This window comes from Chiroxiphia lanceolata, chromosome Z (genome assembly GCF_009829145.1).
Source record: "Chiroxiphia lanceolata isolate bChiLan1 chromosome Z, bChiLan1.pri, whole genome shotgun sequence".
Taxonomy (NCBI): Eukaryota; Metazoa; Chordata; class Aves; order Passeriformes; family Pipridae; genus Chiroxiphia; species Chiroxiphia lanceolata.
Genome location: NC_045671.1, coordinates 17,680,898 through 17,969,255, shown reverse-complemented (window position 1 = coordinate 17,969,255; position 288,358 = coordinate 17,680,898). Strand labels below are relative to the sequence as shown.

Below are 288,358 nucleotides of genomic sequence, written 5' to 3'. Positions count from 1 at the left end.
CCCTGAGGCTGCCCAAAGAGACTCCAAGGGGCTGAGGTATAAGGGCATCACCTCACTTTCATGAAATTCGACCTGTCTCTTCCCCCCCCCACACACACACTTGAATTGGTCTGAGCCAATAATTAATCCAGTAGCTCACACTTGCCAGAACACTTCCCACTTGCCAATAATTAATACAGTATCTCACACTTGCCAGCACCAGGACACTCCCAGTTGCCTCAGTAGCAAAGAGGAGGAAGCAGATTAAAGTAGGAAGAGGGGAAAGGTAGGACAGAAGAGTGCTTAAAATTGAAATATATTTTAAAAAATGCACTGAGTTGTCACAAGCTGCTGCAAAGTTTAACATTAGGATCTGCTCATTTTTACATGGCTAATGTAATTTGTGACACTATGTTTTCAAGATTCATGTTTATTTATCACTTTTCTCACCTTCCTTTGTTGCAGCCTCCACTGTTTCTTGTTTCACTGTACCAGGGCACCACACAGCTCTAGTCTCCCCACTAGTCAAAGCTGTGTTCTTCATAGAATCATAGAATCACAGAATTTAAGGGGTTGGAATGAACTTTAAAGATCATCTAGTCCCAACCACCTCTGCCATAGGCAGGAATATCTGCCTCTAGATCAGGTTGCTCAAGGTCTTATCCAGTTTGGCATTGAATACTGCCAGGCCCTCACAGTAAAAAATTTCTTTTTAATATTTAACCTAAATTTCCCCTCTTTCAATTTTTACGCATTACTCTTTCTCCTATCACTACAGTTCCTAAGAAAGAGCTCCTTTCTGACTTCATTGTAGATCCCCTCCAGATATTGGAATGTTGCTATGAGGTCTCCACACAGCCTTATCTTCTTCCGGCTGAACAGCTTCAACTTTCTCAGTCTATTTTCATCATAGGGGGGATGCTCCAGTCCTCTTATCAACCTCCTCTGGACTCGTTCCATATCCTTCTTATGTTGAAGACATCATGGCTGTACACAGTACTCCAACTGGGGTCTCACAAGAGCAGAGTAGAGGGGGAGAATCACCTCTCTGGACCTGCTGGCCACAGTCCTTTTGATGCAGCCCAGATTTTGTTGGCTTTCTGGGCTGTGAGCTCACACTGCCAGCTCATATTGAGTTTTTCATCTACCATCATCCCCACATCCTTCTCCACAGGACTGCTCTCAATCACCTGTAGGCATGCCTGGGATTGCCCTGACCCAGGTGTAGGACCTTGCACTTCACTCTGTTGAACTTCATGCGGTTTGCATGGGCCTACCTCTCAAGCCTGTCAAGGTCTCTCTGGATGGCATCCCTTTCCTCCAGTGTGTCAACTGCATCATAGAGCTTGGTGTCATCAGTGAACTTGATGAGGGTGCATCAATCCCACTGTCCATCACTGACAAAGATATTAAACATTTTTTTGAAAATGTGTGAGAGATGGAAATGGTCATTGGCTTAAACATCGTTAAAATCACTGAAAGACTTTTGTCCACTGTAGCAAATTACGCAAAGAAGCAACTGCTCAGTGAAGTAGTTCCTTCCCCGAATGTGCTTATTAATTTGGACTGTGATGGGAACTTGAGATAAAATAGAGATTGTACTACTGTCCAATTATCCCAGGAGAAGAATCTATCCACAAGTGTGAGAGACTGGAGTGCTAACAGCTCAGACAATCAAGGTACAAGGTAGTGATGTTCAAAGTAACCCCCCCCACACCCGGTCCTGAGAGTGTGCAAACCTGTCACATCAGAATACAATCTGGCTGTTGAACAAGGCAAGGAAAGAGGCAAATGCTGCAAATTGGGGTAGTGTTTCTTTGTCCTTACACGGATGACTCAGTAGTAGTAACTGTGCCCTGGGGAACTACCAGAACAATTCACAAAAGGGCTCAAGGTATTCATCTCTGCTGATGGGCCATAATGGGCCATAGTGGACTCAACTGCACTGATATAGCAGGCAACTGTAACATCTTAGAAGGCGTCAAAGACTTGTGAAATGTCCAGTGATCCAGTATTATCATGCTTCTCATGATCCAGTATCAACATGCATCATCCATTGTAAAACTCCCGGGGGTAAACACATTGTAAAACATTGGGTGTGTTTCTACCTAGCTTAAGCATAAAAAAAACCCCTGGAACTTCCCTCAACTCTGTGGACTTCTTCCCATACCATGCTGGACTTCTCTTGATGGATCCAGAATGCAACCATCACTTCATCAAGACTGGGACTCTCCACACAAAGATCAAAAGAAGAGGATCAGTGGGATGCATTTAGAATCCACAGAGTTGTGATATTTTTTATACTAAATCTGTCTCTCTGAATCTCATTTTTTTCCACCCAGCTCTCTTTTTCCTATTCTTTCTGTCTCTCTACCTCATATTTACTGTTAAATAAAAATCCATACTACTGACTTTGGCATATGGTCTCATTTGCAACTTAATTTGGGCAGAGGCATCTCTCTAATAATTTTAAGAACCACATCATAACAAAACGTTTTGGTTTTTTCTAGTATAACAATATTTCTTTCCTATTAGAACCAGGGCAAAGATGTATTTGTTACTGCAGCTTGGAGTTTTGATGCAGCTGCGACAAGCAGAAGTCTGGTGAGTATTTTCAGGTGACCCTGCAACCATAGGATTGTGTCATTAGACTCATCAGCCCCCCCGTTCATCTGTCCTGCCTGTACGCAGCACCTAAGACTGTTCCTCCTATTTGTATCTCTACTGCTAAGGCATTGTTCTGAACTAAACAACTTGCATTCAGTTAGTTCCTTGCCATTCTTCAGTTCTTGCCTTGACCTCTCCAGCTGTCTTAAAGATACTACTTGGATAATCTCTCCACTGATTTGAAAACCTCTGTTGCCTGCATCAGAGCAACAGGAGGACCTACAGCACCTGACCAGGTAGGTAAATGCATCCTTATTGCAATTCCAGAAAACTGTGGATGGAGAAACCTCATTCCATTTGCATGAAGATATCAATTATTTACTGAACAATAACAACATGTTTAGGGAACACAAAACACAAATCTTCAACTACATTCAAATCTTTGTCCACTAGCAGCCTATCCCGGGTCTCCATTCATGTGCATGTGTTCTCTGGACATTACTTCCCAAAGAAGCTTCCAGGCTGAGAGACGAGTTGGCCCTCAACCACTGCAGACCCTCCTTCATGCCAACAGCAGACAGAACCTTTCAACTGAGATGGTCAGGAATCACCAAATAAAACAATAAAGAAACCCACATGTTTTCTTGACTTCATCTTATTTTTTCTCCATTATATTTTTTGAATCCCAAATTTTATTGTGTGGTATTCTCATTTTAGTGGAAGAGCTTGGTTTCCAACATTGATAAAAGTCTCTTTCTTGCCAAAAAATCATGCTGGGAATCTATGGTTTAATTCAAGACAGATCCTTTAAGGATATTGTGATTTTGATGTAACTCATCTCACAGTATAGAAAATTTTGAGGAATATGAAGAGCATTCCGGCCGTACAATGAGGTTTGTTAATATATACCTGTTAAAAAATATCTGCTTTGAGAAAAACAAAACAAAACCAAAAACAAAACAAAAAAAATCCCAGACCATTTTGACCATCTATCTGATAAAATCAAGCTAATGAAGTATGTCTGTCTGTCTGCCCATTTTTATGAGACATTCTCTATATCTCAGCTATTTCCATTTTCTGCAGCTAACTCAGCATCTCATCTTTCCTTCATTCACACTTAAAGAAAAAAAAGGGATAACTGTCCATATGCTGCAATTCAGACAAAATACTTTGGTGCATGTTTTTTTAATATACTGTGAGAGCATATAGCAGTAAATTATCAAGTACATGCTCACTTACAGCATTTCATTCCTGGTGTGACAACAGGTATTTAAAGCATAGCCCACTAATCCCAAATGAATCCTTTAAAATTTGCTTTCTCAGTTATTGTGAAAACAGGTATTTTGGCTTCCCTTTAGTTGTTTTTATACCTATTTTGTTCTCTCTCACAGTGCTTCAAGCCTCCACACACCACAGATTGTTAGAGGCAACTCCAGATGTGAAGGCAAGATACAGACTCTGAGCAGGCTGTGTGGGAGAGTCAAGGTGGGGTGTTATGGAATCGAAGATTACCTGGGGGGTAGCAGGAGATCAGGGGAGGCTGTGAACATCCAAAGAGGTGTTCAGAACTGGCCAGAGGAGGATTAGCAATCCTTGCCCATGCCTGAGCTTCACTGTTCCTCAGAAATGTTGAATTTAACTTTACTGCTCCTCCACAAGACAACAGTATCCCTGCTGCCCAGCACCTTCACTTTGATGTCTCTCCACTAGGATGCAGGAGTGGGGGCAACAGCTGACAAGAGCCAGGCTTTTCTTCCCTCCTACCTTCCTCCGCCTTTTTCCATTCTCATCTAATATTTAGCAGGAGTTTATGCTTGCAGATAGCAAGGCTGGCCAAGAAAGGAAAAGCCAGGAAAATTGAATCCATTAGTGTCTGGAGTATTTCTGTGGCTGGTGGAATGAGCTGGGAGATGCAGTACACATTTAAAACAAGCTGAGGGTGCAGGAGAGGATGAATGTAAGGGCTACAGAGCACCCTCCCTCTCTGCTGCTTTTAATTCATGATTTTTTAAAGGCACAAAACATTTCAGCATGCTTACACAAACCCCACGGGCCATCTTACAACTGCACAGCTGGTGGGGGGCTGCTGGTTGCTCCTCCACTTCCACTGTACTGTATGATATTTATGTGGTGGTTGAGTGAGGTGAATGCAGTGGCTCTGATGAGCATGTTCCACATCCTGCTTACTTTTAGTGTTTTTGTGACACCAAGTCTGTTATTTACAACACCTATTCATCTGGGATGGATTAAAGCAAAATGAATTATCCATTCTCAGAAGTAAACAGAACAGCACAAACAGAAAGGACTTACATGAACAGAATAAATGTTGTGGAATATATATCCATATAATAGGACTGGAAGCTGTTAAACATACCTTTATTTGTACTTAGCAGAGCTGTGAGAATAGTATGTTTTCTTCTTTTTCCATTTCGTTAATGAACATATTCAGCATACAAAGTAGAACAATACTTAAAGTGGAATGTGAAAGGATTGTACTGAAACATCCCCTTAATAAAGATTATGAATAACAAAATACAACAGTTCTGTAGTGGAAAGGGTACCCTACATGACAATTACAGTTGCAGGGCAACTTGATTGACACGAGTTCATTTCCATGGGAAAGTTAATCTTTACTTAATGCAGTTGTCACAATTGATTTTAAATTCTAATGCACCTCTTGATGGCATGTTTTCAGTTAACTGATTTCACTTACAGTCTTCACATTTTTACTATAAACACTGAGAGAATATTCCAGGATCCCCCTGTAAGGCAAATTTATATTCCCATTATTTTTGGTACCTAGAGGCTTCACATTAAATATCACTGAGGGCTTATTAATTTAAGGATTGAATTATTCTTTGAGAGTAGATTTCGTGATTAGAGACATGCGAGGTCTTTCATTCACTTTGAACTTTCAACATAGTTCAGGCTTTTAATGTCACTGGAATATTGGTGGTACTGCAAAGGGTTGTGCCTAAATGGGAAGTAAAACCTCCCACTGATGCTGTCATGAATGTCTTCTGTGGACTTTGTAGGCCACCTTGAAAACAAAATGATCAAATTCACCTCCCACTGTTATTGTCAGTTGATGATGAAATGCTGCAAAGGTATTACTTTGGGCAAAACAATCATATTAGTAAATTATCCAAGTGCGCTGTTTTTCAAGCATAGATAGTGTCTTATGTAGTCCTGAACAGAGACAGTATCACACAAGACAATAGAAAACAACATTTGTCCATGGTCTATTTGAGCTTCAACTACATAAAATGGCATTTTAGGACAGCTAATAAAATGGACTTGTTAAATCCATGCTCATAGATGTGTTGAGATTATTGAATGTAATATGCAAAGAGTTATCAGATACGAAGATTAATTTTTAACTACCTTAATTGTATACCTTGCTAAAATTTTATGCATTATTATATTTTGATCATATTCCTTTAATTTTTAAGGGAATTAGACTTTTGTTAAAAAAAAAATCAGTGAGAGTATATGCTATTTTTAATGTGACTATTTTTATACATGTATGAGTGTTTTGTGCCTTTGATGTTGGAATGTTTCTTATTGATAACTATACAAAAATCTCATGTAATTTATTTTCAATATTTTCATAACAAATACTCAGGGTTCTTTCTATCCTTTTTCGCTGAGCAAATCAGATACATAATTTTCACACAACTCATTTGATGCTACAGAATTATTTAGTCCATGAAAGTTTTTTGGGGCATCTACTAGTGTATTTGAAATGGAAGTAGCGCAAAATGGTTGCTCTAGTGCTGCAATTCAAAGTGAAGTTGAAGGTGAGAGGTACTGTACAACATTTTCTTATCTGATTTTCCAGCAATCCCCACTAAACTAGTAAGCCCCAGCCTTGTTCCCATTCTTCAAAAATTTGTGTTCTAGCTAGCAATACCCTCTAAAATATTTTCCAGCTAAAACTTCGTTTTAATTTTGTGAAAGAAAATTAAGTGAGGCCTGGCAGAAACTGGGACAGGAATTGCTTTGTCAGAACAGTTTTAACCTTTCTGAGAAATGAATAAGCTGAACACATTCAGACATTTAAGTGGTTATGGATAGAAAATGGAAGAGTAAGAGACACTGCCAAAACTGGTCTGTCAAGAGGGCCAGCAAGGTCTCCCATTGAGCCCTCCCACTGCCTCTCCATCTTGCCATATGTGAAACCTACTATTTTCATTTCTCTTCTCGCTGAGCCTTGCAATTTGCCCTGGCAGTGGAGCTCACTCACCAGGCTGCCGTGCTGACCTTGTGTGACTGCACCTCCCAGGCTGGCCTGGCCAGATGTCACTATTCTCCTAGAGGTCTCATCAGGAGCTATGAACATTATGAATGTATAAAGACTTCTGGAGGAGGTCTTCATGCACAGCACTACAGCCACTGGAAGTGCTACTATAATACAGGTCTGCACACAGCCTGTCATACAGTATTTTTTTCAACCTTATTATTTTCAAAAATCCACAAACTTTCCTCCTATTCCTCTGTCTCCTAGTGGATGGCCTTCTCTAGGTGTTTGTTAATTTATCTTTTTTTCACTATTTGATTTTCTTCCATTGCCACAGGACAATTCACCTGCCAGATGGCATGGAATTTCTACAGTTTAATGCTGAAGAAAGGGTTGCAGAGATCTGGGGAGTGGCATATTTACAACTGTCAGCTCCAGTTATGGCAGATCTGTGAAAATAAAACTGAGACTGGACTTACTAATCACCTTCACAGCCACAGAAGGTGCTATATTTAAGTAAAATTGGTTACAGACATTTAATGTTGTTTTCATTATTCCTCATCATTTTGAGGGAAAACTGTCGCAAAAACAATGCTGAGAATCAAATTTTCAATGTGTCAGGTATTTTCAGCAACATTTTTCTGGTCTTTTTTGGCTCTCAGAAAATTCTTATACATTTATATACAGATAAGTTACAAATCTATTGTCATATTTTCTGCTGCCATCCTCAAATGGCAAACATATTGGCAGCACTATGATCCCAAATACCTCAGAGATGACATATCTGCCCTCCAGAATTTCCAGGACTAAGGTCCTGCCGTGGAGCATGACCACATGCTCAGCTTGGTGAGAGCCTGTTCTGCAAGACAGTCTAATGTATTTGTTTCAGCAAAATATTGACAGATGAGTGCCCAGGAGGAGGCTCTGTCCAAACTTTGGTAAATAGAGAATTAATACAGAGTTTGAATTCTCTGTTACACATACACATGCTGACGCAGATACTCATATGCCATCCCTATCAAAGGCCATAAGACTAGCCTGTATTCATTAAAAGTAACTTCCTTACTCTCTTTTCACAGGATTTTATATCTTGTAGCATTTTCCCAATGCCACTAGCAATTCTTATATATAGTCTGTGCATTAACAGTCATGACTTTTATGAAACCTTTCTCCATTAATGCTTTAGGAGACTCTTAGATGATTAGAACCTCTAATCAATCAGCAAATCCCACAGCACCACGTGTGTGAAAGATATATATAGAGCTATAAAAAGATGTTTTGATAAGTTTAAATGAGACATGCACAGATGTTAACACGACTACAGCACTTAATTAAAACAGTTTATCATAGGCTCTGAAAGCTGCTGAGCTCTGGGTAGGATCCAGCCCCTTGCCTAACTTAATGGTACTGTCAATGAACTTCAGATTAGCTCTTGCTGAGTAATAGACAGATACAGTGAGACTCATGCAAGTTGCTTATGTTTAGTGCCTATCAAAATGTGACACAACATAAAATGGGAGAGAAAGTAAGACATGAGTGAATGAAAGAAAGAGATGGAGAGGCACAACCTGTGGCTGAAAAAACAAATATGTGAAGCAGTGAAAATTAAGAAAAATGTTTTCTTATCTTCTTCTATTAATACTATTGTGGTGACTAAGGTATTAGAAAGAGTTTAGAAACCAATATTCTTTCATGATCCATCTTGCATTACATTATTCCCTGTCATTGCCCCAGTTACTTTAGAGCTGGTTCTACGTTTTTTACCTTTTGTTCCTCACGGAATTACTCTATGATTTCTTTTGTTTTTCTTTCTGCTTACTTCCAAACTGACTTCCTGCCCGCTTTACTCAGACTGCTCCTCCTGTTTACCAGAAAGATCCCCCAAATTATGCCTCTGAGGCCAAAGTGAACACATTAGAAACTCTCCCTGAGTTTAACAAAATGTCAGTACTCTTCAACTGATTCTAATGTAGTGCTGATAGACCCAAGAACAGAACAGGAATATGAAAGGGTGATGAGTGTGACAATCTCAGTATGATGCGCTTGGTTTCACCCGTTCCATAGCAGGTCCACTTCGTTGCTTACCCATCTGGTCCACAAATCATTAGGGGCTAAAAAAAAGCAGAGAGTATGCAGAGAGAGGGATAAGGCAGAGACCCAAGATGACAAGCAGGGCTGATCCTCAGGCCTTAGTCAGCTTCTTGAGAAAAGGTCTTTGCAATTGTCACCACCTGATCCACATTTGTTACCCTCTATCTGAACTGGCTGGGAAATATACGTTCTTTTATTTTCTGGCACAATGGCAATAGTGGGCAGATTGATCTCCAGACAGGAGAGGGTGAAAAAAAGAAAATGAGTTAAGTAGCATAAAATACACACAGTTCAGTGGGCAACTAAAAGACTGTGTCAGCAGGTGGCCTTGAAATAATCTGCTTAGCCTTGTTCATGTGAAATGAGGAACTTCTGTCTGACTCAGCTTCCTTTTAGTTCTATAGAGAGTCGATCTTCAGCAGATGCCACACACAGCATGAGGCAATGCTGGCAGATCCTTTCACATCTCAGAGTAAAAAGAACAAGGAATATAAACCAGCTGATGGTGAAACACTATCAAGGTTAAAGGGTTCTCTTGCAAGAACAGTGTTCAATTTGCCAACAGGCATTGAAAGCACTTCTCATCTATCAGTCAGTTTACTCTTTTAGACAGAACCCTCATTTATCTTGTATGCACAAATTTGCTCAGTACTACAAAATTGCATCTGCATGTAGATTACTGTAAGGCTGTGTTAGTCCTCAGTATCACAGAAAAATACAGCTTCCAACATTTCTACAAGCTCAATAACATTTCATGTATTAGCTCTCTTTGTTGTTTTCTTTCTCACGGTATGTGGAACAATCCATCATGCCTTATTGTACTGCCACAGGTAATATCTGATACCCAGACTTTATGTTGAATATTAGATAAGTAATTAGGAAAGTAGAGCAAAGATTAGAGAAGGAATTCAGTGCTACATTAAAAATTTGGCACACATAGTAGTAAGAATTAGGATCTTATAATTTTGTAATATGCTGACCTTACACTCATAATTGTTCATTTTATGGAAACAAATTTCAGAAAAGAGCGATCCACATTTATTCAGAGTTAAAATTTGATGTCCACAAATGATGCAGTTTTCAATACAATGTACATAATGATTCTCTAGGACAAGAGAAGACCCATGGCCTGTATAGCGAATCCATCTATAATAAACACTATAGAGCAATGATTTGCATTGCTTTTCTAGAAGAATAGGGTGAATCCCTGACATTAAAAAAAAAATATGATCAGCTCATCCCTGACTATGTCAAGACCTGCTGATGTGAACTATACCTATACTGTCAAGCTTAATATTTTCCATTTCTTTGGCTCTTGCTAGTAACAGAACAGCTGAATCAAAACTGTGCTTTCCACTTTTACTAAAATTTAACTGTTTTAAACATATATGTAAGTTTTAGATGAGCAACAACTTATTTTACTAACACTCTTCTATGGTGACTCAAAAGACAAAAAATACATATACAAAAGTAAGAATTGATTCTGACTCTACAGGACTAATTTTTTACTTGCTAAGTAAAAACTTGATTCAATTTCTAATGGATTGGTTCTATTGGAAGAGACATCTAACAATGATTTAGTCCAAATGCCTGATGACTTCTACATTTAATATGGAATTTTGTGTAATATCCAGAAAGAGGAAATCACTGGACAACATCAACAGAACCTGTTAATTTGGAAAAAGAAATCCCTGTCATCTTGAATGTCATGAAAAGAAACACATATTAGACCTCATTGAAAACCATTGTGTCCTGAAAATAAAACTATTAGGATCATTGTTATGCTTCAATATGTCTAGCAGGCCACCACACACCTTTCAGATATAGCTTTAAAAGAAAATTCAAGTGAAATTGTTTAGTGGGTCACTGGGTACCAGCTGCAGGAAATGTGGTCCTATAGCACATTCAGCTTCCAGGCTACGGCTGGAGAAGAGGGACATTGCCACACCTTCATCAACCTGACAAGAAGAAATACCCAGCATCTGACAGGCATTCAACTCATTGATTCTTGCTGATACCAATTTATGTGTTAGCTACATATTGGGGCTTTTAATTAATTTATCCGAGGATAAAAAAAATAAATGAAAACTCAGTTCCTCTGGCTCTTTGCCCCAACTAGGAGTCATAAGTTATTAATTATTTAAAGCAAAACCTTTACTGTTATGGTAAATATTTCTCAGATCTTTTCCCACATTTTTAATTTTTGACAAATTAATAAAAGTAGACTGCTGGTTATTTAAAATATGAACACAGAATTGCTGCTGAGTCAGTTACGCATAAAGAAGCTAATAACATTTTGGCTTAAAAATGAAGAAGTAAGATTAGAGACCAAAATAGTATCTTTTTCGCTGCAAGAATATATTCATCTGAAGTCTTAGATACCATCTTTTTAATTGCAAATTGCTCTAAAGCATTTTAAAAGCTGAAAAAGGTGTATGACACTCATAAATATGCAGAACTGCAAGCAAGTGAAAGTTTAAAATCTCCAAGATTTGAAAGCCTTTTTCACAGGTTGGCAGAGCAGTACAAAGGATAAGTGTACTTTAGAAAGGGTAAAGATGACTCCAACTTGTCTTCCATTTGAATACCTCTTCTGGAAAATGTTCAGCAATAATCTCTGATCTCCAGGTATATTTCTGGAAGGTGTGAACCAGTAGAAGATTTTAGGGTTTAAAACAAAGTAGCAAAGAGGAAATGTGGACACAATATGAACACAACAGTGAAAACCAAAACCGGCTATCAATATTTTCTTTTCTAAAATACCAGTGGGTGATATTATAATTTAAATATCAAATTTTATTTTTCCACATTAGTATCTTTTCAATTCTATAAATATGGTGGACTATATTTTTATATCCAATTTTTTATTCCACTACAACCTATAAAGAAATTAGGTTACATGTTACAAGCATTTAGATTCAAATCAGGTGCATCCATATTTTTTACTAAAAATGGGCTATCAATTTTAGAAAAAGCAGTCTGGATCCTACATAACCCATACAAAATGTTCTCCTTTTCCACTGCAGACCTCAGTTATTCCCATGTGAATAGGGAAATCTCCATTAAAAATATGAAGCAGATCAGTAGACTGCAAAATAGGTATAGAATATGTTAGTTTTCAATGGTGATACCAAGATTAAATCTATATAGGTAGGGAGACAAGAGAATTTAATTAGAAGTCACATTACAGTAAAACAAAATAACAGTTGGCTTGGACTGGAGCTATGGTGGCAATTAATTACTCTACTCTCTAATAAGCACTGCACCTCGCAGCTATTCAAAACATAATACCTTTGCAACTGAAAGGCATTTTTTTTAAAAGCACAAATTCCTTTAAGGGTAAAAAGTTCATTTTGCAAAACATTTTCACATATTTCTTAGGACGAAGGTAAAGCAAATCTTATGTTCTGCACAATCCTTAATGATTTTGTTTTAAATGCAGTTAGTTCTATATCCAGCCTGTAGATAAATGAAACCAGTCAACATCAATCTAACTATCGAAGCTGGAACTGATCCTGGCAAGGGATGCAAGGAGTCACAGGAAAGGCTTCCATAGGTATGTTATCCAGAAAAGGAACATGAAAGAATGTGTACTGCACAATAAAAATTGAGGAAGAGACTGAGGTACTCAACAATTTTTTACCTCAGTCTGCAGTGGCAACCTATTCCCACACCTCATGATTGGATGGAAACAGGATGCGGACTGGGGGACAGAAGTCCCTCTCACTTTAAGTAGAGACCAGGTGCGTGACTTGAATGTACGTATGTCTGTGAGACCTGATGAAATGCATCCCAGAATCCTGAGAGAATTGGCTATCAAGTCACTCTTCCTGATATTGGAAATGTTATACAGTCAGAATTCCCAGGCAACTAGAAAAGGAGAAACATTGTACCCGTCTTTAAAAAGGATAGAAAGGAGGACCGCAGGAACTACTGACCTGTTAGCCTCACCTCTGTGCCTGACATGATCATGGAACAGATCCTCTTAGAAGCTGTGCTAGGGCACGTGGAGGATAGAGAGGTGATTTGGGACAGCCATCATGGCTTCACCAAGACCAAACTTGTGGCCTTCAATGATGGAGTGACTACATCAGCGTGCAAGTGAAGGGCTACAGATGTCATCTAGTTGGACTCTGTAAAGCCTTTGACACAGTGTCATGGTTTGAGATAGCCCCAAAATCCAATTCCCTAGCTCCATTCCCCCTCCCACATCTCAACCCAATGTGAGATGCGTTTTTCCAGACAAAACACACCAGACTCAAAGTGGGGGAAAGGGAATATATTACAATGACTGTACAAATAAATATTATAACACATTATACACACGATCACAACTATCTCTACCATGACATATAGTATTTACAATGGATCAGACCTCTTCTCCCCTCCAAATAAAAGTCCAGGAGGGAAAGAAGGACAGATCCCTTCCAGTCTCAAAGCAGGAGAAGTATCTTCTACAGCAGCAGTCATCCGTCCTCTCCACATGCATGCAGCAGCTGATAGCTGGATTCTGCCAGCACTCACAAGGGAGGTATCCAAGCTCCCTCGGCCCCATCGCCACCAAGCAAGGGGTCTTCCTCCGTGGACTACATCACCCCAGACAAAGGTCGTTCCACCACGGTCATATCACGAGACGCAGGGGGTCTTCGTGACGGTCTGGTATCTCCAGGAGATTCAAGCTCCTTGCAGGGCCTCTGTGCCCTGTCTCAGGCTGTGAGCTTCTTTGTAGCTTGCAGCAAGGGAGGGTTCCCAAAGCCAACCTCCCACACCATCCTGGCTCAACTCTCAGGACAACTGAGCTTCTCAGCTCCTCTCTCTCTCCAGTGCTGCATGTCCAAAACTGCTCTCCAAAATAGAGTAGTCCCCATGTCCCTCCTTTCCAAGAGGGGTCTCAAAGGAGTTTTGGGGGGTCTGATATCAGTTCTTACCCCCAGAACTCTGTAACTCTGCTGCTGGCTCTCTTTTCCTCGGCTCTCCCTCCAGGAGTTCTTTCTCTGGTGCTGCATGTCTCTGTTGTTCCATCTTATCTCTTCTGGCTCTCTGCCACCGTTTCTCTGGTCAGTGCCGGCTGCTGCTTTCTCCGGCCGCTGCCCACGATGGAGAAAACATCTCCCGGCATAACTACAGGCACCTAGCCCAGCTTTATGCTGTCCCAGGTCCCTGCAGCTCCCCCAGCCCGGAGCTGGGGGCCAAAGCCCCCCTGTGGGTCTCTGAGCCCCTTCCTTGTGGTTCTACAACATGGCTACTTCTTCTAGCCCAAACTACAACTCGTCTCTTCCAGTGCTTGTGATATGTTTACATTTTTGCAGGAGCACCCATTGGACAGAACTTCAAAACTTCCAGGGGTTCCCACCCCTTGGGGGTTACCACTTTTCTTAGCCTCTGGGGGGAAAACAAGATCCAAACCACTACATACAGTCCCCCCTCTAAAGTGGAGAATGGAGGATTCAATGGGTGAGCTGTTGGATTATGAAAGTGGTTGGATGATTCCATGAAGACGATAATGGTCAATGGCCCAGAGTCCTGACAGACACTAGTGACAAGGAGTGTCTTTCCAGGGTCCATACTGGGACCAGTTTTATTTAATGTCTTCATTAATGATATAGATGAAGGGATCAAGTGCACCCTCAGCAACTTCGCAGATGACCCCAAGCTGAGTGATGTGGGACCTGGACAGGCTCTAGAAGGGGGCCCACAGGAATCTCATGTGGTTTAATGAGACCAAGTGCAAGGTCCTGTAGCTGGGCTGGGGCAACCTGGGAGATGAACAGATTGAGAGCAGCCCTGATGAGAAAGACTTGAGGTGGTTGAAATACTGGATATGACCCAGTAATGTGTACTTGCAACCCAGAAAGCCAATTGTATCCTGGGCTGCATCAATAGCAGTGTGGCCAGCAGCTCAAGGAAAGTGATTCTGCTTCTCTATTCTGTTGCAGTGAGACTCCACCTGGAGTGCTGCATCCAGCTCTGGGGATTCCAGCACAGGAAGAACAGTGACCTGTTGAAGAGAGACCAGAGGAGGGTCAGAAAAACTGTCAGGGGATGAATGGTTCTCCAACAAGAAAATGCTGAGAGAACCGAGGCTGTTCAGCCTGGAGAAGAGAAGGCTTTGGGGTGACCTAATTGCAGCCATCCACTACTGTGGAACTTCCAGCAATATGTTCTATTGGAAGGTATCTCTGCCCATGCCAGGAGAGCTGGAACTAGGTGATCTTTTAGATCCCTTCCAACCCAAGGCATTCTATGATTATATGATTCTACCTTGATGTTTTCCTGGACACAGTAGAAATCTCCTACGAGTCCTGAAAAACACTGTTGATTTCCTCTCCTGATATACCTTCTACAGCTTTTGACACATGAATGGGCAATTTGGCTTTGGTTTATAATATGAGAGCACAGAAACATTTCAGAATTGCAGCACTAGCTATAATCTGAAATTATCAGCTTTAAACAATATATAAAACAACAATTAAATGATTGTTGTAATCCAGTTAATTATTGGTGATGTCACAAGAGGGAAATGTCAACATTTTTAAAAAAGCCATAGCTTTATTTTTTCATGCAGAACCATTTTGTCAGGATTGTATAAGGTACCAAACACTCCAGAGGTTGACCGTTACCAAGAGAGATGTGCCGATGTTCTTGAAGAGATACAGAATTCCATATTAAAAAAAAAAAAGGGAAGAAACTCATCAGACAATCCTCAGAAAAGAACACTGAACTGGGTAGAAAATGAATCAGCACTCTCCAATATTAAAATATGCATTAACAAATATCAAGATGCCAGTAAATCCATTTATATGTTATGAATAAATGTAGCTGAGCTCGCTCAAACCTGTCCTTCCTGAGAAAGAGATGGAATGGGATTCTGTTAATGAGTTTTGAAATAAAGCTTTATTTTTATTCACTACATGTCAATAAGAATTCAAGTTAAGTCTCACACAATTAAAGCAATATAATACTGCACAGATTATTGAATTTATTCAAGAATACTTAGTAGTCTATATATTACAGTACAGAATATATGTAATGTATCATATCATTCCAAAGTACAGGCAAATTTTAAAGGGCATTATTTCTGCAAAGAGAAAGTGTAACTATTTTTTTAACTGCAGAGAGAAAAATTTCCCCTGTGTATATATATGTTATAAAGTATATTTCAATAAGTATATGACAATTATATTTTTCTCTACTATTTTTTATAACCTAGATCTACACAGAGAGTTCTGTAGGAAATCTTAGTGGATTCCTCCTAATAGTCCTGATCATCTCTGTACATAAGAAATTCTGCAAAGTGGAAACATTCCCTCCTCTCCATAAAAGAGTATGTTCTGAAGCACTTATTTCGAGTCTAAAGATAAGATCCATGAATATGATACTGAAGTTGATTCAGGGAGAGGAGGAGTGAGACGGATTTATGAAAATAATAACGTTCAGCCTTTCCAGTTTAAATTGTATTGTGCTACAGACTAACACAAAATCTCTGGTACATATTGAAATTCATTTCATAGATAGAACAAATTACAAGACTGCTGCTGTAATGCAGAATTAAAAAAAAAAACGCCAAACCCCAAACAAAAATAACACAAGAAACACTATAGAAAGGTTCAACCAGAAAGTAAAATTGCAGGCAATAAAGATGTAGGTGTATCAAACACTTTGCCTTATTTTCAGTCTCGTATTCTCCACTCAAAGAAGAACAGTACATGGACAAGTGCTGGAGGGCTATGGAGTACTGAGGTAGGAATAGTTAAGTATCATTCTGTAGTCACATCAATCACAACAAAATTCCACAGATCAAGGAGAACTCTTCAGAAGTTGTGGTATTTGCTGTTCAAGGCTAAAGTAAACCAGACTCCTGAACTGAAACTAAGAATTAGAAATGATAGTTTTTCAAAGTGCTCAGCTTTATCCAACAGAAACATACAGATGTAGAAAAAATTTTACAGATGTGTTGTCAAGTCACTGGAGATGTTCAGTGTGTGAAATCCTTTTGCACACAAGTCAGTACATCTGCTTATCATCTGAGATCTCCTGGGCTAGCGTTAATACCTCTCCACAACTTGGTACACAGGTTAGGGCAAAATTTTCACCTTCTCTTCTTCTCCTTTGAAGACTCCAGGAGACATTGCCTGCCTTCCGCATGGAAGGGAAAGTGGGAGAGCTAGGACAGTTTTATAGGCAGTCTGTCCTACAGAGCCTCCAGATCAAGTTATGGGGAGAACACAATGTTTTACTCCAAATATCTCAGTCAGGCAGACTTAGAATTCTCCCAGGAATCTTAGTACTGAGCCCACAACCCTTTTGAATCTAGCCTAAAGCAAATTTTCTGTATGGTGGAAGAGGTGGAAGCAACACTAATCCACGAGACATCAGAAGAAGTGCCTCCTTCACAGGAATGAATCCCAAGTTGATCAAGAAGTTCACACAGAAAGAAACAGTCTTTTGGTTGTAAGAGAACAAGTCTACACCAAGCTGGGTGTGAGGATCATGTGCTCTGCAATTTATACCTCCTATACATGTTGGGCAAGTACAAGAACACATCCTCTCCAGGCAAATAGTTTTAGTCTTTGTGTACATGTACACTACACAAAAACCAGGTATGTTTTTCCTGCAGTTCTTGCAATTATTTTAAAAATTTAAAATATGTATGTGAGATGTTTGATGCTTCTAGTGAGATGTTTGATCTAGCTCACCAGAGATTGAGAGTACTGAAAAACAACTGCTGCTACTTTTGACTAAAAATGAAAGAAACAAAGAAATATCATCATTTAAAAAAAAATGATCTCTGAAGAGATCATATGGTAGCCAGAAGTAATCAGTAACATTTGTCAGCTAACTATAGATTTTTTCAATTTAATATGCCTACCAGTTTTATATGCTACGTTCATTTCCATAAACTTACATTTTTTTTCTCTGTCGTATTTAAGATATTTTTCCTGACATTCTTACAGTTATTTTAAAATTTTTCAGAGCATTTTAAGGGATATCCAACATCAGCCTAAATGTAAGCAGACATTAAATAAGCCTCCAATAATGTGAAAATTAAATATTCCATTTCTCACTTTTAACACAATTAAACTGTTAAAATTTGAAATTCTAATAAATATTTGATGAATTAAATATATAATGATTCTGTATAAGCTCATGCTTAACAGAAATTACTGCAGTTATTATAAAGTATATAATCATTCTCTATAAAATCATGTTTACCAAAAATTGCTACAGTTATTATAAAGGCAGTATTTAACTTGCAATCAATACAACTCTATAGCTATCAATCAACATGAAGCAACTTTTGAAAGCAACCACTTAAACAAAAAATGAAAAGCGAGATTAAAATTGATGTTGCTGATGTAAATCAGTCAAAGACTGACAAAATTCTCTTGGCAGTGTTATTCACCAATCACTTGTGTAACTCCTTCTGAGTCTTTCTGGAAGATGAAGCATTTGGTGCTGATTTTCAGTGCTTGGTCATCTTTCCAGAAGGCACTTAGGAGCAGCAATTGGCTTTGCAGTTATTTCCATCACTGTCTTTCAAAGTGATCCGAATGGTCCACATGCTCTCAGTAAAGGGTTTATTTCTCTTCTGAATTCCTCTGCATACAGAGGAAGGATTATCCTGTCACATCACTGGGAATTAGAAGAGTCTCATAAGCAATCAAAACCCAGGTGTCTCCAATATTTTCTTTCCCATACAAGAGACAAGGCCATGTCTGCCAGATTACACTAAAGGAACCTGCAGTGGGGCAGCATTGCTCCTGGAGTCCCTTGGTCCCAGGTACAGAGCACTACTATAGCTAGAGCTCTGCTAACTGCCAAATATAACCCTGAAGGACATATTTGGCTAGTTCAGTGAAGCTGTCCCGCTTTGAATATTAGAAGTAATATGTTCCTCACCAAAACCAAATTTATTTTTACTTGGCAAAAAATGTATTGACTTCTTAAGTAGGTTTCTGCAGCATTTTTTGCTTCTCTTGGTCTTAAATGTGGCTTGGCACGTTCCCCCTTCTCCAAAACTCACCACCAAGAAGCAAGCTTCTACCCTAACCAAAGCAAGCCCAAACTCACACAGGTAGATCTCGTCCAGCTACAGAGATCATGTCTGCAAAATGCCACATCTTGCTGGTGGTTGTAGAATTTCTCAACAGGCAACAGTGTAAGTCTCAGGTGGAACCCTAAATTACTGTCTTATTTTCTAACAATTTCAACTTATCTGTAACTTATCTCCTTTCTAGAATTTAGAGAGCAAATGTATATATTTAATCACCATTTATATATATTCAGTTGATAATTTCCTGGTTTATGGTAATTTACAATATGTTAATGACATCTGTATATTTCATAACAGACCTGAATTAAGAAAATCTACTTATACATATTTATGGTGCATAATTCCACTCCCCAAGAGTGGAAATACTGGTCTAATGCAGAAATATCCCTCACAGACATAATTTGCATATTTGATTATACTTTTGCTTATTTTATTTATTTTTTTAAGGCAGAGGCTTTTCTTAAGCAACCTGTTTAAAATATTTCATTATCCTTATTGTGATAAAAACTTGATTACAAATTTCACATGAAATCTGTAGCACCAGAGGTGTGCAAATTAGAGTCAGTGTCTTTACCTAAGTCTTCCAGAAAACCCGAGGACAAGGTCGTTAAAAGTTGCTTCATTCAGGGCAATGAGATGTGAACTTCTGCCCAACTAATGCCAAAAGGCACTTTCCCTACTGGGCAGGCTCCATTCTCTGGTAAGGCATGGGAAGAGGGAATCACAGGCTGCAGCAAACCTGACTGCAGGGAGCTGCACAAACAAAGCTCAGGGGAAGTCTTAAGAAGAGCATTCAGGCATGGGCAGGGCACAGTGGATTTCAAGGAAGGAAGATACTCAGCAGGCAGGTTTCAGAGGACATGCACAGTCTGAGTTTGGATGTCTGCCTGCCTGGCACTCTGGGCAATGCATCCTCTGGCGCAGTCAGAAACTGGAGACCATCAGGAATAGCCAAAACACCCTCCTCAGAGTAGCTTTACAGCCCTAGGTAGTGTCTAAGCAATTGAAAACACTTGGTTCTTTTCTGAGGAATAGAAGAAAACTCCTGTGGGGCTTGACAAAACGTTTACTTTTTTGACTTCAAATTAAATATTTTATTACTTGTTTCAGACTTTTTAATCAAAAGGGTTTAGTTTTTCCTTCCTTTTTTTTTTTAAATGGTCTGTATTGCCCAGCCCAAGTTCTAACAGGCCGAAATAGCTGAAAAAATTCTTCAGCTGTGGCAGGGATATTAACAGCAATAGCCCAGAAAACAGTGGTATACCTGTGACGCTATGCTACTTTGTGAGGATATGAAAAGAGAGGAAAATGCCTGCAAGGTTGCAGTGGTGCTGAAAATGCAGGTAAGGCTGTAGTGGTGCCTAACTTCACAGGCAGTGATGACAATGAAAACACTTGCACAGGTTTTTCTTCTACCAGCAGATATTCCTACCTTCTTCTGATTGTTTGGTCTCCTGTTATATGTGTTGCATGACTTTATTAGCAAGTACTCACCCCACGTTGCTGTTTCTTCAGGGGTATTCTTTTATTCAAACTAAGAGAATAAATTTGCACAAACTGGCTATCGTGACACAGATGATTTCATGTGCCATTGATCTAGTTATTCTGCCTCACTATAAAGCCTCCTGGATTAACTCACCTGACTTATTCCTCCTGTCTTCCAAGGGTACTTTGGCAACTAATTACTTAGGGTTTGCAGAAGTTTTCACCACCATTTTTGTATCATTTATGAAGAAATTGCATATATGTAGGAGAATCTTGCAGTGCATGTAAACCCTCATCAGTGCTCTGTTTTGTGTGAACTGCTCAATACCATGCTTACTGTACAGGTACCAAGACACTAATTTTCCGAAGCAAAAGGATTGATGTTGCAAAGGCTGAAATAGGAATTTGAAAAATATTCACTTATCTTGTCACAGCACTTAAACAGCTGTTGACCACACTGTTCACTATACAGATTTCAACAGTCGTGCTCTTCAGCAAGCAAACTCAATAAGCTAGAGATATGCACACTCTTTCCCTTTGAGTAACAGGACACTATGTTGTCTCATGCTGCAATAGCAGTGATCTCACTTTGCATCCCCTTACCAGAGCATACCCTGTTCAGATCCAGATCAAATAGAACTTACCTCTTTGGAGCACTATGTTATATTTCATTGAGTCATCTGGTTCTTAAATCCTTCAAATATTCTGATAGGCAAGGTGTGAGATGCAGAGGCCATCTGCCTGAAGAGCCAGTTGTCTGGAAGAACAAAATAACATTTCTGAGTACAAATTTCCAGAAGAGGCAAAAATACTGATATTTACACTTAGAGAACTACTCCAGCTCCACTCTGTTGCTTCCAAATCACTTCCATGAAACAGGATAACAAGGGAATATTGAAGAGTAATAAAGAAAAATTAAATATTTCAGCTTCTTAAAGCATATCATTAAAATCAATCATTATTTAATACAGTTTTATATCACATTAGCAATCTGCAGTCTTCGTCAGGAACAACTGTTCATTATACTAATTGCTGTACCCCCAAAGCACGGCTAAAGGAGCTGCAGCTTGAAGGCATTTGAAGTTCTGATGGGGAAAAGGTGGCTCTAGTGAAAAACGGTGGTAGTATCAGTGTTGGAGAAGTTACCACAGTCCACTTAGTATCTGATATTTGAAAAAAATAAGTATACGGAATATGTAACCATATGCAAACAACACGTTCTGCATTGCAAACAACACACCCCACACATCCTCTCAAGTACTCCTGGAGCTCCCTTTTACAAGAAGTCACAGGAGTCAGAATTTGAGAAAAGGATTTTGGTTCCTATTTTTATTTCTTATTTGCCTATCTATTTAGCTATTTTTTGTATGTTTTGAAAAAAACAGAAAGCATTTATGATCATCATCATCACGGCTAGGCTTCATGAATGAAGATTTGGGAAAGACTCTACGCACATTTGATACAAGTGCGCTGATGGCTAAATAGGTCAATGTGAGATAGACAAGTCCAGTTGCAAAAAGTACAGCAGAAAGACGCATTAGGTGGTATCGGCGAGACGTGATTCTTTCTGCATTGTCTTTTCTCCTCAAGAGTGATCCTGCGTGCGTTCTCAAAAGCGTTATAGACGGTGTGTCTCCAGACCTCCCGACTGGAGGCCAGAGTAGACCAATGATGATGATCAATATGGCCAAGGCTGAGATGTTGTTTCAGGGAGTCCTCGTATCTTTTCTTCGGGGCTCCTCTCTTGCAGCAGCCGGTGGCAAGTCCACCATAGAGCACAATCTTAGGGAGGCGGTGGTCTTCATCCTGGAGACGTGCCCTGCCCATTGCAGCTGCGTTCTCAGCAACATGGCCTCAATACTCCTAACTGCTACCTGTTCTAGAACAGATGTATTAGTCACATAATCTGACCAGTGGATGTTTAGGATTGTATGGAGACAGTGCTGATGGAAGCGTTCTAGGATTCACAAGTGGTGGTGGTAGATGACCCATGATTTGGACCCATATAAAAGAGTAGACAGCACTATGGCTCTGTAAACACTGATCTTTGTACTTTTCTTCAGGTGTTTATTTTGCCACACTCTTTTATGGAGTTTTCCAAAAGCACTATATGCCTTTTCTAACCTGTTGTCTATCTCTTCATCAGTCTTACCGTCTGAGGAGATGAGGTTACCTAGGTAGCTAAACTGCTGGACTGATTTGATCTCTGATTTGCCAATGGTGATATGGGGATGATGGAAGACTTCCTGAGGTGCTGGTTGATAGAGAACTTCTGTCTTCTTCAAGCTGACTTCCAGCCCAAAAAGCTCAGAAGCCTCAGCAAAGCAGGATGTTAAGCACTGCAGAGCTACTTCTGTGTTGGCAATGAGGGAGTCGTTGTCAGCATAAAGCAGCTCAGAGACGAGATGATTTAAGGCTTTCAGTCACCTTATGTTGAATAGGCTTCCATTGGTATGATAGTGAATGTAGATACCATCCTGATCATCAAGGTCTGCTGTGGCCCTTTGGAGCATCATGCTGAAAAAGATTGTGAGTAGGCTTGGTGCAAGAACACAACCTTGTTTCACACCATTGGTTATTAGAAAGGGCTCAAAAAGTGCATCGCCATATCTGACTAGGTCGTGCTGATCCTCATGAAGTAAGATGATCATTTTAAGGAACTTGGGGGGACATCTTAAACATTCCAAAATCTGTCACAGACCCTTTCTGCTCACACAAAGCTTTGGTGAGATCAATGAAGGTTACATAGAGACCTTTATTCTGTTCCCTGCGCTTCTCTTGCAGTTGTCTGAGAACAAATACCATGCCTATGGTACTCCTGTTGGCTCCAAAACCACACTGGCTTTCAGGTAGAATTTCTCCTGCTATAGCGGGTATTAGTCTGTTCAAAAGTATTCTTGCCAGGATTTTACCAGCAATGGAGAGCAGAGTAATACCACGGTAATTTGAACAGACCGATTTAACCCCTTTCTTCTTATACAAAGTGATGATGACTGCGTCACGAAGGTCTGATGGTAGTTCGCCTAGTTCCCAATAGCACACCACAAACTCGTGAAATTTACAGTAGACAATGATATATATATTTCTTGCATAGAAAGTAAAAGCATTTTTGGTATTTTCTACATATTATTTGGTCGCAAAGCCCAGCTTCACGATTCAAGTTGTTTCTGCTTGCGTAACAAAACTTTTTCATTTCCCCTAGCTACTCCTTTACCTTCTCAGGAAAATGGTTTGAAAATAAACAAAAATAAACAATTATTTTTTTCTTCCTCCCTTGAGTACAGTGTAAAGTGTAATATGCAACACTAAGTCACAGCTTTTCATCCACTCTGTTGAATACTTGTTCTTCAGCAAAGGCAAACATGATATTGCTGGTTTCTTCTGGGAACAACAACGTTTGATGCTTCACATAAGGCACAAAAATTTCATTCTAGACAATAGGTTCCCAGCCAAAACTAGAGTGATCTCCCCAGATTTGATGGTACACTATAGAGAGTTGGTGTTTTCCAACTTTATTCAGCATCCCTTAAGAGCCTCTAATTTCCCAAAAGGTAAAGTTACAAGTGCCAAGGCATTATCATTCATTTAGGCTTTCTCCAGCCACAAATATTGCTTTATGGAATACAGATGCGTTACTACAACAGTTCAAAGAATGTTAGTTGGGAACATTCTGTGGCATCTGAATGCAAAATGTGTCTCTATCAAAGACACACATCCTACCTAACAGGGCCACGGAAACACAGTTCTCATTATTCTAGTAACTAGGAAAAGAAGTAGAATTTCGGTGTTCTGTTTTTCTGGCAATACAGAACTAAAAAGAATAGCTTAAAAGAGCTAGTGTATTTTCCTAGTGCCATGAATGTTATAATAATCAGGTTACGCCCAAAAAAAATCACTTTATCCAGCCTGTAATTTTCTATGCCATTTTGCTGATAATAGAGACTGCAGGAAAATGCAGTTCATTTTAGTTTCATTGCCACACTTCAATGATGTCAGAACAGAAAGGAAGGCCAGCATTGCAAGAGGGAATTTAAATGGGCTGGATACTTACTTCCCAAATCTGAGGTATATTGTGCTGAGTTTGTCAAATTATTTCATATCTAGTGCATTGCTTCTTTTCATGATGTCCTATAAAATTCTAACCAATTTAAAAAATATATAAATTATTCATCAACAGTGAGGTAAGAATAAGTTCATGAGGGTAAAAAATCATTATCATGCTATTGAAGTTGAGATTATGTGGCCTATGGGAATCTTCTGGATCAAACATTTGATTGAAAATCGCAATAGTCAGTTCTTAACCACCTGAAAGTGGTCTGTTCAGGCTGTGGACATACAACCAGTAGAGACACATCAGACCAAGGCAAACTGGAGCCAGAAGGGTCATCATTTCAAATACTGTACTGCAGCAACTGTCTTGCCTCTGGAGCCACCTCCTGAAATCCCAAAAGAAGAGGCAAAATGGAGAATGGTGCTCGCAGGCAGGAAACAGGAAAGGGAACGTTTGTATACACATATATATTTGGTATAAGCTAGATCAGACTCAGGGTCCAAGGAGGTGCTTGGCGGATGAGCTAATGAAGAGAGGGGTGATTGCCCACTGGTAGAGAGGACAGTAGAGAGCATCAGACCCAGCAGGGAAAGGCCGCCGGACAGCATAAAAATCGTGAAATTGAACGTGATCACTGGGTTACAGAAGAAGTGAGATTATTTTTGAAAAATCAAGGCTTCTCAAAGATTTTTCATGTGAAAATTTTCTCTCATTGAGAGAGAAGCCATGCCAGAAGAGGTAGTTGTTCAGTAGTGTAGGAGAGCAGGTGCGTTGGCTCTTTCTGTATGGAAGAAAGCCTCCTTGTGCCATAAAATGGTGTTCTTCTTTTTCAACCAACCTTTTTCCTGAGAAAAGTATCAAGTGAGAGACATCATGTTAACTTTTCCTAGACTACTGTTACTTTCAGATCAAGATCAGGGTTCCAGTTGAAAATATTTTTGAAGATTAAATGAAATTAAAAACCTTTGAGAGTGGTCAGAATTGTCCTGTGTTGTAGGAATAATTTGAATTATTTTATTGAAACAGAGCATGAAAATATCATATCCTGTAGGAACAGGAGAAAAAGTGATTTCTTTCCTCCTCTATCAGGCAAATCTCAGTGAAAACAACTTCAGAAAAAGAGATGTTTAATATTGAAAAGCTTCCTCTTGTTTGATCTTAAATTCTAGTGATTACCTAGATGTTTCTAGGTGTATTTGAGCTAAAGATCACAGCAAATAGCACAGTGCTACTCAATGGGCAGAAAAGATGAGGTTTTTTTCATTTCATTTATAGCTTGCTTCAGAGATTCTACAAAGAAAGGTGCTCTGGCCCTCCATGCTGATATTCAGAAGAGCAACCTCTGCATTCCGGCTCTGTTATTGACTTTGCAATCCAGTATCACAAGCTGCAATGACTTCTGGCCTTTGTAGAAAATAAGAAGAAATGGAGTCTTAGGTCTGGGTTGTTAGATGCTACCTACTCACAATTGCAAGTGTGTTTTATTCGACTTCACCACTACTACCACAACAACCCTGTCCTTTTTCTCATCACCCGTTGTGTGTACAAAGCCAAACACCTCTGATACTGCTGTGGTGACCATAACTGTAGCAAAGGTCAGCATGTCAGAACAGGAGAAAACAGTACCAAGAAAATAAAGCAGCCTCCTCCAGATTAGAAGAGGCAAAACCTAGTCTCCTCCACAGTGTCCAACCCAGGGGCTTGGTAGCTGCTGAGGGACACAGAGGTGGGAGAATTGTTCAGTCCCAGGAGCTGAGGCTGAAAAGATTCTTCTTTCACTCTAAGCAATGCCAAACAGTCCCCTACAGACCTTTTCTGTGGCATTTCCAGTCAAAAAGTGTCACGGGACTTCCAGTGGTTGATTATTCTACTTTTTTAGGTGTAAGATTAAAAGCCAGGGGCAGAAGAGGCAGGCAGAGTAGGTTTCCAAATCTCCCTGTATTTCACAGGAAAGTGTCTTCTGTCACTAGTGTTCATGTGCTTTTTTTCATGTCCCTTTTCAACAGTTTTTTTCCAAACCAACCTGTTTGCCCATATTTTTCTTGGAGTGTGCTCCTCAAAACCCAGGAAGCTTTTTGAAATAAGGATTCCCAGTTTCCAGGATAATATTGTATGGGGCCCTCCACAGACACTTTCCTGCTGTACTCCTCTCTACCCAGTTATTCTCAGTTCTACACCTGCAAAATTAATTTTTTGTCTTTCAGTACCACACATTGCAGTAGTCCTCTCTGAATTTCATCTTCTTCATGTCAGCTCTCCAGTATATGAAGCTTATTGGTCATCTAAGCCTGTTCCTTTTCCTGCTTTAGAAGGGCTCTCACCTTGGTGTCACCTTTCAAGTCTCTCTGGACACAAGCCAGGATAGATAACCAGCAATGTCCATTTGAATTCTCCCCTAGACAGCTCTCTTTAAATATTTTTTCTTTTAACTTGTGTACTTATTCTTCCTAATTTAACTTCTGCATCTGTTTTTCAAGACCCTCTTTGTTACAATATCATATGAGACCTTACGCATAGCCTTGCCAGTTTCCAGTTCTGTAAACCTGGTGGGCAATATTTTATTCTTAAGCAATTTCTCCAATTTTCAAAATAAAAAATTAATATCACAAGACCTGCCTTGCATGAAGAAAAATGGACTATCAAACTCCAATGATTACATAGCAAAAAGTGCATTATACTACTCCATACTGTGATAGTTTGAAGATTCTATGTACAAACTATGAAACAGATTTCAGTTTATGAATGCTATGCCTCAACCAGCAGTGTAATAACGTGTACCATACATCTACTGGAGTGAAGCTACAGAAAAAAAAAAATCAGTTAACAGAAAAGATCCTGATTTCAGTGAATCACCAAAGCCAATGAAGCTTTCAGAGCAAACATACAAATTTGATGGGAAGAGTGAAAATCCTTATGAATTAGTGGTTTAATTAGAAAAAGTAGATTCAGAAAGATGGAGAAAGATGGCTACAGAACAAGAAAACATTGCCAGAAAAACCATAAAAGATAATTGGAAGAGGCTAGCGTCCAAAGCATCTGTAGAGCAGAGTGCCCAGAGTCACTCAATACTAATGACATTGTCTGGGATCTCCAAAGTCCAAGCTGCAAAGTTAATACATACTTTAAAAATTATTAATGGAAATTAATTGTCTGAACAAGACAAAGATAGCATTGGAATTTCATGGGTGTTTGTGTCATAGAAAGCATTTGCCCTTTTATCTCTTTTGAAACACTACTTTGATACATCATCCCAATTTCTTCCCATTTTCTACAATCTTGTGATGTCATCTATCTACCTCCTATAGCTTACTTTCTTCAGGTTCTCACTTAAGGATGCACAGTAAATCAAACCTTCTCTCCCAGCCATCAGTTCTTTCGTATTTGACACACAGACATGTATGACTTCAGATAAACAGGTTAGACATCTTCCTCCTTACTGAATGTGAAATGAACACATAAACTATCAATTAACTGACTTAGGATAAACTGAAAACATCATTTACCTAGCTTTAAAAAAAACAAATTTGTCAAACAAATTCAGTGCTATTTGTGATCTCGTTACTACTTACTATTCTATATTCTCATTCTAGTAGATGGTGATGGTCACATTCAGTCTGCAGTTGCCCCACACTAGAAGAAGTTTCTCTGGTATCTTCAAGCTTCTCTGAGCAGCACTTTTAGAGAAAGGAAACACTTCAACATTATTATGGAGCATTTGTACTAAAGTTGTGCCCAGAAGTTCAGTCACAAAAATGAGCCAAATCAGTTTTCTGCACAAAGATTTTGTTCCACAAGAGGAAGAGGAACAACATAGAAAAAGGGGGATAAGATAACAGAAGCAACTGATACAGGACTCTTCCTAGTTGAGCAAACACAGGAAAGTCTGTGGTTTTCTGTGGGTAGAACAAAGAAAAATTAAATTAGTATATTGACATACAGAGCTCTGGAAGATAGTGGAACAGCCATTTATACATGCTAATGTAACACAGGTGAAAATTTATTCCACAGTGTGGAAAGAGGCAGAATAGACAGGGAAATTACACAGGTATTTGCGTGATGCATATGCAGTTAATTCACAGGGTCCTAACAGCAGAACATTTATATTCATGTTTGTGCACATATATGTCCGCATATATATATACAACTCCATATCATTTAATGATATGATTTTCCGATTAAAATAGTAGTCACACAGGAGTAAGATAACAGTAGGCGCATTAATCTAAGAGTAAAGTCATATCAGGTCTTCACTGTCCCTTTTTGGTTTGGAAGAGGCAACGTCTCTTCACTAATCACCGTAATAGACCTGTGGCACCACTGAGGAGGTGGTGACTTCTACTCCAAAACATCCCTCACAGCCCAGTGCACTTTTGCAGGCTGCCTGCTTGCCTTTTACCAAAATTTCTAATATGCACAGCACCACAGTAACTACTCATTGACAGTTTAAGATGTGCAAATGGTACTAGCTGCAAGGGCCAACAGACTTCACATTTGGGACCAAATACATATTGAAACCAAAGAAAAGGAATTTAAATAAGCAGATTCAAGCTCTGATCCTGCAGTGCATCTCAGTTCTGCTTAAAGGCTACAGGAGAAATCCTGTGGCAAAACAGTGCAGTACAAAACAGTAGGAGTCTTTTCACTTAGGAGAGAAGTTTTGAGAGACACCTTTCAGATCCTGTTATACAAATCTCACTCCCTGTCTCACCTTCCCTGCTGAAAGCCTCTGACTGCTTAGGCAGCAGAAAGAGGAACAAAGGTAGACTCCTCTCCTGCTGCTAAGCTGATCAAGAGTAAAAAGACATTTTCCCCCTTCCCTTCATCTACAAAGTAACAGTTGAGATTCAACAGAGCTTCCAGATGAACAGGGATTTCCAAGGACCATAACTTGCAGTAAGGCAGGGCACGGGGAGTGTAACTGTGCTGCTCTAAAGCTATATGTGAACCCAGTGAGGGTCTCAGAGGGCCCTGTTGTAACCTACTGGAGTATACAGTAACTGAAAGCACAAGAAAAAACATCATGCATATCACAGGTATGGAAAAGTAAATACACAAAATGAGAAAGACACAAGGAGATGAACTGTTCACCTTTTTACTTGATAAGTTTGGAAAGCAGGCAGGTTCCCATATCAGTGCATAGTTCTGAAGAATCTCACATAACTCCGGATGAGGCTGAAGAGGTCTGAGTGTGCTCTTCATACCCAGATCACCCCTGGAAGCTGAGTGTGCTCAGAACCAGAAAGGTTAGTTTTCCCCTCTATTCCCTAGGGATACAGGCTTTCCAGGCAGTCCTTGAGTTCTCTGTTTCAGAATAGGCATTTTTACTTAACAATATAGCGAGCTATCGCACAAAAGCACACTCTTTTTTCTTAGACATGGTTATGCTAGATAAATGTTATTAAACCCTTATCTAGTTGAAGCTAGGAACAAATCTGCACAATTGGTGAGCCGGGAGAAAATAGTTCAGAATTGTGCATTACAAGACTACACAGAACATTACTCTTGCTTATCACACATGAAGTTCCTTTTTCTCTGCAAAATTCAAGGACTAGTGCTTACTCTGCCTGCACTGCCAAAACAACTTCATATATTGACGTGTATTTGTTACTTCCCAGAGCTTATAGCTGATATAAAGATAGGTTAAGAGTTTTGAATTGACACACTAGAGGTGAGAATGAATGACTGGATCAAACAGCTAATTAAACTCTTTTGGGAAAAGTGACAACCTAAAAGGGAAAATGATAATTTTCCAGTAATTTTACAAGCTCCTGTGATGAAAATTGCGTTCTACACAAAATGAGAGAAGTAATTTTCAAATAAAAACATCAAAGCTTTCAATATGTGAAAAGTAATTTATTTTTTCCTATCTGATAAGAGAGTTTACTTTATCTTCTTGTTTTGAATATGATTCTATCTCAGTTAAAAACATCTTTTTTAGGAGATTTATCCTCAAATCATTAAGGAGATTTCAATGAGTTTTGTGGCAAATATTAGGACTTTCTTCTTTTCTTATCAATATGGGCAACATCTGCTCTGCTCATATCTGCATGCCTAAAGACACTAGGCTCTCTGCAATGCTGTCTCATTATCTACATTTAGCTCTGAGGGAGAATACCCACCTGTTGATCTGCCATTTAGGCATGGAAAGAACTGTTACAATCTACGGACACCATCAACACAGAGGAAAACATTTATTCATGGAAATCTGGTTTAGGCTAATGTTACTGTTCCCTCAAAAGATGTGGTTTCCATCTGTTCATTCACAAGGCTGCTATGCTTAAGGAGACTGAGCCACCACCACCCTGAGCTACCTAGTAAGGCTGAATTTCACCCTCTTTGGAGCATGGCTTTTGCTAGATACCTGCAATAGAATTTCCTCCACAAGTTTATAGCATCACATACACTCAAGTTCACAAACTGTGCCTCGAACCTTTGCAGACCAGCAGTGAAAGTCCAAATACCTAGAGTGAGCAGCAGGAATCCATTTACCATCAATAAACATTACAAGTCTCTTGTGTACCTCTATCAGGCTACACCAAAATAACACAGTTGGATACCCTGGGAAAAAAAAGCTGCTGCAAGCGTTCATTGCTATATTTATCTCTACACAAGCAGAAAATATTTGGAATAAAATTTTCAGACCTGTTGAATAATTTTAGTTACACTACTATCTGGTGTCAGTTTTATTAAGCTTTGCACATTTGAAAAATTTAATTGCTTCTCTTAATATAACCTCACGTTTACACCTGCAACCCACTTTTAAAATTTGTTGGACAAAAGCCCACCTGTAATGATAATACATTTAATGGGAATATTTCTCTTTTTCTTCAATGACACCCAAATTAGATTAATTATTGCAATGACTGTAAAAAAATAAATGCATTGCCAGAAAAATGGCCAAAAGTTTGATTGTACCAAAGAGTATACTTAAAATATCTTAAAATTTATTCATTAACACACTTCTAAATATTACTATTTATATTTTTACATTTCAGAACATAATCAGGGATAAGTCAGTGATTTTACTATAGATGTGAACTATTGTATTTTTGTTGTTCCTGAATTACTGCAGTATGAACACCATGTGGAATTAATTGCTAAAAAGTAGTATTTTTCTGATCTGGTTTTAGTTTGTGTGTTTGGGTTTTTTTAGCTTCCTTTCAGAAGTTACTCCAACTAGCAGAGATCTGACTGGACCAAGCTGAGCTCCAGACTGTGCAACCAACAAACACTGTCCAGATCTATATGGCGTGCAGCAGGATACTAGTACATATCTGTGCCTGAATTTCCCTGATAAGGACACTGGAGAGAGTGCTGAGTGGATACTAAACCACGTACATAGCCACTAAAGAGAAACTAAAAGAAATTAAGTACTGAGTTCAAGAGCAGTATTTCTCTTAACATGAAAGTCTACTTCAGTGGTAGGATGTCTGTGCAAAACAGAAGTTTAGAGCTTGAGCTATCCATTGCTGAAATTTCCTGCCCTTTCTGAAGTCATCCAGTGAAGATCATTCTGCAGTAGTAATTATATTTATGTGAAATAAGGAAATTTATTTATGGGTGAAAATTATAATTTATGACTAAAATTGGGAATTTAGAATAAGTGTTCCTAAGAAGTACTCTAAGAAACAAGAGGTGAACTTCTATCAAATCTCCACCACATTATTAATCCATCCTCCCATTTTGCAGCTTTATAGGATCAACAGAATAAGCTCTAGGTACATACAGAAAATAACCTGCAGTACAGCTGCAGCAGGACACAAAATAATATGCTACATTACAGTCATGTATTAATAAGGTCCTTTTCTGTCATTCTGCACTACCGAGCAACACCAGTACATCCCACATTATTCAGAAAACATGCTGCTGCTGCTGCCAAACTGGGATATTTTTCTTCAATACAGACAGGGCACAGCACATCAGTCATGATGAATGTTAAATTTATTTTTCTCTCTGTGTTGCTGATGACTGTTCACATGAGTATTTTATCTTAAATCATTTATCTGAAAGTTCCTGGGGCCTTGCTGATTTTATTTAGTGAATTTAATGCCAGCTTCTTTTGATAGCAGAGTTATTTTTAGTGGTAAGATATTTTCCTGAAAATTATTCCTTTAAACTCAGAAGTTCTCCTTCAAGATGGGTAAGATAGTGAAACATCAGATGAAATTGTTATAATAATGCATTACTTTTGGGGAGGGGGGCAAATATTTCAGCAATAAAGAACTTAATTTGAAAAATAGGCCACCCTCACCCTCAATAACTGTACAAAAATTCAGGGTATTAGATTTGCAATGTTCAGGATTCACAGATTTTCAAATAATCCCCGTTATTAAAAAGATAGGAAAAAAGTCATGTTTGATCTCATGTCAACACAGACAGTAAGTTTGCAGGAATAGTTTGTAATAATGTAGCACATTGTATTATATTATCATCTGATGTGTTTTATTTTAGTATAATTGTATGTTTCAGGAAGAGCTGTTGAGATTAATCACAAAAATGCTCACTGATGACAACAGATATTATTTTACATAATATGAAGCACAACGCACTCCTGCAGGAGCCTCCTTGCAAATGGAAGTTTTTGTGATTGGCAGTAAATACATAAATATGATCACACAGCAGAAAGAGTACCAAAATTACACAATACATACATGCCTATGTTTGCTTTCTGGTAGAATAGCAGACCTTGTGGGACTGAAATTTGTCTCCCATTTCACTGATTACTTTCCAGTTGCTTTACAAAGAGAATGAAATAGAGCCTAAATCAGGCAATCTGTTCTTCTTTCATGTGGAAGTTATGTGTATTTTTTTCCAGACTGCTCTTTTTTTTTTTTCATTAGTGGCTTTGAACTGCCTGAAGCTGACTAAAAAGTACTCCTAAGCACACCATTTTATCTCAGTGTTCCCTTCTGATTCAAAGCAAACTATCCTGATAAACAAGTGAGAAGTGATGGAGAATAGGAGAAGTTCCAGGTTTTAATGCCACTGTTCGAAAACAGGTTGGTTTTGGGTGTTGTCTGAAAACATGTGCAACTGGATCACCTTCTGCCATGATCATTATATTATGAATATTTAAATTATAATGTAACTATGATCTACAAATCAAAACATAATTTAAAGAGTTAATTTCCAAACCATTTCAAGTCTCCCATTAAACACTATTATCTCTCTCTTTTGTTCATCTACAGCTCAATGACTTCAGCTTCAATCAAAGACCAAATGATATGCTTCACTCCTATGAAACCTTCTCCTGAATTTAATAAATTCCTTCTGAAATGCCATCTCTGCATCTGTGTGCTTCATCTGAGTAATTTCTTGGTACAACTGGGTGACTAAGCCTGAATACCAGGCTACAGGATATCACTTTATCCCTTCAACATTAGATACGGCTGTAACTCTTGCATACAACAACAGTTAAAAAAAGCACCACAGAAACAGGATATTTCTTTTTCTTCATCTCTGAAGGGTACGTAAACATATTATATTGGATTTATGTGGCAAGCCTTTGGTAGCAAAAGGACTATGGCAGTGAATTCTGTGAGAAGATTCCAGAAGCTGATCCCATGTTGAACGGAGAGAGTTCCAACTGGTTCCTGCAGATGGCCGAGGCTGAGCCCATCGGTGACAGTGGCAGTGCCTCTGGGATGCCATTTTTAAGAAGGGTGGGAAAAGAACCTGCAACTGCAGCCAGGAGAGGGGAGTGAGAATATGTGAGAGCAACAACTCTGCAGTCACCAAAGCCAGTGAAGGAAGAGGAGGAGCTGCTCCAGGCACTGCAGACTCTGGTGAAGGTCATGGCAAAGAAGGTTGTCCTCATGCAGCCAGTAGACGTCCACGGCGGAGCAGACATTCACACTGGAGCAGGGGGATGCCTGAAGGAGGTTGTGACCCTGTGGAAAGTCCATGTTGCAGCAGGATCCTGGCTAGATCCATGGCCCCATGGAGAGAGGAACCCATGCTGAAGCAGGTTTGCTGGCAGGGCTTGTGACTCTGGGGGAGACCCACACTGGAGCAGCCTGCGACTGAAGGACTGCATTCCATGTAAGATACCCAAACTGGAGCAGTTCATGGAGAGCTGTAGACCGTGGGAAGGTCCCATGTTAGAGAATTATGTGGAGACCTGTCTCCCATGGGAGGTACTCCATGTAGAAGCAGGGAAAGCATGTGAGGAGGAAGGAGCAGCAAAGAAAACATGTGACGAACTGACCACAGCCCCCATTGCCCATACCATTGTGCCACTGTGAGGGAGGAGACAGAGAAAGGGGAGGTGAACTTGAGCCAGGAATAAAGGAAGGGATAGTGGGAGGTGCTTTAAGATTTGGTTTGATTTTTTCTCAGCCACAGAATGAGCCGTCAAGGAGCTATATTCTTTTTACTTTCTTCAGACTTTTTAATTTCAAACATATAAATAAATAATCTTTCAAGATTCAAGTTACTTTTCACTATCTACTAATTCAAACAGCATCTTTTTCCTAGACTCTTTTAGACCCTAAGCCTGGGTCTAAAATGTATTTACCAGATTTCCAGTCTTATTGTAATGAAAAGTCCAATGCTGTTTTCTTACTATTGTTGAATGCAGATCACATTTCTTAATATGTAATATGGAGCTTTATGCAAGACTGCTGTATATTCCACATAAATATATATATATTTCTAGTAAAGCTTTAAATGATGGCTTGCTGACTGTCATATAAAAGCATGCAGATTGGTTATTGAGAGTGTCTAATACTTTGCCTCTGCCCTGAAGAGAACAAAAGGCTGTTTATTGGAGTATTTGCTTGGACTGGAGGTCATTTTGTTAGGGTTTGCCAGATGATCTAGCACATTCTTCAGTATCACATAACTAATGGGGTCTGCAGTGAGTCTCTAACTCATGTACTTCTGTGTCTGCAGCAGAAGAGCACAACTGGTCCTTCACAGATCCACTGGTGATCTCAGCTAAATACTAAGGGTCAGATTTTGTCATTAAAGGAATGCTTATATTTTCCTTTGGGTTCAAGAAAAAAATATTTGAGACCAGCTGTTGGCATGGATATGGGCAGCAGCAATGCATTTACTCAAGGTGAAAAGAAAGCAAAACCGATTTGCATGAGCATTGCTAATATGTTTAAAATGTTTTCATCTGGTATAGAGCACTATATCTTCAACTCCATGGAAAAGTTTAATCAATATAAAAGTATCCAGAAAAGAAAACCTGAAGCTCACAGGATATCAGGTGAAGACCTGAAAAAATCAACAGGTTTTTGTAAGGTGTGCAACTGATTTAATAATAGGGATTAAGTGCATAGCGAATAAATTTAAAAGCAAATTAAAAAAAATCATGGTACATGCCATGGTTTGAGAGCTCCAAAATCCAATTCCCTAGTCCTAGCCCCCTCCCACATCTCAACCCAACATGAGATGGGTTTTCCAGACACCATACGAGACTCAAAATGGGGGAAAGGAAATACATATTACAATGACTATACAAATAAATACTACAATACATTATATACAATCTTAATTATCTCTACCATGACATAAGTATTTACAATGGATCAAATCTTTTCTCCCCTCCAAATAAAAGTCCAGGAGAGAAGAAGGAAAAGATCCCTTTCTACTCTCAGAGCAGCAATGTCTCTACGGCAGCAGCTTATCTTCTTCTCATGCAGCAGCTATAGCCGGATCTCTGCAAGTACACACGAGGGGTATCCAAGCCCCCTCGGCCACTCGTCTTCAAGTGAGGGTCTTCTTCCATGGGCTACGTTCACCTGGACAAGGTCATCTCACCACAGTCATATCACGAAGCTCAGTCCTTATCTTCAGGGGATTCAAGCTCCCCTACAGAGCTCTGTGCTCTGTCTTAAGCAGCGGGGGGGGGGGGGGGGGGGCGGGGCAAGGTCACTCCCTTCGCATTCCTTCTCGGAGCTTTTCAGCTCCTTTCTGCAGTGCTGTAGCAGTTTAAGACTCTTTCAAGTAAGAGTCCATCATCTTCCTCCTTTCTCAGAGGTCTCAGAGGGGTATGGGGTTTTATTTCTGTTCTTACCCCAACTTCCTCTCTCTCTCTGTAGAGCCTAATTCTCTGCTGTTGGCTCTCTCTCTCTTGGCTCTCTCTTCAGACAACTCTGTGTCTCACTTCCTTGGCTGCAATGCCTGTTTTCTGCTTCTTGTCTTCTGCTGGCTCTCTGCCACAGTTTCTCCAATCAGTGCTGGTCTACCGCTGCTTTCAGTATCTCTTGCTGCTGTTCACAGTGGAGAAAAAAACTTCTAGCTTCTCAGTCACAAACCTCAGTCCAGTTTAACACTGTTTCTGGGTTTCTATGACCCCAGCCGAGGGCTGGGGGGCTGTGGCCCTCCAGAGGGGCTCTTACCCCTTCAGCTCGTGGCTTTAGAACATGGCTACTTCTTCAACAACAACTACAACAACCTTCTCTTCCATTCCGGTTGTGATATGTTTATATTTTGCAGAAGCGCTCTTTGGGTAAAACCTCAAAACTTCAAGGGTCACCACCCCCTGGGGTTTTACCATTTTACAACTGCAGGGGGAAAACGGTTTCCCCCATCACAACTGTCCACCCCCCGCTTTTGCGAAATATAACATATCACAACAATTTTAAAAAGGCTAAATATAGTCTTAATTTTCTCTGTCTTGACAGATATTAACTGCTAAATTTGGAGGTCTGAAATGGTTTTGTTGTCAGTTAGCATTACACTTGCATCTAAAACCAAGCTAGCAGTTATTCTATTTCAAAAGTTAAATTTGACTGTGATCAATTTTATCAGAAAAGTATTGGGAAATATGTACTTTAGGGCTATTTCAACAGATCTTTATTTTTCTCCATAAATCTAAGTGCCTAAAAATCTCTAAAATCAGAAAAATTAAAATGGTAATATGAAGGTAAAGCAACTTGAGTTGGACATAATGATCCTTGTGAGTCCCTTCCAATTTAGAATATTCTGTGGCTCTGTGACTCTATAAATTTAGTTTGTTTTATTCCTGCCTCAAATTCACAATCACATCTGGACAGTTTCTTCACATTCTGCTCTGTGACAGTCGCAGAAACAATTTATATTCTATCTCATTTCTATTTTCTTCACATATCCCTGCCTGATGCAGCTATATGATCCTTAATGATGTGGAAATATTCATGCCAACTGAAGGAGGAAACAAGACATTAGGCTATGTATGAATAATATGTGAAGAATAAGTAGGAAAAAAAAAAGGCTAGAGCAGAAAAATAATGATGCATTCTGAAACAGTTTACTATTCACTTTTCTGGTTAGCTGACAGCAAAACCTGAAAAACTCAGGAAAACTTGTTGTTCACCACTATCAAAAGGATCTAAGTGATGCATGGGCTGAAATTCCATTTAGACATAAAAGATATTTCAATGTCCTTAGATGCAGGAGCTTAAGTATGTCAACATATGACCCTGATTGATTTCAATAATTTTCAAGAACACAGTCCTTTTGAAGCATGACTAAACAACTTCATTCAATAGTACCATGTAAAAGCTACTGGTTTCAAGGGGATTTTGGATAAGACATGTAAGACATATAGGACATATAAGACATAATAGACATTTAAGAGATTAGGAATAGTATTTAGAGCATACTTCAGAGAAAGGAAATGGAATAGATGACATAAGGCAAAGTCATCGCTTCTCAAGGGTAAGGACAGTGAGAATTGTTAACCTACTAATGTCTTCTGATGTAGAAATGTATTGAAATATAGCAAATTAAACACAGTTTCAGAAGTTCCTCCAAAAGGTTCCATGCTCACTCATGGTACTTGGTATTCCAAGTGGTAAGGCAAGTTTTGTTCATCTACAGAGGCAGTCAGTGAATTACCACACTAAAAGTGGGGCAGGCTTTGCCTGTGACTCTCTTGATGTTGAGAAAACTGCTTCGCAGATGCTGCTGAGCTCTTTGGGCTGGAAGTCAGCTTAAAGAAGACAGAAGTTCTCTATCAACCTGCACCCCAGGAAGTCTTCCATCATCCCCATATCACCATTGGCAAATCAGTGTTCAAGTCAGTCCAGCAGTTTAGCTACCTAGGTAGCCTCATCTCCTCAGATGGTAAGATTGACGGAGAGATAGACAACAGGTTGGCAAAGGCATACAGTGCTTTCGGAAAGCTTCATAAAAGAGTTTGGTGAAATAAACACCTGAAGAAAAGTACAAAGATGAGTGTTTACAGAGCCATAGTGCTATCTACTCTCTTATGTGAATCTGAATCATGGGTCATCTACCGCCACCACCTGCAACTCCTAGAACGCTTCCATCAACGCTGCCTCTGTACAATCCTAAACATCCACTGGTCAGATTATGTGACCAATACATCTGTTCTAGAACAAGTAGCAGTCACAAGTATTGAGGTCATGTTACTGAGAACACAGCTGCGCTGGGCAGGGCACATCTCCAGGAAGAAGGACCACCACGTCCCTAAGATCTTGCTTTATGGTGGACTTGCCACTGGTTGTTCCATGAGAGGAGTCCTGAAGAGAAGATACAAGGATTCCCTGAAACAACGTCTCAGCCTTGGCCATATTGATCAACATAACTGGTCTACTCTGGCCTCCAGTCAGGAGATCTGGAGACACATCATCTATAATGCTGCTACTTCCTTTGAGAACACACAGAGGATCATTCTGGAGGAGAAAAGAGAATGCAGAAAGAATCGTGCCTTGCATAATTTACCACGTAAGGAGTCTTTTTGCTGTGCCTTTTGCAGCTGGACATGCCTATCTCATATTGGCCTTTTTAGCCACCAGTGCTCTTGTAACAAATGTGGGTAGAGTCCTGCCCAAATCTTCGTTCATGAAGCCTAGCCATGATGATGAGTCTTTGGTTAGAATTAAAATTCATGACTGTCCATACTTTATTATAATAGGCAAAAAAATTCCCTAAGAATCAATGAAAAAGCTATGCCATGGTCACATGGCATGATATTAGCATCAAACAGAACAAAGAAGGAATGCCAACTGCAGATTAAAAGACAAACTCCTGAGATGCCACAATTTTGTCCAGATGTGTCAACCAAACATTAGATAATGTAACAAAAACCTTCTTACCACAAGGCCTGATTTTTTGTTTTTTAATAGTTCTTTGGTGGCAACTAACCCCTTGTCAGAAAGTTAGTGATTAGTGCATTGAAGAGAGAGATTGACTTCATGAATAATTTAGTTGAAATACATTACTTTTTGTAAGTCCACAGCTTTGCGAGGAAGCAAAGAAATCGCACCAAGACTCTTGATAATTCTTATCCTTTGAATAAAAATCAAGACAGACTGAGTTTGTAAAAATCAATGAGCCTCTTTACAACTGAAATTGAAGAGTTATTATGTAATTCCTGAAAATCTAGTTTACATAACAGCAAAATCTGAATTGGAAAGAAATAGAAAAAGAATAACCTAAAGAGTTAAAGGTCTTGGGTAATACTGGTATCTACTAAACCATTTTAGAGTTTTCCACTCTGCTAGTTCTACAGCAAATCAATATCACTCTGTGAAACTTTAAGCTATTCTCTTTTTTTTTTTCAAATCATAATCAACAGGAACTATACCCTGCAGACTATACCCTGCAGTTCTGAATTCTCAGATCATCTGCAAGTTCAAGTAAATTGAATTGCACCTACCAGATTTCACTAGAGGTATTCGATAGTTCTAAAAATCAGACCCAAGGACAGAGATAAACACAAACAGAGGATGCTTTTATCATGCAACTGTTTCTTTCAGAGATTTCATCAAAGTGTTCCTATTTAAGGAATCATTTCTTTATTTCCAAGAAGATCAGGTTCTTAGGAATCTGCAGTTCTATTGCATATAGTATTCTTTCTTCTTCCTCTTCTTTTTTTTTAATTAAATAAACCTGCTTCATAATACTTTCTTTTTTCTGTATTTCTAAGGCATACTTGAATATTGCAACAAAACATTTGCTAGATGATATCAAGATTATTTTTTGCCTTAATACAGAAATGCATGGGAATGTGTCTTAGAAATGAATACTAACTAGAGTGATCTAAGTATTTGCACATTATGTTTTTCTGATAAAGAAGACATGTTTCTGAGTTCTTCAAAAACACGTTGTTCCATAAAGATATGATGCTCTTCTCTTGAAGAAATACTGAGCCCTGGGTCATTCAAGGACTGATTTTTTTTCTATATTTTTTTTCAGTATCCATAAAAAATTAGATTTTTTTGGAGCTCTTGTTAATTTAATGATTTTCTGCTCCTTAGTGCTGCAATTTCATTAGCTTTAAATTTGCTTTGTAATAGCGCTGCCATTAAGGTCTAAATCAGTCTGTTGTAGGGATGGTTTTGGTTTTAGTTCTGAGCATCTGAAACCAGAGAGTCTGGCTTATCTGGCTGCATGAATTTGGCCTGGGATAGAGTTCTTTTTCTTCATAGTAGTTTTTATGGCATTCTATTTTGGATTTGTGACCAAAACAGCATTGATAATACAGGGATGTTTTAGTTGTTTCTGAGCAGTGCTTATACAGGGTCAAGGCCTTTTCTGCTCCTCACCCCACCCCACCCCACCAGCGAGGATGCTGAGGGGCAGAAGGAGTTGGGAGGGGACACAGCTGAGACAACTGACACCAGCTGACCACAAGGATATTCCATCCTCTATGGCATCGTGCTCAGCATATAAAGCTGGAGGAGAAGAAGAAACATTTGCTTTCCCAAGTAACCATTATGAACGTTTGAACAAAATGCACAGAATGTTTATTGTTGTATGGGGTCATCCAGCATAGCAGAACAGATCTATTCAGAATTTTGGCGTTTGCATATTTTAGATTGTGTTCATGCATTGCAAACTCATGATTTCGACTGCATAATCAAGTTAAGATCTAGAGTTCAACTGAATCAAAATGAGAATAGTTTTGGTTTTTTAAATGTACAGAAAACTACACATCTAGTTCCCATTTGTCTCCCAGGCCTTCAGAAAGTGTCACCACAATGGCCAATTGTATTTCCAAGCACCTTAGATAGCAGTGTTATTCACATGTCAATGAAAAAATATTGTTCAAGCTAGCATAACCAGAGCACTAAAAATCACCCCTCTCCCTTCCTGCTTAACTCAAGTTAAGGCAGACATAGATGGTTCAGTCTCCTGCATCCTACCTTGTGGAGCACTGTCTTCCTTAATTTCCAGATATCTTTTTTCCCAACAATAATGAAAATGTAAACTTAATTAGAAAATCATTTTCCTCAGATATAGAGTCTTCAGACTCTAGCCTCTTGTCATTTGTCATGTCTTGAAGCAACTAGGAGAGTAAGTGATACAATTCAAACCACACCACCATAATTTCAGAGATGACTTAGCTGGTGCATCAGGAGCAGCTGGCTGATTTTGGACATGGGTGAAAGAAACTGAGATAAAACCCACTGACACATCCGAAAGTGTCACTTCTTACTGCTGTAAGACTTCAGGCCATATGGCAACAAATCATAGTTTTAATTTTAAAGATTAATAACTCCAGTTCCCAGAGAAATTAGTTGTTTTCTGTTGAAAAAACCCACAAACCTCTGGCAGAATAAACCCCCAGCTACTTAACACAGTTATCCACTATTATCCAACTATTCTATGTCAATTTTGTTCTCTTTCTGAACCCCAGAAACCTGGGTTTTAACTCTGCCATGAGAAGAAAAGGAGATGCTGCATAACACTATTTCCATGGTAACCACCACAGCCAAGCAATATGAGGTTCGTATTTTGAAGCAAAGGCACAGACCTGGTCTGCCAGCAGAGAAGTTCCACAGACTAAACAAAGTGATTGATTTCATCTCAGACCAAAAAAACAAGAACAAAAAAACCACCCAAACAGCTAGAAAGAAATAATTTATTTTTCTGATATATCTGATATATCAGATATATCTGATATATCAGATATATTCCCTGAAATATCTGGAAGAAAGACACTGAGAGAAAGACACAGATTTGATGGTAGCTTGGAAATGAAGACAACATGCCCTCTGGGTCCTCATGAGAAGTTCTGATGGCTTTGAAGGGGAAGATTAAAAATCATTATTTAGGCAATAAGTTATGGTAATATTTCTCTTTCATCTTCTCTCTCAGCATCATTCACTTATTTCTCCATGGTACAATGACATTTTGTCAGAGTTCATATGCATTATAAAATCCATTACTTCTTTATTTTATTAAAAAATTATTTGCAATGTAAAGTAGAAATTTGTTCATCTACCTTCTCAAATAGAGTTCATATGCAAATTTCCTATTCATCTCTTCTTTATTCAGTATTGAATCAGCAGTGTTGTTTCAGCATTAGAGGATTTTCTTTCTCTCTGTGCTTGTTAAGACAACTGGCTGTAATCCATACTTCCTTTGAAATGTATATTGCCTTTATAATTAGTGCTTTCCTGTTATGGCAACTGTGAGTACTTTATAGACAAAAGGCTAACTTCATCCACAGAAATAATAGGAAGCGCAAACTATTCTATCCTGTGTTGCTAAAGACTTATATCCAGATAAGACAGGAAAACTGGATGTTGTTTTATCTCTACTTGCCCTCAGAATTTCAGTAAAAACAGTTTTCTCTTTCTCAGAGGGTTATATAAATGTATTTAGTTGTTAGAAGAGATGTACAGAGACAAACAGGCAGCAGTATATCGAGTGCTCTTAAGAGGTTCTTATAAAGCTCTTCCAAGGCTCTGTTAGTGTGAACAATTTTAAGCACAGGAAATTAACTTAAATCCCACAAAATCTATGTTAAGTGTTGGAAACACTTTAAGTGACTGCAACCTGTCTGGACTTGGAGTCATTTAGTTCACATGATAAAAAATATGGGCAATAAAAGGTGAAAGGAAAATACATCAAAAACTGCTTGACTGGTTGGGAGGGTGGTAGTAGTGCCCACTGATACATCATCTTAATGTTTAAATTGAGAGTTTGGTTTATCTCTCATTTTGGTTCCTCCAAATACCTCCCTGTGCTCTGAGCTGCATAAGGCCTGACAACAGAGACTACTGCAGAAGGTACAATGCATTTACATTTCTCTGGTTTCTACTGGAGTAAAATCGGGCATAAGAACCTTCCTAACAGAAAGTCTATGAGAAAGAAAAAAGGACACACACCAACTCCTCATTTCTAGGAAGGTTCAGGATGCATTTGACTTAGACTCTTGAATGTACAGTGGCTTACACTTACTTTTCTGCCCAGTTTTCTTAATGGAAGCATGGTAGTCCTACCCTTTCTTTACAAGTTTTTGAAAAAACAGCAAATGGTTTGCAAGTAAAATATAACCTACCTTTTATTTCTCTATCAAAACCATACAGTGGATGGCTTCAAGAACCTAGCCACCTTAATTTACAATCTGTAATTGCAAATCTATTGCTGTATTTACAATCTATTTTTTTTTTTTGTAGTCTACTTTTGGTGTTTTTTTGGAGTTCAGTTGGGTTTTTAAAGTTATTTTGATTTATAGCTAAGCACCCAGACTGTACAGAGACATTTTTATAATCAAAAGATCAGGGATTTCAAAAGAACTTGCAGCTCTTTCTAGAGGTTACACAAAGCCACTACCTGAACAAATTCCATCCTTTGGAGTTGGCACTGTCAGCAGTTACCCATACAGCACAGGGCTAACATGCTGAACACTGTTATAAACCCTCTTTATATTTTAAAGCTATCAGCTACTTAATAAGAACTCCCACTTAGTTGACAAAGTTGACATTTCTTATGGAAGAAATTGCAGACAAAGAGGAGACACAGATTAATTATTTAGAACAGTGTCTTCTGCAAACTCTCTTCTTTCTCAAAAAAGGTAAGCATTTTCCCTCTAGTAATTTCCTTCTAGATTTTGGTATCTGTTAAAGAATACTGAGACTTTCAAGTAGACTCTTAAACTGACAATTCCAATAGGATTCAATAGGATATATTGAATAGGATTCAATAATTTCAATAGGATTCAAATCCCCCAAGTCTCTTTAAACAGACTGCCATGGATGTGAGAGTAATAGAAGTGCTGCAAAATATTCCTTATATGCTTTTCTGCTACAGAAATTACAGTTAAATTTGCTTTCAATAAATTGCTGCCCACAAGCTTTTAATAGTTTTGTTGTTGATGTTTCTGTAATTCAGTGTTGTTCAAATATATATGCTTACCACAGTGTTGCTCACCCAGGCCAGGCTAATGATTTCAGGCTCCAAGCACATCATTTGCATCAATTGTAAAGCTACTGGATAAACATTTTATGAGGTTCAAAAGCAGTTCCCTCGCTATAATGAGAACAAATGGACAAAAGGGGATTAGAATTGCTCGGTTCTCTCTTCAATTTTTTAGTTCCTCCCAAATGTGGAAAAAAGTCTTCTGTTTAAAAAAACAAATGGAACTCTTGTTTAAAAGAAAAAAAATGGAAGGAAGAGCTACAGGTGAAGCAAATTGCAATTTAGATGCAAGTCTTTCAAAAGGATTATTGATTTTATTTTACTGTAATAGATCAGACACCTATTTTAAGCTCTGGGTCATTTAAATTTCATTAAAAATACAGTGTTCATCTATAAAATAATGAGCAACCCAACTTACGCTGCTCTCACACATATTATGACAATTTTTCTCTTTCTCTCATCTTTGCAGGTTCTCAAATGCTTGTTTGTACCCGTACTATTTCAATGTGTCTTGAGGATGAAAAACAAATCTAGGAGGGGGACAAATCAAAGGAAGGGTTAGAGTGCATCCCAAAGGCACGGGTGCAGCTTCCAAATGAGTGACTCCCAAATTCCAACTGTTCCCACCTCGCACAGCAAGAGAGTCTTTCTGAAATAAGTCCCAAGAGTTTACAGCAAGTTCCTATTTGAAACAGCTCTGATGCTTCCTTCTAAAATATACAAAAGCAGAGATTACTACGAACTGCACTTAGAATAGAAAATAAATCAGTGAAACTATAAAAATAAGCAATGACACAGGATTACAAACTGAAGATCCAATTTCTAACATAGCCCAGACAAATTAAACTTGATTTTTACTCCCTTCTCCTCTTGTCTTTTCTGCAGCAAAGATACAGGTAGCAGTGGCTGTTTTTCCCTCAGCCAGAGCAGTCCACCTCACTAGTACCTTATCGAAGGTGTATCCTATTCATAGTACTAAGGCAAAAGAAAAAATTATTCACTGGTATTTCTGGCAGAAGCATCAGCTAAACCCTATGGCAGATGAATTTCTGATTTTCTTTCAAATACTTCCCTGAAACACACTAGAAAATCCCTCTAGAGTTCTGTATTTGGGGAGCTGACCAAACATTTATTTTTTTTGCATAAACAACTTATTCACTGGAAGCCAGACTCTTGAGAACAAATATTTCAAATTAGTTAAACAGCTGAGACCTTTTTTTTAGCAATTTTTTTTTCACTACAAGATAACATTTCTTTAGAAAATTACCAACCTTTAGTTTTAATTAAATTCTAATGTTATTATTATACTTCTTACCCAGAATCATTGAGGTTTGATGGGCACCTAGGATCCTAACATCTCACTGACCAAAACTGAATATCCTATAGCAGCCATTTGGACAGTTTTCAGTGTAGTGTTCACTGGCATTGTCCCATAAAATAAGTTATTTGCTGAGAACTCTGAACATCCTAAATCCATATCCTGGAGTTACCATGCTGAATCTGTGAGACAGAGAATCTGTTTCATTGAAACAGAACAACGGAGACATCCAATGGACCCTCATGTTTATTACAGCTGTTTATTTCTTCTTCTTACCATTACTTATGCCTGCTCCACATTATATATCACTGCATCTCCTGATTACACCCATGTGCTACATCTTCAGTCACCATGTACCTTACCTGTGCTGCTCTCCACACCAGAAAGGATTTGAATCCCTAACATGCAGCCATAAGGTTTTCTCTGTTTCAATGAATCCTGGAGTTTTCACACTTCATTTAATACTACAAGGTCCATCCATATTAGAAAAAAAAAATCTTTCTTTCCAATTTACTTCCTTTGGATGTGACTGAATATTATGATTTGGTTACACTATGGCTTGTCTGTTTCTTTCCTCCCCTAGCGTCATTTGCTATGGTCTCTTTCCAAACTGCTACAATTTTTTAATAGATCATTCCTTTTCTTCTGTTAACATGTTTTCTGCAGAAATACACAAATATTTCCTTTATATATTGAAACCTCATACATTTACTTTCTGAATCCCTAATCACAATCAAAAGTGAGGGCAGAAGCACAGGGTTGGGATGGCTGGTATAATGAACCTCACCTTGCAAGAGAGGGCTCTCCACGAAATTTCCCATGCCTAACTCTCATTAGCCTCAATACCAACATGATACAAGGATTATGGACATGATGGAGCCACAAGACTAGCACTCTGATTGCATTAATATTTTCTCTTGACTCCATAATTACAGTTGCTTCTACAAATATTTCCCAGACAAATAAAGGTATTCTGATTGTAAGTGCTGCATAAATGCAGACACATAGAGTTAAAGTATATTGCTTTTTTGTTTGTGAATTCCTTATAAGCACAAAAGAAGAGCAAAAGAAACATCTTTAGTCCCTTTCTCATTAAACATAAAAACAGATGAAAGTTGCTGTATATAGGCATAACTGTCACAAGATAATCAACTCTGAAAGAGTTCTCTAGGTGATACAGGAACCTACCTTACTGAATCACAAAGATTGCAGAATTTGACCTCCTGTAAAATCTATGCTTTGTGTTGTGTTCCTTATGTCTTTCATTTTGGATGAATGTACTGATGATTGAAAATTGTGCAGATGTGCTCAAATGAGACTCAACTACAGCAGAAGGTAACAGCTGCAGAGCAGGGGCAGAGTTTCGCTTAGAGGTAACGCTCAAGGTACCTGAACATTTCAACACAGAGAATCTGTGCTTTTTCACTTGTTAGACTGCACTGATGTTAATCTCAGAGAAAATAAACCTTGACCGGAAAAAAACAACCAAAAAAAAATTTCTTGTGTTGTTTATGACCCCAAAGAATTGTTCCATTTCTCTATGAATGCAAATGTTCAGTTTCTGCTCAATGTAAACTTGGCCAAAATTTCATAGCAACTGAAGGGAAAACATTCACCTTTGTGGAGCTAAGTAGGGAATATATGTCTAAATGTATCTTTTAATACTTGTTTCTTCACCACTCTTTTTATTCTGACTAGGTACCAAAAGGTAAATTATTCTCATTATTTTTTTGAAGAGCTATACACTGATTCAAAGAACTTCTAAAAATACACAAGCAGAGCATGTAAAAACCCAAAGGGTGTAAATATGTCAAAACCACAGAAATCCAGCAGAGGAAATGTATTTTCAGTAGGCTGTATCTCCAAGTGAACTGCCATGCTTTCCTACTCCTGACCAAAGTTTCTGTCACAAATCACACAGGCCACTGGACACAGACTCAAAAAAAAAAGACCAAAAAAAAAAAAGTAAAAAAAAAAAAGCCACATCTAACATTCTTCCGCAATGGAGTTACTGTGTTTGTTAAATATTATTTAGACTATGTTACAGAGTTGACATAATGACTGCAAAAAAGTGCATCCATACTGCTGTATACAACCCACGGACAGTAGAACTGGGGAGGCCCTGTAGCAAAGAGGAGTATATGCAAAAGCTATCTGTTAGGATACAAAGGTGATGCCAGCGATTTCACAGGGTAGTGGTCTGAGCCAGCTATTTTCAGGACACACTTCCATGCTGAACAGAGAAGACCATACACTCAGGAAACTTGGACAACCAACAGCTTTCCAGTTCAGTGATTCTTCTGTTTGGCTCACAAGAAATTCTTTGAATGTTTCTCCCCTTGAGACACATGGCATGAAGTTTAGAATGTAGTGATTTATGGTAACTATTTGTATCACATATCCAGGTGAGTATATTCAGTACATTCACATGGACCTGTGTTTTCTCCTGGAATTCTATAAGCACTTTTATCATAAATTGTTTGAAATGGGAGCATCATTTCAACCTTACACACACTATAAGGCACTACAGGCTTCTAGTGCAAAGTCCACATGCATCCTAAACAAGCAGCGGAGAAAAAAGCCCAACCAAAACTGTTTTGCTGCTGACAGCACTCATACAGAGTCAAGGTTGACCAACAAAATCAGCAAATTCCAAGACAATTATGCCTCATTCTAGCAGCAAGAGAACAACAGTGTCTGAAATCAATAACAGCAAGATATTTTTTAATTTCCTTTCATGGTGAGGAGTGTGACTCAGAACAGTTCTCATGGGTAAAATTTTTCCTAGTTCAAATACTACAACACTAAAATCTTTATAAAGTACAAACAGTTTCCACAAGCCAATGCATCTCTGCTGAACATCACGGTTTGCCAGAAGTCTCTGCTCTGTTAATGGCACTAAATGGCAAAAATAATGACAAGAAAAGGTTCCCAGTCATGAGGACAAAAGTAGTTTTATGGTGATGCATCCACGTTTGTTCACAGCAGTACTTACTAAAAAAAAAAAAAAAAGTTACAGAGCTAGAGTGAGCTAGTCTTATGTGTTAGTGTAAATTGTACTAAAAGTAACTCATGTTTCTCTTTCTTTACAAAAATATGTGTAATGAAAGAGTTTCATTATTCTGTAAGCACAGCACAAGGCAGCTTTATTACTTTAACCATAATAAAAATCATATAATGGCAAAAAATTACAGTCCACTTGGCTTCGTCAACTTTTTTCTAAAGAAAGAAAGAGCTCATAGAAATGCAAACTTAACCAAATATCCATTCTTGCCTGTCATGAGAAATGAAAAGTAAGGGCCACATAGGTAGCATGTGGTCCTAGTTTTATACCAGTGTGCAAATAGTTAGTAGTCAAGAACACTATTTTATTTCTCCCTCCTTTCCACTCCATTATCTTGTCTCCTTCCTCTTTCCTTGCAGCTTTTGTCATTACTTCATTTATATAGTCACAAGAAATGTGCAATTTTCATTACTGATGCTCTTATTGGCATCTTGAGCTTATGCACGCTATAAAAGGAGCAACAGATAAACAACATCTAGAAGGGCAGTCATTTCTGTTATTTTTCCAAGCACATACAAATGAGAAGAACAGAATTTCCTTCCAGGATCCATGCCTTCATTCAGGGTAGCCTTCACCAGTGTAACACCTCTAGTATTAAAATACAGAACAGTAATCTTCTCCCCCCAGTTTGGTGAGATGGGAGCAGTTTGAAAACCCATCTCTTGGTTACACACTACTCCATGCCCACCTAGCATGGTTATCCTTGGTCCTTGCCCTCTGGCTTGCTTTTTCACAGATATTTCATATTTTTAGCTCCCCTCAACTATTCTAGCTTGAAATTCTTTTTTCTTTAACTTAAAAGTGAGTTTTCAGTCTGCTTTATTCTTTATTTTTGTGTTTACCCTCTGGCCTCTGGAAACTGTAAGGGAAAAAAAAAAAAGAAAAAAAAGAACCTGACTACCCAGCAGAAAAGAATATAGGTTCCTCTAGGAGCCACAAGTATGAACTGAGGCAGAAACTGAAGGTCTGAATTTGGCTACAGTACACAATCTTCCCTAAAAGGATGTTTTTGACAAACATTTAATTTTGTTTGCTCTTGGCGTATTAACATAGTCATCATCCCATAATCTTAGAAGAAACATAAAAAATTGTGAAAAGTTTTTTCTTTCCTTAGAGTCACTACAAAACAAAAAAGTTTTTTTGTACTAAAGTTATTTATCACATATCACCAACGGCATTTGAAGTGTATTTGCATAAATATTAAATCTATTTATATTAAATGATCCTCCATGTATGCAAATATTTTTAATTTTCAATACAAATGCATTCTTTTTCTGTGACATGAACATATTGATTGTGCAACTTCTGCACTTATTAATAACAGGTAACCATTTACCATGCTTACCCCTGCAGTATGAATACTGATATGAAAAAGTTACACTAATTCTGCTGCATGCTTCATTCCCAGCAAATCAGTCCAACCTCTCTGTCTTCTCTTATCTTTCTATTGTGAGTTCTTTAGAATAAGAACTCTTAAATAAGAGTGAATGAGGTACAAACAGATAAATTATTTCTTTGCTTCCAAAAACTGTGTGTAAATAGGTACTGGCAAATGCTTTTTTTCCTGTTGGAAAAAAAGACAAAAACAACCAAACAAAAAAAACAACCAAACGACCAAACCAGAGAGAATGAACCAGACTTGTTAAGGTTATTTTTTTCCTTACTGTAAATTATTTATCTTTTACATAATGGGACATCAAAGACAAAAAATTATTTTCCCCCACCGAAAGCTCATGTTTGTTTGACAGTGTCACAAAACCCACCTGAATATCTGAAGGAAAGATTGACAGGGTGGCCTTTCAGGTACTTAACGTACGCTGGCTACACTGGACTCAGGGGTCTGACAATCTAGCTCTCAGTATTAAGCACTGGCGACCTTCCACAATTACCCATTGTAACCGGATAAGCAAAGTATGATACAAATATGATTAGCTGATTTAAAACAATGGGTGAGCAAGTTCATAAGCAACAGCATCCATAAATTTACATTTACCTAGGAAGGGTATCAAGAAAACATGGAAAAATTTCTAGAGACTATTCCTGCCCAGGGAAATGTCTTCTTACGTAACCATACCACCAGAAAAATCCTTCCAGATTCTGCTTTTGCAAACAGATTTACAGCAATGATGTTTCACATCATCTATTCTGTTGTTGAATACCCCAGAACTAGGGTTTCTCACTTGCACTAGAGTCAGTGAGAAGCTCTGATTTTTACACTTCTTATTAAAGAGTTAAGGTTAGGATGCAATCTTCCAGCTGAAAGTCACAGTCAAAGCTGAGAAAGAAATGGGGGAGAGGAAAGAAAAATTAAATCTGTGAAATCATTCCCATCAAAAGGGAAGAAGGTCCCTTTTTTGTTGCCTGAAATAACATGTCCTTTTATTGGACCGTATACCTCTACATGGAAATTTAAAACATGCTTTAAAACAAACAGTGTCTTTGCAACTTCAGCACAGTACAAGAAACTAACACTGAACATCAATAAGAGCCAGCAGCAAGATTTGCAGCTTTATTCAGAATCTAGACAAATACTGACGAATAAACTATTCCCTGACCTATCCAGATAATTTTAATACCAAGCATTTAGAGTTTCTACAGCCTAGGAGCAGCAGAGGAACAATTTCAGAAAGACCCACAATAACAGACTGCACCATCTCGTTACTGAGATCAAAATGATGATTTTCATGTGAGAACAACAAGTTGGACTTTCTGTCAAATATGTAACTGCAGTGACCATTGAGTGCTCATAAAATTCTTTCTCTATAATGAAATGACATCCTATTTTTCTTAAGAAACTAAGCAGACCATGCACAACTAACTTTAACTATCATGATATTTGTTAAAGGAATATGTGGTGTTTATTAGAAACACATTTTATTAGAACTTCATAGTACTCTGCATTCACCAAAAAGAAAATTGCACTCTGGCAAAGGAGTCTTGGAGTCCCATACAAACACTTCCTTTTGCAATATAAAAAATTATAGATTCACTATAACTGGAAAATTAAAGTTGTTTGGCTAAATTACTTCTTTACATAAAAGAAAAAAACTCCTGGTTTCTATTATTACTAGTTTTGTATTTTACCATTTGACTAAGAAGGATCTGTTTAGGTATTAAAAAAATGTAAAATATGTTATTCACCAATCACTTTGCACTGTAAAATAGGAATTCAGAGTGATATTGTGATAATTAGGTATAACATCTGTGTGCCTCTGTGATTCACTGAAGCATATTTCTCAATTCTATTAATGTTAAGAGGTTTGCAATACTATAATTTTTTATTTATCTGTCCAAGGACCCAACTCCGGCATTTTGTACGATGCTATATGGAGAATCTATTCAACTGAGAGAGATTAGAAGTTTCAAAGACTACAATGTAAAACTGCCTGAATGTGAATGAATCTTACAGAAAAGGGAGTATTAGCCCTGACAACTCTCCTCTGAATTTCTTCAAAGATCATCCTCTGACAGATCTAACTACTGGTGAGCTCTTTCACAGACACATGCAAAAAGTATTCATTGAAGATGCACAACTGGAACTAGTTGAACTTGGTATACAATGAAACCTCATAGTATAAATTGCAAATGCAAGTCTTTCTGGTAAAACTCAGAGAAGTTATGTTAGTGCTATGTTAGTAAATTCCTACATTAGTTAGGGTCTAACATTCAGTGTACTTTTCAGAGGTACCTCCACATAGGCCTGCTGAGCTCTCCTGCACACAGCTGGCTGAAAGCCAGGATCTCCCTTGTGAAGGAACATCTCTCGGGATTATTGCTCATGGCTGAGAGATTCCCTGTGGCAGCAAATTCTCAGTAAGTGATTAACCATATGCTAACCTTTGAAATCTCAGGTGAGTGATACAAAGGATTGATTGTGCACATATAATCTTTTAGGACATAAACTGTTGACCAAGTTTGAGACTACATCTGGGTCCAGCCACACCTAAACTCCTCTCTGAGAAGATATTTGGTATGCAAGGGGAAATTTTCTAGACACCATGACCCAACGGGAGGATCTCCCTCACAGTTCTGTCTGACTCTGTCCTCTATGCAGTAAATAACCAAGTCTTGCCACCAAATCTTGTTAACCCACTGTCACATTTGCCATTGTACTCTGTTAACTCACTACTTTAGATCAATATTGATCAATATTGTTGCTTCTCTCTTATGGATAAAGTGGATCACTCTCTCCACAACACAAAGGATAACAGTTCAGTATGAGGTATCATCATTTCGCGGAGGCAGATAAAAGCTGTAAATCATATGACCACTTTGAGTAATTTTTTGCACAGTTGAATCCTGAATGTGTGTGGAAAAAAACCACCACGTAAGACCTTATTCAGAGGAAATTATGCTTCTTCAGGAGCAATGCAGCACAAGTGGAGCACATAGATGCAAAAAATATTTTTTTTTATTTGTAATAGCAGTAATTGTTACACTTTTTATCTCTGAAAACCAGAAAGTAGAAAATAAAAATAATGCACTTCAGAACACCAGACCTGAAAAGGTATGCAGAATAGTGCAGCAGCATTTCAAAGAAATCTATAATCTGTGTGTCATCTGGCTCATGGTCCGTTATGCCCATCTCCTGGAATCTATACTGAAAATTATTCCTGCTCCTCTTGATTTTTTTCTAAGGAGAAATGTTGCATTCTGGAGTTCTTTGTGCCAAATTATTTCAGTCTGGTGCTATGGCAGCACACAGAGTAGACCATAAAAATTACACAGGTAACCTTATGCTTCAAACTCTGTGTTCAACACAACCAGTTTCAGTAAAGACAGTAACTGGAGAATCAAACTTACTCTTTAGCCTTATCTTTGTGTTAGACTCATTCCCTACGGATGATCTTGGGATTGCAACTGCTGTGAAAAATGGGGCACAGCTGGAGCGGCCCTTTAACAGGGTGCTGCTTCTTATGTGTTGCATTGCAATTCTTATTCTTCAGATACATGCACATGCTTGACTGTAAGTCTAAAGCAGTGATGAAGACTATGAGCTGAAATGAACCTTACTGAGTATTATAAAGGGATTATTAGGAAGAGATCATGAGTCATTTACCGCCACCACCTGCAACTCTTAGAACGCTTCCATCAACGCTGTCTCCATACAATCCTAAACATCCACTTGTCAGATTATGTGACTAATATGTCAGTTCTAGAACAGGCAGCAGTTACGAGTATTGAGGTCATGTTGCTGAGAACACAGCTGCGTTGGGCAGGACATGTCTCAAGGATGAAGGACCACCGCCTCCCTAAGATCTTGCTTTATGGTGAATTTACCACTGGTTGCTGCAAGAGAGGAGTCCTGAAGAGAAGATACAAGGACTCCCTAAAACAACATCTCAGCCTTGGCCATATTGATCATCATAACTGGTCTACTCTGGCCTCCAATCAGGAGGTCTGGAGACACACTTTCTATAATGCTGCTGCACGAGAGTGCATGTAGGATCACCCTCGAGGAGAAAAGACAACGCAAAAAGAATCATGTCTTGCCGATACCATCTAAGGAGTCTTTTTGCTGTGCCTTTTGCAACTGGACCTGTCTATCTCACATTGACCTTTTCAGCCACCAGTGCGCTTGTATCAAATATGGGTAGAATCCTTCCCAAATCTTCGTTCACGAAGCCCAGCCATGATGACATGATTAGGAAGAGAATGGGAAGCAGTCATGCATGGCAGTTTAAAGTCTTTCAAAGTAAAGATCTTTAATTAGGCATAAAAGCCAGAAGTTACAGCCTACCTGATTAGCTAAAATCTTAGGAAGAAAAGAAAATAATAATCTTCAATTTAATCAAATGAATAATCATTATTAAAAAAAATCACCAATAGGAAAAAAAGGCCACACTGGAAAACAAAGACTGACTGTAGGACATAGAAAAGCTTAGAAAATTTTAAACAGGCACAAAGTTTTTCATAAATCATATTCATCAGCAGAGAGACACATTAGAGGAGTACAACTGGTTATTAGGTAACTGGTAAGAACACATTCATTGCTAAACTTAAGCAAAAAATATCATTCATTATTAAGTTAGAGCATAACATAAAATCATGACAGAAACACTTCAAGACTATAAACATGGCAACAGCAGCTCTTAAGAGCAGGCAAGTGATGCCTGTAATAAATGTTGAAAAGGTACGATGCTACAAACTGACTCAGTTTTCTCCATCTTGTTTCCCTTCAAGGGGTTAAATATGTATATATAATAAGTTTAACTTAAAAAGTAGGAGAGGTAATGCTCTAGAGAAATTGTTTTCTCATTCTGCCATCCAGTGAGCCTGGAATTAAATCATTTAGGGTCCTTTAGGCTTTCAAACAGTAGTTAGGCTATGAGTAGCAGTGTTCCTGATTTTGAAGTATAACTGGTTTTGCCTGTAGCAGAGACCTGTGTAGCCTGCCTATGGGTTCTTGTGCAGTGTGATTTACAAGAGAAAACCGAAATGGTGAAACCATTTGTAAGTTACTCCAGTAGTGGAATAAAAGACAAATGAGTCTATGAGTTAGAAGTACTCGCAGAGATCAGGACCAGTACCTTCAAGTCCCTGTTTTATTAACTAGAAAGACATTTAAATTAAACTTGAAATCTTAGGTGTCTTTTTCTACCTCCCAAAATTATTTCTAAGTATGGTAGAAAACCCCTGCCCTGCAGACAGAGTGGCATTTTGCCAATATCATACAAACACTGCATAAAATGACCTAGGTGAAACAGGGGCCAAGAAATGAATGAAGGCTTCTGGAACAGTACAAGAAAACAATGCACACATCTGTACCTTATGGTGGAAAATCATGAGGAGCTCAGAAAGCAGATAGTAAGAGGATAAAAAAATAGTACAGCAGCCACAGGGATTCATCCGTGGGGCACATGTGACAGCAACACATCCAGAGGGGCTGGTGGGCACAGCAAGTGCTGTTACAGCTCCCGCATCAGGAACATGATGGAGAGTACCTGCAGACAGGAACACACCCTGCAGTGTCAGCCAGCCCAAGTGGAGGTAGGCAATGCTGCTATAGCATCACAGATACCAGAGAAACCTTTCCCACAATAAAAAGAGGAAAATTAAATAAAACAGATCTCCACTTCAGGATATCAGATTCCAGTACCCTCTGTGTGAATATAAATATTCAGGAAAAGCTTCTGAGTATTTTTTTTCCATAATAAAAGGAGACTAAAGAAATCTTTGTAATTTGTCTGAAAAAATATGCTTCTGCTAGGCATATCAGCCAGCTGTTTTTCACAGTTTCACAATCAGCATTATTTTCCTCATTGGTAGTCTTGGCTGCTCAATTCCTTTTTTGAAGAAACTCTGGCACATTTTAAATGCTCTGCAGTGAATGAGCAAGTTGATCTCTTCTATCAGTCTTTTGCAACAGAGTTGCAGGATATAAAAGGGAAAATATGTAGCAAATATTTCTGAAATATTACATATACAGCTTGGGCACCCAACAGTGCCCAAGTGACTGTAATCCATAAAAGTTTCTCAGTCAGAGGAAAATGAAGATTCATGTCAACCCAGGAAGAGGAAGTAAACTGAAGATTTTTTACTGTGGGTTTTGCTTCCTTGTTAGCTATTTTAAGCAATTTATCCTTGGCTGCATGACCTCAGAAGGTGCTCATGTTTCACAGTTCCCAATTGCAGGAACAGATTTTTCTTTCAGTCCACAAGATTTCTTTATGTAGGTTTTATTTTTTTTTTTTTGATCTCACAATGTGTTCCAGCCATAGAAGCATGTGTCTCTTTAGGGAAAAGAACAACCCACTTGTTCTAGGCTAGAGATTAACTTCTGTTGCTGTGGGATGATGTCTCCTTCTGCACTGATCCACTGCTATTTTCAGTGTGGGTCTGCTCCCACCCTGTATCACAATGAAAATAGCAGTGGGTCAGTGCAGAAGGAGACATCATCCCATTGCTTTATATCGAAGTGAAGAAAAAATTATATAGCATTCAGATCAAAATAGAGGAGAAATACCTTTTTTAACACCTTCTCTCTGAAGACTTACAGCCTTCAATGAAAACAGCAGAATTTTATCAGGGATCTATCTACGAAAAAATCCATACCATTACTCTGTAGAAATATTCACATACTCAATACATCTTGACATTGAAGTTACCTGAGAATCCTTCTGTTGCCAGGTATGAAGATAGTTAAGAAACTCAAGAGTCCTTCAGTACAAAGTACTCTCATATACTTTCTTCAGTACACAAAAAAGATGCAATGCACAGTAGAGACACATCCTCAACTAGCATTTCTCTGCATGACATCCCAACAAGATTCAGGACCTGCAGTAGCCCTTCTGTGCAGCAGCTGAAGGTCTTTTGTTGTAAGGCAAGCCTTAGCAAAATAGCCCACTAGCATTGTTTGTGCAAAACATGCAGGAAATGCTTTTATATGGACACCTAATATTTACTCAGTAGACTTGGAAAATACCTCTAAGGAAAGAGCAAGGCATGTAAACAAGCACACAGTAAGTTAGATTCATGTGGCATTACTTTCAGCAGTCACTTAACGTGTTAGACAAAGTTTGCCCAAGTGACCCAGTAAGTCAGTGGCAAAAAGGGAAGTGGAAATCTAATTATCTATTTTAACTTTCACAATGCGTCGTCTCCTGAAGATTAGATTCCCCATCATCTACTTCAATATAAAAGACAAGATAAAAGGTGTATTCCCTTCTGTTCCATAAACAGGTCTCTAAGTTTGAATAGCATGTAAATTCACTAATGAGGCAAAGAGCATAGTATCTACTAGGAGCTTACCAGTCATAGGTTTTCAAATTAGAAAGGGTTATAGGGAACCTTGCCTCTGACAAAGTACTTGTTTATTGATAAGTCATCTCTGCATACAAAAGAAAGACCCGTTTAAGGCTGAAAAACAAGTATGCCTCAGGCTGGTGACTCATTACTCCCTCCATTTCGTAACTATACAGTAAAACCAGATGAGCACATAAAACACATCTTGCTAGGAATATTTTAACTTAGAAAAGTTAGAAGAGTATTGGTAAATAATTGTTAAATAATCTCAACCCTAATGCAACTTAGATACAGCAATTATTTCTACAGTTGAAGCAGGCAGTTTAGCTCAGATTTGAAGAGCTAACATATGGCTAACAAGTTCTGTAATTGTCAGTGTAAAAGCAGTTAAAACCTACACCTGTTCTTGTAGAAACTAAATAAAATTTTATAGTCTTTGATGAAAACATAATAGAGTCTTTAATTTCCCATCAGGATTGATCTTCAGTACTGTCAATAAAACATTTTCTCTGAATATACTGTTGTAAAATTACAAGATTCTCCTCAAGTATTTAAAAGGCTTACTCCTTAAAGCTGAAATGGCATTTTTGTTGATAGAAAATACTTTTTAAACCTTTCTTGTAGAATAGGTCACCTAAGACTTCCTCACACACTTTTTTTCCCTGGAGTGACTTATGCCAGGTGCTTCAGTAGAAGGCAGGACACTTCTACATCCCTCTCCAGAGGAGGATGCTGTACCGTAAAAGAAAAGAGTATCTTCCTGACCCGATCTGATGATTGGTTTAGGTCATGAAGCTTTTGGCTTCTATAGTGCCAAAAAGATAGTTTCATCTTAGAAATAAAACCACCTTGTTCCCAGATTCTGTATCTTCAATTTCCTTATGGAAAATATTGAAGACTTCTATTTCTATTACATCAGGGTACCAAGACAGAGAACTTCACAGCAGCAGTAAAATCAAAACACATCTTTTTTAGTACATCATTTCAACACATAAAAACAGACCATCCCAATACATGCACAGGTGCAGCTTAGAGCACAGACCAGCATTCATTTTAGTTGGTTTTCTCCCCAAGCACTGCTTTTGCAGAAACACAACAGTAATGCAATGTGGTTTTCAAGTAATATCTTACATATATGGTATGCTATTTATCTGTAGCACTACTCAGCAGATAACTTCATAGTTTTTACTCTTGTCACACACAAATTCTAAGAAAGAAAAATAAAAAGGATTAAGCAATATATAAAAGTACCTGCAATGATTAAAAGCACTCTCCACTTAAAGTTGAATTTGCATGTTACTGTGCATCTCTATTCTCTACAAAAACACCCTTTTTATTCAAAACCAGAAAAATAAACTTGCTTTCTGGAACTCATAACACTCAGTTACACCTCAGCTCCTTGAGAACAACCATCTCTTTACTGTGTGACTTCATCTGAAGAGGACTCTTTATACCTGCTACTGCACTTTGTAGTGAAGAGGACTCTTTATACCTGCTACTGCACTCTGTAGTGATAAACAGCTCACAGCAGTAAGTAACACTGCCAGGAGCAGCCTCAAGGCCATTGCCATTGCAAGGGACCAAAGAGGTTTGTATGCCTGTAATTATTAATACAGCCAGAAATCTCCAGCTTTTCAGTCTCCTATTCTGAAAATCCTTGAGAAGTCAGAAAAATTAAAGTTTCTAGAAAGGCTGATCTTCTTTCCTGTTCCTCATTAATGTATGCAACCTGGAAAATATTATCCACCCACAATCCCTGCTGCATGCAGAGATCCATGGGATCAAGTAAATTAATTGGCATGTGAAAAAGAGTGCTTTGTTTCTTCAGAGCTGTATGTGGCAAGTGACAGGATGCAAAGGTGGATCATGAAGCGACAAGATTTTAAAATATGACAAAAAATTCCTCTCCTGACCTCATCACTCACAATACTCAGAGCTTCAGTACAAAGTATGTGTTAATTGCGAGGAAACGTCCTGTGCATTGTACAGAGAAAGGAGCCAGCAGGCACCAGTACTGGAGACCATCAGGAACTGTGGTAGAAGGGAGCTGGTGCTAAAGGCTACCTCTGAGTCACCATGGACATCGCATCTGCTCACCAGGGCATCAAAAGAGGATTTTCATCCTGTTGTTGTTTGAATACATGGCAGTGAGTTGTATCCTCGCATTTTACTTCCTGTCTATCATCTAAGTCCGTAGTTTAGAAGACCTTTTGGGGAGCAATGCCAGCAATACTGCTGTACTTAATTGAGATTGTGTTAAACCACCGCCATGACAACTCCCCTTCTCTAGGCTGCTATAAAATAGCATTAGAGGTCACCCTATAAAGAGCAGAGTCAGTGTGATGCTTTTACTGTTCCTCTGGTGTTTGTACTAGGATAATACCAGCGTGTATACAATGTTATGGGAAAAAAGCTCTGCAGATACTGTGTATTTTTGCTTTTGCACTTCTAAATAACTCACTCTCGTTGTATCTGAGCACTTCTGTAATGCAATAACTATTTCGAATATTGTACAGGGTTCTATACTGTTGCAAAATCATTTAAGTGTTTAATGTCTGCTGAATTAGGAGTCCCATCCCAGAACTGGTGTAATGCATATAGAAGAATCCTCTCACTAGTAATTACAAAGGATTTTATTCTTGTTTGGTTGATTTCTTTGTTGCTTACCTTGGTTGTTAAACACAGCCCAAGAGAATCAAAGGATTGCAGTATAATAAATTTCAAACCATGAGTATTCAGCAGAGAAACAGGTATGTTAAAGCATTTATATCCTGGATTAGCCAGGGGCAAATCTTACTTCTTTCAAGAATCAGATGAATTCTCAAATATTTGTCAACTGCCACTGCATAGCTGCTTAACAGCAACTATTGCAGAGCTTAATTCCTAATTTAGAAAGATAATGCCACACTTTCTTAGCTTAAAAGTGAAATGTTAATTTACACTGTTTTAATTACATTCCCTTTAAAAAGTTGTAAGGGATTGTTCCATCTCTAACTGGCTGCTTTGTTTTTACTTTGACCGGTGCAATAAACAATTGGTAATTAGCCTCTCGCAGAGGCACCAGAGGTGTTAATGCTGCAATTAAGCGCCTTGGGCAAGGCTTCTTCGAAGCCATTTAAAGTTGCATAAGCGGCAATTAACCACTTTAATGGAGCTTTTTCCATCGCTAAGGTACATGAAGTTTTGCAGGTTTGGAGGAGCCCCCTCTCCAGAGTCCAGCGACCAAACAAAATGGCGGACACCGACTTTAGCTCTTTGCAGGGCTGTCTTCATCGACCTAGGGGGACATTTTGGACTGCCTGCTGGAACCCCTGGAGAGTCTCCAACAGAAAGTTGTTACATTTTCCCACCTTGGCAGAGCCAGCCTGCCTGGGTACCAGCAGTTTAACTAATCGACACCCTGGAAAGATCTGCCCAGAGCCAAGCTGGTCAATGAGCACCCACCAGGGGGTATTTAAGGCAGCGTCCAGCGTTGTCTGACGGTCCAGTCCAGTCAGTGTTGCCCAGGGTCCCGTGCTGGCTGCTGGCCCCACTCCTTGTGCCGTTCTGCCTGTCTCTGTTCTGCCTGGCTCCGTCCTGCCTGGCTCCGTCCTGCTTGTCCCACCTGCCTCCATCTCCTGTCTGTCTTGGTCCCCGTCTGTGCACCACCTGCTTCTCCCCAGCGGCCCGTCCCTGTCTGCCTGAGACTGACTACACCCGGTTCTCTCACTGGTGGTGGTAACCTTTTTGCACTTTCCTTCTGTAGTCTTTCCTTCTCCTTACCTCTCCCTCTCCTTCTTCTCCTCCCAACCCCCCCCCCTTCCCCTTTTACTTATTGTTAAAAATAAAGCAAGTTGTCTGAGACTTAACATTTGGACTTGAGTGCCTTAATCTCTCCTTCAAAGTAATCATCTAAAAGAACCACATTGCAGTCCCTGAGCAGACTAACAAAGGTTAACTTTGGATTCTTAATGGAAACAGTGCATTTTAGGAAAGAAAGCACCTATGGTACATGCAAGATGAGGAGGGGATCCGAGACAGACAGCAACCAATACCTAAAGGGCACCTACAAGAATGCTGGAAAATGACTTTTCACAAGAGCACAGGGGCAAGTGATAGGATGAGGAGTAATGGCCTGAAGGCCATCCTTAAGATGAAAGAGGGTAGCTTTAGATTAGACATAAGAAACTCTTTATTGTGAGAGTGGTGAGGCACCGGAATAGATTACCCAGAGAAGTTGTGGATGCCCCATCCCTGGAAGTGTTCAAGGCCAGGCTGGATGGAGCTTTGAGCAACCCTGTCTAGTGGAAGGTTCCTTGCCATGGCAGGGCAGTTGGAACTAGATAATCTTTAAAGTCCTTTTCAACCCAAACCATTTTGTGATTCTGTGGATTTGACAACTTTCATGTGAAAACAAGCCTTTCAATGCTTCAGGAGTTTATAACTTTCTTTCTTACCTGACTTTCTTTCGTACCATAAATGTAAGTTTTTGTATAAGCTGAACTAAAGATAATATTGAGCTCTTACTGGGCTTCTTAGATAACTAGTTTGTACATGTCATCTGCCATAACATTACTATAGAAGGCTATTCTATAAACTTAGCAAACTAATTTACATTTTTTACCCTCATGTACCTCTTCCAGACTTTAAACCAAGTAATTACCTGTTTTAGAAACCCCATCTGCCATCTTCTATCTCTCTTCTTTTAAAACCCTCTTCAAAATGTTCTTACTCAATCAGACCTGAAAATGCCAGTCTGCCCTTTTAAGATATAGTATGAGAATTTTTGTTAAAACCATAAATTATGTATCACTCATCTATGACAGAATCTGAAGTTTCTCATGGCCATTTTCTCACATTCTAGTAGACTACTAAATATTTATTTAATTATCTCATTTTCCAGTTGGTTTTTATCATGGGTTGCAGTCCTGTGAAGTTTAATTATCTGAAAAAGTTTTCATTGGAACCAAACATGGTTTTGCACAAGACCTGAATAAGGTATTGCCTTTGTCTGAAAGAATGAATAGAACAAGTGGAACTTTCAAAGATAAATATTTGCACACAGAGAAGCAGCAGTGACCCAGGTAGGAGAATTTCTATTTGCATTGAACAAGGTTTAAATCAAATATCCAGGGTTTTAGAGCTGTGACAGTTATTGCTGATTAACCTAGTGGTAGCTATCTCTACCAGAAGTGCCCTTGATTGCCCAGATGCTTTAATGGATAGATAAAATTAGACAACAGAGTGGATCAGCTCATAGGAGTGCACAAGCACCCTCAGCCACAGGGTAGTAACTCCAGAGAAGAGTTAGTAGCAAACGCTTACTGCCGCCTAGTCACCAGTGAACATCCCTCACTGTCTTTAAATTAAACTCATCGTCTTTCAAGGCAGACTACAAGTCATAGGAGAGGGTAGGATAGAAGAAAAAAGTTAGCAGATGCCTTCTCAACTTTATCCATTCAAAACAATTGAAATTAAGATGCAAATAAGGGTTATTGTTCCATTTCCTCCCTGATGCTTAGTGTCACAGACCTGAATTTAATTCATTCTAGATGTTCCAGCACTCTACATGTAAATGCAATGTGTTATATACGCTCTATGGCTGGTCACATTAGTTTAGGTGACTCATAACGTTTACTGTGTTAGGTGATGCCAGGTCAGTACCATTTGTGAGCTTATGTTATTTGCCATATGTAAATACATTGGGTTTAACTGTTAACATATTAGAATTTTACAGTCAGATGTTTAACAACGGCAGATGTCCACTCCTGGCTTGCATATGTGACAAGCCTTATTTCTAACACCTAATCACAACCTGTCCTCTTTCAGTTTAAAGCCATTAGTCTTTGTTCTATCACTGCCTGTCCATATTAAAAGTCCCTTTGCAGCTTTTTTTATGAGCTCCTTTTAGGTACTGAAAGGTTTCTAGAAGGTATCACAGAACCACAGAATCATAGAATGTGCTGAGCTGGAAGGGACCCACAAGGATCATCAAGTCCAACCCTTAGCCCTGCACAGGACCATCCTCAAGAGTCCAGGGGCCTCAGAGTATTATCCAAATGCTTCTTGAACTCTGTCAGGCTTGGTGCTGTGACCACTTCCCTGGGAAGCCTATTCCAGTGCCCAACCACCCTCTGAGTGAGGAACCTTTTTCTAATATCCAGCCTGAACATCCCCTCACAAACTTCAGGCCATTCCCTCAGGTCCTGTCACTGGTCACCACAGAGAAGAGATCAGTGCCTGCCACTCCTCTTCTGCTCATGAGGAAGTTGTAGACTGCAATGAGGTCTCCCCTCAGCCTCCTCTTCTCCAGGCTGAACACATCAAGTGACCTCAGCTGCTCGTCAGATGGCTTCCCCTCAAGGCCCTTCACCATCTTTGTTATCCTCCTTTGGACACTCTCTAACAGCTCAATATCTTTCTTATATTGTGATGCCCCAAACTGCACACAATATTCAAGGTGAGGCTGCGCCAGTGCAGAGTAGAGTGGGGCAATCCCCTCCCTTGACCAGCTAGTGATGCTTTGCCTGATGCCCCCCAGGACATGGTTGGCCTTCCTGGCTGCCAGGGCACTGCTGACTTTTATTCAATTGCCCTTGACCATGACAACTAGGTCCCTTTCCACAGCACAGCTTTCCAGCACCTCATTCACTAGGCTGTACAAACATCCTGGGTTGCCCAATCTAGGTGCAGAATCCAGCACTTTCCCTTGTTGAACTTCATAGGGTTGGTGATTGTCCAGTCCTCCAACTTGTTGAGGTCGCTCTGCAGCGGCTCCCTGCCTTCAACGGAGTCAACAGTTCCTCCCAGTTTTGTGTCATCTGCACATTCGCTTAGTATCCCTTCCAGTCCTGTGTCCAAGTCATTTATGAAGACATTGAAGAGCACAGGGCCCAAGATAGAGCCCTGTGGAACCCCCACATGGATATAACTGTAGTCCAAGGAAATACATAGAACTCACATAATTTAGTCTTGAAAGAGAGACAAATTTAAAATTGAGTGCCTTGGCACTTGTCTGAAATTAAAAACCAAAACTATGATACTTCATGTGAATCACAGAACCTGCCTTTTGTAACAATTCCTGAAGGCATTACAACACTACAGAAAGAAAACAAATTAAAACCACTTGCAGAAACCTTAAAACAAAAGAAAAATACAATCTCAGCAGTTGACATTATATCAACTAACATATCTGACCTCAATAAAAGTAAATTTAAAAAACACACAAAAAACAAACCACCAAAAAACCCCCAAACAAACTCCCCCTTCCCCCCAGCTGAGTACATATATTCTGCAATATAGTCTGCATACTACTCGCCTTTTTCAAAAATTTATTCCAGAAGAAGCAGTTGTTTTGCTACTTATAAATAATAGAACCAACACAATCCTCTACCAATGAAACCTTCATGAGGCAATTTTTAGTCATGTACTTTTCCCATATATGAAAAAATTACTAATTTATGACACAAAGTATTAGTTAGAGGAAAGGATGTATAGGTTTCTAATATTGCTGTTTTTCAGGGACTGGTGATGTGTGTCTGTTTAATTAGCAAAACTTCAGCTTTTCCAACATATATTTATATTATATATAGGCTATATATTATATATATATATATATATATTATATATATTATATATAGGCTATATATTACTACAGAAGCGCCACAGCAGTAGTGCAGTGGAACACATGATACGATGGATTGGTAATTCTTTGGGTTAATGGAATTGACCATATTCAGCTGTGGAGTTAAATAACAAGTTCTGGTGAAGCCTGCTAATGCAAACAAGATTTTATTTCCCTTTCCTCCTTCCTCAACATCCAATGCCATAACCTCTCAGGTAAAATCGTTATTTTGTATTCAGAAACATTCCACCCCAAAAGAGAGCTTGTCTCTTCTGTATTCATGTAACTGAAGACGCTAGTTGTGTCTTTTCATTCATCAGTTACATGGATACAAAACTTTATCACCCGGTGAGGATTGTGCTATCATCTGTTGTAATTATCCTCAATACAAGATCATACCTCCTCTTCCTACCACTAAAAACCAACTAAAATTACCATTATCTCATTTATATTGCTTTCATTCTTCTTTTCTCCAGGTTCCTGTGCAGGAAATTTTATTCAAGTGAGGCTCTCCAGCCACAAGAGAGGTTGTTCTCTGCCTATGCATGGTGTCACTAGATAAACATATACTTCAAGCAAATTGTATGGCAACTAGCTAAATCCAGGACAAATGCATATGCCACCCCCTAACTCAGACACACTGTTTGTAATTTACATTCTTCTCCAAATTATAGCAATATAACCAAGAGAGGAATGCGCCTTAGTGCTTCTGGTGTTTTTGGTAGAGGCTGTTAGTGACACATCATTTAATAACTCTTGAGTTAGCACACCTGAGTTCATTTTTGCTTGTCAGTTTAATGTGATATAAAGCAAAAATCTGATGAGGTGGCTGACGGAGCTGGAATTGTTTAGTCTGGAGAAGAGGAGGCTCAGGGAGACCCTATCGCCCCCTACAGCTACCTGATGGAGGCTGTAGTGAGGTGGGTGTCAGTCTCTTCTCCCAGGAAACAAGTGGTAGGACAAGAGGAAATGTCCTCAAGTTGCACCAGGGGAGTTGTAGATTAGGTATTAGGAAAAATTTCATCACAGAAAGTTTGGTCAAGCACTGCAACAGGCTGCCTGGGGAAGTGGTGGTGTTAGTGTCCCTGGAAGTGTTCAAAAAACATGTGAGTGTGGCACCTGGGGACATGGCTTAGTAGTGACATGATGGTGATACTAGGTTGATGAACTTGATGAACTTAGAGGCCTTTTCCAACCTTAATGATTGCCATGCTGTTGATTGAACTTGGTCTGACAATGTTTATTAGCACAAATATTAACTAATTTGAGCATAAAATATAAATTACAGGTTAATTCAGACAGATAAGCATGACTGCTACATCACTATTATGAAGAGTCCTTGCTAACAGGCCCTGTTTGAACCTACACATGCAGAACATGTTGTTTCTGGTCACTTTGCTTAACTTGGGAATGCTAGATGCAATAACACAAGGATATCCGTAGCAAACCCAGCTCTGGTGCAACAAAGATCATCAGTTTTGGCTCAGCATGGACTTCACTAGAGCTGAGTTGGCTCTTGCAGAGTCTGTTCACGTAAGCCAGTTTCTGAGAAAGCACAAAGCAGCAGACTGTGTCCAACATTGGCACAGAGGTAGCAGAACCCCAGAAATCAAGTCCTGGAAGCACAGCACACTAAGCACCTCTGCAGAAGGAAGGAGAGCCCGCTTTGATTTGCAGCCTTAAAACCATGCTAAAGCTCTACTTGGTATAACCAACATCTCTGTACCATTTCTCTAATGTATGTTCTCTAATAGTGAAAATATCCAGGCAGTAAACTACCATTATTCTACTGTATGTGACCCCTAAAACACTCAACGGGGGGAAAAAATCAAATCCTCCCATCTCTTACCCCAAGCACACATAATTTGTCCATTCCTGACCCATGCTTTGTCATTTCACATCATAAAAGACTGGAGACGAATGGATGCCCTGAGTTAGGTATCCTTTGCCTCTACTACAGTTCCTAACAGTCTCTTACAGTAAGAATGTATGTTAGCTTATTACTGTCACAGCCTTTTCACTTCAAATTGTGTCTCTAGAGGCTTGACTGTGTCCTATTTATGGGCACTATGGCTTGTATTAGTTACTTTATCCAAATTTACAACAAAATGAAGTTGAGTTAGAACTTCAATTTAACCTGAAGCTGCACACAAAGTCCCTTGTACTTGCCTGAACTTAAGATTGCTTAGGATTTTATTGCAGTAAGATTTTATTGAGATTGAAGTGGAAACATAACTGTGAGCAATGGGAAGTAATATAGATTTCAATATAATTTTCATTGAAAGAAGTGTTAAAGTAACTTTGAGTGAATTTAGTATTTGGTAGACTGACAACTGCAGAGAGAAGATCACACAAAAAAACCACTCTCTGAAGGGGAGGCAAATATCCTTTTTGAGTTTGCTGGTTTGTTTTTTTAAATCAAAACTTCAAAGCCACATTTTTCACTGGTGATACCTGCACTAATGCTTTACATCTATATTTGGGGCATGCAAAAATGATCAAAAATGATTCTGTTATTGTCACTTGGTGAGTTACCACTGACTTGCTGCTGTTAAGCTCTGAAGTTTGGTTCTGTCCACCTTTAGTGTGAGTTCATAGTGGTTTAAGTAAATGCATTGCACTTCCTATTTAAAACAGGAGGAAACTTACACCAACAGCATACCAGCTCTGCCAAATGGTAACTCAATATGCCATGATTTCTATTGCTGCTGTAAAAATATGACTGTAAGCACCAAATAGCTTATTTCACCAAAACAGGAGAAGTTCTGGCAAACTTGAATGTACCCAGATGCAAGCTTCAAGCACTTACTTCACTGGGGAGCTCTGAAAAATATAATAATCCTGGTAACAGTCACAGAAACATAAGTGACTGCATGCACACCAAATAGAACTTTAGTCTGACACTGTTGCCTATGTTTTTCCTGGTTTCATCCATTTATATTTATTATTTTTATGGTTTGGTATCATTCACTTTTTGTCTCTGTTACCATGTCAACTCTCATCACCTTTCTCTTTTTCTTTTCAATTATATTTTTTTCTCCTGAACACACTTTTTCTGTCCTCTTCCTTCCTAAGGCAGTCCTTTTCCCTTCAACTCCTACCAGGAGTATCTTGTACTCACCTGCTTTCTGTAAGCAGGCAGTTAAAATTGTCCTGCTCCAAGCTGTGCAGAGACCTTTTCACCCCTTGGTGAAGCTGTACTGACTGCCTTGAATCAGCTCCCTGTCCTGCATGTGCGTTAGCAGAACTTTTAGGAGGATCTGTTCCGTGATCTTCCCAGGCACAGAGGGGAGGCTGGCAGGTTGGTATTTCTCAGGGCCCTCCTTTCTACCCTGTTTGCCTTTTTCCAGTCACCTAGGACTTCACCAGCAGGCAGATGCAGTAAAACAAAAAGCAACTCCTTGTAGTACAGAGTGTGGGAAAATACAGGGCAGAGCATTTCAGCGCTGACAAAGATGAAAACGTTTTGCTTCATGTTTACAGCTTTATGTCTGTAAGCTTCCTTCCACACCTGCCTAATGTTTAAAGTTGGGTTAGTGAAGCATCAAAATGAAGGTGTGCTTTTAGGCCTCTATTCCCTTGAAGCTCAGATAGTGAGTCTGGAGTCATTCCCACAATCCAGATTTACGAGAATTTTTAGTTTTTCTCAGTATCCTGTAAAAATATCTGCAAGATACTTTTGTCAATTTACTTTTAAAAAAAAAAAACAAAACCAAATTATAAAAATAAATAAATAGCTTTATTTTCCTCATTAAAATAAAGACAACTTGGTTTAAAATACTTGAAACAACTTCAGAAATGACTCACGGTTTATTTTTTAAACACTGCAATGCACAAAATATTCAGCTTTGCACTTTTTCTGTTCAGGATTTACCTATCAGTAATTTAAATTTTCACAGCGTGGTAAGTTAATGGATATTTGTCTATGCTGTTATGATGGATTCAGTCGGTTTCCAAAATAATTTATTCTTAGTTTAAACCACAACCACCAACCATCAAAGAGGCCCCACAGCGTTCTGTTACTTTCCCTGATTAACACCTAAGATTTTGCTGGTGTGAATATTGGAAAAACAAGTGTAACTGTTGGGTTAAACATTTGCTTCATTTAAACATTTTTTTGTCTGTTTTTAAATGCTGCTTTAATAATCTTTCTTGCTAGGGAGCAGTTAAAATTCCAGTGGGAAGGAATGACAACCTGCAATCACAGTCAACTATGACTAAATTTTGTCGTCATTTCAAACATCGTGTCTCCTTATTAGCACTACACTATGTTACAGAATTTGATAAGCTTTCCAGAGGTTAATCTAAAAATTGACAACTAGTTTCTTACCTGAAACAATATGCAAGTTTGGCAAATTGATTTACTTAGGAATATTCATTGTGAATATTCTAGGCTTTACACAGGTTTAGACGTGACAGCTTGACTTCAAAATTGGTTTTTATTTTATTAAAAGCACGTTAAGAAATCTAAAGAGAAAAATACAGCATTGGACCTTAGGTCAATTAAACCTTCTGTCAACCCACCAATTTCCCTTCTTCAGAAAGAGAATGAAAAAGCCAACTACTTGCACAACTCCAGCCCAGGTGAGATGCTTTGCCACCTGCCGACATCCACTGCTTACTTCAGAAATGACACATACCTTCATGTGGGATGTGGTTTTACTCTGTATAACCAACTTCTAAGAGGCATGCTCTAGTTACATTTATGTATTGCTGGAAGAATTTGCTTGTTTGCAGCAACTTTGCTTTTGCTTCTTTTCAATTCATTTTAGACCAAAACTGGTCATCCATTCAGTGTAAAATTGAAAACAACTCCTTCATGATCAGTATTTTTAAGCATACAGTATATAAACTAGTCAGCGCACTAGCATACACTCAGCCTAACAAAATGCTGCCTAGCCAGTGTGGGGAACAGAGAATGTAACATTTTTAAGCACTCCTTATAAATACACAATAAAATTTTAGATGGGGTTGGTTCCACTTAATTTGATTTCATTTTCCCCAGAGTCATCAAAGTCTGGTATGAACAAGTTATTGCACTTTATGAAATGTTTCTACAGAAGTAATCAAATCTATTTAACTGATAATTAGTCATCATTAATAATCACAGCTAGCAGTGAGATGGAAATGGTGAACATTTCAAAATTAGTAATCATTTATTTTTTGAATAATCAGCGTTGAAGCAAGATAAGTGAATGAGTTTGGAGAGCCTTCAAAATGTGCACCTTAGTTACAAAGCTGCTGCTTTTGCTAAATGAAGATGTGGCATGTTCAGCAGTTCAAACACCATGAACTGCAATTTAGAGCATTACAATGGTTTGGAACAAACAGAAAAAAAATTAAGCATACTAAACATTATTGAATGATATTAACTGTAAACCTTGTATGTGTGTTAATATGATCTAAAGAAGTGATTTTATCATTGCTGAACCATCAGAGAAATGAGTCCATCTGTCACAATTTGCAGTTACAAGCTGAGAGTCCACTTTGGACTTTGGCTGTCATTCCTGGTACCCTGCAAGAAAATGTCTGAACACCTGTTTGGACCAACAGGAACTGAGTTTCCCTCCTGTATATTCTCCTAGGCTTAGAATCATGGAATCACAGAATTGTTTGGCTTGGAAGGGACCTTAAAGACCACCATAGTTCCAACCCCTCTGGCATAGGTAGAGACACTGTCCACTAGACAAGAGTGCTCAGAGCCCCATCTAAAATAGTCTCAGTAATTTAGGGGAAATACATTGGAAAAAGCATATGAGTTATTTGCCTCTGCAAAGACCCTGAGGAGAAACGACTAAAAATGAATGGCCTGCATGGTGTCTGTTTCCCTGGAATCATGGAACCCCTTCTCAAGTCAAAGCACAGTGGGCAGAACAACTCCTGCCAATCCATCAGCAGTGCCACAAGCACTCACTTTCCTGGCAAGAAGTGGGGTTCTCTCCAGCAGCCCCGCCCACGAGGCCTGTCAGGACTGCATTTGGTGCGGCAGCACCTACAGGCACTCACTGAACCCTGCACTCCCTCTGCACCCTCCTGGGCCACGGCAAGGGCTGAGATTTTCACCAAACAGCCTGGCCCTTGGACTTGCTCGCAAATCACACAAACCCCTCCATCACTTCATTGAAGGGAAGGCAGGAGGCCATGGCTCCCTCCAAGCAAGGCAGAGAGCACTGTGAAAACAAAAGGCCACTGCCCTGCCCACACATTATCTGACTTGTAGAAGTAAAGTTATTCCAGTTGTATTTTGTATGGGACAAGCACCGAACTATCTAATTGGAATAAGTTATAGCATGGATAAATCTACTTTTTAAAGCTGAAAAAAATTTAACAGAATGCAATGAGATCACATGGATTATTAACACTTCCGTTACGCCAAAGGCCTAAGAATGGCCATCATTGATACAGCAAAGCTATCTTTTGAAGATGGAGGCAGGAGAATTAGTCCTCTTGTTTAACTCTTATGAGTGACAGAAGACATTTGTCTTCGTCTTAGTCATTGCCAAGCTAAACTGATAACATCCATAACCATCAGGAGTTTAATTGTGTTACAGGAAAAAAAAAATTCCCAATTTAAATTACTTTTTGTCTTGAAAATCAAAGCCTAAAGGGCAACACAACCAAAGATCCTCCTTCATAAGAATTTCAGAAACTGTATTTTACTGTTTCGATGTCAGACCATTTGTTGTATTTGGTTTTGCTTCTTCCCCTGGAGACTAAAGTTAGAAATTTCAACATCATATAGCTTGCTGCAGTCCTACTCCACAATCTTCCAGTGAAACTTTAACCCTATATATAAGGATTTAATATATAAGGATAGTATATAGGGGTTTTCTGCTATTTCAAGACGAAATTTCTCCACTTTGACTACTAGATAGCTGCTGAGTGCAGATGGCTACTTGTTTTGCAGTGTGTTCATTGACAGTGGTTGTCATATAAACAGTTAAGATGATGATGTTTTCATTTATAGTCCAAGCCTTGGAGTAAAATCTTCTGAGATGAAAAGCTAAACACTTAGTAACAAACTTAACTTGTTCCCTAATGCATATGAAATGAACATATGCAGTTACTCAGAGACTACTCAGAAAGTTAGTTACAATGTTATCATGCTGTTATTAGCCAAAAGTATGCCCATCATTCTTGACAGGGTCTCTACTAACATTAGTTATCATGCACTAAAATCAACTGCAGTTAACACTCCACCACATGAGGTAATGAGGACTGGAATTGCCCAGAGAATGACACAGGCAGGCGGATCTGGCTCAGTTGCCTGCAGGAGGCAGCACAGGGAGCTTGGTGGCCTGGCCACACAGTAGAGAGCAGCCTTTAGGCCAGGGCTGGACTACAGCACGGAGTACCTGCCTTTCTCTGAGACATCAGGGACCGCTATTCAGCACCAAGCAAGTGACTTTGTTGAGTGGTGACAGAAAAGTACTGCTCCCTGACATGACGTTTTTATGTACGCCACACAGTCATGCTATGTGAGGCCTACCAGATCAGCACTAGTTTTACACTGATCCAAAAGCTCAGGGGCTCTGCAGATTAACTGTGCAACAAATGCAAATTTAGTGAAATGCTCCAGGTTCTGGTAACTGTGGTTCACATCTGAAAGAGACCATCAGCACATTGAGTCCCTTCCCTTGCAAGTACCAAGTGTAACCAGATAAAACTCTTTAATTATCAGACTTGGTGTTGGTGGATGATTGAGGAAATGACATGCAGATCACATACAGACAAATTGTAATAATTCTTCTAGCAAACCTCCCTATGCCAAAGTAAAAAGCAGAAAACAAAGAGTTACCACACAACTTCTGCTGACAGATGCTGGCAGCAGGGAATAGGGGAGGTTTTGCATTCAGAAATGTGAGAGCCTCACCAGCCTCTGACACTAATACCAAAAGAGGAGAGAAAGGCCAGGCTTCCTCTGCTATCAGAGGGAAGGTTTTGAAAATGATTACTCCCCAAAGGGTCAGATTTTTAAAAGCATCTGGTTATCTAGTAAGATTATCAAAGCTTGTAGGTCTTTTTAAACAGCTAAACCCCCTGGAAAAAAAAATCTGACTTAATAGCTGAATCATCCCTTAGTAAAGCAAACAAAGTTCATTTCAGCTTTGAAGGTGAAAGATCAGTCCTTAGAAGGAAAAATTCTGAAAATGGAAATGAGCCTTCTCTTCCCTCTTCCATCTGTAAGGTACAAAAGACAGAGGCATACAGAAAGGAGCAGCTTTACCCTCTGATTGTTGCAGGTAACTAATAAATAATTAAAAGAAAGCCTTATGTTTGCAAATAATTATTTCAGCTGTGACCATTGGGGCCTAAACTTTTCAGCAACAATTCTGAAATATCCTGATGACATGCCTCTGATGAAAACATGCAAATAATAGAGATACTGAACGTGGTAACTTTAAGTAGTTCAGATACAGCCACAAATTAATTGGAATTAATTACTCATCTACCTATGGTGAGCTTCTCTGTGTTAGAACTGAAATAGAAGGAACTGAAGAAATTTTTTCTTAAGAAAAATAAAGTATTTGGTAACAAAAATGAAAAGCCACATCTTCAGAGAGCGATATACACTGATGTTCTCTAGCAACTCATCAAATACAATCTAAGTTTCTTTTTCTCTGAGACAATTCAAATGGGAATTATCTTTCTCTCAAAAAGGAATATTTCTGCTCACAGTCTTACTGTTTTCGTAACTCTTTCTGCTCGTATGGTTGAACATACAGTCAAGAAAGACTAACGGAAAGGGGAGAAAGTTATAGGTATACAATATGAAAAGAAGTAGCTCCTGATACTGAATTATAGTGTTGAATTAACAGACTCTTCCCATTAATACATATTAGTAAGTTCCTGCAGATCTCTGCCTTTATGACATAGCTTTGTGAACAAAAAGGTCAGTAATGGTACTCAAAAAAAAAGGTACTACCTAGGACAGCATAGACCATGTTAGGAGTCATAGAAATGTTAGTTTAATGATAAAACCCTTAGTATATTATTAAAAAAAATAACAAAGGAGCATGGTTTAATAGCAACAGCAGAAACTTATTTTTATTTTTTAACACAAGTCATTTTCACCTTCCATTAGGCTCTTCCATACAAGATGGAAGTTCTTTCTTTTTATTTTTTGAAAGAAAAATTGGACATACAAAATCTTTTTTCTGCTTGTTTAGAAGCCTTGTAAAAATTCTTGTAGCTGGGCAACTATTTCTGTATCCACAGTTTCCATAAGGGCCTGAAAACCTTGTTCTCCCACTAATTCCTGCTGTGCCTTTAGCTTCTCATAGATGAACTGCTGCAATGACACAGTGTGTACAGGGTCCTTCAGTGCAAGCTGTGGAAAACACGTAAGAGAAAAATACATAATAATGCATTAAAAAATATTCTGTGACTTACTAATTTCTATTATAACTTCAGCTCAGGAAAGAAATCTGCTTTTTTTTTTCTTTGTACTTAACTGAGAAACAAAAAACTTCTGAAAAATTATCAATATAATTATTATCAAGGCAAATATCAGTTTAAAACTATTTGAAGCAGTGTCAAATCATGAGAGTCTTATACTTTGCTCTAAGATTTCATGCTTCTATAAGATAAAACAATTCAAAGCTGCTATTAGTTACTGAATGAGTTTTCTATAACTCCTAAAATCACATCAGATATTACCACAACAAGCACTTTCGTGATGGCATGAACTACAGTCAGTTTTATTTTACTAGTAAGAAAACAGAACACAGAAGAAGTCAAACTAGTTTAGACTAGTTTAACAACAGTTAAAATAAACTGTCCATATACATAAAGAATAGACACACTTCAGTGGTATAAACCCTATAAATCTCATCAGTCCTCATCAGATTATACAATTTTCTTTTGGGCAGAGAGGGACAGAGTATTTGTCACTCTTTTCCACATGTTAACTGCTTCTTAATGAAAGCAAAAAGGTAAAATAAGGGGTTATATTGACAGAGGATGTATTGTTAATTTCAGGGTCAGCAGGATGTGTGGCAGCATTTGTCCCTCAGTCTACCAGGGGGTGGGAGGTGGAGCTTGATACATCCTAAAGAAGTAGGATGTTAAAATCGATGGCTAATTAATGCAGATCTATGATCTGTTCATCTCAGGTGTCAAAACAACACTATTGTTTATGTTGGAAGGTCAGGAAACAAAATATAATGCCAGATCTCAAAGTCCACTGAAATAGGAGAGTTATGAGCCTATAATACCTTGTTACAGTGTTATTTCTAAAGAAATAAGGCATGTTAAACTTGCACAACAGCTCTTTTGGCATGATTAAAAAAAAGAAATATTTGAGTGTTAATATGGAGTAGAAGAAATTAAACCTTACTTACTTACTTACTTAACATTACACCTAAAATGGGAAGATACTGAGTGAAGCGGCCACATAAATATAAAACAGATTAAAACTTCCAAAACCACTGTAATTACTATAAAAGAGAAGTTAAGTCTTATTTCTTACAAACAACTCCAGTAAAAAAGCAGGCTGGTTTTTGTCCTCTTCTATCACTGCTTACAAGTTCTTTCTTATTATGGTCACTGCACCTTTGATATTTTAAGTCTCTTAAACATTCCCTCAGTATTCCTAATATTGGCTTTTCAGCCTTCAATCCTTCACCATTTTGTACTATACAGCTATTTCACATTTCAAAGGTAAAGATATGATCATTTTATTACCTATTCTTAACATTACAGTCTTTTGAAAAGGGAAGTAATTGTAGTAATAGTTCAGTATTCTGTAGTATTTTTTTTCAGTAAACGTAACTTGAATCTCGAAAATATAAAAGACTTTTCTAATAAAATTTCTAAATCACAGCTACTCTAATCAAGATTTGACAACGTTAGGGACATCCTTGTTGTAATAGCACTAACACAGTCTACAGGGAAAAAAAAAGACTGTCTTACCAAGCAAAGAATCTATCAGTTTCTGAACAATTTGCATTTGTTCACCAACAACTGCAATTTGGGACATATAATGCATTTATAATTAGTTACTTTCAGTAAGTTCATAGCTCTGAATAGTCATGTATAAAATTACTCCAGGGAATTTTGCACAGAAAAACAGGTATTAAAATTGCCATATACAAGTGTTCTCATCCTTGTAAGCCTGACACAGCAGCAACTAAATGAATGACAAAGTCGCCTTGGGAAGTGATGCCAAAAAGCCTTTCTTTTACAACCTTTTAACCTATAAACCGATTAATCTATGCACTTAGTTAAATGTATGACTTGCGCAACCCTACCATAAATTCTTGTTTAACCTAAAGTACTCAGAATAGGAAGCCAGAACAAATTGCCTTAAAATATCAACTTCGAGTTTTCTTTCTCTTCTGCTAAGAAAAATTGATTTAATCAGCAATTTCATATTACAAAGTTTATTCTCCAGATATCTTAAAAAAAAAAAAGGAATGAAAAGAAAAAAACTCCAGACTTAAGTCAACAGTAAGTAAACTTCTGCCTTCTCATATATCAATGTTCACTAATGAGCCTCAAGTCCAAATTTTTTTCCAATTTTAAAAAGGTACTGGAATGCAAGTATGTGTGTAATGCTCTTCTAGCACCCCGGTGGTGATCTTCAAAGTCTGAACAACAGTACTGTATTGTTTTGAAAACAAAGGGTTTGAATTCTTGCTTATTTGGGAAATTTGCTGGAATGTCAAGTCTGAGCTTTCTGTAGCATCTCTTATAATAATATTATAGAGATGCTCTCTAGTATTTCTTAGATGTCCCAACTCCCCAGGACGCCTCATGGCTGGTGATGATGGGTTTCCAAACGATCCTCTGAATCATCTCAGCAATAATATGGAAAAGTAATTAATCTTCAGAGAACTTAGTCAACTTTGTACGTAGCCTTCCCATGAAAAGGAACATGACCAAAATACTTCTGCTGCGTATTTACCAACATCTGTTTTCCAGGACAACTGAGAAACTGCACATAAACGTGGTCCCCCTGATACCAAAATCTGGCCATGAAAGTCCAATGCAAAAATCCTGCTTAGTTTATTGCAAACAAACATAAATCCATCCCTCACCATTTAAAGCAGCAGCACTCTAAGCCAGCAGGGACTTCGGTAGTATGATTAATGTTTGCTGCTAGAAGCATCATCTAGTATCTGTAAGCCAAATGGGACTTAAGAGTCTTCAGACTTAATTAAGGACTTAATACATTAATTTGTTTTCATTCAGATAGTCACATCAAAAGTATATCAAATAAATTAAAGAGTTTCCTGCAACAACAATTAACTCGATTTTCTTTCATTCTACTTTTCTTGAACTTGTATTCAGAGCTAACAAAATAAATGAAATAGTTCGATATAATGAGTTTGTCAACAATATTAGACAGCCAACTGCCATCCTCACTGAATAAGCAAACAAAAGCATAAGTTTGGAAGAACAGTAAGCATAGTTGGTCAGGGACTATATACATCAACATAAGTGTGTATGCCGAGTTCCTAAATGTGTGCTTTTTTTTAATTGAAATGTGCCTGGTTCTGATAAGAGCAAAACATATCTGTTTTCCAGTTTAAAAAAAATCCTAGCAAATTCCCACAGCTTCTTAGTCAAAACAGTTATAGATAGGAAACAGAAGTTTGGCCAGTAGCTACGCATTACTGAAATGTGCTTTATTCTGCACAATGAAAACCTGAGTTTGACTAGCTTTTGGACCTCGTTACTTTAGAAATTGATCTTGAAACTGGATGTGGGTGACCACCTTGGCGCTGTACTGAAGAAATTAATCTTCCACCTCAGTGCTTGTAAACAGAGGCCTGAAGCAGACAAACAGTTCTGAGGTTTTACAGAACAACCATATCCCATCTCTCCAAGCTCTGCTTGCCAGCATCAAACAGCATCCTGCAGAATTAACAGTTGTTTGAACCGGTATTTGTTAAGTGAATCTCGTTCCTCAACATCTTTAGGCAACACTACTGTCAAAAATCACACCATTTCCAATAAGCAGTTTATACACTACTTTGTACTGGAACAGTGATCCAATTACCACAAGTGATAACACAAGTAAATGGAATGGCATTAACATGGAAGAACAGGTAATAAAAGTCTAATAAAACTTTAAAAAGTGTGTTGGTGATATATGAATTAAGTTGTTGAAAAGATTTCCAGAATTTGAGAGATTCTCTTCAGCTTAAGTATGAATACTTTAATACTAAAGAGGCAGCCAGAATGCTGGGCAAAAATCATACATGTTTGCGATTATGGTTACTATCTTGTAACTGTGATGCTCTAGGAAAGACTAGAAAATAATTTAAGAAGGGAATGTATTCTTTACTATTCAAGTTTTCAAGAGATGTCAGTGAGACTCACATTAAACCTGTTGGTAATTTGTAGATTAAATGTCTAAGGAGAAATTATACTCCAAACAATCGAGTAAAAAGTATTACTTCAGTAAACCATGTTATCACATAAAACATGACCATTTAGCTTATTACATTATAAATAATTTATTTATTTTCCTGAAAATGTAAAAGCACAATTCATCTAGTTTCTTCCGATATGAAGGTAAAGCAAAAAAAACCTCCCAAGCCTTCTGTACTTACATATAAGCATCATCTGAAACATGAACCTGCACAAATTCTTCAAGTTTAAATAAAATAGATCTTTATGGGAGGATACTTCACTTCATTTTTCCTGTCCATTGTTTCAAATAGGGTGTTGAAAAAGTTTAACTCCCTTATTTTAACAATGATACTGAAGTTCTTAAAAACATACATTAAGGGCATGTAAAAATAAGTCACCTTAGGCCAATACATTATGCGTGATGTAAGGACACGAATCACTCTCTACCTATTTACATGTTCCTCAATATGTTTGCAATGAGACAAAAATATAGCAGTATTTGGAAATGTCAATCACATAAAATTATTATAAACTTATAAAGTACTGTTCCAGCAAAAATTCTCTACTAATTATTAACTATGTGTAATAATAAAGAAAGGTACCGAGGGCAGGAAAAAGAGAGAGATCAAAGTATCTAGATCCTATGCAAACATCAGGAAGTGATATTTAGCATGAACCATGCAAGTTGATCTCTTTTCCTCATATTAATGGCCTTAAAGTTGAAAAACATTATTATTTTGAAGGAGAGAATCCCATTCAACTTTCATGATTCCTGTTTTACGAGATTTAATCTCTCAGCCCAGATACAAGCTGCTAATATTTTGTTTTAAATCCAGTTTTTCAAATCAAATGCTAGCTGTGCTTTCAAAGCCATGATTATTATTTGACACTTCTGCTACTACTGACCTATCAAATGACCTGTATAAATTTTGAAATAAATAGCCAAGTGTCAAGTCTCAATTTCTGCACCATCTGCAAAGCCATATACTGAGCTACAGTTGGGATTCAGAAAGAATTTATTACAGACATTCATAACAACTAGAGTTTGCTTGTTTTTGTGTAATTTTTTAAAGGAATATATTATATTGCTTTTGTAAATATATTCCTTATATACTAGCATTTAAAAGAAAAGCTTACTAAGAAACCATGACTTTTGAGTAAGAGTTCTTTACACTAGAAAAAGGTTCTATGCAAGCACATGAATTGTATTATATATGAGAAATTCCACCTGCCATGACATTTCAGTAAGGTTTAGTTCTCTTTTTTTTTAATAAATTCTTTTTATATTGTCTGAGTATTGTAATGTCCAGATTTTGTGAACAATGTTTATTTTGACAACAGTCTCCAAGACGCAAAAGGAAAGCAGAAACATAAGTGTTGTGGCTGCAAGGTTTCTCATCAAAACATCCTCTTTTGATTCAAGAGATGAATTTTCCAAGAACAATAGATGAACCAAAGCCAAAAAGAATTTAGTGAAGCACATAATCAGGTCTATAACTGAATAAAAAATCGAAAACTTACCATTTTTTTCCTTTTGTCTTGTTCTGTAGGAGGTTCCTCATCATCTGTAGCTTTGGGCTCTTCAAAATGAGACATTAACATGCAGCTAAGAAGGGAATAAGAGTAGTTTTAACATGCATTACCATTAAAAATTACTTTAAAGCTCTTCTAAAAACACAAAATAGATATGAGAGAGTTTGCTGAAAGTCAGATGATCTGTTAACAAGTAATTTTTTTCTGAAAACAGTGAATCTGATGAAGCCTGAATGCATGTTTTCTGTCACCTCAATCCATGTAACAATCTCAGCTATTTTCCACATTTTAGCTTAAGATGTGGTTCTAAAATGCATTTCTGTATATAGAAAACAGACTACATGGTTTTGAAAAAGAATTAATACAGAAAAACCTACTGTTCCTAACCAGAATTTTCCATTCTTTTCAAGAAAGTGCTATACAACCACTCTATCCTATCAGCATGAAAGTCAAAGTGGCACATATACAAAGCTAGAAAAGACTTCTCATAGCATTCATGGTTTTCTGTGAGATCTTTAATATGAAGACCTGAAAACTAATAAGGGCACTGCTATTGGTTCTACACTAAAATCTAGAAGACACTGAACAATAATGTTTTAGGTGAACAGAAATGAGCTAGCTTCTGCAGACATTTACTGCTTCTAGGTAGGTAAAGCAAAGGTTTTAAATTTATTTTTTGTTTTGCTTCATGCTCAACTGGCAATATGCAAAAGCAACCACCTTATTTTAACCATGATTTTTGTAGTAAGTGTAAAAGCAGAAAATATGGAGAAAAAAATAGTTTAAATGTCAGAGGTTTTTCTGTCTCTTAAAACAGTTTGAATGCTCTTTTACAAAGACATTGATGAAAGCTATCCTATAACAAGCATGTCTTCCATTCTCTTCACATGCTCCACACTGAAAGAATTCACAAATATTCCACCATTTTACCAAATTTTTTCCCAGAAAATCTGCCTTAAAAACCAAAAGGATTTAAAAACCACTCAGGTGACAACTTGCCACTGTGTATTAGGGATGTTTTAATACATGAAGGACACAGAATTCACACACTACAAAGCACCAAGACAGATGCACATTATTGCTCACTTTCAATCCTGCACTACTGTGTGTTTTTAATTGCTACATTTCACTAGCAGGTAAAATGCCCCTTCAGATAAGATGAATAATGTATTTTAAAGTTACTAAAATGAAAAAACGTGACTTTATGTGATTCTTATATGATTTTATATGAAAATATTCAGATTTATTATGTTTATATATTTAGTTTTCTATTAACGTGTTTAGAGCTGTATGAAACACTTGCTAAACAGCATGGTAAGCAGGGTCAAATCATAGAATCATAGAATCAGTTGGGTTGGAAGGGACCTCCGAGATCATCAAGTCCAACTCTTGATCCACTACCACTACGGTTGCTAGATCATGGTGCTAAGTGCCACATCCAGTCTCATCTTAAAAACCTCCAGGGATGGAGAATCCACTACTTCCCTGGGCAGCCCATTCCAATGCCTGATCACCCTCTCTGTAAAGAAATTCTTTCTAATATCTAACCTAAACCTCCCCTGGCACAACTTGAGACCATGCCCTCTTGTCTTGCTGATAGTTGCCTGGGAAAAGAGAACAACCCCCACCTGGTTACAACCCCCTTTCAAGTAGTTGTAGAGAGTGATGCTAACACAGAAGCCATTTCTAATAAAGGGATTAGTTATTTCAAAATAATACAGCAAATTGCATGTCTCCTCTGCTTATATATGGCTTCTTTCAACTCAGTTTATTAAAGAAGGAGACAAAAATTGCAACTGCCACAACATACAAAATTCAATTAACTTTTTCAGACCTTGATAAATTTTAGGTACCACAAAGAGTAATTCAAAACACAAGAAGAGGGAGAATAAAAGAAGAGATGATGATAAAATCGGGGAAAATGTGAGCGTTGGTGAGACAAGATTAGAGCAATGGAATGCTCCTCTTCCCAGATAATCCGAGGTCTGTAAAGCTTTCTTACAATTATCACTACAATGCAAAAACATGAGTGCTAGAAAAACTCTGTATTGTAAGCCAGGGCACTGTGTAAACTTTTTCATAACCCAAATAAAATTCAATCTAAAAAGTGGCAAGATCTTTATCTCTTCCGAAATCTTATTGCTCTAACTACAACAGTTTCTTCAGAATTCCTGTTTAAACATATTCATGGCCAGGTTAAGATGTTTAAACCACCACTGTCACTTAATCTGTACAATTTCCCTGTGGAAAATTTTCCTCTTCATCCTCTAGTGGCTGCAGTTTTGTATTGCTTCAGACTTGATCTTCCCTATGCTAAACATGCACACTGTTTTACTTTCTGCGCTACAGTAATTGGCTAATATGATAATCAGTGGAGTACACATTTTTTTCTGAACCAGTTCTGGCTTAAATCATGCTTCTCTAACCTGGAGAGCCACAACAGAGCACACAATTTCAGATGTGTGCTATCACTTGACTTTCAGCTGATGTCAAAATACAATACACAAGTGTCAGAATCTTTCAAACAGCTCATTCAGTACCTGTCAATCTAAGTATGTCCTTAGTTCAGTGCAGCTATATTTTATAAAGTAAAAAAAAGGTCCAGAGTTTGGAAGAGTAGTGACAAGTTCTACAAGCCTTCAGACTTAAAATACAAAATGAATTAGGACATGGTTTTATTTATTTCTCTAGGAGAACTCTTTTCAACAAGTGCTGGCAAAGCAATATGTTTAGAAATACAAGGGACTCTGTAATATTGTCTCCAACAGTAAACAAAACACATTGCCAGACATGGTGCACATTCCCAGACTCTGGAGTTACATCTTCTTTACTGAGTTCAGTGGGAAGTACTTTAGCAAGCAATTCTTGGGCACAGTTCAGGCTCAGCATGAGTGAGGACCAGTCTCATGCACACTTGTGTACATATCACCTGTGTTATGCAGAGAAAAATTTAATAGATTGCATCTGGCTGCTCTGTGCCACCTGGGTTCAGCGCCAACCAACACCCCCTTAAGCAATCAATTAATTAGTTCAGAGTCAGTCTGTTCCATGACCAGGTAATTATCTGAGAGTTAGAAAATGTTCTGATTCTTAGCATCAGAGCATCCAGTAAATACTGTTATTAGCATACAGTATCTGTAAGAACATCCTGCAGAGCACCTTTTTTTAATGTCTTACAACTCTCAATCAATCTAAAACTCTGTAATCATTACAGAGAAAAAACAACATTAAGATCTCAGTCCAATAAATATCTTACTATTCACTGGCTTTTTAAATTTTTTTAGCTTTGATTGCCTACCGTAGGTAATCTGGGAGTCATTAGGAGATGAATGAGTGGTGCTGGGTCGAAGTGCACTCTAGGCACCCCCAACACCCACCTTCCTGCCAAGCAAACCCTTGCTCCCAGCTCTGGAAACTATCTGTTGAAAGATGTCCTGTAGCAGCCATGTGTTAAGTGGAACAACTAAAGGGAGAGAACTCTCTTGGTGGGATAGGTTTTCAAGTTCTCTAAGCTGTGAAGTATTGCATACTAGATACACTCATATGAGGCTGATGTCACACTCAAAGAAACTCTGAGCTACTACCCTATCAACACACAAACTTATTGTTTTGTAATTTTAGATATAACAGTCAAGTAAGCAAAAAGCAAATCTAAGCATATGAACATTTTAAGACATCATTTATTAGATAACTTAGTGAACAATATGAAATTATACCATCATTTTAAGCCCTCCTTCCCCCACTGCAATTATCTTCTCTCAAGACCAAAAATTTCCTCTCTTACTAAAACATTCACTCTTGAGAAAATAGAACTATTACAAGCATGTCTTAACTGCCTACAGATCTTTTCAAATCAAAACACTTCATATAAAACAGTACTGCCACTGTTAAAAAACCTAGATTTTCCACTTACTCTTTGTATGTTCCTGTTTCAGAATCTTCAGTCATAACATCATGTAGTCCTTCCACTGAAATGTTGATGATACCACAAAATTTATCTTGGATAACACTGTAAAAGACCAAAATTTATCTTGGATAACACTGTAGAAGACTAAAATTTATCTTGGATAACATTGGAAAAGAACAGGAAAATGACTTAGCTAAAGGAACTACACGTGAAATTTGCTCAATAACTGTAGAACACATTTACCAAGAGGTATTTTCTCTGCTTACTGCTTAGCTGAGCATGCTATCACACAATTAATTCAGTATTTTTTTAATTACAAAATGGCTTCAAAATATGTAAGAAACATTCTTAAATATAATAAAACCTGATGTGCCACTGTTGAAAACTCAGAAATAACTGTAAATTAATAAAAGAAAATACACATTAGCATAGGAGTCAAGAACTGAGTGAGAAGGGCATGCCCCTGCTATCAGGAAGATCAGGAGTACTGGCTTCTACTCCCAACACCATTTCTGGTATCACTATTCAATGCATAAACCTACACACAAATCCTTGAGCAGTGGCAGCTTGTAAAAATGGTATATTCCCTTACTTACATGTTTTTCTTCACCCTACTAGGCAGCTGACTCCCCAGAAAGGGGAGTAAAATCCCTGCACCCAGTTCTGTGCGAATGTCACTTCCCTGGCTGTAGAGAAAGGTGTGGTAGGATTTCTCTGCCTAAACATGGGCGCTTCCTGCCATTTGAAATACCAGGCTATTTAAGACAAATGCAAAGGGCTGGTAGATATTACTCAGGACCTGAGCACCTTTACCCAGCATGACCTGAAGGCCAGATTAGATACTCCCATAATGCCCAAAATTACACTAAACACATCTACACTTGCCCCTGCCTTGAGAATTGATGTGTCTGTAGGGTAGGGGCATCAAAACATGATCTTCCCAGGATGGATAAAGCAGGTGCCACCAACTCCTAGTTAATGGAAAGTAGCCAACTTCTGCTTCCACTCAATTTACTGCTACTGTGGATCTAATGTCAGGGATGTGGGATTGTGGGACCTTGGTGCTTGGATTCCTACTCTGTGAAGGAGTTGAGAAACACTGCAAGTGAAAAGATGTTCATCCTGGGAAAACTGAAAAACTTCCACCAACATACAGCAAAAAAAGAGAAAGGGCCTAACTGGTTATGGTAAACTATAACTCTCTTCCTGGGATTGCCATTGACTGAAGCACTTTATTGCTTCCTGTTTGCAATTTCAGGCTTAATTATCCCCAAAAGATGCTGCTGCCGCCACCACCCAATAGGCAGAAGCAGACACATTCCATTTATTTACAAGCACTGAATACTAAGTTCATGTATTGTAGTTTGATTGTAGCCGATCACAGATGAATCTATTTCTTAATATTTTTTCATTTCCTTTTCTTATTTGGGATGAAAACTGAAGACACAGATAAACTGTAGCCCCTTGTACATTAGTTACTGCATTTGAAAAACTTCTTATCAGACATACAACAAAATTTTACATATATGACTGAGTTTATACAGCAATAGATGCTTTGAAAAAAAGTTTATCAAGTTAGAATACTAAGCACAGAAAATATCTCTTTTATATTTGTTTTGATAAAATTACGATTCAACTCATGATAATTTTGTTTCCAATGAATTATTTTTGTTCACTTTTTTTTATTCAGCTACTGCCAAATGCCAGGATCTGAACTGTATTTTGTATAATCAAACTTGAAACTCCTGAATTCCACAAAATGAAAACTGACACAATTTTCATTATTTGATTGTCAGCTATGTATTTTAAAAAGATACTTTCTCCCTTACCCAAAAGCTTCCTCATCACATTCAGAACAGCAAATTCTACACGTGAGAATTCTCTGTGAAGTTCTGCAGACAGCAAGCAAACAGCAAACAAACAGCCTACCCACCTCACAGCACTACTGAAAAAGTGAATGCTGCCTACTCAGCAGCCTGCATAACAAGCCTTCAGAGACAGAGCAGATTTCCTCACAGAGTAAAAGGTTCCTTCCTACCTACACATCTCCCATTAAAACTCTTCTGCCTCATCCTTTTGTTTGAAATGCATCTCTAGGAAAATGCCATTTTCCAACATGAAAAGGGTAACAGCTATCCTCAGATTTATGACAATAGAGGACAAAGGGCATTCAACTGAGGACAACTGTGAACACTTTGCACCCTGGAAAAGTAAACTATGCCCTGTTCATACACACTATTTAAGTTATAACACAGGTTGCTGTACACTATCTGTATTACTTCTTCCTTCCAAGCTTCATGAATCATAGAATGGTTTGGGTTGGAAGGGACCTTAAAGATCATCTAGTTCCAACTCACCTTCCACTAGACCAAGTTGCTCAAAGCCCCATCCAACCTGATCTTGAACAACTCCAGGGATGGGGCATCCACAACGCTCTGAGCAACCTGTGACAGTGTCTCCCCACCATCACAGTAAAGAATTTCTTCCTAACATCTAATCTAAACCTACTCTCAGTTTGAAACCATTCTCCTTTGTTCTATTAGTAGAGTTCCTAATGAAGAGTCCCTCTCTGGTTTCCCTGTAGGCCCCCTTCAGATACTGAAAGGTTGCTATGAGGTGTCCATGCAACCTTCTCTTCTCCAGGCTGAACAGCCCCAACTTTCTCAGCCCATCTTCATAGGGAAGCTGCTCCAGTTTTCTTACCAACTTCATGGCCCTGCTTTGGACTTGCTCCAACAGTTCCATATCCTTCTTATGTTTGGGTGGGGTCTCATGAGATCAGAGTAGAGGGAGAATCACCTCCTTTGACCTGCTGACCACACTGCTTTTGATGCAGGCCAGGATTTTGTTGGCTTTCTGTGCTGTGAGCACACACTTCCTGCTCATGTTGAGTTTTTCATCAACCTTTACCCCCAAGTCCTTCTCTGCAGGGCTACTCTCAATCCTTCTTCAACCAACTTGATGAAGAATCCCTAGCTGCCAAGAAAATTTTATACTGGGAGAAGAAAAAAAAGGTTTTTAACTCAATGAAGGCATAGCCTTTTGATCAGCTGCAGGGCTAATTATGGTCAACATATTCAGGGAGGTTACTTTAATTATCCAACATGTAAATAAATACTGTAGGCATAGTGGTCATTAACTCCATGAGTTTTTTCCATGCTTGCAGATAGGCAGAAGGAGCACACAGGGAAGCCCATTTCAGTAAACTCTGTTTCCAAGGATCTATGAAAGTTCCAGAAGAAATAGAGTATAGTGGTTGAAGACCCAAAAGACTGTCTTTGATAACTGGCCTTGAAAGGACATAAAGAAATCACCGATTTCTTTACTTGGAAAGTAAAGAAATGGCACACATGAGAAATTATACTTTACTTCTTATTTTAGTAAAGGTTCATGAGAATTTTTCTTTTTTGAGGAAAACAAAGCTAAAGAATGTACAAGACCTTTCAAAATGAGGTAACTTGCCTGCAGTTATAAGTAAAGATAATACCTTCTCTTTTCTCCCCTTCCTTCTTTTTTTCCTTTACATGGGGCATGCATTTTCTTTCTACCAAAGACTCAGTGAGATGTTTACCTGGTATGAAACCATTAAACAATGGAACTATTTTTAGAATACAAGATACATGCTGGTGAAAAATAAAGATAGCAAAGACTAATGCTTTAAAAAAAACAAAGCAGCAATATAAAATGCATCAGGCCTTATTTTCATAGATGACAAAGCAAGCCAAGCAACTCAGTGTAGTACCTTTTTAAAGAGACTAAAATTAGCCTGCTTCTTTCAAGAAATGTATTAAAAAGTCATACGAGTAGATACAGAAAAGACAGAGACACTGTTTTTAGATGAAGTTTCAAAACAGAGCAGTTAATACTGTCCATACTAAAATCTTCTACCTTAAGGATGGCACCGTTTAAGCAGTTTCCCCCTTGAATTGCATATAATTGAGATCATCAATGAAACAAACATCATCAACAAGTTATAACTGGTTTTATATCTACCTAGTCTTCCTAAGTAATTAGGACAAAACCTCATTTGGTATGCAGCAAAAATAAATGGCCCACAATCAGGACCTAAAACACTCCAGAACCCAGTTTCAAAGATATAATGAATACTTTATTTTTTTAAGTACAGAAAGGATATTTTATGCTGCCTGTTAATATAATGCACCTTGCCTATAACAAAAATAAAATTTACCATTTAGGGCAGCGTCTACCTGAACAATCTCAAACCTTTTATTTCAAAGTTTGCATAATTTTTTAGATAAAAGAATAAAAGCTTTGCAAAGGAAAAACCAGACCACATCTGTTCTGGAAAAAAGTATTCATTTTTTCTCACTCTGTTTATAATTTCTAATACACTCAGCTCTGTATTCAACTTTTTTATTATTCTGAGGTTTTATGTAAAAATTCGCAATTTTTATTTCAATTACACAGATAAATACTGTAGACAAAGCTTTATCATCATCTTAAAACATATGTCATGATGAATGTTTAGTGGTTTTTAAATAAAATGGACCCCATGTCTCCTATGCATCTCCCTCAGAAAGCAAAAAAATATCTGTATGGGAAAACATACTTTTTTAGAGATTAAAAGAAAAACAACATAATTTCTGCTTTTCTATATTCACCAGGGGAAGCAATAAACAGTTTGATTTCATATCTTTACTAGTGTACGGATTTGAGAAAGATTAATTCATTCTTTATTCTTACCTCATTAGCTAAGGAAAGAAGTAGAGAGGGACAAACGGAGATTACTTTGCACATACTGTGAGCAACATAAATGAGCAACATAAATGATTAGTACACCACACCCTCCCTTAGGAGCTGCACAGTACTAGGGAGCTCCTACAGCAATAAAGTAGCAGCTAAGACAACATTTCCAGGGGAGCCCTATGACTCACTAGCATGATCTCCATGAAACACCATTTTGTTTCATGGGTGCAGACTCACCTAATATAGCTAAACTAAGTCTTCTAATGTATTCTCTAATGATTTTAACAGACATATGAACCACATGTGTACATGAAAAGATCTGTTTCCTGGTGTGAACATTTAAATACAAAAGATACTAACTGCAAAAGAAAGGCATTTCCCTCACAATTGCATAATGAATTTCTCAGTTCCTTGTTAGTCTAATCCCTATGTTGCCAAGCTGGATTTTAGAGGATATCTCCACTAGAAAGGATGGCTTTCAACCGCTCCAACTCCCTGCTTGCACAAACAGCTGTGAAAGCACTGGTTTCCTTTCATGCTCCATCGCTACAGATGGTGAGACTCATATCTGGCAAACAACTCCTATAGCAGCTTGTCAGTGAAAAGGATGCACCTTCAGAGGCAATCTCTGGTGATTTTCTGCAGAGAGCAGCTGTGGACAACAGAGCCTAAAATAACAGCGCTGCTCCCTGCCAGATTTCCTTGAGAATTAGGTATGATCAGTCTCAACCTTTTCCCACTCCCAAAACTCCTCTGTAACCAAGGCATAGAAGCATTTCTAGCAAGGAAAACCTAACTAGTTTCTACCAAATTTCAAGTCCATTATTTCTGAAGACATCTATATAAAATTGAAAATTTAGAAATATAGGACACAAAGCTGCTGAATTTACGACTGTGCAACTGTGAACCTACTACTCACCAGTTGTGCAGCTGTTCCTAAATGAAAACAAATTTAATATTTATCACAAGGAATTATGTAGGAGACAGAACGTAACAAAAATGGATTAAAAAGGAAGGGACTGAAGTGGATTAGTCCCTGAAAAAAAACCCCAACATAAATTACAGCCAGTGTTTTCCCTGCTTAAAAGCATTTGCCCATTACACTTAACATCTGATCTACAAGTAGAAAATTATTTTCTCTACTTAAGCAACCCAAAACAGTTTAAACTTCTGTTCAAGCAGCTGAATTGAGTGTTCCTTATAAGTATTTGATCTATTACAGTAAATTTGATTTGATACAGTAAATTACAGTAAAATACAGTATTACAATATACTAACCTGGTATTTCATTACATTCAATTGAGACACATAACAAGCAACAGTGAAGACACACCTGCACATTCACACCTCTCAGCGCAGTCAAGGTTTATATACTTTTTGTATTTTCACTCCTGGAAAAGAACTGCAGACGGACAAACACAATAACAGGAAGCTGCACAGCCCAGCCAAGCACATGAGTTACACCAGCAGGAAGCAGGCGGGAGAGAAGAAGAAGCCTCAGGGCAGTTCTAGCTCATCTAGAATGCCAGAGTCTCCAGGTAGGAGCCTGGAACGGTAACATACCTCTACACAATTTATATCGACACCATGGAGGAGAGACTATCAAAGCATTGTTCCCCACTTTTCCTTGAATGAAGTGATTTAACTGTAAACTGTGTAACTTAAAAGCCACATAGTTGAACTAAAACATAGGCCTGTAGAAGACAAACAGTATCTACAAAAGTAAGTCCTATTAGTTGAAAATAAAGCTACCGTACAGTAGACATAACCTGACAATATCAGAACATCAATATTTGAAATAGAAATAAAGTGTTAAAATCAGTGAAAATTAAATAGGAAAATATCCATATTTTTAAGATGAAGCCTTCACTAGGAACATGTATTTTGACCTGACACTTCCAAAAATGTAAATAAGTTAGCAATTAATTTAGCATCATGTATTTACAGTGTAGTGTATTTCTTCAATTTGTACCTCTTATCTAGCCAAAAAGTCCCTCAAACTATTACTACATAGATGACAAAGTATCTTTTATTGAAAGTAATTAACCAGTTCTATTACCTTAGACATAATAAACTTGTTCAATTTTTCAATTCAACAGAAACTTGGGTTCCCTTAACTCCAGTTTGGGGTATTTAATAAAATAATACAGATACACACTAACAAAAAAGTCACTTTAATATATTTATTACACAGACTGAATACACAACTTTGTATGTTAAAATATGTTATAGGTATTAATAAAATTTGTCTAGTTTTAAATTATTCTCTTCCTCGAGAGTTGGAACATTCCAGCAGTAAATATGCTCACTTTTTTTCCCACTGTGCTTATTAATAGGAGGCAGGGTAAAAACTGCATTAAATACATAAAGCACTATTTATTTTCTCATTCCCCAAGACTCTTTAGCTTTGTGATCCTACTAAGAACTGATGTTTTGCTTGCTTCAAGCTTCAAGTTAGCTATGGAATTTCTGTAGGAACATACTAAGTATTGCAAATTAAATAAAAATGTACTTTATACTGCATGTATACTTCACCTTTAGGTGAAAGATTCCTAAAAACAGGGACAGAGGATAATAAACTTATCTGTGTCAGATTTAAATGACACATAATAAAATAATAAACTTCAAAACATTCAGGAAGCAAAAAAAAAATGCAGAACTCAAATTGTGCCATTTTCCACAATCATATCAGGCAGTTGCTTTTAATCAGTGAAGGTATTTTTAGAAAATTGAGTTCTTGATTTCTTGACCTTTCATATCACAGTAAAGTTAACACCAAATAAATTGAGATAAATTACAATGATGAATGTTCAAACAGTATTACCTGTGCCTGACTTTCTGATGCTGTTCGTTTGAGCAGCCTAATTTGGTCCAGTTCTGAATGTACCACTGATTTCTGAGTTAGAGACTGCACTGGGTCAGTTATGTTATATCTGCCAGGCTGATAAAAGCCATAATATTCTATTCTCTTTTCCCCTGAATTTTCCAGCACCTTTAGTTTCTGCTTAAACTGAATAATTTTACAGGTTAAGAACAGGATTACAGCACAAGCCAGAATGAAAAAGGCTAATAAAATGTCAAAAGCCTGACTCAGCTTTTCAACCTTTTGTGTACAAATCAGGGATGTTTTTAATGACACAGGAGCAACATCTTTTGGAAATAAATCTTGTTCTTCTACAGTTCTGTTAGTAGATATAATCTGTGTTGGTATTTGCACTGGTAAAGTTGATAATACTGTAGTTGCCTGTGATGGAATTTCAACAGCATTTCCTTCATAGGGCAAAGGGGTAGCTAATGTAGCTGTAGTTCCTTCCCAGAAAGCAACATATTTTGTTTCTGCATTGACAAACTGCTCAAGTTTCTGACTCTTTCCTTTTTGCCACGCCATCAGCAACATGGTAGCGCTGCGATGGACACCCATAGATCCCAGACTCCAAGCAGTCTCTGGGCTGGCAGTAGGGCTAACGCAGTTTGAAAACTGAGTCCCCTTAATGTAATGCAAAGGTCTACCACGCATACTCTGCGGATTCTGACAATGAATTCTTACAGAAATGGGAGACAATGCCAGCCAATTAAGTAACCGAAGCATTTTGCAGCTGCAGTTCCAAGGATTAGAATTTACCTGAAGGTGAGTCAGAGATACTAAAGGCTTGAGCACTTCAGGTTGTAACTCTGTAATATTATTAAATGCTAAACTGAGCATTTTAAGTGACTGTCCCATTTTTTCAAAGGTACCATCACCAATACTGGCTATTTTATTTCTGTCTAGCTGCAGATACATTAAATTGTTTAATACAGTAAAAGTGCTGGAATTTATATTTTCCAAATCATTATAACTTAAGATTAACTGGTTGAGGTTGTTTAATCCAAAAAATCCATTTACAGCAATACATTTTAGCCTGACATTTTTCAAAGACAGATATCTAAGCTTATTAAGTCCTTTAAATGCAAAAGACTGTATCGATCCAATAGGATTGTGAGACAATGAAAGTCTTTCAAGATTTTTGAGCTTTCCAATAGCATTTGATGGTACAAGTTTTAAGCTGTTACCTTCAAGAAACAAATATGCAAGGTTTTCAAGATGATGAAATGCTGAATCTGATATCCATGAAATCTTATTATTGGCTAGGTTTAGTGTTTGGAGACTCATCATACCCAAGAAAGTCCCACTTCCAAGGACACTGAGACGATTTCTTTGAAGCGATAAATACCTAACAGAAAAAAGATCACTAAATAATCCTCTGGGAAGAAAAGCTATTTGATTATTCTGAAGGTATAAACAATGAAGATTGGAAAGGCCTTCAAAGATTCCTGGATCCAGGCGTTTAATATTATTGTTATTGAGATGCAAGTAGCACAGTTTGGGGAGCTCCACAAAAGCTTTTGGGTGTACATACAGAATACTGGAGTTATCCATGTGGAGTGCAGCAAGCTTCTGAAGCCCTCTTAGTTCATTTGGAGTCACATGTGATATATTATTTCCACTGAGGTACGCAAGAATTGTCGTTTTTGGTAAGTTCCAAGGGATGCTCGAAAGCCCTGCATTACAACAGCTAACTTGTCTCCCTGTGCAGAGCTGACAAGCAGATGGACAGCCAAAAGCCTCCTTCTGAAGCAGCAACAAAAAAACCCAGTTAAGTATATACAGGAATGCTCCTGGGTAGGGTGGAGAACTTTGCAGAACACACATATCCCTGTCATTGGCCTTCTTACTCATCTCTGACTTCGCTAGTAGAGATAAAAAAAAGTACATGAATATCATTAATTCAAATATATTAACTGTATAAATATTAATTATTATTAAGTAATTAAATCTATGTGTACAGTCTTTAAAATATTACCAGTCTCAAGACTGGTATTTTACACATTCTCCTTTCATGACAAACAAGCAGTTTAAAACTTAAACTTACTAAGTCTGAAAAAAAATTCACTACACTGAAAAAAAATTTCAAAGTAAATGAACAATTAAATAAATGTACTGCCAACCTAGCCAGAAAACATTTAATTGATTGCAGCATAAAAGCATCTAGGCTGCCAAAATAAGAGCTTCTACTAAATTAAAAATACTATTTATTAACTACTTTTTATAATCAGAAATTACTAAGAAATGTTTTAAAAGCATTCAAACAGAAATGCTGACTGTAAACAAGTTTCCTTTCACTGGCGGCTCATTTATAATTTAAATTTTATCTTTATAAAGCTCAGTTACAGTCAAAACAGATATAAACAATTCCTTACCCCAAATCTGAAATTCATTATTTCCATTATTTTGCTGTTTGTAGTTCATTGTAGTATAAGCTGATTGACTATACTCATCTGTGAAACCTTCGTAAAGGCAGTATTGCTGCATACTGTATCACTCACATTTTGACCCAGGACTTGCAACAGTTTGCTCAGGAAACTAAGAAAGAAATGCTTAAAGTCAGGTTGTCATGGATACAGGAAACCATGGGACAGGAAGCCATTTTATCTGTGCTTCAGAAGTATTGTTGGAAAGGAAATCTCAATGATTTTTTTTCTAGAAAACCAAGAACTATCTTAGTATGTAACTGCTGCTTTTTGTTTTGTACTAATTTTTAATCTACTGATTTAGGAGAGCTCAAAAGAGTTTTATCTTAGTCAGGTATAACTTTCAGAATAAAGCATAATTATTTGTTAAAAGCACTATTGCATTACCTGTAACTTTTTTATCTTTTAGCCAAAATCTGAAATGTTTTTTTTAAATCAACAGCAACACTTATACTGTTCCACTGTTCTCTCTCTCTCTAACGAGCCAAATTACATCCATCACGCACACGCACACGCACACACGTTCCAGTGGCCCAGCCAAGAGGGAGAAGTCGACAGTCTGGAGGGAACAGCCCCAGTGCCCCCCTACTCTGGCAAGGCACAGCCTGCCAGCAATTCCAGGAAACCAGGAAATCTTAGAGATGGGAACCACATGATGTGGTGCTAAAAACTGCTATGTGTTTCAGACTTGACCCAAGCACTTTGTTAAATCTCATTTTGGGTCACCATTTTTAAAGCAATTTATCCACAGAGGACTATGGTCCTGAGAGCCACACCTTTGGTCCACAACTTTTGTTTCCTGCAGTGTCCCTTGTGCAGATAAACACTTAGTGCAAACATGGACCGTAAATATCCCCCTTGCCTGAGGACTGGAGATTACATCCTCAGTTTATCCATCACAGCATCAAAATACTTGTGAAATCCAGTCACATCATCAAAGCAGGAAAGCGGAGATTAAGTCCACAAATAGCAACGTAACTAAATCCACGAATTTACTGCAACAAGATCTTCTGTTCAGCAAAACAAAGAGGACAAAGCCCATTAGTAGCCATAGCCTAGGAAGAGGCACAACAGCAGGAGAATAAAGTCAGTTCAGCTACAATGATCTCACACAGGAATGATGAGTAGACCTAAAGGGTAAAATATAACCCAAATGTCTTAGGCTATATAATCCAAGCTGAAATGCATGAAACGCATGAGAAAAGGAAACTGAACAGACAAGAACATGCTTTTGAAGAAGTTTTCTTCCAAATATCTTATCTAAAATAAGAAACCAGTATGACCAGTAAAATCGGTCCATGGGCCATTTTAGACAAAGCCTGTATCAGTTACAACACAGAATTAGATCTGCATTTGGCTCTTTTTTCCCTGCAACCAATAAATAAATAGGAAACTAACTGTTCTTTAGATTTAATTATTTATTTTCACACTTTAATTTTTTCACATATTTAACATGACTGTTGATTTAAAGACTCTCCAAGCTGACCCTGCTGAAATCCCAAATCTTCGTTCACAAAGCCCAGCCATGATGATTTAAAGAAAAGTAAAATAAAATGGCATGTCACCTGCTTAAAGGGAAAGCACTACATAGTTTTGACTGTTCACAGGAAGACTGGTGAATTATCCCGGATATGGAGGACAGAACACTAGGAGTAATTGAAAAAGATTAACCAGATCAAATAGAGCCACATGAGGGGAAAGTCACAGATTGACCAAAAATGAAAAGTGACTTCAAAGAGCAAATTATCTTCTACCTAAGATAGGTAGGGAGGCTTCACTACCTATAGCTTATTTATGTTGATACTTATATCTTGGAAAAAAAATATTTCTTCCAAGATGTGCTATGTGAAACAACCCCTTAAGGCTCAGGGAAGTAAGCCAAATTTAAAAAAAAAAAGTTTTACAAGGCAAATCTTAATAGATCTCACTTTTTGCAAAATGTCAAAAGTAACATATGTTGAAAAACTAAGGGAATTGATGAAGCTCTACAGGGTATCAGATAGCATGAAAATTTAGAGAAACTAGTAGAGTAGTGGCCAGATAAATGACACCATTTTGGGCAAAACCATAAAAAAGACTGGGATACACAGGTAATTTGGATCAATGTTTCTCAAACTGGTTTGTACCTAAACAGTAAAATTCATTACTAATTGAAAACTAAAGAAATAAAGCAGGAAGCCCCAAGCATTTATTTCCAACAAACTTAGGCAGCTCTCATAGTGATATATTTTATTCATTGCAAATTTTGTTCTCTAGTGAGAGACATACTAGGTTTGTACCTGAACACAGCTTTACGTGATAGCAGAGAAAATTATTTTTGAATCCTCAAGTGAATTTTAACTTAACATGCTAACATTGATAAAGTTACTAATGTCATTGCTTTTTAACATTAAAACCTAGTTCAACAAGGACCCCTTGTCACTACAAGCACGAAGTCTGAGTAACAGCAATTTGTCAAACTGTGCATAAAACAACAGGTCAAAGTAACTGAAAGAAAATACAAGCACTGCACCCAGTTCAGTCTTTCCAAATGTTAGATTAAAGTTAATGTAATTTATGTTAGCATATAAGCTACCATAAAATAGTCATGTGAATCCCTTTTATGTATAGCAGAAAATATGCAACAAGTTCAAAAACAGAGTCTAAAGTCAACTTCTGAAGAGTGCTTTCATTCTCATAAGCACTAGAAAATTATGTTAAAGTTCACAAACAAGGACAATCAATTTTTAGCACTGTAATTACTCCTTTAAGCTTTTAACAGTGAAACCATCTGTTGCCCTCCCACTGTGTAATTTAGCAAGTACCTCCTTGCAGGTCTTCCCTTCCTTCTACCTTTATTCTCCACAAGTATGCTATTATAAAACTTCTTGTTTTGTTTTCAAATACCTACTTCCTTCTGCCCACATTGTCTCCAGATATGACCAAAAATCAAAGTAATTCAGGTACTAACCAACTGCTTGGGTAGCATACACATCAACATTTAACTAACAGCCAGTAGGTAGGTAAATTGTGGACACCTTACTAACTTCTCAGATCCCAAAATTCTTTTTTTTCTATTTATCATCTAGTTCATCTAAACATTTCTGATTGTCTCAAATATTGCAGATTCCCTCTAGTACATTATATTTATTTAAGTAAAAATCTTGATTTGCTGCTTCAGTTACTGAAAATTTCTCTGTTCCACAGAGTAAAAAATACAGAATTATTTTTCCCAGTGAGGAAAAGAAAACAAGTTTCCATTCTATAATTCTTATTTGACTTTAGACTCTAGTAAAATAATATGACAGAGAGGTTTTGTGAAACTAAGAGCTCACTTTGAGAAAGTGTTCAAATGAATTTCTTTTCTTCATTCAGAAAATAAAGTCTTCTATGAAGCAACCAGTAGGTAAATGAACAAAACAGTAATATAAAAACATTGGCCATCAATGAAATCCACAGATGTGATATGCTGGCAATAACTACAGTTATCACTTTAGCCTTTGCTATTCACTGCAATATTTTGTATACTCTGTTCAAACTATCAAAGCAATAAGAAGTGTACTCAATATGAATTTAACTCAAACCAAAAGACTTAAAGAACACAAAGCACTTTCCCAAATTTCAAGCAGAATAAATAATTCACTTTCTAGAAATTGATTCAAAACTAAATCCAATTGCAAAGCAATACTCTGCCTGCTAGTTTAGGAGACAGGATGGGCATACACTTGGCGTTAGCAGCTGATAGCTTCCAAATATTTAACAAAAAGAGTAGTTCCTAAGAACTACTACAGATAATACCCACACACAAAATACAAAAGCTTTGCTTTAAAAATACAAACATTCTTTACACTTAGGCACTTTTTGTAATATCAAAACCTGATGTTCTGTTTTAAACTTTTACCTTCTCACTAAATTGTATGAATATGAAACATTATTTTTCAAGACACTACTTCTGTGCAGAAGCTCTTGTAGTGACATGAGTTGTGATATTCATCACTTTTGGTATCTTACCATAATAGTCTGGTTCTGCTAAAAAAAGTCACAAAAATCTCAGCTACTCTAAGGCAGTCTCAAATTTCACAGAGTATAGGGCAGAAAGATAAGCAGATGTACCAAAACAGCTCAAAACAAGCTCAGCTGCAAAACCAGCTGCAAAACCAGCTGCAAATCTCTTCTTTTTAAAATTTGTTAAAATCTTGCGATTTTTATACATTTTTAATAACATGCTATACTTCAGTCACTACTTACTCAATAACCAATTTGCAAACATGTAAAGCTCACATTACAAAGAGTTTGAAGAAAGCTAGTCGGTCTGTTATCAACTACTACTGTCTTCTATATAATGAAAATGGTCAATTTTAAGGTAAGTCGTATTTAGAAGAGTTTTAGGAAAGATTTCTGAAATTCTTTATACAGGTCACAAACAAAACAAGACAGCAGCAGCAACCGAACCCTTATGACTGCAGTTTGTTCTCTGCAGCAGTTCAGCTCAATAATTCCTTGCCGTCACTTGGTATATTTTTCTTTGAAATCAAGGTTTATGGGTCTTAGGGGAAAAGATAATATGTACCTGACCAGTCCATACTAGCAATCAGGTACAGGAGGAAAATTAACAGATATTGAGAACAAGAAAAGTTTGATGAGTGCATCCTTTTGCCGGCGCTGTAACGGGACATGCAATTAAGGAAGTGGCAGTACTCCATGTAACCTTCTGAATTATGCAGTCTCTGATAGTTAAACTAAGACCAAAGTCACATTTTTCACACTTATCATTAAAACTGCACTGTTACCTGTCAGGCAAGGAAAACAAATCCAAGGCCAAACACTGATGACAACTGCAAAATCATAATTTAAAGAGCTCCTTTAAATGCTAATAGTCTATTAAAGGTGTGGGTGAGCACACCTTTGACTAGAGGGATTAAAAAAATGGAGGGGAAAACAGGGAAATGGCTCCTGAGTATCATTTCTATACAGAAAGGAGGATGTACAAGTAGTTATGTAAGGAATTCTGACTTTATAAATGAGGGCATAACTACCCTGAGGAGAACATGACATTTTATTAGGCACTTTCTTGTCATTTCCTAACATTACATATAGACAACTTCTTGAGAGGAAAATTAAAATTTCTAAGTAATTTTAACAAATGACAGAAGCAAAACTTCTATAATAACCTAATGAAGATTTATAATTACATACTGTAAGTACTTATACTCACAAAATGCCAATTATCTAACTGACAGAACTCATTCTGGCTGACATTTCAGACTTGATACACAGTGAGAAAAAGCAGACATTCATTTACACAATGATTAGAAATGAGCAGAGAAACCTGGAAAACCTCTTAACCCTTTCCTCACAATAGATAAGCATATTTGACTTAGGGGGGCAAAATTAAAACTGCCACTAGTCATGTACTACAAATCAAAATGAAGAAAGAAGAGAAATTAAAATACTTCATATTTCAAGTTCAGCAAGGTCTCCTCTACTGTAGAGTGGCTCCACTAGAGGTTCCACTCTACAGCGGTAAGACCACCAAAAATGAGCCTGTCCTCAAGGACCAAAATTAGTGGACTGTTTTGGAAAGCACTTACTTGGAGTAAAAGCAAACTTGGCAGGCTCCCATTCAAGAATGACAGACACAGCACAAATAACACTCACTTGCAAAAGGAGAGTGCTTAGCTTTCAAGATGGTGTCAAATGCTACCAGTGCTATGGTTAGGTACCACGCCAAACTCTACTAATCACTGACATTATAATTTTTCCATATTCTGTTTCCATTTCCATATTAGAGAATAAATATTCCTATCACTCTTAAGCATCTTTCAGTATGGTTCATGTTCTACTAAAATACACAGAGAACAATTACAGGAATAAAAAAGAAAACTACTTTGCTAAATAAATCATTAAAAGCTTTCGATAGCACAAGGAATGACATTCCAAAACACTGTAATGTTGACATTATACAAAGTGACAGAAATGCAGCAAGCAAGCTGATTACTTCCACATGTATCTATCTGTACGAGAAAGGGACACAGTACAATTTTAGCCAGTTTGGTCTCAGGAAATTCAAAGAATGCTGAAGATGTGTATGTCAAAATGCAGAACCCTACATAGTTATAGGGGCCCACACCTTTTCCACAATGGCCTAAATAAGAAGTAGACTACTACTCCTGATTATGTTCACTGGGCACTACTTTAGGAATCACAGGAATATCTAATAAAACTCAACTACATCTTGAAGAGTACTCTTGAAGCTGTAGATTCACAAACAAGCCATTCAGACTGTAGACAAGCTGGAATACGACTGAACTAGACAGGAAATCATGACATTTGTTATTTTACTCACCCAGGTTGCTGTCATCTCTCATGTCTCACACTGTAGCTCAGATACAACTGTCCTCCATAGAACTGAACTTGAGAGACACTGCAACTCCACAAGTGCATCCTAAGTCCTTACTGCCTAAATCTTGTTACTGGACCCTACTGCTATATACAGCAGGTTAAAGACAAAGGTCTTAAACTTATTTTATGAAGAGTTTTTAATAAATTAATTAAAATGCATGTGGACAGATATGAGTCACAGGAAGCAAGAAGACAAAGCATGGAAAATAATGCTGATGCATGTATCTATCAGACACAAAAATTGCTAACATTGATTGAGTAGACTTGGATAGCAAATGCAGATAATTATATAGTGTTTAAATTTATGCAAAATCCCTAAGTAATACCAGGAAATTACTACTATGTGAAAAGGTGCTGCAAGAACTAATCAGGAAAGCAGCATTGTTCTTTTTTTAATATGAACTTCTAAACACTAACATGATGTGCAGCTGTAGGAAGATAAACAGGATGCTAGATGGAAGGACTATATACACACCAGACTAAAATGCAACACTGTTGATAACAAAAACATGTATCTCTGCATCTCCAGATTATATCACCTAGACAAGAAAGTTACAGTATGGCCAATAAATTGTCACCTGCTCAGTCCAACTAAATGGCCCAAGAACCACTGTGAACAACTGCTGTGCAGTGAATCCCGTCTTATCTGCTCTAAAATCGTCCACTCATGATACTGTCAAAGGTGTTGTGTTTGAAACAGGAAATTATTTGTCATACTGGTTTTAAGTGAATAAAGATGGAAGTTTTATCTTCCCCTAAAATGCAGAAAGTTCGAAGTCCACATATGTATAATTATAAACATGATCACTAATTAGAGAAGTACCTAAAAGCAATGAAGTAATACTATAGAGTTTAGAGGGAGAATAAAAAAGGTCACTGTTTAATACTTTCCACAACATTTTATCCATAAAACAACTCAGATGGAAGAATAACAATACATGTTATCTTCATTTTTCCCCCAGTACTTTTGTCTACTCCCTCCCATTCCTCTCTAAAATAAACTGATGCTTTGCCTGTAAGTTAGAGGAAGCAACTGGCAAAAGGAAAAAAATCCTCAAACACTGCTAGACACAGTGCAGATGCCTGTTTCCCTTACAGCAGAATCTTGAAAATCTGAGCTTACTACTGGTACCAACCCTGACCATCATACAGCAGCAAGATGAAGCAAGAATCTCACCCTCACCTTGGCCTTCTGAGACAGCCTATCAGCCATTCTCAGAAGGCAAATTTCTGTTCTGTCTCTGCAGCTGAGAAATCTTGAAATGACTTTGGATATCCAAAGCAATATCTAATCAGGAACCTGGTTACTGAGGCATTCCAAAAGAAAAAAAGTGCTTTAGTTTTTTTGAAAACATTGTTTATATTAAACAAAACATTTTGTTTAAATACTATATTATATTTAGAACGTTTTTGCTTTAACTCTGCAAACGGACTTACAGAAGAAGCTTGCTTTTCAAAACTTGCTTTTAACAGAAGTTTCAGATGTAGGATGCAGCAAGCATGTGTAATATAATCTCTGTGATGTGGTAAAACCAGAGTGACTCACATTGTTCTAGTAAAAGAAACAATCACTTGACAGAATCAGTTTCACACATTGTCTGAAGGTATGTTTAGCAGTCTATCAACTGCATAAGTGAAATTTTCATAGTTTTGACATAAACATGTCCACTAAAGAGAGGCTTTTTATTTGAGAAGCCGCTTACTTAAATGATTTGAGTATCTGAAAAATAAAGCTGTCATGTGCAAAAAGTTTTATTATGTTAAGGACTGTCAGAAACAATTGGCTTTTACAGCAGGAAATCTGGAGCACTTGAAAGTAGTTCAAAATAACATGGTTATCTAAAGAAACTCCTTTTTTCCTTCCTCCCTTTAAAAGAAACTTCACAGGAAGACAGACGTAGTTCAGCATCTTAAATTTTAGCTAAAACCTCTTTAAAGACATTTCCAATATACTCATAAGCAACATAACTGTCACATTTACTGGGAAAAAAAGCCCCTTTCTTATAAAGCAGCTGCTTGACTCAGCTTTAGCTACATGGTTATCCTGGTGATCTAGGACAAAAAAGGGAAGCGTCTGTACATATTAAAAACAATGAAGCTTTTAAGTTTTACACATTAAGAGTTCCCTGATTTTTTTTAGGTAGAAACTACATATTATACAGCTTCATAGAAACTAACATAGCTTTAGGATTTGTGAGCAACACCTAAATTCCCAATAGACAATACTTGAGACTTTTCAGGAAATCCAGCAGACTAAAGGTAAACTCATGCAGTCTTGTCTTCCTGAGTGTCAAACAGATAAGAGTAATCTGAAGGTAACTGTGGACTGAACTCTCACCTAAACATGTTACACATGAATTCTAGTAGTGACAAGTTAGGAATCAGTGTAACACTATTCAGCATTTTCATTTAAAACTTTCATTTTGTATGTATATTCAGCAATGATGATGGGTACTGAAAGGACAATCGTAAAAGCTTCTTGCTATAGAAGTCTATAGCGCAAAAACTATTTCACAGTCTTTCACAGCAACTCTTCCATTTAATGTTAAAAAGGGGAAAACCAGGATGAAAGTTCAGGTCATCTACAACAGGAAAGAAAACTGACTATTGTTCTCTGTAAGGGACACCCAAATACTAACATGCCAACTAAATCAACTACTTAGCCATAGAGGAGAGAAGCAGATAGTTCAATGTTAATATGAGAATGGACAATAAAATCCGCAGTGTTGGTTTCTCCCTTTTACTAAAGCACACTTTCCATGAAATAGAAGAAAGGTTACTATAATGCTATGAAGTCAAATAAAAGGGTAACATAATGTAGCATGGAAATTCTTTTTAAGTTTCTCTTGGGAAAAAAAGAGTAAATGAAACTCCTTGGAATATATATTGGAATATATATAGCTGCAGAATTTTGAAATAGTTTAAAAACTATCTCAAGGCCCTTTGAAGCATTCTTATTTAACACACTATATATTTGCTTACCCATTCAATGATGGTAGAAGAGAAAGCAATGCCAAAGCAGAAAGTTTCCTTCTTTCTGGCTGAGTGATGTTATCCATCCGATCAACCCACATTTCAATCATGTTACCAAGAATTTGGTCCAACTGCAATGGGAAACCGAACATTTGTTTTTATTTATGGAGTGTGTCAGCCTATTCAGAAAATATTTCCTTGTAATTTTTCTACCAACTGAATACATTGTTCAGTCTTGGAATACAGTTATGTATACATAATACACCACACAGCTATGTATAGCTGACAGAAATAGCAAACAACAGTTATTTTTTAAATTTTCTATGACAGTGCTTCCAGGCCCTGAACCCCCATACATTAATTGTAACCTATGAGTTAGAAATGCACTTAATTCACAGACAGGGCACTGATTCAGAGTAGTAAATTACTCAAACAATTTTCCACTAACAGTTTAATACATACAAAGCATGTGAACTTACTCTGTTTTACCTACAGTGGTGATAAATTTAAAAAAAAAAACCACAACTTTTTTTTTTTTACCTTTTGAAAACTGTATTATACTCAAGGATAAGAAAATTACTAAAATTCCACTTAAAGACACAGAACACTCATAGCAAAAGAACCTCAGTAATCTCATCAGTGAAACTGTAGCACATTGAACCTGACAACCCAAAAACTCAGGGGAGAATGATGAAACCATTATCCATGGTGCAAGACCCATCAAGACAGCACAAGGAGAAACTCTTGCCCTCCAAGAGCATGCAAACTAAAGGGGTTTACAAGGATAAGTGTGGGATGCTTTAAGGTAATTGTGGGAATATGTAAAAATTGTTACAGGATGTTCAGGGAAAGGAGCAAAGAAGGGGCAAGGGCCCCTTTTCAAGGTGAAGTGTGGAGGAACAACCACAGAAGACAGAAGGAAAAGCTCCTTTCAATCAAAAGAAAGCAAGGCTTCCCAATGCAATACAGCTCAAATACCAAGACACAAAAACCCCAAAAGGACAATAAACCTCACCTCTTGACCCAATTCACATGCCATCTGGCTCAGAAGTAATGAAAAAAACCTTGCATTTTGTAGTAGAACTCTACCCATGATCCCCAGATAAGTAGACATCACCACTGGGTATCTCTGTAACAAAAATAAACCAAAATAAAGGGTGCTTAGTTTAACTAAAAGAAAAATATTTGACACAAAGCAGCAAGGATGGAATATACTTGCATGCATCCCTTATATCTTTTATTAAATTTTAAATTATAAACTGTAATTTAAGAGCCCCTCAGAAGACTAACCAAACAATCTTTATCAGGATTTCTCAATTCCAAACAGCTGAGTCAGCTTGCAAAGTGCTTTTACTTTAAATTTAAAAACCTGTATCTTAAGGAACAAACAGTATATTATACTGCTAAAAAATTACTTTTGAAGTTGATTAGGGTTCAAAATTACTGCTTACAATTTCAGTAACACTAGGAAATGCTTAGTATTTCTGAAGTTGTTACTTATTTCAGAGAGAAGCTATAATACATTTGCCTATAATTTGCAGATGTTTCAAAATTAACTGGATAAATTAATAAGTTCATTAATTATCTTTTGTTATTACTTTTAAAAGAAGCTACAGAGTTTGTACTAAATTCAGCCTGTAACAATATAACTGTATTGTTACATAACTGTAACAATATAACAGCTAACCCAGATTAATATATTTTCAATAGGGTACAATGAATTTATTACTCTTAAATCAGAAGACATTTTAATAATCCACTCTCTATCTTTGTGCTTGGTACAGCAAAAAGTACACTGCTACATAGTATTACTTGGCTTAAATTTGGAAATCTTATTTAACTCAACAATAATGGGAGCCAAATATTGATATTTGGAAGTCTTCAATTCTGGAAAAAAGCAAAGGTTTTGACTAAAAAAGTCAAAAAGCATGAAGAATTCCACCCACTGATTCTGCTGATTAAAATACTTCCATTTTTCTCCTGTTACTACTGCAAAATTCAACACAGTTAAAGCATATTGGATTTTTCTCTTTTTCATCCAACATGGCAGTTTGTTGAAGACAAAAAGAGAAAATAGAGAAATAAAGACACCTAAGCCAACGAAATCTTAAAAAATCTTCTGTCTTACACATTCTTCAGCTCTTCATATTAGATATGTCAATTAGAAAAAGAAGGTCAACTCAATCTTCTCCTTGTCCAGTTTGTTTTTCTCTGGTTCAGGCACATTTAAGAAGGAGTAGTGTGTGTCTTTAAAAAAACCCCAACAAAAACTCCAACACCTTCAAGGGATTAAACTAGGTATAGGTTACAGCAGCTTTTAAGTGTTAATAGTGAAGGAACAGTCGAACCACAGAATAAAATTTGTTCTATTTTATTAAAACAAACACTACATGACAAAACAAGTGATGGATATGTTGGTTTATATCTTGTGCTACTACGTTACTTTTACAGACTTTTAATATAGTTGTCAAAAATCTATCATATGCTCTTAAAACAAGAGAAAATACAATATCAATATGAAAAAACTGACCCAGATAATGGCCTTTCACGTTCAAAAAGGAAAAGTAGAGAGTAGTTAAAGTAATTCTTACCTCCCCGTCTATAATCCCCCTGAATACTGATGGTAGAAGGGGTTGAAACATTTGGGGACCCAATACAGGGTTTACTTTTAGGACATTTTCTACAACCTTAAGGAAAAAAGCAAATTAGACAATTAGTAAAGTACATTCATAAATCTTAACTGAAGCTTTAGTGCCACGTATACTGGTGTACATATATAAAGTGCTTGCAGGATGTTTGTCATTAAATACCAGCAAACTCCAGGACTGCTGAAGGTATATTCTAGTAAAGTACTCCGCAAACCTGAATCTGCATAAATGGACCTGATGAAAATTGAGATGCCAATGAAATCCACCCTTCTAAGCACCTTGTGAGCCTCCCCACGGTCCTGGCAAAGCTGATGAGGTGGTTGGAAGGAAGGACCTTGTTAAGGTTCCAGGAAAAGCAGCAGATCTAAGGCTCATTTCCATACATTTGTCTCATCGCTTTTTTGAAGAACCACTGATAAGGACCTACCATCTCTTTGCAGATGTGCTCTCAGAGGTGCTATTCTGGGTACCCCGGGTACTCTAACTTCCACCTCCACCCCCCACTGAGCTGTTCCCTAAAGTAATTTTTAATCTTGTGTTCTTCAGTTTTAATTTTGCCCAGATGTTTGGGCTCTCCCCTTGTAGTAAGATGAAGAAGGGAAGAGGTTGTGAGAATAAGGGGCTGATAGCTGCTCACACCCACTTCTAATAAAGACAGAGACCACACACATACATACACACACTGATGTGTATAAAGCATATAAAGGTACAGTAAAGGTACCTTCCTCAAACACTCTTAGTCTCCACTTACTTCCATCTCAGAGGAACTTCCACAAGGAACTACTCTTCCGTGCTCTTGTCCAATGCCCCCTAAATATTTTTTCTGCTTTTTGAACTCTGTTCCTACTAGCTTCATGTAATACCCTCTATTTCTTGCCTTGAGAGAGATATTAAGCATCTGACCTTTTACAGTGATTCCCAATTTTGCAGACCTTTAATATATGGAAGTATAAAAGAGGTATATTATATACAGAGGCAAACGTAACTTTTCCATCACTCATCTTTCTGGGTACTGGAAGTTTTGGCTAACTCATTTGTTCCTTGCACAATCTTTTCAAACTTTATACTGTCCATCTCAGATAATTAAAAAAACCAAGTCACATCAAGCCTCCGTAATCTTGCAATAAATTGTCTTATCAGTCCAAATTAGTATTTTTCAACCTTATTGATTTATATTTCTAAAGTCTATTTTCAATCCAGCCAAAGCTGCTTGTAGGAAACTATTTCAGAGAATAGCCCTGGGTGTTTCTGTTCCCAATATTTATCTTAGAGGTTTTTTATGTAACAAGTCAGCATAGTGAAGCCTGATAAAATGTTCTACTTTTTGTAAAAATATTTGCAAGGAGTATAGCTCAGTTATCCTTCTGGAATCTACACGGCATAGTAGGAAGATGTTCCAAGTATACTACACAAACTTTGCAGATAATGCAATGTCATTCTGGGACTCAAGTGAATAAATGATTCCATCATTCCATTTTAGAGATCTGACTAAAAGCTCCTGCATAAAACATTTGCCCAACTATAGACTCTAAATATTACTGATAGACTGAACTTGACATTTTATATTTCAGAACTAAAGTCCTTAAGCTCCTCACAGCAGAAAATACAAACAGGGAGGTCTATCAACTTCTGTTATTTCCTGTCCTAGGACCCTGCAAGCAGTTGTATGACCCACCAAAGAGGCAGATGGGATCCAATTTATTCCCCCCATTGCATTTACAATTATCTGAATTTACCTCCAAGTTTTTATAAGCAACACAGAGCCCCCTGTCATGCACCCACTGGAAACATAAGTAGTAATACATTACTGCTACTAATCTTTCAGTGAAACTATCTTTCACTCCATATTCCAAATTTACTTCCTGAAATTCTTCAAAAGACACATTCAAAGTATCATTCTTAATATTTGTAAAGTTTATAAATTCCACATTTCTTTTATAATACCATTTGAAGTTTGTGTGAATATAAGGGATTTTTTAGTACTTTGAAAAACCTCTAGCAACTCTATTCTGACCATTACAATTGCCACTCATGCCAAAGGCAATGACTGTTTGAACACTATGTCATGGTACATATGCAAGTATGCTATACAAAGGAATTTCACTGAGATCACATACATACAACATTCAATATAGACAGGAAAGCTTCCTCTAAGACCTATTACACATGCACAGACTTTAAATAAGTAGTTTAAACCACCAGTGACTCCAGTATCAAAGTTTGCTAAATATGTTGTTTTCTCCTACATATTCTACATTCATCCTACTTGAAAACATTACATGTACAGAGCTGAGTATCAGGGTATTATTTTTATTATACTGAACCTTTAAAACTTGAACTTGACCTTCAGTAGTTATGTCCTTCAAAAGTTCACAAAATGACCGGCATAAGTCAGTAGCATACATCTGAAATAAAATTAAGAAGAAGGTATTATGCAAACACGTTTTATGAAGACTCAGCTTCTCTTCAAAGATCCTATCTGCTAAAATCCTCATCATTCCTGAACTAATTAAAATCTAATCTAAGTATTTTCTTGGTTTTTTAACATTGCAGGATGTTTTAAATCTCAAAGAATTTTCTAATGAAGAAAGTATGAGAACAAGGCATAATATTTCTAGTTCAACTCTTGTTAGAATTTATGATCATAATTTTAATCTAGTAGGATAACTGTTACTACCTCACTTTTCAGATACCAAAGCACTAAATCAATCCATAAAGCATTAATTCTAAATAATCTTCTTTCTCAAATCTGATTTGAGTGTCCACCATGCACCATAAAGACCTAACAATAGAACAGTAGTATGTTTGTACATACATGAGTAATAGTAGTATGTTTGTATATACATGAGTAAGAGTATAAACATGTGTATGATATTTTCCAAGATGAGAGAAAAAACAGTTTGTCAGTAGGGAACTGAGAAGATAATATGAATTTTTACATAATGATAACATACCTGTAAAAATTCAGATGATGATAAGAAAATATAAGCATTGATGATCTTAAAGCAATTTTTGAGGTTTTCTGAACTCAGCTCTGGAAAAAATAGAAATCACAATTCACAACCTGATCACTAAACTGAAGTACAACCAAAATGATTCGTTTCTAGAAGTCTCTTTCTTCTCACAGCTTACAGTGCCAGACTCCAAGAAGTAGAAAAAAATTATCTTAGATCCAGTACCAATCAGGTTCTCTCTCCCCACCAGAGACAATATAGAAGTGGGATGACAACAGCTCTCATGTACTCAAATGGAAGCAAAAGAAATCCTGTGACCTCAAAAGCCACTATTAATAAAAAAAAATTATAAAGAAAAGGTCAAGTTTTGGATGTGATAGTGGGTTAAGAAGATATTAAAGAGAGCACAAATGAAACACATATTTAAGAGACCTACAATTACTGATAAATAATCTCTCTCACATTTGAGTCAGTAAATGCTGAGCAGAAGGAATGAAACAAAGATTGCAGTTCTGCTCTTCTGAGCCAGATGCCACGTCAAACGGCATTGAGCTGAAGCCTACTGACCTTTAGGGTGCACCTTGAGTGTAAGGCACACCTTTCAGTAAGGAAATCATACTCATTTAAGAGATAGATACACAGAAGAGAAGATACAGAGCAGTAGTTTGAAGAGAGAAAAAAGACATGTCTTCAGGTACTATCTTTATGACTGTTTTCAAAAAAAAAAATCATGCCAGAACATCTATGCGCAGAACTCATGGCAAAACAAAAGGTTTCAAAGTTTCACGTGGACGTTGATACCAGTGCAGAAAGTCCATAGTCATCATTATCTAAAAACAAGACAAAAGACCAAAAAAACCTCAAAGGGCTTGCTAAATTGTCTTAAAACCATCTGTAAAGTTCTAAGGAGTTTCAGCAGTTTTTCTTTTTTTTCCACCCATTAAATAGAATATTAGTGTTCCTCTATTTGACATGGTCACGGGACAGCTTTGCATTTGTGACTACTTGATATGTCAGGGCATGGATAGGGTATGTCTTGTTATCACTTATTTTGAATATTTACCTATCTTGACTTGAAAAGGTTTTATTTTTCATCTATCCATCCAATATCCTCATCAAAAGATTCCAATATATCTATGAATTAGCTTTAGTATCAAATTATTAGCATTATACATGGCAGACCTCCTTAGAGGTCTGCAGTTTGTGATTTTTTTTCTTACTGGACATTTAAAGTTTCAGACACTGATCCAACTATTCAAATTCTAAGTAAATGGACACATAAACATGAAGGGTTATTAAGTTTTCCATAACTTTCCATTCTGTGATTCCTTGATAACTGATATAAAGGTAGAAAGTATGTGTAGCAAAAATCATATTTCAGATCCGAGGGCAAAATCAGGTAAGACTCATGTAATGGAAATGACAGAATTTCAGCCATTCATCTGTGCATGAAGCTCAATGTTTAGTAAAAGCATTTTTCTAGAAAGGTATCATGTTCAACTGATTATATTTAAAAGCTAATTGCGCATCAATTCTCTTGCCAGTTTTTCCTGAATTAAACACATATTTTTCTTAATTAATGTGCTCCTTTGGGTTTTGGTAGGGATCAGAGGACTTCGTCCAGGTCCAGTAATCCACTTTTTGCCACTACCTTTACAAATACAGCACAGGCACATTAAACCTGATGCTTCTTGAAACAGGTATGTCTAGACTTTGACCATATTTCCAACCTGAAATTGCATCAGATTCATTTTAAGCATCCTCAGTGCAGAAATGCATCCAATCCTCAGAGAACTAATGTATTTTTCCATTCCACATCATGCAATTCATTGCAAGACATGGACTAAAGAGCCTCTGCAACTCCTCTTTAGGGCAATTATATTTCAATAGAATTTAAACAGTAGCAGCACTGCTGATATGAAAACCAAATATGACAATTATGCTGTGAACTATCCTTGTACATCAGTGATAGCACCATAATCTTTGAAGGTTAAGTGAAATCAAGCCTTCATGGAAATGCAACGTTCTACTCCTGAAGGCAAATCTAACTGACTTGTATAATTCCTCTGATGTTCAGTTCCAACAGCAGTAGTATCCTGAAATAGGTGTGAAAAGCTCTTTTCAGAAGGACAATTATATCTTGAATGGAACAACTACCTATTATTTTCAGACTAGTTAAAAAAGTAAAATTAAAAACATTTCTATATTTTTCCTCTTTCCGTTCAAAAATCTCATGTTGGAACTACTTCTCTCCCTGACTTTCAGATTTTTCTAGTTCAACCATGTTGACATCTGACACCTTTTCTAAATTACTTACATGCTGATGTAGCAGATAAACATACCAGAAAAATAGTTACATTACCTGTATGTTAGAATAACTCCATTCAGTAAAAATAATTTCAGAAACTAAAGGTCAGGAGGTTCATATTCCTTACACTGTAATTTCAAGAAAATGATTTTCTGGAGCACTTTGCTAGTTCTCCACCCTGCCCCAGACATAAGCAAGGCAGTTATCTATTCAGAAATTCCCTTCACCTTACCTGTCCTTCGGCTTTCACTTGGGTAACTGCAGATTGAATTGAGAACCGGTTTATTTTTTTGCCTTATCTCAGACAGTTAAGGTACACAAGACTTGGCAATTTTAACTTCCCAGTTGAAACACTTTGTCCTGACAGCCACATCATCGTGCTAAGGACAGGAAGAGCCAGACCCTAAGTGCTGGAAGTTTCAGGTGAACAGTGCTACTTGTATGCTGGAGAAATTCTGCTACAGAACTAAGACTGAACACTTATTTAAATTACTAGCACAGTTGACCATCATTGATCAGTACATTTTCTTTTGCAAGATGCTGCACTTTTAACTGTGCTGTTGCACTTGATATAAGTGAAGAACCTCGTTTTCAAGTGTAATGAATGAATAAAGTAGCAGCTTGCGGGGTAGTGGACAGCAGTACTGTACTGTTTTTGTAACTACCATGTTTTAAAACAAGGTTAGGACTAATCCAAAACTCCAGCTCTATTTAAAGCATCATAATACTATGGCTGTGTTCTGTCAAGGCTGTCCAGTCAGATTCTCCTGATGTAAACATATAGAATTTGCAGGCTAAGAGAAATTGGAAACCAGAATGGTTTCAAATTTCTGGCAAAATAAGCATCATTTTGGCTAACAGTAATCAAAATTTTTGACAAACACAACACTCAGAAAACAAGCTTCTCAGAAAAATGTTCAGGAACTAAATTAGTACTAGAGGTCTATATGATGAAATCCATAAAAATCCTTCTATAATTACTCATCAGCTGCTGTATTTTTGCCACTCATCCTCATCCCTGAAGAAAAAAGAATGTCTGACATAAGAACGTTTGAAGCATCACCCTAATGAAATCCTACCTAGCTTAACTACTACTTGCTCTGCCAGCATCATACAACAGCTTTCAGTTTTCAAAACAAGTAACGTTTTCTTGAGGATGTATTTTTTTCAAAAGAAAGCATCACTTTTCTCCAGGATTCATTCATGAAATAAGAAAATAACTGCAAGCATAGAATATTCCCAAATACCTCCCCCTTTCATGAGAAGAGTATGCCAAGATTTCCATTCCTACTTATCTCTGCCCTGGAAAGTATCGCTGCTACAGATTCTAACAGGTAGCTCTGGAGTTAAATACTAAAACCACTACTAAACAGAGCAGTTTTATCATTAGAGATCTTGTATACAAAGAGAAATAACAGAAGACATCATCTTACACCTACCTATCACAGTCTACTGACCTTTAGTTAGAATAAAGTATAAGCTGAAAACAACTATCAAAAAGATAACTTCCGTAATTCTGTGAACACATTGCTCTGAAGAAATTAATTCATTTGCTATATTAGCTACACAACCTATAAAAGCACAGCTAAAGATTAATTAAACACAAACCTATTAACACGATAAAATTAAAGAACAAAATTTTTATACTCCCTTTAATTACGAAGCAAAATCACCCGAAATATCAGTATTTCCTAAGCACAGAGTCCTAATTCTCATTACTAAGTTTACAGTTTGTCAACAACTCAGGTAAAATTACTGTTTTTAATTTCAGTACTGCTTGACCAAAATGCTTACAGACATATTAAGATAGTTTGAAAACATCCCACATTGTTATTAACTGAATTATGGAAAGCTAGTAATTGCATTCTGGTTGTAGGCAGAGTAGGCAAGTCAATATCAATAAAACTCAGCACATTCAGTGTTAAATTTCACTAACTTCTTAGAATAATCTCTGAAATTATAAACTGAAATTATAAACTGAAATTTGTTTTATCTTTTGGGTACAAGCACCTTTAATTTATTAAAAATAGAGAAATAGAGTAAAGAGACAATAAGTATCAAAGATGACAAAGTCAGATAATAAAACCTGTTCCTCAATTTTTGATAATTGCAATTTTGCAAGCTCCCTTAGTACTTGCAGCCACATCAGCATTACATAATGTACAAACAAGCAATAGCAAAGAAAACCCTGAAAATTCTATTAGTAAAAGACTTACCAAGGAGGGAAGACATGTTCTGAAATATTCTCAGGAGCTCTGGTGTAAGACATGGACTATTCTCCAGTGTCACTAACCTAAGAATAGATTAAGCAAAATATTTTAGATTATTTATGAAAAACATTGAGCAATCATTTTGACAGATGTAAACACACTAACTTCCAGTAACCATCTATACAATCAACAACATATAACAATTACTGGAAGCATACTTCAAGCACAGCAATAGTGCTTACAACACACCCATCAGTATAGGCATGGTTCTTGCCAAGACAGGAAAACAAAGAAAAACATGTTACTGTCTTTTTATAATGACAATATAAGGTCTGAAATGCAGCAGCGAGAATGTCTCAGTACCCAGCCTGGGAACTCAGAGAAGGTGGGTAGAGAGGAATATCTACAGCGCAAGGACAACATGTGTAGTGCTCTACACATCAAAGGAGAAGCTGTGGTGGCTGTTTAAAACTCCTGAGGTTTGAAAATGCTAGCAACAAATTAAACTTGCATTTAAAGCCACAGAAACAAATTCTATTTTGTTGCTAGATCTTAGGTGTGGGATTACTGTATGTTTAAATAACATGTGTGATTAGGTAAAATATCTTAGCTGCTCTCCTTCTCTTTATTCAAGAAGCCATTAAGAGTCCCAGCTGTCTCTGCCAACTCCACCCAAATTCCTCTGATGCTCTAGGACATCTTAAAATATCATTCTTCTGCACAGACATCAGAATAGTAACCTCAAGATCAGTATTATTAAGAAGATATAAAACTTCTGAACTCATACACTAAAAAAGCCTCTGTCCTAAATTTTGAGAAGCTCTTGCACTTTGACTTGCTGTCACCAGCACTAAAAATCTCAGTTTTGCTGCACATAGAACAGATCATCTGTAGCTTAAGTATTTATAATTCAAATGTTCATCAACAATTTAGATCAAAGGAATCCCTTACTATTTTAAGACAAACTATGTATTCCTATTCTTCAGGAGAAATAGGTGCTGAATTCAGTCCGGGTAAGAGTTTCCTCCTCCTATAGCGTCAGCTGCACCAGAAACAAATAAATCAGGCTCACAGTAAACTGATCAGAACATCACTTCTTGTTTTATGTTCAGTCACCAAACAGCCTGAGATCTAAAAGGTAACTTCTACACTTTATCCTTGTAAACTTGACATCTCTTCCTGCAACCACCTTTGAGAACCACTGGGTCACTGTTCTCCTGAAGTCAAGCATATCAAATTGTTAGTATAGCATGCACATTGCAGTGAGTCTAGACTTTTTGTTTTCCTGTTCATTATCATTACAGAACTGCATCTTCACTATCAAATGTCTGAAAATTAATTACGTACTCAGCTATTTAACTGTGTTTCTTTTATTAACTTCCTACTCTCATGTCTTCTGAGAAAAAGTATAATATAAATGAAGTCAAGGTAAGGTAACAAGAACATATAAATTTTAATATTCAAAGTTTTTTACAATTTTTTCTTCTGTGGATACAAAAATAATTGTTTTAAAATTACAAGCTGATAGAAAAAATTCTTACCACAGCTCTAAACCATCTTCCAGAAGATAGACATGTGGAGGCTGAGAAACATCTGTACTTAGCTGAATAACTGGAAGTAGAAAAGGATAGAGATTTTTGCTGTCTGCTCCCAGTCCCTATGAAAATAAATAAGAAATGTAAAATATGTCAAAAACCTCAAACCAAGCATAAAGAATAGCACTGGAAAAGATCTGCAATGCTGTTATGTTCACAAGTAAACGTGCATTCAAGAAATCAAAGGTTGAACTTGCATTCATTTCATACAACAAACAACAAAATACTCTGATACTCGCAAGCTTTCTCTCAACATGTTTTGAGAAAATTATATGCTTTTTGAAAACAACTCTCTTATCAATAATTTGCATACTGTTCATCTCTAAGAGAAACAATATACATTTCTAAAACATTCACTGGTCATTCTCTTTCTTGGAAGAGTCACAAGTCTAACAAATACTACATGACTAAATGCTGAATGTTTTACAGATCAAGAAGAGAACTACTCTTTGCCCTTATCGCACATGAAATCATTTGACATATTCTAAGAATCAAGAGAAGGGTTTGTTTTCTTAGCTACACAAAGATTCACAGATCGATGACAGTGATTTATTTTTTAAACGATCCATGAGTCATATGTAAAGATTTCTTCCCAAGAATGCAGAGTAAAGAATTTCTTAACAATCACTTAAAAAGAAAACCCAATTTTTAAAAATAAGCTAAATAGAACTACTGTCAAACTAATAATAAATTAGAACTAATCCTAAAAGGAACAGAATTCTTAAACTGGGAACTGCCAATTATTGAACAGCATTACAACATATTGTAATATTACTACTTAAGAAAAACTGAGGCTAGTGGAATGCTGAATTTGCATAATTCCTATATTTTGAAAATGGTTAATTCAAAATTATTTGATGTTTCTAAGGTAAGGCTTCTTTCTCCATTTACTTATTTAAACAAATTTACCTTAAAAGAATCTTCCATAATTTGTCTAATACAAAGAGAAATACCTTTTGTATACAAAAATACCTATATTTTTAGGCTCCACAGGGGCCAAACCCAAGAATTTCCACAATTTGTTTATGGTAAAAATATATTTCCTCTTGTTTAAACTCACCCCACTTTTAAAGAAACTCTTATTTCTCCTCTCACTGTAACGTTTAGTCATTCCCTTTCCACTTCCTTGCCACTCTTAACCTGTATGATACCATCCTCTTAATCATGCATTTCACCAAGTTCAAGACTGCCTGCATATTAATTCCGTTCCTGTATGGACACTGTCCTACATCCTCAGAGCACTTCTCTTGATCTTTGCTAGTCCTACTATAATTTTCTTGAGATGCAGGAAGGGTTGGAGAAGACAGGATGGCATACAGTCTGTGTTAAAGAAGTAGTTAACAGCATGGATTTTGCAGTAACCATGTATTGTTTTATTATTAACAAAGAACTGTAGGAGATACCGACAACATTGACATGACTGATTCCTTACCTGGACGAGATGGATTAGGGTGGTTAGAATGGCACATCGTAGCATGTTGTGCTCCTCACTCTGCTTCCAAAGGAGTGGTAAATACTGAACCAAACATCCTACATATGGTCGTATCTGAAGTTCAGAACACAAATTGGTTTCTTAATGTGTAAATGAGTCTATTAATTTATCCTCATAAATAGTTTCTCAAAAAATATAATAGCTGCTTTTGCCACAGTAAAAATACCGAGTTTGCTCTAATTTACTCCTCTTTCCTCTTTCTAAAACACCATATTTTTTACTCTGTGACTGAAGTAACTTCTGACTGCAGAGTAGTTCGAAAAGAACAAATTACTTACAGTGATATTTGTGCACAGCAACCAGGCTTAAGTAGTAAATGGAACACAAAAAATACTTACAATTTGATAATCAGTGATATTTTCATAGTAATATATTCTTCACTGAGACAAGATTCCTAAACAACAGAATTTTCTAAGACCAGAAACAGTCCCCCCAAAAAAAGCTGAATAACCTCTGAAGTCATCTGTCCTTTGACCAGGGGTTAGACTTCATAACTTCCAGAGATCTGTCCTAACGTACATTTTTTCTATTATTTTCTATTATTTCTCTTTTTTTCTATTATGCTCTTCAATACTAAAAGGTTAATCTATTTGTCTTCTAAAGTATTTAATTATAAATTAACCTAAACAGATTCAAGGGTTCTTTCTCAACTTCTTTTTAATACTGCATCTCTAGCTGATCTGAAATGCAGAGAACTCTGGGAAACCTACTGTCATAATGACTTCTTCTACAAGGGACAATTACGAAAGCTTCAGTTGGCTCTCAGACAGGACTATTTGTAGAAAGAGGAGATAAGCTCAAAAAGACACATTATCTCTCTCCTTAATATTGGGGAATCAACTATTGATTCTTTAATTCTGCAAAACCATCTTCGATTTCTTTACGTATAAGCTGAAGAACATATTTTAACATAATGTGAATTTGAAACTTTTCAGGAAGTTAACGAGAGTGGTGTATAGGCAACTGTGACCCATATCAGCACCAATGAGAAACTACAAATTTAAATGCACTGTGCCTAGGAGTACAAAGCATTTTGTTCCCCAAATGTCTCCTCTAACACATAAGATTAAATAAAATATTAGTTCTGATCTATGATGAGACAATTAGAATAAATCACAAATACAGATCTAAGATGAGACAATAAGATTAAATCACAAATAAAAAACCAAAATTGCAAGAAAGACCATAAAACAAGCTGTTAAAACCCTTCTGTACTAAAAAAGATGAGTAAGTACAAAAAATACATAGTAACTAAAGAAAAGTAGTAACTGAGTAGAACATTTTACCCAAAAGGTAAATGAGAATTGAAAAGAGAAAAGAGGAATGCAAACAATGCAGGCAGCTATGACAACAATAACGAGTCTATTAACTTTTTTTCCCATTTTCTTTCACACCAAGTCTTCCCCTGTGTTCTTACGACAAAGCTAACACTGAAGTATATAAATAAAATACCTGCATATTGACTCTTTCAATCACGCAAGACAGGACATGAAGAACGTGCATTTTAGTGTCACACTGTGTTACTTCCTGAAGTAGCTGAAAGAGCAGCGTAAACATGGATTCCAGATACTAAAAGAAAAATAAAAAACTACAGATTAGACCATCAAAAATACAATTAGTGATGTGAATTGGTGATTTTCCAATGTATGCTTACAACTCTAAGACATCCATAAACTTTGAAAAACACTTTGAATGTGTGCAAAATGTTATTCTTTCATTTTGAAAAATGCACATTAGGCAATCATTGCCTAAACAAGGTAAAAAAATTCAGGTATACTCTTACATAACAGTTCAAACATGATCTGTTTGACTATACACCATTTTCACACTTTGGTAAGTGTAAAATGACTTCACAGGTAAAATAGGCTGTCTCTTCAGAAGGAGCACTTTGTTAGTGTCAAAGCAAAGCTTTGGGCCAGTAGATAAATTTAAATATTGAGCTGAAAAAGACATCTTAAAACAATTCCAATATTTACAGTCTAAATGCACTCTGCATTTTTGTTTTATTTGTTCTCAAGAGAGTCGAAATCTACATGGAAATCATAATCAAATGAGAAACACCTGCTAAATTTGAGTGATCAAAGTAAATCTTTGCTGTATTTATAATTATTTACTTCATGACAACAGCAATGACCAAATATAGGAGAACGAGAAAGTCTGTGGTTTTTGGGCACTATTTTAAGCAAACATTTGTAATTAGTATTTTTATGAAATAGCAGGTTGGAAAGTAGCGTGAAACAGGCACACAGGAAAGCCACACTGGTGTGGAGACATATCTGTTAGATACAGTACTGATACTGTCTTAGCAAAAAGAAACTGTCTGTTAACACATAGCATATACAGTATTAAACACACTGCTATGAAGTTGTGACTGCTGTAATACTGAAATGTTCTGAATTGTATGTCATTGTATTGCACATTAGCAACCTTAACAGCAGCAGTATAAGTTAAAATTTTGGTCTATGAAGACTGAAAAAATAATACATACATATACACCCCCCCCCCTCCCAATTACTAAATAATGTAGTTTAAAATGAAATTGGAAAATATTTTTTTCCTGCTTTTCTCTATGGATTTATCTACTCTCCAGAATATATAAATGCTCTTACCGGTAAGAACTGGTCAGTTCTGAACTCAAAGTCATCTACAGGTGAACAATCATTAAGGAAAAATAATACAGATTGCAGATGGACAGAAAACTCAAATAAGCAAGTATTTCATGGATACACAAAAATTATAATGTGAAGAATTTGGTAATAAGTTTAAAATTGCTTATTTTCTAGTAACTCTGAATTAAGAACTAATCAAACATCTTTGCAAATAAAAGGATATTTAACTTCAGTGTTGTCGCTGTCTCGATACGGACCTGAAAGGCAAAAGTCAAAAGCATAATGCATATGTCCATTAAACATTTTGATTATCAACCTAATACCTGATTATATCAAATCAGTTGATGTTTTGGCATTTGAATAATTCTCTGTGTTCTGTCATCCTTTAAGAAATGAAGTTAGTTAAACTCATTTTCTTTTGCTTTCATTTTAGTATACTTTACGTTTTATTTGACATTGCTAAAGTGGTAGAAATTGGAGAAACCGCTCAGGCAAAACGTTCATGAAGGACAAGTAAGATACTTTCTTGTTTAATTCTATCCAGCCTGTAATAAAAACTCTAGCAACAGAGGAGGAGTTTAACTTGGAATTATCTCATGGCTTGTTGTAAACAAAGAAGCACAGAATCAAAGAAACTCAACAAGTTAGATTGTTCTTCCTGGTAGATGTTCAGATGCTTAAAATGCATTAACTAAAAACAGTTGACACAGAAACACATCCTGCTCTGCTAAAGCTGTCTGGAATCACAGAAATAACTGTTATGACTGCCAATTACCAACTGATATGTACCTACTAAACTAGCTAAGATTATTGGGGGGGGGGGTTGTGAGCTGCTAGCTCTGTTTGTTTAAAAATAAAAAAATAAACAATAGCAAAACAAGCTTCTCAACTCAATCTCACCTGCTGGTAAACTGAAGTTGTAGCTTAAACCAAAAGATTTGTACTCAAGCAGGATAGCAACCAATGCCATTTATCATACCCTGCTAGCAGATAACTTTAATGCTTAAATATCCATAGAATCACAGAATCACAGAATCATTACATATGAAAAAGACCTCCAAGATCATCTAGTCCAATCATCAAACTAGCACCACTATCATTAAACTATGTCCCTAACTGCCATATCCACACATCACTTGAACATTTCCAGGCATGGTGACTCCACCTGTTCCAATGCCTGACAACCCTTTCTGTGAAGAAATTCCTGAACCTCCCCTGCTGCAGCTTGAGGCATATTTTCTCTTTTCCTGACACTATTAGTTGCCTGGGAGAAGAGGCCAACCCCCACCTGGCTACAACCTCCTTTCACATAGTTGTAAAGAACTATCTGATAAAGTCTCCCCTGAGCCTCATTTTTTCCCAACAACCCCAGCTCCCTCAGCCACTTCTCAGATGACTTACTCTCTACATCCTTCACCAGCTTCCTTGCCCTTCTCTGGACATGCTTCAGCACTTCAATGTCTTTGTTGTAGTGAGGGGCCCAGAACTGGACACAGGACTCAAGGTGTAGCCTCACTAGTGCCCAGTACAGAGGGACAGTCATTGCCCTGGTCCTGCTGGCCACAGTATTTTTGATCCAAGCCACTGGCATTCTTGGCCACCTGGGCTCACTGCTCGCTCACATTCAGCTGTTGTTGACTGGTATCCCCAGGTCCTTTTCCCCTGGGCAGCTTTCCAGCCACTCCTCCCCCAGCCTGTAGCGCTGCTTGGGGTTATTGTGACCCAAATGCAGAACTCAGCACTTGGTCTCGTTGAACCTCATATCACTGGCCTCAGTCCATTGATCTAGCATGTCCAGATCCTCTGCAGAGCCTTCCCACCCTCCAGGTGACCAACAGGCCTGCCCAGCTTGGTGTCATCTGTGAACTTGCTGAGGGTGCACTCAATCAGTACTGTATACTGCAAGGACTAGTCATAGAATAACCCTGGTTTATCTACACAAAGTCTCCATTTGTTTATAAATTATTAAAGGACATTTCACAACTTTCTTTTTAAAGAGACTGCTGCTCTTGCAGTTCATTTTCCCACCAAAGTCATCACTTAATGAACATCTTCAGCACTTGTTTAATGTTTTTGACATTACTGTTCAACATCTCCACAATTAAACATCACCAAATCTTCCCAATGGTTTATCTTTTGAAAGACACAACAGACTTTAACATGATGTTATGAAATTTTCAATCAAGTTTACACAAGGTATGGTATTTATGTTTTACAAAACAAATGTTTAATCCAAAACAGTTATTTATACTTACCACTAAGTCATGGTCTTGAAGTAAGTTACGAATTGCTTCATATAAAACAGGTCTCAAGTCTGATTTGAATTTTACAGAAATCCACTGTCCAATCAGCCATATTACTCGTCGGCGTATTGGTTTATACCTTTAAAAGTAGGAGAAAAAAAATCACATTTGTTACCTCATTACATTTGATGTTACAGAATACTTTGATGAAAAAGAAATCCAAAGATTATGATGAAAATGTTATTATCCAAAACAATTAAGAGATTCAGTTTGTCAAGACCTGTTAGTACAGAAATCTTTTTCACCAAAATTCTTCATAAGGAGGCACAGGAGACACCAGCTTAGCCTGAAAAGGTTAATTTTCATCCTAAATGATTGAATCTTGAATGTCTCACTAGAGACACATTTTATTCTGCACATAGCACACCAGTCAAAAAAAAAAAAAAAGAAAAAAAAAGTTACATTTATTACTGCCATCATGGCATCTACTGCTTCGACCATAGCTTCCAGCAATTTCTTTGGCATTCTTTCTATCCTCAAAAATTATAGGTCAATGCAATTTAAAAATGCAAACTTAAGGACTGCATTACAGCAACTGTCAAAGTAGTTCATGTCACCAGACTAAAACTATTCTAAGAACTGACATTACCTAATCTTGCACTACTGCCACAACAAGGGCGCAAATCAAACAGCTTTAGAGTCAATGGTAAGAACAAATCAGAACAACAGTGATTGAGAAAAGCATTTTACAGAGCTGCTATTTTTCTCCAGTGATCATGTAACTCAGATTTATATGTTTAACTTGCAGATGTATAAAGTTAGGGAAGACGAACCCTATTCAGAGGATTTTAACTAACAAATTGTTGTTATCATAAACGTATTTTTCATTTGATGACCTTCTACCTCGTAAGCCATCAAGAAGTAATTTAAACTGGGAGTTACTGAGGCTTCTCTACATTTAATAAATGTGTTTTATTAAAAATTCCCATAACCACGAGATTATAAACAAAGACCATCTTCAGAAAACCTGAAAGTTATGGAAGCAGAATGTACATAGCAGTTCATTAGACCAGAACACAAAACTAATGAGGAGTAACAGTCCAGTGCTGCTCAATATTTACTGAGTGGCAATGAAGCATGAATAATGCATGCTGAAGCATAACTTACACAAGACATTGCCTTACTAACACCTTCTATTTGTTCAAGAATCTGATGATACAATTTTTGCTACTTTTAGAATGGCACTTTTTACACTTAACCTTGTAAAAATCAGAATATTAAAAAAAACCTAAGTAATTTTCTTGAGATTCGAGTTGGATGGTTTTGAAAACACAATCATATAAAGAAAAGTTTTAAATTATGTAAGTACGTAACTGTCTGCTGCCAGAAAGGATTTTCAGCTCTGATGTTATCTATTGTTCAATTCATACACCCTACTTGCATCTCTATATTCTTTCTCTCTCTCTCCCTAGTAAAGACAGCATGTTTTTCATTTTTTTGGGGGGGTGGGTGGGGTTTGGTTTTATTTGGTTTGGGGTTTTTGGTTTGGTTTACTTTTTTGTGGATTCTTTTGGGGTTTGGGTTTTTGTAATTACTGAAGTTCCTAAAAATTCTTCTGCTCATACATGCTCAGTTTTGAGGTTCTACTTTTTCTATGTTCACTACTTCTGGGAAAAGCTCACCTCTTAGAACATTAGTTTTTAGAAGAAGAGCACATACACTGGCTAAGCATAGGTCTGCTACTGAGCCTGGTGGACCTAAAGCTCACATGGGAAAAGTGATCATATTCCAAAATAAGGCAGCTTCTGTTGCAATAGCCATAGAACAGTATCTTTAAGGAGTCTGGACAGCATCAGATATTCAAGTCAAAAGTATTTTGCTTGATACTAAATTACTAAGTGCCACATCAGTACTTTCTCTCTCAGCAGGAGATATTGTTTTACAAGTGAATTGTTGCAAAAAAAACTGTATGCAGTAAACTACTTTCATACTATGGAAAAGTTTCTCCTCAATCAGTACAAAACTAAGTATCACGGCAAGTGACAAATTTGGCAATGCAATGTTTCTAAAAATCCTTAAGAATACTTTTATATTCATCCCATATTTCTTCTACTGATATGGTCATGGTTCGTAGGTTTACTATCAACAGGTAATGGAAAATTCAATGAAAACAAAACACCACACACTCCATGCTCAATGCTGACAACACAAAAATTTTTGTTCCCAAACATCAACCAATTTGTGAGCAACCATGCTAACCCCCGAGGGAGAGCAGATCACACCCTCCAACCCACTTTATCTGAACTGCACATGTATTCCTGAAGCGGCTATTAAAGCAGAACTCCATTCAAACCAATAACACTGTCTCCCTTATTGTCATGGTGGTCTCCAACGTTGAAAGCAATAGAAGCAGTTCAAGCAAACAAGGCTTCAAACTTCTGGACAATTTCTACTGCAAACTTCTGTCTCCACAGGAATTTCATCCTGGGATACAACAAATGGCAACCAAATGGGTGTCTTCCTGACAGCAATACAATTGTATCAACAACAGAACACTTTGGTCAGTTTTACTTATGCTATATGAGTGAATAACATAAAAATGCCAAAGCCAGCATGTATTACAAATACCATGGCAGCTTTATTTGGAGATTGCTAATGGTGGGGCATAGCAGCAAATGATCAATCTTATACAAAAGATCTCTCATTTTTTCCTGCTCTTCTGACATTTAGCCTAAACATTAGAGTACTTGACCAATTGGAGATAGCCAGGTGAGGCTGAAATCTTAGTTAAAAAAATAGTCTAATGAGAAAAAGAATAAAAACATTAGGAGACAGAAGGTAAACAACTGTGGCAATTATTCTGTGACACAGGCATAAGGCTATACATCCAAAAGTAAGTAGTTAATTTTTTTTAAAGTATATTGTTATGAAAAGCATTTTAATATCTGTAAATTTAACAAGATGTTCCATTTTACATGAAACTGAACTCTATCTGTAAATAAAGTTTTTATAACTGGCATTTGGAAATAAAAAAGCTGACTAACAACTCACTGTAGAAATCATTTACAATTTATAGTAGCTCCTAAGTGTATAAGGAAACAAATTAGTTGCTGTTTCAGATAAAAATTACATCTGGTAAGATGAATCGTAAATGTAGAAGAAAACATAGTAACAGTCTTCAAAGGACATTTGGGTCACTGTTAATGACTGTTAAGAAAAACAGGACATGCTTATTCAAAGGGTGAATTAGCGCTGAACAGTAGTGGTCACTGTCCTTTCCCCTGGAGAAAGAGTGACAGTTTGAGGAACAGGAGGAACTCTGTCTTCTAGACAGTTTTAAAGAGGGCCAGCTCAGCCTGTACTGAGATGCTAACACTGATCTTTCAAAATACCCTATGACATCCACTAAACCAAAAAAGTACTCATGTGAAGGCCATCCAAGTGAAGGGGACCCTGGTTAGAAAGAAAAACCACAGCAGATGGACTGTATAAAAATCTTCATGTAGAACCAGCCTGTAATTATTCATACTTCACAACATAACCCAAACCCTTACTTCCCCTCTTTATTGTTGGCAAAATTAACTGAAGTGAGTTACAGAAGGCTTGTATTTAAAATAACAGAAGAAAAAAATCACTATTTTGGCTAAACTATAGTTTTACAGAGATTATTTCCACAGATTTCAGTTGGACTTTGTTGACTGAAGAACTCTCCAGAGGCCCAAATATCTTTCTTTAAATGGTTGTCCTGAGAAGGTTTAGTCAAGTCAAATATATGCAAGAGGACAGACTTAATGTACTTTTCCAGAACCTGGAAGTATCCACCATATAGTAATTTAAACATAAAGTGTTAAGAACTATGTCACTTCAATGACTGTAACAGTTGTCTGTATGTATTTTCATACCTCTGCTCATTTAGTGGATATGTTTAAAGGTTGAATATTTTTCAACTCTACAATTATTAGACATTATATATTATCAGATTTGTATCAAAAGTTCGTATTTAAATGATTAAGGTATAAAAACCCAAGATGTTTACCTGTCATGAGAAACTTGTAGTTCTGCTAATAGTTGATTTTTAAACCACTGATCAAAATCGACACTATCAAATAGTTCATAAGCAGCGAGTCCAACCGCATTATACACTGGGGAAAAACAATAGTTATGCTTATTGTTTGCTTAAATGTTCATTTTTTAATACTAATAATTTGAGAATCAAACCGCATTTTTGATAACCCGAGCATAATAAAAAAAAACAAACTAAAGCACATTTTTCTTTAGAAAGCTTTATCAGACCACAGTGAAGGGAACTCTGGAGGAAATTTCAGTACAAGAAAGACATTACAGAAGAAAGCTCAGAGTTTTGAAAATAGCTAGAAGCTGAAAGAACAATGAGGATCTTATTCTAACACCAAGGATGTTAGATTCCATCAGAAACAATTTTGTTCTTTTGCCATAAAATCTTCTTACTTGTAAAATGAACAGAGTATCTCCATGGAGGCACTGAAGATTATTTAGTTGCGGAGTAGAAAGGACAGGACAGTAAAGAGATTGTCTAAGGGTTTTTTCCACAAAAAAGCCAAAGAGCACCATATCTTTGCATAAGCATTTTGAAAAGTGCAGACTAACATCAACTGAAAGGAGAATCAGGATTTATGTCCCACTTTCCAAATGTTTTTAAAAAATCTTTCAAATTAATCATGCAATTTTTAAGAACTCAAACATATACACAAAAGTGTCTCTGTTACTTCAAAGGTAAAGAAAAATTTACCAGCATCTTTGATCAGTATAGCATTGGTATCTTCTATGTTGGTAGATCCTACAAGCCAAAGTTAAAATAAAGAAAAAAGTCACTAAAACAACAAAGGCAAGCAACTTTGTACTTATATGCTCTATGTAAGTAAGCCATGAATTGACTGTTTTGCTGCTTTTCTTTCATTTACAATTTCAGTCATTTCAGTTTTGATGCTTGCTTTAGTTAATATACTAGAATCAAATCTCTGCTTTCACACTCTATTTTTGACTTACTACTTTGGAGATTAACCTTTCTAGTACCAACATACATTTAAATCAGAAGCATGTATTTAAAACAGATTCAAAACCTGCAAATTGCAGATGACTGTCAACTACATAGTAATATTTCCAACAGGGTCCTAGATGTAGTTCCATGTACTTTATATATATCTGTGTGTATATATATATATATATATGTATATATGTGTATATATATGTGCATGTAAATGTACAGCATGTAAGTTAAGATTTTCCAAAATTTTAAGAATTAATGAATACTTATCATCTAGTACTTCAACAGCTAATCTCAAGTTGAAAACATGCAGAAGTGGCTAAGAGGGGCCTCAGAAGAGAAAAAAAAAAAGAGGTGTACCTTTTAGCAAGGTAGTATTAATACTATTGACATGCCTGTAATTTTTGGAAAACATATTAACTATCAACTCTGTTGTAAGGAACTTTTTACTATTCCCAGTATCACAGCACAGCAAGCCATCTCAAAACCTACGTATACAAAGTATTTTATGAAGAGATTTTGCGAAGTCAGAAACCATCCTCAGAAAATGGTTATTTATTTAAATAGAATGTAACGATCCATCCTGGTCAGATCAAATACAAAATATTGTAAGTCAGCTAAGATACAACCTGGGGAAATAACCTAAGCTGAAATTACAGGGGGAAAAAAAAAAGCTATTCCCACTTATTATCTTTTCTAGCCATTATAAAACTTAATTTGGGGGCAAAGAATCATACAGTAAAACAGAAAGAAAATGTGAAATGTTCCTCAGCTATGAATACTTCAGTCTTCATACAGAAAACAAATACCTAAAGCAGATTCTTCAGATTTGTAAAGTCCTCTAGACTCTCCAAAATAACAGTATAACAAACTTTTTCTTTAAAAGTTTCTTTTTCCCCCAGGATTTTGGCAGAGACATGGCATGAACTGCCTTGCAACATCTGAACAGGAAGTTCCTGACAAAAAACAACCTACGGAATTCATTAAGCTCATGGACCACTCTCAAGAAAGCCTGGAACCTCACGAAAGCAGAAACGTCCCAATCTTTGTCAGTCATCTAAAATAGTTATGATGAAAAGTAAAAAGTCCTTAGGATTTCCTCCTCCTAGACACACACTGCACTTTCCTTATTGTAGGTTTAGAAATAATTCTAAAATATTAACATGTCCTTTCAAAAATACAGAGTGAACGCACTATATAAAATTAGATATTACAAGGTAAAATTGTTTAACTGTTCGCAAAAGTAAATGTAAAGAATTCTACATTTTACACTTCCTTTATTTTTTAAAGAACTTACCTTGTAGACTGTGAACCATTTCTAAAAGTACTGGGGTAAGGATCTGATTATATTCATGGAAAATATCAATAAAAAGAACTTCTGTGCATGGCTGAAAAATTAAAACATGTGGTTTAGAATCTATTAAAGGCAACTCAAATACATTTTATGCTAAAATTTCAAGTGCTGAATATCTCGCACTAAAGGTCATCATTTAAAACATGATATATTGTAATAAAATTAGCACTCTATACAAAACACCATTCTTCCTACTATACATTATGTTTAACTCTATGAAATAGAGTTTGATGGCTGCATCTGTATAAGCCAATTCTGTAGCAGAAGAACAATGGATCTGTGGAGTGAAACAGCTGGTGTTGAGTAGCCAGTGATCATATTGTTGGTATGTCACTCTAGCTGAGTGATTTGGACTAAATACCCATTTACAGCTGGAACACACTAGATGCACAAGGTTGGGGTTTTCAGTTTTAAAATTAAAGTAATCCAGCAAATAAACTTTGAGATCACTCAGCAAAGCAAATCACAGCAGTGATAATTGGGAGATTCATTATAACAACATACTTCTGATCTGAACTAAATTAACTAATAACTAATTAACTAATATAATTAAATATACTTAAATATATTTAAATATATATATTGTCTGAAACCGTCTTCATTCATCATGTCTATTAATAAAGTCATAAGTGATAACATCAGTTCAAAGAAGAGACAACGTCTACTGGCTTTAACCACCATCAGATACTACATAATACAAATGCTGAAGCCAACTCCTTTTCTCTCCCTCCTAAAATATCAAGTGCATAGTTTCCAGTGTGTTTCAGCATGTTTGAACAGTGATGAAGGAGTAAAGTTAATTTTTACTAATTCTAAAGAAATTTCCTTAAGATTCTTTTTAAAAAGCACCATCTTTTCAGCAGGTATCACCTCTCTTGGTTACAAGACTATCAAGAAATGCATTCAGGAATGTTTAATGGTTTTCTTTCAAATTGAAACACTTACTCTGAGACTGTACTTCCAAGAATCTCCTCCTGTCTCTTCTACAGCTATTATTTCACAAAGAAAGAAAAAAGTATTATTTCAACTATGGTTCAAATAAAGTTTGGTGTTTGTATATGAGGGTATCATAGAGTACTGATAAATCTGTTGTTATGAAAGAAATCTCTAGAGGGAATGTTTGCCCATATAAGAAGACTGTAGGAATAAAATGCTCAATATTTGCAGTAGGCAATTTGTAGAGACAATGTTGATATGAAACATTTATACCAATATCTAATAAAACTGCAACCAACAATACAACATGTGTCTTACTGAAGCTTTCTGGATCCTCTTCCCACATAGTCAATTCTTCCTTCGTCAGCAAGAAATAGTGAGTGACTAATCTCCTACATATTTCCATTAGTGTTGGGTATGTGAAAAAGGCTGTCTTTATCTTATGTGCTTCAAGAGTTTCAGGACTGCTGTCTGAAATAAAACAGAAAACTCCAAATTACAATTAAGTGGCTTAATGATCAAACACTCATCTAGTAAAACTAGAAAGAAATCAATAAATAAAACATTTTTATTCTCTGAGAAAAAAAAATTATTTTCATGACAGACTTTAACACACTTTCAGGTGGTACTTTTTTAGAATCAAGTTGAAATCCCAAATTAATCTACTTTTAAGAGAGTTCTCTGACAGCACAATTAGACTGAAGGGTTGTCAGGACTTCACACAGTATTTATGCTTTTCGGCTACCAGGTAGATGAGAAGAAAAACTGCTTACCTCCTGCCTTGGGCACTTACATTTTTTTTTAGCACTACTGAATTTAAAAGCACATAGAACTCTAAGATAAAGTTCCATTTATACCTATTCAGAAAGTTTATCCAAATACAATCTTAGAAATCACTTGGGATTTTTAGGAGTTAGTATTGGTTAAAGAAACCAGTAATAAAGACAAATACTGCATTCTGTACAACCAACACAAACACTATGTGTCAGTCAAGTTAAGAAAAATAAATTTTCTGTTTTACATTTTTTTGTAATCACACCATTCTCAAAAAGTCAAATTTTCACTAAAATTTGCTATATTCCTCTTGATTCAAGTGACTACATTTTGAAACTCAAAGCTCACTATGTACTTTTGCAAGCAAAAATTACTGTTAATAATCAATAGACTTAGATATTGTAAAATTATGGAGTAACTCTGAAATACATCAATATTTTGAAGAATTTTAAACACTGGATTTATGTAATCTTTTCTGACACGCTCCTGGAACCTTTTTTTTCAGATTTAGAAACAGAATGCTAATTTTATCAAGTCATTGCGACATGTCAAGTTCATGTGGAAGATTGTGGTGGTTTTTTAATTTGTACATTCAGCAGTGTATGAATTTTCAAAATGAAACACAGTCCTACAAAACAGAATATATAAACTGTTTTATATTCAACTGCATCTCAAATCCACTGTGTTTCTGTATTTCAGAGTGCTGGTATCAGTTAACTACAGCAAATTCATAATTTTATCAAACATATCCCAAAGGAAAGATGCAACAAACTAGTTGATGAAAATAAACCAAATTCTATACCACAATACTTTTTAAAATTAGTTCAATGAAAACTAAAACAATCAAAAAAGAAAAGATATTCATGATCCTTTTGTATTTAAATTTTCTTTGGCAAGTCACCATCTATAGAAATTAATACTTTAAAAGAGACCGAAGCCTTACTAACTACTAAGACATTCATAAAGGAGTTATACTGTTGGGAATAGCTAGCAAAACGTTTCTCAAGACAACAAAAGTGGTTTTAGTAAATAGCAGCAGTACCTTCAATATTTTTGGATGGCTTATATGCATAATTTTTTACAATCATCTTAATGAGATTCATGCATTGTACAATAAACTGCTCAAATACAATTCCTTCACCAGCTTCTGTGAAAACATAGCTCACAGAGAACTCCAATGATCTCTGAATCAAAGCAGTGAATGAAAAAGGATGTTGATCTAGGAAGTCCAAAAGCTAAAAAAAGAAGCAGAAAAGCAAGAAAGAGAAATCAAAACACTGTCTGTGTAAGTCTTATTAAATGCTTTAGTTAACTAGTTATCAAAAACAAGTGTCAACTTACGTAAAATTATAGAAAACTGAACACAGACAGGAGATTAGAAAGAGATCAGTATCAATGGTTAATGAAGCATTATTTAACACCAAGATTCTTGACTTCAGTTCAAAATCACTTCTTTCTTAAGTTTGAGGAACAAACTCATTTTCAACTAGACCAGATTGATAGAAGTAAATAAAATACATTAGGCATACTTGAAATGGTGAACATTTCAGCAGATAATTCATCCTTATTAGAACTGTTTTAAGTAAAAGAGGTATGTGGAATAAGACTTTTTTTTTTCCTCCTTCTTCACTGCAGTACAAGCTTTCTCAACTTAGCTTTTCCAACTCCCCATTTAAAATGCACTGGTGGATTGCTTTAATCTCCTCTACTACTGCAAAAATTCTTGCATCCAAATTTCTACACGGTAGAGTATCTATTAATCAAGTGTATTTTCTCTTCAGATCTGCAAAAAAAGATGCACTTTTGCAATGTAAGTACTATGACAAAGACAAAAAATATTGGGTCATAGCATCTTCAGTTCAATTTTAGTGAAGCTGTTGGGTGCCTTCCCCTTCTTATAATTAGGCTGAATATTTAAAATACACCCATGGCCCCTAAATAGAATCTGAAAACAATGGGAACCCTGTAGGTTTTTAACTTCAAAACAAAAAACAGAGCAAGTGACAATGCTAAAATTACCTTCCAATAATATATGCATTCAATGAACACAGAGTCAGCTGACAACTCCAAATGTATTACGCAATACAAAAGTCGCAGAGGGGTAAGAGAGTTTTTTGTTAAGTTTCTTTTGATAAAATTAAGAGTGGCCAGTAATTCCACAGAACTAACAGGGCCGTAGAAGTATCGATCTAACTACTTACAAAACACAGGAAGAAAAGTTTCTCTTTATTCCTCAGTACCCTTACCATTGTTTTAGCAAAACTTCCAGAATGCTTCTTTGAGCAAAATCCTAGCTAAATAATTTACTTATGGAATGCACTTAATTTTGTTTGAGCTAAGGAAACGTATTTTTCACAGCTGCAATCTACATCAGCATGAGTAAACAGACACCCTTTTCATCAAAAATACATTTCATAACAAAGAAGTTTTAAGTTGCAGTACCTTCCATTTCTTTAAAAGATCTGAAATGTATTCACTTCAAGGCACATATATATCTCGATTGGGACTGCTCCTCCAGAACTATAAAATATTCAGTAACTGAAAGGAGAATTTACTTACCACTTTAGTGAACAGAATTATAGTCTTTTCTAGACGATCCCTGCATATGTTTTCTGCTCTTATACTTCTACCTGGTAAATCAGACATTTAACAACTATCATTTTTCAGACTTTCCTTTTCTTTCTGGGTAGCTAAGTTTTAGAAAATTAACACTGGAAAAGAACTTATTTTTACTGTAGTTCACGCATTATGTCAGCCAGAAAAAAGTTCTATGGCAGAATATATTCAAAGTCAAATTCAAGGTAATGAGCACCAGGAAAAAAAAAATAAACTTTAACCATTTCTCTCAGCTGCAGTGAAATTCACTGTACTTGATCAGGCTACAACAATCGGGACATCATTACAGAATATTTAATGATAGCAATGAATGCAATGAAGCAAATGCTAGTACAGGAAAAAAGTAAATCAGTACTAAAAATATGAAAATGTCCTTTTAATAAAACTATTCTGTATCCTTATAGTATAACATTGTGCATTTTTGTAAAAACTCCACTTTAAAGAATAATTTATTATGGACACTAGAAAACACTGTAAATTAAAAGACAAAAAAGGAACAAAACAAAAAAAAATAGATAAAGATTTTAGGGGAAAAAAAAGAAAAAACCAGAAAGTGCCATAATGAAGTCATACAGGTAAAACCCACGGTATAATAAATGTAAACACTAATCCTGTAAGGTAGTTGTACCTGCTTTTGCAAAACAACTTATTGCTTAGAAAAGTGGAAATGGGAAGGTTCAGTTCAGTTCTTGCCTTAGGACACTCAAACCCCATGGGTCCTCATATTCTAGGGGACTACAATAACCACCAAACTTCAGGACGGGATGGCCTTTAATTCAGTCGACTCAAACTAGGCACCTGTCTTGTAAAAAATGAAGGAAGGGCCAGAAAGAACCTGATTACAGTATAGCAAAAGGGGTAAACAGCGGTTGTTTCCATCTCTTCTAGAAATGAGGCTCTAAGTCCAGATCGGCCCCTCTTACCTAAGTACAGGCTCCTAAGCCAAGGAACCTCATCAAAATTGAAAATATTAAAATTATACATAACTTATATCAAAAAAATTCTTTCTACTCAGTTTAGACATCTGTTCTTGGAAAAAGTGTTGTTCAATCCTAAAATAATGGTTTGGCAGGCTTCAAAGGACTGAATGGCTCACATCAGATCTATTACAAGTGTACACACAAGGAAGGTGGAGTGAGTTCAGATGTAACACTGTCAAACATCTCCTTTTTGCTTGCTTCAGGTAACTTCCCTGCAAAAGCACTAACACCTGCCAATTACGCTTCTGATTCTGTCGACTGTGTTAACCTGTGGTTGCCTGTCTCAGAGTACTACTTTTTCAGTTACAAACAACTAAGATTTGAATATGGTTTTTATTTCCCATTTGACATACACCAAAATATATAACTACTGGAAAAGAAACAACATAGAACTCTCCCAAAGAGGAAAACTCAAGATGATCTGGGTTTTAGTAGCAGCTCCATATTTTAATATAGATACCTTGTCAACCCATGACTTAAGATTTTTCTCCCATTAGCATTATGACACCAAATATAATTTTGGTGGTATTTTAGTCTGTTTATAACAAAGACACTTTTACTGAATTCTTCTCTGATAGTTTCAGCAAGATTTAAAGTAACAGCTTTGCACTTATAAAAACGTATCTTGCACCTAAATGCTCTATTGATAGTGCTCTAAACTGCATTGTTTTCATCCAGCTTCCAATGTTTAACAACAAATACAACAAAAAATATCCAGATACTTACTACACTCCAGAAACTGTTTAAGCCGTTCAAATACAGCATGTAGAAAACCCTGAAAAATGAAAGCATACATGTCTTTTAAGGATGAAGCTTGGTTTGCCCTGTATTATAAAAACAAAGTTGTGTCAAACTGAAGTAAGTTCAGATATGGTACCAGTTCAGATTAAACCTCATCACTTTTAACCTATTTCATTATTTTGGACAAACAATTTCCTCGTGAAATTAATAATTAGCTAGGAAGCAGACTTCATAGATGATCCAAACTGACCTTATAAATACTACACAAACAGCATCTCTAGTAGAAGAAGGGATAGGTAACTGTAGACATATGCTTTAAAATATGCTTATCCAGTCCTATCCTGTTCTCAGCCTCCTAGCTTAGGACATAGGACGCAGGTACTCAATTCATCCAGCAGAACAGGGTTAAGGAAGGTGCCTGAGTTTCTTTCTCTGACCCTCTCCTCTCCATGGGCTGCATACCACAGGTTTTTATCTCAATCAAAAAAATATCAATCAATCAATAGATGGATGTGATAGAACAAATACGGCATCACATTCACCACTAAATGAAAATATGCTTTTACATGAGGTGAGGGGGAGTGGGGGGGAGAGTATATGTAAGACATCTTTCAGTGAGAAACAGCGGTGTCACCATCATGTGATGTGTAAATTGGAAGGGGTACCTTTTTTCTTTTAAACATCATGCCACTAGTGTCACAGTGTTTAGGATCTACTTAAGATCCGACAGCATTGACTAAGGACAACTTTGAGAGCACATTGCTTGATCTTCCTTTACATAACAAAAATGTGTGTCTTTCAACAATTTTCAAACACAGCTCTAACATCTGAAATCATCACAAAAGATTTCTAATCTAGAACTAGAAATATATACATGTCACTTACCATCACCTCTGCGTTCCAATGAGGTTCTACAAAGCCATGAACTGTTAGTTTCCGAAGCACTAGGAAAAAAAAATTACTTTCATAGCTATTTATCAGCTCTTGTTTCAACAGACCACAATTACAATTCCAGTTGCTGTGACTTTCTTCCAAGTCTACATTTTAAAAATTACACTTAATTTTAGGTCCCTGGGTGCCTCATCCATATCTAACATTAACCTTGTTGAAATTACTTTAAAATTCAGTATATTGTGTAAAACAATGAAGAGAATTACTGAATCAAGAATTCTGTAAAAACTGTAAGTATTCAATCTCCAATGATTCTACAGTAGGAAAAAGGCCAAGTACAGTCAAGCAAGCCATCTTATAATTCTCTCAGTTCTGTATTGCCAGCAATATAGAAAAGCTGCACGCTGCACTTTGTGAAACAATTCAAGACAGGTATTGTCTACATTGCAAGCAAGCCACATGGACATCTCAATTCTTCAAAGCCACAAAGTACAGTCAGGATATGTATTTACTCCACAGATAAGCATTTGAGCATCAACCTGAAGATAAACTTCTAAGGTTAGCTCTTCACTGGACACAAGGTGAACTTAATGGAATTAAACTCGTAGCTTAGTTTCACCAAGTAAGTGCTTAAAGACATGCAAGCCCAAATTACAACACATGTAAAAAAGCATCCTGTTACGCCCTCCACTTTCTCACCTCCTAGACTTTGACTTCTTACAACAAGCACATTGGAACGGGTGCATACTGAGAAGTGGTGCATACAAGACTACTGTCTCCCCCCTCCATATGAGAAATCCTCCTTCTGCCTTGCTAAAGGTACAGGTAAAATAAACCAAGATTACTGGTTTTCCCAGTGGACTTGGCTTTGTTAGAGAATGTGAACTATTGACCAAAGAACTCCTACTCATTCACTGTGAAGAAAGTTATTTGATTCTTTATATTTAATATCATTCTGTATTATTACCTTTCAATGACAACAAGGTCCTTTCTAGTGAATTTGCAGCTGCAGCTTCATTCCCCGCACAAATCTGCTGTAGAAATGTATCTGTATGATGATTCCACAAGGAACATGCAAAGCTATAAATACTTGATGTAAGCTGCAAAAGGAAGAAAGATCAAGAATCTATATCACAGGCCACAATGTTTAATTTGCTGCTTTGTTTACTGAGTTGTACTGATCCAAAAATGTTTTCCAGAAAAATACCTCGTCCTAATTTCAAGATGTTTCGAAAGACCCAGTGGTTTCCCTGAGTACTTGGGTCTATGACTCTAACGTTAAAGATAAGTATTTAAGGCTACTTTCTTACCTGGTTTTCATTAAATACAAATGCTGGTGTATAATATGGTATGAAGGTTCAAAAAACGAGCCGCTTTCCTCCTCACCTCTTCTCCCATAAGACTTAAACTGTCTGTCTTACAGCATAGTTAATATCTGAATCAGCTTACTCTGGGACACAGCAGTTACACACCTCTCTCTAATAAAACAGTCTTGAACAATGCCTACAACAAAACTAACTTTATTTTGTTGAAAATAAATCTCAAACCTAATTTATGTTACAGTTCCTAGACAGTGCTTGCCTGATAAAGATATCTGAATTATAAACAGAAGATAAAGAATTTTTCACTCAGTTATGGCAGCACTTGACAGCTTCATAATTAAGAAAGTCCGCACTCATTCTGCTATATCCCATCAATGGAATAAAAAGCACATGACCTGTTTATTTGATTCTTTTGGTTTGAGTAAAAGTTAGTAAAGGTCCTATTTACAGGAGTCAGTCCTCAATGCCTTGGACTCCTGGCAATTAAAATCACCTTCATGATTACACAGACGGCACTTTTTTCTACATGGATAAATAGGTAAACCTCCATAAATAGTCTTAATTTTTTGTGCTTTAGAAACTCTTTAAAATGGAGGAATAAAATAAAATTTTAAAAATGCAAATGTAACATCTTTGGAAAAGATGTTTAACTCACTACATTCAGTTAACTGTACTACATTGTTACCTAACTCCAAATGTTTGGAGATGCATAGCCTACAACAGAAGTTAAATCTGTGTTTTAATCACTGGATTCTTACAAGGGAGAATGTAAGCTGCATGAGACAAGATTTGGCATTTGCATTGCCCATCTTGCCTTTTCATTAACCCAGAGAGTTGGTCTGGAAAAAACCGCAAACATATTGCCACTGATGATAAAACCAAAAATACAGTAGTATGGAAGTCTACAACCCAGTATTTTTTAAAGACTATAATGAATTATAAATCCAGAGCACACTTCCAAAAAACACCATAAATTCACATAAAGTAAGATCTGCTGTATGGCATGATAAGGCTGATATGCAGATATTGTTCTGTAGATGAAACTCTGCTTCTTTACACAAATCAAGATAAGAACACTCCAGCTGCGTGAAAAATTAATAAATATTCCAAAAACATTTCACCTAGAAACTGACTTTCAATTATTTCATAATACAACCAGCATTTCTGTTTCAAGGGCAGACATTCAAGCCCATTGACATGCCATTAATGCCCTGCCAGCTAAGCCCAGGAGGAGGCAAGGATTGTTTACATCATAGAAAAGTTTTCTATCTGCAGCAAGCCGTTTGGATGACAGGGTCTTCGTAACATGATAAAAGGTAAGCAGTGCTCTGTGCTGTTGAAGATCATCCTGCACCTTCACAGATTCTACAAGAGTGGGTATAAGTTCCGGCCATTGCCTTGGGCAGTCCACCCTGGCAACTTTAGCAATCAGTACAGAGATCTGAGTAGCTATCTGCAAAAAAGTAAAACAAAAAAACAGATAACACCAAGTCAAAGAGCATTTAGGAAATGTACAATGCAGAAATTAACAGAAAATTAAAACCTGAATCAAAAAAGTAGCATGGATTTTTATGTGCTTTTCTCAATCTATTTTCAAGTTTGATGAGTGCAAATAAATGTGGACTAAAAGTATTTTATTTTATTTACATAAAATGCTAAACTTGATACCTTGTTTAAATTTTATATAAAGATCAGTAAATTTATTTGTTCTAGAAATCACATAAACGAAGAAACAGATATTTGGGAAGAACTTTTTACTTAGCAATCTTTTCTATCACTTTCTGTGAACACAGACTGCTAAATACACATTACCCCTAATTCTGCTCTACCTGAGTTTAGGTTTTAGACAGAGCCATTCCCACCGCCAGGCATGGTAAGCCATGGTCCCATCCCACTAGCTGAAGCTGAGACTCTCTTGCTCCAGATCCTCACATCACACACCAGGGGCACCTGCACCACTCCCACCATCTGACTTTGGTTGCTGGTCCAAAATCCCATTCGCATCAGTTCTGCCAGTAGCTGGCACCTCATCCTTGCAGTCCACATATGTGATGAACACAGTGAGATTACACAGCGAGACAGGTGGTGGATGCAATCAGAAGACAGGACAGGCAGTGAGGATTAGGCACAGGGTTTGTTCAGACACAGATAAAGACCACCCATGGTTTACACCTGATTAGCCCGTCTTATGCCCTCTTTTTGTCTATTCCACACTTTGCTGATTTTGCAACTTCCTTCCCCTAAACACTCCTCACTAAATTTTGTATGGTTCCTCAAAACCCCACCTCAAATATCCAGAAATTTCACAATCTTGTTTTCCCTATTCTTATCCCATTTCTACTGAAAGGATCCTTAACTGGATTAGTGAAGCAGATCCTCTCACCTTCAACACACCATTACTATACCATCACACTTCCAGCCTGGTGAAGAAGTCACCTTCTTAAGCTACCAGAAGGAATCCAAGCAATTTACAGGTCTAAGGGGAAATAGCTGTGCCCTCCTCTACTGCTTCCTCATCTGTTTAATCCAGAGCCTCATCACCTCACAAAGCTTTCTACTATATTCATTCCTACCAACCTGCTTACAGAGAATTGCTTAAGGAAAATGACATCAACACTCACAAGAAAGAGCTGGGAGTCTTACTGATTATCAGAACAAATTATTTCAATTGGCAGTGGGGAGCAAATAAACTCCTCTCCATATGTCATACAAGAAGCAACCTCTCTAGGGAGGTCAAGAGTACTTTTTCCTTGAGGATTGGCTTTTTAAGTTAAAAAAAAAAAAAAAAAAGAAAAAAAAGATTCTGCTGTTGTATATTTGAAGGACTATTTTGCTCCTCTCTTGTCTCCATATGGTAAATATATTCAGAGGGCATGGAAATTAGGCTCTCAACATATGGTATGTTCTCTTTTTCTTCTCCATCTCTCCTGGAAGTCAACTTGTATCATCACATCTCAATACTGTGTCTATTTCTCACATTTTTGTCTTGTTCTTCTCTGTATAGATGCAAGAGTCATAATTTCTCTGCCTTCAGTGATGCAAAAAGCACAAGCAGAGAGCAACCATGCTATGAACTACCCGCAACTGGAAAAGAGCACTCATCAGGAACACAGGATATCAAAACTCAGACATATCAAGCAGGTCGGGGACTAAATGAAAGGTTCATCTGAAAGGAAACCCCAGGATATCTGTAGATTGGGGAACTAGAAGAAAGAAGGGGAGATGGACTCTGTAATATTGCACACATCGTTTGGGTAATTATTTAGGCTGCTGGCATAAAACAAAATCCTCCACACCTTAAAGAATGACATCCCAAAAAATATCATAAAGAACACACAAACAAAAACATGAAACCACTAGTCTTTAAAATGTCATTTAAAAAGGTTTTAATCTTAGCTGCAACTATAGTCTCAGAACTGCAGAACTGCTCAGCAGCAGTGGAATTTATAACTACAAAATATCCTATTGTCTTAGCAGGTAAACTGATTAAAGATTAATAAACGTATGGAAAAAGTGATACAAAGTTTGAATTGTTTTATGAACAATGTAGTTAATACTACGTTTTTATACCTAATTTACCTATTCGCACCTGTAAAAGACATGCAAACTCTTAAAAATGAAACATTTGTTAAGATATATACTACTTAGTAGAAGCATAAATACACACTCTATGGTCTGACTTGACATGTTTCATAGTTCTTTTTGGTTGAAATAAAGAAACAAATAATATTCGGTCATACTTTTTACATTGAAACTATACCTGGACTACAAATTTTAAAATACTTTCTATATACCTTCTTTTTTAAAAAAACACATTTGCTATTAAAACTTATAATTCTAGTCAAAATTATCATTGCACAAGGGTCTTCTACAAAGTCTAAATTACCCTAATTTTGATAAATTGCTCTAATCCTAGAAATTACATTAATCTCATCAAGGAATCCTGAAAAGTTAAAACTGAACCACCTGCAGAGCAGAAGTTTATGTTCTTTTTAACCTTTAGCTTATGCCAATCATTTCTGTATTTTCTTGAAAAAGTTCTTTAAGATCTAGCTCAAAATACTAGCAAATACTTCCTTGCAGAATCTCATACTTACACGATAAAGAAAAAGTTAGCAGAAGGAAGATTGATTCATCTAGTATAGGCATAGTCTGAGTCCCTAACATGAGTTCTAGACTCAATATAATAATAAATTCTTATTCTAATTAAAGTAGAAGCTTATAATTAGTCACTTTATGTTAGACAAGAAACTACCATCCTGAAACTTTATTATGCTTATTTAAATGCATTAATGCTGTAACTAGACATGTAACAGCAATACTGCTTAGGTGGGTTTATCCTGCAGCAATCTCAACAGCTCATTCCTGCTACACCACCACAACCACCACACTTCCTTGTATGGCCATACTGGAAGCCAGGTCAGAGAACAGATACAGCTGAAAGAAATGAAAAACCATTCAAGGAAAGGTTATTTTTGAGCTACATCCATTCCCAGAACCATTTCATCAAAACGGTTGCATAAACCTTGCTGTTTAGGTAAGAGACAACATAAACTGTCACTGCAACAACAAAAAAAACACCAAAAAGACAAAACATGTTTCCAACCAAAGTAATTCTATAATTTTATGAATTATGACATATGGAAAAAGATATCACTTCAACATAAAGATCTGTTTGAAAGACAATATGAAAACTGCAACTTTATTATTATAATTAAACACTTTATAAAGGAAGAAACCAAGCCATATACCAATAAAACCATTTGTTGGGAGAGTAGTAAACATTCACCACTAACCTGATTCACTGGCTCATTAAAGTTGGTGATAAGTCCAGCACGCAATGTAGTTTTTTCTTCTTCAGAGAGAGCACTGTCAGGATATATTTATCAGAGTATTACTGATATTAAAAACTACTATTAATTCATATGTAACTACTGAAAATAGTATCAAAACTATCAAAAGAACATTAATTGTTTTTCCACTATCTCAACTATCTTTAAAAGAGAGGGAACAGTGAAACAAATACTTATGATACCTTTTAACCTCAGGTTTTGAGACCTGAGGTAACCTTTGTAAAGACAGATGGCAAAAGAGAGAGCTGACAGAGTAAGATACAAAGATATGTAACGGAAAAACATAAAACTGTACAAATTACAAACTGATTGCTATTTGACAATTATTATACACTTATTACTGCCAGGACTGATAATTTGAGCATGAATTTGCCCGTGGACCATAACCAAGAAATGCCCAGAATAAGGCAATCACCTTATCAGATGAAAGCTCTTCTTGCAAAAGCAATAGTTCTTTTCTATTACAAACAAGTTATATATTTATACTTAAAAGTATGGACCCTTTGAAAACTATAGCTTTGTGTGAAAAGTATGTTGATACATTCTCCAAAAAATGCAGGGGAAAACAGGAAGAAAGACAAATTCTAAGATGTAAAGGTTAATTTGCATTCAAGTGCAACTTTGTGGCATCTTAATACTTCATTTTAAGTGACCTCTTTCAGTTTAAGACTACAAGTTACAGTATCATATCATTCCTCTACTACTTCAGACTTCATGACTCATGCAATTTTCTTATAATTTCTAAGTAGAAAATGCAACACAGTGGTTTTGAAAATGCTTTACTAGTATTTATAGATTATACTAGCAGGAAAAAAAAAGAACAAGAAAACCCCAACATGTTTTAATTCAGTGATAGCATCTATAGTGCTGTTTCTTCTTCATAAAAAGCCTTTAAGCTATCACCCAAGTTTGTTTAAATGAAACAGTTCCATCTAATATTGCAATGATTCAGAAGCATGAATGCAAACATCACATCTCAGTGAAGACTAATGGCTGAAAATTAAGAAGATTAAACATACCAACACAACCACTTCCTGTTTTCTGACCTCAGGCACAAATACAAACCTAGTAGTTTTACATATTGAGATATACAATGATGCCTAAAGCTCCCTAAAGCATAGCTTTTACACTAATCTAGACAAATACTAGATATTAATCTCAAAATAATAAAAAAAAACAAAAGTAGGATTTATCATGGGGTCAAATGTTTGCAAAAATATTACAGTTTTCTCTTCCTGCCCCAGGCCCTGCACATAATACAAGTACTCTCTATTTCCTAGATCAAAGACTTATCATTCAAAGTACAGTAGACAAGGGGGGGAAGTCATTGTTTCACTAGTGACTCAGAACTGTACATTAAGTCTTATTGTCACAGGTAATTTACAGCATTCAGGAACCACATTTAAATTTAATTTTTTTTTAATCAAGACTTAGGCTTTTAAGATTTTTCTCAATAAAATTAAATTATGCCCAAAAATATTTTGGGTAAAATTTACAAGGATTTCTGCAACAATAAGTTTTTCTGTAGGTAACTCTTCAATTTATTAATCTAAACCCACTAGATTACATTTCATGAAAATAAATTTTTGTGGTCCTTTTTTATAATATGAAAATGCAGTATATAATTTCCACACATACAGACATACTCTAAGTCCTTTCTAAAACTTAAATCTCTTATTAATACAATTAAGAATTCTATTCTCAATTAAATGTAGCTTGTACAATATCTCCCTTTCAGAAATAATAGAACCTGGTTTGTAAAGAAAAAAAAAACCTGTTCTACTGCATTATTTCAGATACCTTCTTTGTGAGCTCATGAGACCCCTTGCCTTAATTACTTTTTCATAATTATAATTACATTGAACTTATCATATGCATAGTCTAAGAGCAGCAGAATTCAGTTCACTATTTACTGTAAATAAAAATGCTGTAATTAGGCTTTTGCCATGGCAAACAAAACAAAGGCAGGAAAATAAATAGATTAATGAGGATGAATGCCTCAAATACAGACGCTTGTGATAAGTTGGAAAACAGTAATAAAAAAAAAATTTTAGAAATTAGGTGCTGATGCAAGTGGTACACGGCACTGTGTGACGGGATCTCTAAGGGTTCTCGGACGGCGGCTGGAGGAATTTACTGCCTAAATACAAAAGTGACACCTGCCGGAGAACAGGGACACTCCCAATCGCCCCAGCGGCATCCTCAGCCCCTGCAGGAATCACAGTCATCGCCACTGGCACCACTGTCCTCATCTTCCCATTGCAAGACAGTCCCACAATTCCATATATAAAAGTTTTCGGCAGGCGAGCAGTTAGGAGGAACGTGTATCACGCAGCGAGTTATTTCCCTTCAACACTAAATTACACCAGCCCAAAAATTAAAACAAGTTCATCTAGACATGAACTTCTAAGTATTTATGCCACAGTCCTTCACAGTTTGCAATTTCAAAGTTTCACTGATGTTCTTCTGTGTTTTCGGTACGGGTAAACAGGTATCCAAATATTTAAAAAGTTATTTTGGATTTCTGGCTTATGAGGAGTTATTTATAGTTACCACTCAAATAAAAAAATGAATTTGAAAAGTATTATTAAAGTTGTTAACGTGGTACTCAAATAAAAGAACAAGGTCCATAAGAAACAGGATTTAAAAGCAATTATCTGTAATATCGAAAACATGTTCAACATTTGAATTCAAGAAAAACCATTTCTGAAGAAAATAAAAACACATACAAAATCATCAAGTGACACAACCTTTTGAGAAGGCTGACGATAAGTTTCAAAAAAAAGGCCAAACTGTGCCTGAAAAGAGGCTATGATAAGCCTAGGCTCATGGTTATCTGTAAAGTTGCCTGAAAAAACAGGACGGAGAAAGTTCACAAGCTCATCTCCAAAATCACTCCCACTGGAAAACGCTGTTTTAAGTCTGATCTGTAGATCAAAACATGCTTTGATGTACTACTATCGATGGAGAGGGCACAGCTGTTGATGAGAGACACAAGATGAAAGACGTGAATTTGCAAGGACAACAAGAATGCAATGAATCCTTCATGACATCCAAAATATGATTTGATCACAAAACAATCAACTGAGAAGTTACAGCTTAAACTGGCATTTCTCAAAATACCCTCAACATACTCTGCTATGAGAAAAGTCATCTGGGTGAATGCTGACAGGATGTCACATAAAAGAAATTTAAAAAGAAAATTGGAAATGGAGAAACCGTTGGACACAGAGTGAAAATTCAGTATGTATTTACCTCATGGAATCTTTAACAGTAGCCAATAATTTTTTAAATTTATTTTATACTTTAATTGCATATAAAAAATGCAAAAAAGTGGCAAAAAATTAGAAACAGGGATAAAATAGAATTGCATTGTAAATTCAATATACATTCACCACATGGAATCTTTAATAATAGACAGTAATTTTTTTTTATTTTTTAAGTTACGTTTAACTCAAAACTGCAGGAAAACTACATTGAAAGATTGTTACTAAATTTTTACCTCAGTTCAAACAGTAAAATTGTAGTCATTACTTCTGCAGGAAATAAATCATGATTTTTTTCACCAGAAATGCTACTAGTATCTAAAAATATTAACAAATTGAAACAATAATTATTTTCTTGGGATAATGCTTACTAAGTACCAGTATTGTAACCAGCATCTCATTAGCCAGAAATGTCAAAGATATATGCCATCTTCCATGCAAAAGATGGTATTTTCCTTTCACATAAAAGAGAATGCAAATGTTTGCAGGTGATTTTCAATTGTATACTAATCCATGCATAGAAATACTCTAGTGTTTTACATAATAATGAAGGAGTACTACACTATTTAAAGTATGCTGTGGATACAAAATTTTATAACTTTTCTCTCTTTCGGTAGATCTTTGGAAGAGCTTACAAAATACATTAAACTATTTCAAGCAAAGAACCGAAAATTATACTTTGTGCCACACTTTGTGCACTAGCTTAAATTCACGATCTATAAAAATAGAACAGACAATTCCAATTCAATGCCCTGAACCTGACAGTGATGTCCCATCTATATTACCAGCATTTAAGAGATACTGAACACTTCAGAGAGTGAACACCTGCAGGTCTTTATGAGTTCTGGAACTGAAACTCTTCTTGAAATTACACTTATTTTTAAAAGAAAAAAAGAACTACAGACAAAACACTGAGAAGTACCTAATTCTGTAGGTATTACATATTAAAATGGTACTTTTTGTGATTTTTAAGTAAATGATGTGGTGCTCATGAATACTGCTTGTATTTCTGATCTTCTTTGGAGATTTTTCATCATGCTTTATCAGAATCCACATATCAGAACAAAAAAACCATGAAGACCAGAAATTGCTAGCATCACAGCTACTGCTTCTTTCCCATGGACATCTGCAGTATGAATCAGCTTAAATGAAACAAAATGTCTCTGTCATTCTCCAAGAGATTTACTATGTTTCATATTAGCTACTATCAGAAAGTCAGGTGTTCACGTTGTAACACAATGCATCACTTCAAACCTGGTATCTATGAAACAGCCTTATAACTCAGTTTTCAAAAGTAAGTCATGAACAGTCATAAGAAGCAATATAAAGACAAAATGGTTTATTAGCAAGGTCTAAAGTTGAAACATCTTACCAGTTTCACTGTAAATTCTAAAGTAACTTCTGTGAACTAAGGATCTGCTGTTTTCCAGTTTAGCAACCATTACAAAGCCAGCTGTAGAAGGTTAAAAGGAGAAACATAGAACTTACTGTGGTGCCACCCGTCTCCAATAGCGATCAATTCCATTTTTGAAGTACAGCACAGCCAACCACCTTACATTCACATCCAAGCTATGATTTGTAAAGATATTCTGTTAAAAAAAAAAAATTAAGTTAAAAACTGCACAACACACCACAAACAGGACAGAAATTGTATCAACAAATGCTCTGGTACATATATAACTATACATATCTCTATATGTATGGGTGTACATAAACGAAATGCATTAGACAGATAAGTGAAATGCTGTTTTAAACATTAATTTTTAGAGATTAAAAATATGTTTATCACTTGCCCTAGTACTTAATTTATTAAACAAACAACATGTAAGGCAAATGTGCTGCTAATCTTGTCTGGCTGAGCAGGGAATAAAAGAGTAGTAATCAATAGAATCAGACAATTATTATAGTCTTTAATGACACAGCTCTCAGAAGTCTGTCGCACTGCAGAATACAAGGTAATTTCTTATTCTAGTCAGAACCCAGCCTTCAGGTGACTTCTCCATTATTGTTGTTATTTAAAGTTTACTTAATAGCACTTTTCCACTGTATCTTACCAACAAGACTGAATAAAAACCTGGCTGTGTCTCCCACTGCTTCAGTTGTTCCTCAGCTGGCTTCAACACTGCAGTATCTTGGCTAGTAGCTTGGGTCAAGACTCGTAAAACAACAGTGCTAGCACTGTTGAGATCCATGAAAATCTGAGAATGTTCAAAAAGAGAGGAAAAACACTTAAGGAAAAAAAGACAGCCAAATATAGACAGGTATCTTCCATTCATATTTTCAGAACACCCCACACTAACTTTTCGTTAGACTACACTGTGTAAAGATAGCATTACACCCACTCAGAGGCAGTTTCAAGGTACAGTGGTTAAACTATTTTCCTTTCAAAAATCTCTCAGCAGAAAAAGCAAGCATTAAATCTATCATTACAAGCACATTTACTAGATTTGAGGAATTACAGGAAATATTTTGATTTTAAAACAGTTACCTCTCCTGTGAAGCACAGCAATGGAGAGTAAAACCACAACTAGAGATGACTTCAGCTGTAGGCAGATTAAACCATGGGGTTGTCTGAAAGAGGCAAAGATGCAGATTATTAACACTTTTGTATTTTCTTTTTCCTTCAGGAGATAAAATGATCCACTTCAGATAAATACTATGATAACTCAAATTCATCAAAACAATTCCTATCAATTAAAAAATAAAGAATTAAGCTTCACAATTAGTCCTAAATGAAACTGAATTTTCCTTGATATATTTGACTTCCTTATGTATTTAGCATAAAAATGCTAATCAGCTGAACTATGAATGCTTATTGCCTAACTTCCAATATAAATACATCCTCATACATCCTTGTACTCTATGAAGACAAAGCAAAACAGTGTTCTCCAAATGACAGATTACATTTATAATGACCACAGAAACAACATTACAAGAAAAAAAAAAGACACATATTTAACTAACATATTAACTATGAACTCTGCCAAATAAAACTTGTTTTGTGTCCATAAAAAACATCTGCTTACAACCTACCTAAACTTTTGTAACACACATACATGCTAAATATTCATGCTGAGTTTTCAGATATACCAAGAACTAATGGTTTTGGCAGTAGAATGTATCCCAGAAACTACATTTAGCTGAGCCAAGTGATTTAAAAGGACTAATCAAGCAAAGCAAAGAAACAATGAAGAAGGGAACTGAGGCAGCCAGCCAAGCAATACTAAGTTACTCCATAACCAGGTGTATTGTCTTAAAGAAGTTCATAGGCAGTCCCTTAGAACTTTGGGGGGGGTTCCAGACACAGACAACCACTAGAGACCCTCAGTGAAGCCTCTCAGAGATCTTATAAGGATATGTATATATGCTAATAAGTGTTGGGAAATGTCATGAATACATAATTATTTACGAAAAGTGAATAATCATGTAATGTGGACATATGAGCTGTAGTGCAGATACCCCTGTGTGCATTTTGGGAGCTGATTCCCAGGGCACCCAGCATGCTGTGACCACATTGTATTAAAGAATGTCTGGCTGCTAAAACTCACAAATTGAGTCTCAGAGGTTTCTTTTAAGAGTAAATTTTAGGCAACATTCATATACTTAAGCTTTCTAAATCAATAACCAAGAACAGTTTCTCTTCAAACAGGACAAGAGGAAATGGCCTCAAGTTGTGCCAGAGGAAGTTCAGGTTGGACACTGGGAAAAATTTTTCACAGAAAGGGTTGTTAAGCATTGGAATGGGCTGCTTAGGGAAGTGGGGGAGTCACCATCCCAGGAGCTGTTCAAGAAACAACTGGATGTGGCACTCACTATGGTCTAGTTGACAAGGTGGTGATCAGTCAAAGGTTGGACTCAATCTTTGAGGTCTTTTCCAACCTTAATGACTCTCTGACTGGCTTTTGTTTAATGTGAAAAAAAGTTTATTTTTCCATCTTCAGGAAAAAGAGACTAAAATTGTTACAGCAACGGTAAAAAAGTTCGAGAAATCAAATTTTATTCTGATACTGGTTTAAAACTTTCATCTTTTGAGAAAATCATCTTAACAAAAACTAGCAACAATATTAAAGGCCTTTTATACCAGCAACAGTCTTGCACAATTAAAAAAACCTAAAAAACCTTAAGAACTCTCAATGTGTAAGTCTCCAATCATGCTCAACAAAAACTGGCTAAAAATTGAGGGTCCTAAGGTTAAAGAAAGTATACTTTCCAACCAATGAACCACAAAATCACATCTCTCTCTACAGCAATAATTGAACAGAACAAGTGACTCCCTCTCTGCTTTGTACTTCGCATGTGATGACTCTTTTAATCTTTCTGCTTTAACCACTTGTGGTCAGGTTTTGGTAGTGGGGGGGAGGCTACAGGGGTGGCTTCTGTGAGAAGCTGCAAGAAGCTTCCCCCATGCCTCACAGAGCCAACGCCAGCTGGCTCCAAGATGGATGCACCGCTGGCCAAGACTGAGCCCATCAGCAATAGTGGTAGCACCACTGGGATAATATATTTAAGAAGGGGGAAGAAAAACTTAAAGGCTTTTGCTTCTACTAAAAATTTATATACTTCATCTAGAACAGTTCTCACCAGAAGACACTTGAAATTCGTAAAGTGCAAACACAAAAAACAGGACGCTTTTTTCCATTTTCTTATTTCAAAATGCTTAGCTGGCAGTTGTAAATAACAAACAACAACAACAAAAATCAAAGAGAAATATTTGCAAAGCTTCTTTTTTTATTAATGCTTCTCATTCTTGAAAAGGTTTGTATCTGCATGTAAAAACCAGAGCAGCTATTGCTGCTCAAAAAAGAAACTAAAGAAAAACCAAGATAAGCTTAGTGGGTCAGAACGAAAATTCACTTAACCAACCCCATGTTCTTTCTCTGTCAAAACCATAGGAGATACCCAGGTCAGGACATTTCTACATCATGCTTTCCCATCATCCAGAAAACCCTGGATCAAGGATTTCCTAGTAAGAGGCAGACAATTTATTAGCACTCAAGAGATTAGGCTTCCATGAATTTGCCCAGCTGCTCTTTGGCCATACAAACAACAGTCCTCATATAACACTGGATGACGGTGTCACATGCAAAATCAAATTAAAAAAAGAAGAACCCCCTAAAGATGGGGGATCTTTTAGATAAGGTTTATAAATACTGTAAAATATTTAAAAAAGTGATATATTCTGTATGATTTGGATGGCAAAAAATTAACTGGAAAAACATGAATGAATACGCAGAAAATACAAAAGGCAAGATGCACAAATGGCAACAATGATTCACTACAGCTGGGATTTTGCAAAGTTGATTGCAAACCTATCGTCAGAACAAAGAGCTGTCCACGGCCTTTACACCTCAAAGATTCCCCTAAACAGTTTGTTTTCTTCTAGTAAGTCACTAGTCTTATTTGTACAATTATTTTCTTTAAAAAAAAAAAATAAAAATCTAAAAAAACCTATTTTGAATCAATCCTTACTGAACTTAACTTTACTTACCAAACTCAAATTTGCTGTTTAAGCTAGCTACAAAGTTATGCTAATACAAAGAAGTATGGTCACCAAAATAAATAGTATGACTCTCTGCTTCTTCCTGCACCCCTTAAGTACCTGAAGCTGGAAGGAGTGAAAAAATGCAGTTTTGGTTTGGGTCAAGCAAAATGATCCAATCATTTTCACACCACATTGCCTGACTAGGCTAATGTGCTAGGTATAAGAAAGCAGGCAGAACAGATATACATAGCTTTTATTTCACTCTCCTTCTTTTAAGTGAATTAAACTTAAAGCAAACTTATACATTATGACTGAGCCATAATTACCCACAAAAGGCAGAGGGGTACACATAACAAAAAAACCCAAACAAGCCAAGAAGTTAAGACATCTGAGCAGAGTGTTCCACAAACAAACACCAGAGGACATTATGGGAGGAGGGAGGAGTAAGTGACTTCCAACAGTGTCAAGCCATTACAGGGTCAGGTCCCAGCACGCAATTTCAACTCTGACAAAGTCCCTCCTTGCTTTAGCTTCCCAATAGTAGGATTTCTATTGGAAACTTATTATCTGCATGCCCTCTGCAAAAATTATTGACTCAATGAGGGCATCAGCTCACACCTTGTGTTAATGGGATCCTCTCAAAACACAGTTCTAATTACAGCCGTGTACAGATATATGGGTGAAATCTTTTTCTGCAGACAGACACAGATGTGCTTCAGGAGTTTAAACCCAGATCTCTCTAAGCTTAATTTGTCGTGACCCTCTTTTTTTTTAACTGATGCATCAGGGCCTCTCCAGATCATAATTTATACAGAGGACATACAGATGCTCTCAGACCCCACAGAATGGCAAAGACCCATGAATATTGTCTTTAATATTATGGGATAGAGACAATCTTCACCTCTTACAAATCACACTTCGCTATTGCACAGAAAAGGCAAAGGGACACGGGGTACACCACAGACCGGTTAATTCACAGGGACATGGACTTTCTCCACAGCTTGCTGGGGAATTCTACAACTTCACTCACTGTTGAGCTGTTTGTACAAGACTGCCCTAGAGATAAAACTGAGGAGGTGAGTATTAAACAGCCATTATCTTCTGGATGCCTTCAGAGCCATGAGGCATGCATAGAAATGCTGGTAGAGTCTGCCAATCTTATAAGGAACACATTCTCAGAAGGTAGGCAGGATCTGCACTTCATGCCACAACACCTAGAATTCCAGGGTAAGGGTAGCGCCTCCCATCTTTACTTACTAATGTCAGACCGTGTCTTCACAATAAACATGGAGCAGTTTCAGGAATGTTGATTGCTTTCTGCTGCTCTTCTGTGGTTCACACCCATTGCTATGACAACCCAACCGGACATATAGGGTTGGGGTGGAAGGAAAGGAAACCCCTTCCACTAGAAAGTGTCCAATAATGTCACCTGCAAACCAAGCATGACTCTATTGCCATGTCAGAATTTGTTCTTGTCTGAGGAAAAAGAGACTAATCACACACAATAAGAAAAAGCAGCTCTCCAAGATCCCACTGAATATGGTAATACTGAACCAGACAACAGCATACTCTCAAGTCTCAACAGGAAAAAAACCAAACTCAGTTACACCTAGAACATAAGCAAGACACATCAAATGCCACCCCTCAGCACAATGAGTTAGTGTCTTCAGAAACCACAGGTACCAATACCAGTTCCTCATCCTTACCACCCAATGTCCCGCACTTCCATTCTTACTTCTAAACTACAATTCCTTTTACCGGCAAAAATCCAAGACATACTTCTGTTCTACTCTACATTCTTTGATTCCCGTTCTAAGGAAGTATCTGCAAATGTAGTTTGCTTTCAAGAATATTCCAAGTCTCTTAAATGTTCTAGTTTTATACTAGCTAGGCTAGTTTACTGTTTTCTCCTGAGCAGTCAATGCTTTTGATACAGGCAAAAGAGTATCCAGGTACTTTGCCCATCACACTAAAACACATCCTAATTTTAAAATCACATCAGTTGTGAAAAAAAATCAAGGACTGTTATACATCTGTAAAGGAACAAAATGAAGAATTTAATCATTCAATATCTCCCTACTTCACTTTTTTTGGACTTCAGAGAATGTAGTATAACAACTCACCCATAACCAAACAACTAATTCTGTGTACTTCTTGTTCTCATTTGTTAGGAATTTAATCAAGTCTCGCACACTGTAATAAGGCACAAGAATGTATTCAGTTATGATTTTATGAAATCAGAAGGAGACAAAGCAGCAAATGTATAACATAAAACACAGTGTGTTCTCACCGATCATAGTACAAACATCTTCTGGGATGCTTTAAAAGCACAAGTGATTCTAGAGATGTCGTTATCCTCTTTTAGTCAGTGTCTGAGACTGCTTCTAGAACAGTCTCCAGTCGGTTTCTCACAGTTCTCCCTTTCATCAGTTCGAGTAGGAAGAAACTGGGGAAAGGCCAGAACTACTGTCTGGGATCTAAAGCCAAGTAACTATGAGGAGAGGTTGAGGACTTTTTTAATGAAGTGGAAGCTAAGGGAAGACTTCATAGACACTTAAAACTAGAAAGGCACTTACCGAGATGACTTTCTGCTTCTTGTCAGCAGATTACACAACTAATAAGCAACAATAAAGCTACATAGTGCAGCTTGGAAGGTTCAATTAGAAACTTACTACTGTCTTTTACAGCACATTTGTTTCAAGAAAAACAGGAAAAACAAAGTTCTTGTGCTGAAAAGCCACAAGAACACCTTCTGAAACAAGTAATAGGAACGCTGGAGTTCACAATGATACTGATACAACACATTAGCTAGAATACTGACAGCTTCAGGAAAAGCTGGTAGTTACACTGATCTCTCCAGCCTTCTACCAACTCTTCCATGAATCTCTTTTTCTAACATTGCAGTATCTGTATCAATCATGCCATGTTATACTTCTACTGAACAGTGAACCCAAAAGAATTAGTAGTATCTTGATTATTAAAGGTACTACTTAAAGCCACTAACAACTACAGTAATCATCAAAATCACCACAATGACTAATGTTAGGCATTACCACGATTTTCCAAAAACAACATATTGATTTTTCTTTATGTAAATGAACAAGGCTACCTTTAATTTGCCCAATTTAAATCCCAGCAAAGAAAACAAATTAAAAACGTCTCAGCAGGAAAGAGTTAGAGGTGTTTTTTCCCATACTGCTACTGATAGAAATAGAGGAATAGAACTTCCAAAACTTCATTTTTACAGAAATTTAACATTGAAATTAAAACCTAAGCCTGAAAAAAGCATGCAGAAGACACAAAAAATAAAAGAACAACAAGGAACACAGGAATAAAGGACAGCAGTGAGCAAGGCTGGCAATAATGTTAAGGGAAGCAAGTCAGTTCATATTAAAAATTCTGAGGAGAAGAATGGCCTTTCAGGTTAAACAGTCACCAAAGTGACCAAAAACACCCAACAGAAAAACCAGGCAGTAAACAAATGAGTGGGATAATTTCAAGGACTAAATCAGAAGAGACTGTCACAGGGTTCAGTATTGATGACATAGAAAAAGCCAAATGGATACAGAGACAACGGAAGAATATTTTTAATAGTAAGTTTATAGGATGACCAACATAACAAGGTCAATCTCATTCTGTTGACTTCTTCCTAATTCACCTCATTTTAACAGACTTTCAAAAAGACATTGCAGAACACTTAGAACAAACTAGTGCACAACAACTGAGATGGAAATACAAGTTTCAGTCTGCCTCATGCTCTGGAACGGGTTTAAGACACTCCAGTTTAACTACAGTTAAATTCTACTTCTGATGATACAGCTGCAAAATTTCATACATAAAGCATGGGTGGCGAAAACCTTTACTATGTCATTTATACATATGATAGTAAATGCTCCTCTGCAGAACAGTACAAGGAAAGAATGAGACAAGAAAAACAGAGAGCAATGAAAAAATTGTAGCAATGAAGTTTCAGGAAACCAAAATCCAGAGGGAACATGCTATTTGTAAAAACTTGAGTAGTTCTAATACATTATGGATGCTAATTCGAAAGCCGCGTCAGACACATTACAGACTTGACTTTATCTGAGACATGGGAAGCAAAGCTCACAGAAGCATAAGGGGGAAGCAGCATCAGTACTGCATTTAGGTCCACGTTCATGTATTTTACACACACTGCTGTCTCCTAAGGTAACAAACTGGAGAAACAACTCACCACTGCTGAACTCAGCCTGCGTCTGATTAAGAGAAGACTCTGCTCTGCACAAAACCTGCTGGTTTTGAGCCTGCAACAGGAAAACAACCACTTTTAATAAAGGCCAATACATGCTCTTTCCCGAAAAAAAACAAGCTTTGACAGTAAATCACGCAGTTTAATGCTCATATCCCTTCGACGCCTTCTCGTTAATTCTACCACGACCGAAAACTGTTTCAAGCAGAAAGCGGGAAAGAGTTCCCCGGAATTAGGTAACAGTTATTTCTTCCCAGCTCCGAGCAGACCCTTTGCCAGTGCCAGCACAGATGGTAAGGAAGGCCGCGCTGCCCATCCCCGGGGGCAGTGCAGCGGAGCGGGCACCGCGGCGGACACTCTGCGCCGGAGCCGCGGCGGCTCGGGCAGCGCCAACGGGAGGCCGAGGGAGCAGAAGCCGGGGCTGGTGCGGAGGAGCAGTACCGCCCGCCGCGAAACAGCCGCGGCTCCATGTTGGAAGCCGAACCGCTTTTCCCTCTCTACTGGTCCCTTCCCGGCCTCACACGAACCGAGAACCTCCACGGCGGCACCACCACCCCTCGCCCCGGCGCGCCGCCCTGACGTCACTACCCGGCGACGCGGGGCAGGCCCTGCCCGTACTGCGCCGTCACACGGCGGGAGGGGCGGGATGGGGCCTCATGCGGAAGAGGCGTCATTTGCCCAGGAGCGTCCCTGGGTCGCGAGCGCTTTCCGGGGGTTGGACACGCAGCTGGATAAACCGAGGGATACCGGGAGTTTAGAATCTCTTCGCAGACGTGCTTTGGGGGCGTTCTTGGGCGGCTGCAGCGGCGCGGGGAAGGGCGTGAGGGCGGAAATGCATGATATTAATGCCAATGCATAGAGCTACAAAAATATGTATAAGACATTTAAAAATATTAAAAAATATGAAAAATAAAGTGTATTTCATGCTAGCGGGTCTAACCTGAAGTGACTCGATTTTTGTTTGCTTCGGGGAGCAGCAAGCCCTAATCCGGCCCGCCCTGGTACCACAGCCACTGGCCCATCCGTGCTCCCGGTGTTCCAGTGGCTTCAAACCACTGCAGCGCCGCACAGGCGCTTTGTGCCACGCAAAGGCCGGGGGTTGAAGTGCTCCGTTGTCTTGTCGGCAGAAATCGGCAAGGGTCGCCCTGTAAAATCTTTCCTCTCCCAAGGTTTGCCCTGGACAGCAGGTGCTGGATGGTGACAGAAGGAACCATTCCAGCTGTTCCTACAGAACAACTTAATGCTGCAGGAGATACTCTCTGGGAAAGTGTTTCGTTCTGCGGGTTCCCTTTACTCTCTGTCCTCCCGCAGCCTTCCCTGCCCTCTGCGCACCCACAGCTGCCCGCAGCATGTCTCTCCTTGGATTACCTCCCTTTCCCTCGTCCCTTCACTCTTGGCAGTCCAGCCATGCCAGGCAGGACTGCTGAGAAACCGGGCATTCACCCAACACACATACCATTTCGTGTCACAATGGGGCTCTCTCCCCAAGAGCTGCCCCGGCTGGGTCTGTCCCGTGCGCGGGCCCTGCCTCCCGCCGGGGTGTAGGATCCAGGAGGATATGGGGCTAATGTGTTTGTCCCAAACACCGATAGACGGGTGGCTGTGGAGCCAATCAAAGGCTGTTGGTAATAACATGCCTTGAGAAAGAACAAGCTCTGGCTGGAGAAGGCGCCATGCAGGGGTAGAGCAGCAGCACTTTTCTGGGACAAACATCCTTGGTCTAGTCCACGGAGACACAACAAACAAAAGCACCAGCACAGAAGCGGCCATGCACTATCGCCCAAAGGTCGATCTAGTAGGGGGGACAAGACCATCCCCTCGAATCCCTCTGACCCATTTCCAAAAAAGTCTGAAAGAACGGACTGTGCTTTTCTTTCTTTCTCCCCTTCCCTTCCCTTCCCTTCCCTTCCCTTCCCTTCCCTTCCCTTCCCTTCCCTTCCCTTCCCTTCCCTTCCCTTCCCTTCCCTTCCCTTCCCTTCCCTTCCCTTCCCTTCCCTTCCCTTCCTTTCCCTTCCCTTCCCTTCCCTTCCCTTCCCTCCTCCCTTTCTCTCTCTCTCTCCCTGCCCTTCTTTAATTCATCTTTTCTTTCTTCCTTTTTCATCCTACCCCTTTATCCAAATCCCACTCTAGTGTGCTTAGATAGTAAGGGACTTAACACACTGATTTCCATGCCGTGTGTAGTTCACTTACAAAACTTAGCAAGCTTTTGCGAAGGTTCTGACTTTTCCCTCTCACCACGAGCATTTACGAATTTGGGGTGCTCCCTTTCCCCTTAAGGGTGGGACATCACACGTGGCAGGAGCCTCTTTTCGCGGGAGGATGGAGGGGGGGCCGCCGGGCCGCCAGGGGGCGCTGTCCGGCGCGGCGGGTGCACGCGAGGCCAGTCGGGAGCGGGGGCGGCGGCACGTGGAGCGCGGTCCCGGGACGGTTGGAGCCGAGCCTGGCGCTTCCCGAGGGATCCCGGTGGACCTGCCGACATGCCCAAGGCGCGGGCCGGGAAGCGCTCGGACCGCCAGGAGGGCCGCGCCGGCGGTGAGTGCGGGCCGGGCCGGACCGGCGGGATGCCGGGAGCGGGGAGGCCGAGCACCCGCGGTAACACGGCCGTCTCTGCCCTAGGCATCCTCTTCAATACCGGGGCCGGGCAGCACATCCTGAAGAATCCCCTCGTCGTCAACAGCATCATCGAGAAGGTGGGAGGCGGCGGCTGTCCCGGGAGCCGGGCCTGGCCAGGATCTCCGGGAACGCGCGGTCCTGGCTCCGGCCCTTCCCGGGCACCGCTGATCCGCGATTATTACCGCTGAACCGCGATTATTGCCATCACGCTACCTCTTTTTGTGTGTGATTTTTTTATTTTTTTTTTAACGTGGCTGCTTGCTGGCTTTTCTGAGCCTGGCCAGCATAAGTCAGCGTTGGGACATTCCTGTTCTCCCTAATTTCCGCTCCTTCTTTTTTAAACGACTCTCACGCTCTCCTGATACCCAGTTTAAGCTTTTTGCTACGTAAAAAGCACTTATCTTTTGTTCTGAAGTCAAATGGTTGCACGGAATCCGTTCTAGGCAAGCACCCGAAATGCTGTTTGTCCTTAGGCTGCTCTGCGCCGCACGGATGTAGTTCTGGAAGTGGGCCCGGGAACCGGCAACCTGACGGTAAAGATGTTGGAGAAAGTAAAAAAAGTAAGTGGGAATTCCCCCCCACGCACGCCTCTTACCACTGACCACATTGTGGCTTAGACTGTGGTGTTTATGCACTGGATTCAAATTAGTAGAATCACTCCGTGGATATTTTTCTTAACATTTGCATAATCCCAGTGAGTTTTAGTTGTCTGTGTAAATCTTTTGTTGTTTTATCAAACTACATTGCTGTTATCCATTTTTGCCACAAAGTTTGCTCATATTCGGAGAGGGAGGAAGGTGCATAGGCTAATAGGGAATTTTTAAGAATTATTTAAACCTACGGCAATAGATAGAGGGTTGGGGGTTTTTATGATTAAAATTTTAATCCCAGTTAAGAGATGTTGCAAATATATGCTTTTTTCAGGTTATTGCATGTGAAATTGACCCTAGACTTGTTGGTGAACTTCAGAAGAGAGTCCAGGGCACGTAAGTATCAACTGTGGAAATAGTGAGCGCTTGAAGCAGTGGAGCTGCTTTGATAAAACCTTGGCAACATGCTTCTCTGAGGATAATCACAATGTATTTTTTCCCACAGGTGTCTGGCAAACAAACTTGAAATCAAGGTTGGAGATATCTTGAAAACAGACTTACCATTCTTTAATGCGTGCGTGGCTAACTTGCCTTACCAGGTATGGGCTAAACAATATGGTAGAACTTTTTTTTCTTTTTAAATGATAATTTCCCAGAAATTATACTAACTCTATTACTCTTTTCCTCAGATTTCTTCACCTTTTGTTTTCAAGTTATTGCTTCATAGACCTTTTTTCAGGTATGTGGAAAAGTGGAGCTCTGTATTGCCTCTTAGGAAAACAAAATAGTTTTAAAAATATTTCCAGATCAAATTTTTTTTTGGTTCTTAAAATAGCAGTTTGATGGATGAGAGCCACACCAAAATTCTTCTGTAATATAAACCTGATAGTGCCTGGAAATTAGTTTATGTCGATATATTAAGATAAGGAGATTTAGTCTTGGTGTCTAGTCCAGCTTGATGAAAACAGAAATTACACCTCTTTAATATTATACCTAGTTATCATTCCAGGGATAAGTAGGGCATCGTAGCATTTCAAATGCCTTCCTACCTAAAAAAGGTAGTGTGGAAAGGGTTGGATCAAATCCAAGTTACTGCCTGTTGTCTGGTCTAAAAGTCTAACTGCCCAGGTATTTCTGCGTGTTATTCAGTATGTCTGCAGTTCTTGATTTCAGTCATTGAAGCACTAATGTTGGTGACATTACTGGTCAATTTTTAGAGAGTTTGAATAACCAAGGAGTTATTCAAAATGATTTGTTACAGGCAAGCAGCTCTGAGACCAGCCTATGTCTTTGATCCTGATCCATTTAGCACTGTTAATATTAAATTCTGTTACATCTTTGAGGAGACTTAGATGGCTTCACCAAGTTTTCTGATGACTTGGGGTTTTTTAGAGCACTTTGACAAATTAGAGCAGAGTTTGTTTATGATAAACTTTTACTACTTGTAAGTGCTGAGGCAAACTGTGTGTTTTCTAAGTGTGTTAGTTGTCTTTTGACATAAAAATTAATTCTTTAGAATTAATTTTCTGATAACCTGTTATTCTCAGGTGTGCAATACTTATGTTTCAAAGGGAATTTGCACTTCGTTTGGTTGCAAAACCAGGAACTAAACTGTACTGCAGACTCTCCATTAATACTCAGTTATTAGCTCGAGTGGACCACCTGATGAAGGTATGTCATTCTGCATTAGGTAACAGAGCTGTCAAAGACAGAAGAGTGTTTCAAGGGATGTGAGGATTTGCTGCTTATTCACACAGCTGCCTCACTGCTCTTGACCAACAGGTTGGAAAGAACAACTTCAGGCCTCCTCCCAAAGTTGAATCCAGTGTTGTAAGAATAGAGCCAAAGAACCCACCACCACCTATCAACTTCCAGGTGACCATTGTATATTCAACATAACATACTAGAGATAACACTATTCAGTTCTATGTGCTGATTTTACTATGAAGTACCAGCTGTTTACTGGAGTTTCTAAAATACATAGTTTATTGTTTAGGCTTGTGTTAGGACATTAACAGAACGTGCAACCATCAATTTGGGTACAGCTTTGTGTACAGTAATTCTGGTAAAATCAAGATCAGTTGGAGTACTGCAGATAATGTCCCTTTCATCATAGATAATATCTCCCAGAGACCCTTACAGCTGATGACTTTGTAGGTTTTGGTCAAAGGAGTATCTGTGAGAAGTCTTATATTCAGACGAGTGTGTATAATCTCAGAAGACAGATGTTATGGGATAGTGTTCTTAATTTTTAAAACACTTAAAGGCCACTTCAGCCTTGCCCAAGGTTAGCCAGATTTTCTTCAAATATCTGCTTTCTCAGCACATAGGATCTGACTAATAGTACCTAGGCACAAAAAAGTACAGTACAGAGGTTTTTGTGGGTGAAGTATTTTCTCCTCCATTTGTATTGCTTTGTCCAAGACAGGAATGGTTTTGTATTGCTTAGAAATTCATTTTCATGAAGGATTTTCAGTATGGTTTTGAAGTTGTCAGTAGTGACTATTCTTGTTGGTAATAGCTATATGTTCCTTTCTGTAAATTCTGAAATTTTTAATTTCAGGAGTGGGATGGTCTGGTAAGGATAGCCTTTGTTAGGAAAAACAAGACACTTTCTGCAGCTTTTAAGTAAGTAACTTCTATCAAATCTTTTCAAAATTTGAGAGCCAATCCAGTTAACCATTTCTTTTAGAGGAAAACTAGGCAGCTGTTTAAAAAGAACAGCTCTGTGTAGTTGTTACAATTTTTTATAGTAAAAAATTATACATTTATATAAAAAATGTAGTTATAGTTTAGTTTCCATTCTAAACTTGTATTTCTTTTAGGTCAAGTGCTGTAGAGCAGCTGCTGGATCATAATTACCGAATTCATTGTTCCTTACATAATACAGTAAGTTCCTTTTTAATATATTCTATTTCTGTGTACTGTGACTTACATACTGTCTTTTAGAAGAGTAAAAAATTAATATGGAAAAGTATGACGTGTTAAAAGTTTTCCAAGAGAGTTTGAGGGAGGGAGGAACTTGCCTCTTTTCTTAGTGAAAAATCTAAAAGGGTCACTAATTTATAGTGAAAAAACTTAAAATCAAGTATGCCATAAAAATATGTCTCAAGGTCGTTTACTAATCTAATAAAAATTTTGTGTCTTGCAATACTGTTGTGATTCATTTATAGTGAATGAGCTGATATATAAAAATTCAAATACAATAGAATAATACAATAATTCATACAAGAAAAAGTACAACTTTTTATCACTTGAAATAAGAACTACTCTAAGAGCAGGAAAATATAGTAATTTAAATGAACCTTTTTTGAGCTATGAGTAGAATATAATTTTTATGCTATTTTCCATTGACAGGAAATACCTGAAAACTTCAAAATTGCAGAGAAAATACAGACAGTCCTAAAAGATACAGGTTACTCTGAAAAACGAGCCCGTTCAATGGATATAGATGATTTCATTCGGTATCCTTTTTTTTTTTCTCTTTATACCTTCCTTTTAAGCTGCTTTAAATTCTATCTGCACCTGTACCTGTGTAGCTCAAATTAGTGTTGAGTTGCACAGGAACAGTAGTTTCCCTCTCAGTACCAGACGGTCCTGGCTTCCAGTCCTGAATATGAACACTTAAACCCTATATGTATTTTAAATGCCGGTTACAACATTGAGAAGCAGTTAGCTGAAGAACCTGATTTCTGGTGTTTGTGTACTAGACCCTTCCATAGCTCCTTTAAAAATGGCTTTAGTAATGTAACTGTTATTAGAATTTTCCTGGAGTCTTACACAGCCTTTTTTTGCCTTGAGGATTAGGCCATACTCTATAGCATAAATTTGAAATATGAATAATTAACTGCTATATGCTGCTTTTACTTCTGGACAGTTAATTTAAGTGGCACCATGACTCCTAATTAGAGATAAAAGTTCATAGCTGTTTCTCAGTGTAATAATTAAGTCCGCTACTGCTTTTAAAGAATCATAGTAAACCTGGTATGATCTAACATAACTGTAGTTTGTAGCAATTTTTTATTCCAGTTGACCAGTGATGGCTGCTTTCATACTGTTTTCTTTGTCAGCCAGCACATCTTAAAAATGCCTTAAGCTGAAGTATAAATTTGTAGCATTGTAACATAAGTGTTTCACTCTTTCAGATTGCTGCATGGCTTCAATTCAGAAGGCATCCATTTCTCATAGATTCTACTAGAAGAATGACAGGTGTTGCTTTTTGTCACCAAAGTCTTACCTAAACCAGAGCGACTGCAATGGGACAAGCTCTTGCGCTTGGACTCTTATTAAAATGTTAGATGCGATTTTATCACAGACAGCAGGCAAACTGTGCTGCCTGTATTTTAAAAGCAGTGCATTCTTTCACAACTGAAGCAAGGTGCTGGACTTCCTCATGACAGTGCATTTCTAAATATACCCAAAACTGGATCGAGGCTGCCACAATTGAAATCTATGTTCTCTGATTGTGGACTTCATCTCAGTATATTCTTGCATAATACTCGACAGTACAACCCTGTTCTGGACAACAAAAGTGGAGTTGTGATCATTCCCTTTGTTTGTTTGTTTGTTTTAACGTGTATTTAAACTCTTTTGATTTGAAATGCCTGTCTCCCAGTTGTCCTCTGGTAACTACCCATATTCTAAGTCTGTTAGTAATCTGCCTCTCTTTGAGAAATCCCAGTAACTGTTTCTCAGGAACAAGAGCATCTATCTTGTGGACTTGGTATCACTTAAAGAAACAGTATTGAGGTACCTGAAACCACCAGTGTAATCACCTTTACCCTCTCATCCCCCACTGTAGTAACTAGAAGAAAACTACAGAAAGGCCACATCTCATAAGCACAGAAAAAGGGTTTTTTTGGCCAAGTGTAAATTCAAGTAGTTGTTTTTGTAAGATAACTATTTCACCCTTCAAGGCAAGGAGGAGTTTTAGCACAGATCAGAGCTTTCAGTGAGACTTAGAGCAATGCATCCCTGTGTCCTCGCAAAAAGGTACTGAAGTGTCTTTAATATAGTTTGGGTTATATATATATGTGAGTTGTTAAGGACAAGGCAGAGCTCTTCCAAGGAAGTTTGCATAAACTCTGCAGCACAGCTGTCAAAAACATCAGCTATTAACTGTAGCAGGATGCAGGGGTGAAAGCATCACCCTGTTATTTTTTTCAGGTATAGTGTAGTATATCTTTCCATAAGACAACACTTAAATGGAAAAGAGGCGAATTAGCAAAACCTGTAAGATAAACTTCATTTACACACATCACTGAATCCTTAGGGATAGAAAAGATCTCTTGAGTCCAACTAGCTCCACCATTGACATCCCCTCTCAGTTCTTTAGAAGTCACTGATTCAGAAATAGACTTGAATTTGCAGGCATCCTGAGCTGTTGACTTTAAAGACTGAGTTGCTCATTTATTTCACAGTTTAATAATTCAGTAATTCTCATGCTGCTTCACTGCATGCAGAACCAAATTGTGAGTTGGGTAAGTAGCCACAAGGAATATGCTCAGACTAATACAGAAGGAACAAATGCTGGAGGCTTGTGTCACACTTCATAAATGCTTTCATTTTACAGGACAGGAATTGAGGATAAGCTTGCTTAAGTCCTTTTAAAAGTAATTCCAGTCCATCATGACTATGGGCTACAGGAGGTCAGGTGCCCAACCAGCCATATCAGGTTACCTCAATTCTCAATGCTTCAGTATCTGTATAGATCACACATAAGGCTCTGGCACAAAGAGTGGCTGTAGACAGAGTTTCCACTTGCATGTGCTGCCTGACAGGACACATGTAATTACGCAGCTTAGTAAAAAGCTGCTGAAAGTGAATTCTGTCCTTCCTGTCCCCTTTGGTACCAGCAGGAAGCCACAGCCTGGTTGTGGCTCTATGGACGAATAGTATGGAAGCCACTGTTACTCATGTAGGATGTCTCAATCTTCAGAGGCTTCCTAGAATTCTGTAGGAGCAGTTTCAAAGGAACCCTCTGGTATTATACAATAATCTGCCTGCTAACAAAAGCTACTGCCTGCCTTCTCGTGGTTTCTTTTAACTGTGATGGATGACATTCTTAAATGTTGAGAAAGGTGTGATGCTTCTTTTAAGACCTGATGCAAAACTAAAGTTAGGGCAGTGCTCTGGGGAACTTCCTCCTATATGACAAACCTGTGAAGAAGAGTTGGCTGCCGAAGTAAATACTCACTCTGAATTCAGAGTAAGTATTCTTTTAAAAAATGTAACCAATGTGCTGACAAATTTAAACCCTTCTGAAACAATAACAAAAATTACCAGATGTAATTCATTTAATAGCTTAATTTATTAAACACATTATGTAAAATCTACATTGTTTCAGTTTTAATGTTTACACACAGGAGAACTTTTTATTTTTAACCATGATGCAACAAGAGCTTCCCCATAGCCTACCTTTCTATGGGAGATACAAACATTAAACACTACAAGAAATTCTGGCTCATTTAACTCTCTTTTCATTGCCTTCCCTTTATTTCCCCCCACGCCTGGCACAAACAAACAGGCTTGTATTCCAAAAGTAATTCTTAAACAGTTCCAAGGGAAAGTCTGCTGATAGGAACTCTTGGAAACAGGGAGAACTCCTAGAGAGATCTACAGTTCTTCATTTGACAAGAAGTTCTTACATGAAAGGTCAATGTTTTTTGGATACTGACTTGCAAAAATAACTGGAGTGCCACCATCTAAAAAGTGCTGATATACATGGCGCCATTTGTGAGAATTCAGGTACTTGCAGGATTTCTATTAGCGCTAGGTAGAGGTATTGTGCAAAATCATCAAATGATGCAATTTCACCCCACTTTTCAGCTGCTGGCACTGTACAAAGGGAAAAATAGGTATTAGCTACTTCTTAAAGCAACAGAACTACTCAAACTACCTGCAGACTACGGTTAATGTACATGTAAGTTTGTCATGCATCAAAAGCCAAGTTTTTAAAACAGTATGTGAAAGGCCAGTATGGATGTATTTATCCCCAAAGTTTGACAGTTAAACTATCCATACACAGCATTATCACCACATACCATATATCTGCATTATCCTAAGGTACAACTCTCCTTAGTACTTAAACATTAGCCTTTATTACACATCAACTAATTTATATTTTTGTGGGGTTTTGTTGGTTTGTTTGTTTTTTTGTTTTTTTTTTATTATTACAGATAAAATGTTAGAATTATATAACCATTCTTTATGGTATTCTTATAAATCAAGATTCCAGATTTGTACAAGGAAAATGGAATGTCCAGCTGTTTGTCCACTCCTAACAGCTTGCAGTTCCTGTTCAAATGATATGGCACATCCTGTGAAATGAAACTAGCCACCAAAAAATAAGTATTAAAACATCAAAAATGTACACACACTGAAGTAATTTATATTGACGAATAAGGAATGTAGTTTTTTAAGGCTGTGCTTCAGAAAGGATGTCCAGGGTTAAGTAGCCTTCATCAAGGCACAGAATGGGAAGAGGTAAGCACAGCTGTCTGTAGAAGAGAAGTTATATAAAACCACTAGTGTGTGCATGCATGCCACAATTTTAGAACTGCACAGCTAGACTTTGTAATAAGACAACATGGTCAGAAGGAAGTGCTGTGACTAATGGCCACAGTTTTACTTCATTATGAAAAACATGGCAAGTATCTCCAAACAAATTTCACTATTTGAATAAATGAAATATTAAAAACAAAGTGCTTCACAGATCTGAACCCTGCATGGATGTGCTGTCTGGTCTAGAAGCATTTTGTAGACATCATAGGAGCATTTCACATAAAACTGAAAATGTCATTCAGGTGAATAAGAAACAGGACATTTCCACAGACATTTCTAACGCTTTTACACTTTCAAGTAGTTGAGTTCCCCTGGCCACTGGGTTTTGTAACAAATGTGTGCTACAGCAGTACAGGTTCATGGATTCCTCTAGCAGCAAAGGCCCATTTCAAAGGGCACGTGGTCTTTTCGGGTTGATCTGTTTACTGGCCTGTTCCTCCTCTTGAAGAGCTGCCCGGAACGATTTCACTTTGTCTTTAATGAAAACAGAAGAGAATGAATACTGATGTGCCTGTGCTGAACAGATCTGGAAACTAAACCCTCATACTCCACATCCCAGCCCTCGTGCACAACAAAGAACATTCCTTTACAAAAACAGCTGATGCTACGAATTACAAACTTAAATTCAATACTCACCATACAAACAAGTTGCTTAGCAACTGAGTCCCTTCTTGGATGCTACCCCTGTCTTTAGGCAGGATAGGTTTGTAAACTGCACAACTGCATGCCCAGAATGCAAACTGTTCACACTTACATCCTTCTTCTATCTTAGAGAATGTAGGGAGATACTACATGTTTACTTTTCCTTTCCAGCACCTTCCAAACCAACCTTGGAGGCATACAAAATCTTATTCAGCGTACAATCAGCCTCTTCTGTACATTTAATTTCTAGTCCCCCTGTTTTCCTATGAATGTGAAAAGCATTTGTGAATAAATTTTGGAACTTATTCAACTGTAAACAGTTAAATGCATCATTCATTTGTTTCATCGTAACTAATACGAATGGGAGAAACCTGAGAAAGGAAGTGTGGCATCCTCATACTTCTATTCCTGTTCCCTTCCATTCTCCAGTAATAAGCCCAAGAGTGGGAAGAAGGAAACCAAAAGGACAACATAAAGATGTCAGTCCCACAGTGAGAGAAGTAAAAGCCAAACAATTCAGTGATCATTATGCGCCACGAGCAGAACACAGAAGATGCCAAGACAGAATTTTTGACTTAACAGGTGTTCCCTCCTGTAAAACTACACATACATCATGCTTCCTGTAAAGATGCAAGGATCTCTTAGATAGCATTTTACCTCCAGTACCTTGTTTTAAAACAATATCTAGTAAGTTTTTGAAGAACAGGAAGTCACCTAAACGGTGTTTTTTCACTGCTGGTGTCTCAAACTCTCTTCTGAAAAGGAAGCCATCATCCATAAAAAGAAAAGGAACCCCCAATTCCTAGCTAAAGCATAACTGGCATGCTTACGAGGCAAACAGGTCACATCTGATTCGCTTGATGCACTCTCCTAATTTACAGCAGAGTAACTGAATAAAAAGTAAGATTTTAACACAGTTTTCTACCACACCAAAAAACCCCTCCCCTAAGCCCCAAACCCCACCCTTAAGCTTTTACCTGTATAGCATTTCTCCTAGAGTCCAAATAGTTAACAAAAAATGGAAATGAAAAACTCATCTCCGTGAGGTACCAAGATGACAAGCTGATTTTAGAAGATAAGTGGAAGAGTAAATTTTGGGCACCAAGTAAAGTAATAAATCTGCAATTTGTCTTTCAACAAAGATAAGCTGACAAAATTCTAACAGAAAGGCTGTTGAAAAAAAAAGGTAAACTACCAACCAAGATACTCAAGAGCTTGATGCCACTCGTAAGCACAGTCTTAAAAAAATGACAGCAGGCTCCCTGCTACACTACAGAATGCAACAGAGACGGAACTGGGAGTTCCTACTACTTTTTCCTCATTGCATTGCCTTCTGGGTTTTTTCATTCAGTTAGTTTAGATTTTCTTACCTTCCTTCAGTGTTTTGGAAAAAAAGGAAAAAAAAAATTGCAGGATTGAGTTTATACTTCCTGGAGGTAAAGCACAGACCCTTTATGTTAGGATGATCTGAGCACAGATGTGAACCTGTTCTCAGGCAGCAGAATAAATGTTCCTTCCAAAGGACACTGCAGAGCAGCACAAGTGGGTAAAAAAGACCCTTGAATATATTCACACTCTTTTTTTTCCTCCTCATTATTACTGCAAGTCTCCATGGCATATGCTAATAATGTACAGAAAAGTGATTAAAAGCAATTTACCTCTAAGTTCGGTCAGAATATCAATTTTTTGCTCTAGAATTGCTTCAAGTTGGGTAGCATAAGAATCCACATCATAGTCTACTTCTTCCGTCATGTCAAGAAGTAGTTTTTCAACTTCCAACCATCTAATAGATTCCTAGATAAAAGTTTAAAAAAATAAAAAAAAATACATCAGCAAAGTTTCAAGACAAGTGTCAAGACAAAGAGCTGATTTAGACTTTTTATCAAAATTACCATATGTTTACTGTCTAGTCACCTCAATATAACAGATTTAAATACTAAAATGAAATCTTATTCCTAATTCAGCAAAACTGTATCTTTCTACCTTATTTTTTAATTCCAGTGGTCATACAGCAACAGGTAAACCCCAGCTACGCCAGTACTCTTCAAATTCAAAATATTAGGTGGTTGTAAAGCTAAGAAACTCAGCGAGCAGAACTTTATGTCATGGTTGTGTCCTCTTAGGCAAGTTTCAAACTTTGAAGTCAAGCTTCAATTTTAAGTATCAGCTGGTTACCACTGACTATAGTCCTAGAGTCATTACTACAGACAAGAAGCCAAGATAATTTTGTCCAGTTTTGAGAAAAGCTGTATAGAAGAACATCTATTTTAAACTTAGTAATTGCATGATCTAACTCCACTCACAGGACTACAGTAAAGGCTCTTTCTCAGGCATCTTTGCAGTCTGAATATCATCAAAAAGAAAAGAAGGGAAAAAAAGGATTGCAGCAAAGAAGAATTGAAAGAGAAGCTTAAATCTTACAGAACTATGCAAAGCTGTGATCAGAACTGATTCCATCGGAAATGCTTTGATTTAAAAAAAGAAAGCAGCTGACAGTTCTAGGCATGCTGGGCCTGACACACTAAAATAAAGTCTTTCCTTCTGTGCTCAGTAACCTAAGCAAAATTGAAAATTGTGTTTTGGCTTTCAGGACAGAAGGAGCTTGCATTGGGGTAAGACTCATCTCATCTAACATAATCTTGTACATCCAAAACAGAGAAAACCCAAAACCTTTAGAGCACTTTTCCTTGTGTTGGTATAGTTTAGCCATTTTTATTAGGAAAGGATGTTTTGTATCAGTTGGTTCCAGGAAAAAGCTGACAGAAGATGACTGGTACAGCTGGTAGATTGTGTATCGGGGCAGCCCAGCCACTCACACAGCATGAACTAACAAGCCATGCTGCAAACAAAGGAACCTGAGGCTCAGACATGTTTCCTTCCACTGACCACTGGAAGGAGCAGTAGTTTAGAGCAGGAGGCCAGATGGTCACACAGAGGCAATAACATCTTTAACTAATGCAGTTTGTCTCTCCAGAAGTCACAAGCATTAGGACACAGTCACAGCATATGGCATATGACTTTCACACTTCTGTATGTTTTACTTCAGGGCTAATGTTTCACAATAACAATCTCTGCATCTGTTGTAAAATGTGTTATTCAGCATCCTACTATGTTATGAACACTCATCAACGTTCTGCTAAGCTAGATACATAAATTGAGGTTTAATACAGGTTTAATGGTCTGCTGTTCTCTGGCAAACAGCCAGCCTGCCTAAAGGCCCTTTAGGTTATGAACAGAAGCAATTCACATTTCCTTCTCAACACTAGTAACTCATTGCCACAATTCATTTTGTGAGCGTAAAAGACTCTGTAACACTGACCAGCACTACACTGCGTGGGCAGTATTCCTTTCACAAACTCTGACAAATAGTGAATGAAAACCTTTACGTAGCTGTAAAATGGAAGCAAACAGACAGTTTGAAATGTATGTGTCTCATCTGGATCTCAGAGGAAGATGTCACAAAAGGGTACTCAGATACAATACTTGGACGGAGTATTGCAGTATCTTAGAGGGAGACAACCAAACAGAAATGGAGCTGATAGAGACGTTACTATTAATTGTCAGCCCTGGCAAAGGAAAATTTTACTAAATTTCTGGGATGATATGCTTCTCTTTCATCATGAGGACAAAGGTTAGTGGTTATGGAATCTGTAGGCTTACAACAACAGATCAATTTAGAAATCTTTGACAGATCAGAACAGCCAGATGACATCCTACATCTTCAAGAGTATGCACTTTCATTGGGACAACCTGAATTCCTAGATTAGGATAAAAAAAAGTAGAGCTCCATCTTTTACCTGGAAGACAGTCCTGTGGTCTTCTACTACTTGCTCTTCCATTTCTACCATTTGTGACACAGCTTCATGGAAAGTAAACAACTGTGGAGAAACTTCCTCTTCCTAAAAACAATAGTTAGTCTTGTTAGTCTAGAAAGAACTGTGGCTTCAGAAACATACTGAATGTGATCCATTTCATCACTGAACATGGAAAGAAATACACAGAAGGTAAAACCTGTCAAAAATAGAATTTGATACTTCTAACAAGAAAATCTCCACAAATGAGCAAAGGGGCAATAAATTCAAAACATATTAAAAATATTTACAGATTTCAATTCAGTTAATATTCACTAAAATTTTCAGTCACTAATCTTAGCAAATATTGGAAAATCGGGTATTCCACATAAAAATAACAAGTTGAAAGAATGGGAAGAAGAAACCACAAGGGAAGAATTATAATTTCTAGTAGGTTTTAATGCCTACAAAAACCTCTGGTTTTCTGTCAGGGCTTTTTGTTGTGCATGCTGCAACAGACAGGCAACAGTTTTCAAAAAAAGAGAACAGCAATTACATTCAATACATTTCAGAAATCAAAATTAAATTAATCCTTCGGAAAAAAAAGTTAAACGTGAAGTGAGAAATCTAAAATGTACATAGTGATTCATACATTAGAAGAATGCACTCATGGATGTACAAACTGGGGCAAACAGGGCTTCTTTAGAAATGAATCGTTAACAACAAAAGAAGAAAGTGCTAGGTAGGCTTTAATTAATGTTTTAGCAAGACAGTACAGTTCATTATACAATGCTTTTGAAATATTTTTTAAAGCTTGATTTCATTCCACACGAGTAATGAACAAGTGTGATATGAAAGGATATCTGGCTGGAAGGACTGTCTGGTGGAAAGCTATAGGAATCACTAGCATGTTCTTATAAAACAGAGTACTGGAAGAAAAGCTAGTTATCGAAGTGAGAAATACTGCAGACACCACAAAGAAGTGGTGAAGAGAAAAACTCTGAGAAACAGAGTTTTGTGAAAAAAGTTAGGATACTAAGGACTTTTCTATTTTTCATCAGCATTTTCACAAATCGAGTTTTAATCCCTACTGAATATTTAAGGAACCGTGACTAGAGCTGATAATAAGCAATGAGGGAAAATGCCCTTTGGAAGATGTCTCTCAGCTCCCCACTCCTGCAGCACAGGAAGACATATTGGGACCATCATGTAGTTCTCTTCCCAAACAGTGCACTGGGGTTTCACCCCAGGAAAATCAGGATGCCGGGAGGAAGAATGATGGGTAGCCAGATTTCTACATGCAGAGAAAGGCAAACTCACTTGAAATGGGATTTGCATGCAGGGAAAATAATGCTCAAGACCACAAAGAGTGTTAAATAAAAAAGACAAATGTCCCAGATACTTCTAACTGCTGAAAAAAATGTGAAGCTATACTGGAAAAAAATGCACACATACAGATTGCCAGAGCCTAGAGCAGACCCTGCCAAAATATTAAAATCCCTAATCAGAAAGGAAGATTAAAAAAAAACCTTCAAGAAATGTTTTTGGGTTTGATTTTTCTTTTGTATGCAAATGAACAAAAAAGTGAAAAAGTGAAGAGGCATGATCTATTTACCTGAAGATCTTGCTAACAGGCTACAAATACACATTAATCTCGATTTGTTCTGCCACTGTATTTCATTATCTCTTTCTATGTAATACTGTAAACTACTCACGTTTTGTTCACAAAGCAGTTTGAGATCATCTCTCTGAGGAGAGCTTCCCACACCCCACTGTGTCTCCAAGTCATCCATCTGATTGGGAGCATGGTGTATAATGGAACGGATGTCCCCTGAGGTACTAGGATCGACTGTCAGCTCCTTCACCCTACAAACAGAAAATGTTCCAGTTGTAAATTAGTAACCTCCTGTGCAAAAGACTCACAACCAAAAATAAAGCTCTATATGTTTATGCATAATTAATTCATTTAATAAGGAAGATGATGATGTCAGCTTCACAAATTTAATGTACTTTCAGTGACAAAAAGGTGTTAGTCTGATTTGCAAAAAGGATGGACCATTGCAGTTTTACTACTTGCATGTGGATTACAACCAATGTTCTAGCAAGAGGCATTTCCTGATTAAAATCTTACTACTACTTAACAGGAGGGCAAAAAACTCAAACCCGTCAACAGTAACTCCTTAACAATGAGTGATATTTGAAAGGAAAGTTCATTCAGCACCCTAAACCTGACCACTTTTCTTTTTCTGTGAACACAATTGTGCTTTAAAAAAGTTAGCTGATCAGCACCCCATTAGCTGTTATAAGCAAAACAGCCAAGAAATTCTGAAGAAAATAATAACTTGCAACCAAGTATTTCAGAGAATAAATAGATCCTTTAATTCATTTCAAAGTTGAAAATATTTTAATAAAATGTTAGGGTCTTGCAGCATGAAAGTAGCTCAAAGATTAGTAATGCTTCTGTCAAAAAAATCCCATTTAAAAGCAAGTTTATGAAAGAGGGATAAAAGTCTGAAAGTATAGCAAATTTTAGAACATATTCTTCACTTCTTTAATGGGAAAAATGTTTTTTTTCAACTAGTACTTACTTACTACAATGGAAAATATTTTTCATTTAACTTCAGGGTGCTGAAAAGTTTTAATAACATAATTATTTACAAAACTTTTCAGAGATATTTAAGTTACCCTAAACACGGAATTGTTAGATTTGGTCCACTAAATATACGAAGGTGACATCACCATTTTTTTTTTAAATGTATGAAAGAAAGTAATAAGTCCGGATACAGAATGTGGATGTTTAAGGAGCATAAACAAAATACTGGGAAGATGATTGCATATCATGCAGAACCATCACCTGCCAAACCAAAATAAAAACAACGTAGGTGTGACTCATGGCAAGGTGACTAATGAAAGGTTGATCTGTAAAATTACATAGCCAAAAAGAAAACTTAAAGATTCCATGTATAGAATGAAGTAGACCTGGTGTTTGAAGGAGAAAAGTCGTCATACTCATAGGAAGGAGAGAGATCAGAGCGACTGCCACTACCCTGTGAGAAGGGAATGTCCGAAGGACTAATTCCAAACTCCTTTACTCTGCAGCAGCAAAATACAGTGGCAAATAAAAAGAAAATGTTCTCATAAACACAGTTAAAATGACAACTCTTTGTTTAGCATACTTCTTTAATATTTAACTACAAAATTATTTTTATATTAAAACGTGTGTCAACATATTTAAACTTTCTGCAAACAGTTCAGATTACTAACAAAACTGAACAAAACCAGTGCTGCTAATTTGCAGGGGACCATAATAGCAGTGTTTTCAGAAGAGTAGTTCCAGATTTGCGTTTGTATAGTTAATAAGATTTGGTCTACATTCAATAATCCACTAAATGGCTCCTTTTAAAATATCAAACCACTACAGCTACAAAACTTTAAATTCTATTCTGCCTCCTTTCTTCACTGCACACACAGTAGTGCCCAGCACCTAAAAACTGTGAAAATGATGTATTGTTAGAAAAAAATAAAAAACTATACAAACACATGAAGGAACGTTACAGGGACAGGTACTCCATAACAACATACAATTTTAACACCAAGGGGAGGAAACAGTTTCAGCACAACTAATTAGTACACTAGAAACAGCTGTTTAATTAGCTTTGTAGTGGCTCTTTGTAGAGTCACTTCAGCAACACAAGTTCTGTAAGGGGGTAAAAGTTCCAACGAGTCTTGAATGTGGACAGTCCTTTGTTATGTTACTGTAAGGAGGTGAGGAGAAGCCTCCTTCTCTCCAGGAAGGAAATCACACAGACTGGTCCAAGCCAGACAGGTTTACTACTGGCTCCCTTGACTCAGACACAGGGACATTTGGATATCAAGAGGAGCTGGTGGTAAGCATTCCTGGCAGGCCTTTGTGCCCAGCCAGCAACTGGCTGTGGTACCCAGCCAAGCAGGAGCTGTCGTGATTCTGCCATCTTTCACTGGGGCAAGCAGGCCACCACATGGTAAAAAATGGTAAAACCAGGGTACCTGATGGCCCCTGTCTGCAGCCTTTGTGCTTTGCAGCAAAACATGGGGAGTCTCTGGGTCAAGGTCTGACTGCAGGGACACACAGGACCTGATCACCCCACTTCTATTAAATGTGGGAGAACTGCAGCAGGTGAGGGCTTCTTTCAAACTCACTGGGGAGAGCTGAACACTTTCTTAGAGCAGTACAGGTCTCAGAGCATCAGCATCTGCCTCTGGAGGTGCTAATTTCTCCACAGTGATCAAAAAGTCTGTCGGATTTACTGCCTTTTTGTTTAGGGGTCTCAGATATTTGCCTGTATTTGGGAAGCATGAAATTTCATGTGAATGTATGATAGAGACTGGCAACTGTATGCAATTCCACCATGGGGATGAAAAAAAAAATAACATCACAGAACTTGTAGCTAACGTCCCAGGGAATCATCACAAACACTAATGCAGGAGATGGTTCCTCCAGAGCAGGGGCAAAACTAATAGTGACATCTCCCACATATCTTGCAATCCACATCATCCATCTCTGCATTTCTGGAAAATGGTGTAAATGCAATTTCTATAGTGACAAATTAAATGTGAGCCTGGATCATTAATTTGGATCTTATTAAGAAATGCAACTACGATCAAATTATTCAAGTAGCTAAAATAATTATACAATAATTATACATCATGGAACAACTATTTCAAATGTCAGTCATCAACAGTTGGTATAGCTATAAGAAATAATATTTTTTATACCTGTTTGCATATCTCAATGTATTTAGAGTGTTTTCACATGATGCCATCCCCGGAGAAATTGTAGCAATCTGGAGAAAACAAGCCACATGTTAATAAATCACTTTGTGCACATGAAAGGGTAGATGAACTCAAATTAAATTCATATATTTTTTTAATCTCCAGTTTCATTTGTGATCTTCTACAAAAAATGTCTGCTATGTACAGCTGTCCTTATACAGCAGCATCTCAGGGACACAGATGTCCAGTCAAAGCTTCTATTTCCTTTAACCATAAAAGGAACATCAAGAATTCACAGAAATTCAGTCAATTTCTCCAACTTCACCACCTTGGTAACATAATATGTAAATGCAAAACTCTAACTGAAAAATAAAAGACTCCTCAAAATGGGAAATGTGGAATGCAACAGAGTGTAAAACTAATATATCCTCCAAACAGTTACTAGATTATTTTTCATATATCTCTGTAGGCTGTTCTCTGTTCAAGGAGACTCTATGATGATTTTGGCCATATTCAAAAATCATACTTAACAGTATTAAAGATGAGTTTAATTTAACTATTTTCCTAAGTAAAGACATCTACAGGTTGGACAGGTGCACTCTCTGATGGGTTAAGAACTGGCTGGAGGGCCGGGCCCAGAGAGTGGTGGTGAACGGGGCTGCATCCAGTTGGCTGCTGGTCACTAGTGGTGTCCCCCAGGGATCAGTGTTGGGCCCAGTTCTGTTTAATATCTTTACTGATGATCTGGATGAGGGGATTGAGTGTACCATCAGCAAATTTGCAGATGACACCAAGTTGGGGGGAAGTGTTGATCTGCTGGAAGGCAGGAGGGCTCTGCAGAGGGACCTGGACAAGCTGGAGAGATGGGCTGATTCCAGTGGGATGAGGTTCAACAAGGCCAAGTGCTGGGTCCTGCACTTTAGCCACAACAACCTCCTGCAGCACTACAGGTTGGGGACAGAGTGGCTGGAGAGCAGCCAGGCAGAGAGGAAGCTGGGAGTTTGGATTGACAGGAAGCTGAACATGAGCCAGCAGTGTGCCCAGGTGGCCAAGAAGGACAATGGCATCCTGGCCTGCATCAGGAACAGTGTGGCCAGCAGGAAGTGATTCATCCCCTGTATTCAGCACTGGTGAGGCCACACCTGGAGTACTCTGGGTCCCTCCGTTCAGGAAGGATATTGAGGTGCTGGAGCAGGTCCAGAGAAGAGCAAAGAGGCTGGTGAAGAGACCTGAGCACATGTCCTATGAGGAGAGGCTGAGGGAGCTGGGGTTGTTCAGCCTGGAGAAGAGGAGGCTCAGGGGAGACCTCATCACTCTCTACAACTACCTGAAAGGAGGTTGTAGCCAGGTGGACGTCGGTCTCTTCTCCCAGGCAACCAGCAGTAGGACAAGAGGGGAGCTTTAGGTTGAATATTAGGAAAAAATTTTTTACAGAGAGAGTAATCAGACACTGGAATGGGCTGCCCAGGGAGGTGCTGGATTCACCGTCCCTGGACGTTTTCAAGATGAGACTGGATGTGGCACTTAGTGCCATGGTGTAGTAACCACAGGTCTTGGATCAAGGGTTGGACTTGACGATCTCTGAGGTCTTTTCCAACCCGGTTGATTCTATGGTTCTATGGTATGATTCTATGATACTTCTTCCTCAATCAGAAGTTATCTGTAAACAATATTTGACAGCAAACTTTTTATCAGATATATTTGGAATCTAAAGGTCATTCCTTTTCCAGTTAAATAAGATACTCTGAAGATAGTACCTTCTTTCCAGAACTCAGCAAAAATAAAAACTGTGATTGGGCAACCGTGAAAACATTATTTGTCCTAGTTTCTCTCAGTAGTCCAATTTTTCCACCCACTTTTCAAGAGAGCAGTAAAGGCTCTACCCATGACAAACACCTCTATGATTCTACACAATAACATTTGTCATAGCATCACAAGAATGATGCCTCTTAGTCTCTCTCAGGAGACTGAAATTGATGGGAATTAGATAATCCCAATCTTCTCTTACATCCTGCTGCTGACATTCCTGTACAAAAGCAGAAGTTGTCACCCCAAGAGGAACTTCTGGGGAGAAAGGAAAAATATGTGGTGGAAGCAGGTTAGAAAGCCTAAAGAGCCTGCTACCATACAGACTTAAGTTTAAACTGCTAAGTTTACATATCAGTTACTAATGAAAACACACATCAGTTACCAATGAAAACAACAAGAAGATCACACAATTGCACATCTCTTGTTCTGGGTTCTAATTAACAAAAACTTAGCCATTCCTAAAACCCTTTCTGACTTATATAATGTGAAAGATGTATGCATCTCTTCCATCAGCTCAATGTTCAGAGCATGCCAGAGACAGGGACGTTTAGGGTGATGGTGTTTGTCTTCCCAAAGCATCATTACATGTGATACAGCCCCGCTTTCCTGGGCACAGCTGAACCTGCCTGACAACGGGAAGTGAATGAATTCTGGGTTTTCCTCTTCTTGTGTGTGTGTCTTTTGCTTTACCTATTTACAAAATTGCTACAATACTAGGAGACTGCTTCAACATTTTAAAGAGTATAAAGAGTATAAAGAGCAGTACAGCTGCTATAGTACATATAGTTAAATGCACATAGAGATGTGCCTCTGTAGGTGCTGTCAGCCACGTGGATACCCCTTTCAAGGTACAACTCTTGGTATATGACATCTCTTCATGTCCCAACAAGCCCAGTCCAGGTAGGACAGGAGGACTCTGACCTCTTTGTCACTCACTTCCTCATTCTGAATTCCAAATGGGGATGGAAAAAGCTGCAGTACTTACAAACAGGAGTATCTTTAAGACCTGAAATTACCATTCTTTCTATTTCGCATGTGTCTACATTGCTTATAAGCCATCACAGTGGGATCAATGGCTCTGCTGGGACACTGAAGTCTGCAGGCTCCTACTCCCTCCCTGGAGGGTTGATGGGTCTGGCACTTCAGCAATGACTGCAGCACATCAAGGATGCAGCATGTCAAGGAGCAGGACTAGTTAAAAAAATATACTATTCTATGTAATCACATTGCAACTTTCAAATGGCGATAAATTACCCTACTAAATGGTTTCTCAAACAATTTAAGGACAAGAACAGTAAAACTGCAATGACTAATAAAGTTCAAAAAAACTTATTTATGCTGACTATATAATTATCGGGTGAAGTCACAGCCCCATAACTGAAGTTTGAGGGGTTTGGAATGTTGCAGAGTGTTGGGCCGTTTTCCACGGGAGCAGTGGAGCTAACTGGATAGTTCCCACGGACACAGCCTTGAGCTGTGTGGTTGAAGTGTAGGTGCAGCATTCCTCAGTGTTTTGGTGGAAATATGTTTGTGTTGTGTGTGTGGGAAAGTAGAAGTGGGAGAACCTAATAAAAGGCTGCCTGCTACGCTGAGCGGGCAGACATCTCTTTGTCTCACCATCCTCATGCGTCTTGTGTGTCGTTCTTCCCCCCTTCGGACCAAGGCCTTTCAACAGGTACCCAGCGACACTATATGTCTCTGGATTTCTTTTGAAGGAAGCAGATCTTCCATGAAATATTCACAAATGTTAGTTATTCAAAGTGCAGAGAGTAACTTCCAACAGGCTAACTTTTCGAACTTCCTTCAGCAGTGTGGATACACTCACTGGAGATGCACAATTTAGCTTTCTGATCCTGGATAGGATTTACAAAGTTATAGAACAATAGAATGATTTGGTTTGGAAAACGCTCTTCAAGGTCATTTAGTTCAACCCCTCTGCAGTAAGCAGGGGCATCTTCAGCTAGGTATGTTTCAGTGGGAAAGAAAACAATCCTGTCTTTTCACCAGAAAACTGCAGAAAGGTAGGTTAATAAATGCTATCTTATCACCATTTTCACATTAGAGCCATACCTAACAGCTAAAGGGAAGACTAGGTTGCCCTAACACCACAGCTTTAACTTTGTGGTCTGCAGACCTTTTTGGCTTCCAGACTAAGTAATTCCAAGGAGTCAGTGAAAAGTAACCAAACAAGCCTAGTAATCAGTGTGCACTGCAGAGAGTTTGCTTTCTCATAAGGAGAAATATTAAGAATAATAAGACAACTTGATGTCAGTGCTTTTATCTGTTCTTTCCTCCATCTGCCAGAATAATTCTGTTTTTCAGACTGATGGAAATGCACATTTACAACAATTCAACAACTATTTACATATGTATATATAATCATGTATTTATATATCTGTAATAGCTAATAATAATTAATATTTTCAATAATTTTGATTTATATTTTATTTTATAAATTACACACATATATATTTTTTACATATTTATTTACAGCTATTCATTCTATCTATCCCAGTAACTTCCCCCTCAACAGCCTGAAGCACATGCTGATGCCCTTGGTACCAACTTTTAGTCTTTCTCATTTAAAGATCATAACTCATCTTAGTATTTCCAGTCTACACCACTTTTCCAAAATTCTGCATCAACAAAAAAGACTCTTCTATAACTAAGACATTATTAAAAACAAACAGACAAAATTCTAGCTTGAAGTGTTTCTAGCTGCCTGCCTAGCTAGAAAACTAAAGGAAGAAATAAAAAAGGTCAATAAAAAGCGAGACAGGAGCAAGTTATCTGAAATCACAGAATCATTTGGGTTGGAAAAGACCTCTAAAATCATTGAATCCAACCATTTACCCAACCAAGCCCACCACCATGTCCTTAAGTGATACATCTACATATCTTTTAGATACCTCTATGGATGGTGACTTGACCACTTTCCTGGGCAGGCTGTTTCAATGCTTGACAACTCCTTTGACGAAGAAATTTCTCCTAATGTTCTATCTCAACCATTCAGAAATGTCTCTGTTGAAATCCCCCTCCACATACAGTGTCAGTTAGTGGAGAAATTTAAGTCCAACACACTGCTAGTAGCAAGAGACCAATTTTAAACATAAAAGCCTAAATTCACAGTGCCTTTTCTCTTTGTTATTGTTAGAAAAGTTAACCAAACTAACTTACCATACAGGTACGTGAGTTTTCTCCAATGAATGAATCTCTTAGCACCTGAGTAAGTTTACTTGCTCTGAAGGGTGTATGAGGTTTATTTCGGCCTAAGGCTCTAATGCACTCCTGAAAGAACAAAGAGGTTCTTTAATACATGTTAAGTACATATAACAAAAATGTAATTCAGAATCAGAAAATACATGTTTATTTTGTTGCTCTCCCCCAAAATATCATTAAAATTTACCATTAAAGCTTGGATTCAGTAAGTGTTAGGCTTCCAGCTCTCTTTAAGCTCAGCAGGGAGGAAGGAACTTAAAAAGGACTTAGAAGCTTAAAAACTGAGTGTCATCCAAAATGTTTACATCTATTGTATCCAACAACAAAACAAAACACTGTTGATGTTAAATGTTCAGGCTAACAATTATTCCTGATTATAAGCTACAAAAGCCTGAATGACCTATGTCATTGACCAGCAGCAGCAGCAGGGACAGGGACATGTGTTAACTATACCAGTTAAAAGCAGTAGCTTTGATTCTGAATTTACCACTGACTTTCTTTAGAGCTCAGAAGAAAGCAAACTCTCTGAAAGCTTCCACAGGCCATAAACCTAGTATGCATGGCTTTTTACTGACATACTCAACATCGGAAGACACTCAAAAATGTTAAGTCATTCTCTGTTTTAAAATACTATTTAAGTGAAAAAAACAGAGATAAGGTCTCCTCTTTTATTTGCAGGGGCATGGAGCTACACTAATATTTGCAATTGGTTGGGTTCCAGTGAACAATACTCTACAGATGTAAATATTATGAAATTACTATAGAAGTTACAGCAGCAACTAAGCATAACAGTGCAAACCAAGACAGCATCACTCTAAACATCACTTCTATTCACTCAGTGCTCTAACATCATAAGTTACTTCCTAGGCAAAGAAAGTTTCATTTTAAATTTTTGTGGGTTTGTCATCATATTTTGACCATGAATTCAGACTGTGCCTTTGCCTTAACACTTTGCCTACAGACACCTCTTCAGATGCAAAGTTTCCTTGGTGCACTTTTAACACATGTACACACAGAATTTCTATAAACAACCATACTTCAACTGCTTTTTAAATGAGAGCTTTGCTTTTAGCTGCACTAGCAGATGGAATGGCTTTTGTGTTACATGAATAGTTCTACAGAAGTTCAACTAATCCTTCAGCTGAAGATATATATCCTTGTGGTCTTTTGAAATTTTCTAGAAACAGCTTCTTCCAAAAGCCAGGTTAGAAACTGTTGGATAATAATCTGAGAAAGCATTGCAGCTGTGAAACAGTATAAAACAGAACTAAAAATGGACTTGGAATAAAAGTTCCATTACACAGGATGAAACAAACATAAGGGCAAATTGGCTTTAACTAAAGCGATTATTGAAAAAAATGACCAGTTGAATTTTACAATTCAGAATGGACACAGCTCAGATAAACAGAAAGTCTGAAGCTTGTTGCATGCGAATTTCACATACAAGTGCTAAAATAGGATTCAATACTTATAGGTAAGCAAGGCAATGCATTCCTTGAATATTTTTAATTTATACATTAATATTAAACTTGCATAAAGGTAAAAGCTTGTAAGACAGGAAGAGGAGCAACGGATTTTCAACAAGTGACATTCAAAGTAAAAAGTTATAAATGTGTACGTTGAAATACTGATATGGCAATCAACAAGTTTAATTAAGATATTTTAATTTACTACAATGATTTTTAGTTTGCTTACTCCTGATAGAATCGAGCTATCTCCTTATTAGTAAAAGATTACAGAAGGACACCTCCAGTTTCTAAATTAATGGAGCTTTTAACTGATTTTTGCTTTTCATGACAGCTCAGAAAACCAGGTAACAAAATTACAACATTATTTCCATGTAGAAATATTACACAAACAACTTCTCATACTAAAAATCTGAACAGGTTAAGACAGGACTCATAGATACAAACATCACTGGATTAGCATCAAAGACCACTTCTCAGAACATACTAGTTTAATTTGAACTTGACAATAACTTCATGGGTCCTGAATACAAGTAGGAAAAGCTGAGTAATGTTTTTGGGGAGAGATGGAAAATGGAAAACTAACATAAAATTGAGAAACTTCTATCGTCTTATACCACCTTTTAGATGTCTGCAAAACCCCAATTTATTTTTATTTCCTCTTCCCCACATAATTTTGATCAAAATCACTACTAGTACAGCAGCAGCAGAACCTTTTGCTATAATTAAAAAGACAACTTGTAGGAAAACTAACAAAATATGTTGTCTGAGCACTAGCCAGCACAAAATCAACAAGTAAACTGAAAAAAACCCAACACCCCCCTGCCAAAACCAACAAAACAACAAAAACAACAAAACCCAAAACACAACAAAAAACAGCTTCATTCAATTACACTTGAAAGAACAGTAACACCAACATGTTCCCTGCATTGTTTAGTTTGATGCTAAATCAGAATAGGCTATACTTTTGGAACTGCTGCTTCCAATTTTTCAACACGCCACACAATTTGGTAATGACATACTATACATCAAAATTTTGTGGTGTTTTGTGAGATCTCTTTAGTTAGATACCAGTCTTCTCCTAAATATATAATGGGAATAAAAAAGTAAGCACAGTAATTTAGGGGTTCAGATTTTTTAGATAAAACCACAGTGCTGGTGCATGGTATTTCATAGCTCTGTTGATGCATCCTGGATTGATGTATGAAAATCTGTAGTGACAGTATCAGACAATTTCAACTTCCATGGCTTATTTTAATGCATTTGTTAGTTCTGTCTGGACATGTTGCTGTTGTTTTGCTCTAGTGAATATATTAACAGCAGTAAATAAATATGTTGTCAATGTAATTTTATTTTTTATTAAAAAAAAAAGAAATAAATACTCAGATCAGTAAGCATATTTCCAATTAGTATTTCATATCCTGAGTACCAAAGTAAGTCACTTGCTTTCCCATTTTAAATATATATCAGACATGTCTGAAAATTCAACTACTGGGGACTTTCTGTTCAAGATGGTTTTTTTGGTTGGGTTTTTGTTGGTTTTCTTCGTTTACAAAAACTAGATGCAATTTGGTAGGCCAATGTTTCTGCACTGTTTCTACTGGGGAATTATGAAGTGTTCCTTCAGGCATTTAGAGGAAAAAACCAGTATATTATTTTACCTGTCAAATCAGTAGAAAATACAGACAAGTGAAGCCTGCGAAACCATTAATTTTAATAGTTATTGCTATTATATGTAGGCTTCCACTTACTCAAAGGCAATGGAAACATTTAAGTTACCTTGAGTGCTAAAAGGCTCTTGTTAATTTCTGCACCTTCCAGTCGGGTCTGTCTGTCTGCACTGGAAGTATCTGCTCCTCTTTCATTGCCAGCCAAATCAATCAGAGAAAATTTACCATGCAATTTTCCTTTCCTTCTGAGAATAATCTGAAATACTGCATGGCTTCGAGATGAGTGTGCATTTGCAGATGTCTGGCCAGATGTCCTTTAAACGAGGGAAGAAAAGAGAAGGACATATGAATAGGCAAAGGACCACACAGGTTAAACACTAATCTCACAATGCTAGTTTTCTCAGGGCAGATTCCTGTGTTTTCCTACATGTTGACAGCATGTTTAACACTCCTGTGAACACTAGAGATAGAACACTAATAATTGGATATACATAGTGCAATTATACCTCTTTTTTCATCTCTTCAATCAGAAATGGAAGATTAGTAGCATTTTACCTCCCTTTTAAAAGCAAGAATAATCAGATCTTCAAATATTTCAGATTATCAGAGAACTTAGACATAAAATGCTGACGGCACTTCTATCTGATCATGCAGTAGTCCATGCACAAGGCTAATTTTAAGAACAATGAAGCTCAAGTCTTAAAAAAAAAAGAAAAAATATCGCACTTAACCTCTGCCAGAATGCATCAAGGCCTTTTACAGATGAAGAATCTGGCAGCATTCCAGATTTTAAATCATGTGAATTTAAGTCAGTAAGCTGCTTACATAACGCATACAATTCACATTCCATTGAAAAAGTAGGTTTTTCTTTTTAGGAGACAGAGAAACTCTAAATATCTTTATTTAAAAGGTAGATAGATTCCTTACTTGCAGGCATCACTATGAAGAGATCTCAAAAAAATCTTGTTCTGATTTTCTAATGTACAGTGAAAAACTGGTGTAAGATATCAAAGATACCTGCAGCTGTTGCCTACTTCAATAAGCTTAAGAACATCTTCAACACATTTGACTTCCCGCTCCTGCAATCCCACCACCTGGACTTGCTGTTTACCATCTTCTAACACTCTTAATTTTGTCTTCCTGTTCAACAAGTCAAAAACCTTACAGAAGGGGGAAAACAGAACAGTTAAAGAGGAGCTTTAAAAGACATTACTGTTTCACATTCTGCATCAAAATACGCAAATTATTCCATGGAAAAACATAATTGTAAGGGAAGTGTAAAGAACTATTTTAAATATAGCTGATAGTACAAAGAGGAAAAAAATATGTTATGTGACAAGCTCAAAATCTTGTTTGTGAATAAGAAATTCTTCCTTCCTTAGACAAAGACCAGGTACTTACCTTACCACTGTAGATCTCAAAAAATGTTGCATATACTTGAAGTTCTAACTTCTTATAGTTTGGCTTCTTTAGCATTAAAAAGACATCACGAGCTGTGAATACATTTCCAGAATAAAAAGAAATCTTGTCATCTGGTTTTTTTTAGTGAACACTCACTCATGCGTAACGGTCTATTTTACAGCATCTCTCATATTTTGCAATAACAGAAAGGGTGAGTAACTAGGTCTAAAACAATGCAGTTTAAACTACCACATTACATGGAAGATGCAGAAGACCCCAAAATCATAAACTTAAATCGTCTGTTATTGCATTTTTTGAAGCAGTTTATATTTACACTACTGTATAAAGGCTCCACATCTAGGAAATACCTTTGATGTTACCAAAGCCCCACTGTAATGCAAAATATGTAAACTGTTATGTTTGTATGACAGGGAGCAGAAAATGTATTGATCCCAACTAATCTGCCAAAAGTCAACTGATCAATAAAGTCTTACCTGCAAGCGCATATATGCCTTTAGAACAATCTTGGTTCTTTCCTGCAAAGTCACCACCCATAGTCTAAATTAAAAATAAATAAAAAAGCACATAAAAATCACAGAACTGTAACTTACATATTTCTTACTTATTAGAACTCAACTAAGTCTGTCATATGTAAAAAGAACTGTATTGCTGACAGGGAGAAGAAATACTTACATGGGTTTTTCCACTGCCTGTTTGTCCATATGCAAAACAAGTGGCCATTCCCCTTTCAAATATGGTCTCCACTAAAGGTCGAGCAGTAAACCTTAAACACAAAACACAACAGTACTTAACAAACTGGAGTACTTTAAGATGCCACTACCAAAAGTATAATAAAAACGTTAAGACCAGAAGTGACAGAAATTGGTCGTGTAGTTTGAAAAGTCAAAGGACATTTATACATTAATTTCTGAACTAAAAGACTACCAGCTCTAAGGCATTAAAATTTCCCAAACAACGAAAAGCTACAAGGTCTCTCTCATTTATATCACAACAACATTATCATCCTTTAAACCCCAAGGAAAAAGTGTTCCCTGGTTTAATGATCCAACGCACCACAATTTACTTCATGGAGTCTTGCACTCCTTAAAGATGACAGAATAAGAAGACATTGAAATAGGACAGTGCAGCAGATACGAATTTTGTCAATACTAAAATTCAGCAGAAGGGGCGTTTTTTCTCCCCAAATCCACTTCCAAGATTAAATTTGAAATACAAATTGCCACAACATTGCACATCTTAGTATTTTGAGAACATGCATACATTGAGAAAAGGTTCATGAAAATGGATAGCCAAGTTGAATGAAAAAATCTAGTAATTCCTGAGGTACTTTTTGCTGTGTCAAAAATATTATCTGAATTATCATTTCTTATTTTAGAGAATTAAGTTTTACTTTAAGAAAAATGGAGTTATTGTTCCTACTTCAGCTGCTTATCACCATTATTGCATTAAAAATTTCAAAAGCAAAGAGTAAACTAATGGAGGGTTACAAATGGAGATAAGAGTCTCTCTGCAACAGTCTCTCTCTCTAAACTTTTTCCGGTTGTTTACATGTAAATTACCTATAAGTGACTGAAAAAGGAAAAATGGATTACAGAAACAAGGAGGTGTTACATCCTTTTTTCATTCTGCTTTCAAACACAAGATCACTTACAAAAATAATATGGACAAGACTGAGCTATTCAGTAACCAAGGGTTATGCAAAAAATCTATGTCTAACAGAATCATGAATTTTCATCAAAAATATACCAGATGATTCCTGATCAGCCTTAGTCTTTTGGTTTTGCTTCTTCTAAATATTTACTTCCTGTGTTATAAAGAGGATATTCCCATATTTTGACATTTGTTGTCTTTATATGTAAAATAAAAAATTCCACAAAGCCTATCCACCTTAGAGCATACTCCATTACTTCTGTTTGATTGAGTTTGAAATTATTTCTTTTCCTTATTTATAAAAAAAGGGACTTAATTATATCTGTTTTAAAGTAAGGCAAAACACAAACATATTTAGAAGTTTTTACAAAGCATCATAAACCTCCAAATTCTACTATGTCAAAACAGTCCAACTTTAATTTTACTAGAACTTTTACTTGCAGTCTTGTTCTTTCAGAAATGTAAAGTGTTTCTCCTTTAAAACATTCAAACTGGTGAGTATTTCCTAATATTAACAAAAACTTGCAACTCAGTGTTGCAGTTTGTGGATTAAAAAATATTTAAAATACAAATTAAGCAAAGTAATAATAGCAATAATGGTGAAAACTGTAATAATGGTGGTAATAATAATAATAATAATAATGTTCTCAAACTGGAGAACATTTTTTCAGTATAGACATAGAGTAATTTTAGCATATTGGAGAGAACTGGCACAACTTCACACAATGTTATTTCCTCACTGTGACTCTGAAGTTCTGGTGAGAGCAGATGATGATACCTATCTTGCTCTTACTTCTGTTATTAGAGGAGACCTTGAAGCAGATTGCCCTTCAAGTAATGATCATTATTGTTCCATATGAGGGAGAAGGAGAAAGATTAAAGATTTACTGTTTCAATATGAATAAAATAATCTTAAAATATTTTCCTCTATTGCCATTAATGTATTACGTAACTAATAAAAACTGTCTGGAGAAAATTCAGTACAAAAATACAACAACATTGTATACCAAAACCACCCCTCACATTTAAACACTTTGTTCATACAGATAAAGAACATCAAGGAGGGAGATTATAAGAATGGATTGTCAAGGAGGAGAATTATTTCACACATCACCAGCCAGCTGGCTCTTCCACAGCTCTTCAGCACCAAGGAAAGGAAAGATGCTACCAGCACTCAGTCAGCAGAGACAGAAATCTCCAAGGACACAGCTTTGCTGTTTAGAAGTCTTTTGTTAGTGTAAACTAACAGACTATGAGATTTTCCTTTCGCCATCCTTCTCTAATTATATCAAGCATAAGAGAGAAGTTTTTATTTTCACAGCTTTTTAAGAATTCATTTATTATGAATTTTCTATTATCCACTGACAGGATAACACTGTCAATCAGGTCATGATCCTAATTTTCACTTCCTAGTTGTGGAATAAAAACAAGAATTAAGACATTAATCTGTCAATACTCTTCAAGGCTATGGGAAACACTTTCTAAGCACAAGGAAAAATATCTTCACCAAATTCCTTTTTAATATCAATATTCCCCGCAAAATGCTTCACAGTATTTAGACTTTGTACCAAGATTATGACCTGTTCTGGTGTCTAACCTTGCCTGCTACTGTATCTACTCCATTTAGTGACTTGTACAAGGCAAATTATTCCGTATCAGCAGTGGAAGTGAAACAGAAGAGTAAAGAAAAAAATAGAGATTCAACTACCTTGGACCGGAAAGGGGATGCGTGTCTTTGTTGCCATTGTTCTCTAAAGCAGAAAGATCTGGCATTTTGAGCAAGGTAACTTACACATTTCCATGTTACATAAGCCAGATTTCTTCCAGCAGACAAGCTAGCTCAGGTATCAGGCAATACACCAATACAAACTCTCTCACTTTCTTTGTACTCTTTCCCCACCCTCTATTGATTTTGTTTGCATATCTTAATTATCCTATATTCAAACTGCAAACTCTTTGGTGCTCGGGCTGTCCTTTTCTTTGAGTTTTCCTGAAGACTGAAAGCTGTGACTCAGGTTCCTCAGGTGCTGCACACATACTAATCATAAGACAACAACCCTGAGGCAAATGGAGAGCTCATTTCATGGCTCAAGTAATCAGCAGCTGAGGAGGAAGGCAATACTTTCAGAGCCTGGAAACCAGCAGGGCTTGGAGGAGGAATAGGAGCAGGAATGAGGACAACATAGGTGGAGATGACATTGCAGGTGAAGAATTAGGGATAAAGAGTTAAAACAAAAGTAAACAGGCAAAATAATGGAAGTAGCAATATAACGCTCTGGGTAACACAGAGAATAAGAATAAAGTCTATGACCAAGGTAAGTGCAACAATTATTAACATGGAAAAAACATGAGAAAAAAGATTCACACAAAAAAAAGCATATACACATACCTGTAAACCATTTCATTAGGAGCCGTGTCATCAAAGGCATAATCAAAACGAAAAGTTTGGTTTTCTAGGTACCTTGTTAAATCCACCTTTTGTTTTGGTTCATGTACCATCACAACATCTTTACTAGGAATTGTTATTACATCAAGGTCTTTCATTAAAGTTTCTATAAAATAAGTGAAATATATATTTAACTAACAACACGTCATTATTTTTTACATTTTTCCATTGTTTACACTCCTATCTCAGATAACACAGCTCCTCCAAGAAGCAACACTGCAATGGATTTGGGCTTCTGCTGCCCTGATAGTTATCTGCTAAGTAAGAGATTTCATTCTGGAAGTCTAGTCATAATCTAGTCTATATCTAGTCTATCAGTTGCTAGAAATGAAAGAGAAGTTGTACAACACTGATTAGAAAAACTATATCGTTAATTATGGCATTATCATTGTAGCTTGTTATGTATTCTATAACACTTTTAATGGATTTGAGATCTTTTTCCTCAGAGATTTTATAATCTTTTACAGCTTACTGCCATACTCTTTGACTTTTTACAATTACATTCCCAGTGGAGAAACTAGATGCCGAAAGTCCTATACTGCTCAGATGGTCAAACTTGGAAACACAAAGAAATTAATACCCTTATGATCTGTTTTACTTTAAAATATTATCTTTATAATTTCTCTAAATCCTGAAATTTAGTCATATGTTCATAGCTTTCAAAAAGAAAAATCTTCCTTTCATTCCTCACAGACACTTTGTGTCCAGAACGCACAAACAATTTGTGCATTCTGGAACCTACAGCACACACCCTTGATATATAATCTCTCTAAAATTAAAATCCTTTCTAAAAATTACCTTGTAAGCAGAAAAAGCTGTAAATGCTAATGACCCTATCACTGTGACTTCAACAGTGACATCCCAGGTTATAATTACTATACAGCACTACAATTTAATGCTAATTGTTGTGTGAGTCAGCAAAACAGAGAACCTAGTGATCCATAATGTGCACAAAAATAAAGAATATTTGTGTGTACCATCAGGATTCAATAATGTGTCCTATTTGCATTTCTATGTAATATTTCTTAAGGCATCCAGTTCAAGAATATGATGTGACTTTATACAGTCAGATAGAAACCCTTTCATGGGTTAACATCCTAATCAAACAGTAAAATGGTTACCATTGCATTACATTACACACCAACAGAAACATCCATTCCAGTCACTGTACAAACAATCTTTCAACTGCATTTCAATAAAGTAAAATGCAATTCTTCTGCAGCAATCACAAAAGAGAAAAATAAGGAACAGTGATGAAAAAAATGTATGATGGACAATTCTTTGCAGCAAAAACTTTATAGTTTAAGCAGTCAAAAGATGAATTTTTCTTAAACAATTGTTTTGAATAAGACAGTTACCTGCTTCCAGCTATTTGGTATGAGAACCTGTATTCCTTGTTGATGAAAATTAGAAATAGTGTCTCTGAAACCCACCATACATTTCACAATTATAAATATATGTCACTGATATAAAATCTTGAAATGTCACTCTGAACACCTACTTCCTGAAAAGTCAATCCACAGAACAATTGGTGCTGAGAACACCTAAAGTTTTTGGTGATAATTCTGTGTGAGTTCACAAAACAAATTATTTTATTTTTTCTATTCATAAGGTTACAGTCTAGTATCTTTACTTACTTCACACTTTTCTACAATTCTATGAGAAATCCTGTTTCTTATGAAGTGTTTTCAGAAGATTGTATCATGTGAGTACTAGATTATCATCCTCTGCATATTGATTATTTAATTAACACATTTTTTACCATAGTTTATTCTTAGAAATGCAAAATGGCTTTCATGCCAACCTCATTTTCACTTAGACATTCTCTACAAACACCTCTGATCTACTTTTTTAATAGTTCCAAATCACTAATACCTAAGAAATGCAACTATCCCAAAATCAAATCCTACTTCTGAATCCCAACTGATATCTAAAGACAACTTGTTCTCATTTACTGTACCCCTTTGTACCTTTAGCACAGGTAGAAGGTGACATTTGTCCCAAATGTACAAGAAAAAAATAAAAGTAAAAATGGAAAAAAAAAATAGAAGCAGCAATGTGAAGGGTAAAAGTAAGACAAAACCTAACTATGTATGAGTATCAACTTATGTTATGAGAAAGGAAAAACAATTCTCCCATTTTTTTCATAGTTCTGACAGTACAAAAATAGTAAATGCATCCCATGTTGTTTCAGCATCAGAGCGATGCTCTTTTGAGTCCTTCAGCTAAACAGAATACGAGAGACAGAGAAGGAAAGAAACATCTTTCAGCAGTGGATTCCAACAGGCTGCAATTCAGAAGCATTTGAGTTCTTTAATTCCCACTGACAGTAAAGAACTTCCTAGGAAGACTGAGATTTAACTGGAGTTGAAACCTGAGCAGATTATTGGGGGTTTTTTTGGAACACAGACTCCAGTGTGATAAGGAAGCAGTAAGAAAAATAGTTGTAGTACTCATTACGCACCAAAAAAATGGCCACTAGGGAGTTATTTTAGTACCTAATAGGTTCTCTTTAGTGGTATTTGATACGCTGTAAGGTATGTTTGCCCAGCCCTCAGCAGCAGGTACAGGGTATACAAGTCTCCTGTTGTCTGTAATCCACTAGCCTTGTGAGGATGTCTGGGACATGTTTGGTCACCTACCATTCATAAGACACCAGCATTTGAATAGCTCTCTTGATGTCTGATTCAAGACCACTTGAAAGTATAAAAATACATGTACAAAAACATGTATGAAAGTTTTCACTGTGTAACTCTCTACTCAGATCACTTGAAGGATACATTAAAATAACAATGATCCTAACAAGTTGTAAGAATACAGAAAAAATTACAGTAGAACTAATTTCCAGATCAACTAAATACATTCTAGATGTCCCTGGAAAAAACCTGCAGTCTCTCTGTGCCTCAGCTCCCAATCCATAAAATTGTGATAGTCAAACTATTTTTCTTCCCATCTCTATCCAGGTTATGACACTACTATGAATTTCCTAGGTCTATCACCCATACTGTCTAGCATAACAGTTTCGCCTTTGATCAGTATTTCTAGAAGCTCTTTAACACAAATAATATCACTATCAGAAGCAGCTTTTCAGATAAATAAGTCAGCAGAATCTTCAGTAATCATACCTTTTTTATTGAGTGGTCGTTTTCGTACACAAACACAAATCCTGTGCTCATCGATCTGCAAAGGAAACTTTTTCAGTGAACTATACTACTATTCCATTTTTAAGATATTTTACTTCTGTTTTTGAATTAATTAACCAATCATTTAAAGAGAAATTTCCAAGACAGTGAGTCATCTGAACATGTAAAAGCCCATTGTGTCTGAATAATAGCCAAGAACCCAAAAAGGAGAACTATGCATTAACAAAACTCCCTGCAGACAGGGAGAGTACCAGATACATCTTGGACTATTGCAAGCGAATCTAGCTTTAGCGGGGTATATATGCTATTGACAGAAATTGTCACAATCTCTGATTTCCACAGACATCTGACAATCTTCATCATTTAAGGATTCTGCTCCTTTGATTTCTCTGCAAACCAAAGGCGATATCACCTTCAAAGATCAAATATTTATCTTTATGCTAAACAAGGCTTTTCAGAGAAGTTTAATGGTTTTGTGTGCACATTCTCTAGCATCCCAGGAAAATTTACGATACAAAGGCTGACTGACTACTTAGTACATATTGGCATTATTTAACAGCAAAAAGATACTTAACTAACATAATTAACAATAATTTAGTAACCTAGAACTCTCAGCCTACTATTTGCAATATCATCAAATTACTGAAAAAATAAACCCACGTTACATTGAATACTACTATATATTAAAATATCTATTTTTCAAATTTACAGACAGAAGTATAAATTAAAAAAAAAAAAACACAGCAAAGCCACAGGAGGGTAAAATATTTCCATGTTTCTGGAGTACTTACAGGATCTGCAGTTGTCAGTGGTCTATAATCCAAGCTTCCCCTGAAATCTCTTATCATACACATAATTTCATAATTTGGGTTTGTAGCATCAACATCCTAGGGAAAAGTAAGGAACAGAATTTCTACTATACTGTGTTTTCTAAAATGGACTAAGTTCAGTATCTTCTATATTTATCTATAAGAAAAATACACATTAACTGAAACAATATTTTTTTCTCCAAAACGCCAGAAATGTCTCTAGCAAGCTTAATGCACGTTTAATGCCTTTTTCCGTTCTGGTGTAGCTAATTTACTGACCATAAAGCAAAGGAATCACATGCTTCCTATTTCACATTTTTGGCTGGCATGCAATAGAAAACACTTTTTAATTGAGGACTCATTTCTCAAGAGAATTACTCCCATCTATGTCAGAACCTTCACACAAAAGAAACATACAGTCAACATTTTTTAATCTGAGATATGGCACTTTGACAGATGCACATATACATTCCACTACACAGGTAGAACACACATCACAGAAGACAGTGCAGGCAACCCAACTGCTCTAAATACAACCCTGCTGGATCCAAGTCCATTAAAGGAGCTTGGTCCTAGTACTGATCCTGTGTTAATTCCTACTCGGATGCGTTAAAAACACTTCTAATGGTCCCAAACCCCCAAAAAGACAGATGCAATCCCAAGAATACACAGTAGGCTACATTCAGGCTGTGCTGATTCTGGCCAGGATAGAGTTCATTTTTTTCCACAGAAGAATGTGGTATGCAGCTCTGTTTTGGATTTGTGCTCAAAACAAGGTGGATAATACTCAGATGTTTTACTTATTGCTGAGCAGTGCTTACAAAGCAAACGCCTTTTCTGTGCCTCACCGCATCCCACCCCACCAGCAAGGAGGCCAACACAGCCAGGACAGCTGACCCATGACACAGGCTCAGACCTTCCTTCCTTAAACTTGGAGACATCAGTACCAGAATGAATGGACACATTAAGAGGCCATGCAAGGAGCACCACCAAGCCTTGTTAAGCCTCAGCCTACTGTGAGATGAGCTGGTTCTCTGCAGAACTGATTAAACAATCCTCCTGTCACTTCTCCCTGCAACTACCTGTTTTATACCACTTTGAGACATGCTGCTCATGCCATACATAGCCAGGTCTGTGCTCAGACCTTACTAAGTTTTTGATGGCTACCCCCACATGATATAAAACTCCTTCTGGATCAGCTGTTTGTGGATATAGTGTAGGCACTTTCAGAAAGCACTGCATAGGAGTTACTAAGCTGAAAGGGAGCCAGCTCATTCTTTGCACCTGTGACACAGCCAGTCCTTACCTAAGACAAAACTGTGTCCTGGTAATCAGAAGCTGAATGTACTTTGATGTCATCCACTGATTACAGTGAACTAAAAACTGCTGACAATAAATCCTCGCAAAATGTATTCCTGCTGAATTGTTTCCTTTTAACATTCAGAAAGAAGTATTGCTTATTGTGGAAAAAGCATTTGCCTAATATTCTGCAAGCCCTGTTTAAAGGTCTTGCACATTAGAAGTCAGTGCTTGGACAATTACTGCTGCATTTCACAACAACTTCCTCATACAGAAGTTTAAGACTCAGACGCAAATAGAAGCAATAAAAAGAAAATTTCAGAAGTAACACCACCTCGAAGTATTTTAATATATAAAGCCAAAAATGGTTGTTCCTCACACAAAAAGGATTAGCAACTTCATTTCTTTCACACAAGTTTTTAACAACTTGCTGCCAAGCTGCTTGCATGATGAAATTGTAAAAGTATAGACTAGTTTAAAGAAAGTTTAAGAAAAGTCACTGTTTATACTTGAGCCTCAAATAGATTTATAAAGCATCAAAGAACATAAAGAATAATTTATCATAAGGTTGGATTACCTCCTGTAGAATAACAGACCTTTCTAAAAGTCAAAAGGTTGATTATTTTCAACAATACATTTTCCCTAAGAAATAGCTACCATCAGTAGTCACTCTGAAGAATATGCAGCAAGACAGCGATTGAAAGCAATTATTTCTGTAGGAAGAAAAAGAGGGGGAAAACTATCTAAAGTAGTAGTTATGAGAGTAATGCTACCAAACACCAAAATATTTATAAAACTTGTATACAGGATGACAACATTATATTTCAAGATTATCACAGTTCATAAAAATTATTAAAGACTGAAAGAGCATAACGATTTTGTAAACTTCTCTTGCTGACATGTTTCCTATCTGAGATAAAAGTACTAACCTGAGCCCTTTTTTCTCTAAGTTCCTGCTGCTGCAACCTTCTTTTTTCACGCTTCTCTTGCAATTTTTCAACCTCTTTTACACAGTTAGATTTTCTACGTGCTTAAAGAAAAAGTATGAATTTAGTATTTACAGTGTACATTTCAATTACATTAATTTATCAATAATTACAACTATATTTTCAATTAAATCACTATTAGTAAAGAATAATTGCGGCATTTTAGCTTCTAAAATTCATAAAATTTGTTAGAAAAAAGACATGGGAATGGAAAATAATTACACAATCAAAAATATATGGACAATGACCCTCAAAAAATATTTGGACAGACACATGTGATCTCTTGGTTTGAATCAAAAGAAAGCCCAGACAAATCAAATGAAAAAAAAAAAAGGCAAAACAACACCACCATGGTCAAAAGAAGATAAAGAAAAAACAAATTCCAAATAGTAGTGCAATTACGACAAAAATGAACGTGTTTAGCCACAGCTCTCTGAAAAAGCTTCTCAAGGAAGCTCACCAACAACTGAGCATATAGACCACTTATCATTTATGGACAACAACATAATCCAAGAAAATGTATATTTAATGCCCAGAATGAATGAGTCCTTGATACACGGTTTACATACAAGGGGGTCCAAATTCCTTTTTTGCAGCTTGAACTGGAGATATATCTGAAACAGTACCATTCTGTTGAGAGGAGGAAGACTGCTCGGGAAGCTGAGTAGGTCGCGCACGTGCAGAACCAACCACTGCAAAGAAAAAGCACTAAGCTCATCCGGACACGGAAGAGTAACAGTAACAGTTCCACCTGCTTCTGAAATGCTTTGTTATGATGAGACAGAATGTGGCCCCTTTCCAGACATAACAATTTACTGGGGTTAGGAGGAGCCACACTCATAGAAAGTCTATTAATAAAGACATCTGATATGTAGACTTTTTTATCCTAGCACTATACACCAACACAACATAATTATTAAGTACCAATGCTGCACATGCATATTTTTTAATACTGCAGAATTAGTACAACTTACTATGTGCACACAATGAAGAGAGTACTGGGAGATATGCAGCCCTGAAGCTTAAAGTGTTGCAATTTCATTTATATTGTGATTATACGCACAAAAACTAGTAAGAAAAAAAGCCCCACTGTTTCACATTCTCTAGATGTTACAAAATGCTCCAACCCCACTGAGCCTACGATATCTGGAGGAGCAAAGCAATAGAAATGAAAGCCAGCAAAGTGCAGCTCAACCTGTGAGTGGAAGAAACAAACCCTTTTGACTCTATACCAGAAGGGATACAGATATATTCAATATGTGTAAACTTGATTCTAAACATGCTAAAGATGCCAGTTTCTGAAGACGCTGTGATGTCTGCTCCCAGCGAATGCAGTGGGAGTGATGAGCATGCAAGTCTCTTTGATAGAGCTGAATGCTTTAAATTGTTTTATAAATAGTTGCTTCAGCTGGCCCACTTCCTTTACACACTTCTAACAGAGTCTGCCAGAAGAGTACAAAAGTGATTTTTCACTATTAATTGCAGAGTGAGAAAAAAACCTGTAGGGCCTAAGTATTCTTTGATTGACTGTTCACACAAAGGCTGCTACACAACCAAGTAAAAAAACTGAAAGTATAAGAATTTTAAGGGCACTACTTAGTGTGTATTGAAACATTCAAATAAGCTGAGGATGCTTAGTCCTCACATGAAAAGTCCACACCTCATTTACTGTTGCATAATTAATTATTTTCAAATTTTTGCACCTTCAGTTCATTCGGCTTAACTTTCATAATGCTGTATTGCTTAAACTTGTATATAAATATTATTTGTGTAGTGTGAACTCCTAGACATACAGAGGAATAATTCCAGGAATTATGTACCACGTCTTTTACACGTCACAAGCACACACACCAAATGAGAAATGTAAAACTATTACGGAATACTAGATGAACAGGAGGTTAAAATGTTCCCATATTTTTTACTTCCTTGAAATGGAAAGAGATAACATTTACCTCTATTATCTCTGGTAGGAGGGTCATTCTTAGAAGGGAAGACAGTTCGTCGAGTCTATAAAGAAAGAAATCTCTCTTATTTGATCTGACTTTTTCCAGTTAAGGAAAATAACATGACATGAGCAATACAGATGTGATTGCTGCCAAATCCCTCTCTGAAAAGTGAAGGGGTGAAGACTGATTGAACTATATGTATGGTTTCAAAACAACCTCCAAAACTTTTTCTATATTTTTCATTGGGATATATTTATATAAATATTAGTTTCCAACTGTCCCTCTGCCAAACCTGTTCTTAAAAAATTTTAGAAATCCCTATTCACCATAAGAAAAAGAAAGGAACACTGCTATCAAATAGCACAACAGAAACAGTAGTCAAAAATTTCAGCATGACATCATATATAGAATTACTGTATGGCTATCATGAACATGTTGTATAGATATTACGAACCTTCACGATTTTGTTTACTTTGGATGATGCAGCAGGTGGTGGTAGTGTCTCTGGACCAGGTTCAATATCTTCATCAGGTGCAAGATCTGGGTTAAGTGAAAATATGCTCTCTAAATCAATCTGTGTAAAAGAACATAAAACATGTCTATTAGACTTAAAACATAATAAACCCTCTCTATTTATCCTGTTATATTTCACAATAAACAGTAAATATATTTAGTGGGTTTAGCCCACAATTTTTTAATTCTAAGATCTGAATTATCTTGTTTTTTGTTTGATAAAAACAGACTAAGCTTTGGTCTTTGTATTATTTGAAAACCTATCAGTCAGAAAAGGGACTTAAAAATGACCAATACATAGTCGTAATTTCATAAAGTGATTAAACTAAAACAGAAGTAGTTAGTATTACTGTGTCATTCTTCCTCTTAAAAATTTGATTTTTCTATTTGTAAAAAGAGGATAACAAGGTCAGTCTTTGTAATCTGGTTCTAAATCAACAGATGAAAAGAACAACTTAAAGGCTATGACACTGAGCTCAGGAAGTCAAATTTACTACAAGAGAAACTAGAATTTGCTCAGCACTTCCTGTGCAAAAAAAACCCAAAGAATCATCAAGTAAATTAAGATTTATGTATCATTTTTGTATCCAGTACAGATTCAAAGTAATATTCATGTAGATTACACATTTTTTAAAAGAGAAAAGCTCTAAATAATTAAGCTTACTTCTTTCCCTTTAGTATCTCCATTTTCAATCCATTCTACAGTTACACTTTCATTATCTTCATTTAGGGATGTTACCATAGCTTGGTGAATTCGGCCTAGAAAGCAAACACAGATGATCATTTACCGACTAGTGGAAAAAATTTCAAGAACTTATTTTCATCCCTGCACTGAGACATGCAGAAAGAGGTAGGAAGAAGAGGGCTGAAAAAAGTTAGGTGATCAATTAGGTGATTCCAGGCCACACATTGTGAAATGGCTCAGACCTAATCCACCAGTGGAGGCTGTAATGGGACAATCAGCACTCAAGTGAAAAGGGCGATGAACAGAAAACTGAGTGGTATGTAAGCAGAACACCACATGAAAGCCATGCCACTTAGACTCTCTTTCCTTGGAGAAGAAAAGTCGAATACTACAGGACTCCCACAGGTGCTAAAGTCCTCTGAGGTGCACTCCCCAAAGGCTGGTTTGTCCCCCTTCTAGCTTCAAGATTACACATCTCAACACAGAACTGAAGCCCTTTGAAATTGTATTCTGATATCCCTTTTTTATGGGCATCCAATCAGTTGGTAGTCCAACTAAAATTAAACTGCCTGGAACAATAATGCAAACTATTATTTTAGAAAGAGCTACTTACACAGGCTGCTGAGCTTGAGTTAAGGTGCTTTTGCTTTGACTTCTCCCATGAAAGACACAAAGGTAGTGAGCCCCCAAAAAGTACAAAAAAACCAGCAAATTTTCAGTAGGAATAAGGATTTTTCTTCTAAAACATATAGTGCACTGCCATTTTTTTATGTCCTATTTCCTATGCACAGTAGAGAAAAGCAATTGGAAGAGCAGAACAGCCATGCACTGACACAAAAGGATCAAGGTGTCACATTGATTTCGCATCCACGCTTTGCCCTAAGAGTATCAAGAACTGAGGTTTCTAAAGAACACAAGTCCAATGCAGTGGCTGCTCTCGCATCCTCCTTTAATGAGGTAGAGTATGAAGAAGCAATTCCTCATTTCACCCCCTAAGGCTGGGGCAGCTCTCCAAGCATGAGTGACTGACCTGGAGCAGTTGTGCATATACTGTTGCTGCTGTCGCTGCTGGGCACTTGCTTGGGGTGAAACATAGCACAGTCCATACACATCTGCTCCAGTGTGTTCACAGTTTCCTCCTCTGCTGATTGTTTCAAACTTTTGGTTTAGCCACTTCAGTCACAATTTAACAGTTTTCCAAAAACATAAATATTAATGTTTTTATACAGTCTAAGCCTTCTAGGGCCCACTGACAGACAGAAAGAAAGAAAAACCTTGAGTGATATCCCAAATTATCTCACCTAACAGTGCAAGTAACAAATACATTCAATTAATTTTTTTTTTATTACAAAGGCTGCTTAAACATTCACATCTAGTTAAGATTTGGCAAGAAGAGAGAATAAGGGGAAGCATCATGGAAGGTAAGAGCAACTCCCTGTACTCTAACAGAATGTGTGGAGGAGGAGATTGACAGCAATCCAGGCGAAGCACAGCACTCAGGGAACTCACAGAGCAGCTGGCAGCCCTGGGCACCACTGCCTTCACATCTGTGGCATTCACCTCAACAGCAACATACATCATATATGCATTTAAAACCTCCATGCTTCTCCTTGTCCAAAGCAGAACATTTGCTCCACTACCGAAGAAGGTTAAGCAGTTTTTAACATTAAAAGAAAAAAGCCTCCCCTTTTGCTTCACTTGGTTCCTGCCCTCTGGCATTCACTTTTTATTTCCCTGAACCATACTTTGTCTGAACAAACCCCTCCATTTGTGCTCCCTGAGCACCATTCTTGCCATCCTCAATACACCTCTCCCTTAGTATTTCAGCATTTAATAACCCCTAGGGACTTAATTTTGTGCAAGAACACTCTGTTGTAGAACTGTTTCAGTGAGCTATCTGGTCCTTCAGCAAAGCAGCAACAGAAGCTGCTGTCTTCCTGTAGCAATGCCACTTCTGCCTCTTCTGAGGAGCGTGCTGCAACCAGACCATGAGGACACACAAACTCTGGGAAGTGGAAACTCGAGCTTACATTGGAATAATATGCTGCTGCTGTTTTAAGGTTTGTCGCAGCTATCAATCCAGAATCAAGAGAAAAACGATATATGAAAAATATAAGTTTACCAAAACACAATCTATACAATATTACAATAATATTCAGTGTTACTAAATTTTATAAATTTTGAAGAAAATTACTAGTCACAGCTGAAACCTGTGACACTGTATTAGTCACAGAGCCATCACATTAAGTCCTACTACCTGCTTCTGTGCCGTTACTTTTGATAGAGAACAATTAATAATTAAAAAAGGTTTAATTTTTGCCATAACAAGTGAAAAGAGATCAAAGCAGACTGTTGAATGAACAGAAAATACCCCACTCTCTCAAAAGCACAGTAAGCCAGCATGTTGTAACAAAAAAATCACAATAAATCTTCCATCTCTGTGCCAGATTTCACCCGTTGCCTGGCCAACAAAGTCAGGACTGAATAAAAACCACGAAAAACCCCAACACTGACAAAAAAAAAGAAAATGTCCATTTTCTAAATATTCTCAGTTTAAACAGAAAATATTCACTACAATGTTTAAATTGGCAGTGTACTCACACAATTTGTTCCTAAAAATTCTTTGTGTTACTAAAATTTTACATGTTATGGAAGTGCCAGATAGCACATTTACATCTTTACAATTGCTTCTTGCTCTCTGCAAACAGTATTCCATTATATTTTTCTAGTACACAGCCGAATACAGCAGCTGGAAATTCAGGAATGCCAGCAACCAATTAGGCTGGCATAAATCTCGTCCAGCATATAAAGCAAGACCAAGCTACAAAAAAAGAGCCAAGTCAATCTGCACAGAGTGGTTCAACGCAATGTCCCTAATTTCTGGTGCACTTTCTAGAGCTGGTACAAAATGTGACATGTAAGCATGTCCACGTAAAAATGAACATGCATGATGACACACTGAAAAAGTAACCAGTGATTCAAAGAAGTTTATCTCCATACACACATCAGAAACAAAAGAAGAAAATAAAGCTGATACAACAACTATTCCCTCGGCATTCCATTAATTTCTAGTGCCTCTCCTCACATGATTAGAATTCACATCACAAGCAACTTTTTTTCTGGGAAGTTGTTCCATTGCTATAGGGATCCCCAGAGAAGTAGTCACAGCACCAAGCCTGTCTGAGTCCAAGAAGCATTTGGACAATGCTTTCAGGCACATGGTGTGACTCTTTGGGTGTCCTGTGCAGGGCCAGGACTTGGACTCGATGATCCTGACGGGTCACTTCCAACTCAGCATATTCTATAGGGCTCACAACTAATGGAGAAGTTATTTGAAAAAGAATATTTGTGTAAATATGTTCTGTCATACAGTATGTGACATCTGGCTTATCTCCCGCTAACTAAAGCATGCAGAAAATACTGCTGCCAACACAGCAATACAACACAGAACTGTGCAAAGCCAACACTTTAAAATTACCTTAAATACATATACATTACAATATTCTCACTCTAATCAATAGAAGTGAAAAATAACTCTTCCTTCGCTTTCTTCCTAGTCATTCTGATGAACATTTGACAAACAGAAGGCAGCAAGCATACTGATTTGACCTGCTGACATATCAGATAAATATCCGCTTCTGTAAGAGCTATTAAGGCAGCTAGTGGTGCACAAAAACGTTCAGGATGAGCAGCAAAAGCAAATTACCAGGGCAGTTAAAATCAAACATTTTAACTAACCCCCAACCTAGGTAGCAGTGCCAACTGATTGCAAATAGCAAGCTGTACATAGATCCTTACCTCTAAGCAAACTGAACATTTTCTGCCTGCAAAACTTCTCCAAATCACCAAAATTTTGAGGCAGCAATCAACAACAATACTAAAACCACAGCCTTTTCATCTTCCCACTACCTCTCAGAAACATAAGTTATCAGTGTGAAATATGGGTTGGTGTTTTCCAAGTTACAGTCTGGGCTACAGCACTGGCTGACATGTGACTGAAACCCCTTTTTGCTCTCTCAAGTGACTCAAGAAATAAAGATTCCACATAATTGAAGTCTGCCCACCGCAAAAGGCACTGTACTCACACATTACATGCAAAAGTTTTGTGAAGTCTTAAAAATACCTTTGAGTCATAATAATTAAAAATTTACACAAAAGTTTTGTGAAGTCTTAAAAATACCTTTGAGTCATAATAATTAAAAATTTACACTCAGGGTCTGGATTGGGCTATGGAGAAGAGAGGTTCATAATTTCCACCCCCAAAACCAGTAGCAGGACCCTACCCAGCAGCATTACATTATGATTATCATACAGTTGTTTAAGCCTTGTCAGCTCAAACCCAGGCAATTATTTTTAGCAGAACCAGATTATGGCAACATTAACAGACCTTCAGTAAAGGAAATCCTGTACTTGCAACATCTTCAGGAGCACAAATTTGTTCTCCTAGCTCAGGCAGTGGACTATCAGACTTAGCTTTTCTAAGTGCAACAGCAGTACATGTTGGTGAATGTAAAAATATACTAAAACTTCATATCTGCTATAGTCTTGCTGAGGATGACCACTGCAACAGAAGGTATTCATCCCTTAAAACAGTATAATACACATTCGTGAAATAGCCATGATTTTCCTATTCTAGTTCATGAGGGACTAATATGAATGTTACCTCATCTAGAGACACTTGGACATGACTGACCTTCACCCTCTGTCACCTGATAGTCAAAAATTAAAATTGTGAAAAGTACAATTTTCTTCAGTTGCTTTTAAAAGCAATATAAGCCCCAAGTTACATATTAAAAAAAAATGTTTATGAGAAACATGAGGCTGCAAATCCAGAAGCAGCATTCACCAGAATTACTGTGGTCCAGAAAATTGTCTTCTGTGCTACAGACTGCATTCCTTGCAACTATGGTGGAAGGGCTTTCCTGCTCTCATAGCTCAGAGAGGTGAAAAAAAATCCACTACTCACCAAATAATGCCTTTAGCATACCTTAACGTAAAAATCCAAAAGAAAAAGAGACTTTCAGGCTTGCTGTCTCCAGCAGTGTCAACTGTGGGGATGTCCCTATTCAGACAATCAGCACTTGTCGTGGTCTTCCCTGCACTGCACAGACAGTCCTGCTGCTAATCCCTCAAGGAAAAACCATCAGTTACTGCTGACTGATGTTACTTTCTCCACAACACTAAACGTATTTGATTTGATTTTATTTCAAAGTTTCATTTATCCACAAACAAGTAGCCTTTTATTTTCTTTGTATTTACCACAGTTACACTAGTTTTGTTTTAATCATAGGAATTTATTTTGGGGGTTCCAGCCTTCCTTATTGTCTTGTCTGTTACCATAGCTACAGTGTTATCACACTGTCAAATGAACCATTAGATATGCATAATATCTACCATATTTCTAAAGTGAGTTCTTAAATAATAAAAAAATATACTTCTAGTTAAATACATATTTTAATATTAATTTTTCTGAATGATCCTTAGCTGCTACCAACTTGTTTTGCTGTATTATCTAAATTATCACAGGAATACACAAGACCTTCCTATGACATGCATGTTACAAACACATTTTATCATCTCTGTAAACCTCTACAAAGTAACAGACAGGGATTTTGAGAACATAACATAAAGCAGTATTACCCAAATCAAGTTTCCCACTTCTGCCTATATATTTCAGCTTTGAATTAAAATCCAACTTAATCTACTCTTGCCTCTGCATAGAAAGCTACCAAACTCAGAAATATCCCAACTGAGATATGTATGTAATTTATGAACAAGTACCAGTCAAACACCAGTGTTTTAGAAAAATCAAGTCACAGATCTTACTGACAGTCCACTAAGGAAAGAGGAGAGAAGAAATAAGCAACACACAGACATGTCACTGAACTAACTGTGTATATTTAGATTGAAAATACAGTACACCTAATGTCCCCCATACAGCAAACAGGACACAAGCAACTTTTTCGCTCCCTTTGCATTTAAGCCTCTCCACTCTGAACCATTAAATTAAAATTCTCCATGCTCAGCCTAGCTGAACTTGTTAGATGTCCATACTGAAGTAGCTTCTCTGAAATTATCAAGAGCTGCATCCCCATGTTGCTGCCATGGGTTTTTGCTTCTCTAATAATTGCCAAATCTTCAATCTTTTCATGCTGGGATTTGTTGGCTTTTTCTGCTAGTGTTTCATTTAGCAAGCTGATCTCTAAAATTTCCCTTTATATTCAAAACAAGTTTCCTGTGGTTTCCCCATTCAATGGAACACTTTGGTTTTTACTTCCCTTCAAGGTAGGTCCAGTTTTTTTTAAGGGTGGGGACCTAACACTCTTTCAAGCACATTTCAAAGGGCATTATTTTACATTAATGAGTTCCTCGTAAAACATCTTCCCTTTCTTTGCTTTCAGAAGCTTCAATTGCCAGTTAAACCAATGGGACTCATTCCACTGGCTTCCCAAAGGGTTTTCAATAGCACCTCACCACTGTAGCATTCAGAAGTTACACTTGCATATTGCCTCTGGAGGTGTCAGTGTCAGAGAGCGGAGACGTGTTTCTAAAGCAGCTGAATTCATAACTAAGTGTCACACCATGATGGCCAACAGATGCACTGATGCACTGATATGTAGATATTTACCAGCAAGTTATCTCAGCTGTACCAAGCCAGTCATCCTATCATTTTTAAGTTCTCTACTTACTTACTAACTCACCCACAGAAAAAGATATTGGAAGGAAGCACCTGTCTGGTCATATTTAACACATACCATAAGTCCCCTAAAAAACTTTCAATAAACTGAATACATTTCATTTTTACGTTACTAAGTAGTGCCTCTGTTATTCACCCAGAAAGCTGCACTAGCACCTGGCTGTCAATATACACAAATATTTTTACAGACTGCATGTGTTCACAGTCATTTAGTACTCTGTGCTTTTCTTTATGGCTTGTACAAACAAACCTATACAAGAACTAACTCTCCCTGTTTCAGTCTTTTAGAAGTATTTGCTTTTCCAAAACTGTTAAAGAGGAGGTGCAATATCCCGGAAAAGTTCCAGATCACTTTCCACAGGAGCACTCACTGACAAATTACAATAATTCTGAAATGGCACTCACTTTTCCTCTTGGCACTGCACCCTGTAGTCCACATCTACTTTGTGATTAGCTAGAATATCAAAGTTTTACACCTGTCCTTTACAGTTTATGATGTCCTAATCTACAGCAAAAGCACATTCACTCTGTGCCACTTTTTACCCCAGTTGTTTCATTCCATACTTCCTCATCTTCCTTCAAGACATACATCTCCACAGAGGTGATAATCACACACTAACATGGTAATGAAGTTTCCCAAAACCAGTGTTACTTTCTCAGGAATTAATAACTTTAATGGATGGGAAAAACCAGGGAGACAGTCCCAAAACTGATCCCAGAAGGTATGCTGTTAGTTAAAAATTACTAGATATGTTATCGTCCCCTGTCTTAAACATGTTACCTTTCTCATGTTAAGCTTCACCTAAATAATTTTTCATACTCTACTAAACAGTTTATTGAAATTCAGAGATACAATGCTGCACAAAGCCCCTCCCATACTGGCCCTGGCAGGGCCAAGCTTTGGTCATGTCACCCCATACTCAGCTCCAGAATTCAACATCATGTTTACCTACTCCATCTCTAGCACACTAGTTTGGGACACAGAGACTAGAAGCACTTCAGCATTTGTCCTCCACTGTTTGCTACTTCTTTTTGCCAAGGCACGTTCCTAGAACGTTTGTACATTCCTAGAATGATTTGATTACATTTGTAATTTTTCCATTTGCTTTACAGCAAAATAAAACAGGATGAGCTGTAATCACTTCTGAAACGGATGTCAATGTGATGGACATGACACAAAATGGACATGATACAAAATCTTTTTATTCACAATGGTCTTTCTCTTTGTGATGGGGAAGGGAAGAAACTCCTACAAGGATCTAGGCCTTGCTGTCAAGGTAGACTGTGCCACACTCTTACTGAGCCACGGCATAATCCATGAACAACCTCCTCATTATCAAGCAGCAGGCAGTATGAGTTTGTAACAGAAAGTCCTGGAGATCACCTCTGTGCCTTTTTCTCAGACCACACTATGGACAGAAACCCTAAGACAACTGGTATGGGGTTGCTTCATGCCCACAACTTCCGTGGGACAGCATCATTCATGGCACACTGAACGTGCAGCACTTTAAGTGCTCAGCCCAGGCTCCCCAGCTCTGCCTATGGCAACGAGTAGCACAGTGCTGCAACAGGAGTAGAGCAAAGCAGGTGGTGCTGGGGATCAGATATTCATAACGTGTTTTGGAGGGGACTGGGAGGGTCTAGCACCACAGTGTGAACATCCTTTTTCAGAGGACATCATATACATATCTTGAGTGTACCCTCCAGCTACATTTCATACAAAAGGAATTTGGTGTGCTCCATGGCTACTTTCACAGTGAACTAAAGAATAGCACAAGGAAGTAAGAGATGATCAGAAAATACATGTCCAAAGCCCATTTTTCATATGAACTGAAATCTCTGTTACAGGTGCAACCCTGTGGTCCCAAATGGCATGCCTAGAGCACCAAGAGCTCTTAATTTGCCTTGACCTACACAAAATGGATAAAACTGCATTCCAGCCTCCCACTATGATGCTTTTAGGAGCATGAATAGGAGTATGTTCTGCGCGCCCAGGGACAGGCACAAGAATATAAAAGTATGATGTTTACTAAAATACAGAAGGATTGTTCAAATAGTGATAGACAAAAGAATAGACAGTTCAGGTCTATTCTTGAGAACTAGTCAAAGAAGTTCAGGCTACTGGTAGGAGGCAGGTCATCTGGTTCACTCAGATGTGAGTCTGGAAGTGAACTAGCACATGTGCACTGAGAATGATCATGCTACCAGGACACTACACTAAAATGAGGTGCAAGATAAATTCACGATCAGAACAGCGCAAATCATAAAATACTTTAATCCTCTATACAAGAAGATTACATGCAAACAAGTAGTAATAAAGGAGGCATTGGGAAAACAAAGCACTGTTTTCTTTTATTATATAAGCCTTTCAAAACTGTAGCTACAAACTTACACATCATCTTCCAGCTTGGTGTTTAGTTACACTCTGAATTACACTAAATCTGCCATCTAATCTTTTGGTAAGACAGCTTTTTGGGTAGTCATATGACATGATTTCAAAAGGCCCTCCCAAAAATAAAGGAGTACAGAAAAAGATGGCAGATGAGCTTCAACATAGACAGAGACAAGGTAACACACCAAGAGAAAACAAATCTAAATTATAAGTACATGACACTGAAACTGGAACTAGAAGTTACAACTCAAGAGCTCCTTAAGTTGACACAGTTCTCTGAAAACATCGTTGACTAAACATGCAGTTGTAACGACAAAAAAAGCTGGTAAAACTTAAAGGCAAGTATTATTTTCAAAGTATAAATAAATCTTAGGTACACCCACATCTCAAGTACCGTGACACTAGTCTTCACACCACAAAAAAACATGCAGTGAAATTAAAGGAAACTAAGAGAAGGACAAATAAGAAAACAAAGAGAATTACAATATTAAGGTAAGTAACTGTTCACTTTTGAGGGAAAAACTGGGGGTGGAATTGGTTGCATTTAACAACCATAAGGGACAACAGCTATTCACCTCATCCTGCAACACTAAAGCTGGGAGAAGTCTCTTAAGGCACAGATGAAAGTGGTAATGTACTTTTCTATGCAGCAAGCAGTGAAGAATCTTGTTTCTGCAAGAGACAGTGTAAGTTTGGTAACAAAGGTATTCAATAAATTCGCATACAATAGGTCTATAAATGGTTATTTAATAGGACTAGACAGAGTTGCACTTATAATATCCTAGATATAATTTTGAATAGAGTAGGAAGACAAAGACTGGACAGTGGCAAGGCTGACCTGCTTTCCCTAAATAGTCTCTTCAACAGCTGTTGTGTTAGATGAACCATCCATCTGATCCACTACTAGTTCTTATAGTAGTGGTGAGCTTATTTGTAAGTACTATAAGTGGTAAGGAGATGGAGGAACCTCCAAAAAGACAAAAACACTTCACGAAGTTTATAAAACCACGAGGTTCTTCAACTTCAGTAGAAACCTTACAAGGAGAGAAGGAAAAAGTTTTCATTCACTTTTCAAAAAGTAATCTTAATTTTGCCATCTATTCACATAGCAATATCCCTTCCAAAGTGTAAAAAAAGCCCAAACGAAAACAACAATAATCTACCCATTTTCAAAATTCCTGCAAGGTTTTCCAATGCCTGCTGGTCCCTTCCATAGCCCACACGAACCCCCTCCAGTTCTCATATTTAAGAAAGATTAAGCGATGAGAGATGCAAACTTTATTCAAATGGGAACAAGACATTAATGTTTAACACGACTGTATTTTCTGTCCTCTATCACATTTTTCTTTTACTGGCATAAGTGAAGGTTTTCATTCAGTTCCTGGTAATGACATTCCCACTGTCCCATGAGTTCACAATTTGTAAATTAATTTCAGGAATACTTCAATGTCTTGTATAAACTTTTTTAGAGTTTTGTAAAACTAAATATAATTTGACATCTTTTTACAGTTCCTTGGAGTTCTTTAGGACAATTATGCAGGCAGCTTCTGTAAATCTTTAAAACTGCTTCTCAAAGTTACTCTCCAGAATACTTTGTTAAATATTTTTGCAGATCCACGCCCTCTGAGTTCGGTATAAATTTTAATGATGTCTAGGAGCAAAATTAGATTCAATCCAAGTATGTTCTTGTATGGTTTTGGCTGGGATAGTTATTTTTCTTCCAAGTAGCCAGTACACTGCTGTGTTTTGGATTTATTAAGAGAATAATTTTGATAACACGCTGATGTTTTGGTTGTTGCTAATCTGTGCTTACCCTAAGTCAAGGAGTTTTCAGTTTTCTGTGTTCTGGGAGGAAGAATGGCCAGGAGAGCTGACCCAAATTGGCCACAGGGATATTTCATGCTTTTACCATTTGCCTTTCATGACCCACATGTCATATAATGCTTTGTTGTTTGCTGGGGCTTTTTCCCCCCTTTTTTTAAAATATTATATTTAGTGAGAACATTTGCCATAACTCAATTCATTACAGAGCTGCCAACTGTTGCTCCTGGTCAAAACTGAGACAACTTTATTCTCGTGCAAATTTAAAGCTTGTACTTAAGCTTAACAAAGTTCTAAAAGTTCAAACGAACAAGAAAACGTTAAGCAATGTTTTAATTCTTCTGTGTTTGATGAAAGCTAATTGTAACTTAAAAGTCACCTGGCTGTGATTAATATTCACCTCGCTCATCATCACCTGAATTCCTATCATACTAAAATGTCAAAATCGACTGTGAAGTTCAAATAATAAAAATACAGAAGTACAAGCAAACACAACCAAAACTGGGGTCAGAAATTTTAAGTATTCAAAAATCTAAGTGTGCATGTGCTTTTCAAACTGAATTTATTTCTAGTGCCATCTTCCTGGAGCCAGAGATCCTCATCAGCACATCACTATGCAATGCCTGCATCTCTAGCAAACACTTTTATAGATCAGTCGGAAGTACTCCTCAAACTGAACTGTAGTTCAGTCATCCGAGAAAAGTAACACTTTTCAGTGACTGCAAAATGTGCAGCCCTGTGCAACAAAATTTCCAAAGCCAAACTCTGCAAGGGTACAAGTATGCTACATACGTTGCTTCTAAAGATTTCACACAGCGTGTTCATCCATTGAAGGCAACTCTCAGAACAATCCTGTAATTAACAGAAGCAACTGATAATACTCACATTTCTGACATATGGAATTACACAAGAGCTGTGAGTGCCTGATGGGAGTCATGAGAACATCAAACTTGCACTTGGCAAAGCTTCAATCGGATTACTGATAACTTGAAAGCAAGTAACATTCCCCCATCTGAAAAGCATTACCACACTCATAAAAATGAAAACAAAGTAAAACACTATTTTGTTATCTGCAAGTTACCTGTAAGTCACTTTCTTTCTTACTGGGATTCATCAATTAGCTTTTCAGGGTGTCAGTTACACCAGCAGCAGGGCATGCAACAGACAGTTCCCTTTACAAGCCTGGGAAACCCAAAAGCCACTTATGCTTGATGCAACAGGACCTGCTCCTAGTAAAAACAATAAGCTACTCTGAAAGCATATTTATATGACTAAAGCAAAATAAAAAAACTCTACTACCACATTGAAGCCTTTAAGCAACAAAGTTCCTCATTCATCTTTCAAGAGTCAAAATATAGGATCAGACTCAATGTTGTCAAACAAGACCCAATTAAAAAAAAAAAAAAAAAAGAAAAACTGATCAAATCTAACTGCTAAGTCACATTTTTGAAAAAGGTCATCAAAAGTCTTGGTTAGACACACAATACAGAGTTGTCTTCAAGAACTCCTACCTACTCCTTTAAACTAAGCAATTCTAAAATTCACTTTGGTTTCTAGCAACATGAAACAACTGAATTTAGGCAGTAATAGTAGAGTTATCAGAAGTCTTTTATGCATGTACTGCTCATGTAAATGATGAAGTGCACTACACACATTAAAAAAAAAAACAAACTAAGCATAGCTTTAAAAATTCATTCTCTTTTCCAAGAAAGGCAAATCTCATGTCTTTTTTCACACAGCTTTATTGCCTTTTGTCTAACAGATGTAAAATCTATTTAGCAATGACCAAATACAAATACAGCAATATTAGCTCCACAGAACACTTTTTAACAATGGCAATATCATCTTTGTAACACTCTCCCTGAGAACTACTACTTGTGGCTGCACCGTTTCCTAGGAAAAATTACCAGGAAAGATGAAGAGTGGCACAAGAGACAAATATCAAGCCCTCTGTTCTACCTCCAAAGGGGGTTCCACTTCAGAAAAGCATTTAACATGACAGATGAATTCACTGACTTCTAGTAAATCAATGGTTTATGGATGTTCTAAGCCACAACTGACTGTTTATCATGGTATCTTCTGGGGATATGAACAAAGCACACTTCCAGGTTATCGGACACAGTCAGCACCATCTTATGGCTAAACACTTACTACAGAATTCAACACAACAGGTCATTACAGAGATTGGGTGAAAAGAACAATTATTTTACCTTTTAAATGGAAACAAAGGATAGATTCCCCCACAACATGATTAGTGTGGGGAAAAACATGCAATACAAGCTGTGTGATTCCAGTTGCCACATCCAGCTCTGTATGTAATGCTGTATTAAACATATTTATGGAACAAAAATGAGAAGATTCTCTGAAGATTAGGACTCAACTCTTGTCATTCAAAAAACCTATTTATACAAAATACAGAAGGCCTACATAAATATCTGAGAATCTGTGAGTTACAGTGAAAATTCACTTACTGCTTAATGAAAGCTGAATGCTAAAAAGTGATTTCAAATATGACACAGAAAATTTAACACATCCTCCTGGTCAATTCTTCTGAGGGAACAATCTCCAGAAACTCGGGATGTAACAATCAGAACCTACACCAGATAAGTAAGCCTAAATGCTGGACCAAGAACAGCAGACTTGAAACCTTGGGTGTGTTCTGGCTACTATGGAAGCACAAAGACACATTGTGTCTATATGGCTAACATAGGGATTAGGCAATTGACTTAAATGATTTAAACGTGGTAATGGAAAAGTATTAATTACAGGGAACAAAGAGATGTATGTCACCAAAGGAAAGAGTAAAAGCACATTACCATTTAAATCTCTCCCCATGAGCTTGTAAAATAGGGTGATTACCCAAATCTGAACAGAATTTTTATAGCATCATTAAACCTTCTATCCTGCTATGAAATTGTTCTTGCTATTGGGAGTTGTACCTGAAGATCACATCATACAGGATTATCCAGAAGAGAGAGGATGCTGTGGACCTCTCAACTCTGAGAAACACAAGTTCCATAGTAGTCGGATTTTAAAGAAAAAATTACAGTTCTGACTGTTGCAAAAATGTAGTCTCATTTGTGCTTGAAGGTGAAAACAGCTACCATGATGTTTTGGCAAGATGAAGGAGAGAGGAGCTGCCAGTAGGTTTTTGGACTGGATGGATTATCCTTGACCGTGACCAGTTCCAGCTGCTTCAGAGACAAATGAAGAAAATTCTTAAGCAGGCAATTAAAAATAACACAGCCATGGGCAAGATTTCTTCCTATCTCACATCAGTTAGAAGTTATTTAAACTACAGACTCGGGAAGAACAGATATTATTGTTTACAGTTGCTGGTGTATACTTTCCTAGCTTTTAGTGCAAAACTCGATATTCCTACCATTCTTCTTAAAATTCTGTTATGCTTCTAGATTCAATCTCCTCTGGTGACAAGCTCCATGGGATAATACTTAATCTCTTCTCCTTTAACAATTTTAAGATTTCCTTTTCAGACACTGACAGCTCTCCTGTTCTTGTATTATGAAAAACATGGGCACAAAGTCATGATGCTTCTTTGTTACACCATTAGATGGTTAATCCTTGAAAATACAGCATTTTTCCTTTATCTTTAAAGTTCAGTCAAATCTTCAGTCACTCTTCCAATTACAAGAATGTCCCTTCTTCTCATGCCTGTACATTATTTCTGAAACAGTGAGACCAGAACTGTATTTGCTCCTCTCTCCCCCCATCCCACTTTCAAAATGAGCAAATATATAATTAATTTTCTGTCTTTCTAAGTAGTATTTCAGATATGCAAAGACAGACAGAATAGGAACAGTCTGAGGAGGCAATGGACAGAACAAAGCAGGACTGAAAAAGTAAAGACAAAACATTAATCAGCCTGCTGAAGGGCTGCAGGGCAGAAGGGATTTATCTTATTTCAGCAAAAGACTGAATTTATGAGTAAAAAAATGTGAAAGATTTTTTCTCCAAGTAATTACATAGGCCTTTGTCATCATTAATCATTAATGGGATAAAGCACAAGAGGTGTAGATACAGGTCTAAGTTCACACACAAACCAGCAGGGTATTATTATTTGAGTGAAGGGAATTCGTCAACAAATGCACATATTTAGACTTCAACAAGGAGCATCTTCTGGACAGGATCATTACAATGGGTCTGGTGGGTGCCTTCTGGCTTCCCTCCCACCTCCCTAGCTTCCATGTGATAAGACACATTTTTAAAACGTGGAAATGCAGTCCATTCTTAGCAATTTGCAACCTAAGCTGAAGAAGTTCTTTGCGGTTTCAGACAGACTACCAACGTATATTTCAAGCAACCTACTGAGATTTCAGTATCAGAAGTTATTAAAAAAAACCAAACTAGCTGACCACTCAATACACTCTTACAATACATGAACATAAATAGTTATTCCAATTATAAGTGGAAATATTATCAGCAACTCTAGGTAACATTTATATCAATGTTTACCCACTGAGAAAAAACATACACGGCAAGCAGCTCTGCAGCATCAGTGCTTGAAAATGTTGGGTTTTATCCAAACACTGGTTTTCATGTGTTTTTGGCCATGACTTCTAACAAAGCCTTTCTTTTGTACAACAATATTTTCTGTTCAGTCCTAGAATAAATCTCTCATGGAACACTTAAACCTAATTAGAACTTGTCAAAATGACAGAATGACTTTTATTTCCAGAATGTTCTGGTCTTACTTGTAACATTCACATTTCACCAAAAGTGTGTGTTTCTTTAAGCTTTCCTTTTTACTTAAAGAAAAACAGTTATCTGGAATCAATAAAACTCTGTATTTAGAAAAGTGTTTAACACAACTGGTAGATAGAAAAAAATGCATACTTTTTCATTGACTCCACTAACAGAGTAAAACTTTATTCTTCTCTGGATGCAGCAAATAGGTAAATAAAGAAAATTTAAAGAATACTATACCTACCTCTCAAAATAATATTTAGTTTTCAAAAAGGATTCCCTATAGATAAGACAACATGTAAAACAAAAGCCCATACAAACACATCCCTCTTTCCAAAAGTTTCTTAAACCGTTTTAATTGTGCTTTCTCAGCCAAGGGTAGCTGGTATGACAGACAGCCCTGATTCTACCTAGGATACAGTTCTGGATAGAGCAGATACAGAAGGCTCACTGTAACTGAATCAGAAGATCATATGTGAAGACTTCTATGTCATCCTGGCCATGCCTTTTCTACGTACTAATACTGTTGTGGTCACAGACCACAGCTCACCATTATGTGAGCTATTAGGACACACTAATTGTGCAGAAAACTAACACATCCAAAAGTTTTCCACTGTGTTTAGTGAATCAAATAATCAATCAATGTATTATATCATCATCAGAAAAAAAATCATTAGCCATATTGGATAGGGGAGAGTCTGAAGGAACACTACAGCTGACAGAGGCACAGGCAGCAAGACCCTCCTCTTGTTTAGCAGCAGCTAGATCAATTTCAATCGCCTCTGCAACCACAGCTGAGGTTAGAAAACTACCCGCTGAAAGGCAACGCAATGCTGGCTGTCTTTCCATATCTTTCGCAAAATACTCCCTTCCACATACCTAGGACAGCTTCTCCTATAGTTTAATGGGAAGAGGATGACACATAGCTGCAGCAGCCTAAGCCAGAATAGGGCATCTCCTCCAGCCCCAGCGAAAAACAAGGACACCTCTCAGTAACCAGAACCCATCATCTGCAGTCTTGCTCACACAAGGACCAACTTAACACAAATGCTCAAAACCCTATAGTTTGAGCAACTGGCATGAGAGCATCCCCCTAGTATATATTACTGATGTGTAATATACTTAATGAGCTGCATCACATGTGTAAGTGATGTGGCAAAATATGTAAACCCCCAAGAGTGATGAAAATAAGTATTGTTATATTCGAGAGTTACCAAATTCACTTCTGGCATTAAAAAATGGTTTTTTCCCCATAGAGGGGAAAAAACAAGAGCAGCAAAGCATTTTCATGCCTTATTTTCCAAAGGCACACTAACCAAACAGTAACATTTCTTAGAAGTTCACACAGACCTTACAAAAACAGTTCTATGAGTTGCTACTATGAGGTTTTCTGAAAACAAAAACTGAGATCCTCAGGAGTTATGCAAACAACTGCCAGACTGATCAGATTCTTCACGTGACAGACAAGCCATGAGGCAGAAATTGAGGGGTTGGGTATAATACAGTGTCCAGCCAACACCAACCATTATTTCGTCGTAGGGTTGAACTGCAGCATGGGACACAAGAAAGACAAGCTGTATAAAGCTTGTTGGCTGCTTTTTTCCTGCCTCATGACAAAGCCATACTAACTTCAGGGCCTTTGACCTTCAGATCTTTCTTCCCTTAGAAACATCTGCTTATTCTTTAGCAAGCTCCTGGACCCGAGGGGGGGGGGGAAATCTTCCAGAAAATCCCAGCAGAACCCCACCCCAGTTTAGCAGGCTTCACAGACCTCACAGAGGCTGAGAACAGATGACATATTCCCACTCAAATCCAAGAGCTGAAGTCATGAGTGACCTGCCATTGACTCAGTCGCCCATTTCAGTTCTCCTACCACACAGAATGACAGAATTGTTAGGGTTGGAAGGGACCTCTGGAGATGATCTAGTCCAACCCTGCTGCCAAGTCAGGGCCAGTGAGAGCAGATGACATAGGAATGCGTGCAGGTGGGTTTTGAATGTCTCCAGAGACAAATATGAAGACCGAGCACCCTAAACCCGCCACACACGCCTCCTTGATTCATGTGTCTTTCCAGACAGCACCACACATCCTCCTGCCAGGAGATGCTGGGCAAGATGGGGAACACTGGGTCCCCAACGGAGACAACTCACCAGCGTAAATAGCAAGCACTCTTCTTACATTTTAATCACAAAGAACATCTGAAATAATAACATCATGCTTCCTGCCAAGCGATGAAAGTGTCCAAAGGCATTCCTGCCAGGGCATCACCGTTGTGTCATTTTTCAGAACACGGGGAGCAGACAAGAAATTACCTCTTCACACCCAAGGCCTTTCCTCCCTTCCTCCTTCCCTCCATCACCTCATCCCTTCCCCGAAGGCCCTCCCACCTCCCTGCCAAAAGCTCCTCGGCTCTCCTCCCACCCACCCACGCCCCGAACGCCCCCCCACACACACACACACCACCCACACCCACCCCCGGCCCCCCGCACGTCCTCGTGTCCCCCCAACCCCGCCCGCGCTCCCTTGACAACCGCAGCGCGCGCCGAGCGCGGCCCCGCCCCAGCCCCGCGTACACAATGGGCCCCAGTGCGCGCGGCCGCGCCCGCCCCGCGCGCCCCCGAGCGCGGCCCCGCCCGGACGGGATGGGGGGGTTGGAGGGGGGGGGGAGGGGATAGAGGGGGTCCGCGGCCGCCGCCACCCCCGCCCCGGCCCCGCTCACCATCGCTGCGCTTGATCTCCACGTAGATTCCTATCTGGATCTTGCCGAAGTTGGCCGCTGCCATCGCTTCATGGGGCGTAAGAGGGGAGACGAGAGGCGCTGCCGGCCGGGCACACGGAGGGGAGGGAAGGGAAAGGAGGGAGGAGAGGCCGCGCAGGGCAGGGGCGGCGGCGGCTCTGGGCGGGCGGGACGGGCGGGCGGGAGGAGGAGGCGGGAGGAGAGAAAAGGCGCCGGCCGGATACAACAGGCGCTGCGGCCGCTGTTGCGCCTGCGCGGCCGTCGCCGCGTCACAGCGGCTCCGGCCCGCGGGAGGGGGCGGGGGCGCTGTGCGGCCTCCTTCCTCAACTCCTCACCCACGGCACACCCCGCACCACCCCCCAGCCCCGGGAAGCGCCGTTCCCGCCCGCCCTGCGCGGCCTAGCCGCTGGCCGCTGTGCCAGCTTCCACCTCCGGGACCTGTCCCTGCACCTTAGGGACACACGCACACAGCTATTAATGTAATAGCTCTGTCTACCTGCTGTCTGCTCATGCGCCGCCCATGTGCCGGGAAGAACGGCTTAGGAGCAGTGTTCCTGCTCCCCAACCCGCCAGCAGCGCTTGGGTCCAAGAAAGGCACGTGGTGTGACTCTTGGGGGTGTCCTGTGCAGGGCTAAATGTTGGACTTGATGATCCTTGTGGGACCATTTCAACTCAGAATGTTTTGTGATTCTGTGAAGGCCACCCCATCAACAGCGTCCATCCATCTAGGGAGGCTATGGGGAAGATGGAGAGGGACTCTTGATTAGGAACTGTAGTGATAGGACGAGGAGTAATGCGTGCAAATTGAAAGAGGGGAAATACAGGTTAAATAATAGAAAAAAATTCTTTGTGAGAGTGATGAGACACTGGAACAGGTTGCCTAGGGAGGTTGCGGATGATGCCACAAACATTGCGGTCTTCAAAGCTGGCTGGATAAGGCCTTGAGCAACCTGGCCTAGTGGGAGGTGTCCCTGCCATGGCAGGACGGATTGGGACTAGATGATCTTTAAGGTAAATTCCAACGCCTTAACATTCTATGATACTATGACCATTGCTGCCCCATGCCTTTATACAGCTCAAATAAAAATAAACCACACTTCATGTTCCACATTTCACTCTCTTGACTCCTGTGCCCCAGACCTCATTACACATCACCCCTTGCTCTGTGTATTCCATAAATGTTAAACTGAAAAATTTGAGAGGTAAATTATGTATAATTTTCTGGAAAATCATTTGACTCCCATCACTGCAGAAATAGATCACTACTTTTATATATATTATTAATGGAAATTATTAAATCATTCTACTGAGCTAACAAAGGTGTCTCTTAGAAACATATACACAACCATAAGTATTTACAAAATAAGATTCTACTCTAAAATAAAATAGGTCTTAAGTACACATAAATCTGGAGTTAACCCTGAAATCTTTGAAACACTTTGGCCTTAGTGCAGCAAATCATTTTAGAATGTCCTAAACTTTAAACACAAATTTTAAGCTGACTTACAAAAATAAGACTCATAATACATAATTGGTTTGCTGTATGCTCTTTGATAACTGAGATTTTTTGTTATTGTCATAAAGTACATGTGGAAGCTTTCATAGAGCACATCAGTGATGTCCAGAAAATTGCTTGTGTGTGCCTGGAAAATGAACAGTGTTAATAGTAAATAAATCCAAAATATTTTTAAAATACGACAAAGCATTGTAGGAAGCTTTCTTAAGGAATAAAGATCCCTAATTGGTTGGGGTTTTTTAAGCACATGTTGCTTTTTTTATATAAGTAGAAGCTTCCAAAACTGTACTCTTGAGTACCCGGTCTTTCTGACCTAGTATTCTAAATATATGTCTCTTCACAATTTCTGTTAATAAAATATATTCAATCCAGCATTTAAATAGAAGATTGAAAGCTTTGAATTCCCAAATTTAGTTACACATTTTTAACTGAAGTACAGGAAAATATTATTATATAGACTATTCCATTTTACTGGCCCCCAACACAGACTTTCTCTGATCATTTTTAGAAAGCATATTCATGACTTCTAAAATAATGTTTACAAAGTTCTCAGAGTGGTATGTGTCTACTTTTTATGTGTCCATACATGCTCATTTTGGCAATACAGAGAAATAATACAATTACTGAAGCTTTGGCATTCAGTTCAAAACTTTGGCTGCTGTTGGATTAGTAATCCAAAATAGTGGAAAATTATTGCGCACCAGTTATGTTTCAGCTGTTATAAGAGATTCTTCAGTCTTCAACAAACACTGTCATCTGCTTGTATTTCAAACAGACACAATCATATTAATTAAAAATTTTAATTTACTGTATTTCAATGTAAAAATTGAGTTATTAATATGACTCTACCTCCTTGATAACTTAGAAAACCATCACTCCACATAGGCCAGTTTTGGTACACTTCGACTGGTTTGAATATTCAGCCTAAAGTGTGGAGAAAAGCAATTACTGAGCAAAGTTGTCCCTAAGGCAAAAGCAACTATACAAATAAAATTGTTATTTTGCTTACTGCATCATTATTCCAGTTTGAGCTGCACTCCTAAAAATCTGAAATAAAAAGTGGAGAAGATTGTGAATGTATTCCAATCTTTTCAAAGCAGGTGACATGAGAGAAACAAAGTGCTTTTGGGAAAAGCACACCTCCATCTCTTACCATGTCCTTCACTCCAGCTCTGCATCTGTAGTAGTGGTGGTAAAATCTTTTGCTTTTCCCTGTATTCATAGCTACTTGTGCACCTTAGCTGGATTAGTTATAATATGTCCTTAAAGTTAAAATTACAGTCCAGAAAAAACTACACTTGTTCAAAAGTTGAAAATAATAGAGGAAGCAGTGAAGAATAGGAAAGCTAGATACGCTCATTGCAGTAGACAGAGGTGTTGTCATTATGGCCCTGGCACATAAGGCATTATGGGGTTGTATTTCATTATGGTTCCCTATTGACCGTATTAAACACATGTAGAATTCCTGCTAAATAGCAAACTGCTTCATAAAACAACATGAGGAAAAGAAGATTGGCTTGGCTTGTCCAAGTGGCTCTGTCCAATCCACTTGCTGCGTACAGGTAAGCCCAGAACAACTGTACTGTGGATATTTAATCTTCATCCTCCCCTTCCTTCTTCCTGTTCTCTCTTTTCACTCCTCTCTAAGTCTTCAAAGAAAATCTCAGAGGAATTGTGGAAAAACAGCATTCCGGTCAGGCAATTTGACTGAGTGATAAACACACATTTCCTACATCCTTCTGCTATCTAATGTAACTTTTCTGACAGAAGGAACTATCTTGTATCATATTACCTGTAAAAATAATTTTAGCATGAATGCATCTACCTTACAGCTTAATCTAACATTTTCATCCAATTTTTGCACCACCACTAAAGCTTCTGCAGCAAATCATGTAGACCTATTCTGCCTTGTAAAAACTGAAGGGTTTCTTTACTTGAACACAGAAGTTATTCTATAGCTGTCTGTAGATGTCTGCATTACTAGCACACGGTATTAGCAAAACCAGGTATTCACATGTGAAGTATTTTTGTCTAAATACACAGTTCTTCAGAACATTTTTATGTCGAAATTTCAATATATGTAGATTGTCAGCATGCTTGTTTTGTGGTTTCACCCCTTTTTAATCCCCTTTCATATGTCCAGTGTAACATTTGAACAACTAGCTGGAACTGCATTCCATAATACTATGGCAACACCCAAACAGACACTGGGCTTGATAATATGCCCAGAGGATATGGAACTCAGTCCTGAATATGCCTGTTCCTCAACATACAACACAGAGGTGAAAAAAGTACAAAAAGAGCTACTTGCAGTTCCTCAATCATGAGATAGTCAGGACTTGAATTCAAGCTAAAAGGATATTTCTTCTGAAGGAAGACATGCAGTGGATTTGGTTGCAAAAATCCTGGCAAACAGAAAACACTGAAATGAGTATGATGATAAAGCAATCCCAAGGTTCCTTCTAAGGACTAGCACAGATTTCTGACAGTAGATATGTTTCCGATAGTACCCTGATTGTGCATCTGGAGCACATTTGTAACTATAACAATGAATACTTTTTGGAACTAAAAATCGTGAGACAACTTTTTTTTTTAAATCAAAATAATTAAAACTGTTCTGTTGATCCCTACCCTCCTACAAGACAGAATTTGGTGCAGTCAGGTTCATTTTATTTCTATGTTTTTCCGTAGAACAGACTTGCATCAAATATTAGGAAAAAAAAAATCTCTTTTAGCAATTTAGATATCTAATAAAGCAAAAGATCCTTTATTAAAAAATCACTGCTAAATAAAATTATTTTCTTAAAACACATTTGTTGTCTAATAATTTGACAGATTCATTGGAAAAATTAATAAATTTGTGTGCAAATGGATTCATGTATGTTTTTATCTTCATTAATGTCAGAGAAAAAAATAAATTTGAAAAGATCTATCAACTTTTATATGCTTGCAAATCTCACTGTATTTCCTACTCATTCACCTTGGAAACTAGACAGAAATTATATATGCAGACTATTCAGATCAGTTGTGCATTTGACAAATTAAGTTGCATGTATTTATCAGAATGAAGATTTTTAAAGGTATTTTAACAAAGGCTATTTATGTTTAGCGAGCTCTTATAAGTTATAAGCATAGTAAACATAATTTTTTGACCATAAGTAAAAAAAAAAAAAAAAATTTAGACAGTGTAACCACTTACTGTAATAAAAAAGCTAAAAGTTATTAATTCCTCTGTTTTGTAAAACAGCCATTATGGTATTTTCCAGTATTAAAGGGGTATAGTCAAACTATGTTCCTCTTTCCTGGGTTTCAGAAATGGTGAAACATAAAATTGAACAACCCTACTGTCTTCCAGTCCCTAGAAAAATGTCTTACTGCTTCTTAGTTTCCCAAAGCAACAATAACGAAGTATTACATTTGGAAGAAATTACTGCAGTAACTTACCAGTCAAAGATGTTAACTTGGTTCAGTTTCAGCTGAACTGCTACTTTGACCTTATTTGAAAGCAAGGATTCCTTTACATTTAGTGTGTAGGAGGGCAAGTCACTGAAAGACCACAGGCATTCTATGGCAAGTGGTGTGGATAAAAATCCTACACAGTTTTAAGAAATTAGCTGTACTGGAATACATTCTGTGGCCATCTCTGTGTAAAGGGGGTGAGGTTGCACTTTGGTGTGGAAGGGCTCTGGCAGGCATCAGTGATTGGGCAAGCCTTTTTCTGTTCAGAGAAGGTGGCAGGAAGTCTGGGTCTCTCTGAACTGGAGGCATAAAATCTGTCATGCTGAGTTGTGGACAGAGACACCTCTGAAGAAGATAAAGTGTCTGGCTGAAAGGCATGGCATAGCTACGGTCACAGACAGCTGCTGTGGAGCAAAGGAGTGGAGTTATTTGGAAATACCAGCATGATTCAATACACTGTGAATCTAGCGTAAAGTTTTTTCACTTGAATGTTCATAATTGAATTCAAATGTTTTGAAGCTCAATAGATCAAGATCACGAAGGAAGAAATACTTAGAATATTTTGGATCCACCTACTGGAATAGATTTAAATACATTTAAGCTTTTTATACTTGTACTAAGTACTACACAGATAGTGAAACTATATTGGGGAAAAAACTGGTTTTTATGTTTTGCTCTGAAAGTAGGTAGGAAATGTTTTGAAGCTGTTCTCTTCTTCCAGCTTAAAGAAATGTATTCATATTAATTTCTGCTTACTAAACTTCTGGATCTATACCTGTGGAGCGCTGTAAAGTATCATCTGAGTCCCAGCATCTTCCCTAAGAAAGACTATTTCTTATTTTTCTTATCTCCTCTGGCAAAAATATGACTGAATTTCTCCTTTTTAGTGCAGCACTGATGAAAATTCAGTCAAATGGCAGAAAGGGATATGAAAGATAAGCAAGTTTCATTTTTTTCCCCCTTGGACTTGCTGACAATGGTAGTGTGTAGAGTTCCCAAAAGAGCCCACCCAAGAGACATTTTTTTCCCAAGTTTCATGTTAAATCATTTTTCTTCTTCTTAACATGCTGTTAGAAAAGAGGAAATTATTCCGAGAGTCATACCAATGTAGATAGTATTGTGATGAACTCAAAAAAGGAACCTCAAAGAGCAGCTTTGTCAAACACAACTTCTTACATGAGCTGAAAACAGGGTACATGGATGGTGTAAGCTGGCCTGGCAGGCACACTGGTCCAGCACAAGCAGCCTGTTGATACAGTGGGCATGTGGAAGAAAGTTACAATTCCCAAAAATTATTATATATACAAGATTAAATGTGAAAATGAAAATGTTAAATTCACAAATGAGAAATCAATAGTGCTTTGATTTATACAATAACCACGCTTAAGACAACCCGTGTCAAACTGCTATTGCAGAAGCAGCAGTTGGTTCAGTCTGGAGTACACTAGAGGCTGGAGTACACTGTAGAAAAAAGAGAGACCTTTCTGTTTAAGCATAGTTAAGCCCTGGATCAGATTGTATAGGGTGTTTGTCATAATTCTCCAGTGAAGGTGATTCAAGAAGAGATTAAGTACCTCTTAGAGATGGTATACACCCAGTCTCCGAGCAAGAGGATGGGCTAGATGACCTCCTTCAGATCCTTGACCTTACATTTCTGTTGTAATCATGACAAATCGGTTTTGGCCTGCTTAAACCTTCTCCCCCACCTGGATTAACAGATTTCATTTGAACTTCATGTCTGTTTTAGCAATGAGTTTAATGCTGTGTATTCAACCATCACCTAAATGATTTTCCTGGTTACATGGGCATGCCTGTACAAAGGAATCTGAAGAAAGAATCCCTGACTTTCCATATGCTGGCAGAAGAGGTGGAGGCTTTCTTTCTGAATAATTATGTATAAAACCACTGAAGTGCCCTTAAGGGGCATTGAAATGAAGTTACTTAGAGGTTGTTACAGTTACTATCATTTTTCATTTCTAATTCTGTGGTTATAACCTCATCTAAGAAAATGAGAAACAACAGAGAAAATCAGGCAAACCCGACAATTGTAGGATATGCAGCACATGTATCCCTATATTAGAAACTGTCCTGACAAGTTGTTTTCTGTTGCTCAGAGGTCAACTATTATCAAAACCAAAACAAACAGAAAGGCAACAGGACCCAGTTACAGTGAAAAGAAAGTCCCTATCCCGTAACTTTCCTGCCTTCATAACTTAACAAATTCTTTATATTAACATCCTTCTAAAATAAGTTTACATAAAGAGGTGAATTTTACACAAATTGTTCATCCTCAGAGTAAAATAAATTAGTGAAATAACCCAACACATTGAGAAACAATGAAATGGAGGACATCCAGGTTTTCATTCTACATCCAACCCATGAAGCTGCCACACATTTTAGAGAATGGTTAATTCCCAGTAGTTAGCTTATAGGAATTGTAACTCTTTTGTTCTCAGCTGTGATTACTTAAGTAAATATCTTTAAAGAATTTAATTTTGTGTGGCTTAGGAAGGCAACTGTGCTCACTCTGAGAATGTGTATTCAATATGTGTGCCCCAGAGTTAAAAGATGGTAGCATAACTTCATTGTGTTAATATCTGATACATTGTCACATATTTATTAAGCCATCTTCCCACGATGTTCCAGTGTTGAGCAAGCAAGAGTCAAACAGAATGACTCTGTGATCACGGCACTTAGCAGACCCCTGGTAAACAATGAACAGCTTTTTCTGAACGAAGTTTTAGTGTGTTCAAAGAAATCTGTTTTAGTTGTAATAATCATTTATAGTGAGCTGTCCCTGCACACGCAAGTGTAAAGCACTCGCATTAGATTAATTTGTAAAGAAAACTTGCATCACTGCAAAACACATGCCACATAGGAAGACTGTGATAATGACAATGTAAGACTATGGGAAAAGCTTACTTTGAATAAGCAACAAAATGACAGATTGAAGAAAATTTTGTCAAAAGGATGGCTCAGCACCACCATGTCCAGGAAGCTGCCTGGTAAATAAGCCTGAATATTATCGCTGTGTGGAAACAGTGTGTTCACCAGGCATGGCTAAAATATGATATTAAGATATTCTCAGTATTAAAATATCCTCTATAAAGTTGATTTTAGACACCCTCAGTGGTGTTAGGACATCAGGACTGTTCAGAGTTCCCTCTTAAACCATCAACATTCAGCAGACCTCCATGAAGACAAATGCAAGACCATTAACACTAGTGTTGTCTCTGCTGCCCTATTTCTGCTAGAAAAAACTTGCCTTTCTAGCCTAAATTAGTATTTGGAAAAACAAAACAAATTATTGAATTTGTTTCTGCAGTTCAAATTTAATTCTTGTATCCCATGAAACCTGAGGCATAAGGAGTTCTCCAATCTAAATCATCATATAAGAAAAAAATACAAGTACACAGAGAAGGCCAGTGTTTCACATATTCTGTATTCTATGGGGGGCTGTCCCGAGGACTGAATGTCTTAGTTTAACAAGATTATAACTTGAAAATTAGGAGGCTTCAGGTGGAACTGTGGAAAAGAAAGAGCTTTTTATTAACAAAATCTGAATAAGCAATAAATGGTGCAATCAAAAACTTTCAGAAGAAACAAAACAATGTCCCAAATCCCTAGGTGGGGGGGAGAAACCTGCGGCAATCCGGGGGGTGGGAGGGAATGCAGGATTGCCCTTGGCAGTTCAAAAGCCGCTCACAGCCACGTGTGCTCGCAGCTAGCACTGAAAAAAGTCCTTTTCCCACAGGCAGTCTTGAAAGCAGAATACCTCACTCTGAGTCGGTCTCTCTCTCTCAGTCGTCCTCCGCGAGGTGTCCCGTGGGGAAAAAATTTCCTCTCAGGAAAAGAGAACGAGGCGGCCAGAAACCAGGCTCTTGCTTTGTCCAGTCGCGGACCAACCCCCCCCCCGCAAAAAGGACTGCCAGGCCTCCCCGCGCTGCCCAGCGTGTGCGGCTTCGCTCCGCCCCCACCCCCATCCCGGAAAAAAACAGTTGGAGGGGGGGCGCGACCTTGGGAAAAAATTCCAACATCTCATTTCAAACCTGTGACGTTGAACAACCATAGAAATTCATCTACCAGTCGATATGTCTTTTGGTGTGGAATTGTTGTTACATATAAAGCTGTGTGTTAAAGACTGATGATCCTAATGACCATATAAGCTAGTATTGTTGCTCAGTCAATAACAGAAATAGTACAGTGCAGTGCTGTTTACTGAGAAAAGTACTCATATATCATAGCATAGTGCTTTCGTAAGGAATTTCACTAATTCTAGTGGAGAAACATGGTACCTGTGTTGGTCCAAGGCTGTGATGTATTACCTGTGAGGTTTTCCACATTTTTATCTCTTCTTTATACCATTTACAAAGTTCAGCAGTTTGTACTGAGTATTGCCATATTATATAACTGAGGTAAGATAAGATCCTTCCTTTTAATGAAATTCTATCAACATTTCAAAGATTTCTCTAAAACATGTATTTCTGTCAGATTGCGATTTCTGACGTTCTTTCTCAGTTTTCGTGGATATAAATCTTCAGCTTGATCCTTATCTGAGCTTCTTCTTTGTGGATTTGATTTTTCTCACCACTTGTGGAGTACATTGACAGGAATGCATTTTTAAATTATGTCACTTCTCTGCTGAAGATGTAGATTTCTACCAGAAAGAAAAATAATGGGATTTCTCCCTCCCAAGAAACTCCGGGCTTAGCCATAGCTCCTTTAGCCCGAAACTCAGTTAGTAACAAAACAGGTGACCTGAAGAGGACAGTAACTTGTCTGCACAACTGGCTCAGGAACAGATTTTTCAAAATCACTGAGGAAATTATGTAAAAGCACTGCAGGGAAGATGATGGAAAGAGCTATTGTCGTCTGAAGATTAAAGAATCACAGGCTTGATTTTTTTTTCCCAATGAAAAATAAGTGACTTACCAGAATGGTATCTTTGCCACTATTCTCTCTTTATATGTACACCTGGTTTATTCCTAAAACAAACTGTATCCTTTTCTAGGAAATATTCTAAAATATTCTAAAACAGTCCTTAAGAAACTAGCTTTCTTTTTACATCTTTCTTTATATTTTCTGTGAAATAGTCTCAAAACTAAATTAACTTCAGGGCTATCAACTGATCTTTTCTCTCTGGTGACCAGTTACAGAACCCAAGGGAATGGCCTGAAGCTGTATCAGGGGAGATTCAGGCTGGATATCAGGAAAAGGTTTTCCTCACCCAGAGGGTGGTTGGGCACTAGAACAGGCTCCCCAGGGAAGTGATCACAGCACCAAGCCTAACAGAGTTCAAGAAGTGTTTTAACAACAGTCTCAGGCACATGGAGTGATTCTTGGGGCTGCCCTGACAGGGCAGGAGTTGGACTCTGATGATCCTTGTTTATCCCTTACAACTCAGAATATTCTATTATTCTGTTAGATGTTGATCCCCTACTTTAAGATTTGTACTTACTACTTAGTGTTTTTAAAGAATCATAAGTATCTAAGGTCAGGTATAAACATTTATCAACTCTTACAAAGCCACTTGTATCGGATAGGAGAACGAATTATTTATGGAATAACAGTAATAAAACTGGAAAATACGGAGATTGGTGATATGCATCTAACAGATGAAAACATAGGATCAGAAATTCACTATGTATGACTTCTCAGCTCTTAGTTTCACATCTGTGACCTTACAAGGTTGTTGCAGTGTGAAGTGCAACAGGCTCACCCTCATCCTGACATGTCCTGAAGTGCCCTGTCCAGAAGTCACACCAACCGTTTTCTGTGAAGCCCACCAGGCACAACATAGGCTATTCATTTTTCACTCCCTATACTCTGTAATTATTTCATATATATTTAGAGCCTTCTCCCTCCTTGAAAAACTGTGACTGAGATACAGCAACCTGTCTTTTCAATAACACACCATTTGTCCACATCATTATCCTCTCTGGGCAATTTTGCATTAATTAAGGAAATACAGGGACTTGACAAAGACTCAAACACACTTTGTCCAGGAACACCACTGGAGTGACTAGTGTGCATAGTGTGCACGCTGGTTGTAGGCCAGCTCAGCATTTTCCACTTCAGAAGCAGAGCTCCCCTTTCCAGCACTTACCAGGTGGCTTTGGCTCCCTGTTTCCACAATGGACCTGTGCACAATAAAGCTTGTTCTGGCTGGCCTGCAGCATTGTCTGTTCTCCTGTCTTCATAGAATTATACAGTATTTGGGTTGGGAGGGACATTTAAAGGTCATTTAGTCTAACTCCCCTAAAATGAATAGGGACATCTTAATTAGATCAGGTTGCTCAGAGCCCTGTCCAACTTGCCCAAGGGATGGGGCATCTACCACTTCTCTGGGAAACCTGTTCCAGTGTTTCACCACCTGCATTGTAAAAAAATTCTTCCATATATCTAATCTGAATCTACCCTCTTTTAGTTTAAAACCATTAACCCTTTTTTTATTGCAATAGACTCTTCTAGAAAGTCTGTCCCCATCTGTCTTATAAGCCCCCTTCAAGTATTGGGGCAACAAGGTCTCCTGGCAATTTTCTCTTTTCCAGGTTGAACAACCACAACGCTCTCAGCTTTTCATCATAGGAAAGTGCTTTATCCTTCTGGTCATCTTTGCTGTACTCACTCCAACAGGTCTATGTCTTTTGTATGCTGAGGATTCCACATCTGGATGCAGCATTCCAAGTGGGATCACACCAAAGGAGCAAAATCCCCTCCATTGACCTGCAGCCCAAGATTCAGTTGGCTTTGTGGGCTGCAAGTGACTCAGCACATTGCTGAGTCACATCCAACTTTTCACCCAAAAGCACCCTCAAGTCTTTCTTGGCAAGACTGCTCTCAATCCCTTCATCCCCTGCCTGTATTGATACTGGGGATTGCACTGACCCAGGTGCAGCACCTTGCACTCTACCTTATTGAACTTCATGAAGTTCATATGGGTTCACTTCTTGAGCTCATCCAGGTCCCTCTAAATGTCAACCTGTTGCATTTTTTGTGATGTGGTTCTAGCCATTGTCCAGAGAGGCCCCTTTGAGGACCGTAGTGCTTGTCAAAATCCATTGTAAATGTGATAAATGCTTTCTTAGTAATTTCCAGTGTTGTGATGTTCTTCAATAATTTCATTTTTAAAGATAACAGCAATGTTTTATATTTCCTGTCATTTGAGAATTTTCCGATCTCAAACCTGGCTACTCAAAACGAAAATTATTTTTATTAGGTTCAGCCAGACCACCATCAAATATGCTTTTTTGGAATGAGAGTCTTCCTAGTTAACCACTAAACAGGTTAGTGATGCATGGTGATGACACTGAGTACATCAGCCATGTATCACATTCAAAATGGAGTTTGCAATCAGAATGAATTATCTAGTTCCCAGGATCAATCAGAATTCATAAGCTTTTTCAAGACAGGTTTCCTGTATGACTGCATCTTTCTGAAACGCCTTAAAATGGTTCCTAAAAGATATATGTGGAGAAATGTATTTCTAGTATTTCTCATGAATTCTCTTAAATTAGATTGGAAAATGCTCATAATATAAGTAAACATGCATAGAAAGCAATGCAAGAATTGCTGCCATATGTGGAATTTTCCTGATAATATTTTTGAAACTGGGTCACTTTTATGTGAAGTGCTAAATATTTAAATTCAGACTTAATCCTTGAAGTGTGCTAATTCCGTTTTTTCAGGAATTTGACAGTATTTGCAGGCAACCTCTAAGAACTATTAAAGCTAGCAACTATCAGAATTTAAAAAAAAGAACATGCATCTCTTAATATAAAAATAAACAGGAATTTTGGCAAACTGAATAGCATATTTTCACTCCAGAATAGAGTTACCCTCAATCCATACCAATAGTTTCATGTTTAAAAACAACAGTGAATTCCATGCATAAGGAGGGATGAAGGATGAATTGTTGCCATTCTCCAGTTTAAACCAGTAACATGTTCATAATTAAACATTCCTTAAGCATCAATTTTTTTCTTTCTGGAAAGAAGTGTTTAGATTTGACTTCAGAATACTATAAAATCTGAAATCACAGTCATTGAGGACAGTTCATCTCTGTGTTACATACCATTTTTCTGTCACTAACAGACAAAAATCATGGAAGGATGGTGACGGGCTGGAAGAGGAACAAAAATAATTCACAGCAAGTACAGCAGAATTAGGGTCCTTGTTATACAATCTATGGCAATAATTTTGTTTAATAGAGAGGTGATATAGTGATGACTAATATAAAAGGCATAAACAAGTGAGAGACATAGAAAAAGAGTTTACAGAATGTATTTCTAACCAGTCTAAGGAAATAAATAAAAATTCAGGATCTTCAAAAATTATTGATCTGTAATATTTTAAAAGTTTAAAATGTTTAAATTGCAATATATTCACTTGACCGAAGTGATAACATTTATCGCTGATGTGATAAATTTTGACAAAATGCCACTCCTAAGTGTGGATGCCAGTTCTCCTTTCATTTAGCAAAAATATTTGGAAGCAGTGTAATTTTGTAAGACATGGCATCTCCCAACAGATGATTCAGAGAGCCTTAAGACAGTCCACTTACTAGTTAATATTTTAGAGAAATATTTGAAAGTTTTATTCTTTTTTTATAAGAGAAAGCTGTTGAGTTTTAAAGCTGAAAAGTAGGGTATCACCTTAGATACATAAAAAGAAATCCTCTTTCATAGATAGAGAAGAAACTGTCATTTCCTCATAGCTTAAACTTACTCTTGTGCCCTAGATTTTTCCTCAACACCTGGTACATGTTTTGAGATAAAAGTTGTTCTTTTTGATAATCAGAAATAATGAATGTATCTGCAGTAACTTCATGCAATGTAATTGTACTAGTTTTGGCAGTACTTTGGAACTCTAAACATCAAAAACAATTAAAAAAAAAAATACCATGAAAAGTACATGCAATGATACCTTTCTTCCCCAGGTGGCCAAGAAGGCTGATGGCATCCTGGCCTGCATCAGGAACAGTGTGGCCAGCAGGAGCAGGGAAGTGATCCTTCCCCTGTACTCTGCATTGGTGAGGCCACACCTTGAGTATTGTGTTCAGCTCTGGGCCCCTCAGTTCAGGAAGGATATTGAGGTGCTGGAGCGGGTCCAGAGAAGAGCAACGAGGCTGGTGAAGGGACTCGAGCACAAGTCCTATGAGGAGAGGCTGAGGGAGCTGGGGCTGTTTAGTCTGGAGAAGAGAAGGCTTAGAGGTGACCTCATCACTCTCTTCAACTACCTGAAGGGAGGTTATAGCCAGATGGGGGTTGGTCTCTTCTCCCAGGCAACCAACAACAGGACAAGGGGACATGGGCTCAAGCTCTGCCAGGAGAGGTTTAGGTTAGATGTTAGGAAGAAATTCTTTACAGAGAGGGTTATCAGGCATTGGGACGGCCTACCCAGAGAGGTGGTGGATTCACCATCCCTGGAGGTTTTTAAAAAGAGATCGGACATGGCCCTTAGTGCCATGATATAGTAATTGGAGTTGGATCAGGGGTTGGACTTGATGATCTTGGAGGTCTTTTCCAACCCAATCTATTCTATGATTCTATGATTCATTTTGTATTTTGCCTAACAATGGGCTGCACGGGCTTTGTTTTGTTTACTTCTCTACAAGAATTGTATGTGTATACAAAACATAATTATTTGTACCTGGAAATTAATTATTGCTATAACAGTCTTTGTGGGACTTGTCCCCACACTGACACCTAGAATCCTGTGTCAGCCACCCATTTTTCCTGCCTCCCTCAGAAAGTCAACATAAGGTTTTCAGCTCATGCCGAGCAGGGAGCCTCCTGGGCCGGGTGGTCATGCCAGTGGTGTTTCTGGCAGGCACTCTGCAGAGCACCTTGGTGAGTACCCCAGAGAGAAACCCCTTTTACTCCAGGGTTTAGCGGTGAACCTGGCTCATAGCCACCCTCACTGAGACAGAGGGAGTGTGGTTAAACTGCTCCCTTGCTGGAGGCCAAGATTGGTATCAAGGCTAGCTTTTTCATAGAGTCCCTCAGGACGTCTACATTTTTGGGATGTCATGAGGATCTTGTTAAATAAAATGATTACTGTAACAGAAAGGTGTATTCACTTTTAATCCATGCAAACCAGCACTGACTAACCTGTCCATTTTGTGTATGAATCTGGTCTATTTTAGAGGTCTTTATGCTCACTAGTACCTAAAATCTATGCCATTCACTAATGGATGTTATTTTTATATGTTTTATAAAAATACAAACAGACTTGGAAATTCACTGTGTGTGTAAAATGCAGTCATATTTGTACATCACTGTCACAACTTACCAAATACCAGCCAAGGGCCAGTCACTACTTTTCCAACAAAGTTGCATAAAAATGCATAATAGATTAAGTAAACGTTTTATTTGTTTAACATAGGATGTGATTCTTTAAACTAAGTGACAATTATATCACAATAATAAATGGATTACACATAAGGGTACATTAAAAAAAAGGTATTCCCTTTCTAAATTTCTTTTTACTGACTTTTAACAGATTTGGAGCAGGCCTTTGGAGTACACATATCATTAAAGTTTTAAAAAGGCTTTTGATGTGCTGTGATGCCGACAGGTTTTCTATTGCTAAATTATGTGTTTTTCTAACAGCCCTGTAAAGGGCCTTGGTGTCTTCATGGTGCCTGCAAGAAGGCATGTCACATCCTAGACAATTTTTTTTGCAGATAAACCTTTCAGCAGAGATACAATTCTACTGTAGCTAAAGTAGATTTCTAATTGAGGAATGATGTCAACTGTAGGGGCTGTCACTATTGCCTAAATCAAGCATAGAAGATTATTCTTTGCTGAAGAGAAGTTCAAGGAAGCTATGAGGCCTTCAGAAATTCTAAAAGTGGTATTTTGTTATGGAAAGTATTATATTCTCATCTCATCAGAACAGATCTTACTCAGTTGCATTGATAGATGAACATCATGAACTTTACCGGTGTAACCAAGTACAGAACCTGACACAAAATCCATAGAGCCATTGCGTTGCTGGGGTCTGTTGAAGATCAGGTTTACTGTAAGTAAATGATGTTAATGTGCCTAATATCAAATATTTCAAGTTTGGCACTCAAGGCACTCTACAGGTTTTGAGATAAAGTTGCTTGTGTAAAAGACTAAATGGTGCAACTTTGATAAGAGAAAAAAGAGAGGTATGAAAGGTTGCTGAAACAGGGAGAGCAGAAATGCAGAAATTTTTTGGATCTCTTCTAGCACTTCTGCAGACTGAATTTTAGCAGTTTGTTGTCCCCAGAAGACAACAACCAAAAGAGCACATGTTGAAGTCTGATTCTTATTTTTATGAGAAGCAACAAAAAGTGTCTTTGATGTTTACAGTGGGAATAAAGATCAGAGTGGATCAGACAGATGCTGACAAGCTCCCCCAAAAGCACAGCACAATGAGGTTGCTACAGTCAAGAGTGTATTTTTGTTTCTCTTAGAATGAATCTAATTGGTTTTCTACAATATTAGGAGAAAAATCTTCAAAGTAGAGCCTTGAAAGTTACATTTCGTGCTTTCCGCCCTTGGTTAGATGACCCATAATAATAAGTAAAAATACTTGCAGATAAATAAGTATCTCCCCAATATACCATGAATTTATTTATCAGAAATTATAGCTTATTGAGGCATAATAAAGAATTTTCTGAGAAGCTTGCTTCTATTACTGTCTTTGCTTAGATTAAAAGAAGAAAATTAAACAAGGAGCCTATAAAAGCAGAAGAAGAACACTTTGAAAGTTTCCCCATCCCTTCTTTTTCTAAAGCTCAGTTGAAACAACAATTTCATAACAATTGAAAAAGTATGCAAACCAAGTATCTGTGTATGAGTTGGATTTCCTATGTTACAATAGGTCTAATATTAGTGTATTCGTGCTCAGTTAGATGCTGCTATTTTTTGGTCTGTGGTTGGCCCAGCCACCTGTGAGAGTTTATTCTTTTCCTGCCAAGCTATAAGAAAACAAGCACTGTTAAACTACAACTTCGTTCTTGAAGGGAGCATCTTGTATAAACTATACTTAATTGGTACCTCTCTATTGGCTGACAGCCTTTCAAGGGCACTTGAAGAAGAAAGTGAAGAGGAGGGTGATAAAGTACACCCCCAGACTCATGTAGAAAAGACCCCCTGAGGTATAGCACGCAAGCGCAGGGGGAATTCCAAAGTACACACGCATGCGCAGAAGGGACATCACTTGCATAACGGAGGGAGGGACTGAAGGCCTCTAGCTGGGTGGTGCTGGCCACACCTGCCCAGGTAGGCATCGTAGGTTAATTGTATAAAAAGCAGATAGCTCATGCTGGGTGGTGCAAGCTTCACATCAAAGGACAATGTTGCTTTTTGCAGGGACACCCGCTATCTTGTGAGTCTGCCAACTCTCCGAGAATGCAGCTTCTGCTATGGGGAATTCTAGGCATTCTGAGTTGGTAAGATAAATTCATAAGCAACTTCTGGGTGAGTGGGGGAGTCATACTGAGGGCTTATTTTTCTCCTCCTTCCTCTCTCTTGTTTTTTTTTGTTTTGTTGGCCACCTCTTGGTAATAAATACTGGGGTTTGTTGAACTTTCAACGATTTATGGTTTCAGTTTCAGCATCTTTCCAAACTTTCCCTGTTACAATTAGTCAAAATCTAATCTTTTTGTAGGATATGAAAAAAAATGAATATTTACCTTTTTCAGCTTTTCAGCTTATGAATTACACAGTGTTGGTCCATAGATTTTGAAACGTGCAGGGATAAGTGTCTGGAGAAAGATGGACCTGCTGCAAAATTCTAGAGCTTTTTAGGGTGAGAGCGTTCTCTTGTAACCACACAGTAAGTAGTAGACACCACTGAGTTATTCCAGTGTGTTTTGATGCAAGTGAAAGACGTCACAGTGACAGAGTAATGTCAGTAATGCATAACGCATCACTTTTAATAATTCATTCATTTTTTGAAAAACGCTTCTTTATCCCTTTCAACTTTGAAAAACATAATTTATTATTCAAAAATATCATCTATAAAACCTTCAAACCTCATACACAGAAGAAATAGGACCTCCCTGTAGCTGCTGAAACACTGTTGTGTCAGGAAGAACTTGGATTTCACTTTCATCTTTCTTGATACATGTGATTTCTGAATCAACTGGTGCATGGCAAGAAAAAAGAGTACTGGAATGAACAACAGTTGCTAGTGTTGAACAACTAACTAAAGAGACACTAAATTCTGAGTAAGATTTGCACACATGTTTCCTGTTAAGCACCTGCATAAAGAGACGGATGAAGTATAGAACTGGCCCCATTTACCCAAATGGATTTTTGCAATGACTTTTCTGTTTCATGTTCATTCAGTTAGAATATTTAAACCTGGCAGGTGTTCTTTAGGCTAAGAATTACAAAAATATGTCTCTGTGCTCGTACACCAGTACATTCTTATTGACCAAGAAGCTTCTAATTAAAAAGCCTTTATTTTCTGCTGATAGTGATTTTTGTTGGTTTTTTTTCACTCAGAAGTCTGTAGCATTCCTGAATTTCTGTAGGAATGAAGCTTGAAAACATCTGTTTAAATATAGCCTTATAAACATGGAATTCAGTCTGTTGAAATGATGATCCTTTCAAATTCTTGATAAAAACATATAGAATGAAGTGATAGAAGATATTTTGGCAACTGCAGCAGTAGCATTTGAAGCATCTTCATAATTAGTGTTATCTACAGCTTATTTACTATTTAGACCAACTGAAATTTGCTGAAAAATTAACAGTTTTTGTTCTCATAGGACTTTAAAAATAACATTTTTCGCCACACCATTTTATTTCCAACTTGCCTCTGTTCTATTTTTTAATATATTTAATGAGTCTGATTATTTGCCTATGCCTTTCATTCTCTTTTTCTGGTGCACTGTATTTTTTTTTTCATAGTTAGAAGGAAAATGTATACAGATTTAGGATTAATACAGAAAAACTCCACAATCATGAATAAGTATAGGCATATGAAGAAGAAATCTTCAGTGCTTAATCTGTATGTGGAGTATACTATTGTTGCCTCTCTTGGCTTGAGCTGTTACCTGATAGTTGAGGCAATCTGCTAGGAGACATTAATGATGCAGGAAACTCTATTTATTACCACAGGGAGAGTCAGAATATTTTTTTTTTGTAAATGGAGACTTAACTTTTGAAGAGGGATGTCTAAATTTTCACTTGGCTCCCGGCCAAGTCCTCAGACCCAGCACACAAAAAAACCTCCAGCAGAGAGCTAAGAAACAAACTATGAAAAATCCAAACTAGATGAACTATATTAAAATAAATGTATTTACGTATATTACAGTTACATACAGTTGAAATACTACACACAATTCCAAAAGAAAAAGGAAAAGGGAAGGGGAAAGGGAAAAAAAAACCCAACAAAAACCCCTCAAAACAAAATAGATATACACACAATCAAAAACCTCAGGATCTAGCAAACTAAGGAATTAGCAAAAGAATATCTCACTACTCTCCTTGGGACAGTAAAATTGCCCAAACTCCGCTGCCACACCACTGGACTCCGAATCAGCAGAAAACAACAGGCCCCATAGGCCAAGCCAGGCCCCAGCTCCCCCACAGAAGCGGGACCGACTGCGGGGATCTGCTGTCTCCAAACCTTGCTGGAAGGGAAGAGCAGAAGAGCCTTCTCTCTCCATCTGTTTATATGTTTGAGTTATGTAAAGGAATAGGATGGAATACTTCTTTCCTTCCTTCCTGGTAACCAGGAAGGAGGACCTAATACTTAAAACCATTACATTCTCCACCCCTTATTCCATACTATTTACGTAACACCCGCGTTCACCTATATCCCGTGCATATATATACATATATATATATATACATATAGTCCTTGTTTGTCTTTCGAAGCAGCTGTCTTGTCATTGAAAATCAACACCAACATCAGTTCAGTTAGGATCTGTGGCCTCCTCGGTCACAATCACAGTTCTGGTTTTAGGGCTGGTTCATCATTCTTGGCTGTCTCCTCATTGGATATCGACATCAGCTTAGTTCAGGTCTTTCTCATCTGGTGACTGGCTTCCTGTAAAACACAACTCAAGGCACAGAATTTTCCCCAAGGTTAAATTTCCTTGAGGCACACACTGGATCTCTCCATCCTTCCTCACTACCCACCAGGTATATCCTGGCCCTTGAGCAAAGACAACCCCACGAATGGGTTTGTCTTGGCCTGAGGCAGGGGTAACTCAAACAGCTTTCCCTAGCATACCTCTCAAGTGGATCACTGGAACTTTGTCTCCATCTACAATGTGGAGGGATTCTGCTTGTACAGGACCAGCTTGATTGACAGAATCCCTAGTGTTCACTAACCATGTGGCTTTTGCTAGGTTTTGATCACAATTCTTGAAAGTTCCCCCACCTAGTGCTTTCGAAGTAGTTTTTAACAGTCCGTTATACCTCTCAACCTTCCCAGCAGCTGGTGCATGATATGGAATGTGGTATACCCATTCAATACCATGTTCCCTTGCCCAAGCAGTAACTAAATCATTTTTGAAATGAGTCCCATTGTCCGACTCAATGTGTTCTGGAGTCCCATGTCACCATAGGACTTGCTTTTCAAGGCCCAGAATGGTATTTTGGGCCATTGCATGGGGCACTGAATAAGTCTCTAGCCATCCGGTGGTTGCTTCCACCATGATAAGCACATAACATTTACCTTGGCAGGTCTGTGGCAACGTTATATAATCAGCCTGCCAGGCCTCCCCATACTTATACTTGTCCCAGTGTCCACCATACCACAGGGGCTTCAGTCTTTTCACCTGCTTAATAGCGGCACAGGTTTCACAGTCACGGATAACTTGAGAAATAATGTCCATGGTTAAATCCACCCCTCAGTCTTGTTCCCATCTATAGATGGCATCTTGGCTCTGATGGCCTGAAGCATCATGGGCCCATCAAGCTAGGAACAATTCTCCCTTCTGCAGCCAGTCTAGGTTTACTTGTGACACTTTGACCTCTGCAGCTTGGTCTGCTTGTATGTTGCTATCATGTTCTTCATTAGCTCGACTCTTGGGTACATGGACATCTACATGGCAGACTCTCACATTCAGTTTCTTCACTCTGGCAGCGATGTCCTACCACAAGTCAGCAACTCAGATGGGTTTTCCTCTACGCCTCCAGTTCATCTTCTTCCATCGGTCTAACCATCCCCACAGGGCATTGGCTATCATCCATGAGTCAGTGTAGAGGTAGAGCCTTGGCCATCCTTCTCATTCGGCAATGTCCAGGGCCAATTGGATGGCTTTGAGTTCCGCAAACTGATTTGATCCACCTTTACCTTCGGCAGCTTCTGCCACTTGTCAGGTGAGACTCCAAATGGGTGCTTTCCACTTCTGGTCCCTTCCTACAATACAGCAAGAACCATAAGTGGAAAGGGCATAACACGTCTCTTCATCTGGCAGCTGATTATATGGCGGAGCTTCTTCAGCTGGCTCTTCGTCTTCTTCCTTGTCTGCCAGACTGAAGTTCCCACCTTCAGACCAGTTTGTTATAATCTCCAGAATTCCAGGGCGATTTGAGCTTCCCATTCATACACACTGCATAGTCAAAGCAATCCACTTGCTCCACGTAGCATCTGTGGCATGATGGGTAGGGGACACCTTCCCTTTGAACACCCAACTCAGGACTGGTAGTCGGGGTGCTAGGAAGAGCTGTGTTTCAGTGCCTCTGAGGCTGCTTGTATGCCTTCATAGGCTGCCAGAATTTCCTTCTCCATAGGGGTGTAGTTGGCTTCAGAACCCCTGTAGCTTTGGCTCCAGAAACCAAGTGGTCGCCCTCATGTCTCACCAGGCCTTTTTTGCCAGAGGCTCCAGGAGGGACCTTTATCTCCAGCTGCAGAGTAAAGTACGTTCTTCACGTCTGGTCCCGTCTGAACTGGTCCAAGAGCCACAGCATGTGCAATCTCTTACTTGATCTGTTTGAACGCTTGCTGCTGTTCAGGACCCCATTGAAAGCTATTCTTTTTATGGGTCACGAAGTAAAGAGGGCTCGCAATCTGTCTGTACTCAGGGATGTGCATTCTCCAAAAGCCTATGACCCCCAGGAAAGCTTGTGTCTCTTTCTTGTTAGTCGGCAGCACCATGGCTACAATCTTATTGATGACATCTGTTGGTATCTGTCATCATCCATCTTGCCATTTCACCCCTAGGAACTGGATCTCTCTGGCAGGTCCCTTGATCTTACTCTTCTTGATGGCAAAACCGGCTTTGAGGAGAATCTGGATGATTTTCTGTGGGAGCCCAAACCCAGCTTTCAGCAAAGGAAAACAAGGGCTGACAAAAACCTTGTGATCTGAAGGAGCTGGACCCTTCTCACAAGACCTGTTAAAGTTCTACCTTATGGATCAAGCCTGGCTCCAGCAGAAATCAGAAAAGACTTTTGAGATGATTGTATCAGACCATGTCTAAACCCCTGTAATCCCTCTATCCCCCATGTAATCCTACTAGAAGAAAAATTAACTATTTGGAAATTGCAGTAAAAACTTGTGTAATTCCATAATTAACATAACTCGTCCCCTTCATTAACATGTCCAACCTCAGATACCTTTAAAAGAGTGTTCTCGTGTTCAATAAACTATTCCGGTTCCCCCATACTGGGATCGTGTCTAGCTTTTATTTTTCAGACCGCCACTATTTTCTCTCCTTTCTCGAAAATTTCTTCTGCTGTGTCCCCCCATACAATGATGTCATCAATGTACTGGAGGTGTTCTGGGGCCTTGCCCTTCTCTAGTGTGGCCTGAATCAGTCCATGGCAAATGGTGGGACTGTGCTTCCACCCCTGGGGCAGTCGGTTCCACGTGTACTGCACACCTCTCCACGTGAAAGCAAACTGCGGTCTGCACTCTGCTGTTAAGGGAATGGAGAAAAACGCATTTGCGATGTCAATAACGGTATACCACTTCACTATCTTGGACTCCAGCTCGTACTGGAGCTCCAGCATGTCTGGCACAGTGGCACTCAGTGGCAGTGTGACTTCATTCAAGCTACGATAGTCCACAGTCAATCTCCATTCCCCATCAGATTTATGTACAGGCCAAAAGGGGCTGTTGAAGGGCAAGTGTGTTCTACTGACCACCCCTTGGCTTTCCAATTTCCCCATCATCTTATGGATGGGAATCACAGCATCTCGATTCATCTGGTACTGTCGCCTATGCACTGTCATAGTGGCTGTCAGCACTCCCTGGTCTTCGACTTGCAGTAATCCTACAACAGAAGGATCTTCTGAGAGGCCAGGCAGGGCAGATAATTGTTTGGATTCCTCTTCGGTCACCGCGGCTATACCATAAGCCCATTGGTACCCCTTCGGGTCCTTGAAGTATCCTCATCTGATACTTCTCTTGCCGAGAATGCAAGGGGCTTCTGGCCCCATCACAATGGGATGCTTTTCCCATTGGTCTCCTGTCAAACTTATTTCGGCCTCTACCACTGACAGTTCTTGAGACCCTCCTCGCCCCAGAAATGGAAACAATCTCTGTGCCCACATGTCCTGAGGCCATTAACATACAGTGTGCACCAGTATCTATTAAAGCTTGGTATCTCTGGGGATCCGATGTGCCAGGCCATCGAACGCATGCAGCCCAGTAAACTCTGTTATCTTTCTCGTCCCTCTCCTTCTCCTGGCAGAAGGCAGGGCCCCTCTGTTGGTTCTGGTTAGCACATTCACCATCAGATCTTTGCTTGGGCTTATCAGAGGCTTTCTTGTCATCCCGGAGACAGACCTCAGTCTTCCTGTGTCTTGGAGATCGCAGTTCTCCTTCTAGGACATCTGCATCTCTGCATCTACCACGCAGATGACTTTCTTATTGGCTTTCTTGCATCTTAGTTCTCTCACTCTGGCTTCAAGTTTGGAAATAGATTCACCATCCCACTTCCTTATGTTTTCTCCCTGGGCATGCAGATAAGACCACAGTTCACTACGTGATCTACGCTTAGGGCTTTCTCTCTTTCTGCGTGTGATGGAAGGAGATCGCAAGCAGGACCGGGACCAAAATCGAGATTGTGGTCAAGACTGTTCTGCTGATCTCTTTCTGTAGTGTCTGTCTCTGTAGTATCTGTAGTCATCCTCATATTCAGAATGCTCATAAGACCCCTCTCTCGCAGGTGTTCATCGGTAACTGGAATCAAAATTGTCTCTAGAAAATGCATTCCTGGATTCTACTGTTTCTTCCATATGTTGTAACACAGTACACAGCGTGCCCACAAGGGTTGCTTCTGTGTTTGGAAGCATCACTGCTGCCAAGACATGAACATATGGTGCAGGAGCACCTTGAATTATCTTTCTCCACATAAGCATTGTACAGGTGACACCCTCTGGTTCATCAACGATGCAATTGTATTGAGAGTCATCATACATAAGTTCCAACAATGCCAATTCTCTTAAGTACTGGGTGGCTTCTTCTACCTTAGTCCACTTTCTCAGGGGGTACATTAAATATTCTTTGAATGGATACTTTTATCTCACACTCGTGACAAGTCGCGCCCAAAGACTGATTTCAGGTTTCCTTTCTGCAAGTAATTGATCAAGTTCGTGATTTCTAGTGATGGATCCTAGTTGTTGTGCTTCATGACCTACTAATATGTGAGCTCTAGCCCCAGTGTCTCGGCGTCAGAGCAGCCACAATAGAATTCGTTCACCAGGCTGACGAGTGTAATCTTTTCTCAAGTCTTGGAGTTCTGCTGCGGTCATTGATCGCAAAACTTCACTTTCCATTTTTAGGGGGTTCAGTGGAGTTCTGGCACTGGTATCAATATCGGGCCTCTCCTCGTTATCATCTGACTTGCTTTGATCTCCCATTGGTCGTAGACTTATGCTGTTGGGCTTCAATATCCATGACTTTCTTGTCACTACAGGAACAAGAGGTATCTCAGGTGGTGTAGTTTGAGTCCCACTTTCAGTGGATGTAGTAGAGGTGGCGCTGCTCTTAGGTGGCACAGTTGGAGTTTCTGCTTCAGCCTTAGCCTTCCAAGAGTAGTCAACGGCAGCTTGATAGGCATTTGCCAGGCTCCAGTACAAAGCAAAAAACTGCATATTTGGATCCTCACAAGAAAAACACCCTTCCGCCAAATGACGTGCCATCTCGTCAGGATCAAACACTTGTTCTGGCATGACATCCCAACTAATAGGAGGTGTCACATGTCTTACCAATTTGCCAAAATTTGCCCACATTCCTTGCCATCCAGAAACTGGCTTTTTCAAGGCCCTTCCCAAAGTTCCAGCGAATCCTCTCGAGGTTCAACCTTTCCTACAAAAAGGAAAGCAGTATGACACCACCTTTCCAATGTTAAATAACACTTCCATTGCCTTTATCAATAATAGCACCATTGCTAAACAATTTAGGTAAGGATTGGGGGCCAATTCTAATCCTAGGGACCTCCGTTACTAGGCCCTTGATGTCGCGATTAAGGAAAGGTAGGAATTGGTATATGCCTTCTGGGTGACTTCTCACAGGATATCCAGAAACATATAAAACCGGCTAGGATGACCAAAAAAATGAACAAAAAGGCCATGTTTATACATTCTTTCTCTTTGTTCCCAAACAATAAGTATGTTTATATAAACAAAATTGTACTTGGCAGCTCTCCCTAGTGTCCCCAAACAATGGTCAATGTTTACAAAACAAAATGGCTCTTGGCAGCTTTCCTGGCCAATGCACCAGATAAAACTGTCTAAGTTTTTACTTGGCTCCTCGCCAAGTCCCCAGACCCAGCACACAAAAAAACCTCCAGCAGAGAGCTAAGAAACAAACTATGAAAAATCCAAACTAGATGAACTATATTAAAATAAATGTATTTACGTATATTACAGTTACATACAGTTGAAATACTATGTACAATTCCAAAAGGAAAAGGAAAAGGGAAGGGGAAAGGGAAAAAAAAACCAACAAAAACCCCTCAAAACAAAATAGATATACACACAATCAAAAACCTCAGGATCTAGCAAACTAAGGAATTAGCAAAAGAATATCTCACTACTCTCCTTGGGACAGTAAAATTGCCCAAACTCCGCTGCCACACCACTGGACTCCGAATCAGCAGAAAACAACAGGCCCCATAGGCCAAGCCAGGCCCCAGCTCCCCCACAGAAGCGGGACCGACTGCGGGGATCTGCTGTCTCCAAACCTCACTGGAAGGGAAGAGCAGAAGAGGCTTCTCTCTCTGTCTATTTATATGTTTGTGTTACGTAAAGGAATAGGATGGAATACTTCCTTCCTTCCTTCCTGGTGGACCTAATACTTAAAACCATTATAGAGAGGGTAGACCTTATGTCTCAATTTAAGGAGACTGAAGTATTTTTCTAAGGAGGATGAGTTATGAGGTAGACCAAATTCTTCTCTCTCAGCAAATGTAAATCTGAAATTAAGAGGCTTCAATCGAGGAAGTATGGAAAAAGGAGGAAATAACAACCCTTTATTAAAGAATGTATGTATATTGGCAAAAACAGCAACAGAACACAAAAACAACTAAACAATAATCCTGTACCCAGAAGTCCCTTTCAAAAAAAAAGGAAACAGTTTGATACTTCTCTGTCCTCTAGCATGGTTCTAATCGCAGTTGGCAGAAGCACTGTTGGATCACTGGAGGTGCAGAACCTACAGTGCCCTGTGGTGGCCTGCAGGGAGCGCTATTGGGTCACTGGAGTAGAGCCTGCAGTGTGCTGTGTTGGTCAGCAGGGGGAGCTGCTGGGCTCTGGTGGTCACCGCGTGGGGGCCCCGGATCACAGGAGAAGCCAAAAAATGGAGATTTTCCGCCCCCCACAGAGGAGGGGAAGGGGAAAAAAGGGGAAAGAAAGGCGGTTTCTTTCCCACTAAACTCACACAGTCTGCGGCTGGCTGTAGACAGGACTCCCCCCTTGTTTGTTGGTGAGCACAAACTCTGTGATGAAATCTGAGCAGATTCGAGCTGGACACAGGGCAGCACGCAGGCAAGCCGAGGCCAGAGAGCAGCCAGATGACCAGGTTGAGAGTAAAACGGCCTCAAAGCTTTTCCAAAACATACACACCTCTTGCCTCCGTTAAGGCAGAAAGTGAAGTGTCCCCCGTTTGTAAGGAGAGGAGGAGAAAAACTCCTCCCCCCTCCCTGCAGTGTTTAGGAAGGGCTATTAGCCAGAAATGCAGGTCTACCAGCTAGTTCTTTTGTATAGTCAATTACCCCTTCCCCCTCCTCGTTCAACCTCCTTCTCTTATAGTGGAACAGGGGAAAGGAAAATTTCTGCTTGAATTTTTAGAACAAGTAAACCTATGACACCATAGCAATACCTTTTTAGCAAATGCCAAAAAATACAACTGCTCTTTCATTACAGAAGTAAAAGGACTCTGAAATTGTTGCAAACAGACTGGTCTTACTGTAGAGAGAAGATTAACCTATGACTTTGCCAATTGACTTTTTAGTCCTATGTGGGTAAAAAGATTTAACGCTTTATTTGTCAGTTCATTGAGGTATTCCCTCTGTTGACAGTAACAATGTAAGGCTGCTGCATGGTTCTGTATGTTCATTGGGAGAGAACCAGTCACTAAAAAGGTTGGTGTCCAGCTTTCTTTTCCCAGTTTCAGCCCTAGCCAGAAGAGGTGAAGTCCTAGTGCCTGAGCACACCTCCCTGTGATTCAGCACTCCCTATAATCAGCAGAAATCTTCTTTCTTAACTGAAGTGGTCTTTGGGTCGGGGGAAATAAGGAGGAAAGTTTTGCCTGTTGGGTTATGCTTTCTTGTGAGGGTCCAAAATAGCTACAGGAAAGAGCAGAATAGGATTGTTTGTTATCTCATATATCTACTTCCTAATGAGGGAAAATGTGAGAGCATGGCCATGCCTTGATCACCACTGGTCAGCACCAGAGTTCAGCAGCTGTAGGAAGGATCACATCCATCTTCCTTGAACTGCCATGAGGAGTTGAGAGAGAAGGCTGTTCCCCTACATCACTCCCCAGAGTAGATTCCATGTAAGAAGACATAGTGAGACTCTGTTGCTTTGTCATACTCTAATTTATAATTTCCATATTGTAAGGTGTAAGTCTTGAGGACCAGTGACTGGAATCAATCTCTTTTTATTCCTTCGTACTGATGTCTAACCCTGCCCTTACTGGTGTGCTGGGTAACGCCGCTTCAGAGACAGTTGATAAAAACACAATGTATACTGCGGGTCCCATTATGTTGTCAGAATTTTTAATGCCCCAGGTGGAATATTTTTGAAGTTTTCTGAGATTTTCCTCAGGGAGGTTTATTTTTGTCAGAACTTTGATAATGTAAGTTATCATGCGGAATGCTTGGGTTTTCCTTCTTGTCATTTGTTAGTAAAAGCAAAGGAATGTTAAATATTTTATTTTACTGACTAACACAATCACATTTTATGGCATTCACAGAAAATTTGTCGGAGTGCTACAGCCTTTTAAATCAAGGTTTAAAACGTGTCACTCAATTAGACAGTATTATTTAATAGTCCTATAGCTGAAAGATGTGTGAATATCCTTCTGAATCCCTTGCAAAGGATAAGCGATAATGAAGGACAAAGAGTAAGTCTTTTCTGTTCACTTGTTTTCCAAGACGTGAAAAGAGAAAGAGAAGAGCTGAGTAAGGGGATTTCACTAGTACATAAATTTCTTAATTCATCTGTAAATACCACCTGGCACTAGATAACCCATTGCAGATCATCAACTGTGGCAGAAATACCAACATGGGCTATCCCTGGGTGCTGTGATAATGTTGAGATTTGGCTGGAGCCGAAGGGCTTTCCCCTCATCCTCTGGCTCTGTAGCACTTCTCTGGATGGCTCAGCCAATTTGGGTAGGCTGCCCTTAACCACCCTTTTTGAAGTGTGACACTGGCCTGTATCTGGGATCCTGATGTTGTCCTCGAGTGGGTAATGAGGTAGGCATGCATGGAAGGGTTTGGACACCACTGATATAAGGGTACATGCCACCTCCTGCCTCAGACAGGAGGTGACTCCAACCCTTTTTCTATGTCTTGAGTGACATTTTCCCCATGACCATTTCCTAATTTTATCTAGTGGGGATCTAGTCGCCCTTCAGGAGTGAGCAGCAGTGCTGGAAACATGGTGTTTTGTATTGTACATTGGCTGTTTTGGAGGGTGTCCTCCCCTCCTTTTAGAGTGCTTTGCTTGACCTCACTGAGCTGCATGTGGGCCTCCTCATACCTCAGCCAATAGAAAGCTCGTGTGGAGATGTTGGACATGGGCTAATGATGGACAGCTTCCTAAGGGCAAGGACCATGAGAATTTCCCTGGGCAGCAGTACAGGACCTCACAGGCTGTCTCACTCCTGTATAGAACAGGTATAGGAATGGGGGAGAAAATAAACCTCCTTGTGTTCCTGCTGGTGTTCAGAGATCAGAGGATGTGGCTGGATTGATTTCTGATTATAGCCAGCTTAGCACTCTAAGTCTGGTTCAGTTCAAAAGAAGAACTTGCATGAGCACAGACGCACAAATAATGCAATCAACCAGTTCACTACTCTAGATCTGATCACATTCAATAAGGACTTGCACAATCCAGACTAACAAACAGTTGAAGAAAGAGGAAAACAGATTCAAGATTGCTCATGATAAAAGTAAAGACTGTTAACACATTTTGCAACAGAAAGTATAGTAAGAGAGGTCTGTTAGCACTTTATATACACATATATAAATGAAAATTCATGGGTCTACATGGACACAGTTGAAGGCAAAAAGCTCACCTAAAGGAGTCCATTCAGGAGGGGAGGAGAGACATAGTACGTTGACAGATCCCAAGCAGGCAAAGATGTTTAAATCCCCCAGAAGCATTTTCTCCCTCCAACTCTTTCTGCCCTGAAGCTTCCTTTTTATACTATAGATTTTGGCCTATCCCAAGGGAATGGAACAATCACCTGTTAGAGGTAGCATTTGGTGACCTTAGTCATGCATGTCATTACACATGCCATGGTCTCCTTCATTTGCATCCTGAGGGGTATGTAAGTTAATATGTAAATGGGACTTAATGAGCAACTCATTTACTTCTGGTTAGGATTTATAGTTGACAAAAGAGGTAGTATAAACACCATTGGCCTCCTCCACATACTGAGGTGGCAATAAAGGCTCGTCTCATCAGAGTCTCATCACCTATCCTTTTCTTCTTAATGAACTAGACTTACAACAAGATTTGTATTTAACGGTGAAGGGCGTGTGGCTATTGGCTGATACAGAGTCATAGGTTGTCTTCTGTGCCTCCCTGAAACACCAGGCTGTGAAACCTCAGCTTCAGTTGAAACATCATTCAGCTGATAGTCCTCACTCAAGCCAGGTGCAAGGGACCCAGATCATGCTTTTCTCAACCAATCTCATCAGCTCTTCACTGTCTTGAAGTGACATTGTACAATTCTGACAATTTACTGCAACTCCCCAGCCAAAGAGCTGGGCAGGGCTGGGCAACCTTGTCTGTGGGCCTTGGGTATCTGCCTGGGGACAGGTCAGTATCCACAGAGGGTTGCTGCAGCTTTTTATATATAGAACATAAGGTTTATTTGAAAGTAAGACTCAGGGGCTTGAATTTTAAGTGCTCTATTTGCCCACTTTTACCAGAGAGGATGAGTACTGTCACTGGGAAAGAAGAACTCAAGAGGCCCTACAGCAACATTTTGTAGCTTTACTGAAAATAAACTGTGCCTTTCTGAAAAATAACTTATTCCAAGGACTGTCTGTGACTCCAGAAAGTCTGTTAAAGGCCACCAGACTATGGACAAAGCATATTACCCATTAATAAATCAAGCCTATTCCTGTTTCTTGTGGCCGTGTTTCCCCTCCCAAGCCCCTCAGGTGCTCTGCAGCTAGAAAGAATTCATTCCTATTCTCTCAAATGCCCTGAAGTCTCAGTGACTAACTTGCAGCTCTTTGAAATAGAGAAATGATGTGTAAGGTGAAAACAACAGAAAATACGAAGACTGATACATCCAGAAAACAAGAACTGACAAACAGCAGTAATTGCCCGAGAGGGAACAAGCATCCAGCAGTGCAGAAACATCTGAACCATTGAATGTGGTCACAAAAGCCCCACAAAAGCCTCTTGTCAGGAACTGAGGTTTCAGCACTCATATTTAGCAATTCAGCTGCAGAGTTTGTGGCAAAAAGCAAGGTATTTGTATGCCATACTGACCACCAAAAAGATGGGACAACAGCCCTGGCAGTGAGCACAAAAAAAAGGAGCTGGATCCACATGCACTGCAAAATACAGTGGCTGCGTTTGTACAATTAGCCCATCGTGATGTGAGTCATGGATAATAAAGAGCTCTCTGTAATCCCATGCAGCAGCAGCAGGAGCAAGGCATGAGGAACTGTGGCTCTGCAAGCAAGATTCCTTGAAGAAGCATAATCGGGTCACTTGACATATATTTAGCATTGTATGGCCAAGTAAATTACTCGGCCAAGCATATTACTCAGCCAAACACCTGGAAACATCACGAGATTGGTAAAAACAGATGCATGACTAACAGGAAAATCTTACAAGCCCAGTTTCCTCTTCATTGCTTTCAAAAGTGCCCATCATTTACCTATGCACTCACTGAAGGAGATACAGATCCATAACCACGTGCTTTTTTTTTTTTTTTTGTAATTAAACTCATTTTTTTTAGATAAATGAAATATTGTGCTACTTTCTCTGAGATGAGTCCCAGATGTGTGTGCATCAATGAGAGCAAGAAGTTTTTCAGAAGGCATTATCTCAACTCATCAGGACTCAGCCAGCATATGTTATCCTTTCATACATTTGTGAGAATGCCTTTTAGTTTACCCGTGTGCCTTGTTCTTTTTAAACCACTACAGAGACAGATGTCACCTTGGCTAGCTTGAAAGAAAACTCCCTCCTGTTGGCCACTCCTATGACAGCTACCAAGGCTCAGTGGGTTGCTGCAGGGTGACAGGCAGGAGGCCATAGAAAACAAACTACAACTGTAGTTCAATTTGCAGGACTCTCCTCAATATCTTTAAGCGTCTTGGGAAGTGTTGAGTATTGGCAGTTCTACGGAGTTGAAAGAGATTGGAAATCACTCATCCGAAGGATATAAGTGCAGCAAAACCTAGAACCTGAGATTATTTCTCTACTTAGGTCAATATAGAAGTTGCTTTGTTTGAGCAAAGTTGTAGTCAGTGGTGTAAAACCAGCTTGTGAAGGAGACCTCCTGCAGCACTATCTCCTTTCAGTGATACTTTCAGGCTAATGTGTTTGAACAATCCTACTACCAGGAAATAATTGACTCTGTTACTAGATTTGTATTGACCCTGAGATTAGCTCAGTTGTGGTTGTGGGTTTGATTCCTGTATGGGCCCCTCTCACCTTAACGGTTGGACTTGATGATCCTTGTGGGTCCCTTCCAACTCAGAATATTCTGTGATTGCTTTAATTTTCACATAGAATCATTAATAATTTCAATGAGATGATAATACAACTATCTTTCTTGGTGTTTTTTAAGGTGTTTTAATAGGACTTGTAGTAGTGACTGCTGATCTTTAAAAATCCTGAATTCATTTATTTTAAAATCTTTGCATTTATTTATTAAAAATAAACAAGGAAAGATCCTTCCAGCAGAAAAACACTAATGAGGTATTCTTTTAAAAAATCTGGTGATCACAACAACAACAAAAAATCATTGAAATGTCACTTATTATTAGACTTATCACTCACTTTGCAGTTGTCAGCTGAAATGGGTTTATAGGAATTTGCTTAAATAAAAGACATAGGAGCAAGCTCATTGTTAGGAATGTTCTGTGCTCAGCATCAAGAAAGTCTCTCTAAGTCTGACTAGGTCAAGCTAGAATTTTTATTGCTCAGTATCAGAGACAGATTAGAAAGGGATTTAGAAAAACCATTGGTTATTAAGCGTTCAGTATATAAGCCTCCCAGACTGTTGCTGTGCCAGGCATGCTCTACTGCCATCCCATGATCAGCAAAGATCACAGCAGCTCAGGGACCAGAAACCCTAACCTGGGGATGTCTGTATTTTTTTGGATCTGTGTGGATATATCCAAATTGTATTCATTCTGTATGACACAAAAAATAAAATAAAAGCACCCCCTAGAATAAGATTTCAAATCATACACTTTAAAATAAAATATACTATTCTGTTTTGGTTTAAACCTTTTAATAATATATATCTCATCATTTAAATGCATTCTTTTGCTTTGAGTAGAAGCCTTAGTGCTTTAAATCCTAATGCTGGCAAAAAATCATCTGTGAATTATAATGAATAGTACAAAGGGTTGAGAAAGGAGATAGGTTACTGATGGGTACTTAAAAGCAACTCTAAAATTTATAAATTGCCTCTACTTGGACAACACATGGTGTGACATGTCTCTTTTGATTATGCCTAAAATCACTCCTTTCTTCTCTGTCACGTCTATGGTTTATGAGTAACATAGTAATGCCACATTTGTGGCCCCGCTGTGGTCCCTTCCAGATTTACCCATGCTGTGAGTCTATGATTTACAGTGCCAGATCCCTTTAAGAGAAAATAAAACATTTATTTCTTTCTGAAGAGAAGAAAAAAATCTGGATGAGACCTGCCAATGACAAGAGTTCATGGTCCCTGTCTTTGTCAGGTAAGTGCTGTTGACAGGGATTGGTGTACAGAACCATGGAAAATTTGCAGTGGGATCACCAAACTGCAAAAGGCTGGAAACTTGTTCTGTTTATGTCCTTTGGATTTAAACAATGGATAAGAGCCCTCTATTTGATTTGTTTGGTCTTGAATAAAAGTGAGAAGCCTCTGTTGACAATATGTAGTGTCTCCTAGCCCTGAAAACATCTCATTTTATGACTTGAACTCCTCAGGGAAAGGTGGTGAGGCTTATTGACCTGGTTTTGTTTCCTGGGTTCCTAATGGGATGTCGTCCTCCTCCTCTGGCCTTATCTTATTGCTGTTATCTTGTCATGATGGCTTGTAATGTGGATGTTGTCTCGAGAATTCCTTATTGCCTGTCTCTTGGTGTAGGCCAGAAATGGTCAATTTTTTCATGTTCTTGAATGAATTAATAAATTTGATCTGTCAGAATTGCTGGCACCAAGTTTATAGTGTCACCCACCATGTAGATTCCTCTTTGTGAGGAGTAAAACATTATCTGGTGCAAGCTGAACGTATTTGTCAGAATTTACTTGTGTGTCTTGTTTTTAACACTATTAATAATTTTCTCGTGGAATGTATTAGTTTTTATTAGTATAATCCCTATTTATCTTTAAAAAGAAAATATTAAAAAATTAACGTTTTTCACTTTTTTAAGCCTGTGTTACTTTACAATTCAATCCTATCCTGCAAGTTCAAACTTGAGAAGTTAAGCAGTTTTGTATTTCTTCAAGTACGTTTTCCAGGAACTAGCTGTATAAGCCATTATGGTCATTTTCCCTCCCAGTCAGTAATAATTCTAAGCCAAAGACGTATAGGGCCATAGCGACACTGAGTGACACCAATTAAACTCTACATCTGATGATCTTTTCAAAAGTAGAGCAGAAGGTGCTTCAAGTTGTTTCCTCTTACTAGCAGGTACTTGCAATCAAAATTGATTTAATGGGGACGAGATCTATTTTTGGTTATCCTGGTGCACAGCCACGACAAAACAGTGAAAATTCCTGTGAGTGGAAATAGGTGTGTTTCAGAGCGGTATCAACTGCTTCGTACAGACCTTTGTACACATCTGTATCAAAGCGTGCGTCAGACCTCTCTTGCTTCAGCTTTGTATTTGGAAAGAGGTGGCTGTGAAGCATGTGCTTGATGTGATAGTCTATACTGGAACTGAGAGAAGTATCGATTTCAGTTCTCAGAATCTTTTAGGATAGGCCATTTTTCACAGCTGAATTCGGCGTCTAGAAGGCTAGATTTGCAGAGTTCTGAGCATTTGTTTAGCTATATCTCAAAAAAGCGTTACAATGGGAACTTAAGTATTTCAGGACTTTACTTACAACTTACTGAGTTTTAGAGGCCAATTAAGTAATTCATCTTTCTTTTCTCGATATATGACCCAATAATATATGCCTCTGTTAAACTAAATTCATTAAAGCCAAACCCTTATTTATGTGAGGGCACTTCTGCAAAATTAATTTGATTTTCTAATGGCGGAGGGGCTCGGACAGAATTGCACACAAATCAATATGATTGGCAAAAATGTCCCCTTTATTAGAGGAAAGGCAGCTTATATGCTGCCTGTGGCACAGAGACGTGTGATTCTTCCCCAGGTTACATTGGATACATAATGAAAACATACTGTGGTGTACAGTACTAATTGGATAACAGCAGGTGTCCATATAACTTGTTTTCCTGTCAAAAGAACTCCTCCTTCACCTTGGCACAAGGCCTGCAGCCATATTAATGATGCAGTATTTATTACTATCTGCACCCAGCCATACCAAGGCAAAGGCCGCAGAAATGCAATAGAAATTGTTCACACAATTTCTGTCCTCCGACAATTTTCAGTGGCTAATTTCTCAAATTTCATAATGTTTTGTAAAATAAATTAAAAAAAAATTTTAATGTTTGTAATATAAACACTCATGAGCAGTGCTATAATAAACCAGCATTTTAACATGCTGCAGGGGCTTACTTTAGTGAATAAATAGATTTAAGCTTTGAGTTTCCAACAGGTCATGAGAAAAAAAATTAAGCCAAATTTTTCATGGTATTCATCCCCGCAATATCTCAACATTGATTTATACCATATGGAACATCAATAATTTTTTTTTCTACACAAACCAAAGCTGTACAACCACCCTTAGGCAGAACTTAATAACACGGGAAGGCTGCAGTCTTCCCTGGAGAGCAAGGCAGCACAGGAAGACTGTTGAATGCACATAAAGGCAAATACTGACTTAAAAAAAAGCATATATGCAACCCTGCCTGTGTTTGGTGCAGGAACCGGGCTGCTTGGCATTAGCTGCCTGTTCTTCCCATATGAATCTGTTCTGGACTCCGAGCAGGTGAAAGTCTAATTGTGCTGGTGACTCAGAGCAGGTGGTAGAAGCCAAGGGCGGGGAGGAGAACAAGAAGAGGTCTGGGCAGACCAAGCAATGTTCAAGTACCAGGGTGGAGAGAAGGATTTGAGGAGGCTGAGTTAGCACCCTCTGGTCAGGGGATACTGAACTTTTTTCCCATACTCAACAATAAGTCAAGGCGGCTGTTGGGGCTGAGGAAACAGCATGGCAGACATTGCTGTGATGGGAAAGGAAATATCTTTAAAAAGCAGTCAGGAAGAGATATCAGAGGAAAAAATGCTGTAAAATCACAATGCTATTTCATATTACATGGGTGAACTTCTTCGAGGTAAAAGTGTTTGCTTCCCTCTAACCGGTCTAATCTAGAATGCCAAAGTGGTGAAGAAATGTCTGTAAAAATTGAATCCCTAACTGACCAATACAGATTTTGTGATAATCCAGTTCCCTGCTCTGGCTAGGGATGGGGTTATATCCATCCTGACATTCCTCTTTCCCAGCAGCAAGAGCACTGCCATCATCCTGCTGCTCCCCAGCGTGGGTAATTATGACAGAGTGTGAGATTGGCCTTTAAGTAGTTTCAGAAGATTAAAAGTTTAGAAATTAAAATACCAGTAGAACAAAAGAAAAGAAAAGAAACAAAAAAACAAGATCTGCCAACTAAGCATATTTTAAAATATGAAAATTAATTTTGCATAAAACTGAATAGGTACACCTCATTCTAGATGAAATATATTTCAGTGCTGCTAATAAAAATATTCATACTTCTTTTTATTTTCCATGGAATTAAAAGGTCGCGACTCTTTCCCTCTGTAATTTCTGAGGTACATTATTACATCATACTTGTTGATAATACTACAAAAACTAAATATATGTTGGCCAAAATTCCTGCAGTAATTTTTACCTTTAACATTTTTTCGTTTAAACTCCTTCTATTTCTATATTATTCCTCATTTTATGTTGTAAATTCAGTGATTATAAATACATATCAGCAATATCTCTAAGAACATCCAAGAGTCCTTTATATGCTGTCCATCTATTAAATTAATGATTGTTTCTTGTGACATGTCTGTCGCTGATAATGTCGGAACGGCCAATGCGACACAGATATCAGAGTCAGACATAGTCCAGGTGCAAGGTGATCAGGAAGCTCTTTATTACTCTCAAGTGTTTCTTTTATATTCTTTGTACACTATCGTGTCACAACACAATTGGTCAAAAGTCTCAAGCATAAGACACTGCACACACTCTTATTGGTGACACTGAAGACACTGTGCATGCTGTGACATGCTGTTGGTGACACTATACACATTTTGATTGGTGACCTTTGGTCTGGGCTGCATTATGTTTGTTCCGTCCACCATTACAGTAAATATTTCCTAAAAGTTGTTTAAATTCCTCATCACTAATTGCCAGGCTGCTGACAGATTCTCTGTCAACCCCGACATATGTCCTCTCTCTAGATCTTTTGGTATTAATTTTGCAAATTGAGCCTATTTTTTCATAGAGCAGGCCTGTATATGTGACTTACTGAGAAGTCTAAATAGCTTTTGTACTGTCCTGTAAAAAAAAAAAAATAGGCAGAATGAGCTGTTACAAACTCCACCACGGACCAAAGGATGACATAATTTGCATTAGTGTGGCAGGTGTATCTTAAACAAGTAGGTTTTTTCTGCTTCAGAAAGCAACTTAACTATTGCAGGTGAATGATGTTTCCGTGCGTACCCACTGAAAAAGACTATTTCCCATCGCAGATAAATCACCACATTCTGTGACATCCTTCTGAATTTGGATGGCAGTGTTGTTATTATATTGGGCTTTTCTACATTTAAGACTCATATGAAAGGAGGACATGGGAATTTCAGCCTTCCTGTTATAGATTAGTGTTCCTGGCAGCAATTGCCAAATTGCTGAAAGATAAAAAGACTAAATTGTTCCATTTCATAGCTAGTTCCCTAGTCCAGAGATCAGATTCATCTGCCTCCTCCGTACCAGTAGCACAGGGATATGGGTAATGGTCAGTTTATCGCATCTTGTTTCTGCCATGGCTTCCTCCTCAGGAAAAGGAATCCTTCCCCTGCTGAGTACATCTACACGTGTCATTATCTCAGCCCACATGTTTTCTAGCTTTTTCTCTTCTGATTCTCTCCCGCATTCCACTTCTGGAGATTGAGTGACTGCATGGTATTTAATTGCTGACTGAGGTAAAATCATGATATATACCTTTATATCATCTTGGGTCTCCACATTAGCCAAGTAGGACATACTCTAATCTTCATCCTAGAGATAAAAAAAAAGCCATCCAATGTTTAAATTACCCTGCTTATGAATCATGAAAGCAATTGATTATTAAGAGCCTGCCCTTCAGTCTGTACTTCAGAGAACGACTCCGCTTGGGCTGTTGACTTGTGATCTGCTTATGGTATCAGGTTGGCTTGCCTGGTCCTGAAAGACCATGCCAGCTAAAGACACCTCCTACACTCTGGGTGGGAAGTGATATGCAAAGCAGGTGTAGGGGCCAGGACCAATTGAGGGTCTCAGCACGGTAGCATCAGGCACTGCTGAACTTGCTCGAAGAGACCTCTAGGAGAATGCAGGCAGGTCTAGAACAGAAGCACTGTTGAGACTCTTGTAATAGCTAATCACTGCACATGACCATGATTTGGGAACCATTTTTAGGGATTTTTTGGGGTACTTTTGAATCCATGTAATTCGCCCCTCAGAATAGTCTCATCTAAAGGCACTTGGACATCCAAACAATGCATGACTGATACCCTCAGGATTACTTAAACAATTAAAATTAGAGAAATTTATTTTCTTGATGAAGGGTAAAAAATTCCCAGTAAAATGATCCTTGACAATTTTGGCATTACCAAAAGACAGAAAGCTCATGTGTTGGTGGCACAGCTTCCCAAACCCATCTTTGTGACAACTGGGCAGCTGCATTAATACTTCTCTGCCTGTATACAGGCAACTGATGAATGCTGTGGTTTTTAGACTTAATAGGTAACAGACATATACATGTAAGAGCATTTAGGTTTTAAGGAGATTCAGCTTAAAATTTTCTTAGCAGATTGAAGACTATTCATGCTAGATAAGGAAGACCAAAGAAATAAAAGAAATTTATTTTGTTTTTCCACTATAAACACAAGCAATAGCCTTCCACTAGAGGATTAGTAAGAGTAACTAACTTTGTATGGCATTGACGTGCTAGATTTGAAAAATTTGCAAACTATGAACTGGGACTGCCAACGACACAGTCATTCCCCTTGTGTCTGGTCATATTATAATAGGAGCACTGCAAATGAAGTGATAAACAGGAGGATTAGCTGCAGGAAGTGCACAGGAGTTACGACTAATGTCATATGTATGTAAATTCCATGACTGGGAATAAAGGCAACATTTTACAGATTTGGTTAGAGAACTGTTTTCCTCCAAAGATGTATCTGAAAGCTGTTTCTCATTCACTTAGATTTTGTTGAGCAATGTATGAGGGAGAAATTGCTTCCTCTAGGCTTATGTGAGTACTTTTATGATCTTACCTGACAAGCTTAGATAGACTAGATGCCTGCTTCCCAAATGGCCTAACTTAGGTGCAACAATATTAAGCTTTGGACTTATTTTGCCTATTGCACAAATATACACTGTTTCTTATAACTTCAGGAACTTATATATGACAATTTAGTGGGAGGAAGCTAATGAACAACAGATATTTAACTGTCTTATCTTTAACTAGCACTGTACTGTACATCCAAATTTAATAAGAACCATTGTAAGTAATTTATAACTATAGTTTAGACTAATGATTTATAAATAATAATTTATAATAAAAAATTAATTCTGGAGAGATGCCAGTTCATCATATATAATAAGGAGTTTACCTGAAATTTATTCAGTTTTCTAAAAGCATACCGTACCATAGTGTCTACCTGGGTTTTCCTTTAAATTAAGGTAAACAAATAAAAATGGGACAAAGAATCTAAAATACATTCTGTAAAATCTGACTGATAGTGCAAAGTAATGTGGCTGTGAACTTATATTCTCTCTGGTACAGCACCATGTACTTCCTGATTTCAGAACATGTTATTATAGTAACATGGCTCAGAGCTGTGTTTTACAGCAAAAGGCCAGTCTCCACTTTCAGAGCATCTCAGCCATGCAAGAGGAGAGAGCATGTGAATGCATTGACCTGCTGGGCATACACTGTCAGGATTTTTTGTGCTGAATATATGTGTTTGATTTTTAAAACGCATCTTTCTACTACTGTAATTTCTCAAAAGGAACTTGAAAAGATTTTTCACAATTTGACTGGAGTGTTGATCAAGACACAGGTGTAATTGTAAATTCAGTTCCAGCAACTGTCAAAAATTGCAATATGCTAATGATATTGCTGCAGCTCACCGGATGGTGGCACCCCAGCCCTACTTTTCTCTAAGGCAAAAACATTGCCTTGAGAAAGCTAGGTGAAGGAAATATTTTGTTTCATAATATTTGTTCCATTTTTAAATAAGCATTTTTAAGAGTCACACTTGAATAATTAGTAAAATACAAGAAAAGACTTCTAACTATTTTTACCTCTGGTAGTTCGTTTTTTTCTTCAAGCTCTTCTGTTATAAAATAGTCTGTCATTCTGTGCATAAAGACTGTTTAATATTTCATGGTCTATTTACTCATGTTAAAAAATGAATTGACAAAAAATAGAGGAAAAGGTCTCCTGTTTGCAAGCAACAGTGGATAAATACATTTGTTCATACTGTGGGATTGCCTTTCCGCTAGAAGGAACACTTGACATTTTGATGAGTATCTCCAGGGAAAATAGGTACTACATTCAGAACTTAGTTTTAATTAAAACAAGGAGATTGAATTATTCAAAAGATTCCCACCAGTAAGGTTCAGCATTTCCTGAAGCAGTTTAATGGAAAAAGCCACATTAATCATTTACTGCTTATTGATGAGAATTGGAAAGACAAAAAACCCCCAAAAATTTAAGGGAGTAGGATCATGTTTATACCACCTCTATGCAAACTTTTTATGGGGGTAATGACAGTGGGGAGGACTCATGCTGGTTTTATTCTTCTTGGTGTGCTCGTACCTGCAATGTCTCTAGTACAATGCTTAGTTGGAAGAAAACAAGATGTGTCTGAGAAGCTCACAACCTAGCAAGTGTGTCCGTGGTCTCTCACTGAGTGGTTGCAGCATAAAGGGAAGACACTGTTGTTTTTGGCATTTACTCTGTTGGGACCAGAATTCTGTTTAATGGAGAAGGCATTTCCAGACCCACTTTCACTTCTCTGCCATTACAGTTAAAACACAAGACCACATGGATTCACCTGGAATAATTTCTTTTCTCTTCAGAAAGATAAAGACCAGTCATTTGGAGCCAACTTCTTTGAATTAACAATGAAATGAACATGAGTGTTGAATTATGGTTGTGTTCAGTTACTGCACTTTTGTGATCCAAGAGGAGATATGTGTATTTTTGTCATCTCTTGTGCCCTCCAAAGGCATTTGAGATATCTCTGTTAATGAAGCACATTACCCAGGTGTTTTACTGTCACATTTATATGCCTAAACATTTTATTACCCTGTCCTTTCTTTTCATATTCTGTCTTTCTCATTTGTATCCCCAGAACATCAGGGATGAATTTGTACATCTGGTTCAATTCAGATTTATATGAAGTGAAATAAAATTGTCAGTGAAGCTACTAATATTATAAAGCATCAGTGTGTGGGCTGTGATTTTTCTGAAGCACTGACACACAAAGGTCTCACCAAACAGAATACTGATGTCCTTAGCAGTACAAATGCCCTCGTGTGAGTGAGCATATTCAGACAAGAGAAACTAGGAGTCATACTAAAATTTTTGGCCACATCACTCTTTCTGTTCCTCTTCAAACAGAAGGGGTGCAGTAAAGGGTTGTGTTTTTTTTTGAGTAATGATGTTGATAGAGACGCCTCCCTAAGAGCTTGCTTTATGGTGAACTTGCCATTGGCTGCCGCATGAGAGGAGCCCCGAAGAAAAGATACAAGGACTCCCTGAAACAACATCTCAGCCTTGGCCATATTGATCAACATAACTGGTCTACTCTGGCCTCCAATCGGGAGGCCTGGAGACACACCATCTATAACGCTGCTGTCTCCTTTGAGAACACACGCAGGATCACTCTCGAGGAGAAAAGGCAACGCAGGAAGAACCGTGTCTTGCAGAATTTACCACCTAAGGAGTCTTTCTGCTGCGCCTTTTGCAATCGGATATGTCTATCACGTATTGGCCTCATAAGCCACCAGCGTGCCTGTAACAAATGTGGATAGTGCCTTCCCAAATCTTCGTTCGTGAAGCCCAGCCATGAATGTTGATAGAGATGACAAATGTTGGAAAAAAAATTGTGCTGGATGTTCTCCCTTGACTCACTACTGCTGAGATCCAGCCAAACTGTACTATCAGCATATTGCTAATGTACGCATTCTAGTACAGTGCCAAGAGGTTCATGAAGTGGTAATTAAAATGGATAGCCAGAAATAGATCATATCAAACCACTCTAATTTCTTTCAATGGCAGCATAAGTGGACTTGTGGTAAGGGGAGAAGATGAAGATGTAATATATCCAAGCATTAGAGTGTTTTTTTACATTGTCTCCCATGGCATGTTCATAGGCAGACTAGTGCAACAGGGTCCAGAGGAAACAACAAAGAAACATGCCACATGTCTTGAGAAAATCATCTTTGGGGAACAGAAATCATCTGTTCACCTAGAGTATAGTCCCATATATTAAATGGGATTGTATGGGCTTCAATCATGTGTTGCCTACTGTTAACTGAAAAATCAGAGAGGATACCTGTTCTATTTTCATACAAGTGTAAGTCAGGAAGGCTTGCAAATGTTTTAGATAATGGGACTAGTGTTTGAAAGGACCTCAATAAATAGAGGTAAATGGACTGAAATAAATACCCTGTAATTCGATGAGGATAAGTGGAAGTCTGTACCCGCTGACAAAAATAATGAAGTGCAGTGCTGTGGGAGGGGTGGGACAAACAAAAATTAAGACTGTCATGATGCTGTAAAAAAGCAAACGTCACAGTGGGATATATAAAACCAGAACAATATCAAACATATTAAGTAATCCTTCCCTTCTGTGAAGGCTTTGGCTCTACACTGTACACATAAAGAAATTAATTGAAACAATATTTCTCAATCTACAAAAGCCAGAGGCAGTACAGGGATTTAACATTGCTAGGACTCGCACGGTCAGAAATATCCCTGCACTTACAAACGTGCAACATTACTCAGCAATCTGCATCAGGATATACTGGAAGTTCAGTGTAAACTAGTCTGTTACTATCATCCTTTCAGTAAGGAACAATCCCACCTTCACAGTTAGATTACGGTACATAACTATTATATTTCTCTAGCGTTTAAGGTTCTAAAAAAAAAAAGACAACCCAAACCTGTTTGTTTCTTTTGATGTCATGTTATTTACAGATTCTGTAATTTCCAGTAAGTTTTTCCCTCATTAGTCCAAATTAACACATGTATCTTTAAAGAGAGATCACTTGAAAGTGAAATAATTCTATTAGTTTTTCACTGAGCATGCGAGAAGAAGTTACATTTAGAATTTCCCCTCTTCCTTCACCTTAGATATTGGGCAACTACCTGCATTCCTGCAATTTGTTCCCCACTCCTTTCCTGTAATTTCTGGTATTTTTAACTCAATTGCTGAATAAGATTCCATGACTTCTTTTTCAAGTGAGGAGAACTACAGACCATGCACACAAACAACACCAGTCAGAGGGCAAACTCTCTCCATAAGGTGTACAAGCTGATGGAACATGTTACTGCTGTCAGTGTTAGACAATTTCTCTCACACACGTGAATTAGTGCCGTGCTTTCTATCCTTGTTACCCCCTCCATGATGCCAGTTACCTCTTTGGAGGTGAAGAGATAATCAACTCTGTCAAAAACAGAATAGTTTTTTGTGTTTGTGAACGCTAATAAAAGTTGAGTCAAATAGCTGAGATGGGCCAGGAGGGTCTTGCAATGTAAGCTCAGAGGTACACAGCAACTGGTGCCTTTCCAGCCGCCTCTCTGGAATTGAGTCAAAGGTCCTAAGATGCTTCTTCATCTTCCTCTTCTTCATGGCATGTAATCTCTCTTCAGCTTCCCCAAGGTGCCGGGTTTGAAGGTTGCTTTGACTACAACGGTATCTTGTTGTTTGGGCCTGGAATGCATATGTTTTTGCACAAGAAGTATTTACTATAGTCCTTCCTTGATTGGAGTCTAAACAAGTTAAAGTATTCAGAAAATTCGATATGAAGTGGGGAAGCGTGTTTGGTATTCACTACTATTCTATAGTGTGAGAGACTATACCACTATACCAAAAATCTAGATCTACTGCACAGCTACTTTAAAATATATGAAAAGCTAAAAATCCTAAGAATCCTAAGGCATAAATACGTACTGTGGTCTCATTTGTGCTCTCTTTACAACAAAAATTATTCTTTACTTTAGTGCTGTAGCTACTTTGCTGACTGAGAACTATAACAAAGATGCTTTGAAAGGACAATCCAGAAAGGGAGAAGTCAGTATTTTTCTTCTCTTTTTAACACCACCTTCAAAACCTTTTGCTCAAACATGCTCTCATTGTCTAGAAAAGAAGCCCTTGCAATTATTCTTAAAAAAAAATAAATAAAAAAAGGACACAAAATCCTTTTCTTGCCAGATGTGAACTGTTGCTGACTCCTCTGGCACAGAACCTTATCTGGGGTGAGTTGTGCTACCTGGCTCTGTGTGTTCATGGAGAGTTTCTCAGTGGCACATGGCTCCAACCACAATAAAAGTTACTAGTCCTTAATATAGCTTTACAGTCTGAAGACTCAGTCCAGCTAAAGGAGTGTATGTCTTATGCTTCAATTTATTTTACAGCTCTTTAAAACAAAAGCTTTCAGTTCTTTTTTGTTTCAGTCACTTCAAATGTGGCTTGAAATGTGGTTATGAATTCTCAAGAGTATTAAAAAATATTTTCCACAGTATCAAGCAATTTTTTGTCTTAGGATTTTCAGGTGAAATTCTATACATCTTTCCCTACTCAATGTTTAGCATTCCAGTATATTCAAATTATTCTGGTGAGTACCAATGGGCAGATACAAAATTGCCACCAATAGTGCTTGTTTGCCACTGCTTTTTCTTGATTGCTAGATTTAAAAATTCACAGAGGAAAAAGTAGTTATACTGTCTTTACAAAGTGTTGATAGTCTGAGGTTTAGCCACTGCAACTATTTTGTAATGATGGCTCTGCATTCTGTTGCGTCAAATAATGCTCGAAACTCTCCTCTCCATTTTCTCTGGAAAACTTTTCAAATTTTTCCATGTTATCTTCTCTTTCATCTATTTCTTCTCTTCTCTTGCATGTTCAGTTGCATGACTTCCAACTGGATAAAATGTATAAGACAGAACTGATTGGAAATGGAAAAAGGATAAAATCCAGCAGAGGATGCTTGACAAATCTTGGTCTCTCACTTTAATAATGTTTTATAACACAACACTGTAAATTCACTGGTGTTGATTAAGCTACTCTAAAATCACTCCATGAAGTCTGAGAATATCACCTGGCCCCTGCAAGCAGACCAGAACTTCAGGACAATGTAGAGATAGGGTTTTTTGTGCTGGACGGGAGTTATAACTTTTCTTAATTTATCTGTCATTAAGTATTGGAGGAGGGACAACAGAAGACAGAAAAAGGAGAGAAAACCTAATTTAGAACCAGAGGAATTGCAAGAGATTTGGGTGAGCTGTGCTTTACTATTTCACTGTGGGGATTCTGAGAGCTGGACCTGCGGAACTGGTTACTGGTAATGATTTTGGAGAAGCAGGGAGCACATCCTTATCATAATATGGAAGAAGGACTTAAAATGAAAAGATTTAACTTCTGGAAGCAAGGCAAGCAAGCTGGCAGGAGGGGTGAAGCTGTCCTCAGGGGGATCCCCACCAGCATCCCGGCTCCAGGGGAGGGTAATCTCATTCCACGCAAAGCCGCGGCAGCATTTGTATTTTTTTTTTTTAAAAAGGCAGTTTAGCTGTGACGTAATTTGGCACATTTCTTGCTGAGATATGCCAAATGATTTGGCAGATATTTCGCATGTCTGAAAATAGGAGAACCTGCTGCTGGTCTATGGGGAGGCTGAGGATGGGGGGGATTTCATTAGTTTCTAATTACAAGCCTTGTAATAAAACTCTCGTATTAGGTGCACCAGTTGGACCCTGCAAGGAGAGACCCATCTGCCCAAAGATATTCAGAGCCACTCACTTTGAAAAAATTTTCTCCCAAATGTCAGTGTCTTTTCAGCAAAACTGGGCAACTCCACCGTTTTGTAATGATGAGGAACGTGATCTGGTTTGTCAATCACACCACATGACTGCATTTGCACATCTGGCAGACACAGACATATCTGACTTTCTGGGGCAGGATTAGCTTATGAAAACTGCACCTCGTGTTCCAGGAATATCTAGGGCTGAAATTAAAGCTGGAGATAGAGAAAGATCTTGTCACTAAAAAAAACTTCATTAAAATATGAGTAGAGAGAATGTAAGGGAATCTATGAAAGTACACAATAGTTAGCATACAGGTTTGATTCTGTAATCCAACTAATTGATTGTTCAGAGTTCATTTTAGATAAGATTTTTTGCAATTCGAAAAGAACTAGTGAGCTTTTAGAGACTGAAATAAGCAATAATAACTTGGAAAAATATGTAAAATATAAATGAAAATTATGCATTGAACTGTCTTTTTTTTCATGCCTTTTTTCCTGATAAAGAAATTTTTGGTATGAAATATCAATTGGAAATAAGACTGCAGACAAACAATCTATTTGTGAAAACGCATTTTGGCAACTGTAATCACATATATTGACAGAAAAGAGTTGCTGGTATCAGTACAAACACAGTGCAGAATATGGATTCACTTAACGAAGTAAGGTAGGCTTTGCCCCTATCTTCCTGTGTTTATCTACAGGGTAGAGAGATTGCCAAAGTTTTATTTTCTTTTTAGCCTGACTAACTGAACATTCACAGTTCTCACTTTGAGTGGAAGCTTTGTTCCTCTCTTAGGATCTATTAGCTTCACAAATGGTTTGAAGGGATATTTGGTTTTCTCATAATTGCTATCAATGTCACATTCAAGGAAGTCTATTATCTAGGTTTAATTTTAAATGTTTACTAAAAGCCAAACCATACTTAACAATCAGCTGAACAGAAGACTGCAGAAAAGGAGAAGCAGCAATACTGACACCTATGCTCATGTATGGGCTCATACGGTTGGAGGTACTGCCCGGGTGCAGCAATCTTTGCAGAGTCCAGAACTGCCGGTCAGGTAGTGTGTTAGCTTGTGTTTGTAGTTCAAACAGGATCATCTTCAGCAACATTTTCATCTGACATTTGTTCTTTGTAAATTGAGTGATGACACACAATTCCCTCTGAGAATATCAGAAAAATTTCTGATAGCAAAGCAAAGAAGCATCCAAGCCCAAATGAAGCTCTGTTAAAACATTTTCCCATCCAGTTTTGATGATGAAATTCTGTTCCAAAAAAGCCTCAGGCTCACAATTGCAGCTCAGCTCAGCAGAGGTAGCACCTTGAATCCTAGGGAAAAAAGGCCTACACTGAAAATCTCTCTCTGCTCTAAGTGTGCCTGGGCTGACAGAGCTGGCCACAGGGGTGCCCTGGATAGCACGTGTATTCTTGGGGATGGGGCTGTGTCAGGGGTAGGTTGGGCAGTCACAGAAAGGGTTGGCAGTGCATTGCCGGCCTTGAAAATGCCTGCTTATTCTTCTCTGGTTGTTCCCTCTCTCTGTTATCCCCATGCCTATGACAGACAGCATTTCTGTAGAAAAGAAGTATGGTATGAAAGCTGCTGTAGAGGTATTACAAGATCATGACTGATGTGGTCATGTTATTTTAGTGTAATAGTTCCCTTTTTAGAGAGGGAGTGGATTAATAGATGTTAAAGAAATATTAATGTGGTCAAATGTTTGGTAATTTTAACACTTTACAATCTTGCTAAAGCCAAAAAAATACTAAGTCCATCTAAAGTCTATAATGATGGATTCCAGTAGAGAAAGCACCAAGCCTGGGGAAGAGGCAGTGAGTGGGATTGCCAGACAGACTTTGATGAAACTGCAGGCACCAGGAAACGCCCCAGATTGAAGGCAAAAATTCACCATGGCTTGTGGCAGATAGGGCTAACATTCTTTTACCTGGGGTAGGCTGCCAGATGGCTTACACCCCAGTGAAATGTAGGATTGGCAGAGGGAAAAGTTCAGTTTGTTAGTGGGTTCAGTAAGCTGTTTTCCTAACTCTCCAGTGAGAGAAACCCAACACCCTCCTTCCACTTTCATGGCACCCCCAGTGAGAACAGATCTAGGCAAGAGTCTTCAAGATACTTCACCTCTGATTCAGCGGAGCGTGGCTCAAGTTGCACCTCTGACAGCAACAAAGGAAACTTCTGGCCAAGCATAGTGACTTAACCCAAACACAGCATCACCATGATGCATGAACATATGCACAGTTTCCAGCCTTTGAGCAGGTTGCAATTGCGACAATGACCCACTTATATGTGCTGAGGAATCTCTGCCTGGGATAGTAGTACACAGCTCTTCATTTCTTAATTTCTGTTGTGACTCATATTTCACCAAAGGAGGGAGAAAAATAACATCATGATAAGGACAAAGAAGACATGCAGACAAAAGGGACTCTGACACTTGCTTGTTGGTGTTGGTAGGGAGGTCCTAGAATCATAATACACATAGAGTTGAATCCCAAAAAACTCCATTTCCATGTCAATTTATGAAACCAGCACAGTCTTAAATACCTCACAGAGCATACACAGCTTTAGTCCATGAAGAGAAAAGGAATTAAAATTGTTACCAGTAGATCAGTCTAAGAGTTTGGAAAACAAGAAATTCTTCTCAGCCTAAATCAGACAAGCAGAATTTGTATATGAGCATGTATAACTGGAACTTGATGGTGATAACCACTTCATGTTAAAGGTATCCATGTTCTTAATCACTAAGTGAAGAGTCAATCTGTCTGACAGTAAAAACCAAGTGGCTCCTGATTATAGTGCTGATTTGAGTAAAATTCCTAATGTTCAGCGACTTGAAATGAAGCAGGTAGCTCAGGTTTTAGAGATGGCTTAATGAAAAAAGAGAGTTCGAAGCTGGCTTACAGTTTCCCCCGCAGGGCTCCCACAGCAACATTATTGTTGTAACAGTAATTTTTCAGAGAGCTGACCACCTCTAGCATTTGGCTGTGCTGAAGGAATGCCAATTGTAATTAAACAAGTTAAAAATATTTTCGCAGCTTATTGAGGGTGACAAATACTTCCTCTTCTGCAAACCTGTGAAAATTAGCTCTTCTAGAAACTTTTTTTCTGAAGTATCAGTTTAATTTTAATGAGCTAGAAGAACTTTGCATTTTTCTTCAAATCTTTTCCATTAAGTGCATTTCCACCAAAAATATTGCCCTTGATGTTCCATGTTGCTAGTCAGAATGCTGTCTCTCAGCATGCTGACAGAGCCCAATCCTGGTCTCAGCTTGGCATCCAACTAAGGCACTTGGTCCACAAAAACAACTTGTCCTAATTAGGTTTAATCAGAACTATCAGACCTGCTGTGCCAGTATGACCAGGACGGTCAGATTTGATTGACCGTCTAACCCTAACCTTTCTGCTTCACATGAAGGTTGACTTCAGAGCTCTCAAAACTACTTTCTCAGGACACTGTTTATTGTCTACACCATAAACCCACTTTTATGGCAGCAATGTGTAAATGGCTGGGAGATTTTCACAGCATTCCTGATAGACCTGTTGGACTCACACATTGCGTGACAAGATCATGATCCTAAAGGCTGCTCTGTTTCTGTTCCACTATACATATAGGAATTATGAATTTGACCTCATTATCTTTTCATTCGCCACCCTCCAGTAAAGCTTCCTAGTCAATGACGTTCTTGTATTCTCTGTGAGTTAATGAAGTGGATTCAGTGATGTGATTGTCTGTGTTAGCATTAAGCTGGCCTTGATGGCTGGTACTGCCCTCTCCCACCCAGTGTTTTGAAGTTAGGAAAAAAAAAGTCACTGAGTGCTATTACAGCCAGTTAAAAAATTTAACTTTGGAATCTTTGAGGGGAAAACACATAATTTGTTTTTTCATCTTTTTTGTTTTGTTTTTTTTTTTCTGAGTGTCAAATAAAGTCAAAATTGATGTAGATACTGTCTGTTGTGATTAGGGTTTAACTTCAGAAATGAGGTTCCATACTTGTTAACTTGAAGAGTTTCTCCTCACCATTGCCCTCAGAAGTGATAAAGAATATTAGCTGCTGCTATGAAGCATCACATTTTAGGAGGTTCTTAAAAGGTAACAGGAAGTTGCTGCTGACACATAAAGGCGAATACTGAAGCAGTCTGCTCACACGGTGGTTCTGCAATCCCCTGCTGATGCTTCCAATGACCGCAGGTTAAAACTGTGCTGTAAGGTCTCAGGTCATTCACACCTGTGGTGTGTTTGTGACAAACTGTGTTTATCAGCATATTTATAAAATTCTTATGATTTTCTGAGACAGTTTGCCGTATCAAAACGAGGTTTTAATCACCTGTGATACTTCATTTACAGGATCAGTGTAGCTATGAGAATATTAATTTCCTGTCCATGATGGTTGTTACAGTAATTCATGACTTCCTTTATGTTGCTGGATCAAATTAGTTAATGCATTATTTCATGTGTCATCTCATAAGAGAGGAGTCCAGAAAGGTATATGTATGCCTGGCTTTTCCAATTAAAGGGTGACTCACAGGGGTAATATGCTAAATTAAATAGTGAAATATGTCTTATCATATGAAGGCTAAAGGAGATTGTCACACATTTTTACAAAGAGGGGGATAGAGAAGTGGGTTTACAAAGAGAGGGATAGAGAAATGGGTTCAAAATCCTTGAACTGTTTCTTACCCCCAGTTTTGGCACTGAACTTCAAGGTTTGGAACGGACTACAGACTGGTGAAGGTCCCTCAAGCTCCCTTGCTGCCATAGCAACCCACAAACTTCATAGAGGGACGAACTGTGATGGGAAATGTCTTTCCAGGGACCCCATGAGCCAGATGGAGAGGATGGAAATCTTCTGCTCTGGTATGCAGAAGGTGGAGTGCTTTGTCTGATTTACATAGCCACCAGTGTGGCTGGGGGCTGTAGTTGGGGGGGCTGGCAAGCATTCATTATGACATAAAGATCCTGCAAAGGGCTGACTTATTCTTTCTCACTGCTCTTTTTCTGTGTTTTCTTCATATCTGAAGAATAATATGTTTTGATTTATTTAATAGCAGGAATTAAGGAGATATACTTATTTAACCTGGTTTTAGCCCAGATTCTGCACTCATTACTAAATTCTTAAATCAAGCCAGGAGAAGGCCTTTGGGTGGAGTGTCCTGTCAAGATTGACCTCTACCTGCATAGCACTCTACCATCACCATCTTCATCTTACACAAAATAAAAACTCACTAGGGAATAGCAAGGAGAAGAAAGAGGAGGCCCTCAACGAGTACATGGCAAAGCTGACTTACCTCAGAAAAAATGCTTCAGTATTACAGGCCATTGAATAATTTTTACAGAGATGACTGTCATTGGCTTTTAATTTTAACCTGCCACATACTTTTACTTTTTATGTCATGAGATTCTGCAGTTAGAAAGAGCCATTTCATTCCAGTATTCATCAGATATTGATGAAAAGATGATCATATTGATTAGCTTTACTGGGTCATGTTACACAGGTCACTGGTGACAAAAAAGCCCTGAAAGGTGGCCTTTATTTACCTAAAGAGGGACTATCCTCATAGGTAGTAAAATTAGTGATTATTATCTGATCTCAAAAGCTATTTAGGTATGCAACTTTTCTCTAGGTGCAGTCACTTCAATTTATCAGGCCATGATGGGATTTTTTTCCCCTGAAGTATCACTTGATTGATTTCTCAGATGCAACAATGAATGCTGAGCATCTTGTCCACACCTCCTCCTCTGAGAAGCATATCGTCCCTTTTGTCCCAAGGTCCTTGCTGCCACTTGAGGCTGCTCCGTTATGCCCCTGCTCAGGAATGTGTGGGAATAAAGAGAAACTGGGTGCTACGAATGGGTGGCTCTGTTTTCCCAACCAAATAACAACATTCCTGTTATTTTTTGTATAGTTTGTACATGTTGCTTAAGAAACATGCAGGTAGAATAGTGGCGGTCTGAAAAATAAAAGCTAGACACGATCCCAGTATGGGGGAACTGGAATGGTTTATTGAACACAAGAACACTATTTTAAAGGCATCTCAGGCTGGACATGTTAATGAAGGGGACGAGTTATGTTAATTATGGAATTACACAAGTTTTTACTGCAATTTCTAAATAGTTAATTTTTCTTCTAGTAGGATTACATGGGGGATAGAGGGATTACAGGGGTTTAGACATGGTTTGATACAATAATCTCAAAAGTCCTTTCTGATTTCTGCTGGAGCCAGGCTTGATCCATGAGGTAGAACTTTAACAGGTCTTGTGAGAAGGGTCCAACTCCTTCAGATCGCGAGGTTTTTGTCAGCTCTTGTTTTCTTTTGCTGAAAGCTGGGTTTGGGCTCCCACATAGAATGATGGGAAATTCCTTGTTAATGAAATTGAAATAAATTATAAATACAAAAATACATTTATGAAAATGAACCAGGGGAAGAAAGGAGCTCTAGGAAGAAATGAAATGAAGTGCAACCTGCCAACCTGTTTCAACTCTTCATGTCTGTGGAAATCGAATAGCAGAAGGACTGCAGCTCAAAAAATCCCAGGTCCTCTGGGAGCCCAGTAGACTGTGCGTCAGAGGGATTCCCACATCCCTTCATTTCGAATATCCTCATTACAGACAAACTTGGTACTTCCCTCCTCCTCGTCTGCATGGCAGGGATGCTTTCTTGGGCAATGAGAAATCTTGTCTCTGCTTCCCTCTCAGCACAGATGGGAGGGAAGAGAGCGGGATTTGGGCTCCCTGGGGAGAGACTGGCCCTGATGGCATGGACACACTTGGGATGTGTCCATGGACACACATGGACACACTTTCTGGTACTGCACCCCTCTCCACTGGGCAGAGCCCAGCAGCTCCTGGCACAGCCTCCCAGACAACTCCAGCATTGTCAAACTGCTTCATGCAAACTCATTATAACCCCAGGTAAACTGATTTCCTCTTTTTGAAGTTTAGCTAGAAAAAAATAATCAATTAAAAAAGCAAAATACAAAATTTAAATGTTATTTATGCCCTCAATTATCTCATTCTAGTGAGTATTGGAGTCCCTTGTCTGATCAGACCATTAATTATTTTCATAAATACAGCAAAAGTTAAATAATAAGCACCCAGGGCTACAGAAGCAGTACAAATGAATATGTACATTTTATTAATGGGTGCTTTATACAACTCCATATATTATAAACCAAATAAAAAACCTATTTCCATCTTGTAATACTGCAATGAGAATGCTTTAAATTTATTGAGGATAATTTTTATTAAGTTTAAATCTCCTTTTCTGCAATAAGGAGAATATGATAGGAATAATTTAGTCTTGTTTGTCAAGAGGAACCTCAGCTTGTTAAATAACATAATAAATGACTGTGCATTAATCAAAGAGACAAAGATAGTGACAAAGTGAGCTGAGGATGTGAGACAATTCTGGTCATAATATTAATTAGTATTTAATTAGAAACATAGGGGCAATAAATAAAAAATCATTGGAGAGACATCAATACAAATTGCTTTGAAAATGTGTTTGAGTTGTATTTGCTTTAGGAAAAACCCCTTCCTTATTTCCCCTAGTCCCACCTTTCTCTTTTTAATTTCTTTCCACACTGTACATAGCAGAGTGACATCACATGGATAAAAATAAGACCACACTGGTTTTACTTCTTTTCCAGTTAGGGGACTCTGCACTAGAATTTTGTTTTTCCCTCTCTGGCTTGAATGGAATATATATATTTTTAGATTTCTGAATTCTAGACAAGCAGAAAAAAAAATCCTGAAAAAGCAGAGAGGGGTGGGATTTCTATTTCTGCTGTTTCACTCAAGATATGCATCACCTTTCCCTAAGGTAGAATTGATGTCACTATGACACTTCTGCTGTTCTCTGTACATAGCAATGTCTTCTGTTCATGGGCAGGACACTCATTCATTATCTCACATTACAGAGCAGAAGAAGAGTTTATTATTATAGCCCTTTTGTTGTTTCTCCCCACAAGGTACTTATTTTTAAAGGAGCAGTTCCTGATAGCAAAAGAGAGAATACATAAATCTGTTAAGTATTTCAGGCTGTTTTCCTGCTGAGCGGACTTTATTATTTGTTACATTTATAAAAGTTACCTGCAGTAAACTTGCTTCTTCTATTCACCAGTCTATTTCTGTCACGGCTCATTTATGTGTGAACATGACTGACTGAAGCCAAAGTTATCCACAACTGACGAGTGCCAGACCTACAGTTTGATCAGCCCCTTCCATAAGATAATGCCAAGGGTTTGAAATAGTGTCAAAAAAATGGAGAGAGAGAAAATCAGGGTCAAATTGATCCAATTCCTTCTGTATAAAAGGTATTCTAACTTTTAACATACAGCATTTTTGCTGTCCAAACACATTAGATCTTAAACAGGTCTGAACCTGGCCTTCAAGGAAATGTGATACTGATATGAAAATGTTGCAGTTTTAAGGGGGGTACTTCAACCATTCCCTTCCAAGGCCTTTTACTACAGTGTAGTGTAAACTCAGGATAAAAAGCACCTGGTACCCAGGGTTTTGTAGTTATTTTTATTGGGATATTTAGACTAAAGGTCTCAGTGATGATGCAGAGTTCATTCTCCTTTTCAATTTATTTTATATATGTTTAACAAATAATTTACATCTGTTAATAAAATTAAACCCGACAAATGAATAAGAGGCAGCTCCTTTCAGCAATGCTCGCAATTCCCATTTCCAATATAGCAAACTGAGCTACTGAATATATTTCTTTATATTAAGTCCCCACAGAACACAACAGTTTACACAAATATTCCTTCAAAATTACCATTTGCTTCTGTGCTGCAATATATACCAGGTCTGGAATTTATCCTTATCATAAGATAAGGAGCTGAGAAGAGTCACTGAACACTGAAGAGAAATTGTGGTACTTTCAAGAATTAAGACACCAAACCTTTACATATTTCCTTTCCTCCATTCCCTAATTTATAACTCCCTGGAATAACATATGAACATCTATCTATTGGTTTTGGTTTGAAGTTTGTTTTTGTTTTTGTTTTTGTTTTTTTTTTTTAGTGAATAGAGACAGACCTACATATTTCACTATTCAGAAAAATTAGATTTGTTTTGTTTTTTTACCTCTGCCTCATATTTCCCAGCCACCATTTACTTAACATACTGAAAGAACCACAAAACCAAATTTATCACTTTCCATTACCAGTATAAGCCCAAAAGTTGGAGCCCAAGCCTGCTGTGTGAACTGTTAACTGTATTTTGGCTGGCCCTGTGGTTATTTTTTGTATTGTTTAAATTTTCTATGAACCCAGTAAAAAAGATAACTTGTTCTGTAGTAACATTTTTGTTTGCAGGTGCTGGTCTGCTAGGGGGTCTTGTAGCCCTGGGTGGTCCCTCCTGAGCAGCATGGCCATGGAGCTGAGAGATCTGCAAGTGCCCCCCCCAGTTCTCCTCTGCTTCAGTTCCCACCTTTTCCTTTGAATGAATACAGAGCTGAGAGTGCTCTGAAGGTGAAAAAACGAGAAGGAAGAGGAAAAGAGCTGAGGTACCCCCTTGTCTTTTGAGGTCAACATTGACACTTCCACACATTTTGAGCAAAATCCTCTTTTGTCTGCAACATGATCAAATATAGATTAGTACAATGCCTCAAATATCACCAAGGATGTTGGGATGCAATGGACAGGAGCAAGTATGCTCCAGTGGTAGGGATTCTTTGTAGACATGGTATTTTGGAAATTTGCCTCCTCTTTCATGACATTTCCTGTAAGTTTGCATTCTCAATGAGAGTCCTTTCTCTTAAAGATATGGTGCTTTTTCGTGGTTCTCAGACAAGGATTTAACCTCTCTTGTACACCTGCTCAGCTTATGAAAGGTGTAGTATGATAGGAGCAAACGAGAGCAGGATGTGGAGCTTGGTCCTGCAGCTCTGTAAGCACCAAGAAATGTTTCGTCTCCTAGGCTCAGTCTGTCTTTTCATCACACTAAACATCTGTGCACACAGCCCTCCAGGAGGAAGTATGTTAGTCATTGTCAACATGTTCATAGGCAACGCATATTGCCTACCTGTGTTAGTAAACCTTTTGATACTACCTTCCATAGCATTTTTCTGGAAAATCTGGCAGCCCACGGCTTGGACAAGTAAAGCCTTCACTGAGCTAAAAACTGACTGGCTGGACAGGCTTAGTGTGTGCTCGTGAATGCAGTTACATCTAGTTGGCAGCCAGTCACCAGTGCTGTTCCCCAGGGACAGTTCTGTTTAATAACTTTTGTAATGATCTAGATAAGGGGTATTACCAGGAGGATTCTGAGGCAAAATGATGACACTGTATAAAATTCAAGAAACCAACTTCTTATTGCAAAAAATTAGCAACTGAAAAGAGAAGCCAAAGAAGAAAAACAAAGTCCATGGTCAACTCCCACTCACTCAGCGGAAAAGGACCTGGGAGTGCTTTTTCACAGCAGCTGAACACGAGCCAGCAGTGTGCCCAGGTGGCCAAGAAGACCAAGGGCATCCTGGCCTGTATCAGCAATAGCGTGGCCATCATGACTAGACCAGTGATTCTTCCCCTATACTCAGCACTGGTGAGGACACACCTCGAGTCCTGTGTTCAGTTTCGGGACTCTCACTTAATGAAAGACATTGAGGCACTGGAGGGTGTCCAAAGAAGGGCAGCAGAGTTAATGAAGGATCTGGAGAACAAGATGAAGAGCAGCTGAGTGACCCACAACTGAGGGATTTTTTAGCCTGGTTAAAAAGAGGCTCGGGGGTGACCTTATCACTCTCTGAAAAGAGGTTGTAGCCAGGTGGTGATCAACCCTTGCCCCAGGCAACTAGTAACAGGACCAGAGGAAACAACTTCAAGCTTTGCCAAGGGTTGTTCATGTTGGACATCAGGAATTTACTCATGGAAAGGATTGTTAAGTATGGGAACAGGCTGCTCAAGAAGGTGGTGGAGTGTTCCTGGAAGTGTTCAAGAAGTGACTGGATGTGAAAGTTATTACTGTTGTCTGGGCTGGTGATAGGCCAAAGGTTGAAATTAAAGATCTTGGAGATCTTTTCCAATTTAAATAATTCTATGATTCTGTGACTTGTTTTGTACATTATCTTCAATAGTGTTATAAGGGCTCCATGATTTAGGGCCTCGTCATAAGCACCACAATTTTAGGGGGGTTGTATCTCTGAGTAGCAGAACCTCAGACTGCTCTTGTCTTAAGAACAGTGATTGCCCAGGCAGCATTTCATTGAGTCCTTAGTAGGTATTCTCAAATTGGCTGCAAGAAATAGGTACTTAACAAATCTAACCCCACTACATCTTTTGTGAATCCACAGTCCATGTCTTTCCAACAGCACAGGGAAAAGAAGAAAAGTGAAAGTGGAGGATTAAGCTATCGTTAGTGTACTACTTAGGGTACAGTTACTTTCACACATAAAGAACTGAATGTGATTGCACATCAAGTATTTCCCAATCCTATGTGCTTATGCTATCAGAACAGCTCCAACTTTAATAGCAGAACAATTTATACAGACAAATAAATTATACCTTTCCAGAGATTTATGTATTGCACTGATGGTTTGTCAAAAATTTGTTATGACCTTTCTAGTTCAAGAAAATATTTCAATACACACTGGAATTTGGCAAGCTTCCATGGTTTAAAATCTTACTACAGAGAAAATACCTCATGCATAGTGCTTCTAATTGCATATGAAATTTTCATTTGTTAGTGCCTGCTTTGTTGTTTTTAATTTTGATTTTCATGGGCATAGGAGGATGAAAGCAAAATCTGAAATGCTTCAAAAATAGCTAAAGCATGAAGTAAGGTGGTCTCTCAAATTCTAAACTTCTGTTCAGGTAAGTGATGGAAGTGATCTGGATGCAAGACCAAGTAAAACCTGTTTTTCTGCAGCTGCTCTAAAATTTAAGTTAACAAAGGCTCATTAACTTCACCAGGCAAAAGATCTGATACAATGATCACTGCGTGATCACACCATGGCTGACTGTTTATGTCAGGAACTGAAGGGACATTTCAACACAGATATCCCTCTGCATTACCATGCTGGGGAAGTTGAAATACTGAATGGATAATTTCAGTTCCTTTTCAGTAATGTTCTTGCATTTTTCAGGATGTAACCATTGAACTCTGGTATCACCTGTTAGAAACAGGTAGAAGGCAAAGTCTGCACAGGTGGCTCCACAGAGATGGGAGGTGTAGACAGTGGGCATGGAGACAACAAGTTTTTTCCCACATCTGGAGACTCTGTGTGTCTAGTTGCACGTCTTCTTACTCTGTTGCTCATTCACATACATGTCACAGTTTAGAAAAGTCAGCCTTTATCTCTCTCCTATCAATTCTGTTGTAGCCATGGGCTAAAGCGGCATCACACTAGTCACTACATTGGGCTGATTAGTGTCTTTTCTAATTTTGCCTGGTCTGATTATCACTTGTGCTGTGAACACAGTCTTTGAAGGCTGGGCAAGAACACACAGAGAAGTAATACAGCCATAGATTCCCAGACCTCAGCTTGCTTTGATAGTTTGCTGATATTAAATATCTTCATACTATTATGTTAAAAGGTATGCTGAGGCTTTTTTATAAACATTTTCCTTGCATTTTTTCAGTTTTATTTTTACATAATCCTTTTCTATATATGCTCTGGAATTTGCTCCCCAGTCCCTGAGTATGTCCAGAGACCGGAGGGGGAGGTTTTTATCAACTCATAGAGGTGAATTTCAGGCTCTTAATTCTTTCCTTATCACTGCATTCTGCAAGGTGGAGCTTGATGAACTGCTAGATAAGACAAAGTATAAAGGAAGACACTGAAATTGTGAGATGAAAACACTGAAATGTAAGAATGCCTGCTTTGGAATAGAAGAACATTGGTGGAGAAAAAACCAGTGGAACATGGGGTGGAGTGGGGAGGCGGGTTTCGGTAATTGCCTGAAGTTGCCTTTTGTGGAGACAGGGTTGCTCTTCAAGACGTCATTAGCAATCTGAAGGAAAACAGGTATATATTGAGGATAAGAAACAAAGTAAAGGTCTCTACCCATGTGCTCAGTGCACCAGCCACATGTGGACGGTGAAAGGCTCTGACATACTGCAGGAAGCACCACATGCTTGATGAACTTGGGGACTTCAATCCATCCCCATGCCCACCAGCACAGCAACGGGGGAGGTTGATACATTTAGAATCACTGCAATGATGTATGGTCACTGTTTTAGGATATGTTTGTTTGTGGTGGAGTCACCATGAAGTATTTTGCATTTCTAAAGGGCTTATTAATGAGAAAGTAGGGAGCAAATTATTAATCCTTTGAAGACAAATAAAACTTTTCTAAACCACATCAAATAGAGATGGGCTTGAGAAATACTGCTTGCACTTTCTTGTTGTCTAATTTTTCTGATTTTGTCTAAACTTCCAAAGTATCTGGTTCTAGGCTCCTCTCTCCTAAAAGGTAGTTTGAGATCCACTTTCCTGTTATTGGGGAGGTTGGTATGTTTTTTTCATTTTGTTTTTCTAAATATATGTTTGCAATATAAATCTGAAGAGGCAGAGAGGCTGGATATAGATTTTTGGCATTTTTCTTTCTGCTTCGTAGGAGAAAGATGTTAAGGCACACTCAGCTGGGAAGTGAAGTTCCCAAAAATTTATGAGCTCACTAGGAAAGAACTGGTCCTGGAAAAGACAAGGTTAGGATTTTGCTTACAAAGGGTGCTATTTCTCATCCATCCTGTGTCAGTGGATGATCCTGCCTGCTCAGAGCGGAGCAGAAAGAGGGAGGGTGTGGCATATGAAGGCATGGACACCAAGGGGAATAATGAGAACATTTATTACAGTTCTATCATGGTTTATACACCCTGTTATGTTTGTAGTAAATTCCTGTTAATAACTTTCTTCTACATCTATTGTTAATCAAGCACTTTTTGTTCACTAGAATATCACTCCTGCGGCCTCACCCACACAAGGACACATTTCACCATGTCCACTTTTATCTTGCCAACTTCCCTTTCTAAATTTCTTGGAAGGTCACATAGTCCCGGTTCCCTACATCTCCCCATCTTTATTTTCTAGGGCACTTAAAGTTGTTGGACTTGTACCATTAAGGCCTTTTGTATCACAAACAGTACAATCCCAATCAAGTATGGTAAACAGAGTCATCCCCAATAAACCTAACACTATAACCAAGCCACACATTAGAATCTTTTTCACCAATGGCCCTAATCCCAAAGTACAATCTCATCCTTCAAAGGGGTTCTATCTGTCGTTAACTGTCAGCTTTTTTGTTAGATTTTGTAACTGTTGTAAGTTTTTATGAATGGAGGTTGATTTGTCACTCAAATTCATACAACAAATTCCATCAAATTCTTCACATCTATGTCCCTGTGCTAAAAGCAAAAAATCAATAGCAGCTCTGCTTTGCAAAGTAGCATGTCTCACTGACTGGACATCGGTCAATAGCCTGACTAGTAGCATTTGTCTCTTTTGCTAACCAATATCTTAATTTATTTAATGTATTTAAAGCCTTTGCAGCTGCCACTCCACCTATTAGGAAAGAGGCAGCAATTCTTGTCTCCTGATTCCAAAATTTTATGTCATCCCTACACTCACTAGTAAAGGTGTGTACGTGTCTCCTGGATCTATTATGGTGTTTTAGGACAGTTGCTGTATTAGGAGTGAACAAAGTTAATTTCCCTACCGTACAAGGCCCTCTGATAATTCTTGCTGGTACCAAACCCCAGGCTTGATCTCCACAAAAGAGGAAAAGACAAGATGGCAAGGTCATATGACTCAAAAAGGATAGGGTACTATTATCTACATGTGAACACCATAGAGATGTGCTACTAAATTGTCCAGTACTGATGACATTCCATGGGGTGTTAAAATTGTTCCTAAATATTATGCATCTATGTGCACCCAGGGATCCTAACAACTCCAATTCTTGAGGGGGATTAGTACATGGCTGACCTACGTGAGACCACCACCCATCCCAAGAGTCATAAGTGTCATTTCTCATAAGATTCTGGCAGAGAGATGGTGTATGCAGTGATTGGTTACAAAGAGCGAATAATTCCTGTGAGTCTAGAGGAATACTTACTAAGCAAGTCAAAAGGATGTTGTGAAAAAAGAGTAAAGGCGCGAACAGCTGCTGCCAATTCTACTCTCTGTGTAGAGCCTGTAACAAATGTAACATCTGAGTCCCATTTATCATTATCCATCTTCCATGTTACCACAGCTTTTCCTGTTGCTCCAGACCTGTCTATAAAAACAGTTAAACCATTTGGGATGGGGGCATGAGAAAGATGAGTCTTTAGGTGCAACAGCAAGGCTGGCAGTGAATGTAAGAGCTTGTGATGAAGAAGGGAAAATTTTACTTCCCCAGTAAATGTTGTTAAAGCAATTTGTAGTGGCATATGCTGTTGAAACAAAAAGCAAAATCTTGTTTGGAAATTGGTACATAAATTCCTGCAGGATCACATGCCAGTAACTGCTGCAAACGGTGTCAGCCTCGCTGTTATGAGCATAGTTAACATCTCAATACCCACGGTTATCATTTTAGGAAAGGCATGAGGTAAAAAAACCCAGTCCAGAACCCGTAAGGGGTCAGTATAAGCAACATCTCACTGGCATAAGAGGGCATAAGGCTGAAGGGTGTTACAAATCAAAATTTAAAAACCCGGTAATTCTAACACTATGCAATAGCTGTATTGACCCTGAATAGCTTGAAGCACACATGACAAAGCATTTTTTGCTTCATTAGTTAATGAACGAGGTGAAGATAGGTCAGGATTGCCTTTTAACAACTCAAACAATGGGGCAAATTCTTGTGTAAATATCCCTAATTGCGGTCGCACACAATTGATTGTGTCTTACAGTTTCTGAAAATGGGTGGCAATGGGTAAAAAAGGAGCATTTTATCAATCATTTCGGCTAGTCAGCTGCACATATTCAAAACACAGAGGTGCCTGCCCCGCAGCATGCTTAGGAATAACTAACTAGGAATGTCTGATCTTCTGCTGTGCCTACTCTGGGCTCTAAGTAGCATTGCCCAGTTGCATTTGAACTTTGCTTAAATGGCCGATGAATTCTATGGTCAAACTGCCATGGTGGGAATCCAGCACTGTGTCCTGTGCAGGAATTTGGAATCCTTGTTTTTAAAACCAACTGAAGTGTGCACCCTCACTCTTGAAGATGGCTGCTAAAATCATATGGAATAGAGAAAAAAATAATGATGAGGTGTGATGGTAAGGTCTAATATTAATAATGTTAATGTTAATTAATAATATAAGGTACATGTTCTTGTACATCTGGAAAAGAGGCATTTAAAAAATATAGGAACTTCATGTTTAAACTGCAAGAGGATGACAATTCAACTCACAAAAGCTGAGTTTATCTCTGGTCTGTTTGACCCAACCATTTTACGACTGTAGGGAGCTACTTCACGCTGATATGTAGTTCTTGTTCTTTTTACAGCACTATTCTGTATTACTTGCTATATGCAGTTTCTTGACTGAACTCACTTGCATTTGTAACTTACCAGCTTTACATTTGCCCCCTGGTTACCACGCACAAAGTCTAATTTGAATGTCCTTTATGCATGAATTTTTGACAATTTGCAAGCATTCTCATTTGTGGTAATTTAAAGCAAAAATACTGTCCAAGGACAAAACACAAGACCCAAACTACCTCTGCAATACCACTGATTTTTGTCTGAGCCCAACTATTCCCCAATGTCTTGAGTGCTATTTTACAGACCATAGCAAACATAGTTTGAGTGCTCGTGCTTTCTGGGGTTTAGACCCATGGCAGGTGAATTCTTGGTTTAGTGTTCTCTAAACCCTCTTCCTCTTTTTTCAACCCATGCTCTAACACGTGGAATTCCTGGTTTACAAAGCAAAGCAAGGAACCTGCAATGCAACAGCAGGAAGAAACCAGTGAATGTTCATGCCACAAATGTTAGGTTGTGCAGGAACAAGTCCAGGCATGAATGGCTGCATAGTTATCATTTGTTAAAACGATGCTCTCAGGAGTATTTGCCATTTCCAGTTTAGGAAATTTTACACAATTTCTCATTTAGGCTATCATGCAAAAATTAAATGTATAGGTAATATTTGGAAAACGGCTACTCAGATTGGCTCACTACATTTCCATAATGGCTTTTCCATATATAGTCATAATAACTGGGGGTTTTTAACCAGTATATTTTAAGCGAGTATTTAATTCCATCTGGCCAATTTCTATGTTTTTGTTTGTAGTGGCCACTGAAAGTGAATGAAAGCAATATTCTTCCAGGTCAAAAGCAAATCCCACACAATGCCCACTGTAAATTAATGGGACTCTCCTGCTGCAAAACAAGTCCACAAAGCCGAGGTGATGTGGTTAATGCTATTCATCCCCAGGGCACCTCCAGCAAAAAGAGACTGGGTATAAGGTGAAAGAGAACTTGAATGATTTTTAAATAGAGGTAGTAGTTTTTAGTGTTATGGTGCTGGACAAGACTAGAATCTCTTGACTTCAAAGAATGAATAGTTTCATATCTCAAGCATTAAACGCCAAATATTTGCCAGGATTTTTATTTTAGTACAACTATTTATAGTGGCTCTAATGGTATGTAAAAGACTGTGGCAAGACATCCCCAGGGGATGTCATTACTATTTGGCTTTATACTTCTTTCACTACTTCCAATAAATCATAAATTTCTTCAGATGTGTCAGAGGGTATTCCATTTCCTCAACTGCAAATGGCAAATGATGAACAATACACATTGTTGACTTTTTTTCCCCAGACCAAATTCCTATCTAGCTCTCCAGTGACTCCAGCTGTTGCATTTGATCTGCTTTTGTGCATGCGTCCTTCACAATGATGATGAATCTTTCAGATTTCATGTATGAAGATCATTCTCTTTCAATGCTACACATATGTAGGTATTGTATTCAGCTCATTTACTGTAAGTGTGAATTTAGTATTTCTTCCTTCCCATTTGATCATATAGAAATATGTGAAAATAAAGGAAACATTATATGGAAATAATAATTCATTACTCTGTTGAACTTAGGCACCAAAGTGATCATGTGAGCATGCACAGAGCAAGCCAACTTTGTGTAGTTTGTGCTGAACAGCGTGACTTCACTCTTGCTCTCCAAGCTAAATAAAGCTACTGCAAATACACTTTTAAAAGCTGCAATCACACATGCGAAAAAAAGTTACAACCAATGTTTGTGGTAGCTATATATGAAATATTTTTTGCTCACTCTCCAAAAGAATATCAGTGGAGGAGGTGCTTGCAGGGATGTCTGGCTGGAATAACTGGACGCATATATCTACAGAGTCAAAGAGAGGAGCTATTCATTCTCTTGCACTCATTGGTGGCTATCATGCAACAATGACTTATGAAGCCAGTTAGACTTCCCCAGTCCTAAATACAAGTTTCAGCAGTCTGTGTTGACTTTTGTCTTTCTGGGCACAATTTATATAACTCAGGAATTAGCGTAGTAAGCACAGATACATGTTCTTCCAGTCACACAGCCCAGGGGTCTTTGGAACTGGCTCTTTTGTTGACTTCCTACTGTGAGGGAAATCTTTTGGGTGAAATCAACCTCCTTTCCCTGTAAGACTCCTGGCTGTTGTTTCATGTATGGAGTGGGCATAACAACCGTCAGAGTCACATCTCTGTCCCATCCTAGAAACTCTTATGAGCTGAATGTTGGGCTGACTGTTCTCTATTTTAAAAAGTACTCCTGGGGGATCATCCAAGAACTGAACTCACTTCAGCAAAAAAAGGCATGAAATAACCACTAGGAGTCCTCCAATGTGTCATTACCTGGTTCAGTAGGCATCACTAAAGGCAGCCTCTGCTTGCCAAGGAGAGACTTGTAGCACCACACTTGTGTTGCCCTTTGGGAAAGAGTTGAGGCACCTGTGACGATAACTATTGGGAACAGTTTCTTCTGCACATGACTTGACCAGAAAACTTTTGGATCCGGAATGACAATACATGTTTCAGGATGACAGACTTTAAAATATTTTGAGTGTACAGATAAGATTCCTCAGCTCCCCTTAGGTTTCTTGTTTACAATGCTATATCTAGTACTGAATATAACCAACTTTACCAGTAAAAAATTTTCCAAGAGAGCCTATGATGAGGGAAAATTTCCTTTCCAGACAAACTCTTTAGCAGCCATGTCAAGGTGCTTTTCTTATGCCGCAATTTTACTGCCACTTGGAAGGCACCTGGCAGCACTCAAGCCAGGGAAATTCGCAAAGCTTAAACCTGAACAGGTCACTGCTCTGGCTAGCTGCCTTTTGCTGTGTAGATTACAGACGGCTGCTATGAAAAGACAAAAATAAACAATTAATTTGTGCTAATTTAAAAGTCTCCACCAAGCAAACCATAGTGGTTTTTTTGCCATCATTTTCAGAAAATTCTGCTCAACAGCAGTTAATGCTCACAGTCAGTTCTGGTATCAGGCAAGAGGACCATGCAACTTGCCATAGTTCAGGAATAAGAGATTAAACTTGGTCTTTCTGGAAAGGCAGTAAGGAGAGAAAAGACTGGTCAAGATCAGCTGAAGAAACTACCTCAGCTAAATGAGCCATATTTGAGGCAATTGATTTTAATGTGATCCCCCTCAGAAACAGTGTAGAAGATCAACTAGTCACTCAGAACAGCTTCATCAGAAGTATCACTTAGTTTTACTTAGCTGACTGTGTTTAAACTGAATTCCCAATCTGCATTTTTAACAACAGATCTCAGAGGGACACAGTCTGGGAATGTGGTCATGTCAGGGGTCATTCCTATACAATATACCTGAGTCATGTTGCAAACATGATAGAATACCAATGTTTTGTATCATCATTAGAGCAGTTTCTACACAGCAGATAACATGAAAACAAAGGCTTACTGACCCTCTTGCATTTCTAGATTCCATTATCTTTATTACAGAAATCCCTGAATGCAGCTTACTTCCCATTACATATTTAAGTTCATGTTGTCTCTGACACTCCTTAATTCTCTCAAGAATTGAAAGCACTCTTTCTCTATGCTTATTAGTTTTAGATGGTACTTTGAGACAAGTTAATAAAAGCATCCAACTCATCCATTGTCCCACTGTTGGGGAACCAAAATGTATGGATGACAAACCTAGTGCTAACAGAAATGCTGTTAAGATAAAGCTGATTTTATCCAGCTGTGTCAGAAGGCTAAACATCTTACTACTCCTGATCCCTCCAATTTTTTTCTGCTCTGTGGAAGACAGTAAAGAAACCCACAACTATTACAAACTTATAACAATTTTCCTTCCAACTACTATACAGATTATATTTTTTGCAGTTTTTATCTTAGGTTCATATGCTACCACACTGATACTATCTGAGCAATGGAGACATAGATTGACTAACCAGAATATACTGCACAGTAGCAGTCATTATCCTTTCTTGGAAAGGTATCAGACTCAGAAAGGAAAGCAGCTATCAGGGAAGTGTCACATAGCTTTGCATGGAAGGATTCTTACTGTGCCAAGTCCCATGCCTACTCCGGAGGCCTAGGTGACACAAGGAGACCTGGATGCATGCTGTGGTTTTTACATACCAGCATAATACAAACATTTACCTGACAACATCAGTACAGGTATTATTAATTGTCACATGAAGCCACAAAGCAGCTCACAATGAGTGATTTATTCAAGAAATATACCACTGCTGTATTTTTTATTAGTCTGACACAAACAGGAGGTTTCTCAATGTCATTTGCAGTTCTGAAGTTTACAGAAGAAAACTCCCACCATTCACAAAAGTACAGCCTCGTGTAAAGAGCAGATTCATTGCACAGGTTTTGCTTTTTGTTGCCACCTGAATCACATGCTATGAGTCCCCTTTGGGAACCTCACATTATAGTGAAGAATAAGGCTTTAAACTCAGAAAGTCATCTCTTTCTTGGACAGATGGAGAAGGAAGGCAGGTTAGAGGGAAAAATAAAAAACCCTAATAAATAAGATCATGGAGCTTCAGGATATTGAGTATAATGTTCTGGTACTCTTTTGGAGAACATACAATATTAGATGCCCATGCACAAACCGCAGCTTTTCAGGAAGCTGATGACTTTGCAGTGGCCCTCTAGGTTATCTCCCAGACCACACATTCTCACCTAATATTTGCACCAAGGAATTCCTCATGCATATAGCTGTGAAATCATAACTGGAAATACTGCAGCTGAGCCCCTGTCTAGCTTCTTGAAAGGACAGAGCTGACATCATCATGAGCTGAGGGCACCTGTGTTTGTGTCACCCTGCACTGTTCCGTTCCAGCCTGCAGTTCATGTCTCTGGCCTGAGGTTTTGAAGGCTGCTCTGCTCCCTACTCTGCTGCCCATCAACTGACACAGCACCTACCTTTCCTGAGCCTTCTTGTGCATGCTGGAAATTAGGAAGATCCTTGGAGATTGACAGGATGTAGTTGTTTAAGGTATGAAAGGAATTGTGTGATACTGCATCTGTCAGAGCAGAAAGCAATCTTCTACTTCAATCAGACTTACTACTGCCAAGTTAAAATAAACTTTGGTCACACCACAGCTCAGAAGACACAAACAATGCAAGTCACCTCATTTTCTCTGTCTCGGGAATTATAATTATTATTATTTTAAGTGGTTTTGTTTGGAAGGGAACCTTGAAGATCACATAGTTCCAAACCCCCCGCAGTGGGCAGAGACACCTTCAACTAGAGGTGCTCTGGCCTTGAACTTTTCCAAGGATGATGCATCCACAACTTCCATGGACAATCTGCTCCAGTGCCTGACCACTCTCACAGTTTTTTCCTAGAAACTTATCTAAACCTATTCCTCTTTCGATTTGAAAGCATCTTTTCAGCATCTTCCTACCATCAGCCAGTTGAGCACTTCACCACAAAGCAACCTTGTCCCTTTTCACTTCCCTGTGAAAGTGTGGTCCCAGAGTCTGACCATGCAACACAACATTCCCTGCCTTGTCTTTGAGCCTTCTCAGGCATACTGCACAGTTTTTTCCCCCTACATGGTTCACTTGGGGCACCAGGCTGCAGTGGGCTGCTGGCACATACCGGGAGACTCTGTGCAAGGGAACCATGTGTTCCGTGGGGAACAAAAAAAGAAACACAAGTACAGCAACAACCAACCACTGAAAAAAATATGTTGTTTCTAGACCTCAGGGAAGAAAAAGGAAAGATTGCTGTGGTGAGCACCAGGAAAGGCTCAGCAATGTCCAACAGAATAGTAGCACTCCTGTGTTTAATGCTGCTATTTGCTCTTTGTGCTGCTTTCCAGAGCGAGTATGTCACACCCTGGGATCACAGCTCAAGTCCAAACCATATCACTGCACTCAGACTAAAAATCTGCTTTACCTTCTTGAGTGTGAAAGACAAACTTAACAACCCAGAGCACCTGTGAGATGCTGCACAGCTGTGCTGCACAGCTTCCCTGCTCCCATCTCAAGCTGGCTGCCTCTTGCTAGCAAAAGGGAAGGATCACTCAAAAAGTGCTCACAAGAGCTTGGGTGAGAACTTTTAGCTACAGCCAGTGCTAAATGGTGCAGTGTGCTTCTGTCCACTGTTGCCAATAGGAAAGTCAGAAACCTATTAAAATCTGTAAGAAAATGAGTAAGACTAAAGATAATGACAAGAAGGTAGTTTTATCATGGGAGCAATTTTAACAAAAGTGGATGTAGTGATTGTACCTAGAACACAAAAAACTAGAACAGTTGCTCCATACTGGGATTTATTTCAGGAAAAAAAATTAAGGAAGAAGCTGGAAAGACTTTATGCACTGTATCACACATACATAGGTAAAATTACATGCTCTGAAAAGAGCTGTCATTCCTATATTGCAATTTTAAAAGCTTTTAGATATCAAACATTGTTTTGCTACATACCAGCACCATCTGAAGTGTTAAATAAAACCCAGGACTTCTTACATGCCATTGAAGATTCAAATGGTTTGAAGAACAGAAATGACAAGCTTCACTTCAGGCAGCAGCTAGTCTATCCTCTCCCAGAAAAAAACATCTATGTTTTAAAACCTTTATGGGATTTACTGTAGTGGTGCCTATTAGCATCAACATATTTAAGGATCACTCAGTGTTTCCATTATAAACACCTATTTTAAAGTGTTTTATAACTTAGCTGTAAAGATACGGCAGGGACAGCCACAATGTCTTTCTACACCAGGACTTAAAAAGTGTGCATGCATATATAAAAGCGATGGTGGCATCCTAGTCTTGAATGCAATTCTGTAGCCAAAAATTATCTACATCAAAGGAACGATTTGTCTTCAGCCTCTGACATCATAGCTTTCACTGCTCTCATGTTGTAGGGAGCCATAATTTGTTTTACAAACTCTAGGAGCAATTACTGTGAGACCATATCCACTTCTTCTGAGGGTTATAATGTTACTGCCAGAGAGCTTCACCTATGGAGAGAGACACTCTTATCCTCCCCAAACACGTTTCTGCAGCAGGCCTGTAATGAGACACTTGGTAAACAAGTAGCAGTCCGAAAACCTACTTTAGCAGGCACTTAAAACAGCTATCATTAAATAGGAGGATTTTTTAAACGCTAGGCTGCAAAGAGCTTTGACAAATTTGCAGAACATCAGTGAGCGAAACAGAGCTACCAAGAAGCAATTTAAATTTTATTTTTCACTCTTGTTCTGCTTTTTATTTTAAGCTGTTAAAAAGACAACAAAGGAAATTAGATTAAAAGCTTCTCCATTTAAGAAAGATTGGAAATTCCCTCTACAGCTTCCATAGCATATTCCTTCATGTCCATTTCTGAATCTCTCAGAAGACTGTGTATCCCATGAATCCCTCCAGGAAGAGTAGAACAGGCTCTTCACAGGATCTTGACAGGATCTGTTGGAGGAGCTTTGCATCAAAGGGTGGAAGTGGGGAGTCACCTCAGGAGCTCTGGGCAGATGTCCCATAGGATGATACACTTTGCACAGATGACCCAGCTGCCACCAGCTGCTGAAGGAGCACGATGCGCACTCCACTGGGCTTCTAAACCCTCTTTTTAGTGAAGTATTTTATGGAAGTTAACCATTGACCTCACAGTGACTATTCACACACACAAGCTCAGCTGTCTGATCCTATATCTTGCCGATCCAGAAACCTAAATCAAAAGACAGTTCAGACTTACATCTCATCTTCACATTAGGGATATGTGCGATCTGCCATAGGAACTGCTACTCATTCAGTATATAGGATAAGAATTTGTAGAAAAAAAAAAAACAAATCCAAACATCTTTTGGAATTACAGCTTCCAGAGACCTGTGTCTTTCTGTAACATAAAGAGGGCTCTTCAGCTGTGCTGCTGAATGTTAAATAAATATAACAAGCTGAAAATCATCATTGTTTGGAAAAGCCAGACATCAAGGATGCACTGAACTATCTGAGAAATATTTTTTATAGCAAAATTCCAAAACTATAATTTCTGAATTTAATCACAAATCCATGGTGTTGCAGTTCAATATGCAGTTTAATTCCTCACGATTCTTGCATACAGAAAATCACCAGAATTGCTGGCAATTTGAAACATCTGCAGAAAGCCAACAGCTGCACAAAAGACCATTCACTTCAAACAAGGCATAAAGGCAGCAGTTGCTCAGGCTCATGGATGGGATGGGATGACAAAACACAGGGAGGTTGTAAGGAATATCTGTGATCTCAGCCACGTGCCCTGCAAAGGGCTCAACCAACTGCCTTAATCCTCGCCACCATTTATCCAGTAGAGAAGCATTTAGTACTAACAAAAAGGGGAAACAAGCAATTTCTTCAGGGCATATGTAGTTATGGATAGAAACAAATATATTTACTGGTTGTAGACTCACGAGATGAGTCTACATTTCCCCCTGATGAACATGCTCACCTGTAAACACCCACTTGAATGGCAGCAAAGACAAAAACACTGTGAAATTACTGGCTAATTTAGGTCTTGAACTCAGGATTTGCTAAAACTCAGGCTTCTGCTCAGAGCTATCAGTGCAACTGCACTTCTCAAGCATCATTCCAAATGCTAGAAATGTTATTTATTTTGTGGGAAATAAATAAGGTGGTTTTATTACAAGTAGGGATTTCCATGGTTACCTCATGTTGAGATACCTGGAGGTCATTTTGTTTGGAGAGATTGAGGAACCATTTTGTGGTCAGGAGCTGGGGGTTTGCACGCTATTCTGTTCACTGTTACCTACTGCTGCTTACTGTTTTGCTTACTATTCTTGCTGTTTTGCTTAATGTTACCTACTGCTGCTTGTGGAGGCAGATTGGAAAGCATGTAAGGCAGTAAGACCAATTTGGGCTCACTGCCAAGGGACCATGCGGCCGGGGGCAGGGAAACAACCTGATAGGTGGATGGGAACAACCAATGGACTGCACCAGAAGGCAAAGATCACCTTTTAAAGAAGAAAAGAGAGAGGCCTGGCATGGGAGGAGCGAGGGAGTGGTTATGTAAACCAAGAGACCTTAAAAAGGCTTGTCCCTCCCATTCTGAGTGTGCCCGGACCTGGTCACAAGTCCATCACACTCGGCACGCTGTTAATAAAGTTCTTTGTTTCACTTTATTTAGCTGTCTCCTAAACTTTAATTAGAGATATTCCTCACAATTTTATTTCCCTTCACTAGGAGACAGAAATATGGGTAACAGAGAAAACAGTAAACAGAGACTGCTGCTGGTACCAGATAACCTAAATATAAGTAATGAGGGATGAGCAACGAGATAGCCCAGGGAGATTGCAAATGTGGCAAGTGTGGCAGAAATACCTGTTGTTCTCCATTTCAGCAGGACGAACAGGTGCATAAACTAGTGTTTTCATACTCTAAACACAGTCAGTGCCATTTTAGTGAATCCAGTTGTATCTCCCTCACACAATCTATACACAGACCATCTGAGTACTAAGCAACTAAAGATCAAATCATCCTGTCTAGTTTGTCTGAACTTTTCTAGGAGTGGAGAACTTGTGCCTTGGCAGTGTATATGTTTAGTAATGCACTCCAAAATCTTGTCAGTAATTCCTGTTTTCTTGATTTTATTCTTTCTGATGTAAGATCAAATGTTGGAAAATTGTTGCCTTTTACAAAAAAAAAAAAAAGTTGCTTCTTGTTAGCTTCTGGCTTTTATGGCCTGCATTTGCTCTGTAAGGAAGTCAAAATGCTCGTAAAATGAATGACATCAAAGTTGGAATAGAACCATGTTGCTTTCTCGAGCTGTGGCCACTTATTCCTTAACTGAGAACAGCACCCATAGCCCCTAATTATCTCTGGGAGACAGGAACTTACCATGGTTTCCAGACAAACAAAACTGAACCCAACCTGGACAAACTCTATTTGTTCACTAAGGTAATGCAGTGCAGCATGAGGAACATGGTATAACAACATATACACCATGCAAGTAGCAAAATGCAAAAAGAGAATTGCTGACATATGGAAAGAGTCCTGGGTAGTTCCAGCTGGAGAATACAGTGATAGCTGGGAAAAAGCAGGCTGTGAAATCAAAGCCACTGTGTAATAATCAGTCTTTCTCAATTGGGCTAGCCTTCCCATAAAGGACTGAGAGATTCAGAGCAGCTTGAAAACTCATGGAGTACAGTCTACCTCTACAATTGACACTCCATAAGGCAGTGCTTAAGTTTCTTTTTTCAGTATTTTGGTATCATCTCACACTAAAATTTTCCAACATGCCTATTAGGCTTCTCAGTTCCTCATTATACGATTTAGTCAAAGAATAGGAAAGAACTCCTAAATGACTAAGTAG

The 288,358-nt window shown here is 38.1% G+C and overlaps 4 protein-coding genes across 12 annotated transcripts; 1 reads left to right on the top strand and 3 right to left on the bottom strand.

The window, feature by feature from the left end:
• Positions 1–74,367: 74,367 nt before the first annotated feature.
• On the bottom strand, positions 74,368–154,602 carry IPO11 (importin 11). Of its 5 annotated transcripts, none has more exons than XM_032676462.1 (32): positions 154,551–154,601; positions 154,009–154,078; positions 146,802–146,884; positions 146,368–146,511; positions 145,802–145,902; positions 140,991–141,063; positions 137,444–137,647; positions 135,840–135,972; positions 134,867–134,925; positions 133,967–134,015; positions 132,204–132,274; positions 130,687–130,879; positions 129,189–129,341; positions 128,880–128,923; positions 127,878–127,968; positions 126,326–126,373; positions 125,594–125,699; positions 121,570–121,696; positions 119,538–119,571; positions 119,315–119,355; positions 118,158–118,274; positions 116,646–116,759; positions 115,160–115,275; positions 113,625–113,701; positions 109,101–109,180; positions 108,471–108,551; positions 106,090–106,185; positions 104,514–104,627; positions 103,508–103,629; positions 84,155–84,250; positions 80,230–80,314; positions 74,368–74,677 (listed from the first exon to the last, which is right to left on the bottom strand). In XM_032676462.1, the coding sequence occupies exons 4-32, from the start codon at positions 146,503–146,505 to the stop codon at positions 74,513–74,515; spliced, it is 2,928 nt and encodes a 975-aa protein (XP_032532353.1). In that variant the 5' UTR covers positions 146,506–146,511; positions 146,802–146,884; positions 154,009–154,078; positions 154,551–154,601; the 3' UTR covers positions 74,368–74,512. The 5 variants fall into 5 exon arrangements, with proteins under 5 accessions (XP_032532353.1, XP_032532354.1, XP_032532355.1 ...); XM_032676463.1 differs by lacking the exon at positions 154,551–154,601 and adding an exon at positions 154,465–154,484; XM_032676464.1 differs by lacking the exon at positions 154,551–154,601 and adding an exon at positions 154,293–154,401.
• LRRC70 (leucine rich repeat containing 70) lies at positions 90,724–101,808 on the bottom strand. 3 transcript variants are annotated; one of them, XM_032676472.1, is made up of 4 exons: positions 95,124–95,552; positions 94,816–94,817; positions 94,094–94,256; positions 90,724–93,583 (listed from the first exon to the last, which is right to left on the bottom strand). In XM_032676472.1, exons 3-4 carry the CDS (start codon positions 94,203–94,205, stop codon positions 91,650–91,652), a joined length of 2,046 nt encoding a protein of 681 aa, XP_032532363.1. In that variant the 5' UTR covers positions 94,206–94,256; positions 94,816–94,817; positions 95,124–95,552; the 3' UTR covers positions 90,724–91,649. The 3 variants fall into 3 exon arrangements, with proteins under 3 accessions (XP_032532363.1, XP_032532364.1, XP_032532362.1); XM_032676473.1 differs by lacking the exons at positions 94,094–94,256; positions 94,816–94,817; positions 95,124–95,552 and adding an exon at positions 101,709–101,808; XM_032676471.1 differs by having other exon boundaries at positions 94,094–95,552.
• A 1,763-nt stretch (positions 154,603–156,365) lies between the features above and the next one.
• DIMT1 (DIMT1 rRNA methyltransferase and ribosome maturation factor) lies at positions 156,366–163,561 on the top strand. Its single transcript, XM_032676474.1, has 12 exons — positions 156,366–156,555; positions 156,640–156,713; positions 157,110–157,196; positions 157,561–157,622; positions 157,732–157,825; positions 157,916–157,965; positions 158,774–158,897; positions 159,009–159,101; positions 159,790–159,854; positions 160,052–160,115; positions 160,584–160,690; positions 161,372–163,561. Exons 1-12 carry the CDS (start codon positions 156,501–156,503, stop codon positions 161,412–161,414), a joined length of 918 nt encoding a protein of 305 aa, XP_032532365.1. The 5' UTR covers positions 156,366–156,500; the 3' UTR covers positions 161,415–163,561.
• KIF2A (kinesin family member 2A) lies at positions 163,518–215,557 on the bottom strand. Of its 3 annotated transcripts, XM_032676468.1 has the most exons (21): positions 215,371–215,557; positions 197,017–197,111; positions 196,294–196,413; positions 195,846–195,900; positions 194,463–194,585; positions 193,837–193,937; positions 191,591–191,686; positions 190,782–190,836; positions 187,600–187,762; positions 184,233–184,323; positions 184,034–184,097; positions 183,540–183,631; positions 183,156–183,298; positions 182,248–182,452; positions 178,961–179,071; positions 173,978–174,045; positions 172,202–172,315; positions 170,938–171,088; positions 169,229–169,330; positions 167,090–167,225; positions 163,518–165,263 (listed from the first exon to the last, which is right to left on the bottom strand). In XM_032676468.1, the coding sequence occupies exons 1-21, from the start codon at positions 215,432–215,434 to the stop codon at positions 165,178–165,180; spliced, it is 2,235 nt and encodes a 744-aa protein (XP_032532359.1). In that variant the 5' UTR covers positions 215,435–215,557; the 3' UTR covers positions 163,518–165,177. The 3 variants fall into 3 exon arrangements, with proteins under 3 accessions (XP_032532359.1, XP_032532360.1, XP_032532361.1); XM_032676469.1 differs by lacking the exon at positions 172,202–172,315 and having other exon boundaries at positions 164,653–165,263; XM_032676470.1 differs by lacking the exon at positions 172,202–172,315 and having other exon boundaries at positions 164,653–165,263; positions 194,520–194,585.
• Positions 215,558–288,358: the final 72,801 nt, after the last annotated feature.

Bases quoted from the DNA above. Each gene is read 5' to 3' on its own strand.
- LRRC70 (XM_032676471.1), bottom strand. From the start codon at position 94,205: ATGCAGCAATACTGCCTTTACGAAGGTTTCACAGATGAGTATAGTCAA. The intron at 93,584-94,093 runs GTAAGGAATTGT...TATCTCTACTAG, and splicing joins TAATGAATTTCAGATTTGGG to CGAAGTCAGAGATGAGTAAG.
- IPO11 (XM_032676462.1), bottom strand. From the start codon at position 146,505: ATGGATCTCAACAGTGCTAGCACTGTTGTTTTACGAGTCTTGACCCAA. The intron at 135,973-137,443 runs GTAAACAATCCT...TTCCTTTTGCAG, and splicing joins ATAGAAAACTTTTCTATGAT to CTTACATCAAGTATTTATAG. The intron at 80,315-84,154 runs GTAAGTGGAAAA...TTCCCTTCTTAG, and splicing joins GAAACAGGAACATACAAAGA to CTGCATGTTAATGTCTCATT.
- DIMT1 (XM_032676474.1), top strand. From the start codon at position 156,501: ATGCCCAAGGCGCGGGCCGGGAAGCGCTCGGACCGCCAGGAGGGCCGC. The intron at 156,714-157,109 runs GTGGGAGGCGGC...GTTTGTCCTTAG, and splicing joins TCAACAGCATCATCGAGAAG to GCTGCTCTGCGCCGCACGGA. The intron at 158,898-159,008 runs GTATGTCATTCT...CTTGACCAACAG, and splicing joins GAGTGGACCACCTGATGAAG to GTTGGAAAGAACAACTTCAG.
- KIF2A (XM_032676468.1), bottom strand. From the start codon at position 215,434: ATGGCAGCGGCCAACTTCGGCAAGATCCAGATAGGAATCTACGTGGAG. The intron at 193,938-194,462 runs GTATGTAAACCG...TTTTTCTTTAAG, and splicing joins AAAGGAATTTGGACCCCCTT to CACGTAGAAAATCTAACTGT. The intron at 184,098-184,232 runs GTAAGTATTTCT...TTTTTAATTTAG, and splicing joins CAGGCAGTGGAAAAACCCAT to ACTATGGGTGGTGACTTTGC.